The sequence below is a fragment of the Rhea pennata genome, chromosome Z (assembly GCF_028389875.1).
Source record: "Rhea pennata isolate bPtePen1 chromosome Z, bPtePen1.pri, whole genome shotgun sequence".
Classification (NCBI taxonomy): domain Eukaryota; kingdom Metazoa; phylum Chordata; class Aves; order Rheiformes; family Rheidae; genus Rhea; species Rhea pennata.
The window spans coordinates 65,212,937-65,501,294 of NC_084702.1; the positions used below are offsets into that span (position 1 = coordinate 65,212,937).

The 288,358-nt window shown below is 37.0% G+C and overlaps 1 protein-coding gene and 1 long non-coding RNA gene across 2 annotated transcripts; one reads left to right on the top strand and one right to left on the bottom strand.

Moving 5' to 3' along the window:
* The first annotated feature begins 27,281 nt into the window (after window positions 1-27,281).
* HCN1 (hyperpolarization activated cyclic nucleotide gated potassium channel 1) lies at window positions 27,282-225,776 on the top strand. The gene is made up of 8 exons (XM_062599913.1): window positions 27,282-27,658; window positions 50,162-50,585; window positions 131,660-131,821; window positions 155,500-155,718; window positions 182,294-182,440; window positions 203,946-204,186; window positions 222,631-222,795; window positions 224,965-225,776. Exons 1-8 carry the CDS (start codon window positions 27,282-27,284, stop codon window positions 225,774-225,776), a joined length of 2,547 nt encoding a protein of 848 aa, XP_062455897.1.
* Window positions 225,777-233,945: 8,169 nt separating this feature from the next.
* Window positions 233,946-241,987, bottom strand: LOC134153314 (uncharacterized). The gene is made up of 3 exons (XR_009961146.1): window positions 241,905-241,987; window positions 241,724-241,752; window positions 233,946-234,114 (listed from the first exon to the last, which is right to left on the bottom strand). It is a non-coding gene; the product is annotated as an uncharacterized LOC134153314 (long non-coding RNA).
* Between the last annotated feature and the right edge of the window lie 46,371 nt (window positions 241,988-288,358).

Genomic DNA, 288,358 nt, shown 5'->3' on the forward strand with positions numbered 1-288,358 from the left:
TTGTTATCACCTTTTCATTACAACTAGTATCAGCTGCCACCAGTTCCATCAAGCAGATTCACTAGAGCATCACTAGAAATAACACCTTTAGCAACCATCAATCTGAAATTTTGAGTTGCCTTCTTATCTACAAATTCCTTTCTTTAAATGGAGTTCAGAACGGTCAAATTCTTCCAACTTTGGCCTCAATTTTATGTCTAAATTTCCTTTAGGCAGCAATATGCCATCAGCCTACAGCACACTCTCAGGAGGTACCTTAGTATACATTTACTCATATAACACAAGATGACTATGAATAAAATGAATTCATTATTATCTCTTAAGCTTGGCTTGCATTAGAGGTTAACTTTTCCCTATTGTTAGTTGTAGTTATTTTGTGTTAATTGGTTAAAATTACAGAGCTTGCTTTGTCATATATATCTGGTGTTATGACTATCCCTTCCAACAAAAATTCTACCAGACTAATCCTCTTCAGAAGCAATTATATGCCTTTCCCTGTTTATCAGTTCTTTTTCTTTATGAACTTCTCCATGAGCATGTGTAAAATGATATACTATCCCTCAGGATTCTGGCATATTTTAAGCCACATAGGTTTACTCACAAGTATTTGAAAGCTAGTTACAAAGATGACAGAGAAACTCTTCCTGGTAATGCCAGCTGAGATAAAAAAGAGATGATGGCCACAACTTGTTTCTGTGAAGGCTTAGGTTAGACATTGGGCAGGAAGGAGGGAGGTCTTCCCTGGGATGGTAATGCAGGACTAGAAAAGCCTACCTAGAGATTTTTACAATTTCTGCACCTGGAGATTTTCAAGACCCAACTGGACAGGGCTCTGAGCAACCTGATCAAACTTTGAATTCTTCTTCTTCTTGAACTCCTTGTCCTGCTTGGAGAAGGAATATTTATGTAAACTTCATACAAACATAAGTGACACACCTCCACTTTTCAGTAGTAAGAGTCAGAAAGGCACACTGGCTTAAACAGTACCTTTGAACAAATCTTAACTAGGTTATGTTGCAAGTGCCTCTGAGTAGATGTACGAGGAGTTTGACAAGTTGCAAGGAATATCTTTCCCATTGCTGTTTTCATGCAAAAACTTCCAGGCTTTTGATTAAGATGTGAAGAATATGAAGACTAGAAGGTAGTGTTGCATCTAGAAGAGTGAACAGTATGTTGGGACTCATATGGGCAGGAACAGAGAGGCTCGCTTTTTCTAGAGCCATTATTTGTCTTAGCTATGTAGCATAACTCCCATTTCCTTTTCCTGAAATCGGAAGCACTAGAAGTCACATTGTCTAGATAGGACCTGGTAATGGGAAAAATCTCTGCTGATTACATACTGGACCATAAACAACATGTATCTGCAGATCAGTAAAAGATCAATTTTGTGTGTGTGCGCGTTCTATAAGATGTGAATGGACTTTCCTAAAACTGTTATTTTAAAGAGCCTCTCGTGATAAGGTGAGGAGAGATATGCAAAAGCCTTGCCAACTTTTAACACTCAATTTGATGCCACGGTTTATTTAAATCAGCATCAAAAAGAAGCTGCAGTCAAAAATGTTTTGCTAACAGCCACAGAAGAGTCATTTACTTTAAACCAGTGAAATCAGAAACAAATTTAGCAAGATTTTTACTTTCCTCTCCTATCAATAGAGTTCTTGATGTTCCTTCAGTAACACATCTGATGATACTCATACAGCAATATCTTCATCTTAGCTTCAAACTCATATGATAAGAATAAAATATGGATTTTTCTTATGAATATTTCCCTGACAGTTAAGTCATTCAAGTAGGTTCTAAACTCCTGCATGACAGAAATTTTCTATATCCACCTGTTCACTTTGAAAAACAAGTTTTTTTTTCCTAATCATTTTGTTTTCTCTTGTTATCCAAGACTGAACTCTGTACATAACAGGAATAAACCATTCTACTCTCATAGCTTACATGCTCCTTAGAAGTTATCTAATACAGAAACTCAGTAAGTCAATTTTATTTATACAGTAGTTCCATACAGCTGATTTAAAAGACTCTTTATCATTACTTTTCAGCAGTTTCTTGTATGCTATTCTTCTCTCTAAAAACATTTTCCATTAAAAAATAACACTGAGAACACTAAACTCATAAATCCCCGGGAAGCAAAATTAAAGATTTTCACTACAGCTTACACTACAGTTTAGAGAGAATTTGTGCTTTGTACTGGTCAGCAACTTGATGTAGTAATGAATGCAGTTTCAAAGCACTCTAGCATTTTGGAAAAAGGAAAAAAAAAAACATAAATTCTAATGGTTACGGCTTGGTTTCAGAGAAGCCATGGGGCTCCACAACACAGTATTCTGAAAAAATCACATGAGTTAATCATAGGGTTATGTCGAATCTAGTTAACTTGATTCTAACTTAGGTGGCTTTTATTCCCATTCTAAGAGACCTACAATATAGTTTATATTCTCAGTAGAGATGAATTGTTATAGTTTTGCAACAGTAATGGATACTGAACAGTACTGCAGTACTGAGTATAAGAGATACTTTCGACTGTATCTCTTGTATCACTTACTTTACAATGAGATCTAGGAATGTGTTTGAAAAAGCCTCCGGAAACAGCTGTTATTAGCAGCAAAGCTTTAATATAGATTTTGAGTAGCCTCTATGCAAAATAGACCCATTTACAACTCATCACTACCTCAACGCAAAAATCCAGAAAGATAATGTCACGAACAGGCAGAGAGAGATGCAAATTCTAGTTGATTTGCTTGGTGTGTTGGCAAAGTACCTAAATGCCAATTTCTACCTCATTACCAAACACCTGCAGGTTTAAGATGAGCATCCCCTTCTCAAATAAAGGAAAAAAAATCTGTAATCTCCAATTCTACATGCTTATCTCCACATTCAAAAACAAAGTCTTTATCCATTGTACGTTCAGCTATATACCTCAATTGTCAGCTTCATCCCTTCTTACCTTCACTACCTACACCATGAAAAGAATTTTTTTCTCAAGACCAGTCTTTTCAGGATATGTTTGTACAACTCATTGGAAGTAGAGGTGAACTGACCTCAAACAGGCCACGGAAGGGTAGTTACTGTGGGGCCAATAACTCTGCGGAAGGTCTGAATTAAAAGGTAAGCTGAGTCAAGTTGAAGTTAACTTAAATGCATTTAAGCTGCCTTACTATCTTATGTTCCATGTACAACTAAGTACAGAGTTCAATGAGAAATTTAGAAGCCTTAAGCAAAACAGCTGGTTCAAGATAGGGTGGTTTAAGAAAAAAAAGTCTAATGAACACAGTAACATTATGTTTTAGCTATTGTCCTTGAGGATTAAAATTTCATTAGAAGCCACATTCAAATTTCTTCAAGTAAAATGACCAGAGCACTTAGGGAATAGTGAATTATAAGCTTCCTAAGCCAATACAATACCAGTCTTTTAAAAGCATATTAACAGTTACCAAAAAAAATGGAAAAGCTTGTAATAGCATTTATGTTTCATTAGAACTGACTTGAGTAACAGATTTGTTTTCTTAGACCCTGACCTTGAATCTGCCCTGTCGCTGTGAATTTGTCCAGCAATCCGGGCTCTCAGCTGACCCTGACTACTCTCAGCTGACCTGCCCTGCTCGCGTTGTTTGGATACTGCAGGACTGGGCTCTGGTTGCTGAGGCTGCTGCCTTGGCTGGCCACGTTACTGGTTTGGCTCCCCTCGTTTAGGGAGCAACCAGCCCTCACTGCTCCCTGACTATAGCCTTGGGAGTGATGGGGACTCCCCATCATGGGAAGTCAGATACAGGAAAGGACAGAGTGAAAGTAGTATGAGTGAATGTGAATTTTAGGGGCTAACTATGCAGAGGATCCATTAGTATTTTATTTCAGACCAGTTGCAATGCTACTGTGTCAGTCCTCCTTGCTTGTGTTAGCATTACAGAACAGCCCCTGAGGGGAAAAATTTCCCAGCGAACACTCTTATAAATCACCAGTTTCAATGGCACTGATTTGTGACCCTATTGGCAGTTCCAGAAGAGAAGAGATTATTAGGTGTAGGGTGACATTTACTAAAAGGCAAAGGCTAAGCAGTAACACTAAATCCACCTGAGGTATACAAAATATGAGTATGAGAATGAATTTAAGCCACAGAGAATTAGCTCCACTATTGTATACAGGCGATCACCCTAGATACTCTGGATGACACCCTGGCAGTTGGACCTGGATGGGAAGCATTTCAGCATCTGCTTTTACCTTTCTAGAAAGATGCAGAGAGACTTCTAGTTCTGTCAACCTGTGGTTCCCATTAGTATGTTTCTTTTAGTGATATAACGTATCATGCAAATGCAATATTTAAAGAACTTCTCTTTATGGAGTCTGTTCAATCTGTTCATTAAATTTTGTTTCAAATCTTTTAAACTAAGGTTTTGAGTACCTAAATTTTCTAACAAATTAGAAAAGATGTTTTGCTGCTAATCACATAAGAATCTCAAGGAATTAAGTACACAAAATAATAATCTAGTCTACTTAGTTATTAATGAGAAAAACATGCAACAAGCAAATAGTCACAAAAGTAGCAAATTAGCCTACAAGTTTACACTGATCTTTTTCAAGCATTAGGGAATGCTGTTGGAGATATTAATAAGTTATCAGGGGTCAGCATAGTTTTTTTAATTTACAGCAGAAAAATGAAAACTCTCTTAAAAGTCAGTTGAGCACTAGGGACCTAATTCAGCTGTTATGAAATAAAATGTGAAGATTTACCATTAAGAAATTGAATTGTGATCTCAAGAAATAGTAGAGAAACATAATGACATTACTTTAAGTGTCTAGCAGCTGCTTTCAATATTCTTAGTTTTGCCAGTATTTTTTTTATTATACTGCAAACAGCTGCTCTTCTAGTACAGCATATCCCTGTCATCCATCTATCAAGTGATTTCATTTCAGCATAAACAAGGAACAATTTGGTCTCAAAAATAGGACACAGAGAGCAGTCAATAGGAGAGGATTCATGGAACCTATTTTGTTCTATAACGAAGAGACATTCATTATCTCTAGCTCATCTGTTTGTAATCTGTTTCTTGTGTTTCATTTTGTTTTTGCAATGTGAACCATCTACAGTCTATTGCAATTTGCAGTTGCAGATTGTTGAGGCTGTGTATTATGTGCAAGGTGGGAGGTTTCAGCTGAGCAGTGAGGGAATTCAGCTCTTTTTAATTGTGACTGACAGGCAGCTACTTGCTAGGGCTTCATCAAAGGGCAGTGCTGATTAAGGAAAAGACTTTCTGGCTGTAAGTGCTCTGTACCATTTGAGAGCCCTGGGCTTCAGTGCCCCATCCATATCCATGCTACGCTGTCTGTATCATATTCCTTGCCAAAACCCTACACAGGACTAGTCCTAACAGTCTCCCTGTCAGTGACATGGTAAATGGTCAGTCTAGGAAAAAAGTAAGTGTATGCCTGTAGTATACAGTCTCTAAAAAGTAATGTCAGCTATAGTGATTAAAAAGCTAGGATATCATACAATGATAAATTTATGAACTAGCTGCTACCTCTTAGAAATGAGACCTTAGAATGATCAAAGGCTTAAGAAAAAATCATTTTAGGAAAATTTATAAAAATGTCAGCCCAGTAGCAGTAAAAGAGCAAATCAAATGTTAGGAATAATTAGGGAAGGAATAGAAAATAAAAAGTGGTTATGGTACTGCATAAATCTGTGTAGCACCTGCAAACAGCACCTGTGGTTTGGTTCTTCTGCCTTAAGAAGATTATAGTAGAACTGGAAAAAGACGAGAGAAAGGCAGTAAGGATGATCAAAGACAAACAAATCTCTTCCATACAGGGAATGACTGAACAAAATAGGTCTCCACTGCCTAAACTGGGAGAGGGGAAGGAAAGAGATGATGAAAGGTCTATAAAATCACAACTGACAAAAGAACAGGTGAATTTGGATTGATTCACTTGGGCCTGTGAGTGGTCAGTTGTCGTGGATGAGTGAGGAGGATGAGTGCAACACTTGTCTGTCCACCGTCATTTCAGTGTTTCATTGGACACACTGGACCAGGATTCCCAATCAGTAGTCATACAAGTGTAGAAAAGCAACAAGCCTTGTTCCCTTGAAGAAGGAGGAAAATGAAGTATAAAAGACAAGTATCTGTGGCCTAAAGTGACTGCAGGCTGTATCTTCAAGGCACAGTATAAAGGATCTGCACTTTCTGCCCATTCCTGCTTCAGTAAAAAAATAACCCCTCCAGGATTAATGCCTTTTGTGTTTATTGTTACAATACATTTCCAAAGACAATGCATCTAAGGTAAGGTTATCTCCAACTATTATTTAATGCATCTCTTGACAGGTATATGCTATTCAATACTATTTACAACCACTGTTCAGCATTTCAATACACATCAGTTTCAAGCCAAAAATATTCTAATTCTTTAAAAACATTATCATGAAAGGCTGATGGGAAGGCTTTGATTTAAAATTTAAAAATAAAATACAACAAATTACTTCAAGTAATTCCTGTGGATTTGTCAGTCCTATGACTCATGGCTTCACATTGTTTCACTATTTTGACAGTCAGCTCTGTAGATACACTGAAACAGAGAGGAGGATCTAATGAGAGTAAATTAATATTTGTATATAATTGTTAGTACAAGAACAGAGTCAAGACCAGCAATCACTTGCAACTGCTACCTCCACTCAAAAGATGAGAGAGAAAATAATTACCCTTTAAATTCACTTATTTTAATAGGGAGAATGATGGGGACAATTACACTGAAGGATGGCAGAGCTGTACAATTTAATGCATGATAGAAATGAGGAGATATACTTGGGGAAATAGAAAGGGTTAGAAAAGTAAAGGACTACTGAAGACCAAATACTGTCACTTCTCAGTCATCAAAATAAGAAACAATATCATTGTTTCCTCTAGATAGTATCAGAAATTGAATTTGACAATGATTTTAAATGATTAAGAATCCAATGAAATAATAAACTAAGGCATTAAGAGTAAATTAATCAATCCCACATTTATATGTACCAATGCCAGCTGCAGTCCATAGTCTAATTTAGAAATACAGAATTAAAAAAAAAATTGACAATAATTTTCATTAAATGAAAAAAAAAATAAGATCCTAGAAACAACAAAAAAAGTTTTATTAAATATCCACATTTGAATATTGACTTCTAAGTTATATTCGTAACTTTGAAATAGCAGCATTTCATTGAGTTAGAGTTATCTTCAGGTCCTTAGAATGAATCCACTTCTGTGGATAAAGACCATATTCAGTGACTTTTGTCACAATAGTGCATTCAACAATAAAGACTGTATTTTCAGAAGATAATGTACTGCCACATATTGGCCTGCATCTATGGAGGAGACTACTTTGGGAACTAAGGACTATCACAGACCTCACGGTCTTCTACTCCAGCTGCAATGAGTGTTCCCGCAATCTGGTTTTACATGAGATGGACTGACAAATAGATCAGTCAGACTGATATATTTATTTGTGCACATCAACAGTACATAAAAATAAACACAACACTTTCCAACTGCATACACATCCCTCTCAGTGGAAAAAATGAAATAAGCATATGAAAGACAGTAATCAATTTGCTTAATACATTACTTGAAGACACTCAGACTCAAGTGACAGGAATAGTAAGAGTGCACGAAGCTAGTTTTAGCAAGCGGGACATCAAAGCTAGCAATCAGCAAATCATTCCACTAACACCTTCTCATGAAGAAAAATCACTACTGTAAAATTGCCATGCTACAGTCAGGTACTTGCTTGTTTTTCTTTTTAAGTCAATTGTTTTTTTTTAAATGAGATTATCTTAATAATAGCATTTGTTTGAGCCAAGGAAGTTCTAGAAGGGTGTTGTCCAAACAATCGGTCGATTGAGGTTGTTCCTCAGTTCTGAGGTTCAATAGTCTAAATGTTCTAGACATAATTTGTTCATTATTAGAATCTGCCATCTTGAATCATACAGTGGCTTTTATGGTCGCAGTATATTTATATTATCAACCTGTGAAATTCAGGTAAGGAGTCAACAACATGTAACACTGAATTTTCAGGTGCCATTCCAGCAGTGTTTCAAGATTTCTTCATTGTTCATTAACAATCTGCTACAGTATTACTGATATTCACAGTACTTTCCAAGCACAGAAAGAAGACAAGGTTCTCCCCCCAGAAAGCAAGTCATAAATTATAAGAGAAATAAAGAAACACAGTATCTGATATTGTTACAGTTGTTGAATAACCATTCAGTTGGAAGAGGCTGATATTTAAATATCTCTGGTCCATATTGTAATACTTACCTAAACATACCTAAAGAGGCCCCAATCTTAACATAAAGATGCACTGAAATTGTCAGGCAAAATCTTTCTCAAGCCAAAGAAAAAAGTTACAGGAATATAAAGAAGCAAGCATGATATTTGAAGTATTGCACAACAGAAGTAATTTTTCATTTTATCTCAAAGATTAATCTCAGCTAAGCTAAATACTCTATGTTTGGTATTCAGTAAGTTGATGGCAAAAACGAAATGGAATTTTGTTCATCCACAGTAATAACTGATCCATCATTCCTGTGATAAAATAATTAGCTATGTGAGACAAACTTGTTTGTGCAATATTATAGGCTATCATTTTAGGAAATTGGTGTTGGGAAATACTTTGAGCATACTGCAATCGCATTTCCAGATTACTGAACATTTAAGTTTCAAAAGAAATTAGTTATTCTGGATGCTTTTAGAACCCTATGATCAGCAAATCAGTTTATTGTAAACATGGGCATTTCTATTTATTTATAAGTCACAATAGCTTTTCCTTTCTGTATCTGGATACTCAGTTCCTATTGTGGCAAAGTAAACTGCAAACACACCTTGGTAAACATCTCAGTCCTGCTCATGATATCTGAATACGTACCAACATATTACGAGAAGCTCAGAATAGATGTTGATGTTCAAGCAGCTTCTAGCACCCAACAGTTTCAATACTTCCAACAGCTTTGATGATCCTAGACTCATTTACACATTGAACTCCCATTGATTTCAGCAGAAGTTGATGTGTATTTGAGGAGTTGGGCCAGAGTGCAAAATATCAGTGCTAAATTTGCACAGGCAATCTTCATTAACCAAATGGCAATAGACAAGTTGCATTTAGCTATTTACCATTATGGCCTTTCTAACAGAAAAATAATATTAAATTCGTACTTGTGTATCTTGACAAAAATAAAATTCCCTCCCCTAGAATCATCCAGTCCAAACAATTAGAGTGAACATAAAATAGTTCTTTTTTTACAAATACAATTCTGAATATTATAAAGTTAAGTCATTTGTCAGCCTTTAGTTTTAAAATATAGCTTCATGTCAGTGCTCATAAGTGGGACAATTCCAGTCCTTGACCACTGGGAGGTAGCAGATGTATTATCCATTCACTTATTTAGAGCTCTCTAGAACTGCCTGGTACATCACCTAAAACATAACCCAGTTGGTCCAATATGAAGGTTATTTCTGCTCTCTTTAGATTTACTTAGTATTGTTGAAAATGGCACACTAGATACAGTACAATAAAAAATTCATGTATTTTATATAAAAGCTTATACAGGGTGATCAAAATTTCTATGAGAAAGCTTTGAGCAGCTGCTACCAAAAATGTTAGCAAATTACTTTTTTGAATCTTTTTGCAACATCTATTGGAAAAGTGATTTAATGATTTGGTTTCCACATAGGGTTATCCCTCTAATATGAGAGCTGTTCTATTTCCTTGTTCTCGCTTTCCAGCAAGATCACTGTCCAGATGACAGAAAACTTAAGAGGTACTACAGATCTTGCCATTTTACGTGGTGAAATGTATACAAACATTAAAAAAAAATCAGTAATTCACAAACTGATTTAAAAAAATATTTCTGTCTGTATTTGTTTTCTTTTTCTAGAGAACAGAAGAACAATACCTTTGTAGTATTCAATAATCAAGTGTTTACTGGATGACTAAACACCATAATTAGAAAATTTCGTCTAAACTTATCACAAGAAAAGGCTACTATAAACATTTCAACACTTCTTTGTTGTTCTAGAAATATCATAAGAATAGCTCTTTCTTTCATATTGTTTATTAAAATGTAAAAAAGCCCACTTGCACAAATGAATTATGGATAAGAATGGAAAAAAAATGTGTCAACTAAAAATGTAGCTGGATTTTGTTATTCCTTGAATAGGATCATGTGAGCAGCTCCATTGACTTAATTTACACTACTCAGTAAGGATTGAAAATATGAACAAGAGATACTACAACCAGACCTTAATTTAGAGTTACATCCAGAGCAGGTAATGCCAGAGACTCGAATTATACATCAATGTATTGGAGTAAAGGGGAATTACAAATAAGAATGTACAATTCTCTTTCAACATGCTAACTGTTAGCAGCCTACAAACAGCAATACAGCCTATCTATAATTTCTTTTTTTCTCCTAAGAAATCTGTAATTATTCAAATGTGTTTATTAAGTACAACTAAAGTTAATTGTGTGGTATATGGATCTATCGCTAACTTACCCACAATATGTATTACTTGACTTCCTAATCAAAACAAGGGTGGATGAGGACACAGTCAAGTGGAAGTTCATGGCACAACTTTAGAAAGATATTTTTTTCATACTGTATTTTATATATATTCTCTCATTTCAAACAACTTAATCTGTGCCTTTTGTTTCAAAAAATACTTTGAAGTTCTGAATCAAGACTTCCTCTATCAAGACTGTGGTGTGCTTCACATTGTCCTTTGAGTGACCCCTCACACTGTCAGTAGTTCAAGTAATACCATTATTACGTAACTATGTTTTTATTGTATTTAATTTTGACCATCAATAAAATAACCATTCTAAGTTAAAAATCAGCTCGTGTTCACAATAACGATATTCAGTAATAAAGACAGTATCAAAAGCCAAACATTCGGTCTGAATTCTAATCAGATTGTCTGATTTTACTTGACTTCAGATGCTACTGCTAAGTGATCTCCTATTTCATTATTGCTCAGATAGCAATTATAAGTTCAACATAAATAATTTTTAGAACTTCCTGGAAGCAATAACAACTAAAAAATAGGAATTTTGTGCTTGAACAATATGACCTTGCTCAGTTAGATGCTTATTCACAACTTACTTAAACTGATGTAAAATATTTTGGTCTGTAAGCTAGACCTAAAATTGCAGAAGAACAGACTTTCCTAAGTTCAGAAAAACCAAACATAATTCTGAAGTAGTTTATCATTTTTATTTCGTTATTGCCATTTTCAATTCTAGGCCAACCTGGGAAGCAAATACACAGAAAATATTTAAGGTTCTACCTTAAAGCTTTGGTGATTTTTTTCTTTTTTTGTCCCATAATTTCAACTTAATCAGATTAAAAATTTGAAGTCTTGTGTTTTTATTGGATTGCAAATATCAAACACTGGAAACTGCTCTGGAGAATCCTCCCCTTCTGTAATCTAGCTCTGTTTTTCCTCTTTTCTTCCCTTGAGGCTCTACTTTAAAAAGCGGAAGCCTAAGTATCACCCTACCAGCGTGCGTGTAGTCTTGGTAAAATACTGTTAAAAATTAGTCTCACTATGGTATCAGACAAAACACATAGCTATACATTTTAATAGAACAAAATCATTTACTAATTTCACTAGTCTTTCTGGGTTTTTCTTTTTTTTTTTTTTTAGTTTGGGTTATGGAAATATTGATAAGAACACCATTTACTAAATGGTTTGCTAAATATTCTAAAAATCTAAAAATGTCCAATATGATTTTAAAAGTTCATCAAAGATTTCAACAGACCATGTTCTTTCCCTCAAAATTAGTTTTGATGAACCAAATTTTTTTCTAAGCATAGCTGCCAACAAATGTGGTGATGCCCACGTTTTATAATGACAGAAGGTATGAGAATCAGCAGTTGAATTATTTTCTCAGCCTGAAGAAATTTTTAACCCCTTAGCTACTTCTATCTGTCTGGAAAGTAGGCTAGCAATAATTTAAAACACCTAGCCATTTTCCAAAAAAGGAAGTCAAGATTTCTTTGGCCAAAGAGAATGGAACAGAATTCTAGTTCAGTGATTAGGGCACTCATGCCTGAGGGAGAAAAAACTTGTGTTCTATTATTATTTATAGAATTAGCTCGTTATTGCACTCACTACCTTCTAGTGCTATATTTCCAAAAAGACCTGGACAATTTTCCATTGAAATGAAATGAAGAAGAAGGTAAAGGCTGGAAATTCAAAACTTTCATGTAATTCATTTTCTCTCTTTAGCATCAACTGTTTTACTTCTAGCTTGCCTGAAGACTTCTAAAACTCATTAATCCAAGTGTTAATTCATTTCATGCCTAGAAGTCCAACATGCTTTCTTGATGATAGTGCAAGATCTGCACAAGAATCACTTCATCATTGAAGATCCCATCACAGGGCAAAGTTGTCTCCAGTAGGGCAGCTGTGAGAACAAAACTTTCATTAGGGCAGTGACAGATGCAGAGGAAAATTTTTTAGTCTCAAGAGTTGTGATGGAATGCAGATGACATTGCATTTTTTGTTATGCTTCAAAATATTCTTTGTATTTATGCAATCAATACTGAAAACATCTTGCCAAAAGAAGAGTGCATGCTCTTTTGAAAAATAATATGTATATAAATGTTTTTCTATACTTAGATTTTAGAAGGGTGCTGACATTCACTTCCTATGATTTTTATGATTTACTTCAGATTTAAAAATGAGTTGTGCCAAAAAAGATTTAAAAACAACCCACAGCGCTAGTTCTTATTGATATAATCTTCAAATAGGAAATACTGGCAAGAGAGGACAAAGTGAATAAATGAATAATTACTGTTACATGGTGGACTTTTGTCACAGAGTTCTAGTGCTGAATCTGATTTGTAATGTATTCTTGTTTAGATCTAGAAGACACAAAACCACTCGTTTTGATCTATTGATTTTCCAAATAATTTGTTAGGTTATTTAGCCCAAAATGCTGTGCTTAAGAGAATTTCTCTCTCTACTGTCTATAGAATGTGACACGCTAATTTGAAACTTTTGCTAGCAGTTGATGAAACAGCCCAGAAGACGCTAAAGAAGAGGTAGTGTTTTATTCATTTTAGAAACTCAGTGCCAACTGGCACATCTGCTGCCATTTATCCTTAAGGAAAGGCTTTGCAACACAGGCCCAGACAAAGCTGAATGATTTACTCAGTTTCTGAGAGTATCAAGCCACCAGCCACAAGCCTTGTGGTCAGTCCCTTTCAGAGCTCATTGGCAAGCAAATATCCTTAGCTATATCCAATTTTATTGTGTTGAAGGCAAAGTTTGTGAAACATACAGAAAGTGATTTCAAGCCGATGAACTCCATATGGTGAGCACTTTACGGATCCTGTAACAATCATACATGCTTTATCTCGGATGTGAGGGCAAGCTACACACTGAGTGGTGATTTGAGATTTACCAAATAGGCAAAAGAAAGACTTTAGAGACATTCCTTCATATTTTGGCATAGTTTTCTGAAGTATGAGTGAAATCTATATTCTTGTTTGCCATAGCAGCAAATTTCAATGTCACTGCACTAAAGGAAGACCTATTGAAGCTACTGCAACTGAACCATGCAGATGTTATCATTATACGTAACTCAGAAAGTTCAGTGACATTTAAATTCTTTCCCGTAAAAAAAAGCTTTTAATCTTATTAGTAAAGACTGACACTCAAAGGCAGCAATATTTCTGTAGATAATACTTTTTGGCAGCGCTATTATGTCTATATTCAATTCAATTTGCATGCAAGAATATCAGCTCAAAGATTTTCACCCTTAATAGTCTGCATATGGAATTTAGCATCCAGAGTGTACTAGCTGTTTAAATTTGACTCTGTACTTCTAAAAGTCAGACTCATGTCTCAGAGACACAATGAAAGTGTGTGTCAGAATTAGTTTCCCTTGTCACTTGCATTGAAATGAGGCCATTAATTCAATTGATTTCAATAGAATCATTCGTATTATGTATCTTTAGAAATAACATAAAACAGCACAAGTTTTATATTATAGGTAAGGAAAGAGACATCTCTCGATTTCTGGTTAATAGATTTACTAAAATCCTAAAAACACACTTTACAGTATACAATTCTGTGCAGCCTTCAGATTATCCAGTGGGCTGAGTGATTTGAGAAAAGTGAAAATTTAAAATCTCAACACTGAATTCATGTATTGCTTGTTATCAACAGCTTTGGCAGCTTATAAGCTATACGTGGTAAGGTTATGCAAGACTGGAGACATCAGCTACACACATAACAAAGATCATCAAAGGAAATGTGCAGCCTTCTTTTACCAACTTCTTAACCAGATTGCTCTCTTGGAAAAGTCTTACAGTGTTTCAGCTGGTGAAACAACTCTGAAACATACCTTCTATCTCTAAAGCACAGAAAAAAGTGAAACTATTCCTCCAAACTCAAGTGCAACTAGAGCAAACACTAGTGCAAATATTACTATTGGTCCCCTTAGAAAGGAGGATGGAATTTTAATTTACATTAAAACGCAATTGAATACACTTTGGCAAAATGTTTTGAGGGAAAACAATAGGAAAAGACTAAAGAGAGTGCAGTGTGAATGTCCATAAAAATATGTATCAGGGTATAAAAGAAGCGCCTATGATACAAAGGACTACTTATTGATCTGAAATCACAATGCAATTTAACTCAGAAAACTGTAGACCTGGTGTATTAGAAAGTATTACTACAGATAGTGTTACATTTTCAGGTCACTATCCCATCTTTAAAGACTCTAGTCTTTAAAAAGAGTTTTAGGAAAAGGAATGACTAGATTAATCTTCTGGACAATCTGTCAGAAAGGGATGACTGGCACCTAATATTGTCCTTACATTTTACCATGTGCTGATGTGTCTCTAAATTCACTCTGATATTCAGGCCAAGAGTAGTTACAGTGCCAGGATAATGCACAGCATGGTTAATTCTAAGATGTATTTGACAAAACAGACTAAGAAACATACTATTACTGAAAAAGAGCCTGTGAAAGTTTTGTTTCAGCGTAAAGTGCTTCCTTTTAGTACGATCTTTTAAGATTAATTATGTGGCGGAAAACATGTCTCTGTACTCAGAAACCTAACCCCAAAACAAGACATATCTGGATGGATGAAAAACAGTAACAGCAATACTAGGATCTCAGCTCACCAAATTATTGAGATTTATACCAAAACCCGAGTATTTGCACTCTCTCAGTGAGGTCAAGTCATTTTGCTGAATCAGAGTGTAAATTACTATAGGTAGGCAAGATTAAGTATAGGATATTCACCTAAAAACTTCTGGAAACTGCTTACCAGCGCAGATAGAATAGGCTTTAATCATTTATTAGGTTATAAATGTTTGTTTTAAAATAACATGCCTAAAATGAGCTTTACTGCTTATTTCTAAAAGTAACAGAAATAATCCTGCAAGCTCTGCAGTGTTACATGTTCCTGCTAGACGCCAGTATAATATCTTTAAAAGTATGACCACAGACAGTGACCTCCCTCTGAAGTTTGGATTGATTATCTTATTATATAAGCAAGATAAATAATCTTGTGCAGCATGAGATTTTTTTAGTTTGGTCACAGAATGCTGTGTTTGATTTTTGACTAAAAGTGAGGTGACCTGCACAACTGCATTCTCTTTCACTTCACCAGAAAGATCAGTTTTTATCTCAATGACTACAGGTCAGGGCATCATAAAACAGAAGATGAAGAACATTTACATTTTAAATAGCACTACTAAACAGGTCAGTGGTCAAATAGCCGATTTGATGCCCATCACACTATAAGGAGATGTTTTACATTCTGATGTGTTTGTCCTATTGGACATTCCAGAACAGTGAACCACACAGTTTTGCTTAGATCAGCAAATATATAGGATTTGGATGGTCTGTCCTACAGAACTGAAAGTAATGGGATCTCACTAAAAGAAATAGAAATATATAACTTATCATCATAACAGTATTCTTAAAGATGATTAAAAATGTTGCTAGATTATTTTCCTTACACAGCAGTCAGTCAGATCTTCCCTCAACACTGGCAGTTAATTGAAGATGTTGCTTTGATTCCAGTGGCCATGGGCTCCCATACCTCATACAGCACAATGCCAATACTCAGTGCTCACACAACATAGCCTGCTTGACTTATATATGTAATACTCTACCTTATGAGTTATAAATATTTCTTTTCTTCATATTGTGAAGTTACAATACAGAATTTCTAGTGCTGAGATACCAGTTGTTCAAAAAGCATTTTTATATACGTAGTCGCAAATCAGTATCATCTTTCAAAACAAAATCACCATAGATGCAATCACTCACATCAAGTGCAAGCATCCAAGTCTTCATCTGCAAAATGAATGGGCCCACATATTTTAAAGACAGTTTATATAAGATTCTCTATTATGATTAACACTGGATGTCCAAATTTCTGACCTGCTAGAAAACTTTCACACATTAAAATTCAAGCCATGTATTTAGCATTTGAGCTAAATAAATTTTGAGCTAATTTTGATAATTGAACATTTGAGCTGATAAAAGTCAGAATGGAATTTTAATGAATTTTTTTTCGAAGATTTTTTCCACAATCCTATGAGTATTGATAGAACTCTACCGTTGCTATTCATATTTTCTCTTACAATTTCCTTCTATAATTGTATGCTCTGTGTTTTCCCTTCTCCTATTTCCATGTAGTAGGCAAAGATATTCGATGACTAAAACAGCATTAGCAATTGAATAAACCTTTGAGTGTAGAGAGAAAAATGGAGAGATGGTAACTGTCACATTTCTTAGCAGTAGAAAAAATGTTTATGTAGCATTCACTGGCATAGCTAAGCGTATGTTCTGCATGGTTCTTTAGTCATCTGCTTGGAGTGGGCAGCAGTGTTGAGGAAAAGACAATCTGTCTCTGTTAATGAAAAAAGTATCTCTACAAAGTGGAGTTCATTAGTAGAAGGGTAAACTGTTCAGTGAATTAGAAACTGAAAAATGTGGTACTGTGTGACCAGCACTGAAAAAAAAAAATTTCCTGCTTGAGCAAGTCAGGTATTTACGGTCTATGAAACACAAATGTGGTAAAGTTTGTGTACTTGAAGACAGAATGCAGGCAATATAAACTATTTTTAACTAAATATGTCTGGAAAATTTGCTAGGTTACACCTTGTTTAGTTTCCTCTCAAGTATAATACTACCTCCTTTTAAAATATGCCTCCAGTTCAGTATAAGAATGCACAAGTCAGCTTTAAAAGATATAGCATAGGCAACAAAAGAAGTCTAAATCTGTTCACACATAGCTAATTTACTCCATTTCTCACTTGAACACATTTTCAGAAGAAATGTAATTCTGGAAGCTCTAGATCCATCACCAAACTGCTCTATATAATAAAGTGAGTGGAAGCAACTCCTACATAGGTTTGGTGCTAGACATGGAGGAGAGAAATTTTGCTAATGGAGTTCATAAATATTTGCTGGCAACAGGAGAGCAGTGAATTTGGTGGGTTCCATTCCTGCTTCTGGATTCAAATTTCTTTACTTTTTCAGAATTTATATACTGGAAAATCTTGAATACATTTCAAGCAAGTTTTACATATACAGCTTTCCTGATCTTCCTTCTGTCACTACCACTAACTACTTTCAAGTTGCATGAGTCTCCTGCACATCAGGTTTGAATTTACAGCTTGAAGTATGTACAAATATCTCTGAAAGTCTATGTCTTTCTCAGAAAAGAAATTGAGATAATATTGTATCATCTAAGTTTAGCATCATCTGCCTTATTTAGTACATTACTGACAGACAAGGCTGTTGTACTTTTGAACAAGCAAACACAATAAGAGAACTTAAAGTGCCAGATGGGTATTTTTCTTCTATTTACCCATGACTGCTGCACATGGCATGTACTTTCTCACAAGTTTTCAAAAACTCTTTGAGAATACTCTTCACCTTCAGCTTATGCTCCTTCTATTGCAAGTATTATTGTGTCATAACAATTTTGAAAAAAAAAATCACATTTTGCATTGCCTACTATCCCTATTTCTCTGAATACATTTCTATTTTTTTAATAATATCTTGCTTCTAGTGATGCCCAAACCTTACCTGCTAGATCTTATAAAGCTCTTTTCAATTCCTAAGATGTTTTTGTAATATCTTTCCACATTTTTTTCAGGTAACGTTTGAACACAAATATTTATTCTTCATTATTTTCCCATTTTCTCTTTGCTGTGTCACTTTATTTTTAAAAGAAGGTTGTTCATTGTTGAAAGATCTGCCTTCTCCTTTCCCTACCAAAAATCAAAAATACTTTTCTAGTAAAAAGGCTTCTGAGTTTCACTAAAATAGATGGAAGTATTACAGAAATATTGCATGTGTTATGTTTATTTTCCTGTTGATCTCTGAGTTCAGCTCTTCCATTATTTACACAGATGAACAGGCACTTACAAATGCACAATGATCTCCACCATTGTGTGTGTCAAACACCATTCCATACCTTCGTGTAGCACAGGCACAAGTGACTAGCTGGCTGTACAAATCAACTCACTAGTGTTTGCATCTATCTAACTTCTGCCTCAAAATAGTGTCAATAATTTCTAACCTGACTGAAAGGCACTTTGCAAAATACAGTAATTTAACAACATTTTATTCTGAAATAAAAGAATAAATAAATAATAAAGGCTATAGGAAGAAAATATTAAAAGTGCCTTCATTTATTGAAGCTTTATGAATATTTATCTTACTGTGCTATTAATGATAGCTACTACTATACATTCTTTATTGCTCATAAAAATGTTATAAACTTTTATGTATTTTTCCACCTACTTTCCTTTAAAATGACAAGGTCTTCATGCCTTTTCTGATACTACTTAGAGACAATGTTTATAATACTTTTTCCATTTATTTTTCACAGCTGCCACCAGTGGTTCAGCAATACTGTGGTTACAAGTACACTGATAACTGCTGCTGCCAGCATTAAATTTTGAATTCCTCTGAGCAGGCTGAAAGGATATAGTGGTTAAGAACCTCCTTACACTTCAAGTTTCTAATGCTTCCACCACAACAGCCCTGGGGAATTGAGTAATTTAAATCATTCCGTTCAGAAAGTCTCTTTTTTTCTGGCCAGTCATGTCTCCTTTTCCAGGAGACACAAACTTTTAACAGACACAACATGGACCCCAACACCTCTGTGGAGTCCTGTGCATAAGACTCCAGTAGGCACTGGATTCATCGTTCATTTACAGAGCACTGCAATGTTTGTCAATGTTCCCCCCATCACAAGTTTTATTGACTATATGGCCATGTCATCAGTTGACATAGTTCCACTATTGTCAAAGCTACAACTTCACATCAGCTATCCAGCCATCTAATTCCAGGGTTTTATATTTAAGGTCACATGCCTTCTCCCACTCCAGCAGCTTATGGAAAGAAAAGAGCAGCCACTTTAATTTTCAATATCTTGATGTTAATTGATTTAGATCATAATTTGATTCTTATTTCTCTTTAATAAAAGGACACTGTTTTGCCTAGTACAGGTATGATTCTATTGTGGCAGTTTCATCTTCCTCAATATTCACTAGCACAGCTGGAAAACAGAAAAAGCAGTATTTCTTTATAATTCATCTACTTTCCAAGTAGAAGTCAGAAAGTATAGCAACCTGTTTCCAGACCAAAATTCAATGTCTGTGCTAACAGTACTTCCTTCCAAGTATTTATGTTAATTATACAGCTTTACATTTGTTCAACTGCATGCTGTACTTCTTGCTTCTGCCAGTTGTGACAGCTATTCACTTTCCCTGCACTAGAGATTGCCTTTAGCTTAAAGGAATTTTTTAGTGTGACCTGAGGAACAGAAAGTCTGGCAGCTAAAACTAGGATGATTCTTCCTGAGTTGTGTCTCAATGTCACATTTAGCCTGCATCTCCAAGGCAGTGCAATCAATAGGGGATAGTCCTGTGTGTTCTTCTAATTACACATATTAGTAATCGAAATGTGCCCACCACTACCACAGCTATGAGTAATACTAAGTAACTTGAAAAAAAAAAGAAAAAAAAAAAAAAAAAAGAAAAAGTCAGCTTTCTCAAAGAAAGCAAGTCAGGTAGTAGAAACAGCTCTTGATTACCCTTGTGTGGAATTTCTAGATTTGTTTTTAGTTGTTGGTAAAACTGAAGATTTAAAAGTTTTGAAAAATAGAAGTTTTATGCATTCCCACCGGTTTCCTCAAAGTACTCATTAAGAATAAAAACCATTTAACAGTTTGAATTTGAAAAAATATTCCAAAAAGTTTTAAAATGTAATGTAGATTTAAATCACTCTTTTGAAAATCTTCAGTTATTTTTTCCATTGTTGGCTTAATAGTTAAAATTTTCTTAATTTTCAATAAGTTGAAGATTTTGCTTTTCAGATCTTCCTGCAACATAAAGGAATCTCTGACAGGCCATCCTTTTTACAAGCACTTAGCAACCATCAGCTTTCAAGATTTTCGGATATTCCTTATATGCAAGATTCCAAAATCGTTTCAAAGCAGTACATTTTACTTCATGAATGTTATATGGAAGATAGACACTTGCCCTGCAAGACATTGCTCTGTCTTTGTGCTTTGAACACAAAATAAAACTTAAGCATACTCCATGCAGTGTACTTACACTGCTAATGTCTACATTCATTAAAATATGATGGTTAAGTGATGGATTTTAAGTACTTAAACTAAGTCAATCAACACACAAGAGCAGCCTGCAGAATTAAAAGTGACAGCTATTAAAACCTTAACTAATGAACTTAAAAGTCAACAAGAGGACACTTTCCAGCCATCTCTAAAAGTACCTTATGAATTCTGCTAACTTGAGCAAAGTTAGGACACAAAGAGAAACAAGACTGTTGATTTCTGGAAAATCAGAACTAGAGAAAGAAATTAGTTTAATGACGATGTAGTAGCTGTCATAATATGTGCACATTACAGTCAAATATCTGATGATATATACTTAGTTATTCCTTTTTGCACTGATATCCACACATTAAAATATACTGCTGTAAAAAGCATTTCTTTGGTCCTGAAAGTTTCAAAAGAAAGAAGTTTAAAATCACAAGAACTTGTTTTTGTGGAATGTTTATACTATTACGTAGTAACATTGTATGCAATAGGAGGAAAAAGCTGTTAACGTGAAGCTGCTCTCCATAGGAATCAGATACTTACATTTTTAGAAGAGTAGTATATTTTTTCATATATTACAGAAAAGAGATTAGAGAAGCCTGAAAGTATCTGCTGCCCAAGATAGTATTTACCATGCTGAACAGTGTCATGTGACCTTTCTCAGGTGTATACACTAATTTTAGAGCTGTTCATAGGATTAGGCTTTGTATTAGGGTATCACATATAGAGATATAGGGTATATAGTGTATAGATAGTCTCTCATATAGAGAGAAATTATTAAGAAACATCTACATATTTGTCTTAAATCTTACCTTTTCATCTTGTATAATCATAAGACAAATATTTTTAAAAAAGATAAATTTTATATGGAATCCACTTACATACCAACTAATTGAAAAAATAATTTTTATCATGTTAAAAATTCAAAGTGCATTGTCAAAGCCATTCAGCTGGTCACTTGAACATTTGTCAGAGAAAATTATTTCTTAATGATTTCTAAAGCACTGCAAGTACCTGAAAATGCATAAAGTAGTTATATTTAATAAACAATTATCATACACCAACTACTACAAAAAAATCAGAATTTATTTTCCACCTTTTATTTCATGGCAGCATTGTCTCCACAAAGATTGGGTAAAGATTTGGCAGGTTATTAAACAGGTAATTAACAGTAGCATTAAAATACAGTTCTTCAAAAAACAGAAGCATTCAGAGCACACAAATATACCAAATTTAAAAGTGATTTAGGTGAGTAAGAGACATACCAGAGAGCTGGTAGCATTTTCTGTGTTTCAGTTTCACCCTGAGACATGGGGAACAATACAACCTACCTGCCCCACTTGATCAGCTGTTCTGAAGCACTACACTTAGCTGCTGTACTAGAGCTTTTACTACATTCAGCTCTGAGCTAGAGGTGAATGCCAAGATTTTCTAAAAGGTGAAGGACTGCTGTGACTTTCAGGAAATAAATAAGCTTGTATTTTTGTAGAGTAATTGTAACTGAGAATACCATGGAATAGATACCAGTTCACTATAATTATTTTTTCTTTAGTACAAGAGTTTCAAACTACCCAGCAGATCATCCAAAGGAAGACTATGCTTCTGTTTATATGCACCACTGTGCATTCATATCTGTACACAGAAATCTGTCCTCAACCCTAAATCATGTCTCAGTACCATTTCCTCTGCACCCTGGTATCGAGGTATGCATCTTCTGTTCCATAGAACACACATCACTACTCGCATTTTCTTCTAGATCTTGCTCTTAATTGTCTCCAACAGACCCATCTCCCACAGATCTTGGCCCCGGAAAACCTCAGAGCACTGCTTTTGGGAAAACACAACAGGGAAGGCGCTGTCTTTCATACTATGCTGCAGCTTTGGGTCTCAATTAACTGGCAAATTAGGGGATTTGAAACTTTAGAGTTCAGCACATCTGCTCATGATGATCTTTACAGAAGATACTGAGTAAGTCACAACAGTCATATTTACCCTCAGCTTTCACTATGAATATTCAGACTGGACAACAGGGCAAAACCCACAAAAATACGTGGACAGATATCATGCAACATTCATGCTTCATTCACTAGGTGCACATGCTTTATGAAAGCATGTGTAATGAATACCATAGTATGATTATTCCATTTTCATATACACTACGCAACATTTATGTAAAATTTATTGGCAAATATTTGTTGTCAGTAAATACATATGATTGAATATTCACAGAATGTAATATAACCAGAGTGGGTTCAAATCAAAATGATATTGCTGCAAGCTTCAAGACATGCAAAATGCCACGTATCATGAATTTGGATTAATCCTCAGTTTAGCTTTACTAACTTTGCTATTACTGTAAATATTATCTTGCTAATTTAGCTTCAGATTTTGACTTGATGGTGGTCTCCAGTTGAAAAATAATCTTAAATAAACAACCTAATAGGGCAGTAAACTGAATTTTTAGAGACAAGAGCTTTGTTTTGCAGTTAAGCACATTTTTCTGTGTGGTCTCATGGAAGTCCTGTTACTTCTCTGTGTGCCAGTTTCCTCACTGAAAAAAGCTACATATCCTTCAATACCTTTGCTGTTATTCTTCTCCTACAGCTGCACTGTTCAGGATCTACTCAGGTAAAATCCATATATATAGTATGAGACAAAAGGAGAAGACCAGAAGATCTGCATTTACAACTGATGTAGTAAACAAAAAGTTCCTACATTTGGCAGAAGGGAAGAAAATCCACTTTAGGGTTTATACATTAGTATTGGAGTTTTATAGTGCTATAAAACACTGACATTAATGGAGTTATAATAGTTTGATAGAGTCCAGTAAGTAATCAAAATAATTCAATACAAAAAACCCCCAAAGAATCTACTACATTTTTAGTAGTGATCCACTAATACAGGCAAAGAGACATGAAAGAAAAAAAAATATTTTTCTTGTTCTGCTATCACTGATTTCTTGGAAATAGTTTATCTTTTTTTTTCTGCTTTTTTTCAGAATCCTCTGACACAGTCACAAATAAAATCAAAACTTTATCCATACCTTTAGCTAAAGTGAGACTGTGACCTTTCCACCATATGCACGATCTTCAGAACTGGGTGGAGACAGGCACACAGGGTGGTGTCTTCAGAACTATTTACTCAGACTATGTTCCATTACTTGTCTTTCATGTATCTTCTATCTATAAAACCAAAATTATTTCATCTAAACTACCATGTTACCCTGAGCTGCAGAAAAGGTCATTTTTCTGCTCTACCAAAATATTAAGTTGTTTTGATATGGAGAGGAATCCATTCTCCACCAAAAAAAAAGACCCTACTGATTATGAAAATTCTGTATCTTATTCTTCTGATCTCAGAATTACTATTAAAAATTGTAAGATACTCAGATATTAAGGTAATTGAAATCATGAAAATTTCAAGACCTGAACATACACAAATAGTATACATTTCTTTTATGTACAATAAAGGAAAAAAAAATGAGATTTGATCACATTATATATCAAAATTTCAGTTTTGAAAAGAAATTTGTACCTGTCTAGTTAATACATATGCTGTACATGATAAGTATACAGAGAATGTGCTACATATGTTAAAGGTTATTTCCCCTAATTCACACATTCTCTTAAATCATAGAACATTTTGATGTAATAAATCCCCTTGACATATATAACGCCACCAAAGGAAATAGAATACTGGCAGATTACTGAAAGGTAAAAAGAGGCAAGTAGGCAGGAATATTCTTTCTGGTAGCTGTGCAGTCTGTGCTAAGTAAGGACAGAGAAACATTGAAAAAATGAGACATTAAATATAAGCAAAAGTAAAATTTCAAAAGATAAGAAACTGGATGTTCTTCTTGTGTGTAATTTTCATGACACAGAAATGAAGGACTATCACTGCTAATATTAGCCACTTCTCCAATTAAAAAATATGTACATCAGAATCTCCGTACTGCAACAGTAAATATCTACATTTAACCATTCTAAATTTACTCCATAGCAAGACTATCTTCTCCTGTATACTGCCAGTTATTGTTTACGATATGCCAGGAGAGAACATCCAGATCGAGGGCTACGTGCAAAAGACCTCTGAAGTGTGGAAACTGTCACAATGCTAAACTGTGCAACTTTGTGGAACAACACAGTATGGTTTAGCCTTTTTATCCCTGGCCTTTGTGGGTTTTTGTCAAACATAATGTGAGATAATTCTTTCACAAAGCTGTAAAAGAATAATAATTTCTTACTTTTTAATTATCATTTGGTGACAGACATTGGATGAGGGAAGGAGGCGGACATCATCTGGGCATAAACCAGCAAGAGGGTTTTGTCTATCAGCAGCTGTGAATGAGCCATCAGCAGCTGTGCATACACTCTTCACTGTTACAGGATAAAAATCACACAGGAAAATATCACTCCAGATGGGGAAGGTTTATGTATGGCAGACCTCAACCAATCATGCTACAAGCACATTCCTTCTCATGCTGGTCCATGGCCAGCCTCCATCCTAGTGCGTGTATGCTGGCCACCCTTTTCCATGTTAACACCATGTTAATGTTAACATCTTCCACATTTAACAATATTATCAACACCTGAAACTATCAGGTGAGCATACTAGGCATAAACATTCTGCAAAAGTAAAGTCCCTAAATCTAGTACTGAAACATAGTTCCCCACTGCATCAGATTTGCAGTGGCATACCCATTTTTCTATCAAGTTTTGCTTAAACAGAGGCATAAGATAACAATGAACTGACAAATAACACTGAAAATACAGAAGCCAAGCTTGGGAGACTTTACCAATTCTTTCTGAGTATGTTTTAATGTGCAAAATAAGAAGTGTGTAAAAATATGTGAAAAAATAAATGGTCAAACTTAGTTGGACCCATAAGACATATACACGTGCTGCTTTAATACATGCTTTTATACTTACGCAGGTTTTATACATAGTGTTACAGCTCTTATCATAGTGATACCATCTGTGGACATAGATTCTCCACCATTCTACAGGCCAAATAAACTTACCGCTGTTAGGGTTAAATATTTACATCTTTCTCTTTTCAGAGCAGAGACCTCTTTGCTCACGAATTGATGGCTTGAAAACAGGTGGGGTTTTTTGGTTTTTTTACCAGTGCTGTCTTCCACTGGGAGAACGTGCAATAGCTGATGCTTTCTCAGATGTTACCTCACTCCACAGCTCCCCCAAAATCATACACTTTAATATGTGAGCACCTCTGAGATTTGCTAATCTTTCCACCCCTCCTTGAAATAACTCCAAGATACTTTGTGTAGAAATACCCAAAATAATACATATCCTATTTCCTTTGAGTTTAATCTCATACTATGTGGGAGCTAGTAATACCTCCTGCTTCCTATCCATCAGGCCTTGCTCTGCCAAGTATCCCCTGGAGGCTTCTTCATTGTAACTCAAGCTTTTGAATCTGAGGTGCAAAGAGCTGAACATGGACTCCTGATCCCTGCTGACACAAAAAAACAAAACAAAAATCACCTCTTGGCATATGCACACAGATGGCGTTTATCTACCATCTGACGCCTACGCTAAACGAGTCGCACAGCTCCACACGCCGCTACGGAGGTAGACGTGGCCCTGCAGCCGCCGGCCGCGCGCTCCCAGCGGGCATCGCCCCGGCCCGCTGCCCGCGGGGCACGGAAAGGCCTACGCACCGCGCGCGTGGACACGCTCGTGCTCTGCAGCGCGTTTTCAGTCAGCGTAAGGTTCACACTGGCGGTTAAATACCGTCTCACCAGAGTGAACTATTTCGTGTGTGTGGAAACATATGTCAGTCAAACGCGGCCTCCTTCCCTCCCGCCCCCCCTTCCCCCCTTCTTCCCAGCCCTGCGCGGCACGGGCAGGCACACGCAAAAACCCCCAGGCAAGGGGCAGGTGCTGATCTCGTTTTCAGTCCTGTAAATCCAAAATACCTCTGTTACCTTCGCCCGCCTCTTGCTCTCCTTCACGCTCAAATTCAACAGCGGAAGGCGGCAAGTGCGGGACGGGCCAGCAGCGAGACCCCTCGGCCGCTCCCCCCGGAGACCCCGGCTCCTGAGGCACCTCACCGCCGCGCCTCCCGCCCCGCCTGAGAGGGGCCCGCGCCGCCGGGACGGGCGGCGGCTCTGCGGGCGCTGCCCCGCGGCCCCGCGCCCCGGCCGCCGCCCCCGCCCCGCCGCGCGCCACCCGGCGGCGCCGCCATGTGGCGCCGAGCCGCGCCCCGCCGCCATGTGGGGCCGGCACCGCCCGGCACCGCCCGGCACCACCCCACCCCGCCCCGCGGCCCCCGGGGCGCTGCGCCGCGCCGCGGAGCGCAGAGCCGCCGCCGCCTCCCTCCCTCCCTCCGTCTGTCCCGCCTCCCGCCGCCTCAGCCCCTCAAGGACTCCGGGGCGCTCAATGTCAGGCGGGCGGCGCGGCGCGGCCGCCGGCAGGGGGCGGGCGAGGGGCAGCGGTGCCGGCGGCGCGCGGGAGCGCGGCTCAGTGTCGGCGGCGCTGGCCATGCCGGGCGGCGCGGCGGCGCGGAGCTGAGCCCAGCGCGGCCGAGCCGAGCCGCGCCGCGCCGCGCCGCGCCAGGGCACCGGCGGGGCGAGGCTCCCCCGCGCTTCCCCGCGGCCGGGGCGCGCCCGCCCCGCAGCATGGAGGCTGCGAAGCGCAGCTCCTCTCCCGGCAGCCGGGACGATGGCAGCGCTAACGCCTTCCCAGCCAAGCCGGCAGCGCCGGCGGAGAAAGCGCAGAGCAGCCCGGGCGGCGGCGGCGGCGTGAAGGAGCACGGCAACTCGGTGTGCTTCAAAGTGGACGGCGGCGGCGGCGAGGAGCCGGTGGTGGGTTTCGAGGATGCCGAGGGTCCCCGGCGGCAGTACGGCTTCATGCAGCGGCAGTTCACCTCCATGCTGCAGCCCGGGGTCAACAAATTCTCCCTCCGCATGTTCGGGAGCCAGAAGGCGGTGGAGAAGGAGCAGGAAAGGGTTAAAACTGCGGGGTTCTGGATCATACACCCCTACAGCGACTTCAGGTGAGTGCGGGGCCCCGCCGCCGCCGCCCGCCTTCCGCGGCCGCGCAGGTGCGCGGCGCCGGGCCGGGCTGGGCGCCCCTCGCGCGCGGCCTCGGGGCGGCTGCCGGCCCCCCCCCCCACCCGAGGGCGAGCCTGGCTTCGCCCCGTGCCCGGCCTGGGCGCAGCCCCCCCTCGGCCTGGGCGCGGCACGGCGCCGCTCGCCCCGTCCTGCCCCGCCGGGCCGGGCCGGGCCGGGCCGGGCCGGGCGGGCGGTGGGAGCCGCTCCACGAAGGTCCGGGAGCCGCCGGGCAAAGCGCCTTGCGCAGGTTTAACAGCTTCGTGTCACGTTAGTGCGAAGCGTCGTAGGAGTGCCCAAGGATAACGGCGAGGCAGCGCGCTTTTGTCCGCGTTTAAGTAAAATAACTTTAGCCAAACTAGAGCTGTGTATCAGACTGTTTTTACAGATAAGCCACTAAATACTGTGCTAGGTCAGACTGTTACTTTCGTGACAGTTTGGATACGTGCAAAATCGGAGCAGTCTCATGAAAAGCAGTGCAAGTCAATTCCCAGAGAGAGAGATTTTTCGTTTAAAAATTTATTTTAAATGAGGGATTACTTCATTTCATGGTATGCATGAACCTTGTAAACTCAGCGCTCTGATATTTGCTGAAGAAGGATCGGTGTCTTTAAGCCTATGTGATCAGCGGGTTCAGTTGACCAGTCTACATGGATGTAATAACAAGTGACTCCGACTGGAGACTGTTTTTTAAAAGGAAAATCCAGAACGTTCAATAGTTGCATGGGTCTCTTAAGAAAAAGTAGGTTAGAGAGAACACGTTTCAAAAAGAAACGGAAGGAAAGACTTCTAAAGCCTGAGTTTCTGTGGGACTGTTGGGAGCGAGGTGTTTCACGGTGAGTTGTGCTAGCGCCTGGCAGTGAATCCCGAGAGCTGTGCAGCTCCTAGTGCAGAGTAGGGCAGGCACTCAATTACGACTCAAAATCATGCTTCAAATCCCGGCTTTTTCCTGGCTCCCTGGAGGCAGCGAACTGCACTAGTTCTTTTCCTGGAGTACTTTTTCCCCCTTGCATGCCAGCTCAGCCACACTAGCAGGTGCATTAAAGGGGAGAGCGCCAAGAGTCCACCTACTCCCTCTCTGCCAACAGCAGAGGGGAGCTAGCAGGTCACACCTGGTGCGCGCCCAGCATGAGTAGGGGATTAGAGGTGTCTGATACCCTCTGACTTTCCTGCACGCGTGCATGAGTAACTTTATTCGTGTGAGGATTCCATTAAAATGAATGAGATTATTCTTGTGAGTAAATGCACTCGTTTCATTGTAAGCTTGGATTCTGAGCACGGTACACGACAGCACAATATTTCAGGCAATATGAGATTATGAATCATGTTTTGAGCCATGTGACTTTTAAAGCTGATACATGAAATAGATGATAAGTATACTGATTCTGTTTTATTACACAAATATCTTCCAATTCTATCCTAATTCCTCCTGTGGGAAGGTTTACAGATCAGAGCTTATTTATTTTTTTTTCAATAGGAGTAAATGACACTTTGCAGATCTGCGGTCTGCCTCTTCTTAAATTAACTATATTTTGTGGGTTTTTCTGATGTGTTTTTCTTTTTATTAGATTTTTTTTTAAAGAATAAAAATGGAAACTCGGAGTCTTTCATTGGTCTTGGGATAATTCCCGGGTCTGATCCAGAGATAATTTTTTGCCATTAGGACTATTCCACTGAAACATCTACGTGTTTATGTTGTTTCTCCTGAAATAATTTTAATTGTATAGTAAAACTACCCTTTCTGGTTGGCAGGATTTATAGAAATGGATAAATAAGTCATAATACATAGTATATTTATCTTCTGATATACCACAATACATGCATATATATATAAGGGTGGAGTTGTTCTCATTTATTTTTGCGTGTGATCTTGCAACAATGCAATGTTTGTATGTAGACAAGCAGTAAAGATTCCAAAGATGCTTTCTAGTTTCACCAGTATTTTAATAATACCAAGGGAAAAAACTAAAATTACTATCAAAAAAACAACTAAAAGGTAAAAAGCTGAATATTTTACAGTATCCACATGGGAAGAATTAGAGTAAGTTTGTGAATACAGCTATTATTAGGATATTTGTAGCATATATGAAAACTGACATCATTGTAAATTTTGAGTATATGCACACTTAGGAGAATATTGGGTTAACTATGTCAGGTATGAGAAAATTCTGATACAGGTTCATGTAGATTTTAAATTATTTTCCTGTTTTTCTAGTACTGAATACTTGCATACTAAATTTATTGCATACTTTGATACCTTTGGTTACATTAATTGGCCACATTCACTCAAGGTTTGTATGAAATTTTGTATCTTTATCTACGCACTGAGAAACATTTTGATATGTAGTTTGAGGAAAGTGTGCTCCTTCCTTCACCCTGCCCTCTTTTTTGGTATGAACAGAAGTGCGGAAAAACGTATGTATAAACTCAGTACTCCATGAATTGGTTGCTAACATCCTTGCTGATTTTGATGCCTAGTTTTATGGTTCTTTGGTCTGTTTCTGCTTCAGAGAAGAATTTGCTCTTTGTCAGATAGGTATATCCTTGGAGAAATAAATTCCATGAATATTACATATTTTTTCCTTAAGAGAATGATCTTATTCTGGGTTGTCCTTTACTGGTCATCTGAGGTTATTGTCCAATTTGAAAACTGTTATGTAAACTGAGCACCTAGTACACATCAGAAACAATAAAAGAGCTCTGTTTATCTCTTCACAGCTGTGATTACTGAGTTGGACAAGAGTTCCTTGTAACTGTATGACTCACAAAAGTGAATTTATCATAAGTGTTTTGGTTAGAGTTTATTGAAGTCCTGCATGCTTTCTGAGAGATAACAAGTGCCTTCAGCTGGATCCACTCACGAGCATAAGAACAACCGCACAAGGAAGCATTACAGACCTGACCCCTTGGTCTCGCAGCCACGAAATGAAAGCAGCACAAAGCCGATGGGGGAGCCGAGTAACTGCCAGGGATTCCTTTGCTTTCATACGTGTTTCAGTCATTTAATAGCTGCGCAATGGTGGGCTCAGGGTTTGGGTGACTTACATATTCTGGCTAAGTATTAGTGAAAATGTATGTGCCTGATTTGAGGTGAAGACCTGATAACTAATTTCTCCATGTCCTGAGACACATCACTAGTTCCACAAACCTTCGGTGGTGGTGCTTATGTGTGCCTGGACTGCTGGGTCCAGCCTGATGGCATCTCCCTCCCGTCCTATCTGTGAGTTCGTAGATAAGCTCACACTTTCTTAGAAATCTTGTGTTCATACCACATCAGGCAGATCATCTATAGTGATCTAAAAAGAAAACAAACAGATGTTACCTCCAAAGTCACGGGAGAAAGGCACTTTTTAAAGAGAGAGCAATTCGAGAAAGCATGGTTGGGATTAAAGTATGTGTAAATAAATGTAGCCTTCGCACTCTGATGGTTACAAATGATCTTTAATTTGATGTTTGGAAACAGACTTTGTATGAAAGCAGGGACAAAGAATTTAAGTAGTTTCAAGATGAAATGAAGTGAAAATGGAGTTGACAGTGGTGGATAAGGAGGTGCAATGTGGGTAATATTAGAAGTCATCTGTCTTATATAGAAAATTACAAAGTATGAACTGCTTTGTAACAGTAACAATAATCCATTGCCATTTTATATTGAAAGAATTTCTCTGCGTAACTTCTTACCTATTTGCGGAGCACAAGAATAACAGAAAAGTAAAAGTAGAGCTAATTTAAAAAACTTGAACAGAAAATTTTGGAGCATAGTGAATAGTAAAGATGTGCCAAATTTAAAACTTGAGTACTACGCCTCTTTAAAAATGTATATTGTATATACATTTTAGGATTATATAAGCCTTTTTTGATACTCTACTTATTATACCTATAGTTTAAATTCTAAGAAGCTTAGAGTAAGCACTTTGTCCCTCTCTTATCACGTCTGTAATGTCTCCGTTGAAGCTAATGAGATTTATCTTTTTGTGAGCTGTTACATACTTAGGTTTACACAGGGTAGTGGAGTTGGAAAGTAATACTATTTGTGATTAGAGTAAAATATATTGTATCATACTTTTGATATAACTTCTATAGATATATGTATATAAAATCAAGTATGTAAATAATATTGGTTTATATTAAATAGATTAGTTACAAATTAGTGTAGTTTTGTAGTGGATACAATATGTCACTGGTAGTGTAGGAGTCTGAAATATCTCTAGTTTTGTATCCGAAAGGTAGTCATCTCAAAATCTCGTAACGTATTTAGGATTTGTAATAAGATTCTCTTCTTGTACTCATGCTTTTGAATTAATTGCTAATATGCTGATTATCAGGCATTTATAACTATACTGTATACACTCTTTGCGCAAACTGGTTATTTTATGACTGAAGTACATTGTAGGACTATCCTTCATATATCTTTTTAAATATCAGGCTTGTGACAACAATCACTTTTGTTTGTATGAAAAAAATTTGCTAGTTAAGCTCTTCATGTTACAAGAATAGTCACTCTTTGTATATGACTAAAAATAGAGAAGTGTTCAGTGTTTAAAAAATTATTAGCAGTGTTTGGCTTTTTGTTTGCTACATTCCATCAATTTTTTCACTTTACTTTTGTAAATGCCTTGAAGCATAAAATGACAAATTTGTACCTGTAATCTATCTTAATTCATTTTTAATATCAGAAAATTTTCCTGACAGTAAATCCTATTACATTTTATAATAGTTCCCCAGGTAAAACACAATTCCCATAAAAGTAAGCATTTTAAAGTAAGCTGAACTAAAAATGATCAACAAAGTGTTTTATTGGAAATACTTTGATGTGGAAGATGGGCCAGAAAAGCATTAGGTTCTTTTTCATCTCCAGTTTCTATAATTTTTAATACTACATAATGCCTCATCATTGTCTGTCATTGATTGATTTGTTATGAAATCTAGTTGCCTGCAGCTGGCTAATGGCAATTCTTTTTGTACCAGTTGTTAGCATGGATGTATGAAAATAAATAGATGCATAGGATGTGCTTTCGGGTCCATAAGGATCCTCTGTTCTTGTCCCCTGTGTGATTTTCTTCTAGAATTGCAAAGGAAATCCTGCTGAATCCACCGGAGGTCAGTGTAGGAGCCACTTACCTTCTGGGCCTTTACGGGTTATGGGAAGGATAACGCCTTTATTTGTGTAAAGAAAGAGATCCACTTTGTTTATAAATATCCTTCTGTCTCTAGATAATGCAGAATTAGAATGCGTGGCCTGAGCTTGCATGTCTGTCCGACATTTCACAAGTTTTATTACGTCTGCTATAGTCGTGGAATAACAGTCCAACAAACAGTCTTTTACAGAGTTCATGTACATAGAGTAATGTTTACAGCAGAGAAAGCCTGGTAAGAAGTACATCAGAGAAGTTACTAGAGTTTGGCTTGTTTAACTTGGAATGATCTGGGCATCACCTGCAGCATCTATGAATAAGTACACAAGTAGCTTTTTTCTACAGGATGCTTGCCTTAGAATATTCAACTTCTTTACAATCTAAATAAAGGCAAATGTGTATGTTGTTGCTTTGGGTTATGTTTTAAAAAATCTCTATCACCAAACCATACCAAAATGTCATAGAATTTCTGTGGTTAAAAGATGATGGGGCCAGGGGTTATATCTGGGTCTTTAAACTTTGACCCAAGCTGCTCAATAACATCAGACTCTTTCAGTTTTCTGATATTGGTTTGACAATGGTGGGAAAAGTACTTGATTAGTATTATCTGTATATGTACTTTCTGAAATTTAGACTTGTAAGAGCAGCATGTGGGGAAAAAAGTACTAATTCTGTTCACATTATTTTAGCAATATTAAACATTTTTGAATGTTTACTAACAGTTTGTTAGCTAATCAAAGTAAGTGATGGAGTTATGTCAGTGCAAGGGTATTTTATTTTAAGTTTCTTGGACGTGAGTATATAGAGGGAACTATGATTTAGAATATGATATGAAAGTATGGCATAGTATATAAAGGTTTAGATCTAGGATTTTATTTGGAGTTTTAGTACTTAAAGCTGTATAGAATACACATAGTGTTTAATGAGTTGCCTGACTTTTTCTTTCTTTTTTTTTTTTTTTTTTTAAGTATAAAATCTTATTTAAATTTGGGTAGCTCAGTTTTTGATTGTTCAGTCTAGGTAGATTTTTTGATGTACTCAGAAATAGAGACCTGTGATATAAGAGGTCACTTAAAAAGTATGAGTCTTTACTTCTGCATTTCAGTTTACTTAAGATAGGTGACATTGTGAAATCTAATTAAACTTTGTCAGCTTCTTTTGAAAGGCTTAATTTGAAGGTACTGTAGGACAAAATATTTTTAGAGAAGAAAGTATAACGCAAAATTCAGTAGAGAAACATACTTCATTTGGTCGTAAATAGCAGTACCATTCTCATCTGTGCTTTCACTCAAGAAAATACTTGAGAGCCTTCTGTGTCAACATACAATTTTGAGAGAGAAGAAACTCTTAACCTACTTCGCAGTGTTTAATTTTTAACCTGACAGTACAGTTCTGGTTAATTGCTTGAAAGTTCTTTAGGTGTCTATTCCCTGATTCTTTCCCAGAGGCATGATTTAATTTTAAAAATCATAGTATATTCAGCTCTAATTATTGGAGGGCTCATTCTAGACACATAGCAAGGTATGTTAATGACCAAAAAATATATCAGCTGGAGTCAATGTCAGTACTACCTCAAGGACACTGTCATCTAGCTTCCATAAAATCTCTCTTAATATCTTTTAATCTGATAATAGTCAGATTCAGGCAAGCTGCACAATATTGTAAAATAATCTTTTCTGTTACTGCCTTGGTTAGCAATGCAGCTGGAACAACACTGGAGTGAACTTGTGTTCAGAAAATGTTCATTTGATTATCAAAGAAATACAGTCTGTTTCCACTATAAGACTACCATAAGACCAAAGACTGTTCTTATTTATGCCACATATGTGAAATTCCCACAATTGGAGTTGCAGCATGTAGCTAAGAATAGAATTTGGTTCTTATTGTGTTAACTTCTGTTCTGCTTATGAGGATGTCTAATGAATCATGTTTAACAAAAAAAATTTGATGTGCTCTTGGAATTTAGCATACTGCTGAGATATTAACAACAAATTTTAAAACCCTAAAAACATCATATTTATTAAAAAAATCTTATTCCTACTAAGATAATTTGTTGTCAGATGAAAAGGCAAAGGTTACTTTATACTCATAGTCAAAGTTAATTTAATATATAAAATGATAGTGAAGTCTGGCACTGTCTGGAACAAGTGTTTTTTTGAATAATGTAGTTTAAAATATCCAGAATACAAAAAAAATTGTTTGGACTTTTAAAAAAGTTTATTATTCTTTTTCATCTAATTCTTAGTCTGAAATCTACTGAAGCGTATGTTTGTGCTAAACTTTGAGGATCTGAAGAGCCCCATGAAAATAAAACATGACTACAGCATTCATGAATTTGAGGATCAGATCTCCAAATTCTATACCTAGATGTGCTGGTTGCCTCCAGACTTTTTTTTTCCTCTTGTCAACAAAGTATTTAAGTATGGAAAGTGTTGATGCTTCCTTGGTCTGTCACGTAGTGTTTTACAGTACCTTATCAGATCCTCAAAGAAGTAGCTTTTGTGGCATTAATGCAGTACCGGAAAGTGTTATTTTGATATGATTTGAACTTTGAACAAATCTGTAGATCACACTAAATTTAGGGGAATATTTCTTAGGTTCTAAATGCTAAGTGGTTGTTCGAACTTGCTCTGGATCAAAGCTATGGGAAATACAGAGAAACTGCATAAGATACAATAAGATTTAACCTTGCACCCAGGAGATGGAATAAATGGTATAGATGAAAAACCATGGGGAAGTAATTGTTTGCACATGACTACTGTGAGGTTTTTCCCCCAGGCCATAAAGTGTTTTCTGTCTGTCTTTTTATTCTGGGAGGACTGATGATTTGTCTGGTAGAGGAATTAATGCAAAGCCAACACTAGGCCATACTATCCTCTAAAACATATTATTGCCTGGCAGACCTGCAGGCTTCTAGTTTTCCCAAAGACATCGTGGACTATGGGTGCCTTGGGCAGGCTGCACATGTTCTTTGTTTGCGTTTAATTCCTCTGTGAATATAATGCATACCAGTTTGTCTGTCACTCTGATTGACCTTTTCTTTAGTGCAAGACAAACTCAGTAGCAAAACAAAGTTGTGTTTTTTGTTCTTTTTTTTTTTTTTTTTGGCTAAGATTTAGGATTGGTCTTCAAGATTAAAAAAAAAAATAGGAAACCAAACATCAGTGTTTAAACAAATAAAGCTTATATAGCTCAAGCTTAAATAATAGAGTGTCTAAGTGGTGTCTAGAGTGTCTTACCTAACTTGGCAAGAATACTTTAGAGATGTCCCATTTTTCAGAGCCGTATGCCCAGTGTTTATAGAAACCCTGTTATCTAGGTGACTCCCTAAATAGTGAATCCTGCTTTTTCTGTCATTTCTCTATATCATTTCTATACCATCAGGTCTAGTTTTCAGATAGTGAAATCTCACTATAGAGACCTTGCAGTACTTACCTGAAAGTTTACAAGAGCATGGAGATGTAGTCCCTGACACATCATCTGGGTAGTCTCTTTCTTTCTTTCTTTCCAACTTTTTTCCCTCATTTTATTTTTCCCTCCCTGTCCCTTACTAGAGATACAAGACAGTTTGAATCCCTTTATACAAGTGTAAATGCTGTTTTGATGGTTTATTTAAATTTAGCTCTGCTCTGTGATTTTCCATTCTCATTGAGCCTATTAGCTAAGAGATCTTGAGCTTCTAGGATAACTTCTTCGAGGTAGTCTGAACTAGATACTCTTATGGTGTCTTGGAATTTTTAAGTATATACCTTATATAATTAAAACATTTAATTGTATTCACATTCTGTATTGTCCATGATTTTGTCACATCAGTAGCTTTCTATGGAGAACATGTCTGATACAACTGAATGTGCTATTAATGTAGACCTGGTAACAAGATCCTCTGGCCAAATTGTCCTTTCAACCCATTTATTGACAGCTTGGTGATTCTTGTGTTGCATACAGCTATCATACTAAAGATAAAATTAAAGGAGCGTTCTTACTGTAATGTAAAGGGAGTGCAGTGTCAAGAATAAGCACTGCCAGATGGTAGGCAATCTATCAAAGCATTTAAAAAGGGTTAAAATATGAAAACGTCTGAAATCCAGTGGCTTATTAAGCAATAGACTTTGCATGTGTGGGACAAGTGAGAAATAAGTAACCTAATTTAGATGCCCACATGACCAAAGTTGGCTTTTAATTGCATATGTTCTGTCACCAAATATCCGAAGTGTATGTTTTTTATTTACCTATAGATGTTTATTAAAATTAGAGCAGAAATTAAATGTAATGATATGCATTATATTACTCAAGTGTTGAAAAATTGAGTAGGACTTGTATGTGTATTTATGGAAGTAGTGAATTTATTATAATGGCTGATTCCTCTGAAATAAAATAAAAATACTGGAAACAATTCTGAAGTATTTAATGTCGAAAATAATTAAACCGGTACCTAGTAACCAGAATGCACACAAAATAAATTAATTATGGGGTAACTATAGAGTCTGCATCCACCCCAAATCATGTTACTCATATAGACATAAACTAAATGCAACATAAATGATGACTAAACACAGTTAAATGGATTTAACTGTGATATTTAAGGATATTACCTCTGAGTTTTATCTTTTTTTTTTCCTGCTGTTTTAAACTGAAGACAAGAACTCACCTGTTCTTGTTTCCTAAAGGTACATTTTCCTGTAATCTGCCTATATGCTGTGCTCTGTCTTTTGCATGAAAGCCAATTTTCCTGTGATGACAGGTGATTCTCATTAGAACAGGTCTTTGAAATGCCCCATCAGTATAGTGTCAGTCAGTGATACTCAGTAATTTCTACTTATGTCCCCCCTGAAGACTGTATTAACACTGTTTTATATGACCATGGCTGTTTCTGTCATTTCTAAGCTGCAGCCAACTTTTTACATCCTCAGCATCTTTTTGTAGAAAGGATGGATGGGCTGTCCCCCCCTCTCCCCCCCACACACATTTACTGTAGCACAACAGAACTCAGCTTCATTTCAAGGGATGAGAACTAACTTTATAGGACTGGAAAGGCCAGTAGGTCCAGGAGGTACAATTAGTCTGCCTAAAATGGTAGCAGATGTTACTGCTCTGGCTACTGACTTGAAGCCTCTTTTGTACCTTTTTTTTAAATCTAGTAATTCCATCAAGTGTCACTGAATTACAGCTTATCTTAACATCGAACGGACGTACGGATTTTATGCCACTGGCAAAATAACTAAACAGAAAAAGATACGTAAGTTGGTTTGATATTTCCAGGACAAAATCCTCCATGTCTAGGAAGGCTTTGAAAATATACATTTTATCTGGTGCTCTGCACATCATGTGCAGACCTCTATCTAACATCCTAAAGCAGTTAGGAGCCTATCTGTCTGTCTTTGGTTTTTGGAGGAAGTTTGAGATGTAGATAATTGTAAGCATCTGGTTTCTCTGCCTATATACTTTTTAGAATTCTGGCCATAAGGAGCCTTAAATGGTATAACTGATTTAAGAATATGATCACATATGAGTTCTGTGCGTTTTCTGAAGTAGTATATCAGATTAATTTGAGTATGCTTCATGCTCCATGTCAGTCAGATCATACATTTTGATTTTGCAGTTTATAGATCACTATTTTTTCTAAGCTTCTGATGATCATTTTTTACTTCACTTTCTTGCTTTTTTCCACCAATTAATTATTAACATTTATTTGACTTTTCTAATTATTGTACATCTTCAGCTTAAGTCTTTTGGTTCATAATTCTTTGTCTTCGAAAATTAAACATAAATATTTGGCTAAATTAGTTTTTGTCTTTCTGGGGGAATATTGGCTTGTGGCTAAAACCTCTTTGTGGATCTCCAAAGTAAAATGTTTTGATTTGCTGGAAGACAGAAACCTATTTATTACATTTAGACAACTTCATTTTGAGTGAATATAAATGGAAGATAAAGATGGACATCCGGTGTTTTATCCACCACAGTAAAGGGAACAGCTTTTTTGGTTTATCGAAGCAATAATCATCTGTCTGTATGGTAGTAAATAGCCTTCTCGTTACTTTTTGCTCTTGTTTATAGTTAAGGTCATAGGTCCCTGACCAAAGTTTCTTTGAGTGCTTATTTTAGAGCAGCTTATCGATGGCTACAATTATAGCCAACTTTACTTGCAGGCAAACACTTTTCCCTGTCACCCTTAACCTGTGTTCTGTGTGGCTGATCCAGAGAACTAGCGCTGGGCTATGCGAGTCATTTAGGAGTATGGAGTACTTTGTTTGAACTCTCAGAGATCGGAGAAAGAGAATTTTTGTACCCAGAGACTTCAAAGTCAATTGTGAAAAACAAAACACTCTATCAAAATATAAATCTTGCTAGTGGAGAAGTAGATTATTAAATAATTCTCTTTTATATTTTTTTCTCATAAATATTTATAGATGAAGCATGTAACAAAGCCTGTGGTTAAGTTTGAGCTAGTTTTCAGATCTTAATATCTTTATCAGTCTTATTTTTCAGGCTGAAAATTGACATGTTTCTTCATATTTCAAAGTGATTTACTCTTAGAAAACGTGGAGGAAAAACTTACTTAATATGCATATTTTGTTTAACAACTTTAGATGGTTCTGTCTCAATGAAGATAAAATAGAAACTTATAAATTTACTTAAATTTTATATTGGTTGTAAGTATCTTCCAGTGGTTCAGCAAAAATTTCATTTGACTAAGTGAAAACAAAATAGTTAACAGATACATTTCAAACCAATAATCTGCCACAATTCAGTAAGTGCTTTCAATATATAGGTTTCTAAATGTAATATAGATTATGTTTTTAGAAATGGATCATGACCATATACTTCAGTGTTGCATATACCTGTAACTAGCTGTAACAGAATGTAATTTTTAAATTGGAACTGTGCAAAGGGCATGACTAGCAGTGCTTCCATTGGCCAAGGTGTATTGGAAGGAGAAAAGGCAGGGCACCATTCTGCCTCCTTGGCCCTAGCAGCTTCTGTGTAATCTAAGAGGAGTGCCCAACACTGCAGTTTATCTCAGGTTTTGCAGATCAAAACAACACCTAATAAATGTTGGGGGAGGGTGTTTTTTTTTTTTTTTTTTTTTTTTTTTTTTCCAAGGCATTTGATTGTTTGCTTTTTTAAGAACAGCCAAAGCTGTTCTGTGGCGGGGAGCCCTCTTGCTCCTTTATATTGAATTAAATTATGAAAGAGCTATTCTGAAAAACATTTCATTACACTAGTACTGTGTCTGAGACAGATTCTATATCCGCAGAAACGTGGTTTAAGTTTCAAACCTCCAGCCTTTGCTGAGCTTCTTTCAAGTGCATTTCATGAGCTTTCTCTCAAGCCTGCCTGCATGGAGGTTGCTGGAACATTAGAAGGTAAATGGCCTGGAAAGAAGACAACAGAAACGGAGGTAAAACAACAGGGTCACAGTTACTTAGGCCAGTAATTACAAAATCTTTGAACATCACATATTCTCTTTCATATTTGCTTAGTTTGCTTTTCTGGGTTTTCCTTTTTGTTTTAAACAAGTGAATATTGGGTCTAGCTATGGCTGTTCTGTGTAGCTACATGATTAGTTGATTTGTTTTGGCAATGCAGGCAGAAAGCTATGCTGTCAGTGCACACTCCAATTTACCATCCTTCTATGTAAATTGGGAAAATTTAAAGAAATGTTAAAATTGTTAAGCAGAGGAAGCGCTTCTTCATTGCATCTATTTGAATACGACGTAAGGTAAACGGCTAGCAGAGAGATCACGATACAAGTTGAATAATGAAGAAGGTAGGAATTTATGAATGTGATTAGAGTAAGGAAGAGCAACCTACAACAGCTGCTTTTCAGCTATGGTAAAGGCAGGCTTTTTAGTGTATAAAGTAAGAAATTTTGTTTTGAAAGATGATAGTGAATATTGAACTTCCTAGCTGAGTGTTTTTCTTCCTATCTGATTGTTAGTACAGAATTTTAAGGTGTGTCCCCATGTAAAGGGTATCATAATAGATACACCTGGGGAAACATTTAAAGTGACTAGAGGAGGATTGCATCTGTCATTTCTTAAGATGTTTTGCGTGATATACATTGTATTTTTAATCAATGAATGTTTTATAGATATTAACTGAATTTATTTATATTAACTGAAATTAGTACAATTTTCAGCTCATATATTTGAGCATGTACACTAATCTTTCCTTTCAGCCATCAAATTAGAAAGCAAAAACATTCAGCCCAGGTGCTGAACATGCGGATTCATTTCTATCCTCTGCTAGAGAGGATTTGAACCTCTGCATTCACTTTGCACAGCACTTCTGGCATTGATACTTTCAGTATCACCTCTCAGAGTTGTTCTGCTTTGACAGAGCAAAAAATTGAGAAGAGCTTTCTGGTGCAATGGTTAACTTACTCATCCGGGAAGAAGATTGTGGTTTCTGCTGTAGTTTGCATTTGTTTAAGCAAAGGAGAACGTGTCAACAGAGTACCTTGCTTCAGGAGATACCCCATGCCTTGGTGTTTATGAATTTTATGCTCAAGTGGCCACAGATAGGTGAGGGAGAGTGATACCTGTTTCTTGGACTTCAGTCATTGTTCCAGGTATTGAGCTGCTTTGCAAAAGGGGGATGCACGTGGCATTACCTCAGTGGCTTTTAGCTAACTCTTTTGTGAATTTGATCTTTTCCTTTGCTTTTCTAAAAAGTATCTGAAATGTATTTTAAGCCTTTTTTATCCAAGTAAAAGTAAAAACAAACAAAACTATTATTTTCATTTGATCATGACCAATTCTTCATTTTTTTAAGTTATTTTTACAACAATCACAAGAGTTCTTAATATATCACTAAAATTATATTTTATTTTAAAATGATATTCTAATCAGATTTAATTGCCTTTTGAAACAAATGGTTTACTGCAACCTGTAACTATAATCCATGGATCATAACAAAACAATCTACTGATTCTTAAAACAGCGCTTTCAGTTGTTTAAAGGAGTTGACAGTATTGCTCCATTCTCGACAATTACATTTCTATTTGAAGTAACAGGGGCTTTGGAGCCAGAGGTCAGCCACAAATAGAACTTTGTACATGAGCAGATATGTAAAAGGTGTATAGATACTCAGTCATGTATTTATTTTCACTCATGATGTAGGACTAAACCAAAAAGTCTTCGTATGTAATCCATCAACTTGTTCCATATTTGCTTTTTTCCTTTTTCCCCCATCTCTACGTTGTTTTTCCCTTCAAAATATCTGAAGACTACTTCATTTTATAGTTTAAACATAGTGTGTTAATTCATGTCTAACTGTATGCCCAGTCTTACCTGCAATGATTTTTTTCAATAAATGATGTACCATATTTTACCAACTGAAAAATCATGTTTGAGGTTGCTTGTCAGTTCTTACTCTATCTATAGTTATATTCATGGAGACAGTTTTTCACTTCCAAGTAGCAGAATTAAATTGATGAAAGTAGTAGGAGGAGGAGGTATGTGAAATCCTGGTGGATTTCACCACCTAGAAATCTTGGTGGCTGATGTGGACTAAGGTGAGGGTCTTGGTCTTTTTTCTTATTGTGAGAAGCATTCAGCTCACAAAACTCATCTTGCAACTCATCTCACCAGTGCCCAGGACTGAGATGTACCGATAGCTGCTGAGGGGTGTCCTCCCCTGTCGTCCCCTCTCCTGTCTCGGAGGATAAACGGAGAACATGGACTTTTCCCCATCAGCAGAAACTTTAAAGATTATGGCGATAATTGGGGGACTGAATCAGTTTTTAAAAAAATCTGTTAAAGAATGATAGTAATTTCTTTATTCTGAGGTAAACCAGTGGGTTATCATATTAATATTAATTGGCATGTTAGCCGTAGGACTACTGCAGTTTTCTGTCATTTTGTAGAAGTTTTTAAGGTACCCCCCAAAAAACTTAGTATTTTCTCTCTCTCTCTCTTTTTTTTTTTTTTTTTTTTTTTTTTTTTTTTTTTTTTTTTTTTTTTGAGGGAGTCTGGGTTAAATTACCTCCTTCACAGGATATTTTGTTGGCATGCATTACAGAAGGTTTCTCCCAACTTAAGTCTCTCAATTTCTACTTACTATAGCGCCATCCTAAATATGATGTTCCTATACAGTACTTTTAAAATTACTTAAGAATTTTGTGGTAATTTTAATGTGTTCCAACATGAGAAATCACAGTATTTTGCAGTTATCTTTAGACCCCCCTTTCAAGCTATTTCTGATGCCTGTAAATTGGTAATTTCTAATCTGAGAATGTGAATACCTTTTTTTTTTTTTTTTTTTAACAAGTGTTCTACAAAAGTTTGCAGTTGCAAGAATGAGTATACTGGCAAGTCATATTTGGTTTAAGGGTTTCTAATTTGAAATTGAAGCAAACCAGTTAGAGTACCTACACAAGGCTTTGCCTGATATCGAGACGTAGTCTAACAGATTGAGAAGACAGGATAACTTTCAAGGAGACATACTACTTGTGCTGGAGGCAGGCTGATGCAGAAGCAGTTTTGACAATCTGAAATATTTTTATTTTGATAGCTTTTTCCAACATAGAACCCATTTGTGTGTTTTCACTGTTCCTCAGTGGTTTTTCCTCGTCAGCAGCTACCTGGCCAGGAGCACTACCCTGTATTTTGCTAAGGAATGGGGCCAGAGGAGGAAAAAACTGTGTGAAGACTGGGGAATTCCAGAGTAGTATCAGAACTGTACTGGGAATAATTCACTATTCTTGCCCAAGGTTAAGTGGAAGTCAAGCTTTAATTTTTCTTCTTTAGTTTAATAAGTTTCTGTGGGTGAAAAGCAACTGCAAACATCAGATGTAGTCAAGCACTGATGGAAGGGGATTATTGGCTAAAACCAAAGAGCGAGCCATATTATTAAATAATAATGGCATAATGCTTAATTTTCTCTTGGTTCTCTCCATTCTCCCCTCCCATATGTAGTGAGGGCAGTATTAATCCTCTACCTTTTATTTTTCCACCTCAGCAATCTAAGACTTAATTTTTTAACACATGTAAAATACTTCAAAAACTTTGGGCAGAAGGTATTGCATGAGTAAAAGAAAAAATGACATATCTAGTGGTGAAACATGCACTGCTTGAATATTAGTAGAATTTAATGAAAAATGCGTATGTATCAGTTCAATGGTAATCAGTTAATTTTAAAGTGTCTTTCTATGGGCAACACTGTGATTTTCTGTTCTAGTGATCAAAAAAGATCAAACAAGCAAAAAAATCCAACACTACTCCGCCCACAAACTGTAAGCACTCAAGCTTTGGCCCTAACCAAATTCCATAACCAAAGCCTTTTGAAAGTAGTAAATTCTGCTTTGCTGGGCTCTGATCAGGCCGCCCCGAGCTCTGCATCCGTCTGGTCATGTGCCTTGTGCATGTAATCACAACAGAGGAAAACATTGCGAATCTCTACTGCTAAGTATTGAACAAAAGTCTCTGTGTTTTGTCATCAGTCAAAGCTCAGGGAAAAAAAATCTGAAATTATAAAACTTGCTAATTTATACAGATAAAACTTCTACAGATATTGTTTATATACAATATATAGCTGTATAAAAAGAGGAGTCTACATTGCAGGTAGAACCAATATTTAAAAATATCAACAACACGTGTAAGTTAGTTCTCTAGACATGTATTACTAGCCTTGAAGCAAAGGACTTCAATATTTGTCTAAAATCATATGAAGATTTTTTGGTGATCCAGAAACTTCATTATTATTATTATTTAATTGCTTTTAGTCTTAATCAGAATGAAACGATTAGTCTGGAAGATTCCCAGAAGCAGCATTGCTTGTAATTCCTGCAGTGACACTGAGTTTTCAGAACTTCAGTTTCTGCCTCATCCCAGTCTCGCTAGCCTCAGGCAAGTAGAGAAAGGCTTTCTGTTTTTTCAGCAGGCTCCATATCTAATCCAGTGAAAGTTCATGGAACTTGATTTGTTTCAAATTAAAAAAGAAGTAGCAAGTGCTCATGAAACATTTTCATCTGAGAAAGTGTCAAATACTTCTGCTTAGTCTCAATGATGTTTCTGCAGTTCAGACTCAACACTTGAAGCTGATGAGATGCTATTAGTAGGGTCATTCTTAGAGCTATTAGTACTCTACTAATGTGAAGGGAATTCCATTTCAGCCTTCCAAGAGTCCTCATTTGTATTTACTTAGCAGTATTTTGTCAGAGTAGAAATAGAAGGGAATAAAGAATATAAATCAAGTTTAAGGAGCATTCAGGAGAATCTTTTTTTTTTTTTTTTTAAAAAAATAAACCTTCTACCTTCCTAAAGCTTTGCAAAATTAAATGCATTCAAATGAGGAAAAAGTTTTATCCATACAGAAGGACAACACAACAATAATGACAGAAATAACCTGTTTGGTAGCCCGAAACTAGCAAATGTGAAGAACAGTGACATTTCACCAGTTATTTTAATGCATATGTATTAATTTGATCATACAGCTAGATTAGGGAAATTTTAAATTTGGAAGCTTTCAAATCAGAATATTGCAGTATTTTATATTGTCTTTCACATTATACATGCAGAGGTCAGAACTCATAAACCATACACATAGAGGTATCTCTAAGCCAAAATCATGGAAGCGCTCTACCATGTACTTGCAAAACTTAAGCAGAATTTGTTGCATAGGGGATGTTGGATGTAATATTTCTGAGCAAAATGTAATTTAATATTTCATTTAAATGCCTATTTAGGCATTAATGATAAGTAATATGTTCCTTCTGGATAGCAGGAGACAAATGTGACAGTCTTTTCAAGTGCATATGTGTGTATGTGTGTGGAGAGGGAAAGAGGGAAGGAGAGAGTGTGAGAGGGAAAGCAAATGAAAACGCGTAGCTGAGCAGAAGGGAATGTCCTCGCGTTCAGGTGGATTGTAACATGATTGCATGGCTGCGATTCAGAAAGTTTTTGAGCGTGCACCTATGCAGCCGTGGGGAGAACTAGGGTCCCTAAAAGCAAAACCTCCCTTTCCTTCCCACATGTGCAAGTTGCAGATGTTTTCAGGCATGTTTCACTCTCTGTTATAAAAGACTAACGTTAATAAAGGTGCACAGCAAGAAGATGGCATCTCTTACGAAAATAAATTTTGACATGGATGATATCAAGTTTAGCACTAGTCACAGAATGCTGTGATAAAGTTTTAAATTACTGTTGTTTCTAGTAAGATTGTTTTATTCTGTACAGGACATCGATTTCTCTGTTAGGTGAATTGATGATCCATGAAGGAAAAGAAATAAAGATGTGTTTGAAGGTTAGAGAAAGATACCAGAGTATTCATTTCGCTGAACCAGTGAAAGTAGCCAGATAAGAGATTTAACTAAAGAGGAGGCAGGTTTTCATGGAAAACTTGAGAGAATTTTCTGCAATTATTGCTTCTCTGAATGGACACAGTAAAATCATCTCAGATGAATCATACTGGATTTTAAGGTTATCTTTCAAGTAGTTTGAATGAACACCTTTTCTAATGCCCTTCTGCTTTATAGCATGGCTGATGAATATATGTGAGTGAATTCTGCAAAGATCAAGAAAATCTTTTTTAAGAGCAAAACGTAACAGTAAAACTTCAGGAAATATAAAGAATTATGATCTTAAGCAAAGTCCTGTAGCCATAGTCGCACAACTCAGTGCCTTAGTGAGAGATGCACTTCACTCTGCTGGTGTGATTGGGAGACCATTGACTTCGGCTAGATCTCTCTGGACATGCCGTAAGAATAATCATATATCAAAAAAACAACAATTCAAGGATATTGTGACTACTTCCCCATCCATGCTGTGTCAGTGGACAGCAGCCAGGAAATAATAAGAAAAGCAAGTACAACTGACTTCTTACATTGTTGTGTATAGTGAATTAGAGAGCAAATTAACTGATTTAGAGCTGAAATGTTCTTAAAAAACCACTTGTCTCAGTGTTGAAGGTATAATAAAGTAGAAAATAAAATATTCTTTAGAATTTATAGTGGCTTACATTATTAAGCTTGGTACAAACATGAACTCATTAGTACTAATTAGTTTTTTATCACTGCTTAGGTAGGCATTCATTTTAAAAAAATAGACTCTTCATCCTATCTAGGATGGGCAACAAATAAACCACCAAAACTTCAGTATGTTTCTGAGATGTGAAAAACACTGTTGTATATAAATTTTGAAAGCGTAATAGATGTGAATGAAAAGACTGGTGTAAAAGGACTACAAATCAAAACAGTTTTATTTGAAAATGTCAGTGTAATAACTAGTGTGATTGTTTTATTTTTATGTAAAATGATTCTTTAGAATATAAAAATTCTAAAAATTGTCTTTGAAAACCTTTTTCAATACTTTTTAGACTTGATTTCACCTGGAGATGTTAGAACCATCATTTAGAAGCATTTAAAAACTTTGAATAATATTAATTCAGTGCAGATTACTGCGTTGACCTCTTTTATTTTACTTAGCACAGCAACCAATAGTAGCAATACTGATTTAGCTTCAGAGGAACAATAAGCTCTTGAGCTGTTTAATAAACTGAGAAAAATGATGGAGTTGGTTCTTCCTTCTCATTCTAAGCTCTGAAAGATATCTGCACCCGCAGGTTCTTAATCTTTGCATCCTTCCCTGCAAGTCTGTGTCATAGGCCTGTCTCTTTCTTGCTGGTTGTCAACATTTATAATACTTACAAAAATCTGGATCTTTGAGATTCTAAGTTTCAAATTTACAATCATCCTCATTTAAATGAAAACAGAAAAAATAATCAGTGCTGAAATAGTTTGAAAGAAAGGGCTACCTCTGTGCCTCAGAAGCAGCTCATTGCACCACTGAGGCGCTTGAGCTCTCAGTTTCGCGGAGAGGAGGACGTTCTGAACGGACAGGCAGGGAACGCGTTGTATTACTTGCTCTGCACAGGGCACTGAAGGGCAATACAGGGAGTTACATCTAGTTTTTCTCACCTGAAAGAAAAATATCATAAAACATGGGCAACAGAATGACATTTGGAAACATTTTTGTGAAGGAAAAGTAATGATTCATTTTTAAGTGAAAAATGAATTGTAATGCAATAAGACATTTTCTTACTAGCTAATCACATTATACTGTATTTTGGACTAAAATGCAAGTACAAAACTGATGCAATCTAGTAGTCCTTTCAATGTTATTTCATTACTGAAGCTGTAACTTTAATATAACTTGCACTGACATTCAACATCAGGAAGTGCGGTATGTTTTGCCTAATCACAGCACATAATAATCCTTTAAATATTAGGGTATCATAAGTTAAAATCACCTGGTTCAGTATTATATTTTATTTTGGTTGAGCAGTTGGTTTTTGTTAGGCTTCGGTTAGCTGTAGTAACTTAACACTTTCTGTGCTGGTTAAATTTAAAGGTAAATCTGAAATTAAACAATACTTTGATTAGGAGCGAGCCACAGCTGAATGTACTTCTCTTGTGATTATTATTCTAGTTCTTTCCTATTCATTTTCACAGTTCCTTGGAGAAGTGTGTTCCCCCAAATCAGGTTGATAAAGTATTTTGATTGATAGTGTTGTAAAAGTGTTTGTAGTAATTGTAACTATAGATCATAGTAGCAGTGATACATGAATGCAGCTGTTCGTTCTGTATGGTAATACTGGAATGTAATTCTAGATTATTGAAAAGGAATCTGGTAAAGCAGTAAGCGTATTAAATGAATTAAATAAATGACGAGAAATTTGGAAATTTTTGCCGGTTTACAGCTATTGTTAATTAAAAATACATGCAATCTATTCAAAAATCTGAATATTCATAGGAATTAATCTTCACATTTGTACTAAATGTGAAAATGTATGAGAAAATCACATTACTTGTGCTACACAAGGAAGTACTTGTAAAGACATTTATGAATATCAGTTAAAGGTGCTGATAGGTACTGAAAGGTTCTAGAAAGAGGAGTGAGTCTGCAGAGAACAGTTGTTGATTTGGTTTCTGTGCCTTCCCAGATCAATTTTAGCTGAGCAAATCATGTTGCCCTGCTGTCTTTGAATACTGAGTGTGTGTAGTTCTCATGATATCTGCATCAGTAAAATAAGATCTCAGTATTTTTTATGGGGTTGTTTGAGAAACACAAGAAAGGGAAACTGCATAGAAATTTAGTAAAAGTCATAGAATTTTAGGCTGGAAGGAACTGCTGGAGGCCATCCAATCCAGCCGCCTGCTCGGTGCAGGACTGCAAAGTTAGACCAGTCCTCAAGCAGAACAAGAAGTCATCCTTTGAGTTTGTGTTTTCTAAGGTTCACTTTGGGTGCTTTTATTAAATAATTTTCCATGATAATTTTTTTCATTTAGGAATTATTATATCATCCATTAAAACTTGTTGGTGTGTATTACCATCTCCTTGAAATCTTTCATCACAATAGCTGTATATTTATGTGGTAGGCAGCCTTACTCACTATTTCTATAGTAGATACTAAAGAGGTGAGTCTGGCTTTTTACTGCCTGTACCAAGCTCTGTTGTCAGCAGGATTCATAGAGGAGTCTTTAGATACCTCTGAAACAAAACAGTGAAATACAGCATCCATTTCTTACTGTGAAAGTCAAAACTATTATTATTCAAACCACTTAGCTCTAAAAGAAGACAGGCTATCAGGTTGTAAAAATGCATGAAAGTTCAATTCAGGTTGTAAAAGTAAGGGAAGGTTTTGATATTATCTAATTTTTGCTTCTGTTTTTGCTTCAGTGCTTTTTTTGTTTCCTGTAATTTTATTCTAGCACTGTAATGATATGTTTGCAAAGAGGTACTTACATTTAGTACGTTATCTGTTAGATATTTGGGTTTCCATTTGGATAGAAGCCATGAAAAAAAATTTAATCACATTGCTAAAGCACTTGTGATTGGCCCTGAGCATCAATTTTACTTTTATAAACATGGTAATAGGTTTTGACAGGAGTTTAGAGAAGGCGACTGAATGCTACACATGCACCTTTCAGATATGCTGTAGAATGATAAGCCACGGTACAGCCACACTTTATCCTAGATGCTTATCCTTGAGAAGAAGTAAGGAATATAATGAAATGTTCAAATTACTTTGTCTTCTCTACTGACTATGAATATATCAAATGAGTTAAAGAGTTTTCTCAGCGTTAACAAAATATATCAGCATCCTCATATATCTTGTACCTCTCTACAACAGCATAATATCACTACTAACCTGGTATGCATCTTAAGGCAAAACTGACCCTGCATTACAGTATTGTAGTTAATTTGTTTAGAACCAAAAATATACTTGAGGTGAAGTTGATGGCAAGATAGAGACCATTTTTCTAAGCAAGTTATACCATATTACATCAACCATTCTGTCTCTTCCATTTCTTAGGTTTTACTGGGACTTAATCATGCTCATAATGATGGTTGGAAACCTTGTCATTATACCTGTTGGAATCACATTCTTCACAGAGCAAACAACAACACCATGGATTATTTTCAATGTGGCATCAGACACTGTTTTTCTATTGGACTTGATCATGAATTTTAGAACTGGGACTGTTAATGAAGACAGCTCTGAAATAATACTGGACCCTAAAATCATTAAGATGAATTACTTAAAAAGCTGGTTTGTGGTTGACTTCATCTCATCAATACCAGTGGATTATATCTTTCTCATTGTAGAAAAAGGAATGGATTCAGAGGTTTACAAGACAGCAAGAGCACTTCGTATCGTGAGATTTACAAAAATCCTCAGCCTGTTACGTTTATTACGACTTTCAAGACTGATCAGATACATACACCAATGGGAAGAGGTAAGATATATATGTTTAGATTTTTGTTCACTCAGATCTTATTTGTTTAGATACATCAGTTAGGCTTCTCCAAAGACATGCACAGAACCAGTGTGAATTCAAGAGTTTTTACTCACTAGTTGTTGCAGTTACATGTAGGTGCTAGCAGAAAAGCCTTTTTTGAAGAAACCACAGAAGAGATACCGATTCCATCTGTTACTGCCAAGACTGAAAATAGGTTTGGCACCATGAGCACGAGGAGCATGAGCTCATGCTGAGAATCAGTCAGAAATTTTAGGAACTAGCTAAAGCTGCCTGTGAATTCAGTGGATAGCACTTAGAATTGTGAATTAAATACTTCTGTAATCTAAGAGAACTTAAAATGCACGTTCGTATTTTTCTATCGCAGAAAAAATTGAATCCATTTATAATTGAGTAGATTTCCTAGAACATTCATTGTCTGAAGGCTTGTATGTAGGCTGAATATATTCAGTATTTTCTTTTCGTTTAAAAAAAAAAATAGTAGTTCAAATTTTGAGTCATTTCCTTCTAAACTGGGAACTCCACTGTTTCCAGAAGTGACCTTATGCTGCCTGCCAACTTGGCATAGTGACGTTTCCAGGAAATTATGGCATTCCCTAATTTGGCATGCTTAGGTCTAGGAGGTATTTGAAACTTTGGCACATATCACCATGATTCAATCATTTCATTTTTTGCCTGTCCCCATTTCCAATGTTCGAAATATCATAACATATTTTAAAAGGAAGCACTAAAATACAGGAAAAATAACTGCTGATTTTTAAGCCTTTCGTGCACATAAGTGTACTGAGATTTATTTTGTGAAGCATTTTCACTGAAAGACAGTATTAAAAATATTTGTATGAATTTACTTACTTAATTTTTAAGTTAAATGAATATTCAAAGATTACTTGGTATCCTTTCTGGTGATTTTTCTGCACGTTATATCCCTTACAAATCATTACATTTCCCTTTAACAGAAACTGAAATGCTACGCTTTCTAACAAATGAAGTCAGATTTTACTAAAAAAGGCCTGATCCTGGATGACACTAAGTATCAAACTTCTAATAAATGTATAAATATTTCTCAAAAACCTCCTGGAACTGGTGATTATTTTTACTATTCTTTTTTGTGAATTCTACATCCTTTTGCCTCCTTTAATGCAGTGTAGCTATATTTTTGACACAGAAATAGAGCACGGCAGTTTTGTAGGCAGCTTAACTAAGGCAAATGATTAGGAACATCTTGCAGTTCTACCATGAAGCTGTGCTTTTTTTCTCCGCTGTGCTTTACGGAGAGACAACCTTCTGAAGTGCATTCAGTGACGTTGTTTTCGGCTTGAGTTAATGGCTTGCACAATAAAACTCAACTAAGCAGCAAAATGAATACGGATCCTTTTTTTTCCCCCCGTTGTCTCTGTTATCAAAGATAAATCAAGTATTATAAATCAAGAATAGCTGAATCTAGCACTAAATGGGACTAGAAGCAACCAGAGGATGTAATTCAAACCAACAATGTAATCTGTAGCTAATGACTGTGGATTTCTACCAGAACAAAGGTGATTTCTCTTAGCTATCTATTTATAATTTTGTGTCCAATTCCACTAATAAAACTTGAGAAGTACTTGTCCTATGATACTTTTTTTGCCAAGTATTAAAAATAAGTTGAGTCTATGATTTTAGATTTGATAACATGTTAGCATGCTCCCTAGACATTTTCAGGAAGGTAAAAGAGGAACTGAAGTAATATTATTCTGTTTTTGTTTTGAACCTCCAATAAAACAAATACAAGCTTGTTGGCTCCTTTTAAAATGGTGTTCTGATGACTGTGGGAACCTGCAAGTACGATGATAAATACAGAGACTGAGTCAGAATTTGATAAATTCCCAAATGAAATGCATGCAACAGTCTTCTCTTTAGCTCATTTGAAATGTCAAAAAGAAAGGCAGTCATACAGGTTTTCATGTTTGGCTTTTGTTACCACAGAAGTTTATTATTATTTTGAATGTAGGGTGTGAAAGTGTTCTGCAAGGTGAGCCGTTGTAACTTCTGAGAAATCGTATGTTATGGCACTGTAATGTTTTAAAATAACAAAACCAGGTAGGGATGAACTTTGCTGGACTAGAAAATCGTAGTCGGATTATCCCATGGTGATAGTCAGGGAAACCTTTGCTGGTGATATTAATTTTTCTGTATTGTGGGTGTTTGTACATGCACCTGAAGAGCAACTGTTAACAAACTTGTTGATGACACAAAACCAGACCCTGTTTATCTGCGTGTTTAAAAGGATTTAGTGTTTTTTGCATATGGGTTGACATGTGCATTTTAAATATAATGTAGATTAACCTGAAATACTGCATATTTGGATCCAGAATAATGAGCATTATGTCAAAAATATTGAGAGGATGATCAGCAAACTCATTCTTTATAAACTGCCAAGAGGATGCTCCCTGGAAAACTGATCAGTGAACAAACAAGGTTGTCCAATATGGCTCTTCTCCCACAGAGATGTTTTTTGTGTCCTTAAACAGAAAAGAGAGGTTGAAATTGTTTGGGCTTTTCCTTTCTTAGTCTCATGTTTTCTGAATTTTAAGATGAGCAGGCAACAATTTTAAGGCTTTTTAATATGAAATAAAGAAAAGGAACTATGTTTCAAAAATAAATTTCCACATCATTTCAATCAGTTAAACCAGTGTCAAGCTGCTAGAAATCTTATATAGTAATACGGCAGTAAATAACGTATGTATTTCAGAAGCTTTCTCTTTAATGGTTATGAGGCAACAGAGCTGTAGCCTGTCATGCCACATATATATATAAAATCTGACTGATACTCATTCCAGTCTGATGTTAATAGTTTGTTCAAAAAAATGACAGTGGAAATGAGAAAAGATGTTTAAGCAAAGATACAGAATATATTTTTGCAGGAATTATTTTTCTGAATTTACAAATTCATATTGTCCTCAACATATTTTTATCTGCAGTATCTGATGTGCCAGCCTTTTATCAAACTGGATATCAAGAAATAGATGCTATACTTATTCAAATAAAATTATATAATTAATATGTAAGTAAAGTTAGCTATTTAAATTGCTGATTGCAGAAATTATATTTTAACAATAATTTCTTACAGTAGATTTATTTTTTATTAGGATAGATTTCTGAAAAAAATGTTGACTAGGAAGTACTGGATCTATTTATTACTTAGCATAACTTTATTAAATGCAGAGAATCCAAAATGAGAGAACTAGCAGTGTTTGTCTGACATGATCAGGAAGTGAAGATGCAGAGAGACTGGTGAATAACTTAAAACCAACGCAGCAGAAGAAAATATATTTGCTTTAAATAAAATAATAATAGGATGTTGAATGATCTAATTCACAATTTTTTTTTTGTAAAGTGTTTCTAAGAGAGATCATGGCTGTTTGAGCTGCTGACCCATGAACCTTTTACATAGGCTTGCAGGCAACTAATTAGTTATTCCTAGTAGTTGTCTATACTTTTAGGCAACTAAACAATAAAAAATAAAAGATGTGAATAATGAAGAGGAAATATATTGTTATAATGAACTTGTTTGCATTTTAAGATAATTGTTCATTTTTTCTCCTTTGAATTTCAATTAAGAGATCTCAAATGGTATGCCATTTTTGCTTTACATTTACTTGCAGTATAAATTTACTGAATCTTTCAAATCACAATATATTTCAAAAACTAATTGAAAAATAGAATTTAGTCTTCTTTAAACTTGTTATAATGACAGAAGGGGAAGTAGATGTATAAATAAATAAAACCTGAACTCCTAAAACTGTATCCTAAATCTTAGCATTCTGAGATGCCTGATAATTTAGAATTAGATTTTAAACTGACTGACTGTTTATTGCAAGAGGTGCAAAGAAGGTTATGTTTTGTAAATATGCAATGATTGTAAATTCCAGCTATATCTTATTTTGGTTTGACTTGTACTGAAAACTGGTTTTCACTTTACCTAACCTTTTTAAGGTTATGAGCCTATGTTGATGTCCATTCTAACTATTGCTAACCCTCAAGTGGTTAATGAAACTTTCCCAGAATTTCTGAGCATATCGGACGAAAGTGTCTTACTCTACTTTTACTGTTTTATTCCAAATCATCACAATAATAACAATCCAGAAAAGCTCATAAGCACAAGCTTGTTTGAATGCTAAGTCACACTGAAGTGCTTAAAAATTAAGCAAGTACGTAAGGGCATTACCAAATCAGATACTGTATTAACAATTTCATCTATTGCTTATGGGAGATATTATCCCATCATAGTTATCACAGATCACCACTAGGTGTCCTCTATTTTTGTTCCTATTCTACTTATTGCTAATAGTACAAAAATTGATATTATTTGTTTATATTTATTTTTATATATATATTTATTAATTTCTGTCTAAATAAAAATACCATTAAAGAATGCATGTATTACCTGTATAAGAGAAGACTTTTACTTTACAGTAGCATGCCTTTTCTGTGGTCTGTGTATGCCTTTTCTGTGGTCTGTGTATAGATGACTTGCCCTACACAAAATCAAACCACTTTCTTTGCTCATCATTTGTAGTCTGTTGAGAAGTCAAGATTTTGTCTTTCCTTTGGATCATTGATTGAAGAATTTTGTGGGAAGGGAGAAAGAACAAGTTAGGTGGGTGCTTGGCAAAAATGGATAAAAACATATCTTTATCAAAAGAATTATTTATATTAGTTAAATATGTCTATGTCTACAAGAAATGAGTTTTTCCTTTTAATCATGGAATTATACAGCCTTTTTTTCTTTTCTTTTTTTTTTAATTAACAGTGCCATGGAAATGGGAGGTAACATAATAGTTTCATTCTTTTACTCTGTTTAAATTCCTGTCCTCCAAGGAGATACTTTAAAATGTACTCTCTAGATCTTTTCCAGTTTTGTATATTAATGAAGTACTGAAAATAAGGGTACTGGTACAGGTTGAATGCATTTATTAATACATTGGCTTAAAGTAGGACATATATTTTTATTGCTTTTTATAGATGCATCAATGAAATATAAGTTGTCTATCTCATGGAGGCAAGGGGTGAAATGTGACAAACATTTCCAAGACAAAAGAAGACTTAGAAGAGTCTCTTAGAAAGTCTGTGAAATTCTGTAGCAAGGTCTCCATTGGATATCTTCTGCCCTTCTAGCATGGAGAGGTCTAAAGTAGGACAAAATTGCGCTTTCCAGCCAATTTCTTCAGAAAAGAAACAGAAAATGAACAAAAGCTTTTCCTTCTTTTAGAAAGACATGCTTGGAAAATACATTATGTTTAAATTAATGAATTTACTGAGGTAGTGAATTTGTGAGGTTGTGTGGATCAATGAGGCAGACCAAAACCCTAAGTAGTTTGGCTTTTATTTTATTTTATTTTTTAGAAGTTTTTCTGAACTGAACTATGTAAATATACAAACCGTGATGAGTTAATTGAGTAATTGAGCTGTTCAGCGTGTGGATCCTTGTTACCATATCTAAGTCTTATACAGTTGACTTGCAATTTGTGCTGTGTCTTGGGTATCTGCAGTGTTTCGATGTGGCTTCTTCCTCTACTCTGAAGTAAGGATGAAGCTGCTGTCACATGGGCTTGACACATGCTGGCTAGCTTCACCTCTTGTGTGATCTGGAGGAAGAAATATGCTATTTGCTTGCAATTTGAAGTGTAAAATCTAAAAGAGCTGCTTGTTCACCATATCTGTAGTAGAAGATCTTTTACCTCATCCCCAGTAGAGACTCATTCCTGTCACGTGGCTGCTTCTTTTAGCCATTCTGGGTTATGTGGTCTCACAGAGAGACCTCCACTTCTGAGCAGGAAGACATTTAAGAGGTTTATCATTGGTTTTCAGCCCTAGGTGTACTACCCTGAGGTAGGTTTTTATTCTCCTCTTATGTGACATCAACCAGTGCTTTACCTCTGGGTTTTTGTTTTCTTCTCAAGCCAAGAGTAATTTGTTGGTCTGTTAAAAATCAGTATAATCTATATAATCTATAGTGTAGAAACTGGGAAGAGCAGTCAGAATAACTGATATACTATTTTAGTTTCATTGCTTTGAAGGATTTTCTTATTTTGAATATGCATCCTCAAAAGCCACCTTCAGCCTCTGCATTTGATTGGAAGGTTTCAGTCGTTGTTTGGATGTGAACTAGTGCATGGTGCTCAACCAGGACCGAACTATTAGAGTTTTTCTACTTCAAGCTATACAAGTCGATCATTTAGAAATGTCAAATAGCATGTAGCACAGGATTGCTTAGCTTAGTTCCCCAGAGGGAACACGTGCCTTCCGTGCCTGTGAGTTGCACTAGCTGTCAGTTCATTACTGGGTACGATTCACAGTGTTGGTGTTTCTCTGTAATTTGATTGGGATGTTGGCTAATGGGTAGTCTGTCTCTATGACCGCGACTGAGAGCAAGATATTTTATCTGCAAACTGTGATCCTATAAAACTGTTATTCTGAATACTAGCCCTTTTCCTTTCCACTCAAAATTAGAAATTGATTAAAAAAAATTTTTTTTAAAGCCAAGTGTGTGATTAAGAGAGTTTATACTCTGTTTTGATAGTCTATTTCTAGTTTACTGAATATAATTTGCTTATGATTTTAAATGGCACATATATATATATAGAACTGAAATGACGTAAAAGATGTTACACACAAATTCCAATATAAGATATTATAAGAGCAAAAATCAGTCTCAAGATATATAGATCTGCAAGTCTCAGTGTTTATTTAATAATATTTTTTTCTTTTCATATGATTTACAAACCTTTTCTATGCTTTTTGCAAAATAGAGCACCTAATACAGTCTTCTCTTAAATGGATTGTGTTCCAAATGGGAAATTATAATGGATCTCGTTTCCTGCGAACTTTTGCACTTATATGAAACTATTCATATTTTAACATTAGATGAGTAGATTCTGCTCAGAGTTATGCCAGTATTTTCAAATTCAAATCTGTGGAAATTACAGATTTGAGAAGAGTATGTATCATTGGAGCTAAAATCATGAAATATCACTAGTCTAGATGATGGAGTACGTTTTGCTGTGAAGGTTTTGTTTGTTCATTCTGTTAAATTCTGAATAACAGTAGGAAGTATACATAACTAATAGAGGTAATTAATTAGAAGAAATTATGATCCATGTTTTCCTAATAATAAAATACTAACTGCCAAAAAAGAACAGCAAATTTGTAGTGTCAGCAATTACAGAAATGCAAGCAAGGTTGAGTATTCTGCTTTTCAATTTCCTACTTTATGATCTAATCACAATCACTTTCATGGAAAGAATAATCTTTTTCCCTACAGAATAACTAGTAAATGTTACGAATTTAAAGATTCTTGCTTAATCTTTTCACCTCCTTTTTAAGACTCTGCAAACTGAACTTTCATGTATGCGTACACCCAGTGAGTGTGGTGGTGATATTTCCCCTAGCACATGAACGTGCAGACCATGGTGTAAGACAAATTTCCCTGAACTCAAAGGCTGGAAAGTGATATTTCCTTCTTCATGTGTGTTTGTATGGCTTGTATAGTAGCAGACCTATTGCTGGTTGTCTTGGGTTCACTACTTTGTGTCACTGTGATGATGTATTCACCCCTGCAGTAGCATTTCTTGGTGATTCCAGTTGATGAGTTTTGAAAATGATGGAACTGTGTCAGGCTGTCTTTTACATTGAAATGCAACACAATTTTTTTAAAAAGAAGCTTTTATAGTCTAATTTGTTGTTCATTAATTTTTGAGCCTTTCTAGATATAATAGTGGTTTTGCATGTGCTGAAATTTGTATTTGTTATTCCTGGTAGCAGATTTGGAAGAGTGGGAACTATCCCAACTTAAGCTTTTAATACAGGTGAAAAGCTTCCTTGGCTGGGCTTTCAGGAGCTTTTTATAGAAGCTGCTGAACATCATGTTAAAAACACATATAGAAGAATGATTTTCATTAAGAATTATGTTATTAAGTGTAATGCTTACTGAATTACATATGAAATGAACTGTGAATTTCTAGCTTAAAGAGGGAGAGGATTATAAATTTTATTAGGCAGTGTTTTAAAACAACATATATTATTAAGTACTTCTAAATTCAGTAGTTGAAAAATGCACAAAAATGGCTTCTAATTAGACTTAGAGACATTGAGTCTTTAGGGTTTATGCTTGTAAGCATTTTGTCTGCAATTAATAAGCCTGGAAACTCGCAAACAGAACAGAGCATCTAACTGCTTGAATTCCTTGAGCAATTTTAGCCAGCGATGACAGCAATGCCTAAAGCAGTCTCTTTCTCTTATTTCTTGCTGTGATGTGTGCCCCTCACAAGTCTAACAGGCCATCCTTTTCCTCTGCATCGCTGACTCGTGCTGCGCAAAGGCACCTGCCTTTATGAAACGAGACGACGTGTTCGCAGATCCTAGTGTCCGACTGGGTTATGGGAGCAAAACATAGCGTGCAACAAGGCACGCTGTCCAGCGGTGTGCGACCAAGCCTCCAGGCGCGTGGTGGCCACACACCATGCCTGGGTGTAGACCTGTTGTGTGCCAGGTTTGCAGCCCAAGGATTGACAGGGCAGCGGCACGCAGGATACACCCCACGCCAAGTGCGGAGCGAGCAGGGGACTGCAGCTCTCCCGTGAGACAGAGCTGAAGCTGCCCACCAGGTTGTCCTGTTCCCAGCCTAGAGCTGAAGAGCTGTCAGGAAAGGTGATTGCAGGAAAAGCGTTGTTTGGGCAGGCCCAGGTCTGGTTTGTGGTTCATAGTTTGGGCAGTGCAATACCAGCATTCCCATAGCGCATGTGCATGTGCACATGTATATATGTACATATATATTTGTGCGTGTGTTTAAGTATGTATATACATGCGTACACACATACAAATATACATATACACATATACATACATAGACACATGTATATACACATATACATACATAGACACACACACGTGTGCTCACATGCTCCCTTTAGTTCTCTGCGGTGATGACACAGATTGGAAACCTGCAAATTGTGTTTTCCAACAATTTTAGGGTTTGCTTTTTGGAGACTAAACTCAATCCCTTCATTTATCTCTCTGCTGTGACCAGTTCAGAATGAGTTTTCACTTCTAAATTATTCACTAACAGTAACTTGACTAAAAGATATCCTCTGCTTTTCACTGATGCCTTAAGATCTTTCTTCTCTGGTTTTGTTTGTATAATGCCAATTCTGGATAGATTTTTGCATGTGAAGAAGTCAGTGGAATAAACATCCTAGATTCGAGATAGATTTTTCTGCCTTTTCGTATTTTCTTTAAACAGCTGCCAGGACAAGTCATCTCTAGATATCATCAGGGATATCTTGTAGCCATTTAATGGTGTCTTAAATAGACTTACTTTTTAAATTAGATTTTGGAAGACAAACCTGTAGTTGAGTGCTTAGATTACATGGTATATATGTCCAGATATTAATTAAATTGGGAGATTTTAATCCATTCAAAAATATCAAGTATTTCTTTTCTTAAAGCAAGAAGATGTTCTTACAGGTCATCATTACTAAATGAAAGTTGAGGGACAAATTATGCAGGAAAACTAAATTACAACAGTGTATGGGTAGAAGCTTGGTGTGAACAATTTTAACTTTTCCCTAATGTCTTTCTGCAATAAGCACTTCAATTTTTTAAAATCAAGTAATCAGGTGTTAAAAGAGGAAAAGTAATTAATTAGATTTCAAATTAATAATTTTATGTTCTGGCTCGAACAGAAAGTTGTCAGTTGCAATATACCCCTTTTCTAATAAAAAAGTCAATATATCCCTTCCTCTTTATCATCTGCAGAGAACAGTGTGCTGGTGAAAACTGCAGGTTTTAATTAAGATATATAGATTTCATGGGAGAGAATGACCTCCATTAGAAAGGTTTGAGAGGTAGAAAAGTGATGTATCTAGAGAACTTGTGCTATGCTACACTGGCTAGACCATCTGTGCACTATTGCCTGTATTTATTCTATCTGTCATGTTCCTTATCTCAGGGCATTTTATCAAATAAGAACAGGACTGAAATGATGCAGAATTTGCTGCATGTCAACAGGCTGAGGATCATTTTCTGATTATGATAGAATTTGACTAGCATCTAATATAATAAAAAGCCTGGGACACTACTTGTTTAAGTAAGTTTCTGTTACTGCTGCCAGTAAGGACAACAGAATAGCAGTGTAATACCTAATTAGGAACAAAGGTCTGTGTCACAAGGATGACATGGTTGAATTAATCACTTATGGTATGAGATGCAACTGTATAAACTTAGAGACTGCTGAGGAACTTGTGGAAAGGCAGTGTAGAAGTGTCTTCCAGCTGCAAATGAGTTATTTCTAACCGGAATCTTAGAGAGTTTATTGCGACTAAGCATGATATTATCCCATATGAGTAATACATAATTGAAATATAGTTGTGATGTGAGAAAAATGAGAAAAATACCTGATGCAGAGAGCTCTGTGCACCTTTGCTTCCAAGGAGAAATTAAGGGTTTGACTGTACTATTTATGTTCCTCACCAAACTCCACTGGGCTCTCTTCATCACTATTTTCATCTTCCTTAACCCAGTTGTCTTCACATGCCTCTAGGCTCGTTGCAGTTTCCGTTTCATTACTTATTGTTACCTCAAAATAGTTTTTTTTCCAGCCTCTCTGCTTTCAGAACCAAGGGAAACAAGCCTATATCTACTTGCCTGGAAATGGTGTCTTGCAACTGAACTGTCTGTCTTTCCAGTGAATGATGCAACTCTTGTTGATCTGATAGGAGCAGCTGTCATCCAGTGTACCTGTACCACTTCACTCCTGGTTTTTGTGTGATAAAATGTCTTATGATACGGAACACTGCAGATTCCACTGTGCATCCAAATGGGTGCTGCTAGGTGAGCAGTTCTGACTCTAAACCTCTATAATAGACACATGGGAGGAACCGCCTGGAAGAAGGTGAAAGCAGGTGAATAGCTAGTTATGATATAACTGCAGTAGTCTTGTCAGAGCCATGGGCACCATGCAGTTGGGCTGCCTACAGGGGAGAAGAAAGATTAAATTATCTCCCTTCCCCCCACCCCCCGAAAAGTAGGAAAATAATGGTAATGTGCATGTGCATATTTATGTTCCTCTAAATGTGAACATTTCTAAGACTAATCTAAGCATGCCTGAATAGAAACAAAACAAAACTCTTCTATCAGCAGTCTTTTCCCATCTCTTATTTTGCTCGTGTTAAAGTCAATCTCAGGCATAATAAATATTTACATTATCTTTTCTATTATGTCATATTTTTAGTAATTTACTGCACATTTTAGTCCTGTGTGGATTTTTATGTATGCTTCTGTTGATTTGCAAATATCACAAATACATATATTAATTGATCTCTTCAAAATGTTTTAAAAACTTTTGATCTGTTTATTGAGGCTTTTAACAGAGTAAATGGCAGAGTAACCACTGGATGCTGGAAATGAAGGTGTCAAAACTCTTTGCATGTACTTTAATAGAATTAACTGACCTGCAACTTTTTTATCGAAACAAATCCATGAAAAGACAGCTTATTTTTCAAATAATTACAAAATAAGTTCTAGTAGAACTTCACTCATTTTTATTTTAGTGTCCCATTATTATTTTTGTAAAAGCTAATGAAAATAAAACTCATCAAACCCAATATTTTTATATTTAATATTTTTCTATTTATTAAAATAATTGTACTTGTCTTATAGTTAAATCACTTTATATTTGAGGTAGGAGCATTTATTTTCCTGATCAGAACAGCTATACTAAGTACTTTTTTATGACATAGCAATTCCCATTCAGCCTACTAGAAGCTGGTAATCAGCTACAAGGGTGATAAAATAATTTTGACAACTTTTCATTTTGCCTTTGGGAAATTCCCTCTCCCCCTTTTTAGATGTATATGGATCCTTTGTGTAAAGTGAATGTGATCAGAATACCAACTTACTGCATGAACTCTTTCAGCTACATGATAATTTTAAAACCACATGTGTCTGGTTTTAACAACCTGTAGAGGGCTGAGAATTGAAAATCATTGCAACAGCACATGAGCTTGCATTTTGCATGTTTGTTATAGAGATATTTGAACATTTGACCTCTCAACTTTTTAAAGATACTTTTAGTAAATCTGTTTCTTTCTCATTTTCTTGGGCAGAGAATGAAAGAAAACTTGTTATTTAAATATTTGGTTCACAAGTTCAGAACTAAAATGCTGAATGAAATGCCTAAAGTTCAAATCTTTAGTCCTGTGTATGTTTTATGAATGAGGAATTTTGTCTCTTAACATCATTTAAACACTTCTGGAACATAGAGACCCAAATGAGTCATGAGCATGGTCCTATGGATTTCCTTCCTTTCTAAAAATTTTGCTTTAATATAAAGCACACCATGATCCTATTTAGAAGCAGTAAAATAATTCAGATTTAGAAAATACAGCCCAATTGTAGGTAAAGTCATCTGAGCAGTGCAAAATAATTCCTCATCAACAAAAACTATAACTTCGAAGCCTTGAATGTCTTGAGTAACACATCTTTCACCACTTCCATTTCAGAATTATTCTGCGTGTTTGAAGATCCTCGTTTTCCTTTACAGCTCCTTTTATCATCTTTCAGCAGTAAGGTTTCTGAAGCAATGATGCATGTCTAGCACTATATTCAAGTACTATATGTATGATAATAATTTAATAATACATTAATCATTATATATAAGCCTTACACAGGGAAGGATGAGGGAAAAAAATCTAGCAAGAGAAGGGACATGCAACCTCACACACAAATGAATTTTCCCTCTATAACTGATGTCTCTTGTTAGCTGCTGCTGTCCAGAAAAGAAATACAGAAATGTTCAAGTGTTGTATTTTTTCACTGAGTAACATGTTTTAGTTTAAGCTATGTGAAAACTGTAAAAGTGGTATGCTTGAAGGTAGCATAGAGTTCGGTCTGCTACGGTGATACATAGTTGTCATTGGAAGCTCAGTACTCAATCTGCCTCTGTTCTTGCCGTTTCAAACATTCAGAAGAATCAGTAAGATCAAAAAGAAATAGGATTGTTTGAGGGGGTGACGGGCAGGACAATACCTCACAGGACAATGTCTCTCTAAATTTCTAAGAGAAGAAGCATATTCAATTTAACTTCTAGGTAATCTGCTAAAAATTGCTTTTATTCATTTTGTCTGAAACTATTTTTGTTTTGACTGTATTTCCATGTTTGTCATTGTGGAAAGGATGACTCACTACCATGAAAATCATGGCTATATTAGAACTATTCCTAGTCAGTTTAGACAGCTTAAGGCAGTGAGTTAATTTACACTGGAAATCATGATGTCTGATATTTTATCTCAAGACTGTTTGAAGGCTAACTAGCCTTAGCTTAGCTTTTTATAAAATTTTTCCTTAATATCCATGTTTATATTCCCGTGACTCCAGTTTTGACTGATACCTCTAGGATTGCTATTATATTTTCGTTTAATGATTAGTCAGTAATGAATGAATATTCTGGCTGATCATTCAGTTCGGTTGCCTTGTACTAAGTTTTGGGTGTCCATCAATCTTTGGTGCTTTGGACAGCTTAGATTGGAGCAGTTCAGGCAGATATAGAAGCAGGATTCTGGCTATCTACAAAAGTTTAGGGTCAGACCTCTTCAGGATTAGGCAGAGGTCAGCTGGACTGTTGTGTTCACTCTGCTTTGGCCTTAAGAACCTCAACTTCACCTATCTTTTGCTTTAATGGCTATAGTCGTAAGTGTTTGCTCTACAATATTTGCATCGTTTCACCTCTCTGTTTGCACGTGCATAATATTTTCTGTTTGCCATATTCCAGTTGATTAACAGAATAGATAGAAAATATTGTGGGATTCTGACTTTTTTCATTTTGCTGGATGATTTGTATGTGAAAATTAATCTGATTTAGCAACACAGAGCTACGTGTTTATTAAATATTTCCAATTTTTTCATGTTTCTGTTATTTTGCATTGATGCTTACCAAACCATGATTTATTATTTCCTTTGCTGCAGATATACTTCAGATATTTTTTCACACCGAGGTCTATGCCCCCAGACATTCATTCTGCAACATGTTTTCAGAAATCCAACTCTTCCTTTATTTTGTGGAACTACCGTAGGGAGGCAAGAAGCCAGTTTTCTGCACTCACAGGCAATAGTGGTGAAATGTCAGAAATGTAGGGGCTGCTACAGAACTGATTGCTCTGCATCCTTCGGTCACATTTCCATAGCTGAAAATACAAAGCAAGACAAGTTTTAGGTGACATTTTTAAATTAAACTAACACAAATAAGCACACCAAAAAGGCATACATTTCGGTTCCCCCTCCACACCATTTTTTTTGAAGCCACAGAGAGAAAACTGCCTAAACTTCTTGTCATATTTGCTTAGTGAAGTAGAGTATTTTTTATGGGCCACTCCCAATGAAGATGCAGAATGTAGGGTTGTTAAAATTATCAATTTGATTCCTCATTAAACATTACATTTTCCTGCTTTGTTTTAAAAAGGGAAACAAAACAAAGAAAATCCACCATATTATATGGCTGTGTTTTGAAGAAAGGAAATAGGAAACCTAGAATTCATTCCCTCCACACCCTTACGGCAAGTTTGGCCTGGGAAGAGGTTTGCTGCATCTTCTCTTGGTGTTGGCACACTTCCCCAGCTGAACTTACCACATTCCTGTGCCAGACAGAGAGCCTAATGGTGAGCATGACTCTGTCCTAATGATGAGAGCACTCATATCAGAGGAGAGGTATCATTGATAGATACCTATTTTATGGAACGACTGTCTCCTGACACGTGCAGAAAGGGTGGTGCCTCAGCCCTGACATTTCCAGGTGGCCCGCTCTAGGTAGATGTGTGTTCCCCGTTATGACTCTGGCAGCACCATTATCAACTCTGAATTTCTGAAGTGTCCATTTCTTCCCCAAAATTGGGCAGGGGGCCCAGACACCCATTAAGCTCTGGAAAGAAAGCATCTCAGAATAAGGTACCTAGAGGCCTTCTGAAGTTTGGCCGTTCGAACTATCCTCAAGCTTCTAACATTGAGAACTTAATTGTATGCAGACGAAATAAATATTTGTCCTAGAGAAGAATGAAGAGATGAAGCTCATTTTAGTCTTGCCTAATAATATTCTGAATTCTGTGATGCAATCTGTTCATCTCAGCTGACTTTGGTAAGGCTACCAGTTTAAATTAGAGGAGAATTTTCCCTGTTACTGATAGAAAGTCTTGATTCTCCTCAAGATTTACCTTGCTGACCTGCTTCATTCATTTGTTAGAGGAAAAATAGTTATGTCTGCTGAAAAGCTCTTTCAGATGTAGATCAGAGAAGAACAAATCTAGCCTTTGTGAACTTTCCTTTTTAAGTTGCTCTTTTGTTTAAATAAAGTATAAAGTGGGTAACTGGCAAGGTCTGTTCTCAGATTATATTATAGAGCTCTGCAGTGATACTGCTGTCATTCAGTTCATTTAGATGATGTTCCAGAATATTTCTAAACTAGCAGACAAAAAGCAATTAAGTAGAATTTTGTCACTTTAAATTTTTTTCCATGGCAGATCAAGTATTTGTACTTGTAAAAACAGGGTTATATATTATGCTTTATGTGTTTTAAAAGAATTTCCATAGATTTCTTGGTATAGGGAGAAGGGTTCATTAGATCACTAATGTTGTTGATAAATACTAGCATATAGGTAGAAAAAAACTCGTTTAAATGAATTAAAGAGGTGTCAAAATCATCAGATGATTTGGCTCATGTTACTAGACTTTCAGTCTTCTAAACTAGACATAGTAAGCAGAAAAAAAATACTATTTCTGTCAGTGAGTAAAGCACATTTTACTAAGCCTTTTATCCTTAAGTGCTTAATATGAAGTGTTAAGATAATGCATAGAAAAGCATGCTTCTGAAGGAGCTTGGTGACTTAATCTACCTCCTGGTTGAAAGTGTGATGAGATAAACTATCAGTAATGGAAAACAGAGATAAAAGGTTGTGTAATACTAACACAGAACAGCTGTTGCAATAACTAATCAGTATAAGGACAAGCAGTGAGCTAAAATGGCTCAGAAGAATGAGGTATTATATTCAAAGGGCTGAGGTCAAATCTGCACACCTTAAGTACAATGCCAGGTATGGCATATCTTTTATTTTATACAGTTCTTCAAAAGTGTATTTCAGGTCTAAATGTCAATTTTGTAATTCATTAAGCTTTTCTTTGCTGATATATAGAACTATTGCACTCTCCCTGTCAGCCATTCTAACTGCACCAGCATTAATAAAGGCTGCTAATCTGTCTAAGTTAATGTTTCTTTCACTGTTTACAATTTCTTGCCTTGAAATCCAGTTTCAAATTCAGTTGCTGTTAGAACATGATTGCACCTCTCCGGTGTGACCTTGGGTGATTTTGCTTTTTGCTAGGCACTTTTTTTTTTTTTCCTTCCTCTTCCTCTTTTTTTTCCAACAGTGGCATCTATTCTGGGCTCCTGATCTGTAACATCTGTTTTGTTTCTTAAAGGAGTGAAGTATGAGCTATCTTGAAGTGGATTTCTAAATCAGAGATTTCTTTAATTGATAGACAGATGGAAATTTCCCTTGCATGGGTCTTTGTTTTCTGTGGTGTCTTTGATGTATCAAAACATGTATCTAAGAGACAGAGTTGTATCGTCCTGTCTCAGGCAATTCCTAGTCGGTCAGCAGTTTTTAAATTGGTAACCAGTTGGGGTTTGGCATTTCTGGTGTGATGAGTATTGGTTCATAACCTTGACATAGTTGATAGCAATCCAGAGTGGTATTTAATATATACCAGTGTTTACTTTTAACACTGTCAGTGATTTCCTTGCTGCTATAGCACCATGCTTCAACAAATTGCTACAAATTTATTTTCTTCTTTGCATTTTAGGTGTGTCGCCATTAAGAGGTTGTAACTGCACGGGTCAAAAAGGTTCACTAAAATATTTTCTTTCTTTATAGTACAGACTAGCTGTCACAGAAGCTTTGTCCAGCAGTGTATACACACCTGTACCCTTTTGGGCTGTTTGTTCCTGTAACATCAACGAGATCTCTTTCAGCAAACTATACCTAAAAGTAAGCAGGTTTTTGAGAACTTGGATAGGCTGTTAGAGATGAGCCCTTGTAGATGCTCTGCTGGTCTTGTTCTCTTGTGCCCATGCCAAGTCTAGGGCTGAAATGTGCCCCACATCTTCTGTGGATTTGATATTACTGCAGTTCTAGGCAAGCAGATACGTGCTCCTGTGGTACGAGGGCACCGGCTCGGGAACTGCTGTGTGCTACAGAGATTACTTGCGCTTTTCTCTTAATGTTTCTGTGAGCACAGTCTAATGCTAGTCAATCAGATACTTGTACCTAAGTCGTAAGTTACTCGGAACTAATTTCTTCTTTGATCTTTTCTCTAAAACAAGTTGCATGTAAAATAAAGTGTTTTATTTTAGTATAGTTTCTTACTATACTTTGTTAAAGATTTTTTTAAAGACATGCAAGTTTTACTGATGTTATGAAACATTTAGTTCTGCTAGAGGGGCACTGTTGTTTTCTGTGATCTTCATTCTCGAGTATTTGACAGACTTTTTGGTTTCAGAGCCTAAGACATGGAATACTTTGAAGGTAGCTTGAAGCTATTTGAATCTGAGTTAATATTAAGTTTCATAAGTGGTAGAAAGGTGGGAAGGTACCAATGACAAATCTTTAATGGGGAAAAGCCTTCTCAGATTTGAATGTTCCCAATTAAAGTAGAAGAGAGAGAGATGCCAAACACAACAATGTCCAGTAAATGAGAAAATTCATCTAGAGTGCAGGAGAATCAGATAAAGTCCCTACCTGACTATGATTCTGTACCTCCAAGTGAGTGGACCTAATTATCAGATGACTCTCTCTTTCTGTTCTTGCCTGTCACTAGACAAGTATTTAGGAATTAATTCACCTTTTTCTTATCTAAGATTAGTGCTCTGGCCTCCAGGCTACTTGGAAAGAAATGTCTCTCTGTTTTGTTTTATTGCAAAAATTTGTCTTGGACTTGTTACAATGCACATAAAACTATATCTGTTTTTGTTTGAAATTCTAGACACTCTTTGGATGAGGAAAACATTTTCTATTCATTCCTAAAGTTAATCAGAGAAGCAGATGTTCTGTCTGTATCCTATTTCAGAATTTCAGTATGAAATTTAAATTAATATATCTGATAATTTTCTGCACTGGTATTTCCATTTCATATCTATTGAAAACTAAATTTTCTCCGTTTGTCTTCAGGAGCTTTGCCAGTTGTCACATTTCTGTAAGGTGTTTATAACCACCAGTGACAGAAGAGGTGGTAGCAATTGCTTTTAAAGTGCCAGGGCTGGCAGCTCGTGAAAAGATAATTACTAACACTGCTACAAGACAGCTGTTCATTGCTGGGAAAATGGTCAATGCCTATGCACTGTAGTAATTCTAACTATCTTTTTTATCAGTGAACTCTTTATAGTGACTTGGCTTTAGGATATATTTTGTAATGAAAGGTTTGCTTAGTAATAGCCTTTCATATCTAAGCAAGTTGATATCCAAAAAAATTTAATCATTGTATTTTCAGTGAGGTTTTGGAGATAATACACCAGTTCCACTGAGTATGATATTGCTTGATTCCTGGAGAAATATACTTGTAACTTTGAAAAGTCAGAATAGATTTCATCTGCCTTCCTCAGCCCACAGCTAGAGAAAAGAATCAGGAAACTTGCTTCAGCCTATATTACTGGGAGATGTGTCTTTTGTCATAAAAATAACAAGAACCAAAGCCACAATCCTTATGGCAGCTTTGAATGTTTGATTTTCCTCTTTCTTTCCTTTATTTTTTCCCTTCAAATTCAAGTTACTGCTTTCTCCTTTTATGAAGTAGTAGGTAATATATTAAATTATTTTGTTATTTAGGAAAAGGAAATTAACGGATTTTTTTTCTTTATTTATCTATATCTGAGAGATATATGTATGATGTATGTGTATGTTTGCGTAGAGCTAGAGTGCATTCTGACCATGACAGAAGATAATACAGAAACAGTTTTTATGACACTTTGAAATTGATTGGTTTCCCAGTGCAGAGTTACCTCAATTTATTAATTCAACACATTCTGAAATTATTCACCTTTGCTTTTCAGAACCTTTCCTTTTTGTATTTAGATTAGGATGCCAAGGAAGTTGTAAGGAGGATAAGACCACAAATTGTTTTGTATATTCAGACTGTGCCTTTTAGGAGACAGCAGTTAATAGTTGCACTCAAAATGTCTTGTTCAGCAACTCTGTTTTATGAAGGATTTTATGATTTTGAGATTTTCTTTGCTTCAATAAAGAACAAAATGTGAAAATTTCAAGTTTATCAACAGGAAGATTCAAGAATATTCTTCAATTCAGCTAGAATATTTGACAAAAACAAATCATTTTGATTTCACCTTTATTTTTCATTTGCATTGTGATAATATATTAAAGATTGTTACAATTTTAATTGTGAGACAGGGCATTTCAGCTTTATCTAAACCTTAATTCCTCTCCCCTCGCTGCTTCAGAAAATGTTGGAAAAAGTGGTGATCTTTCACTTCCAACAAAATTTGTTTCTCAATATGAAAGAATTTTGTAATTTTTTAAATCAGATATTCTCCTGAGTCACACACAATTATATAAACCATAACAGATTTTTGTGCAGACTAAGATTGGTGAGCAGGCATTTGCTGAATTATAATAACTCATTTTCAGGAACAGATAAAACCCATTATACTGCCTGGAACAGTTTTGATGCTGTCTGGCTTTTACTTTTCAATTACAGCATGCATTATTTAATACTCTTCTCATCTTAAGGGCTGTATACCTTCTCTATTCTTTGCAACACTGAAATACTAATAACATGTAAAGCACAAAATTTACCATGGAAATGATATTTAGAGAGAGCTATTGATGCCCAATAGTTATGCCACCAATTGATCCAAGAAATTTCTTTCTTACAAATACCTGAGCATGCGTTATTGTATTTTGAGGTGGGATTCTGCTGTTTGAAGTCTGGATATGTGAATGAATGAGACTAAGGAGGTATCAGTGTTTCACTTTTTCATTTGTTTTTGTAATTGATTTCCCTAACTCTTTCCCTAAATTTTGGATTTTTTTTCTTTCTCATATTAATTCAGTTCATGCTGCCTCCTCACAAAGAAAGAATTCTCTGGATCATTAATATTATTAGTAGAGAGATGAAATAAAAGATTTTGATGCCAAAGGTTTAGCATTATCAAATGCTAATCTTTGGTATTTATATTCTGGAGTCCAGGATATCTTGTTGAAAGCGTAGGTTCAGAGCGGGATTCAAAACAATCCTAAAAGCTGAGCTCCCAAGCACATAACATTCAGCTTGATGCAAACGGATAAATAATACAAAACACAGAGGACAAGAGTAATGCAGGATTCTGCCTTTCAGTATATTTTGTAGCATGGTGCTACAGGCTTATGTCCTGTGAGGTGGAGGCAGATCTCTCAGACTGAAAAGGGGATCCATCTCTGTCGTCATGAAATAATCAATCTACTAAGCTACATCATTACTAAAACTAGTGCCATTAATAGCCATAATGTAATTCTGTGAGGAGCTGACTCCTGATAGTTTGAATTAGGCTGCTTTGAGAACACCAAGCTAATTGGCCTTCAGAGAATCAGAAGAGATAGCTAGCATTTATTCAAAATACTCAAAGTATCAGGTTGAAAGGCAGCAGCAAGCTGCATGGGCTGCTGCAGGTCTATACATACCTTGACATTTTATCATCAGCTTCAAAGACCCTAAGGAAATAAGCAGCAGGTTTAGCAGGACTTTATCTATCATACATTTATACCACAGTTTGGGTTTTATATCTTGTTCAAAACAATATTAAGTTTTATTTCATTTAAAATTACAGTAACCCCGCTACCTCACAACTGTATGGAATTTTTAGCGCATGCTCTCTACTCTGTTTTGACATCACAGCAAATAACACCAAAAACGATTTCAGGTTGGAAAATTAAGGTCTTTGTTTAGCTAAGGTTAAATGATGTGTTTATTAATCCACCTACTGTGTTTTAAATTCAATCAGTTCTTACTTTCCCATGTTCTACTTGACACTAGGTATTCCATCATCTAAACATTATTTTCAGATAGTCCTTTAAATTGCCTTTGAATGCGTTTTATCTGTGTGGAACAAGAGATCACACTGTTGTCTGAGCGAAGTATGATTATATGGAAGCAAAACTGGCTGAAGAAAAGAATACCTTGGGAAATACATAATGCTTCAAAGATATACGTACATAACCAGAAGTACTCCACAGTACTGCACATCCTGTCCTGGGTCTGTCCAGATCGGATAAGTGATGGAGGTGTAGATAATCCTGCCTTGAGACAGACTGATCTCTTGGAGGGCTTCCAACCCGTGACTCTTGTGGCATAATAAGAATCATATCCTGAACCTGAGCTTTGAGTTTACATCTTTGTCTCTTTTTGCCATTTACCGGAGGCTGATTTTGAGTATTTGGGCTTGCTGCTGTCTTAAATGTCTTTTTCTCGTTATTAAGATAGGAGTAGAATTTCAAATATTTTTATACCGTGGTGGTTTTCTTTATTTTCAAATTTTCCTTTATTCTGTCCTCTCTACTCCCTCTTTCACTTTCACCAGAAATTTTGTTGTCTTGGAAAGCAGAAGCTACTGTTTATGGCTCCTCATGTGACTTTCCACTGATATGACTTCTCTGTGTGCCATGAGGCTGTGGGGAGGAAGCATATAATCTTTGGCTTACAACTGATATGAGTCAGTGAAAGAGGGTAAGCCTATTTGACTGTGTCTATAGAGAGGTTTTATAAAATGGACCAGTTACTGGTTGTAAGATCTTTTTTAAGTAGTTCAATATTCATTTAACACCGAGCTCCGTTCACTTCTCTGTTAAGTGGCTAAACTAATCCTGAAATGCAGTAACTAAAGATTGGTAATTTTTAATTAATAAAATGGAAGCTGTTCATGAAGATAGCAACATGAAAGCTTTGGGGAAAATACACTGTCCTGATTTCTCCACAGTAAGCAATTTGGTATCGTTAGTCATTTAATATATAAGGCCAGATTTTGTCACATCCATTACTTGAGTCGTGAACTCCATGCTTCATCTGTCTTCCAGGAAATAGAATAAAATCTATATGTTTTGATCTTGTAGATGAGCAAGTGAAATGAATATGAATAAACTGAACAAACTCATCAATATTTTCACAGAAGTAACTAAAAAGTTATATTAGCTCATTAAGAGCAATTTGAGAGAATCAGATTACCTAGTTTTAGTATTGCTTCATTCAAATGGTTGAACAAAATCTAACTCCCCAAGTCATGATATTCTGGTCTAATAACGGATTTAAATACAGTATCATAAGACTGCAAGATGAAAAGCAGCTAATATCACAAGCAGTGCAGTTAAATTGCAAGAGCTGGCAACAAAGGCTTGCTTCAGTTTTTGTATTATAATGGATAATACAATCTATGCCCTTGTCTCTGTTAAGTAGGACAGACATATTCATGTCTTACACAATCCATTGACAAATTCAGAAGAATCTTGCATCAAACAGGGTTCTGTATTTATTCATTATTTGCACGATACTGCTACCTGAAGTACTCTTTTTGATGTTGGAAGTCACATTGTTTCAGATGCAGCATGAGCCTGCCCAAGGTTGTTAGCTGCTAGAGATGCAAATGGAGGGCTTTTTGGCCTATTTAGTTCACTATAAAGGAGTTTTTCAATTCATCCAACCTATTATACTGTTATACTACTATTATACCTAATATACTCATATTTATGTATATATATGTGCGTGTGTGTGTGTATTTAATATATATGAATGTGTTGATATTTATATATAGTATTACAAGCTAGATTGAATATATCGGGTCTATTAAATATTAGCAATTGCAGGCAAAGCTAAATGAAACAAGCATAATTACAATGCAGCACAAAACAATTAAGAGAATACACTGGCTGGAAGTGAACCAACAGCTAAAGTATATGCCTCTTGATAAATTTACTTCTAGAGTCAATGGAGTGTTGTAGATAAGGCTTACCACCTCTCAGTGGAAATAGAAAAGTTATATATCAATGATATTTTCATTTTTAATAAGGAGTAACAAACACAAGATCAGGTTTCAGAAAGAACATTAAAGAAACCATGATAGTAATTTACTGCATGTGAGAGTTATCTTTTCCTACCAATATTTTATTTAGTGCTCCACTAGAGTGTCAGAAAAATGTAGACTTCTGCTTTTCTAGGCTAACAACAGAGGAAACATAAGGAATGTGACTGTTTAATTTCAGGCTAGGAACTACTGTGATTTTCTTACATGTGAGAGAGAAAGGGAGAAGTAGGTAGCATGTTGTAAGCAAAATAATTTTGTTAGATAGAGTTAGCAAACCTAAATGAATTCATGTAATTTACATTTAGAATAAATAAATACATAAATTTTTATCTCTGAGGTTTACTGAACACTCTCATTTATTTTCCAGTGTATGCACTGAATTTCCTTTTATTGACTAATATTTCAGATTGTGTGTGAATTTACATTATTGGTATTTATTTTGCTGTTACTACTTGCAAAGTATTTTGACATGAAACACATGACATACTAATGTATAATATTCTGAGAAAGAAATGTGTTTTCATGGTTTTGAAAGTAGCTGTAGGTAATTTTCTCAGCAATACTGAGTTTATCATTTAAAAAGGAAGAATAAAATAACTTCGTTGGAGAACAAGTGCATGGATAGAGTTTGCAGTGGGATTCTGTACATTGTAGCCCAGATCGTTTCTTCTCTTGTGAATTTGGTAAGTGGGATGCTCACTGATGCTTGTCTTTTTCAGTAAGGTCCGGAGACCTGCTCTTTACCTTCTGCAACAAACTCCAACCCACAAAATCTGTTCTCTCTTCTCTGCTCATGAAAATCTTGCATGATAACTAAGCTATTCTAATAGTGCAGCTCCATCTGCCATCCTTTGCTGTATCTTCTTTTTTCCTCTCCAGTCTTCTCTTTCCCCTCACCTTCTGGCTTTGGATTGCAATGCTGCTGCATCTTGCAGGGGCACTATTGCACTGACCTGTGATCGTTATCAGGGGTCTCATGATCAGTCCTGTTTCCAGTCTGAGTGACAAGGATGTTAAATTCCCTTTCTCAAGTGACTGGGCTGGATTCTAGACGGCTGCGTGGCCTTGAGCTCTGAGGAGATGGCCGTAAAGAATTAGCCACAAAAACCTTCTCTTGAGCCATGTATTATGTGACCAGAGCAAAGGCATTTGGGAAAACAATAATGTTTCTGGCCCTTGTCAGGAGTAAGTTATGTATCATGAAGTGATGCTTGTCTTTCCTGACTTAGAGCCGTAGGAAAGGGCCGTGACTCCCATGATGGGAGGAGAGCACTTCTGCTCTTGTTCGCTCTACTGGATCATATAGCATCCTTGATGCAGGTGAGCCCTTGACTAGACCAAGCAAAGGCCTAAATTTAGACTGACTCTAAATGAAGGAGCTGGCACATGTGCACCACACTGGCTACTTGGGCAGGCATAAGGAGAAGGGGAACGGCTCTTGTGGAGAGGCGAAAGACTCTCACAAATAAAGATTGCCTCCCTTGGAAGAAGTGTTCCTTGCAGAGGCTAATAAGGAGGAGTCAAAAGCAGAACTACAGAGGAATGTGCGTGTATGTGCAGGAAAGAGCTGGGTGAGATTGGGACGTAACCTGGTGGGCATGCCACCTGCTTTCCTATGCCTGAGCCAAGCCAAAGCTCCTCCTCTTCAGACGTTCTCAGTTCACTCATAGTGTCTTAGTATCAACAGTATAGATTTTAAACTGCAGAGCTATAAATTAGTTTTCACCCCTACTGTTTGTGTTGTTACACTGTGGGCTCTTACTACCGCAGAGGTATTTTACAGAAACTCGTTTTTCACATGGAATAATTCATGGGTTCTTTATTGCTTCCTTGGGTAAATGTAAATGATTCCTTATTTGATGCCTGACTGTGATTAGTTACACTACAGTGCAAATTTGAAGTTATCAAGATATACAGCTAATAAATGAGATCAGAACTGTTGAGATTTGAAGAACTGTTGTGTTACAGTGCAAGCATGTCAGTCGGTTTAAAGATTCTAACCAAGAGTAGTCAGTTATTCATAAAGATTAATACTAAGCAATCAGATCTTTTTTTTTCTGGTCACTATTTGTATGACATGTATCCAGATTTACTGAGTAGAAACTCTTTGCCAGATTATTTCTGAAAACAATTATTCATCTACAAGATCTGAAAGTGAGGCTGGCCTTTAAATTTCAGCTGATTTTGACTAAACAAATGGGTTACATGCTCTTGTGTTTTCTGGCCAGAAGAATGTAAAATTTTCAGTCATATTTCTGGTACAAGTATTTACAGCTATAAATAACAATTCTGTTTTTTAATGTTCTCTAGTATGAATTTAAAATGCCCTGATACTGCAGATTCTTCCTGCAAGGCAAAAAGATGGTTGTGAACACAAATGAAATGGATTTAACTCAAAATCAACATTAATATTCACTGAAATTACTTTTCAATATTCACCTGCTTATATACTAAATGTTCTTCCTCTAATCATTCATTTATAATTGTCTTTTTAATCTTTGTGGCACCACTTCGCTAATCATTTCAGAACCACTTCAGTTTTTGAAACAGTGAATAAAAAACATAAACTAATTCTGCTTACCCTACTCTCACATCTCATTCCAGCAGCAGGCTTTGGAAAGGGTACTTAGAGGAATGCAATCATAATCTTGCTGCAGCCTTGTACCCTGAAAGGATGCAGTCTGTGCAGCTGGGGAGGTTATTTCAAGAACGTCATAATAAAATTTGGGGAAAAACAGAATCTGTGCATAGAAAAGTACTGGCACTACCTGGGGTTATCCAGATTTTCTAGAATAGGAAAATTCTCATATTTTATTCTGTTTTGACTCCACTTCCTGACAGTTTTTCTTTTCTTTCTAATTTGATTATGCAAATGAAAGCCTGAGTCTCTAGCTACCCTGCTAAGCTTGATATTTTATTGCCGACTCACTATTCTGACTCACCTTCAGTCCAACAGTCTGTTTTGTCTATTTATTGTGTATTATCTAAATCTGAGATTTAGAGTTCTCTGTAGCTGGAACTATCTTTTGTTGTCTAAAATACCAGCACAGTTGTATATTGGTTCTCAACTGGGGTTTGCAGGGACTAACATAGTATAATTAATAACTGCTATTAATAACTTAATCTACATTCCAGTAGCTTAGTCTTTGAGATACTACTGTAGCCTCCAAGGTTAATAATTATTACCATTTATTTTCTATTTCTCTTGGAGCCTAGAGACTAAAACCAAGATCAGAGTTGTGTGGACACATGGGATAGAATCCATCTGATTAAATGTAGATGTAAATCTGGGAAGCCTCCAGCCTTCTACATAATAAAATAGTCATAGAAAAATATTTGAAATTTTCGTGTTTGTCAGCTGCCCAAGTCGTCCGTTTTTTCAGAATAACTTCCATCTGCTTTCCTTAAGTACATTTACTTCGGTTATTTTTGAAAGGAAAAATGAAGTTGCACTTTCTAATATAAAATGTGAGAAGTGTAATTGTGGAGTTCTTAAGATAAGGACACTCTTGTTTCAAGCCAATTTTTGACTGAGAATTTTGCAGGTTTTTTTTTTCTTCTTGTGTTGCTAATAGTGATCTAATTTCCTATTTAGTTAATCTGACTGTTCTTATTAAGAAAAGAAGTGGACAATAGATGTTAGAGAGTCATTCTTGCAAGGTGCTGAGTACTCTGCCAGCAATTTAGGCAGAAGGATGTATTTAAAATATGGGTAAGCCACAGTTTATACAGCAGCACAGTGCCTCTGTTTGGGTCTCCCTTCCTTTCTCAATAACTTCCCACATATGATTTGCTGTTTTAACCAATGCTGAGCATTAAACTGTTCTTTTCCTGGGACTACCATCACCCTAGATCTTGCTCCTGAGATGCAGTAGTTAGCTCACTGCCCATCATTTTGGATGGGAGGTTAAAGCTGTATTTTTTTCCAAGTGTGTCATTTCACACTTAAATTGAAATTCTGCTCTCGTTTCATTGCTCATCATTATAACATCCTGCTGCAATTCTTCCAGGCCTTGTGCTTATTGCCCTAATTCTTAGCAGCAAAATTTGTCAGCTCCTTTTCGTGGGGACCAGCTGAGAGCCCGGCGCAGACGGCGGCCCCTCTCCACCGTGAGCACGGACCGGGGGCTGAACCGGTGTGCGGCCCCCTCCTCGCTCAGACTGTGAGCGCCTGAGCTCCTTCTGCCCGGCTTCGAGGCACTTGAGGCCAAAGCTAGGCGTGGACTTTATGTTACGCTTTAGATTGTTCAGGTGTTAAATTTGGTTTCAATCCTGCAAAAACTTGTGTTTTGTTAAGACTGTGTAGCACTTCAGAAAATCAAGCATGACCTTAAAGACTGTGGAGTAAATTTTCTTCCTGGATTTCATGCTGTTAGGCCTTTTTAAAGGTGTTAGATATGAAAATTGCAGAAACAAGCTGCAGTAGAATTTAGTAAATATATGTTGCTTTGCATAATAAACAGTTCTTCAATGTTACTTAATTTTGATCTTATCTGTTTAGTGCACATTTAAATTTAGCCAGTAGCAGTTGGAATTAAGACATTGTTTATCTTCTTTCAGAATTGCCTTAGGGTTTATGAAGAAGAACATAATACTGTAGTTACACATGCCTTAATATTTTAGAAGACAAGCCATTAATGGCATACTTATGAAACTGCCTTTAAACTACAACCAATATTTTTGCAGGACAAGTAAAGAGATTTATTTAATCTGCCCTATTTTTAAAGTGATATTGCCATGTGACACAGGGTATTACTGTTAGAGAACTAGATAAACACATTATAGTAATTAACCTTCCTGGAAAGAGGGAGCTTCTGAAACTTAAACATACTGTACTAAAAAATAGTCACTATTGAATTATCAGCATCTGCTGGATAAAGACTAATGATTTCATTTTCATTTCTTTTAAGACTATTGGACAGAATTCATTTGGAGGCAAGTGAATTGAACTCAGATGAAAGCAAGGGAGCTGAGTCAGTCTTTTTACACAAGAACTAAATTTGGCATGTTTTTTCCTCATCTATACTTTTTATTAGCTCTATTACAAACCAGTAAGCTGCAAACAAAGAAAGATCAGAATGTAGTCACAGAAATCTTAGCAAAAGGAGAACATCGTGCAGTTATTTAAGATGTGATATTCAAAATGGGACATTTCTGCTTTTTGATCCGGGAAAATAATGTAGGTCTTTACCGCTTCTCTGACTCGATAGCAGCTTGACATGAAGTGGTTGACATTTTCAGATGACTTGCTGGTCAAAGTTTTTGTGGCATCATTATTCTGATGAAGTAGCTGAAGTCTCTTATTTTGTCCTTGTTTTAGAATTTTGTCATATGATACCATAGTATTTACAATTATGCGTATTCTTTTTCTTTTCTCTGCCTCTTAACTCTACCTCCTCATTCATTCCCCCTTTTCCTGAGACCAAAGATATTTTAAAACTCTCATGTTGCCTTTATAATTGTTCCAGTGTCACTCTTCCCCAAAATGATTGATTTGAATCAAGGTTGTTCTTAATGCCCATCTAAAGAATGAGTATAATAGGCATATTACACTTGGAATGTGACAATGTAACGAGTATTTCAGTAATTGGAATGAAATGTAATCTCCTCCTCCTCCTCCTCCTCTTCCTCCTTTTTTGTCTAACTTTTGTGTATGCTGTATTGTATTAGTGAGGTACTAGTTGAGTAGAGTTATGTTCTCTCAACACACTATAGTTCCTTAGAAAGTTGCTTAACTAACTACTGCAGAGATTTTCCAGCATTAGTGTCTCATTTATATAGATCTCCATCAAGACTAAGTGAACCTCTGATGAAAACTGAATTTGAAACTTGCTAATGTGACTACACACTGCTGCTTATCTGTATGAGTGCCACTGCTCTGTTAGAAAATGTAGCTATAAAACCCAGCTGAGTGGGAAGTAACCTTACAGTGGAAAGAGCTCAATATCAGGTTGCATACAACAGACCGATAGGATTTTTTTTTTCAATTTTTTCAAAATCAAAAATGCATAACATTCATGTTTATTAATTCATTTTCTGGAGACTTGTTTGATGGCATTTTTTAAAGATAAAGAATAATATCATGACATTATTTTAAGCTTCATGAGCTGCTCTAGGTTTGTAGAGATTAAATGTAACTTCATAGACTATTGATAAGCCAGAATGATGTTCTTTTAAGCTGTCATGCAGCAGAACAGTTAGCTGCTTTTTGACGTGCACAAATATTAATTGTTAAAATTGCTAAAATTTAACAGAGAAATCTTTTATTTCTATCTGGGAAACATTATGAACCTGAACACTCCCAGCACATACACAACCACTCTCCTTCCTTCTCCCGCATTTAAGTGGAAAATAAAGACTCAAAAGGAGCTCATAAATGAAAAAGTGGTAAGTCTGCCTTCTCAAATCTTATAGTTAAAGGCTTTGTTCATGTGTTACTTTTCATATGCAAATATATTCAAATACAGGAATTGAATGAAAAGTTTAATCATCCTTTCTATGAATCTGTCAAATAAGTGACACCTTGAAATACAAATTAATTCAAGAATTTAATTGAAATGCAGTAGTTTTTGGCTACTTGAGTTACAAATACAGTAATAATAAGCATGAGGAACATCCCAAGTATAAGCTCATATGTTTCTGAGGAATGTGCTAAAGATGTCACTATTAGAATTAAAGTGCATTCCAGATGGTGATTACAGCTGATTCTTTTTGGCAGTGAATTGATATTAGACTCAGGCTTGACAGGAAAATATTTAAGCCTTTTGACCTAACATGTAGTACACACTGTTCTGTCTCTGTTACCATGGAGAAAATAAGTGCAAAAAGTAAACATCACTTCAGGCATACTTGGAAATAATCTTGCTATCTTTTCCCCCAAAACATATTTCCAGAACTTTTATCTCACTGAGGGTAGAATGTGGTTGAAATTTTTCTTTAATACAGGTATGAAATACTGCTTTACTACATCCAGTTCATAGTTAAGATTAAGACAGATTTTATCAGTGTCACTGTAAGTGTATGGACAGATGGGCACACCATTCCTGTCCATCTGCCTGGCAGTTTGCCTCTGTAGATGGTCTTGGAGATGCACAACAAGCTCTAAAGGGTCATTTCCCTGCTGGGTCTCATAACAGCTGCTACATTCTGAATAGTTAACATGTAAGTGTTTTACTTATGTAAAAGTAAAGGATGTCAGGAATAAAGGATGTACTCCCTAGATGTAGTTATTGCAGTAAACAAATCAAAAAACAAGAAATCCTCAGTCAGTCTGTCTCTTGCTGGTTCTTCTCCCCACCCACCTTTGAGGACTTAGGTGATACTCATAACCTCCAGAAGAAAGTGTCCTCTATAAAAGGGGTTAATTGAGCACAAATGTTTGCTCTATTTTTCTTCTGGCGTTTACTTCATCAGCTCATAGGAGTAAATATTTGCCATCTCAAAGTTTGATCTTTCCTTTCCTTTCCTTTCCTTTCCTTCTTTCTAAAAATATCTTCCTTTTCAGTTGGGTCTGTCCATAAGCTCCAGTTTTTTCAGTTGCCAATGTTTATAGAGTTCTGACCTTTCAGCTGCTGTATTTGTTAACTCTTTGAAGTGTGGTGATCCTCTGCTGACAGAGTGTTTGTGTATTGCAAGATGTACTTAAACTTTTCCCTCGACTATTTTTTAATCCTGCTGTTCTAAAGATCTAGGTTAGCCCAGTAACATCTGCTTTTCCCCAGATACTGCTGTGAACTATGTTGGCTGTGCATGCGAGAGTCCAGGCCGGGCAGGGACTGCTGGGGGAGCAGCTCTGCAGAAATGCCCCTGGGTCCTGGGGGGGCTGCACGGGAGCCAACCAAGGACTTTTGTGGCAATGAAGACAAATCATGTCCTGGGCAGTAGTAACAGGAGGATAGCTAGGAGATGGGGGAAGTGATCCTTCATCTCTATTTGGCACCTCTGAGATAGCATCTGGAATACCGTATCCAGTTTTGAGTTCCCCAGTTCCAGAAAAACATTGATGAACTGGAGCGAGTCCAGAGGATGGCCACCAAGGCCAGAGGCTAAAGTGTGTTACATACAAGGAGAAGCTGAGGCACTGGGCTTATTTCAGGTTTTGGGGAAACTCGTTGCTGTCTATGGCTTCCTAATAGGAGGCTTCTGGAAGAGGGAGTGCAACTCTTCTCAGTAGTGCACAGGACAGAATGAAGGGCAATGAGTGGAACTGCACAAGAGGAATCCAGGTTACTTGTTAACATTTATTTACCTTTTAAACCATGAGACTCAAATACTGGAACAGAGCTGTGGAGAGTTTGTGTCATCTCAGTCCCTTGAACTTGACATGTCCCTGAGCAGCCTCATCAAAGTTAAACCTTCTTCGAGCTGGGGCCCCTGTAGAGGTACCTACCAACCAATACGACTTTCTGAACTCTGTTTTCTAGTTTGTTTTTTGTTCATATGCCATTACACATACCCAGAGTTTCCTCTGTAATAGAGATGTGCCCATTTACTCTCTAATACTCAGTTAAACTTGTCATGGTGAAATACTTATGTATCTTTATCCAATTTAAAATTAAAATATGTTTTGTGCTTTCAGGTTGATATCTATTTTTCTTCACTCATGCAATAGATAAAACCACAACAGATGATGTATTTTGGTCTTCTTGTCCCTGCTTGCAACCTTGGAAAGCAATATGTTTTTCCCTCTCTTGCCTAAGATAGGCATCATCTTTTATATTGCATTGGTTGCCACAACACTGTGGCATTTATGTGCTGTGGGGCAGCTTTCAGCTTTGCATTCCAGAGGCCTCTCTGTCCTCTAGTGCTTTGGAATCCTTAAAATGCCTGTTGTGCCAGAACACCACCCACACATCCCGAGCCTCCTCTCCCCCGGCTCCTTTCACAGACACACCAGACTGGTTGGTTCTTCAGCTTTAACTCGCCTTAAGCTCTTCTGTTTCCCTTCTTTTTATATTCTTTTTTTAAAATATATTGATAACATTTATTTTTATGCTGAGTGCTGTATATCTCCAGTGTCTCCTGTGCAGTATTACACTGGCCTCTTCTTCCTGAGTTAACTTAAAGCTACAGAAAGTATTAGATCTCCCTGCTCCTGATACTGTGGGGTGTTCAGTCCTGACTCAGAGAAAAAGACGAAAGATGCTTTAAGAGACATTGCGCTCAGAGCAGAGCAGCTATCTTGAAGGATCTCAGAAGTCAAGCAGAGTAACTTGAAGACAACTTTTAAGCCCTGGTTAAAAAGTTTTCTTACACTTTATGTGGTTAGTTGTCTTTTTAAAGAGAATTTGTTTAGGTAATGTTTCAAAGTCAGTGATGAAGATGGATACAGCTTGTAATAACTCACTCGTTACAATCAGAGCGTCTGTTTACAGTACGTCTCTTGAATTGCACAGTCTCAGTTTTTTTCTCCCCACACAACTGGTATGAGAAGATAATGCTCAGATAATTAAACATGTCATCAACATTCAGAAACATGAGACAGTGAAGAAAAATATATTTAAAAATGATGTATTTAAATAAAACTGTGAAGGAAACATGATGCTAACTGTAATTTCAGTTTGCAAGCTTCAGTTCTAAAACAATCTTTCATTTACCAGTTGAGTAACCTGACTTGGAGCTGTTAATATTTTGGCCTCACCTACCCTGTCTGGTTGGTGCTTATATTTCTTTTCATTGTCTGTTTCTTTTAAACAAGGTGTAATTTTTCTTTCAATATAAAATGAAAATAATTTCTTAAAATCTCAACATTTTTCATGAAATTTAATATTCTTGCTCATGTTTTCTGGCCAGACCACATTTTCAGTAGTCTATGCTTCTATCCAAGAAAATGTTTCTCTCATTTTTCCCATTTTTCCATCGGAGGAAATCTGGGTTCAGTAATAAAAAAAAAAAAAAAAAAATCTAATATTAAGTTCTGTTACATTATAGAGTACTGTCTCATGACAGAAATGATAAATGTGACATTGTTAATGTCATTTTGATAGACTATCCAAAAAAACTCCGAAATATATCAGGACAAAAAGCGTCCTTAGCAAAAAAGGTCTTTATAGCCTAAGCATTTTCTTTCTCTAGAGTTTAGACTTCTGTGTGAGGGTGTTAATATCATCTGACCGAAAGCAAACTTGAAACTTAAATGGAAGTTATTAATAAATAGTAGTGCACATTAAAGAGAAGGTACTTTTTCCTGACCATGATAAAAGTTATATGCAACAGATTCATGTTGCAATAAAGTGTATATAAGTCTAAATAACTGGTTGCTTGAGACCAGAACATTTGCATCAAAGAATAACATACGCAGTATGATATATCACTTTTGCATATTTCCAGTATTTGGATACCTTCATTAGGTTTCATTTTAAGTGGGTGGCAAAAGATAATTATTGTAAAAAGATATCTGTAAGAACAGTAATTCTGGATGGCTAGTACTCCCCTAAACTTTGCATTTATAAGAATAAGACTGTTGCTATGGCGGGATCACACCGCTGATTTTGACTAAAATCAGAATGGATCAGACTGCATTGTATTAGCCATTCATATTTTGCTGTCATAGAGCAGTATGTTTCTTCAATTTCAGCTGCTGCAAATCTTGATATTTAATGGGACAAAGTTTTCGCTGTAAATGTGGGCTGCAGAAAAAGAAACATCAATCTAATTGTCTTACTCTTTCTTTTTAAGTTACACTCATTCCATTTGGAAATTTGTATGTTTTTTGACTTCATACTTTTCTGAAGTAATATTCCATCCTTGTTGTTCGCTTCATTTCTGCTGCTCAAACGGATGCACGACTGTCACCTCCTTTGGCGGTGTCTCTGTTCTCTGTCTCTCATTCCCCATTCGGTTTCTCTGGAGTGCTGTAGCTTGCACAGGTCATAGCAATTATGAATTACCTAGTAGTCACTGAGCCAGTCTAAGCCCCTACCCACTCTGTTGTCCTTTCCACATCAAGATACTGGATATCAGAAAAAGGTACCTTGATCCCATCAGTACTGGGTTTGATCAGCTAGTGCCTTGGCATTTGTTGTGTGGATACATAGGGCTTTAAGGAGGTAAATAAGCTCTGAATTTAGGTTTTCTACAGCAAAATTCAGACTTGCTAATAGCATATTGTTAAATTCTACACAATTTCTTTTTTAGGACAATTTTCAACCACTCTACCTCAAGCTAATCAAGGTAGAATTTAAGATTAATTATGGTAGTTCAGCAATGAGACGCTGGTCCAGATGTAGGAAAATGGGAAATGTGATAATTGAAAATGATCTGTTATCTATAAAATCAAGATAATATGATATTTAAAATTGGTTTCAAGTATTACTGCATTGTCATTCTTCACCCAATAATATTTGGGGGAGGGGGACATTAGAAACATTATTTCTACTGCTTTCTCACTATTAATATTCAACTGTATTTTTATCATGTTTTATTATTTAACTTCAGCATTTCAGAGTTTGCTCACTTTATACATCACATGCTTTTCTAAAATGAAAGGTTCTTGAAGCCTTATGACATTACTTTGACCATTTTAAATGAGATATATATAGAAAACTGCAATAAAATTTATAGTTGATAGTTGAAATAAATAAACATAGAAGCACTGCAGTTTTGGGATAGAACTATAATTACAGAACCAACTTCTCATACCTGTATTTAATGCATGTTTGCCATAATCACTAAATTTAGTTCAGTATTTTATTCCTCTAACATGAAGCTTTTCCTAAGTCTGAAAAGCTCTGTTCACTTCACAAAAACACATAAATAAAAAGAAGGACCACGCTGAGAAATAAAGAATGATGATAGTCTTAGTGCTTATGAAGTAAAAGATAATTAATTAGTATTAAACAGTTATTCTTTCAGCTTTGTTGCTACTAGAAAAGAAAATGTGTAATCTCATCTGAGCTAAGCTTGGAGAAGGATATTATGGCTTCTTCCTCTAATTTCTTGGTATTTCTGCAATTTACTGAATCAGGAAAGAAGAAAAAAAAAGAATAAAGTTGTATATTTGCTCCTGGGAAGAAGAGCACTTGCTTTCCCAACCTGTGTGCTTCAGTTTTGCATTGCAGTTAACAGGGTGAGATGGCACATCTTGTGAAATCATTGCTGTTAACACGGGTGACCAGCCTCACTTAGGTACAGCAGTTGTAGGCTTGCTTGAGGGCTGGAGCCAAAAGAAGTATCAAACAGAAATGTCTTCCCTTAGCAGGATTAAGCTGAGGGCTCTGCAATTCCTCTTTGTCATCCTCAGCTCTAGGAAAGAACTAGTGGAGAAAGAAGATAGTCAATTCACAATTGCTTTCCTTGCTCCTTGCCAGTAGCTGTTTCAGAGATTTCTAATTCAGGATACCGCTCCCCCATCTATTTCTCTCTGTTTTTGAGGGTTATAGGAGACAGGCCATCATCCACAAAGCCAACAGAAATAGCTTAGAAATTTGTTTGCATGAGCTCCATATGTCCCTTTGAATTTTCATGGATGTTGCTAGATGGGCATAATGCACAACAGTCATGAACTTACATATCTTGGCAGTTTTTCTTCCTCATTCAGTTTGAAGAAGGTTCATTGAATTACGGGAGTTTTTTTGTCCTTCGTTACTCTTGTAATTCTCACTTTGTTATATTTTTTCTACAAGTTACAGACTGCCTTCTTTTGACTTTCTGCTGTGCAAAATATTGCCCAAGGGAAGGAGAGCTACAGCGTGTGTGAAGTAATGCCTGAAGGCTGCATTATCAAATCGCTGCTATTATGCCACAAAATGTTATCACAATCTTAGTAATGACTGTATTTCTTTGCAACAAGTGGGAATGAACATTTAACTCAAATGCTTGTCTTGAATATACGTGTTATTGCTACTAATATAAGTGTTGAAGGATTTTTTAAATGTAATTAATCAAAGTTTTGCACTCAGATTAATTGCTGAACTTTACTATACTGCATTCTCTACCTGAACTCTCAAAGTGAAATAATCAAGATAATTTATTCCTCATAGAAGAGAAAATAACATACATACACCTGGAACAAAAATTGTTTCAGTGTAGAAAACTATTAAATATATTACTGGTTTTCTTATGATGTCTGACCTCAAATCTTATATTCAAGTAAAATTGCTTGTAAAATGTCTCATAACTACAATGCACATTGAAGTTAACAGAAACTGAACTATTGATTTCAGTGGACTCAGAAGCAAACTGTATTGTTAACTAAAGGTTAATAAGAGCAGAGTGTTATTAGTTAGTCTGACAGAAGAGCTCATGTTGCTTCCTTTTTAGTTTGACATTCTCTGTCTAGATCAGATATAGTATGATCAGGTTTGAGAAATTAGAATAACTGCAGCATGGGATGATCCCTTCTCGCTGTTTGAAAACATAGAGGGGCCTTAGGAAATAAATCAGATTAGCACACTGAATGACATATTCTGAAGGTCAATATGTGTAAATGAGGAAACAGCCTGTACTTTTATACTAGAACAATTAGCAGGTAATGGGAGACCGAAACCTGGGTGTAGTAGAAAATAAGTGCTTATGTTGTGAATCTAAAAGATTGTAAGAAATTATATTTTCATTAATACTATATTTTAATCATGATAATGTGAACTTTCCTAATGAATATAGTGAAAATGATGAAAACCTTAATTCCTTCTCCTTGAATTAAACTGGGATTTGGTAAAGAACAATGTACTGAACTTCTTTATATGCTTACCTGTTTGTTGTTAATACATGTTTAGGCATAATTCTGCATCAGTTGAGGATTTAAAATCCAAAATATTCTCCTAAATTTCAAAATCTATGTTGTTTCCTTTAAAATGAGAATAGGACTTACTACTTTCTTTTAAATTGAAGCCAGGGGAGACTGTGGTACCATTACTTTTCAGTTGCGTCTTAGTGGTTGGAGATCTCACCCAGATGGTCCAGGGAGATATATACTGATAACGATCATTTTTCCAGACAGTATTTTCCTGGCCCATTGATGACTCTGGCGTGAGGTACAGAGAGGTAACAGTTCTACCTAGTGTTCAGATTGGCTTATTTTTCTTTAGATGGCTAGCTTTGGGAATTTAAATCTGAAAATACTGACCATCACAATTTCTGTGCCTACCAGATAGTGTAGGGTCGCTGTAAGTTTTATTGTATGAAAAATTATTAAGGTCTCTGAAATTGCATCTCAATTTTTTGATCATGTTCAGTACCAAAGTATTCAAAAGCTCTATATCTGTATACATAACTGAGGTTGGTTTGGATTGGACTTGTTTTTCTCAAGCACCAATTAATCCTTTGCATCACAGTTTTTCTTTGAAATAAGGCAGTTCAGATTAATTAAGTCTGCATTTTGTGAACAACTTGCAAACACTTTTGTCAGGAGTAAGAATGTGTCAAAATACCATAAAAATTCTGCTGCATTCTTTCGTGAATATCACTCTTGCAGTTGCAAGCTGCAAAGCACTAAAATTTTGTATTTCTTTGTTGCTTGTACACTTTCTTCCAATCACAAGTAACACAAAGATACCATACAAGTGAAGTCCTCAGAGGTGCTGCAACACTTATCCTCTGGCTGCTCAATTTCATGGCTAGCAGGCAGTATAAAAAGATACATATTTAGAATATTAGAGTACTTAAAAACCTCCAGATGCACTATATGAAGGCTATTTGAAAATAAAGGATAAAAGTGATAAGCAAAATGACTGTGAGCCAAAGGCAAAACTGTTAGGAAATAATCACCGAACAATAGTATAACCATTAAGAGCGCCTTTCTATCTCTGCTTTGGTATTTATACCAGGACCTAACATTTGCACTAATTAGCAAATAAGACATTTTTGTAAAGTAGGGATGTCTCTGGTTTGATGTTTTACTGGCTTATGTCCCCATATTGCCACAAAATATCTCAAGCCTATTGGTAATTATTTACTTCTTTCTGATATGCAGTATTAATTTAAGCTTGTGTTACAAAAAGCTTTTAAAAAATCCTCTTTTGAAAATACATCATAAATAAATAAGATGGGATTGAATGAGCAACTGATCCGATAGAGATGCTGAAATACGTGAAAGTTGAGCTGACTTTAAACTGTATGTTATAAAACAAGAACAAATTTGTTAGTTACATCCTCCCCAGGCTACCCTCCACAATCTTTCTCCCATTTTTTGTCTTTTACCCATCACTCTCAGAGGTTCCTTGGCACAAGCATTCACAGGAGCTGCTCAGGATGGTAATTTGTCACTGGTATTAATCTTTCTCAAGTTTCTGTCTATTGCAAGGTCAAATATTTCTCTGCTTTTCAGGCTTGTGCTTCCTCTGAACTGCCGCTCTTTTCTCTGCACAGAGCCCCGGCAGCCTGGAAGCCTCCTCCCAAGCCCCTCTGCCCTCTCCCGTGCTGCTCCCTCTGCCTGGCCTGGCACCCGCTCGTCCTGTGCAAGAGCATGCAACTTCAATTGCTTTGGTCAGCAAGCACAGCTGTGCTCTTAAAAGCATTTCAGCCGTATGCCAATGCCCTCTGCTTGGCTGCCTGGTCTTTATGTTATGAGTGCTGCTTTTTCCACTGGCAGAGCCTTCGTTTAAATAGCTCTAATGCTATAGCAATGGCTTCAATTCTTCTGAGCCGTCAAGAGCGCCTATGCAAAGTTACAAGTTCTGCAACTACAAACTAGCATTGAGTACTGAGAATCCTTTTCCACTTGTGCCAAAGGACTGATTATTGTGGTCCTAGTGTAGTTCTTAAAATAATAATAATAAAAAAAAATCTCTCGTTTGTTTTATGAAGGAGGTCTGACAGACTTGGCCTCATCAGTTCTGAATTTTCTGTGTGCTGAAAAATTATTTATTTGTTTTGATGGATTCATATTTACAATGGTGAGAAAAAAAGCTGATGTTTTTATATGATGTAATTTCTCTGGTAATTGGACACAGTATGCATATACACGTCCAAGGCACAGAAGAGGATATATGCAAGGGGTCCATTTATTTCTTGCCTTACTATTTTGAAATTTATGAGAGCGGTTTCATTTTAGGTCAGATTTTCTATCTGGATTATAACAATGCTTAAAATGGAAATCAGTAAATGTATTTTATGTTCTGTAACAAATGTATTTTATAATCAATAAAGAAGGGTAATTTTTCCTCCTCCTCCTCCCCTTCTTATGCAAAACCATTTCAAAATGAGAAGAAATTATTCTAGGACAAGATTACCTCTTTTTTTTTTTTTCAATCTGTACCGTTTATCTAATTGCAGTAGAATCGAGATAAGCTTGCAATAGATCATAACTCCTTTAGACTTGGTAAGGTACATTAATGTATTTGTTGTTACATACTGCCTTCTGCTAAGGAGTAAACTTGAAGATGACTACTATAACATATGCTATTAAGCTGTCAATCACTGCATCTGAGAGAGTTAAAGCAGGAGTAGGCAGAAGCAATTATTTGGTGAGCGAAGAACAGAAACTGCACTTCCCAGAAACAGAGAGTGATCTCCCCTGCTCTCTCACTTCGAGAACAGAGAGCTTGTTCAGTATTGCAAGGATTAAAATATTTGAATAGTTATAGTATTGTACAGTTACATATAACTTTATTAAGACTTAGTTCTGCCGGTAGAATAAAGTTACTTTGGAGATGAAATGTTCCCTCAAAAAGCCTGTGTGATTCAGCTTTTTGCAGAAATTCTGCAATTGTTTTTAGCATTTTTAAGGCCAAATTTTTTCTTGATTTTTTTTTTTCTTTTTTAATTAGGAGGTGAAGAGGTTTGGGGACTGCTTTATAATTCAAGACTCTTTCAATTCTAAAGATGAAAATCTGGAATGAGAAGTAACTGAGGATTTTATAGCAAGCAGTCTAACTAAGTAGCAAAAATCGGTGGAAATGCAGTATACAGTAGGGATGGTACTTAAAAATTTCTAGGAAGGTTAATTGATATATTAGAACATATAATATAGCCTAAACTAGAAATTAGACTGATTTAAACTTGAAATGGTGATGAAATTTGTATAGCTTTGGATGGGAATTCTGATGGAAAAAAATGCAACATATCCCCAGCTTACATTTAGGTTGATTCTCAAGTATATTTGGAAAATGTGACTCCACAACTAGAACAGATATCTTGATGGTGAAATCAGTCACATAATAAACAAGTGTTTTAGGATAGCATCATCTGTGAAGGAAGTAAGTTTTTATACTGTGGATTATAGCTTACTTGAGACAGTAAGTCCATCTGCACTAGGAACCCCACTGTTGCTTGATTTTCAGCTGCCTTTTGATATGGTGTTTCCTTCGCTTGTGTTTTCAGTATTGACTCCAACAGAGAAGCTGAGCTGCTGTTTGATCAGTGTCAGGGGTAAGAAAACATATTGACAGAATAATTATTCAGGGTTGTATTTTAAAAGGTACTTTAACAGTTTCCTCTACAAAATAGAAAAAAAACAAGGTAATTATGAAAGCAATTCTAAAAATCTTTTCTTCTGCACAAATCCTTTTTATGGTATAACTTTCTCTATTGTAATTTTTACCAATACAGATGAATAGCAGCTTAGCTGGACCTGCCACCTGTCCTGTGTTTATTTGATACCAGGTCATCCTTTATTTTTCTCATACATTCCTTGCCCTAGATTAAATAATGTAATGTATGTCTTATTTTGAATGCAGGCTGGCTTTTGCTCCATAGTATTTTCCAGTATATTGTTATTAATTTGATGCACGTTAATTTTCCTTAAGCTTTGTGCACTATACCATACATACACTGATTTTTATGAGATGAAAAAATTAAAAAACCTTGCTTTGCTTTTAGATCGTTTCTCAACCTTCTGAACTGTCACTTTATAACACACACAAAGCATCTCACCAATATTTAATTAGAACTTGCTATGTTTTCTTTTTGTGTAAAAACTTCATTACCCTGTGTAAATTGCAGTGATTTTTGTAGATTTGGGATCTTCCTGTCCCATGGTTGTGAATATATGCATACATACACACACAAAAAGAATAACATAACATATTCTAGTAACAACTGTTAATCTGAAACTCATTTTAAAAATCTTTAAAAATTTAAGCAATATTTATTGAAGCATCTTGAGCAGTCTGTGTTTGGATAAATGCTAGCTTGATGGCAAACACTGTAGTCTAGCAATTCTATTAATGATTTCTTACAAAAATAAGATTCACACTCCTCCTTCCCATTGCCAAGTATTTTATTTGGATTTATTTTGTGATGGCTGTCACCAAACTTTGTTAATAAAACATTTATAAAAGCAGGGAAATTTTGGCAGGGAAAGACATGTTGCATAGTTGTGAATTGCATATTTAAGGCCCTGCTCCTGTCAGACTGACACATGTACAGTTTGAATATGTCTTTGGATTATTTTCCTCTTTTTATTTGTATGGTGTGAATAAGAGCAGCAGCTTAGTGCTGAAGATATGATTGTCCTAAATGCTTCTACAAATGAAACATATGTTTCCTAGTGGATTTAATGGAGCTTAATATGCCAGCAAACTTACTAGTGTAGTGCTAAGAAGCTACACAGTAAAATCACAGCTCCACAGATGTTGATGGTGACTTTGCTAATGATTTCAGTGAAGTCAGAATATAATCCAAGACTGAAAGTTCAAGTGAAACAAGCACCACTTCACAATATAAATTTACAGATTGAAAATCTGTAAACCTTTTCAACCAAGATTAAGGTGAATTTATAGCATTGCTTTCCTCAGAAGCTCAAAAATAACAAGTCAGGATCCAAAAGTTACTAAAATATTCAGCTCAGGAAGACATATCCCTGTCTATCCATTTTATTCCTGCATGAATCATCTCTCGTCATTAGCTGTTCTTCTCTGAAATGTTGGAAAATGAAGGAGACAGCTTGCACTTCATTTTAGAAAAAAAATGGAAACAGTAGTTTTCTCCCGCTTTGCACTGGATAAGTAGTGGAGTGATGTGGTAGAGTTTTATGTCATTTTCATTCTTTCATGGCTGGCTTATCCAAATATAAATTGTGCAAGAATTAGCAACTATGCATGCCCTGAAGAAAGAAAATAGAATAATCCCCATCAGTCATGTTCAAATCCTTATTTTAGACAGCCTAAGAATATGGAATAACTGGAGGTAGGGAGTTTTTTGACCCAGCTGTGCAATTTAAATCAATTTTTAAGTTAGCATTCAAATCTCTCAAGCTTTACCATTGTCTTATCTAGAATTTGTTTTGAGCACAGTAGATATTTATGATTGGATATTGGGTTGGTTATTTGCAGGAAGATAATTGCCTGAGAATAATTTTCAGGAAAAGTTAATTGGTATGGGATTAATAACCTTTAAAGAGAATTTGTAGAAGTCAAGAATCACTAGGGTAACATTTTTTTACTTTAACGGTTTAGTAAGAATCATATTACTCACTGTTTTGATAACGTAAAATGCTATTGTGAAAGAGTTTTTATTTTAATTGTTGCTTGATATGCAATTCAATACAGATTTAAAATCTATTAGAAAATTCTGTGGCTGTAGTGACGAAAATGGAAGCCTTAGACCCATCCTGACAAAATATATTTTGACTGAACTTTGTTTTTTGAAAACTCTGGATATTGTTTAATTTGTAGATCCGTGACTGTTCAGTTCTTTATTTCTTGTATACGCTCCTCACTCTCCCTCAAACAAATTTATTAATGGAATAACTTGTGACTTTCAAATACAAATTTTTCAAGACCTGCAATTTCATCAGCACTTTTTTCCTCCTCAGTGAACCTCACTATTTTCACCTACAGAAACATAATAAAAGGACTTGTCATTGTAGTTGCTTCTATAAAATACTTGAGAGGTCTCTTAACCATTCAGCAAGTTAGTTTGGATAACCTTGAAATAAACCTAGTACTAGCACAGAGTGGAGAAAATAGCCATATGAGGCTGTCACTGACTGAAGTTGGAAAGTATGAATGAAATAAATCTGTGCCAAGATTGAAGATATAAAATGTTTATTAAAAACAAGATGGGGCAGTTGAAGGAAACAGAAGATCATATTTCAGGGATCTGGGCTTTTTAAACAATTCAAGCTTGTGTGTAAGCGAGCTTGCATATCAAAGACAACTTTTTCAGTAGTACTATTACTATTGATGACTTAGGGTCATGATAGTAGCAAATAGTCATTCTAGGCCAAGAATATGCCACTCATTGACAAATAGTGAAGACTGTCTATGTCCCTCTGAGTTTGCAGTCTACAAATTAAATACTAGAAATAGAAGTTAGAGGCTAACATAAATATATTTCTATACACTGAGCAGCATCCTAAGCATTACTGAAAACACTCCTTGAAAAACAAGAATTCATACAACTCAGTGATAACTACATTTTCTGACCTAAGGCATGTGTGGCCTGGCCATGCTGCTCCCTGCTGATCTGTGAGATGCTGTAGCCAACTTCTGTAGGAAGGGATCAAACACAAAGAAGAAAAGAAGATAAGATCTAAAAAGAAGTCAAGATTATCATTTTAGCCCAGTGTCTGTGCAACAGCAAAGAATGGAAGAGAGGTGGTTTGTAAGACTGAAAACAGTCCTTTTTGCTGACATAGGAGCCAAAAATGTGGTTTTATGTCGGGCTAACCTCTGTGTTGATCTATACATTATATTAAAGCTTTTATAGCCTTGGGATTCTAGGTCAGCCAAAGTCTCATGGAGAAAGTGAGCAATACAGAAAATAAAATCATGGAATATTAAAGGAAGGTGAAAGTTTTAAACTCTAATTTCAGTCCAAAGCATCTGCTCACTGCAAGAGAATCTGACTACTTAAGAAGTCTGAAATTTCTTTTTTTATGCTTTAGAATAGGACAGACAGTTAATTCTGTCTGCATAATGTTAGGACAATTATGTAGACATCTTTTTTTCTCCACTTTGTTCGCAGAAAGAAGGACAGTAATCAAGGTCAATTTAGAATGCAAATTACTGTTCCTTTACTGTGGGGTTATGTATTTGAAACTTCCATTTTTTCTGTGCATACTGGTAGCTATTTGGCTAAGTATATTCTTGAAATGTTTGTGTTTGTCAGTGTACAGAAATACTGACAGAAGAGAAATTCCCCCTAAAATCAGTTAGGACTCTGAAATGGTAAGTTAAATGATCTATGCTTTAAATAGCTTGAGAATGAAGAGAAAGATTTCTGTTCGTAAGTATGTGGGACCACCTCAACTACTTTAATAAGGATGCCAAGGAAGTAGATGGATTTCTGCATCTGTGCTTTGTTCTTCTTCTGAGAACTGTAGACTGTTAAAATGTAAATCAATAGGAACAAGGCTATGGAGCGCTGTTAGCACTAAATTCTGGTCTTGAAATGCAAAGATTGCACGTCAGACTTACTAACAGAGGCAGGTGGCAAGATACATGCTTTCTACTTCTGTTTCTGGCTGGGTAGCATAATAGTAGTGAAAAACCATAAACAGGAATCTATGAACAGATTTCCTGAATGATTATGGTTCTTTTGGATAGAGGGAATAAACTTGACGAGAATAAAAGTTTCCTCTCCTACCGCTAAATGTCTTCTGCCTTGAGGTTGCAGAAGGAAGATGCTGCAGGCAGCACACGTTCTTTCATCTGTCATGAATCCAGATAATCCAGTGTGGATTGTGATTTGGAGACCCCTCCTCACTGTGGTACTGTTTTGAGTGGTCTCTACGTGTATACTTGCAGTATGAAATGTAAGTACTTCTGCATCACCCTTATTTGAGCTAGCAGATTTCTCCCACAGAGAGATGAAGGAGCCCAATGAGTGAGAGTGAAGATCAAGCAAAAAGAAAAGTTCTGTGAGCAATTGAAGAACAGATCTACAGAGCAACAGATAACTAGGTCATGACATAATGGACTTCTAGGGAAGGTGCTTGAGGTGATAGGCTGTCGTCTTGGTAAACTGCTGTAAGACCAAAGGCTTTAGCACGCATAGAAGACAAATGCACTAAGAGGGCTGTGTAATTCTAACTGCAAGTATCTTGTGTACTTTGGAAAGAATGGAATAAGGCAGATTAAGCTCAGCTCTTGCCAGTTTACAAAATTAACAAACTGCGTTCAGTGGCATGTTTGGTAGAAAATACTTGGAAGCATTCTGACGCTCAGGTCATAGCCATATGGAGAAGTAAAGTGAAAAGATAATTTACTGATGCAGATGCTTCTGTTTCTGATTCTGTGTGAGATATTATGTTATATTCTTTTTATACATTAAGTAGACAAACTGAGTATTTCTCTTTTGTCTGAGGTAGACATAAAGAGAAAAAAAATAGGTTCCCATTTTAGAACTCCTTATTTGTTCTTCGTTGCTTCTGCTAAACACTGTTATACATTCTTCATGGTGGGAAGTAAGAAATAAAGCAAGCAAAACCTGTTTAAAAGTGTGTAGCAAAGAAGAATGTAGGGAAAAAAGGTTCAGTAACACAGCTGCATTTACAAACTGGTGAATAGAAGTAAAAATGCATTGAAAACGATCTCAAGTCAACAGGTCCTGAAGTAGACAGGACAGCTGGATATAGAAATGTGAGCAAAGCAGTATCCTGAATTTAGAAGCAGCAACAAAATTCTAAGCTGGTTATCTCACCTAAAACTGAGAAGCTTCATGGCAATAATAATTGATCTGTATTTCACTCTTTCTGTCTTTAATGTCAATCATCAGGGACTAAGTTTATAAATCCTTCTATATCCCATGGAGGTATCTCTTGGAAGCCTATAGGAGTGCATGGCTGAAAATACAGAGTTATTGTACCATGAGTTCAAAATTCATGAGTTATGCCCCTCAAATATCATGAAATTTGCTTTTCGAAAAAATGATTGCCTTTGGATTTTGAGCCTCTGAGACTTGTATTTCTCAAGGTTTGTGTAAACCTAATAGAAATGAATGTAAAAGGAGCATACTTCCAGAGCATGCTGTTAGGATATGAGGCTTAAAGGAGTGATAACTGTTAGGCTGATGATGACTGTGACTTCTGGAAATGCAGAAGCCAGTCAGGAGAATCTGCAGGATCAGGCCCAAGGTCAACTTGATAAGCTTCACCTGTGTTTTATTTTTTTGAAAAAGATCACTAACTACAGAAGAGCAATAATCTGCTAAAGAAGCAAAATTTGTGAATGTTAATATTATTAATAATATAATCAAATTTAAACACTAAAATAAAAAATAAATATCTCCCTGTTAAAACAAGGCCTATTGGGCACTTGAAAATCTAGGGTTACTAGAATCCAGGATATGCTTGTACAATCCATTAGATTTAATAAAACTAAGCTTATAGTGTTCCTTTAAGTGTTTCATAGGAAACGCTGGCCATCCACAGCTGCGCTGCTTCTGTTGTCTGCAAGGTAAAGTAGCAGATCTCAGATAAAAAAGAGGAATTGTGCCACAGCTGGATATAATGGAGATGTCAGGTTTAATAATTTGACTTTGTAGGCAGTGAATGTGATAGATTTCACTGAGAGTATTTATAGAATTCAGTCTCATTGACGCAGAGTTGGGAGACTTTCGGACATATTTTCCTTGGCAAGCAAGTTTTCTTTTGCATAGAAAGACCGCTAAGACTGTGAGCCTCAGGAGAGACTAATTAAATTGAGGAAGAAATGTCAAAGGAAGGGGAATTAAACTCATAATGAATGTCATCTTATTTGATTTGGTAATCTCTTTTTCTTCCTTCCCATCTCCCTTCCAGCAACGTCACCTGCTGTATAGTTTTATATGCTATCCATTGAAATGTGTCAATCTGGGGAAAAAGCATGGGGAAAAGACAAATTCAGCAAGTCTCCACGTTAAACATTGACTGTTTGATGGTTTGTTTTCCATGTGAAATCTAAAGGCAAACAGCTGTTAGCAAGCTTTTCAGAGTAAGCCTGAAGATATTTTTTTTTACAGTTTAAATCTATAGTGGCCAACTTTCCTAATCTTCTTTGAGCAACTGAATGGCACCAAAAGAAAATATAATTGTCAGTAATGTACATTATGGCAGAGAATTGCGCCATCAGAGCAAAAAAAGTGAACTGTAGCAATCTGCTTTAATGTTTCTTCATTATTGAGAGTACAAATAAATGTTAATATTCTTTTAATAAAGAGAAGTTAGAAGGCCTATTTACACTTTCAAGTAAGGAGGTTTCAGATAGCTTGCTCTAACGGAGAATACACAGTGAATTTTAGAAGCCATGTAGCAAAAAAAAAAAAAAAAAAAGTGATGCATTTTTATCTGCTGTGGATGGTTCCGAGTACAACGCATCAAGCCATCAAGCTTGGGTACTCTGACTAGACAAGTTCAACAGTGAAGTCTTGCCTTAATTCTTCCTAAGTCTATTGCAATTCCAGTTTTAGTACTGAAGATTATCACTTACTGTGCTGAGTAAGTAGAACTGAAGTTATCAGAACTGTAGTTGCAGTTTATAAACTCACAGAGTATCTGTGAGTCTGCTGATTGTCTTTTTGTCCTCGGGCAAATTTTTACCTGGATTGGTCCAGTCCACCTCACATGGATTGATACCAGCTGGACTGAAATTCCATGTTCTCTTAGGGTCTAAATCTCTAAAATACTAGAAATTACTCAGTTGGACTTCCGCTCCTGAAAAACTGCTTTAGAGTGTTTTCATCAAAGTTGCCCAATAAAGCAAATTTTCAGAAAACAATATGTCTTCTATCTCATTCTCAGCAATAAAAATGGAAGGCTTCATACACTGATAGGTGCTGTAGAGATTCATAATGCAGTAATCTAATAATCCCTAGTTTAGTAGATTAATCATGAGTTAATAGAATATCTCAATCTCTATTTAATCAATGACCTTCATTTATAATCAATAGACTTGGTTGCCCGGTGAAGTTGTGAAGTCTCCACTTTTGTAGATAGTCAAAACCCGATGGGACATGGTCCTGGGCAACCTGCTGTAAGTGACCCTACTTGAGCACAGGGCTAGGCTATGTGATCTCCAGAGCTGCCTTCCAGCTTCAGCCATTCTGTGATTCTGGGATGCTAGGAGTAATGCATAATCTAAGAAAATAGTGTGAAGATTCTGTTGATTGCCTTTTAGCTATATTTTCTATGTGCAAACAAGATTATCAGAATTTAGGCCTCTATGAGGCTAGTCTTCCAAAACCCAAGTCTATCAAGACACTAATCAGGAATATATATTTAATTTAGGATAAATCTTAGCAAAAACTAAAAACTGCTAAAGGACAACTTCCTGAATACCCAGAGAGCCATGGTTTCACATTTATTCAGACTGAATGGGTTAGAAAACATCGAGATCAAAAGCAGATACGAAATCAGTGATGCATGTATTTTTATAATAAGTATGTAAGTGGAAGGGAAAAATAGACATTGAATAAAAATATCAGGTCAAATAGCTGGAAACTGATTTCTAAATAAATCATGGCTAATAGGGAAAAACATTATTTGAAAATTAAGAAAAAGTAAAAATATAACTCAGTAAATTAAGAGCGTGTGAGAAGAATCTGTTCTTTCATGTTCCATGTTACCTAATGTATTTATCAACAACATGGATGAAGATACAAAACCTTTGCTCATAAACTTACTAATGGAATGAAAATGACCAGAATGATATAAAATTCATTTTAATACTGCAATAGGGGAAGTAATTGACCTGGAAACAGAGAACATGGATTATATACCCCTACAGAATGGAAGGATTTCTTCTCAAAAGTTGTAACTGCAGGTGCAGTTTTGAGAAAATATCCTCCACAAGAAAAAGTGGTTTGAAGTGACTGCCTTGACCTCTTTTATCTGACTTTACCCCTTCAGTTGTGCCAGTGTGGGTGTTTGTCAGGTCACTCTGTAAAGCTGATCAGTGAAAAGATCCAAACAGAATAGACTTTTTGTCATTTTTTTTTAACCCAGATCATCTCCCAATGCATTTTATGGCCATGCCTACCAGTTCTCATGAAAAAAATAAAACAAGCACCCACCACCCAAACAGCAGAAATAAATGAATACTGTAAAAAGCCCTCCACTTCTTGTATACGCTTCAGAATAGGAAAGGACAGGAGTATTCTTGAGCTATTTGGAAGTGTTTGGTTAATAGTGTACCTTTGCAGTTTTATATTCCTTTCCTCCAATTTTTTACCTAAATCAAAAACGTTGTATTCAGGAGAAAAAGTATCTGTCATGGCTCTTTCTGACATCTTTTTTTCTGACCTGATGTAGGTTTCATGGTGGGATATGGTGGATGAGTACTTTCTGGACATCAGTCTCATTTATCATTTGTAGTTTTTATCTTATTCCATTGTTTAAAAACCACATTCTTTTCAAGGCTTCAGGATCAAGCTCTCATTTAATTATTATGTTTTGCATTTTATGACTTCAGAGCTTAGGATAAGGTGATTGCGAGTTTCTTTATGCATCTGTACAATAACACAGAAATTATTTATAAGTAGGACAATCACAAAGAGCAATTTGTGCAAGTCGAAAGTGCAAGGGAGCCTCAGAATAGAAACATGACGCCACAGTCCTTCTCCAGGAGTATCAGAAAATGCTGTCAATTAGGTCTAACAAGGGAATGTTTGTAACTAACAGTAGGGAGAAAAGATGATCAGAATTTACATGAGCAGTAGATTTTGCACAAAAAGCAAAAAAATAAAGTAGAAAATCCGCCAACAACCATTGAACTGAATGGTTTCACTTTTGTCCTGAGCTGCTGAGAGGCACTTGTTTCTGGCACAATGCATGCAAGGATACCTCTGTTTTGTGCTCTTCTGGAAAGACTTTTGTGGGTTCATTGGACACTTAGTTCTGCTTCAGTGCAAGTCAGCAAGCTGTCTCAGCAGTTTGTATTTCAGTCTACTCTCAAAGTAGAACCAGGCTACAGCTTCCCCAACACTCTTGCCATTTACATTTTTTACACATTAGCTTTTTGTGCTTATGTACAGCATGTTCTGTGTCTCAGTGAAAAATCTTTACCTTTAGCAGAGGGGAAGAGTCTCTGGCACACTTTAAGACTCAGACAGAATAGAGAATTGCAATGATACAAGGACTAAGGAGACACAAGCTCCCTCAGCCTTTTTGGTATTGCCTATTACGGCATAACTTCAGTGATAGAGAAGCTGGAAGCAGGTGTGCCATCACAGATGCCCAGTTTTCTCCTCCATTCACAGTGCAATTGCAACCAGCTTTTAGCCACTCCTTTAATTTGTCTTTGAGGTACTGTTCTTTTTCGGAGTCTTAATGTGAACCTCCCAAACCAGAGTTACAGGGTCACAGGACAACACTTTATTCTACTGCTACCTCTCTGGCACTATCACCTAAGTGACATTCATCCAAAAACACCTTAAAAAAAAAACAGCAGCAGTGTCCATGCTAGTTGCCAACTTGAAACTAAACTGCCTGACTGTTAAACTCTCTCCTTTCTCTCAGTTTACAAAGTTTGTTTATAGTTCATTGCAAAGGTGTTAAGCTTCAGAGAGCATATGTTTGAAACAAAATTAAAAGAAACATGCCTCTACATGCATAATCGTGAAAAAGAGAAGGCATAGTAATATTCATGTGAAGTGGTCAGAGAGAAATAGTTTTGTTACAAGCATCTCCTTGAAGTGAGGAGGAGAGAGGAGTGACGAAGGAAACTCACCAAAGTCTCTGAAGAGCAAAAGCGTATCTAGAGTGTTATGGTATCCCTGTTGTGCTTCCCAGTTTCAGTGCCCTTTAGGGGCTTAATGGAGTGGTTGGAAATTTCTATATTTCTATTTGTGTTTACAAGCTTATGCATGTCCTTGCTGTTACCTCACATTACCTCAAACATTGATACCTGTCTAACCTATCCTGGGTGCAAGGCTATCAAATTGCACAGTTATGTTGGAATTAGATATGCCGAGGACAGTGATATAGAGGTATCAGAGTTGGCTTTCTGTGAACAAGTATATGTCTGGAAGCAGAATAACCCCATTCATAGGGGCTAAGCTTATAAACCTTAATAAGCCTTATGGGTATGTATCACATCGGATACAGCATCACACAAACCTTTGTTGCTTCCAGATGTGAGCTTATGTTTGCATAACACAGCTCAGCATTGTACGAATTCACTAGCTTCAGTACATCCTACTTTGGAGTTGATCTACACCCTGTACATATATTGAGATGTATAAAGATTACCTTTAAAGAAATAGAGAAACTGTAAGGTGAGTATTCTGTATCACAAATTTTATATTGTTATCTTTTCTGTGAAATAAGGTAGCTGTGTTTTTATTCCTTCTCCGTCTTTGAAATAGCATATAGCATTCATTTGCGTGTGCTGTACAATTCCCCACAATTATGATATTTTAAAATGTGTTTCACAACTCTTGTTTGTGCAATGTATACCATTTTTTTCCTTCTTGGACTTCTCTAGTTCTATTCAATAAAGGAGCAGATTTCTTCCAGCTCAGCAAAGTGTACATTTGCAACATTCTGTCATTAAACTGATACAGCTGAATCACGGGAACTTTAGTGTCCCAGTCCCTGTCACTATTCTCTTATTCTACAGCTACAAAGAACGTTGTTATATAACTAACATAATTTTTAGTGTCACAGCAGGCAGCTAGCAAAATGGAAACTGAGAACTGGGTTATTTTAGTTAGGAAAGAAAATGAATATATGAGATTATTCAGATCTATTCTATTTACAAATACAAAAGTTTCGTATTTTGAAGAGCTTTGAAGAAAAGTTGTTCTCAGCAGCAAAATTCTCACCAACTCGTTTAGGACAGTAGTAAGTGTCACAACCCAGATATCTCTAATTCTACTCTTCTGCTTTTGTGACTTTATTAACAGATTACAATCTTTATCTAATAATGCCATGGTAGAACTTTTGTCGATAGTTTTTAAACACAGATGCTTAAAGTGGTAATGCTGTATTCACACACAGGCACCTAAATAGAAATGTCCTGATTTGCAGAGGTGTGATCAATTCTAGGTCCTATTGAAATCAATGGGAACTGATGAGTACTCAGTTCTTTTGAAAAGCAGGCCATTTATATATAGGTGCCTAAATATGGCACCCAATTTTGGAAAGCCTAGCTCTAAGATCATATACTGTCTTTCTCCTTTTGGTATCTGGGTCCCTTGTGCAAGCAAGTGTAAGAAGGGTAATGAAGAAACAATTGTAATGAAAAGAAATCTTACCAGAGCACCCAGAAATATTTTTGTTTAGGTAGTACCCTGTAATTATAAAAATAATCTTGTAAAATCACTAAGAACTACTTTCCACTGGTGTAAAATTTCCTCTCCTGTGTCTTGAGAAGACAAAGCAAAGTGAATAGCTTCTCCTGTGCATCACTATCTGGTAATTGTATTCATAAAAACCCCGAAACACAAAAAACAACTAATACCAGAAAAATCCTTCTGTATAGTTTTTTTTCCTTGCTTCTGATTTCCAACAGAAAATAGATGATGGAGATGTATTTGTGTATAAATGTTCACTTACTGACTCTCTTACTTTCCACAGTACCATGAAAGCAACTTTCCTTAAAAAATAGTTCCATTTTCACCAATTTTTGCTAGTGTTTTAAAATTTTTTGCTCAATATCCTGTAAAACCAGAGAAGAATCATGAACCGTTATCACAATAAAAGCTCTGCCAGATAACACTGTTACAGATTTTTGTAAAGCTGACAACATACTGAGGAACTCATTTCAGCGGTTCCATTAGCGTCCTCCTGAGGAAAGCGTTCATCGCCTTTAGGCCAGATTTTACTCTCAGTTACATAACTGTATGAAACAGCATATAACTGTTTCAAGAAATTGAATACAAGCTGAAGCATTAAAAACAATAATTTGTCATATTGGGATTGTAAGATTCGCAAAAGAAACCATTTGGGGTTTATGGCAGGTTTTAAGAGCCTCCAGGGTTTGTGTTTCTCTGTGCTCTTCAGTGAGTCATGAGAGTGCATTACTTGCCTTTTCAGGCTGTAGTTTGGGACACAGTGAAATCTATGAAACCTCTTTTCCTGTGGCTTTGTTTCATATATGTAGATTCTCCTACATTTAATAAGGTGTGATCTGTGAAACTTTCGAGGGGTGAAGTCTTCTCTTCTGGGATTTGCTAGTACCTAATAATGTTTGCAGCCTTATAGCCTTCCACTTGGATGAGGAGGAGAGACAGGAAAGAAAAGGTAAACTCGCTTCTTTTTCCAGCTAGCTATTTTCCTGAAAGTTGTAGGCAACTGATATACTGAGATGTGCCCTTCTGTTTCTTTTTGTTGGATTTTGGTTAAAAACAGGTGACAAAGGGGAAAAAAAGTTACACTGAAAAAAATCCAACTTACTTTTTCTTCAGGAAACTAAGTTAAAGTGGAATTTGATCATCATATTATTACATGATTCTAGGAGGTGACATTTTGATAAGAAGTGTTGCATTGCGTGTGTTTTTTGTTATTGTTTTTAAATCAAATGGAGAGGATTGAAAACATTTTAATGACATTCCTAAGAATTTTTTTTCCTTTCTAACTTCAACTGTCTCTTCTGTTTTCTTTTCAAATCACTCTTTGGACAAGGATGGAAAATGTTCCTTTCAAAGGCAGAAGTTCATTTTTTCCCCTTCTGGCAGGAGGCAGATTTTGAGACCAATCACAGTTCTTCCCTGGGCAGAATGTTTAATCAGTACTCTCTTTAAAGCTGAGCCTACCTATAGATTAGGTTAGCATGGGCTTGCAAAAAGCTTATAGCAGTGGTGTAAGGATCATTTAATCAATGTCTGTGAAGTGCAGTCAGATTTAAAAGAAAACAAATTTTTTCAGTGTAAATACCACCCTTGAAGCAGGATTTAGAAGACAGAAGTGAGGTCCATCTTAGTTTAAGAGCCAGCGATAAGTTTTACTCCTGTCAGCAGCTGTGCCATTTTTAATACTGTAATGAATTTTAACCATTGCATCCCTTTCTCAAGAGGTATAAATTGATGAACTTCAGTGAAGTCAATGTAAATTCACTAATTTAGAGCAGGAAGAAAGAGGCTTGTTGTCCTTCTGATATTCTTTGGAGCCCTGGAATACCCAGACACTATTTTAGGTATTTTTAATGGGTTACACATTTTAATGGGTAAAATACAGAATACTTTCTGGAGAAAGTAAAGCCAAGAGGGATAACGAAACAATTAGGTAACAAATTTCACATAAACTGCCTGCACTATATTTATTCAAAGACCTCAACTGCTCTGAGGAATCTGGAATTCTTTCACTCTATGAGGGCTGTTTGTGGAAGATGGGTTGTAATCTGATGAACTAAGTAGATGTGTAAACTTTGCTGTTTCAAGACACATTTTCCCCTTCTCTCCTGACTTTCCTCTTCTCTCCTGGCCAGATCTTCTTGTTTGGAACTGCTGGTGCATTGCTTTTCCAGAACAGGCTGGTCAGTAAGTGACCCCGTCGTTTCTGCTAAGAGAAGGGCTGATCTCAGTTCAGACCTGTTAAGGAGATCACAGCGAACTGCAGGAGGCTGCAGTTTAAAACCTCAGCCTGGAGGGAGCAGCTGGTAGGATTCTGCCCTGCGAAAGGTGACAGCTAGCAGCCTGAGAAATTAAGTGAATGCCCTTGGGGAGGCCAGGTGGAGCTGAAAAATGAATTGATTCAAGAGCTGTCAGGCTCACCACTTCCACAGGAAGATCCTTTAGCTGGCTATTTCACTTATCTGTATAGAATTATCTTTTTATTCACTACGGTCAAGCAGGAGATTCTATGGCATAACATTAAATGGAATATAGATAGAGCTACAGGCGCTTTTACAGATTTAACGTAGTCTCACTTATCTGCTGTGATATGCCTTGGAATGCTAGTCATGTAAAAGCAAAGTGAAGATACCAGAATCCCAAATTCTCTTTTATGGGGCCAGCTGAGAGAAAAGGAAGTATATTCACATTGGAAAGACCTTGGCAGTGTAGATTAATCTTAGAACATGTAACCATTTTTAGATTTAGAGATTGTTAATGGGGATATATTGTCATTCTATAACATCCCTCCAGACCACACAGATGCTTAATTCTTTTTGGCTTTCTCACAGAAAATCTATTCTCTGTGCTTGGCCTCTCTAAGCCTCTCTGTTATTGTCTTCAGCTATAATACTGCCCTTAGAACTTGATTAGTTTCAGTGTCACATTGAAAGCTTATACATGTTTATGGTAAGTATTACTTGGAGAAACAGATTCTTTATGCAGATAATATTGTTGTTTTAAGACTTACAAAAATATATAATGACAGAACTGCATGTCCAAAAGCTTAGCCACCTTTCCAGCTGTATCAGCTAGTCTGCAGTCCTTGTATTTCTTGTGTTATATATTACATCACAGCTACAGCAAAAAATGTGTTAACCTGTATTAATTCAGTTAGTGATGCATAATAATACTTTGAGAATGTATATTTGTCTCTGTAATGTTTGTTAGAAGTTGCCAGATTTGGTAGCCCAAAAAAGGCAAGGCTGCTGCAGTTCTATGTCCCCAGGTCCAGTCTGTAGCAAAGCTGAGCGTGTACTCCCAATAGGTACACATGCATGCATGAACACAATACTTACATACCTGTACACATGAGCAGCCACACAGATCAACACAGACGGAAAACACAGCACTCACACAAACACCAACAGCACCAGCAGCCTTATCCTGTTACCCTCACTGGCTAATCAGGATGTAAGCCTATTAGTGGAAAATAAATGCATATATATACATATACAATATGGATCCTTCCAGTAGATGGTCTTGGACACTCAATCTGTCCAGTAACTGGCCCCTGCATTGCCAGTTTCCCCAGTTGCACGCACCTGGACTGGATGTAACTACAGAATCACAAAATGGTTGAGATTGGAAGGGACCTCTAGAGATCATCCAGTGAGATCAAGGAGGATCACCTAGAGCATGTTGCACAGCATCACATCCAGGCAGCTTCTGAATATCTCCAGAGAAGGAAACTCCACAACCTCTCTGGGAAATCTGTTCCAGTACTCTGTTACCCTTGTAGTAAAAAAGTTTTCACTCATATTCAGATGGAACTTCCTGTGTTTCAGTTTGTGCCCATTGCCTCTCATTCTATTGCTGGGCACCACTGAGAAGAGTCTGGCCCCATCTGATCTACACCCTTCCTTCAGATACTTACACACATTGATAAGATCCTCCCTCAGTCCTTCTTCTCCAGGCTGAACAGTTCCAGCTCTCTCAACCTTTCCTCATGTGAAATGCTCCAGCTCCTTAATCATATTAGCAGCCCTCTGCTGGACTTGCTCCAGTAGCTCCATGTCTCTTCTTGTATTGAGGAGCTCAGAACTGGACACAGTACTCCAGGTGTGGCTTCACCATGGCTGGGTAGAGGGGGAAGATGACCTCCCTCAGACTACTGACGATGTTCTTCCTAATGCACTTCAGGATACCATTGGCCTTCTGGGCCACAAGGACACATTGCTGGCTGATGCTTAACTTGTTGTCCACCAGGACTCCCAGGTCCTTCTCCACAGAGCTGCTTTCCAGCAGGTCAGCCCCCAGCCTGTACTGGTTCATGGGCTTATTCCTCTCTACGTGCAGGACCCTGCACTTCCCTTTGTTGAACTTCATGAGGTTCCTCTCTGCCCAACTCTACAGCCTGTCCAGATCTCTCTGAGTGGCAACCCAGTCCTCTGGTGTATCAGCCACACCTTCCAGTTTTGTATCATCAGTGAACTTGCTGAGGAGGCACTCTGTCCCTTCGTCCAGGTCATTGATGAATAAGTTGAAGAAGACTGGACCAGTGTTGACTCCCTGGGGGACACTGCTAGCTACAGGCCTCCAACTAGACTCTGCACTGCTTATCACAACCTTCTGAGCTCTGCCTTTCAATCCACCTCACTGTCCACTCATCTAGCAAGCACTTCCTGAGCTTGCCTATGAGGATGTTATGGGAGACAGTGTTGAAATCCTTGCTGAAGTCAAGGAAGACAACATCCACTGCTCTCCACTCATCTACTCCATCATAGAAGGCTATCAGATTGATTAAGCATGATTTCCCCTTGGTGAATCCATGCTGACTACTCTTGATCACCTTCTTTTCCTCCACATGCTTAGAGATGCCATCTAGGATAAGCTGTGCCATCACCTTTCCAGGGATGGAGGTGAGGCTGACTGGCCTGTAGTCTCCTGGGTTCTCCTTCTTGCCCTTTTTGCTAGTGGCATGACATCAGCTTTCTTCCAGTCCTCAGGCACCTCTCAAGTCCTCCATGTCCTTTCAAAGATGATGGTGGGTGGCCTAGCAATGACGTCCACCAGCTCCCTCAGCACTCGTGGGTGTGGGAGCTGGCAGACATCATTGTTAGGCCACTCTCAATCACGAGACCCACGTAACTCCCCAGGCAGGCAGCCCCAGTCCTGCTGCTGGTACGTACCCCTTCACTCACACACATGCAGCCACATACACGTGGTAACTGTTCCTAGATTTCTCCTCTGGGACAGCCCTGGCAGGGGCCAGGGCTGGTGTCTCTGCTGGGGTTGTTGGGGTTCCCTCGCCTGCCCTCGTGCCTCCTCGCTCCTTGCTTTACATCACCTAACATTATTACTTTAAAAAATCTCAGTTTAGCATTGACATATTCCTCATTATTCACAGCACGTTCAGCGAGGAGCACTGTTACCATTAGACCCTTTGTCCATCTCTCCTTTATTGACGCTTCAGGAAAGAGTGAAGAGGCTCTGTAAATGCTCCTTTTCCTTTGTACATGAGCTAGAAGCTTACAACTTAACAGTAGCAAAGGAGCCAAGGACTATTTGAGTTATGTTTGGAGAAGGATTTTTTTCAACAGATGAAAGTCATCAAACCCCTTGAAAGGTAACACACTGAAAAGTATATATTATTGTGGACACCTCAGGAGTAGAAATTAGGAATGGTTAGGAATCAGTAAAAAAATGGGGGAAAAATCCCTTTCAACCAATAGGAAATGTGTGGGGTGGAAAGCTGTGCTTCAACAGGAATCTTCTTATCACAGGAAGTTCTGCCTGAACGTGAGGGGGAATTTCTTCCCTGTGAGAGTGACAGAGCACTGGACCAGGTTGCCCAGAGAGGTTGTGGAGTCTCCTTCTCTGGAGATCTTCAAGGCCTGCCTGGATGCAACCCTGTCTAACATACTCTAGGTGACCCTGCTGAGCAGGCAGGTTGGACTAGATGATCTGCAGAGGTCCCTTCCAACCTTACTGATTCTATGATTCTATGATCCTCTGCTCTTATGATTGAAAAGAAGCAAGAGATTGTGTAACTGAACAGAAAAATGCCAAATAGTCATTAAAAACATTAGAATAATCAATGTAAATATACTCTAAAGTGGATTTTAATAAATAATATTTCAAATGAGTAACTGCAACATTATTCAGATGGTTGTTCCTGAGAAATTGCACTTACCTTACATACCTTAATGTCAAGCATGAATAAATTATGGAAAAATCTTAGTGCAAAATTCTCTCTCGTGCAAAAAAAAGATGATACCAATGTAAGCAATTTTGTGCTTCAATACGAGGTAATTTTGAATTCAGAATAGTAAGATTATAAATAGGGTCATTTTCAAGTTTTGGAGGAGATTTAGAGCAAGTCAAAATACAAGGCAGTGATTGTTCAAGTGAAAGCAACGTGTGTATGATCTTGAATGTTATATAAAAGTTAGCAAAATTTAATGTATTTCAATGATTCTTTTAAATCTGAGTTCCATTGTACCGACTGTCTTAATTACTATAGATCAGAACGCATATTCTCCTATTCTGGAAAGGAACTTTACCCTGTAACGACAACTTCTGAAGTAGAAGCTATAATAGAGTTCTAAAAATTACCAGCAGATTTATTGGAATGTCTTATCCTGATTCCATTTCAAATCAGTTTGCTGTGCTGTGTCAGATGCATTTGAATTTGTTTAAAAGGCATTAGCCATTAGGCTATGTTATAGCATCACGGTTATAAGAGATAACCAGTAGGTCCGAAGGTCATTTTGTGTATATCCGTGCCTGCAAAGCATTTTCTCCTGTCTCATAGCTTTAGAGCGTTGTGCGCGTTTGTGTGTGAGGAGAGAGGCCTGCACACAGTGCACAGCGTGTGTGTGTGTCTACTGGAGCCTACGTGGTGAGCAAAAGTTATGCAACATTTTGTGTAGAGCCTGTCTTTTACCTCCCCCAGTTTTCTCTTCTCTCCTCCTTTTGATTCATTTGTCACAAGAGAACAGTGAACAGCATTGCTGCCTGCACGACTTGGCTCTGGATATATTTAAGGGATTCTCTTGCTCCTGTATTTCCTTACACGATAAGAAAAGTTCTATATTTATCTCTATTCTCCATGCTAAAGATATCATTTGTCCTGTCAAAGGGTAAGCTTCTGGATCAGGGGCTTATACTGATTATTATATCACAGTGGTGTTCTGTGATAATCCAGATTATAATAACACCCTGTTTCAGTGAAACAGAATCCAGATATATTGTTTTCCATATTACCAAAGGCATAGTAGGAAATCAGCGAAGTACATGTTGAGTAACTTAGGAAGTTAATTTAGGATGTGGTTGTGTTTTGTGTAAAATGTTTGATATGTCTCTAGCGCAAACTGTAAGTCTGTTTGAAAGATTAATACTGAGGTTATAGTTGAGAAATATATATGTGTGTGTATATATAAATATATATATATATATGCATTTTGCTAAGTGTCTTGCAGCTGGATTTTGAATTATTTGTAGTCTACTAATCGGCTTTCCTGGTAGACCTGCTGAGAAGGCATTTCAGTTGCCCAGGCAAGACATAAGAAACAAATTTATGGATTAGATTTCTGAATTTCTGAAGCATTGACGAGCATATTTGACTATAGCAGTAATGAGCTAAGAACCAAAAGTCAATTATTTTTCCTCTCCCATTTGTTTTGAGATCTCTACTTTTAATTTGTTAAATTTTGTTAGACGTAGATATAAGGAACATTCAGCTTCCAGTGTCTGATAGTCGTGGATCAATATGTGAATATCGCTGTGCTTTGTATTTCCGTATCAAAACCTCCTGGAGTCTCCACAGATAGGTCCATATATGAATGTTTGATTAAGTCTGCATGAGACCATTCTGTTAAGACCCTCAAATGACCTAGGAGTCCAAATGCAAGTGGCAAAGCCGCTTTATATACTTAGTCTAAATATAACTGGTTCAAAAATATTTATACCAGTTTTGAAAGGAAACTGAGAATCATAATTTTCCAGGGGCTACCACGTAGGATAATGGAAAGTGAAGTGCTGATGTGGAATCCTGTTTTCATTCCATGTGAGGCTGGGTGAACTGATGTTAGAAAAAGAGGAACTCTCTGCTGGTGTCTGACTGCCCACGGCTTTCTGACAACTCCATGAAAGTAGGGATTCCTTATAGGGAATTTTGTAAGGATGTTAGGACTCCTTGTATCACTTTGTGACTGGCCAGGGACAGTGCGAATCTCCACATGAGAGAAAAAAATAGCTGGAACTCGGTGCTAAATCCTTTAGTTTGGACAAAGAACCCTGAAATTGTTTTAGCGTGAAAGCAGCTGGCTCCACAAAATAGTAAAGTAAGCCTTTAGCCGTGTATCAGCCATGAGGCATCTTCACTTGTCTTTCTGCCCTCATGTTTTAGCAGGTTACTAGGTATCTCCAAAGTAGTGAATGCAGAGCTGGGATATTCCCTGTTGTTCTGGAGCAACAGCTTGCTCACTGGCTCATGGGGTGGTCTGCAGGAAGAATGAAGAAAAGCTGGATTTATTTTTTCCTCTAATATTTCCTCTCTCAGTCAGGAAGTATATTGATATTGCTAAATACCATTGCTTTGAAATTTTATTTGGAAGGACTTAGCTTGACTCCTCATGTGTTTGGCCCATCCTGCCTTACCGCACTGACATTTTTATTAGGCTCTCCACTGTTGTTGTTGTTTGTAGGCATTCGTTGCTTCGTCCATGCTGATTTGCAAGATTCATGTGCTTTGCCTTCTGTCAGTTCCCAGTTTGATCTGAGTACAGATCCCATTGAGCATGATAAGGAATAGTTTACGTATACGAGAAAACCACAAAGCTTGTAACAAGTTCTTTTCTTTTTTGTCTAAGGAAGATGGGATTCCATTTTGAAATTTTGGATGCAATCAGTGCCACAGGGTTTCAGAGCATAGGCTGTGATAAATAAATTAATAGATGCATAAAATGCATTACATAGTCAAAATAATCAAAAGGGAGGAGAGGTAGCTAAGTGCACCGCTTCAGAAATTGGTTTTTGATGTAGTACTGTGCTACCTTGTCCCTATAGAACAGAAGAAGGGACAAACAGCATGCTGAGCAGATCCACCACACAGAACATGGTACTAGACTGGGACCACTGGGCAGATTGAAAAATATGACAGTTTTGGAATGTGATAGAAATAGGCTCGCCTAGATTATCTCTTTACGACTCTTAAGAATTTCACTTTGGAAAAAATGAAGCTAATTATTAGGAAAATAAAATCTCTAAATACTTTTTTTATGAAAGAGATGATTGATTAGCAGTATATTAAGGAGAGGACCTTGCTTTCTCTGTATTTTTAGGCCTTTCTGTCACTCAAAGAGATCAACTTATCAAAGTCTTAGTTACCGAACATAATTTCAAATATTGTTTTTCATTTATCATTTACAGTAATTTCAACTGCCCTTAACCGTTTTTATCTTTCAGTGCAGGAGGAAATTGGCCCTAAGAGAATAAGGTAGAGAGAGAGGGTTTTGGTATAGATGATTAAACCATTCCACTGGAAAATCAAATTAGTTTAGAATGGTATACAGATGTAGAAATGCCAATACTTTAGTGAATTGTGTGCAGAGACCCTCATACAAGGGCATAACAGGATTTGCAGGATACAGATGCAAAAGGACTGGACAAATTCAAAGAAGATAAATAATGTAACTGAAGAAGCTCTCTAAATTGGTAGATGATATAAAGTTAGGAGTCCTCCAAGAGAATATAACAAGAGTCAGCTAACGGGACTTCAAAGAATATGGATTTACATTTTAACAGGTGACAAGGCAACTCTCCAGTGATGCTAGCCTAATAAGCTAAGTTGAAATGATGGACAGACCCTTCTTCTTCTTCTTCTTCTTTTTTTTTTTTTTTTTTTTTTACTGAATCAACACAACTGTTCATATGCTTAAAATAAGGTACCTGTTAAGTGCTTTCCTGGATTATAACCAGGGAACTCAGCTTTTTGCAGAATCGATGTCCTATATAGCATCTAAAAAAGCCGATATCGCCAGGAACTATCAGTTAACTAGCCTTTTTCCTCTTTTTAGCAGTATCTTGATTAATAGGATTTTACTGCATTAATGTTGCTGTATCATCTGAGTGCTTAGTAATATAATATGAAGATTCTCCTAAATGGCTCCACGTTTCACATTTGCACTGACATTAGTGCTCTAAATTAAGACTTAAATCCTCTGTTTCATGCATGTGTTTCTAGTTCCTACTGATTTCTAAGGGAAATGTTGACCAACTTCTTTGGAAAAAATCATTATAGTACACTGTTTATGAGCAATTCTTCTGCTTTCTAAGTAATCCATACAATTTCACAGAATTTTCAAACTTCACAGACATTCTGGTAAAGTATTTGAATTTCTTGACTGTAGTGATGAGGGGGTGTGCTTGATAGAAAGGAGGAAGCTGAGAAAAAAAAACTATGTGGAACACAGACCATTTGTCAAATGACTTGTTATCTTGTTTTCTTATGCTTTTCACTGAATAGACTGCAACTTCTACAGCTAGAAATGGGATTTTGGGGGTTGTATGCTGTAAAGATGAATGACTCCTACAACATTATGATCGAGTATGACTGAAGTCAGGTAGACTAAATGTTTATGATAAAATCATTCAGAATCTTAACAACAGCCTTTCTTGCTCCTGTGGTGTTTGTAAAAGTGGTATCAGGATATTTTGTAGAGGAAGTGGCATTTTAGAGTGAATGGCAGCAGCACTAACATTTTGTTAGTGATACTAACAAAAATGACAGGGTAGAGAGCGAGAGAACAGTAATGGCATAGGTGAGCAGTATAAAGGAGGGCTTTTTAAAGCCAGCTTTAACAAGGGGCAGAAAAAACTCATGCGACATCACCTGAAAAGGTATGTTTTGCTATTGAGCAAATTAATGTAATAAAGTTCTGCCTTGGTGAGGTGCTGGAGTATTTTTGAGGAGGTGGATCCATTCCATGTTCATAGATGTCTTTGGCTGTGATGGACTAAAGGCGTTTCACATGCTAAGGCAGCCTGATCAAAATGTTTTCATGAGTGTGGCCTGCTTGGTCATGATGAGTTGAAAAACAATAGAATGAATTAGTTTTGTATTTATATTACATGTCTACATACTACGGTATTTGCTATACAAAACCTACCTGAAAAAAAAATTGTCCGAAATTAAATCAGTGTTGTGTAGTACTTTCAAAGCTCGTTTTGGTAGCAGTGCACTTCATCAATTAACTGTGTCTGAAAGTAGCCTTAAATAGATTAAGCCATTTTTTGTATCCACAGATTTTCCAGAATAATTCCAATTACCCTCTTTTGACCCAAACTAGAAAGCAAGAAAAAAAATTAACAAGAATTGAAAGTGTAGTCATTGACTTGCACTTCAGTTTCTGAAGTACTGAGGAATCCTTCCCCTCTCCAATCTCTTGTCACGCTGGACGAAATGAAATGTAAACTCAAGCATCTGAAATGGAGTTGCACATATCAGATACAGCCTGTTAAAATCATTCTTAGTTTTTCAGCTGTTTTGCTAAGGTGGGAGTTCTGAAGCCGAAGGAGGAGTTTTTCTGATTATTTATACATAGCTGGCTCTGTGATTTTCTGTGAAAGAAAGTGACTTTAGAGTTATTGGCTGAAAAGAGAAAAGAATTAATTTCATTGTTAGCATATGCCATATTTTCAGGCTGGCAAAACAGAATTACATAAATCTCATTTAAAACATATTTTTATTCCCAGGAATGCAGTTAGGAAAAATAAACCTAATTCAGAATATTTGAGCTGTCAAAAATTCAAATTCATAAACTTATAAATACCCCTAGGTGGCACTACATGCTTTTTTTGTTCAAAAGTAAATCAAATACTTGATACGTAAACAAAAGCAAAATCATAACAGCTTAATACACCTGATGTTCTCTAAAATGTCAATTGTATAATAGATTCCATATTTTCTCTAGTAAAAGTGTCTAACAAGTTTTGTTGTAACTCAAGAAATAAAACTGTTCTTGTGTGAGGATTGCCTGGTGCTATAGTAGAGTTTATTTAGAATTTTGTTATGAAAAGTATTTGTAGAGGGTTGAATACAGATTCTTCTTTTTTAAAAAAGTGTAGATATTTCACTAAAATATATTTGTATTTATTATTTGGATCATTTAAAAACATTTTTAAACTTCCCCGGTAAATGCATGTCAATAATGATGGAAGAGACAAATAGGAGTGGACTGTTTAGGGGTGAATAGTTTAGAAAAAGGTAAACCATTAACATTGATTTGCCTGTGTTTCATAAGAATTCAGGCTCTTACAGTAAAATCCAGATAATAAAAATTTTAAAAATTACAAAGAATTGGTGTTTTTATTATATCATGTGACAGCCATATGGCTCAGGATGTTAATGAGTTAAGTCATTCAGCAGAATTTAGAGAAATGTAGACTTTTTGAAGGTAGGTAACAGAAGTTATATACGACAAGGCTACCTGCACTATATAAAAACCAATATGAAATAAGCAAACTGTTTAATTGGTGAATCTAGAATAAATTACCTCAGTTTTATTTTTATTTTCATATGTATTTCTTTACATAAATATTTGGGGTTTTTAATGGAAGTTGGCACAGCATGAGTGGATTAATACTTTCTGTCACTGCTGGTGACAGGATGGGAGTGTAATACGTTGATTACCATGTTCTTGGTTTTTATCTATGACCTCATGCATTTTAGTGAGGACCTATCCTAAAAAGAAACAATTGGGGCAAGATTGCCCTTGGGTTTGTGTGGAGATGATCCTTCTGCTCCTCCATCAGCTTCGCGCACTCTGAAAACGTGAAGCAATGCATCACCAGGACTTGCTGTGTAAATACCAAAACTGGCGTATTACTCACATCTCTGGGGCGCAGGGTCTAGGTGTCAAAAGAGAGTTTGTCAACTGAGCACAGGAGCTAAATCTATAATTTCCTCTCCTCTCAATCCCCCACAAACAGGAAGAAATCCCTTTACAGATTAGTGCAGCCTGCATGGTACTTCTTGGGATCTCCTACTGCATGAAGAACCTGCTGGAGCTTCAAGAGTGGAGAACAATAAACCCAACTAGTCTAGTAAGATAGTCTGGAAAAGCCTCCATATGATGATCTTAGGGCATTTCGATGCTAAGGATAGAACATTAGTATTCCTAGACCTCTTTCAAATTGAGTGAAACAGAGACTTGCAGAGGGCAGCTTATTTCGTGCAACTTAGTTTCCTGCTCTAGCATCGCTAGAGGTTTTTCCTATTGTAAGCACCTAGTTGGCTCATTTAATGAGAATGGCAGGGAGTTAGGATTGGTCTGCATATAAGATATTACAGAAGATACAGAACAGAGAAGTCTTCTCTGGTTCACTTTTTGTACAGAGATACCCTCCATACGAATAGCCATTGTCAGTGGACTCCGATTGTTAAATGCTATGGACAGGTATAGAGCTACATAAACACTAACATGGGCTTTCCAGCATGATCACAGATATCAACTATATTAATAAGCTTCAAAATTTAAAGCATGACAGCTGAGCTGTTAGTGCAAACGATGAGTAATCTCTATAAGCAGCATTTGGGAGCAGTCATTAGTCTGTGACACCTGGGCCGTTGTTGAATTTGCACTGGTGATGGTGGCTTTCCATTCAGTCCTGTTTGCTTGGGGATAATCATTTCTGTGACATCTGTTATAAAAGAACTGAGGTAATCAAAACTGAAAAAGACAAAATGGCTTTAACTGTGTCTAAAATGGTGAATACTAGTCACAAGGCACTTTTACAACTAATGCAGTCTTTAAAAATGGCATATGTGGGACCTCGGTCACACCAAATGCAATAATGGAAAAATAATTCTGAAAACTAAGGGCGATTAAAAAAGAAATCCAGAGCCTCCTGGATTAAACTGAAATAAAATTAAATAGACTGTATTTTGGAGGAGAACAAAATGTTCAGACATCCTGGGTGTTTGTTTTGTGCAGTAAGCTGCGTGGTATTTTTTCTGAATCCCTAATTAGCCAGGGCTAGTTGATGCTGCAAGTTGGTTTAGCAGAACAGGTTTTATAACTTTGTCAAAGTTATACCTGTCAGCACCAGGCATAATGCGCTGTAATTTAATTCTAGGTATAACATAGATAACAGGTAGTGGTATCCCTTTCCTCTCACGTTTTTCTGGTAAATAGTGTTTAGTTCAGGTCCACAGCACAAATAAAACAGTATCAGTTTATTTTCTGTTAGGTTTCAAGATACAAGTACAAGACTAGTAAATACCCACATGACAATAGTCTCCAATTGGTTAGATAATATTATGTCTCCTTGTTAACCTTATATAAACTGCAAAAAATGCAAAATATAATAATTTGTCTCTAGTTTACTTTTCAGAAAAGAACATGTTCACCATCATGGGCAATTTTACTGCTACAGATAAAATAAATGCAAGAAGAGCATGTAAGATAGACTGGTATAATACTGCTGTCTGATGATAACAAGAAGATGTTTATGGTCTTAGTGCCAGGAGCAGAAACTCACACAAATGATATTTGAACTTAGATTCATTTTGATTTAGAAGACATTTGAGGAAATGTTAATGAACTGTACTTTTGCTATTTTAGGTACAAATATAAAATGTGCTTTAATAAATTACATTTAATAAATTAGGAAAAAATACTTAAAAAGATCTCAAATCCATATTAACCACAATTTTTATGTTTCTGCTCTCTGTGAGGTTACTTTATGACATCTTTACCAAACAGTTGTCTACTTCCCTCTTACCGGCCTGTCAAAATTCATCTCTTCCAAATCCCTTCTCCTCTAATGACTGGGATGTACTGACTGCCATTTAATTGAATTCAGCCACTAAAGGACAGGAAAAATTAAGTGAAATCCTGGATCCAGTGGGAGCAATATCAAATTCCTATTGACTTTCTGGGAGAAAAGGATCTCCTTCTCTCTATTTATTCTTTGTGGGTTTTTTTAAAGGCATGTACGTTCTCAGAAGGAGCTCTGTACATTCATTTAAAAGGCTTTTGAAAGACAAGAATAAATGGGGGTGAGGGGAAGAATTGTGTACTGAGCATGGAATCAGGTTGGAGTACCAACTTGATTTGGTATCGATCAAGTTGGAGTACCAATATTTCTACATAGAAATGGTGTATTTGGAGGTCAAACTCTACTAAGAGTGTGGCTACAGTGGCACATGGGTTCTGATTGCTTAAAAGCTAATGGCATGTATATAAAGCTTGGCATTTCTTCTAGTAGAGCTACACACATCACTGTCATACATCATCTATGTGCATATTTTTACATAAATGCATGCCACATATACATATTATATATAGTGTATATATATATGCACATTATATCCAGCATCAAAAAAAAAAAAAAAAAAAAAAAGTACACTGTTTTCTCATTTTAAAGGTGGTACCTCTACGAAAGGTAAAGATCTAAGAGTGCGCTAATGGGATAATATTTCAATTACACTTTTGTTGTTGCAGTTGTTGCTGGCAGGGAAATACTGGAAGAGTAGATAATTGTTTTATAATTGTGCTTCCTAAGAAAGAAAGAATCAATAATCACTGAAGTGTAAAGGGAAGGCAAATCAATTGAAGGGAAAAGTAAAATTTGAAAGGAGGATGTTGGAGAGATCTGACTGTGATTTAACAGAGTTTAGTCTGTGATTACAAAATGTTCTCTGTCTTTTGGAAATAATGATGCACTTAGATGGTCAGTTATTTTATTTTGACTTTTAAGAGCTACCATTCATTTTACAGTTACTCTGGTGCAATAAATGCTTGGGTTGTTGAAAAAAAAAATTTAACTAGTTACTTATGCTTTTTTATATAAATAACATCTATCACTGTTTCTTAAGGCCTCTTTTAGTTCTCTGCATGATGAATGTAATGACACCAAGTGCTAACACTCCATAATCTTACAGGATTAAAGGGGATGAGTATTAAATGCATTTATAGTGTGGGGAAAGTGCCACCTCCTTGTGCTGTGTGCACGGGAAAGGGTGTAGCAAGCCCCAGAGGGATCTCAGCCTCTGCTGTGCAGCTCCTTTTGTTCCAAACAGTCAGTAGGGACCCACAGGAAGGACCATAATGTCTGTATCTTTTGCTTTTCAGGAATAAGCAGTTCTGTAATTAATATTAGAAGGATGTGTGAATGAACAGACTAAATGAAAGTCTTAATCATACTGTGCAGAGCATAATCTAAGTACTTAACAGCAGATATGTTAAAAAACAAGGCAATCTCTTTATTTATTTTAAATATGTTTATTCCAAAAATAAAAGTCAGATGGTAGCCAATTTGACCATAAGGTTTCCCCCAGAATGATCATGATTGTTTGTTTCTATACAGCTATGACATTTTAATATCTATAAAATACTCAGGTGAGCCAGGAATGGCTATTACTTGTTCTGGACATCAGATAGAAAATATTAAAAGGAAGAAGGAAAAACATACATACTTAGCAGGTTGATTTACCTGCTAGGTAAGAATGGCAGTTGTTTATTGCCACTTCTAGGGCTGGGAATAATAGAGCAAGTTCCAGGCAGAGGGACTAGCTGAGTGACAGGGTTATGTGGGCAGGTGATAAATAGTCTGGAGTAATATCAAAATTGTGCTTCAGAGAGTAGTGCATGGTAGAGACTAGAGTAAGTGCTACTCTACATTTCAGTAGTTTAGAAAGCACCCTGTGGCTTGTTTTCATTGCTTATGGCCTGTCTTTGCAGGGCAAGGATTGCAGATAGACAAACAGTTCTTGCAGCCCTGTAAAATCACTGCTTCTCCTTCTCTCCTGCCCTTCTGCCTTTTGGCAACACCATGTACATGTGCACCTCCCCAGACACACACCCACCCTGCAGAAGTACAACAGTAATGCAGCTGGAAAACTCTTTGGAGATAACCAGTATGTGAGTTTAAGGCAGGGTCGCTCCAGGACTCCTAGTATCTTGCTTTACTACCGTATTAGAAATAAGAAGGGCCGGTAATAAAGGAATCTGCCTCTGTCCCTAGGCAAATGCTTTGAAACACCGTGACGCCCTAGGTTTGGCTTACCCACCCAGTTGTGGCACGTGGGCAACCATCGTCGGCTGAAATGTGTTGGCGTTATTAGTGTGTTACACAACGTCAGAACGAGCTAATTGTCGATCTTAAGCCCCATTTACTGCAGTTCACTTCTACTTCCAGCAGTGCCTTTGACGGTAGGGCACACGCTTCGGTCTGCCGTTCTTGTCTGCCCCTGTTGACCGCGTGTTGGTGCCATCACCCAGTTGTCTGACATCTGCAGGTGTCACACAGTCTATCTGAGCCCATTTTTGCCACATCCAAGTTGGTTTTTGTATATGCCGGTTATAATTACCCTTCCCCCTCCTGCCACTTTTGTGTTTTGTCTTTCTCTTCCTAGGTTATTAGCTCTACAAAGTGCAAACCAGGCCTCTCGAAAGAGTCAAAGCATCTACCGCTTCGCTGATTCTGCCAAACAGCGATAAAAATAACTCTCCATTTCACTGTCACTCTGCAATTGCGTAAATAGTGTTCTTGCTATTCAGTCTCCGTCACAGAACTGTCCCAGTGATGCAAAATGCAGGACTAAGAGTATATCGGATACAGGATTTTACCCTCTGTAAACAAAAGATTTCTGTATTTTAGGACTAAATTAGTAAAAGTAGGAAGACTGAAATATAATGGCAGTTTTGCCAACTCTTCTAATGTTGTTTTGGGCCTGGAGTTGTGTAACTTTGTAAACATCTCAGGTTTATTACTGCTTTTCTTTTGTTATAGCTGTTTCTAACCTCCCACCAGTTTCTGAGGGAAGATTGATAGTTTCCACCCTGTGGGCTCAAACATAGGCACACAAATATGGACAAACCAAGCCTTATTTTTGAATTAATCACAGATTTTATGAGGTCACCTAGATCACAGTTAAATTTGCTTGGAGTTGATGATACTACCAATATGTGGTAGTTAATATGAAATATTAACCTCTCAATGGCAGCCACTGAATACAAGAGCTATAAGAAATGATGGACAGAGTTACGTGGTCTAAATCTGAGAGCACTTTCTGGATGTTATTTGGATGTAATGTTTCTGTTTGTTGTGGGAGTGCCTAAAAAAAAGAAAAGAGGATAGGGCATGGGAACAGGGCATAGAAGAATCAGAAATTATGAATACATGGACTGAAAATGTACTGTAGAGATACTTTGAAGAACTAGAATAATAAAATGCATAGAAACCAGAGGAAAATTCTGGTCTAATTACTGCAAGTAAATCCTTTTTGCTCCAGATGTTTGGTAAGAAAAGGATCTGCTCAACACCAATTTAAAATTGCTTATAAAGCCACAAATAAAAAGTGAGGATACCTTTTTCTTAAAAAAATTACATGATCCCACCTTAACATAGAATTTTTTTGTCTTAAATGTGGTCTAAATATGAAAAGCAGAAAGGAAAAAATGTAGGGAGGTTATTACTTTATCTCACAGGAAAAAATATTTTGTACAGTTTTGTACATAGTAACTCTCTCCAGAATAATGAACTGGATATTTGTGTGTTGAAAACAAATACGAGATGTAAAGAAAATAGGCTTTTTAAAACTCATATAACCTTAAAAATCAATTTTAAATGCTCTTTTCCCAAACTAATGCTTGTCCTAATGTTTATGTCACCATTGACACTGTCTGTACACATACTGTGGCTTCACAATGTAATACTGCAGAATGATGCTGACTTTTTTGTTAATTTGAAAAAAAGGCAGAAGACAACAAGAAATGCAAACATTTGTGTAGCTCGGATGTTGTTATGTATAATTAATGATCAAGACAGAAGATTCAGCCTTCCAGTATAAGGCCTAGATAGAAACAGACTGCTACAGAATGAAAGCATAAAATTGCAACCTGTACTGTAGAGCAACGCACATGCACGGCAACAAGAAAATTCTCTGTCGTTTAACAGCAGTGTAAAGGGAATGGAAAATAAAACTGTTAAACGTCCCAAAGGAAATGTCCCAAAATTTTGTTTCTGTTCAAGGAAAAATAAAAATAGGCAGCGGTATGTGTGACAGTTGAGGAGATAGAGACTTTCAGCGAAGAAAATGATGTTTGCTGTAAGTTCATAGGCATGAGGTTTGCCTCAATATCCCTCCTCCTCGGTGGCTGCCAGTCACGTGGCTGTCATGTACGTTATGTTTTGATCAATAGCCATTTGGATTCCAGCTGGATTAGGGAGTCGGCATCAGTGACAGGCAAAGCGGAAACATTAGATTGGAAGAAACCTGTGGCAGGGGCTGTTGTACACTGAAACTGCTCGAAAGCCAACGGGCAAGTTTGCCTGCACTTAAGGAAATATGAAACAAAAGGGGTTTTTTGTTGCTTTTGTTGTTGTTGTTGTTGTTGGGTTTTTTTGCTTTTTACAGTTGACAAACATAAGTATAGCTCAGTGTTGCACAGCAGGGCAGAACAGGCTGTACACTTGATCTCAGTACAACCCTGAATATCCTCAGCAGGAAAGAGGAGAGAGAACAGTTCCTGTGGGCTCAGGCTCTCTGCTGAGTAAGAGGACAGCATTTCACAGAAATAAATCCACAAAGAGAAAGTGGAAGACAAAGTGAAATCTCCATGTGCAATCCGTGAGTCACAATAATCTTGTAAACTAAAAAGAAGAAATTATCAGGCCTGAAAAGAAGAGGCAGTGTTACCTATTTTGGAAAGAGCAAGGGATATCACAGTACAGTAGAGAAAAAACAAGGCACTGAAATGTAATCATCTGTAACGTCAAGGAAGAAGTAATGCTAACACGAGCCTGCAATAACAATTACCATGGTATGGGAGTGCTTTAGTTGCTGGGAAAGTTGTAACAGATACAATTGGAGGATGAGAGTCAGACCGTAAAAGCAAGGTGAAGTGCTCTTGAGAGCAGAAAAAAATTCTGTCGCTTCTGCTTTCCTACACTGTGGACTGTAATTTGATAATAAGCCACAAGAAAGCAAAATTAGAAGATGACCACCAAATTAATTTATGCAAAGTAAATTACTGAGCCCTCAGCAATGTGTTCTGAAATAGGGGACAGCCCAGTAAAGCTCACGGTGAGTGGCCAAGCCTTTAGGGAAGGCACTTTCCAGAACCCGGCATAACCATGCTGTCCAAAACCAAAGAGGTTTTGGACATATGTCTGCATATGTGGCAGAGGGCAGCAGACAAACCTCTGGCAGCAGATCAGTTCAGTAAGCTGGACTGCAAAGAATGAGAGCGCAGAGGGCTGATCCTGGTACCAAGAGAAGGGGAACCTAAATAATGTTCTAAAGAAGGGTCTTGCAACAATGTTAGCTAGCGAAAGTGTTGATATGCTAAATCAAAATACATGATAGGACAGAGGTATTCCTGTGTGCTAATCGTTTTCTTCCTCAAATTACCTTAACATAGCCAAAAATCTAATAATTCTATTAGTCTATATTCTCAAAGAATAATGACAAAAAAATTGGTCCAGTCATAACATCTACTCATCAGCTTTTCATCATTTTAGCATATTATTTTTAATATTAAAACAAAATCCAAAATGATCACTCATTCAGTCCTCAAAAATGTTGCCTAGAAGCAAAGAGCATTTGAAATAAAATTATGGAAATAGTCAGGAATCAAAGAACCCTAAAAAGAATCAGAAATAATACTTTCTTCTTCTTTCTTCTTACAGTAGTTCCTCTTTCCTGATAGTACTTGTATGACTTGTATTACTCGTCTGTCTCTCCTTTTCAAACTTCCCCTTTTTAATAGACTATCTGTTGAGATTTGTGGTAATACCTTTTAACTTGAGTATTCAGAAATTGTTGTAAATGATATTTGTGGATATGCAAGCACTCTTCATAATGTTAGTCATGTATTTACCACATATTTAACACAGTTCCAACAATAGAGTAATTTAGCATCTGAAATTTTTGCACAAGGTATATACTAAAATTCTTAATCTTAAATCTTTCTTCTGCTATAGTTGTGCCTCTTAAACCTAAAAACGTGCTGTTCTTTAGATGCTTTTATGCGCCTAAGTCCATCCATCCTGGGATGCGTTTCATATTGGGGTAGCTTCCAGAGACAAGCCCAGCTGCTCGGCACAGCAGGTGGGACTGAGGGTATGAAAGGGGTCACAGGAAACATTGCTCGTGCTCTGTTTTAGTGTTGGAGCAGGGCAGCTGGGAGCCCCTGGTGTGTTCTTGCCTGCCCATTCCTGTATTTTAAATGTGTGAGCCAACAGGAAAGACCTTGCCTCTTGGGGGTAGAACGTGATTATCTCCAGAGGTTTGCTTTAAAAACAGAAATCAAAGGGCCTAGGGCTTGTGAGATCAAAAATGATTTGAAATGCAGTTTTATCTGACATGGCTCTTTTTGTGAAGGTTTTGGTACTTCATATAGATCACCCTAAATTGTTTCAACATTTATAACATGTTTTGTGGTAGACTTCTTTATAAAGTACATGCCTGCTATTCACTGTTTCTACTGTTTAGTTCACATTTAATATGGATTAAGACAGCTTAAATAATGATTTTAAAGCTTGGGAACTTAGGTTTCTGAAGCTCATTTTAATACCTAAAAATGCAATCAAGTATCTGACTTCATGCACATTTATTTGAAGGCAGTAATATTTCTCAGGATTTATGTTGCTCATTCTGTTACCCTTCTCAGACCTGGAGGAGCCCCTGCCTTGGCCTGTCTGGGAGAGGCTGCCTGAGAGAAAGTAACATTTCTTTCCTCTTGTTGCTACCAGAGTACCTCCACACATTAATATAAGAAACAGTTGCTCAAGCTCAGCTAGATGTGATTAAATAAATCATATATAGTATTTTGGGGCACTTAAGAGATAGCTCTTCTTTGTAGAATATATTTAATTATACAAGATAATAAATGAAATATTGGTTCTAGCTCAACTCCGCTCGCAGAAGTCTCTAGCATGAGTTCAGTGGTGCTTTCACTTCAGTTACGTGGCCCGTCAAGAAGCCTGGGCTGAAGTTCAGTGATGCTGACAGCTGAAATAATGTTGTAATGGAAACTGAGGTATAGCTCAAGCTGGCGTTCTGCAAAGCTCTCACGCTCTCTGCTCATGTACACTTCAAGTATTTTTTGCCATACGGTCACTTTCAATCACATAACTTAAGGATCATCACTTGAGCTAAATATCGTCATGGAGACAAGTTGCTAGTGGGGCACATTTGCTTATTTCTCACAGCTATGAGCTCTTTTTTTTTTTTACTTTGCTTCACTTCAGCAATAGAAATAAAGGCTTAGTCTAATAAAGTACATCCTGACATCAAAATAAATAGTGAATGTGACCTCCACCTCTGCAAAAACATGGCAAAGATTAGCACGGTATGTTTTATCGGAGGATCCTGAGGTTGGGTCAGCCTTGCCCTGTTTTCTTCGCTGTAGACCTGAAGGGACTGTTCCGCACTGTATCCAGATAGGTCATATTCATTAATCACAACTTGATAATAAAAATACACATTTTGGCAATGAAGTCATGCTCTCTGTGTGAGAGCTAATATATTAGTATGGCACTGGCAAATTTACAGTAGCAAATATATATGGCAGAATATATATATATAGCAAATAAATTTTGCTTCCTTGTTATATCTGACCTTTCCAAGGCTTGCCTAATTCTTCCTTCAGCAAAGTGGTTTTATTAATGCTTTCAGGTTTAACCTGAACTTAGCACAGTCACATTTATATGTTGTTGAGCTGTTCTTTTTGCTTCACAGAAACTGGCTTCCATTTGAACATGCCTTAAAGTGGAATAAATGGGACTTCTATTATAAAACCTAATGTCAGATTGACTGCATCTAGAAAATAACAATTTTTAAAGGTCACATAAAATAGGCCACTCTCAACTCTTTTTCTCCAGATATGTTTGATTAAAACTACTTTGTTCTGTTTATTAAATCACTGAGGTTTTCCCTCCAGGGTCAACCAAAGCAAATGCAGATCTTTACATTTGTCATCAACTTAAGGTCATAAATAAACTAGATTAAATAGTGCTATATACCTTTCCCCAGTACTAAATTATCAACTATGAATTGCTTACTATAAAATTAACGATATACATCAGGAGTTAGTAGACTATAAAATGCTACCCTGTAGGTATAGCCAGGCATTCCAATCAGTAGGCATTTACATCTACTTTTGCAGATGCCTTTTCAGGGTGGAGTGCAACTCCCCCCAAAATTGGCTTTAGTAGAGGTCAGGTCATATTTATAGTATCCCAAATTTTTTACAGAAAAATTCTTCTGAAATCAAATTGTAGAATATGAAGTGGCTAAACAGAGTCGTGCATGACTTTCATTGGTTAAGGTAGATTGAGAGAAGGATGCTCAAAAGAGAGGCTTTCAGCTTTCCTCTCCTTTCTGTATTATTTTATTTCTTGGGGGCTTTTATTACCTCAAAACAACTTAGAAGTGAAAATTTAGCTCAGGTAGGAAACTCTGGATCCTACAATTTATAATCCCTGTCTAGCTGATGCTAGAAGGGATAAACCCAATAACTCTGAACTGACCCAGAGAATGAACCAAAAATCTCTTGTAATTTTTATTACTGTTATTTTTCTCCTGTAGTCTAGCTTGAAATTCTGTTGCTGTGCTTCATACTACTTTCAGTATGATCTCAAGAATCTCAGTACAAATGCAACTTTTTCTGTCTCTCCACAGTGGCTGTTTCAGGCTCCATATAGCTTCCTTTAGTTTGAGTGTCATTTCATGTTGCTTGAGGCATGATGCAAACTGTAATTTGATGATTAAGCCTGAGCTAGCTTTATGATACTGAGCGCCCTTAGTACTTCTGAGAGGTTGCAAAGAAGTATGTCAATAAACTCTGTAATATAAGGTTTCTATTACATTTTCCAGAAAGTCCTGAGATTTTCTCTTTTTTCCTTTTTCTAGAAGAATTAAAATTTGATTTTAAATCAATTTTATATAAAATGAATCTAAAAATCAAACTGAAGTAAAAAATTACAGTTGAACAAATATTAAATCCCAGTGTCAGAAGGCAAAAGAGGTAACCATATATATTCCATGACAGCAGTTCAACAGATTTTGTATTCATTTTAGTTAAGCTATATGCGCACTATTAACTTACTATGACAGCCCTCAAATATTATTAAGCAAGTGGGCTGGTGAGGTGGGAATAGTTTTTCTGTCTCAGGCTCAAAAATCAGAGGTAGCAGGACCAATTTAAAGCATACACTGCATTATAAATGTGAGGAAGGAATAGTCTACTTTCTTCTTCACACAGGGGAATAAAAAGAGTCATTAATAAAGTGTGAGTGAAAACTGAGATAAAACATGTGAACTCTGACTTCTGAGCATTTTCTTACTTTCCTTGAACAATATTTTGCCAAAACATTCAAAATTGTGAATCTGTGGTTACATTTCAACCATTGTCAGAGGTACTGCCAATGCAGTAAAAAAACCTGCTTTTTAGGCAAATGTTTAAAGTTTCCAGGGTATTGAGGAAAGAGTATAAAAATAATAGAGGAAGATATTATGTGAATTTTCAGAAATTAATTCACAAATCACAGGTTATTATTAAACACTCTTTTGAAGTGCATGGAAACAATGGTAACATTATTCTAGTAAAGAAAAACAAACACATGATGCTAACAAAAACTATCAAGTGTAATTGAAATGAAATTGAGTAGTAAATAAAATACAGAGATGCCTATTAAATATTGCCTATTATGTGAAATAATTATGTGGAAAGAGTTAGGAATTTTAATTTTTTCTCAGTTACAGTGATGTTATAACTCTAGTAACCTTTTTTTTTTTTTTTTTTTAATGTGTTGCCCAGAAGTTGGATATCTTGGTGGTTAAGCTGAATATTTAGGTATGGAGTTAGGAGTCTAAATAAAATGACCATAATTTCAAATCTGTTGTATATGTGCAACTCTGGCTGACTTGCACAGAATTTGTGGATGGTGAGCATTTAATACAAAGCAGGTTCCCTACCTCTATTTACATACCAGAGTAATGAATTAGGTGCATGCAAGTGTTTGAATTACGCTAAGTGTTGAATTGTCTTGAAATCAAGACATCTGAACTGATTTGTGATCTTCTCATATTTCTTCCAGTCCTTCTGGTTGCCTACTAGCAAGTCATCACTTGTTGAAATGAGTGGTATTAACCTCTTAACTTTCTGTGTTCCAGTTCTCTAAACAAACACTGTCTCCTAGGAGTTTTATTAAGGATTAATTCATTAATGTAGACACTATAATTTATGATTTCAAAAAGAAAATGCTATAAAAATATTACTTATTTTACTACTCTTTGTTTGAATGTATCACAATTGTTTCAGAAATGGAAAAAACATAAAAGATATACAATATATCACTGCAGAAATTTGGGTATTAATTTTAAAAACAACCCTCTCCCTTCAAACCCAAAGATACCAATACATTACTGTGAACAACTGTTATTGTTTACTTAAAGTATATGTTTTGAGCATTTAAATATTTTTTCAAACCAAGCTCACATTTCCATGGTAAGTTTCTTATAGAAAAAAAATACCAAACTTTTTCTTTACCAGAAAGATATTTGAATATGCAGAGCTGTTTAAAAGGACTTTTTTTTTACATTTACTTAAGAGTTTTCCTGTGAAGTAATTTTCTGTAATACAGATTTATCAGAGTTTAGAATAGGCTGTACAAATATTAGATTCTATAAGCAAAAGATGAGCAATAAAACACTACAATTAAAATTAATGGGAGGTATTGCAGATATGTTGATATAATATTACCATGTTAAGAAGGCCAGATAATATCCAGAAAGCGTTTGTGCGTTTTTAATAGTACTTACTGATCCTGAACACTGAGCAGCGTAGCAACTATTTCTTGAGTGAAAGGTTTCACGAATGTTGAAAGGTTGCAGTGTCATATACTGCCTGTTAAGGTCTTTTCCTTTACTGGATGTGGTTTCACATAAAATTTTCAACGTGTTATTGTTCTCACAGTACGTGGTTCCTCCGCAAAGGCGTGTTGGTAACGAACAGGCAGGTGCTGCTTACTTGGAAGAAAAACCCGACAATTACTCAGTCGTACTGAGCCCAAACCCAACAGCAGCCTTGGGCTCAGCAAGGCCCTCTGATCTGAGCACTGTGCTCCTGCTGTTTGGTTCGAATTTTAGTCTTCCTTTGTAATAGCTCTTCCTGTAAAAATGTAGGAAATCCTGTGTGAAGATACGAGCTTTGCAGTTCACCATCTCTCTCATCTGAATCTATGCCAAAAATGGGCTCCATCCAAGTGAAAAATCCACAGAATAATCATCATTTTTGTTCAGCTGCAGTACAGTATGAAATTGCAGTACAGTACAGTTTTGTACAGTACACTTGCACAATATTTCATGTTGCCTAAACCCATAGTTCCAGAAGCAGGATAGGGATTCAGGAGTCTTGTGTCTATGAAAGACTTGTTTTGTGGACTTTGAGACGTTTCACCGAACCAGAGCTTCACATGCTTATCAGAAACACTTTGGTGCATGTTTTCAGTAAAATTCTGTTTCTGAATAATTATAGGAATAAAGGTATTGATGCTAAGTATTACTCTGATTGTCATATTTGTGATCCATTCAAAAAAAATAGTGTCCAATTCAGTGGATTATTCTGAAAATCTATCTCTTAAAGCAAAGCCTAATGAGATAATGGGAAGCTTGAGGCAGTATGAAAATTCTGTGGATAAGAACTGGCCTTTGATTTTTATCCTACCATATTATATAGATTTTATAACTTGATTTTCTGGAGCAACAGGAAATTCTTCATGAAGTTGTGATCTCTGTGTAAAATGTGTGTAATTTCTGTTTGATCTTCTTGGCTTTTTCAGACAGATATTCTAGAGGAAATCACATTTTCACTGACAACATTTCTGATTTTATTCATGTTATCAGGACTGTGTCTGCACTTTGTAGGTGCAATAAAATATCCATGCAGATAAAGAATAACCCAAATAAAATGAGGTTTTAGTGTTCCAAAACAGTACCAATCCTTGCTCTTTTTCCAGTTGTTTAAATAAAATTATTCCAATTTTACATTTCTCATCTCTCAATTCAGATCATGCTACTGTTAATATTAAAATAGCTGCAACATAAATATATTTCTAAACAGCACCAATTTATAATGGTGATAGTTTTCTCTTTATTTTCATTTACAATATCTTCTAAATATCGGTATCATCCCCTCAGTTTTAACAGGAATTAATAGTATTTGAATAAAACATAGCATTTTGAATAATGCTGTAAGCCTTTTTTTGCAACCTCTGTCAAAGTGGCGTTTGAAACACATACTCTTAAAATGCCCTAGCTTCAATAAAATGCTTTGCACATACATTGAACATCTAGATATGTTTCTATTAAATAGGTTTTGCATTTTGAGACTCAAAAATATGCCATCATTTTCAAACAAGCACAAACGTTGCAAGGTACCTTAATGTGGTCTCCATGTTAGCACTTGCACTCATTTACAGTGTGGATTCTTAATTTCTGCTTTCAGTTTAGATATGTAAAAGTTAGGATAGAAAAATTCCCTCTTCAGTATGTGAACTCTTTTGTTTCCAAATGCCAAATGGCATGTGCAGATATGGAAGTCATTTATTACATAAAGAAATTTTAATTTCTATGATACATATTTTGTAAAGGCAGAGAGGACTGTTGCAATTACCCAGATACTGCAGTATGCCGATGCCGCAACTGATCTTTGGTTTTGTTATTTGACCTAATACCCTCTCACAAATTGTGCAGCCTATCAGGGATGCAGTGTTGCTGTTAATGTCTCTTCACTCACCTGCCTTTACCTTTGGGGGGGGGGGTTACCTCCTTTTCTTCACACCTACAGAAAGTGTCCGTCTTTCTGCCTCTAGGAATCCGATGTGCTTTTCAGCTCTAACGGCTCAAAATTTCCGTGTCAGTCTGTACAGCTAAATAGAGTTTTTCTATCTAAAATCACGTGATATATCAATTGCACAAAACATTCCTCATCTTCTAACCTGAATTCCTGAATAATGATAATTATGCTCATTAAAATATGATATACATCAGGAGTTTATGTATATATTTCGCTGTAAGAGACCATTCAGGTGCCAAGCTCTTTTGTCCAAGAATGCAGCAATATATTGAAATCCAAATTATTACGACCATTTGACATAAACTTAACTGCTACAGATATTTCAGGATTTTTAATGTATTAGGAAATTGTCAGTGATTAAAAGCAATGAAATGACTTGTGTCATTTTGCTTGGTGAACTGGTATTTGCAAACTGGATTAATAAACACAAACTACAGAAACGGAAGTCCAAAATTTTTTACAATTATTTATATTGTTTTCTCACTCAGAATTTGGTTCACTCAAGCAGGTGAGAAATGTGGGATGAACCTTTCAGACTGAGGCACTGAATTTGTGTCTCCCACATCTTTGTGAATATTCTAGTTCACCAAGTTAACAGACTAGTAATGGTCTTTCCAACTTTAAAAAGCTCCCTTTTTATTTTATTTTATTTTATTTTATTTTATTTTATTTTATTTTTGAGACTTGCTTCCTTTGAGAAGTAGTGGACTCTAAGGAGGAGCTTTAGTTAGTGAATTCTGACCCAAAATAAGCACTTCTCAGCAGCCTCCGTAACAGTGGCCACACCAAAGAGGCAGTTTGGTCAGCGCGGCTCTGTGCACACTGAGTGTGCCCAAATTGATGAACCTTGCTGGGAGATCTGTACTGCACGGTACTTACTCGTCTTTAACCTATGTGGATGCAGAGTAAATGGTTTGTTTCTATTTTCTACGTGTTTCATCATGTAAATCGTCTGTCGCTTTTGTCTGCAGATATTCCACATGACATATGATCTGGCCAGTGCTGTGGTGAGAATCTTTAATCTGATTGGAATGATGTTGCTGCTTTGCCACTGGGATGGTTGTCTTCAGTTTTTAGTACCATTACTCCAGGATTTCCCACCAGATTGCTGGGTGTCCCTAAACGGTATGGTTGTAAGTATTGTTCATTTTTCATTGTGCTTTTTTAAACATTATTTTTCTAAACAGTTAGCTTCAGACTTAAGTGTAACAGTGCATACCTAGTAATATACTGCCCTGCGGTTTATTCAAGCTTACTTTTCTTTTATGTTGGTTGGCTTGCTGGTAAACTAATGTTGTTTTGTAGCTCTCATCACCAATAACATTATATCTAATCATTCTCAGTAAATGAACCAAATATCTTCAGTTTTAAGATCATTTTAATTTATTAATCCTCATTCCCTCGAAAAAAGCCACAAAAAGAAATTTGGAAAAAGTTGACCAGTGCTGTGGGTTTTGGTTATAGTTTCAAAATGCTCGTGAAGTTGTATTATCTGCATAATATGGATCTAATTTTGTCCTCAGTTTTTTTGTCAAGTAATTTCTGGATCATATCACAAAGCTCTTTATTGAGTTTTTCCAGATTTAACTGTCCACGTGCTCTTTTCCTAAGTAAACTGTGGGAACTATAGATTGATATTTTTGTGTATGTGACCAAACAATTCAAGGGCAAAATTTTTCTGCCTTATGGCATGTCTTATTCATAAAGAAGGGTGACAGTGTTGTACTTGTTTGACGTGTGCCGTAGAGACCAATGAGTGTGAAGAATTAGATAGTTCTTGTGAAGTCAGGCGATGAGGTACTACGTAGGACATTATAGTAGGAAGTACACTGAGAAAGTTGTTGAGATGTGCCTATGCCAAAAAAACCAAAGCAAAACAAAACAAACAACTATCTAATATATTCCAAACACATTCACCAGAAGATCTTATCTTCTTCCATACTAAAATGCAAGGAAATAAGAGAAACTGATAAAATACAGGAATGAGGCAAATCAGGCACCTGAAAAAAATGCTTCTGTTTTTTATAATTTTAGAATATACGAAACAGTGCCTTTACTCCTATCAAAAGTAGATAGGCAACCTACTCAGTCTCACATAGAACTGTTGTAGAAACAGAATAATATTTGTTCCTTTTGGAATCTGATACTGAGCATTACTGTGGGAGCTCATTGACTAAGCATGTCAGTCATACAGACAAGTATTTGCAGTCGTCAAGTAACATCTTTAATGATAAGCAGCATGTTTGCTGACACCTCATTGTGCAGCTCTCCCCAAAAAATAGTGACATATCTTCAAAAATGGAGTTGCTATAATAAAAGTAGGTCACCAGGATGCTGACTGGCATGTCTTTGCATTCTGCTGCGCTCTGGATTCTGCTTTGTAATAGCTTTCGTTCACATTTAGAAAGGGTACATTTTCTCAGCTGCCAAAGATCTGGATGATAATCATGCTAAAGGGTTAGAGGAAATAAATCTTGTATCTCACTTAGTTGAAATATTTAATTTTTAAAGAACATTTAACTCTTAAATTGTCTGTGTACCATAAAAAGGGTTACATTTAGTCTAAGAAGGCAATGCACATTCACATGGAGACCCCTCTTTCTGCCTACTCCCACTCAGTGTTTTATGGAGCAATACTCTTTCCCTACTGGCCACATACTCTTGGACACGCTTTTTTCTCTGGCAGCTGAATCTATTGCTATTAATAAACGCTTTGGGGCCATCTGAAAATTGAGCAAGATTATGCTCACAGCATATACAGTCTTCTAATCGTATGGCAAGAGAAAGTGTTGTAGCCTGACAGCCTGAAATCAGGAGCATATCTAAGGCCACTGTCAGGGGAAAACTGGACCTTTCTTCTGACCTCATTAAGATGTTAGGAGATATTTCCTGTTTGTTTCTAGCCTCTGGAAACTTAGAACTGAATACAGCCAAAGAAGCAATGAAGGAATATCAGTCCTCTGAAATGATAGAGGGAATAGAAGAAAATTGGTGGTGGTGGTATTATTATTATTACTATTATATGCCTTGCTAATGTATTCAGAGTCATACTGACTGCTAACTTTGGAATTTGGAAAGGTATCACATTCTCGATATTACAAGAACTTTGGGAAATGGGGTGTGTCATATGCCCCTGGTATGCTGTAGCATATAACAATTTAATCTGGTCTGAATTTAAACACTTCTCCTTCTAAAATGACTGTGCTTAATACTGGGATTTAGACTGAAATGCTGTTGCTACAGAAAGTGAGGTAAGACAAGTCATTATTTTTCCTGGCCCTGAGGTCTTTATCTGTGAACTGGTGATGACGGCCATCAAAGGGCAATTTTGTCGGAAAGATGAGATATGTCTCTAACTCCAGCTAATGTACCTTTCTATCAATGTATTCTCTTCTACTCACAAATCTTCCTCAGAGATTTTAGTAGATTAATAAGTAAGGGTAACTCCTTGCATCTAAGTACATTTGGAGTTTGGTTCAAATGTCTGACTCAATTGTGAAATACGATTACTCTGAGAAAGGCAAAATCGACCCCCCTTGAGGTTTTTCTTTTATAGAGTAAGGGAGGTTTTGTGGGGGATTTTCCTGGAATTCACACTGTGGGTGCAATGTGTATTCCTCAGAATTATGTCATTGCAATGGCTGACCTCAGGATAATGCACTAACCTTGCTTTGAAGTTAAATTTTAACAGTTAATTAAAGCATTGACTTAAAGACTCATTTAAACCAATGTGGGCTCAGCCAGAAAAAGGCGGAGAGGTTGATATGCAACAGGACGATGACCAATTGCAAGCCGGAGCCTTTGCAGATAACTTGATGGCAAAGGAAGTAAGGATGTCATGAGGATGACATGCTGTCTCTTAAATCCACAAAACGCAATGTACTCTTCTAGCCCTACCTGCCTCCCTTGTGCCTTGCACATTAGTTGCTTTCAGCCTGCAGAGTGCAAGAAGTTCTTCTAAATGCCTCTGCCTGAAAGCTGTTTCTTCTGTAGGAGCTGATAATTGAAGATGTTCAAATTCCACAGACATGCTCAGATTTTACTTTGGAAGTACTGGTAAGAAATGCAACAAAGGGTAAATGGAGGAGTGGCTAAGAAACTTAACTTCACCTAGCCTTAGGGTAATGAAATGAAGCTGCATTTAACTTACTGCCTTTCTGAACAATGAGACTAAAAGTGATTAAATAAAAACAAATACGTTGGGTTTTCATCTTCAAAAGCATGATAAAAATGTTGCAGTGGACTTAGAAGCAGACTATGAAATGAAATAGAAAGCCTCTTCTGTGAAAGAGAATACGATCACCATTGGCTAATACTGTACCAGCCTGCTGCCTAAGTAATTAAAAAAAAAAATCAGATAGCATTGAGATATTATCTTCAATCCCAGCTTGTGTTTGTGCTCTCTAATACTATTCCCTCTCCTTCCTTACCACTGGCCTCACAGAATTACCATAATCTTGTTGTTACCTGGTATCTTTCCTTATTTTTCTAGATGTGCTCCCACTTGTCTGCAACCTCGTGTGTCTTTCATACCATTTGATTGTACTGACCAATGCCTTCATTAGTGCTGGGTTATAACTAACAGAATATCAGTGTACTTCTCTTTAAAAATAATAATAAAAAAAAAAACAGTAAACACAATATGAAGTTGAGCTGCAGCTCTTTCCCCTTGTCATTTTTTTCTACCCATTTTACGTCACATTCCAGCTTATCCCTTATGGATGAAATAATATCTGTCTGTCTGCCTCTGATATAGTTACTTTTTTTTTTTTTTTTTTTTTTTTTTTTTTTTTTTTTAACTAGTATTGTATGTTTCTTTCCTGAAAAAGAAGGTCTTTTCTGATGAGGAAGTTTTGCAGAGTGTCTGAAAGCTATTCTTAATTTCTCCTTGGCTCAGATTGCTCAGTATGTGCAGCTCTTGTGCGATTTGTCCTACACTTTCTGATCTGCATTGCTTCAGACTACATCTTTACATCTTTATCATACCTCAGTTTGAGCCAATATTTGTTTTGTAAATCAGGATTAACTGAGAGGCCAGTGGAGGCACAAGAGCAAAAAACCCTCGTGATCTTATCCTACAGTCAGCCTGCGCTAGCTGAGATTCTGTATTTTGCATTAAGTTTCAGACACCATGACTTACAAAAATGCAGCATATAAGTCATAAATGGTAAAAACTTATAGCTAGGACTTATCTGGAACACAGTTTCTAAGCAGGTGGTGATGAAAGAAGACATCTTTGCCATTGATGCTATCTGGCTATCTAAGCATGACTGCCTGCAATAGAGAAAGCATCCTTGTACTAGATTAGTTTTTCTTATATTAAAAGTTTGCTCTTGCTTTTCATATCATGAGAAAGTCTCAAAGGTGTGTGAGTTCTTAAAGTAGCAATCCGAAGACTCATAACTTCTATTTTCCTGTCTCAATTTGCAGTAATTGGTTGCATAGCTAGGAAAACATGTGCTCCTTTAAGCAGACATTTACCTGAATTTTCAATTTTTCCATATATTTTGCATATAATGTTCAGGCAGAAATTTGTCCTGGAATTACAGAATTTAACTGGAAGAATAGAATTTCACTTAAAGGTAGAGTTTTAAAGCCAAAAGGCATTGTTTAGCTTTTGAAAAGGGCTTGCTTTGCTGGCATTTCCCATGGCAGTCTGCTGGTGTTTGGTCAGCAAGAAGCTTTAAGGTATTCTAGTTTCTTTCTTTTGGCTTTTCCTCACTGTCCTTGTAGTCAGATTGCTTCAGCTCTTGGGTTTTTTTTTATGTTTTGTATTTGCTGGGGGGAGGGGTTGCGTTCTTAGTTCCCCTTTGTATGCATATTTGCTGAGGGGCAAGGGAAGCCCAAAGATAGACTTCAGGTATCACTACTGCAGTAAGATGGATTTGGGAACTGTTAAGTCTGAAAGTTTTCTTCTGTTATGTAGTTCTTCTAGTATGGTTTAAAAGAAGACTTAATAGGAAAATTCATAAATGCAGTTGATGATCAGTGTTTACAGTGTACTAAGGTTTATGCTAACATATATATAGTATGCAAAAAACACTACACAATATTAATTCAACTTTAATTCTAAGCATTTCTTAAGAATTAAAAGAATTAAAGAAATATCTTGATAAGATTTCACTTGGAACACAAGGATAATGAAACCATTTTCAATTACATAAGGATATTTTATTTTCAGTAGGATCTCTGCTTCACTCAGTGTAGCTGGAGGAGTGGATTAGTCACTTGATGAGTTGTTCAACATTTGATTTTCTCCTTTTTGATAATGTATTGCCTTAGCAACTTCTTCACTATGTTGGCTATTAAGACAACCAAGAAAACCTCATGAAAACATCATGAGATTTTTATGCATTTGATCATTTCGTGATGGTCATCATTTAATGCTTCTTAGATGTTTTTAGAGTACTTTTCTGTTATATGGCAAAATATCTTAGAACTATGTTTAAAACATAGATTTGCCTGACTTTATTTGCTGTATTGAGCAATAAATCCTGATGTAAATGAACTTCCATGGTCTGAAACTGAGCGCTCAGAAAATATGGAACATATAAGGCATCTGATCACTGGAGGCATTCAGGATTTCTTGAGGTGCTCTGCTGACAGGCTACTGCTCTGAGGTATTTTGTACTTACATATTTGAATTTGAGTCTATATATTTAGTTATAACAAATGCTTCAAGGAACAGGTAAAAAATGAAATTTACTGAGACTGACTGTCATCAAAACATTAATTAAGAATTACCTAAATCATAAAAATATAATTTTTCCTATTTACAACATAATTTGGATAATAGTATGGTAATAATAATAGCAGAATGTAATTGCCATTCTTAGGATTAAGGTATCTGTATTTTGAGAATTTACACTGAATAGTAATATCTCTTTTAGTATGAGCAATTATCTTGAATTCAGTTATTATCTTCATCACTGCATACAACAGCGATTTAACCTCTGAGGGTCAATCCATTTCCTGCTGCATCAAGATGATGAAGTAATAGTACAGTTGATGACCTCTTTCAAAGGGTTAGGGATCAAGCAGTAGGCCTAAAAATATACTAGCTCAGGAGAATGTATTAGTTCAAGTGAAATGATGCTATAAGAAACTGCAGAGGAAAATTTTATAGACTAAAATTGCTAAATGACATGGTATGCATAATGTAGACTGAAGACGTGTTACCTGCAATCCCATAGTTTTATGCCAAACTAGCCAATACCAGAAATACGGAGTAGCTGAAGACACTTGATTTAACTCAGTATGTCATGATCATTGAAGAGGAAAACAGATTAAATTCTCATTTTCACAACAGTTGCTGAGGTTTTAGCAAAGCCATATGAATTCTGGCTTATGCTTTTTTTCTGTTTTCAGATAGGTTAGAAGTCCTAACTGCAAAGTCAAGACTTTTTGACAAAAGTCAGCTTTTGCAGTCCTGGAACACCCATAAAACAAGAATTAACAATAACTTTTCATTCTTACCTTTTGCCTGTACCATGATATTATATTTCATTTTTCTGATGTTTCCTGTACTTTGGGTTGTCTGTTTTTTACAGTAGTTCTCTGATGTGCTTAGATAAAAGCAGTCATTGGATTTCCTGTGTCTCTTTGCTCTAATGAGCTTTGGAGCTCATTATGCTACTGAGCAAGTTGAGGCATCAAAGTTTCAAAGGTAAAAAAACAAAAAGGATGCAAAATCATTTGTAGGGAGACATAAAACTTCATAAAAGTTTTAACTTAGTGAAAGTATTCACTTTATCCATGAACATTGGGATTACAAAGGAGACAAAACTGAAAACAGTCCCTTAAAGAAGGTGCACAGAGCACTATTCCACCAACTTCAGAAAATGTTTAGCATTATAAACTGAAGTACTGTCATAAGATTGCTATTTTACTCCTTTCTGTCAGCAAAATTCTGTAAACTCAGTTATATAGTATTGATATGATTATTTAATACTGATGGTGACAGTTATTTCAGTAGGAATTGTTACTGAATGCTACAGATTAAGGATCTAAATTAGGACTCCCATGTTTGAAAATGCTGATTATAGCATTGTGTTACTGTTGTGATAATAGGTTCTAAAGAGGATCACTTCAATTAATTAGTTAGTTGCCTTGCATGCTTTCATTCCTTTTAAATAGAAAGCTGTTCTTCCTTATATGGGAAAAGAATAGTGAAACAATTTGTTGGAGAAAGTATTCAAAAGCAAATTGATGCACCTAATAGATACTAATTTATTTCCACACTCCTTCTTTATTAACATAAGAGCTTGTGGGAATTTTCAAAATCAGGATTCAAGGAGGGATTTGCCCATTTATCATCAAAATTTAATTTCCATGTTTCTCCCTTGATAGCAACTCCCCTGAAGCATCTCAACCTATAAATGTTTTTACTGAAGTATATTGTAACAGGTTTTCTAGTAAATTGTTAATTACTAAGTATTTTGTACAAGCCTTAAACTTGAAGGAATACAATAAACTGAATATGGTGAAGTCGAATGTTGTATTGATAGACAGTCTCAGGAAAGAGAGCAAGCAATATAATACATGTCTTAAGCAATTATTTCTTTAATAATAAATGTGAAGTAAGCAGAAGCAGAAGCTGGACCTCCCATATTTTAGAATAAATATTCTGAGGGTGTTTTTTATACATGCTTCATGAGCCAAATGCAGTTTCTCTGTTGTAATAGAGAGTATTCTCTTTGTTTAAGGGAAGCTGGATCAGCTTTTCTACATCTGTATGACTTTCACAATAAGTGTTTGTCTGTGTATCACAGTATTCCAGGTTAAACTGGGTTATCAGTGTGGAACAGTTCCTCTGAAGTAGCTCTTCATAGGTAGTTGTTTTTCTTGGGGCTGGAATCTCCAGATTCTGAATATTTGGAATCTCTATTCAGAAGCAGTTTTCCCACAATAAATCCAGTTGTAGATAAATCAAGATGAATACCAGTCATATACAGCTGCTTTTCACCATATCCTTCCTTTTTCTTTGCAAAGCTTTATTAATATGCACAGTGTAACTCCTTGATCTATATACTTTAATAATGTATAAAGGCAATTGACTTTGCACAAGCTGGGTGTTACTGCTAGTGAGTCATTATCAGCCACATCCCAATTCAGTTTTCTCAGGAGCACTCATATGCACTGCTTTTAACTGCTGTATCAAATTTGAACTTTCTACACTCGGCTATTCAGCACTTGAGTCGTTTTAAGACCTAAAATACTCTGGACAAAATACTCTATTGAAATGCAATTACAGAGAAGTAAAGATATTTAAATTTCACATTAGAAAAACCAAAGCAAGATACTTTGTTCTGAGTCATGTCATTCTTGGCTGAGACACTTGGGATATTTCGTTTCCACTGATGTATGTTCTCCAGAACTCTCCAAATCCCGTAGGGAAGTGTGTGGGTATTGAACCAACGTTTTTAATCTGGTTATTTCTGAACTTTTCCTTTTGTGGAAATGTGAAGATTTCATGTTATCACCTTAATTCAGAATGTAAAAAGAGCAGATTTTCCTGTAGAACAGAAGTTCTGGATTTTCATCCATTTTTAGTTACCAAAACATAAGAAAGAGAGGAAATACATGGCATTATTGTTTTCTTTCATTTGTTTTAATCTCCTGATTTTCCTTAATCTGTGAACTATTTTTGCTCCAACGTTATAACCACGTAAGCCGTGGAAGGATGCAGCAGATTTGAATTTGGGCTACACATACTTTGCCTTTAAAGAGGGAGTAAATTTTCTGTAAGATTGCTCCCTTCCTTCCCCCTTCCAGCTTTCAATAAATCTGCTTTATTCACATACACTTATTTGAGCAAATTAAACCAGAAGTAATTAAATAATAGATGTAAAACTTTCAGAAAAATAATGTAAACATGTATTTCAGAAAGTAGTGTAAACAATGTGTTTTCAGAAAATAATGTAATTGAATATAAAGACTGGAAAGGATATTCTAAATGAGTAAAGTTTTTTTATAATTTGTAATGCTTTTTTCTCTTGCAGGAGTAGCAATCTTGGCATTAAATATTGCTATAAAATAGTTACTAATATATTTAATCTAGGTGTAAAAGAAAAAGAATCAGTGATCCCTTGATTTTCCAGAAAACATTACTGAAATTATGTTAGTAGTTTCTTTCTCTTTGTTTTGCATGGGTGTAATTTATTGCAAAAATTCTTGACACTCTCATGTAAATAAGATTGGAGGGGGCAGGGGTATATACTTTCAGGTATAGTTCATTAACACAATTTTACCTAAATTATTCACTACAACTGCTAATACAGTGCTGCGAGAGAAACACTTTGAAACAAAGCTTAAATATTCTTTGGCATGTGAATAAATCAAGAAAACAGGTCACAAATTCCGCACAGCTGACTCATACACCTTTTCCAGTCTATCTCATGATTTGTTTTAGTTCACTCAAGATGCCTTAATCTCTAATAAAATATGAGCATGTACATTTATGCATTGCATTTCCATAAAATATTTTAATCCTTTTTCAGTATTTCAATCAAAAATGTATTTGAGTGTAGTCCCTGTATTTTTGATATTTTGTATTTGGGAGGGATAAGAGTTAGCCTGCATTTGAGGGTAGCCTAGCATTAAGGTCTAACAGTCATGTATATCAGAACAGAATTCTCTAGATTGATATAGGCAGGAAATTATATGACACTGTGTTCTATTTATTTTGAATGGTTTTCTTCTAGATGTTCAGATATGAAGTTTATGGTATATGATAGAAACCTTCAGTAGGAACAAATATGAATTTAATTCAGATTTACGTGACAAGAAAATGCAAGCATTCACCTTCAAAAAGTACAGTCATGATCAATGGACAGGAATGCTCAATTTTCAATAGTTGTGGCCAGATTTAGTTCTAGAATTTTAGTACCATTTCTATACACTCTCATGAGCAATACCATTCCTCTAAGGCTCTCTGACCTTTATCCTCAGCTTTGTGTAATAAACGTAGATACAACACAGAACATATCAAAAGTGCTTTTAGTTTCCTGTTGTTCTCTGACATTGATTGCCACGGTTTTCCTGTTGCTGCAGTGCCTTTCTACTGCTATGTGTCCTCTCATTTCCAGGTAGTATAAAACTTATTCTAAAAGATATGAGTTCAGTTCTGAATTGCATAAATTTGTAAGGGTGAGCGTCCCTTAGGCTTTTGCAGTCAGTATCTGTAGAAACCAGCTGTTTGTGGAAAGGATAACATATAAATGCTGACAGGAAGTACATACTGGAAACGCCATATGTCCTCAGAAATAATGATAAACTTCAGTTCTCTTAGGTGAATATATTGTGCAGATCAATAAAATATATTAACTAAATAACTCTAAAACAGCTTAGTTGAATTCTAAAGTCAAAATTCTTCCCAAAGAATTTGGGAATGAGAAAGAAATAAAGACGCAAGTGTAATGGAAATTAGAAACACCTAAAGCAGAAATAAAACTATGAGACAATGTACTCACCCAGCCCAGTATGATTTGAGGAAATATAAGGTTGGCATATGTATAAGTCTATAAAGGCTAAAGGAAATCTATAAAAGGCTACTGTAAAATTTAGAAGAAGAAAATAGCCATATAAAGTGAAATTAGATTCCATCCAACACCATTTTTAAAGCTGATTTCAATGAAATGAGAATGTCAGTCTTAATAACTTTTGGTGGGAATTATCTCATCTAGCCTATTCTGTTTGAAAGTCAGCTAAAAGTTGTCTGAATTTATATGCTTAGAGAATGCAAAGCATGGTTAAAATAAAAATAAGTGATGGCTGTTTATCACTATTCATCCTTCGTGCCATACATAATGCTTTTCTTTCCAGAGAGAGATCTGGCTAGCTAGATTTATTAATATAATCAAACATTGACATGGTACTGGTTTCAAGCCAAACTGAACTGAATTTCTCTGAAGCAAATGATTTGATTACTTTGTTTCAGTGGATTAACTAAAAGTTAAAAAAGACTTAATTTGATTATAACTAAACATAAAATAGATACACAGCAGACTATCAGATTTTTCCAATCAATGTTGTCATTTACCAGGTGCCCAGTAAATAAAAAGCTTCCAGTTAAGAAAGTTTTCCAAACATTTCAAGTTAGATAATACAATTTTAGGGTAATTATACACTATTATCATTAGGATCTGAGTCCTTTAAGATGTTGCCAATTTAACATCATTCTCAACCTTTTTTAGGCAAAATAAATGGCATGTCTTCAAGATCTGAATATTCAAATATTCTCTCATTTTGTGCTCTATATAACTTTATCCATATAATTGAATAATTATAAAGTTCGTCTTCTAAGCATTCTTTCTGTATGTTGCTTGCTTCTTCATGTGGTTTATTACACCGTCTCATTGTATTATGTATTAAAGCCACAGTGCTGGAACTGAATTTGTGTTGACAAATTCCCAGCACCACCTATAGAGTCTCTCTGAATTCCCTGAGCCTTTGCATTGGCAATCTCATATCCCAGTCCAAATCTCAGGGTCAACTGCAAGAGCAAAACCTTAGATTATAAAATAAAACCATAGCTTCAGGGAAGAGACTGTCCTTAGGAATTTAATTTTCATGATTGGATACAAGCAAGGAAGAGACAGGAAAATATGTCTATCCATGAACTCACAAGAATGCTCAGTAGGGGAGCTTTAGGAAGCCGGTGGAGGTGGCTTTAGCTGCACAGGATCTTGCTGAAGTTGATGGAGAGAGAACATCCCTGCTGGAGGTGATAAAGAGCACCTGCATTAGGCTTTTATTCTAATTCACCATCTGCAGGAGTTTAATTTCTTTGCTGATTGTGTTGGGAGCCCAGGGACACTAGCCAACTAACTTAGCTGTCCAAGTTAAGCACCTAAAGTCAAATAATGTGAAATTTTACTATACCTTCCTCCGTAGCTGTCCATTCTCTCAAACAAAACACAGGACAAGTTAGATCACTGTTTGTTACAGATACCTGTTTGTACATAACATTAAATGGAAGGCACCATTACTAATCCTGTACATCCTCCATCGCTCATGGACCACGGTGTTCTTCCTTTCCTCTCACCTTCAAAAATCACACAGCTCCTGTGACAGACCTCCTCCAGGGCTTGTCCTGACGGCTAGGTCGTCTGCTTCAGTGTTACCCATTTAAGTCAGAGCACTTTCATCCTCAGTATCTAGACTTAGAAACCTGAATTCCTTTAAGCTACACAGCAGGTAGATGTTATAGTTGCTCTGCAGGACAGTTTTGTAGGTCTTCCTGTAATCAAAGGAGTACAGTTTAATTTGTGTAGAGAGATACTTTCCTACTTTTTATGTTACAGCTGTGAAGGTACTCCATATGCTTTCAAAGCATTTCTCTACAGTTAAATGGCATTACGTTTGCTCTGAGAATGGAACAACTGCCTCATAAATACTTACTATAGAGTTGTAAGAAGACAAGTTGACTAAATAAAAGCTAGAACCATAAAATGTTAGTATTTTATTATTTAGCCATTTCCTGCATTCATTAATCTATGGAAACAAAGTTTAGAACAATAAAACTCTTTCAAAATTTGACTTATTAGAAGTATCTATTTTTCCCCCTCTTTAGATTGTAAAAATCTTGCTGGAAGTAGATAATTTAGAACTAGAAATGAATGTATTTGAAATGCTGTTTCTATGATCAGCAACAAGAAACATATTGAAAATGTACGTGATAGAGTAGAATGATGTAACCCACCTGATCACTCTTCAGTTAAAAATAAAGCATCATCTAATGAAATAGTTCTATATAAAAGGTGGACATGAGATTATAATTAGAATTATGCATCAGTGGGTTTACAACAGCTGACTCTCAGGTGAGGAATACAAGAGGTTTATAAGGAAGAGGTAGGAAGAAGGGAAGAAAGAAGAGAAGAATACACAGAAGACAAAACAAAACAATACAAAACCCCTTTTGTCTTTGCATCCCAGGACCCAGGAAGCATACTCAATTCCTGAGAGAGAGATTCCAAAATCCTGGTGGGAATTTTTGTTTGCTGTACAGTTCATACAGCACAACACTATGCAAAGATGCTAAAGTGAGTCCTGAAAGCAATATAAATACTTCTGTAAAGCTGCACTCAAGTTAATGAGCCCTGCTAAAGATTCAGATGCTGTGAGTTCATTCACATAACATTGCAAGATCAGCAGAATGGCCATACGGAGTCAGACCTATGGTCTGTCTGGCCCAAGATCCCATTTTCAAGGGTGACGAAGAGCAGATTTCTACACAAGCACAGAGAGATGTTTCCGTAGCATTTGCTACAAGCTTCCAGAAGTCTGCAGTTCAGAGACTTCTGGGGACAGAGCTGATATCTTTGTGTTTAACAGTTTAACATTAATGTGTATTTCTTCCTTTAATTTGCCTAGTCACTTTTTGAATCCATGCAAATTTTATTAGTAGGCCAGAATTCTGCACGCAGTGTCAGAGTGTCGTGACTCTGCTATACTCCTCCAATTTTGAAGCTAGCCTTGTTGACTGCAGTTTGGAGTTCTTTGCACTGCACACTACCCTGAGAGTGCCTAAGAGTGATAGAGTGAGCACAGACTATTGATTACACAGTGATAAAGACAGTCAGGCGCTCTCATTTCTTTTAAAAGTCTGAAGATTTGATGATTTTTCCTGTCTACTGGTTCTTCAAATGGGGCAAAAGGCAGCTTGAAACAGAAGAAGAGGAACATAGACATTGGAGAGGAGAGAGAGAAAAGGAAACAAAGCTTCTTCCAGAAGTAATTTAATTATCTGTATAGTTTTGAGTATTCAAACTCAAAGGGTTAAAACACATTTCGCTTGTCATTGGTATTTTATTTTTTTGTTTTGTTTTGTTTTGAGAGTAACTTTTACAAAAATACAGTAACTCATTACCAAATGTTTCATCATGAGCTGGAGCATTCAGTCTACCCTCAAACCCCCATCTCTCAGCCTGGAAAAGAGTGCTTTCACTACCCAGCAAAAGACTCAGTTGTGATTGCGCTTGTATGTAGTTACCCACTTTACAGTAAAGAATTGTGGCAGGGAAGGTAAAGGACAATGAGCATCACCTTTTGCCTAGAGATTAAGGTATTTATATCGGCTTCAGTTCCTGAACCCTGGATAATGTCTCAGAGATAGTCTTGAGTAACGTACAAAATCTAGTTTTAGAGCAGGAGCTGGAACCGTCCTGAAGTCTCAGACAAGTGCTGCAGGGTCACACTCACTCTGGTGCTCTGTCAATACTTTCAAGGACAGCAGGAAAGCTTTAGAAGAGAAAAGGAGTATGTTCCTCTCCTTCCCACTCACAGTATGAGTAGTTGGTACCCTGAAAGTTAGAACATTCTTCTATGATTTAGGTTAAACCCCTTCTGGTAGAGGAGGGGATTGAATTTTTAATAATTCCCAATCTTTATTTCTTATTTTTTTTAATGGATAGCAATCATTTTGGGGTGAGGTTTAGGCTACTAAATCATTATGTCTTTTTTTTTTTTTCTTATTACCTTGAAAATCTTCTAAACAGTGGAAGCTCCTGCAGTTTTAGGGCACGCAAAGACTGCAATAACAGTTCATAGTGAGACTCAGATGAGTTCTCACTGCAAGAACAGCCTCTGACCTAGATCTGGCCCAGTTACTTTGACACCAAAGTTTGTCCTTTTTGTAGTGCCAAAATAGGATTTCAACTGCAAAACTCCCTTGCTTCATGCCGTCACTCCCTAATAAAGTAATTCACAGCTTTACGTAGTACTTGATGAAGGGCTGCGATTTACCAGATTGCAGGCTGGCCCCTTGAGGGCTCAGGTATTTAGTAAATTAATTTTCATGAAGAACTCTATGTTAACTAGGGGTATCCTAAACTCTCAAAGGCATCTGATTATGAAATAAATTGAAAAACTGGTAAGATAAGTATTGCCCTTAATACCAGCTAACTGGAGAAGAACTCTTAAGATCTTTTAGAAAACACTGAATCTGTGCCTTAAAAACTATATTGATTAAAGGGAAAGCAGCATATGATAAAAATTATTTCTTTAGATTAAAGAGAAAACTATTTCAGCTTGTCTGTGGGATACAAAACATCAACTTGCCTTGGAAGGAAGCTATTTTTTAAAGAATATGTAGTGATCTGGAACGCCCTGAATCCTAGTCACAACTGTTACACTGATTCTGTGGGTGAAAGTAGCATTGATTCACCTTGATTCATTTTTAAGCTGACGTTTAAAGAATATTCAGACCCTGTGTAGACACATTTGCTTTTATGAGCAGATTATATTAGCCCATTTTAATCTACTGTAATCTGTAATTAAATATATTTTTTTTTAATTTCTAAGGACATATTCCTAAAAATACTTAACAAAAAAGACTATTTTGCCTGAATATATATGTACGTAGAACAAGGGTGAAAGTACTTCTAAGGAAATCAGATAGCAAGCTTTGAATATTTTGAGGTATTCTTAGTGAGACAGTATTGTGGCATTATAATTTTGTGTATCTGTGTTTGTCTGTTTATCCACCTTTCAGATGGTATATCAACAGTTTTCCCGACCTTTTCCCAATAATAGACTTTTCTGCGACTTCCTAAGTTAGTAGTTTTCTTCGCTGCTTTTACATAGCTTCAGAATTACTTTGATTCATGGAGAACAGTGATAGCACTCGGAAAGTTAAGTGTCCGCTCTCAAAAACATTTTATTTTCAGTTGTCATTTTATAATTTGGAATCAGGTGCTTTACATAATCTGCTGTCCAGTGTGCGCTGTCGAGGGAATACGGAGATGCAGCTCCTTCTGCTGAGTTCCTTTTTCTAAATTGGTTGTAAATATCGTCAATGACAATGGAAATTCTGCTTTCTACTTCCTACTAAAGCAGCACACTGTGGAGTCACGAGTCAGGTTTATGTCACGTCACTCCTTCAGCTGTCTCCCAGAGCTGTGCTATATTAAGCTCGCATTATCATCTGCCTATTCTTGACTATCAGATAACTACTGCTGAAAATTCAAAGCTTTTCTCGGTGGTTGCATTATAAAAGCATTTCATAAACGGCTGGATTCTGTGCTCAAGGCTTGTTAAGTAAACATATCCATCTCCTTTCACCAACTAAAAAGAGCAGAGACAAAGATAGGGTGTCTTAAAAGCACTCAGAATTTTTAAATCTCTTGAACCACTGTTCATCTTATTTCTTATTTCAGTTTCTCATGCAAAAGATTTCTTGCAGGATTTACATATTCTCTCATTAGATGCACCATTGTTTTGACCCTTTTTTTTTCTTTTCTGGTAATAAAGTATTACATCTCTGGAATACAACTCTTGTTTGCAAAACAAAACTATGTTTAATGAAAACTTGGAGAGGTATTTATTTCTGTAATCACTTATAATAAAACCTTTTGGGATCTTTTGGGAAAGTTTCTGATTCTTCCTTTCTATATTATCAACTTGATGGATAGTGTATTTCTTTTCCAGTCAACCTCTTTAAAGCAATGACCTAAGTTTATTTCAGGATCAAAAAATAGAATGATGTAAGCTTCAACACACCCTGAGTGAGAGCAAGCAGAAAGCCAAATGTCTTCATCAGGTTATTATATTATCTGATAAATTTTGAAAATCAGATCTCGAAGAATAAAGTGCAATCTAGAATGCTGTTATAACATGATCAGTTCCAATGATCAGAATTTGTAAAAACGTTTTTTTTAATATTATGTAAGAATTAATGACATTAATTGGGAGGAGGGAGGAGTGCTCTCCAATGATAGTAAATGATACTAAAAGGTATCCCACCTCCTAAGAATTTTGAAAATGGATGTGTACAAAAATAGTTACCGCTGACAGGCAAGGCCCAGAGCATTTAAATGTTCATATTGCAGAAGCAGTTAGCATTCGGGGTGCTTAAATGAAATGAAATAAAACTCTTTTTAAAAATAGCCAAACTGCTTCCCTGCATTCTGATCTCACTTTTTGTGCAGAAGGAAGAGGTACATTTTGGAAGATTCCTTTGCTGGTATTTGTGTCTCGGTTTGTCACTAACTCATAGACATAGGGGCTATATTAATGCTGCTAAATTCAATATGTCTAAGTTGCTTTTCTCTCATGGAGGCTATTCGAATCCGTAGCCTGCTTCCATACCATTGAACTTTCCTAGTTACCAAGAGAAGGTGGCCTCAAGTGAACTGCTAAATAGGAGTCATCCATGACCTAACATGCATAACCTGAGAGTGCGAACTCTCATGCTGTGCCCAGGAATGGGTTTTGGAGAGTATTAATAGATCTAGCACAGAACCACAACTTTCTGAAAAGTTACAAGAACAGACAAACAAGTTCCAGAGCAGGAGAATGTTTCTTACCACTGTTAAATTTTCTGTTAAATTTTCACATGAGAAAAATAGAAATAGACTGTACTTTTGCCATTTTATTTCAAACTTTATAGAAGCTTTGTAACAGATTATTTAAAAACTCACATTAAAGTAATCCTTTTTGGAATAAAATGTTATTTTAAATAGGATTCATGCATCAAGAATTTTCTTCTGTAGCCTTCTGGGTTCAGTTAGGAAAGGAAGATGTCCAGATAAAAGGATGAATCAGAGAGAGCTGAATCATGGAGAAATAGGAAGTGTTTTTCCTATAAGGCTTAATTTAATATTTTGAGAATTTGTAGAAATTTCTGATTTTATCTCTGATTTTATCTGTGAAAAGACAGCAGTACTGAGCAATGTACAGGGAAGCCTCCTCTATAAGCCTGTAAGCGTATGAATGTCTTCTCCTGTGAGCTGTCCTTTTTAATGTAATTGACCTATTCACATGAACTCATATATATATGCAAGATCAAGCTGTGTGCATAAGCCAAATATTTGCACTTCTGTTGCTATTTATGAATTATTGCGCTGCTTCCACAAAGAAAATTATTATTCCTTACTATAAAGAAGTGATCATAGGTAGATATACTTGCTGCTTGTTTTTGATGAGAGAATGTATTAAGGCATAAATATTCAATTCTTTTTTTTATGTACTAGGCAAAATAATCAAAAGAACAACAAAGATCTGTTATGATAATGTGTTTTTGTTTGATGGCTAGTGCCACGGACGTAACACCAAAACATGAATAAGCTGTAATGACAGCAAAGTCATGTAACAACTCTCAAAAAAGTAAATATATAATATTTAGTCATTGCTCCTTCAGTCAAACCTCTTTTTTTGTGAAAGGCAATGCGGAACACTTTTTATTTTTTTTTCTCCTTATGTTAGTCTTCAAAGTATATGCTGAGTCATTTGCACCATCTGTTATCTGTGTATCAGCAGAGAGAAATGTTGAGCAGATTCTGAAGACATCTGCTTATTCCATTGAGCTTAACAATTTAGATTTTTTTCTTTAAATCATATGTACATACACACTTCCTAAAATATATGCTTCTTCCTAGTGCTTGTTAAGATTTTTAGAATAACAGCAGAATTTTTAGCCTCCCAAGTCTGATTCCATCTTGCCTTTGTCTAAGTTTTAGAAAATGACAAGAGATTCTAAGTAGTAATAGCTGTTGTAAGGATATAGGTTTGGCATGACAGTAGATTTACCAATTCACCATCGCCTAAGTTTTGAAACAATGAACACCGCAAAACTCCGTGGCTGACTTCATTATTCATTGTGGTATTCAAACAACTTCTTTGAAAGTTGAAATATATAGATAGTATTATGGTGTCACTTGTTGTCTTGAGATTACAGTAACTTTCTAAGGTATTGTATGAAGGCAGTAAATTGTGTAATTGATTGATGAACCACTATGTAAGCTGTATATCCATATCAAAATATATATATGAATGTTGAAATGGCAGGTTTTGCATATGGACATGATTCTAGTTTGATGTTGGTGTTATACACATATTACTGCTAATAGACATAATATTCTGAAATGTATGAGAGCAGAGTCAACATTTGTAGACATGTAGATGGCAAATCCAGAACATTTTGAGGTTAATAGAGGTTGTATGGAAAGTTAAGTGTAACAGTTGTGAAGATTTGGCCACTGAAGTTAGGTGATGTAGGGTTGGACAAGAAACACAGCTTCTTGCCTCTTATCGGCTCCCAAGTAGGCTTGGTATTACTTGGCCAACACCATGCCAGGGGCCTTTTAGCAGTACTTCACGTTACAGAGCTTGGAAATGCTTTCTGATACTTCTTATTTTACTAGGGGAGACACAGACACTCTATATCCTGCCAAGATTAGTGTCTATCTTCTCTTCTTCAGTTCTCACTCACTTTCATAAGAACCCAAAAGCTACAGTGGACGTCCCTGGACATGTGTCGCTGATAACAAGGAAAGCTCTTTTGGGGTAGAGAGAGGCAACTTCCCCACTCCTGCTGCGTGTCTATGAAGGAGAATCGGAAATCTGGGTTCAGGATCATTTCATTTAATTCCTACATGAGTCTTTGCTCCATAGTGGTAAAGCCCCTCTAAACTGAGCGGAGTGTCCATGGCACGGGCAGCTCCTGGGATGTGGGAGAAAAAAGGAACCCAGGCAAACTTTGGAAATCACTACTGTCCCTGCAATAGCTTCCGTGTTACAAGATTTTTAAATCAACTTATATCTCAGTGCAGGGGTACGGCTGAGGGAAGATAAGCTGTGCCTGAGGGAATAACTGCAATGTGGGAGTAGAGCTGATTTGTCTGATGACAACAAAAATCTCCTAGTAATAACCTCCATAGATTCCAGTAACATAGAAACCCTTTCTTAATCCAACTGAGAAAAATTATTTGTCTTTTCTTTTTGCCCCTTAAAAGGTCCCCTTTGGCCTTTTTGTGATTTATTTCTTATGACCTGAAAAGTTAATATTCCATGAAGGTATTTGTAGCAGGTTTATGTGAAATTATGAGGTAAAGATAACATCCTCTAGTCAGGGAAGATGCTTGGAAACAGACCCTTAAACATGAAGAGCGCTCTGTGATGAATATGTTCTTCAAACTAACTCCTAAACTAATGCATACACTTACAAAACTAATTGCAAATGATCAGTGATTGTTGCTTCTACAAATGTGAGGATTTCTTAATGTCATCAAGCTATATTACATAATCAGTCCTTGCATAAACTGCTTTGGTATTTCTCACAATTAGAGTCTTTAATAATTTTTTCAAATTAATGTCGTTTCATTTAAAACATTTTAAACCGATTACTGCTAATCTGTAAACTTGTTGTCAGCTAGGAAATTAAATGCCCTTTTTTACAGAATAATTTGATTTATTTTTTTTAATCTATACATTAGAAATATGACCATCTAGGGAGATATTTAGTGTACAGTACGTTTACATAATAAATATTGTTCATATTTAACAATTATGTTAAAGAAAAGCTGAATATGTAAAAGCACAGCAGTGTTTATTTCATAAGAAGAGTTTTAAGTAATCCAAGAATATTATCTGTGAATGCGTTACGTAAAAATTGCCTTATGAGGCAAGTGCAAAAATGCTTTGTAATGAAAAAATCTCTGTATGCCAATAACAGAGAGATGGTAACACCTCACTTTCATATAGCAAAGTGCAGCACATTGGAGTCCAGTTATGGAAAATTCCAATCTGTCACTTTGAACAAAGTTAACAGTGCTCTTGCCAAACTCCTAGGTTATACAACACAAACTGAAAAACGCTGAATTAATTGTTATTCTGATTTTATATTGTAAAATTGATAGCAGCATACATGATTTATAGATTTCTAATTTGACATTAGAAACAATGTTCCTGTTAAGTTATTTCTATACTCCAGCTAAATCAGTGAAAAAAGAAATACTGAAATTTTTACTCTTCAAGGAAAAAACAAGTAAATATTGAATTTTTACTCTTCACAGCAGTATTCATTCCACATCACATTTTTTAAAAATCCCCACAGAAACTAAAAAGACAAGCATGTGAGACTGATTCTACAAGAACTGACTGACTTTTAAGGAAAGAAAGAAATCAAAAAACATTGGCAAATATTTTCAGCAACAAAATCCCCAGGCAAATACAAGCTGAATTTAAATGGTTTGTCAGTCCTTTTCACTAGGTCTTTTTCTCCTGCTAGGCCCTTTCTATCCATCTCAGGACCATCTACTCTCAGATGTCTGAACTGTGATTAGTCTACACTGAGATAATATCTCATGCAGACTGTGCAACAAAATGGCTATTTGAGATGGCCCTAACCTCCTGTCTGGATTCAGATGTAATTAATGCCTCTGAGTTGTGGGATCCTACGGGATTACATATAGAGATGATTATATGATTGAACATCCATCCATCTATTTGGTTGTACAACTTTAGTTGTTCCTGTTCTGTCATTACTCCCCATGCTACTGCTTTTCAAGTAATATTTCATTTGTTTTTGACTCACTCAGATACATATTTGGTAGAAATAGTCTGTCATTTTCTTATTCTCCCCTAAAGACAATCATATTTTATTTAATATTGTAATTCACAAATTTGGAATGGGACTCAGTCAAGAAATAAAATTAACCAGTTTTTGCATTAAATCAAAGATTTTGATGTAAAGGTTTAATTTCATTGAAAGAACTTTATTTGAGATGTATTACACAAGGATATAATGGAAAAAATTAATAGACAAGGTCAAGATCAGCTTAATTAAAAAAAATATTGGTAATACAGTAATGCTAAGAAGTGCAGTTTAGGAGCAAGATCCACTATATGGAGCTATGCAAGAACTAAAGTCATGATCTTGCAGCCTCATGAATGCTGTGGCTTTAATAACAACACTTATAGCCTCAAAGTAGGACAATCTTTTTATTATTATTATTATTTTTCATTTTTTTCCAGCAAGTAGCCTATTTTGCCCAATTTAGTGTACATAAAGCTACAACTGTCAGTTGCAATAAATTTGATATAGTTCTGTAAGAATTCCTATATTAATCACTTTAATCCAAAAGAGATTGATACCAGCTGGATGGAAAGCTCTTCAAAATACACCATACTTTGATCACTGTAAAGGTACTTTCCTAGGAGATAGGGGATCTTGACTAAAATACCTGCACGGACCCAGACAGAGAGGAGGTTTCGTGTACTTCATCTGGGTATCTGAATCCCAAACTGGAGATTTTTAGAGGAAGCATCTCCAGTTCTTTCATTTTTGGAGTTTTTTTTTTTTTTTGCAACTCCAAAACAAAAGGAAATTTATTTCCTTATTACCCAATGAAACCTTTACCACTCCCAAGAGTTCTAGTTTAATGTAAGATAATTCTTTTTGTTGGTACAGACACTGAAAAATTATTCCGTAGCAGCATTTGCAACACAAGTTCCCTTTGTAAAGACATAAGCAGTTCACAAATCTGAAAAGCTTATAAACTTAGAAAAATGAAACAAATGTAAATAGAGGAATCATTGATTTGTAAATTATTGTATCAGTGAATAAATATTAACTTTGTCGTCTGCAATACAAGAATTGTTAGCTTATTCCCTGTTACCAGTTATTTTAGCTGATAGGGTTTGAATAAACGAAAAGAGCAAGAATAATTAGCATCCTTGGCATTTAAGATAGGAAGAGAGAAAGCCTGAAGCTCTTTGAGAAATGAAAAAAATATGAGCAAAGCTTTCATGGGTGGAACAGAGATAAAAATACTGATTTTTTTTTTTTTTGGGCACATCTCATATATAAAATGTGATCTGGAGATTTGTTTATGTGTGCAGAATTGTTATTTTTTCATCCTGTACATTTCATCCTGTATACACTATAGTAGGTAACTGTTTAATACTATTAATCTTATCGTTCTTCACTTCTTCATTTCTGAAATTATTCTCAGTTCTCTGTGATAAATACTGTGATTTCTCATGTAGGCTGTGTGCCTCCAAGCCCAATTTGTTTTCCTGGGTGATGGGTTGGGTGATAAACAGCTATAAAACTGTTCCCATTTCATTCCTTTGGCAAAGAAAATTGAAAAAAGAAAAAAAAAAAAAAGAAAAGAAAAGAAAAACTAACAAGGATTCCCAGGGCTTTTCGGAATGTGTTGAAATGTCTGCTTTTCTCTGGGAACAGCCCCTTTGACTGATTCTGTGCAAAGCTAAAGGGGAATGTTGAAAACACCTTTGCAGTTTTAATAGCCTGTGAATGAACTGCACTGTCCTTCTAATCTTCCTAGAAAGAATCCAAAGGGGTGCCTAAATATCAAGAGTGCAGGACCCAGGAATTTACCTATTCTTTTGAGTTGTGTTTCGCGAAGGGTAGCTATGACCACAGGTTAAAGGTGAAGAATACACAGAGTCCTTTTGAACAGAAGTGTTTCTGGTATAAACAAAATTACAAGAAGAACAGGATAAACAGACAAACAACAAATAACATGACAGCAATTAACAACAAATGCAATTTTTTTTTGAGTTTTTTTCCTCCTTGGAAGTTTTTTCCCTCCTTGGAAAGTGAAGCAGCTGATAAGATGAAGTGTGGTTGTGTGTTAAAATCAACAACTCTGAAAGAAGTGGGGCCACATGACTATGTTAATGCATATTAAATTAAAGTGCCACCTTCACACACTTGATAAGTCTGTGTGCTCGGCTCTTTCTAATCCTCCTGCCTCAGAGTGTAAAGTAACATTGACCTTTAGCCTCCTTGTAATTAGGTAAACACCCAAGTTTAAGAATACAATCATGTATTAAAACAGTCGATTTTATTTCATATCATTGTGCTAAGTAAGTACTATCGTACTATCTGATAGAATCTGTGATGTTTTATCTAGCAATTAATTTAGAAGGCATATATCTTTCTTCCAAGGATATGTTACCAAGCTGTTCCTTCAAAGCCAGTGATCTAAATTCCTACTATATGGATGCAGAAGTATTTTTTCCTGTAGCTGCTTGCTGGCTCAGTCACTTGTCTCTTTTCTTGCAGAATGATTCCTGGGGAAAGCAGTACTCCTATGCACTCTTCAAAGCCATGAGCCATATGCTCTGCATTGGTTATGGAGCCCGTGCTCCTGTCAGCATGTCCGATCTCTGGATAACCATGCTGAGCATGATTGTGGGGGCTACTTGTTATGCCATGTTTGTTGGTCATGCGACTGCTCTGATTCAGTCTCTGGATTCTTCACGACGACAATATCAAGAGAAGGTAAGTAATTTTAATGCATGCTTTTAAAGTTTTCAGATAGATTTATGAGATGTTTTAAATATGGGAAAAGCTTTATGATTTTGCGTGAAATAATCTACTAGCATCTGAATCCTGCAGCAAATTTCACTAACCATGAAATAATTCAGAGAATACTGCGAGCTAAATGTATTCCTGCATGACCTACATGTATCACATGCACTGAATGAAATCTTGGATGTAAAGCTTGCTTTCAATTCGGTAAAATCTGACATAGAAACTCCGTCTTCTGGTCCAGACTGTGCTTCATGCTGTAGGTACTTGAACTAAAGCTTGAATGAGGAACTTGAATGAGATAACTTGGGTTTGTCTATAGAGTTTGCTGTCATTCTTGTGGACTGCGATATAGGGATAAATTTAAACTTGTCATAAGAAAGGCCTTTAGATGAGGGCCAGGTCTGATCAATTACTGTTGCCTGGAACTGCTTTAGAGAATTGCTTGAAAGAAGTCTTTATTTGCCTTATCATAATATTGTTTACACTATAATCCATGATGTGCTAGCCTGTCTCCAAGGACTGAAGAAGAGTAGCCTAAAAAGCACTCAGCTAAAAGATAGAAAAGTAGAGATAGTGTACAAAAAGAAATAAATGGGGAGTTCTTTAAGAAACAGAAAGAAAAACTGAGTTTGTCAGATTCCTTGTAAGCATTAGTGGAATTAAAAAGACATAAATGGGTTCAGGGTGGGAACCTAATGGAAGGAGCACAAAGATGCACTAATGAACACAGTCAATTCTCTGAACAAAGGCAGAGACAAGTGAGGATGAACATACAAAACCAGGTGCTGATGGTAGGAGTGATGGTGTAAGGAAGAAAGGGTAAGAATGAAACAGCAAATGGTAATAAAGATGTGCAGGCTTACTGAGGTGCTTAAAAGAAGCCAAAATTGAATGTTACAGTGAATGGAGAACTGGAGAGGACAGCTGAACAAACTAGCCAAATCAGAGTTCAAAGGAAAGTTCAAATCAGCAAGTAAGAAATGTGGCCTGAGCAACAGTATTTGGCATGCATCTGAAAGGGAGTCAGGAAAGGCAAATTGGGCAGAAATCCCAGGGTGATGTAACACAAGCCTGGGGGAGAAACCTGGCAAGAAGTATGCAGAAGAGAGGGTTATCCTTGCATGTCCTGAAGATGAAAAGGAAGGGCCTGAGTTTGATGGGCAAGGAAAAGGGGAAAATCCAAAAAGACCAAAGAATAGAAAAGATTGTGTTTTCTTTACAGGCAGGCAAGAGTGTATCAGAGAAGAGTTTACGTTCAGTTTTGTTAAGCTGAAGTCCCAGCAACACAACCGGAGGCAGTATCTCGGAGACAGGGAGAGATAAGGGATGTGCTAAAATGCCAGCAACAGAAAAATTAGCTAGTAGTTGACATATTAATCTCATGGCTGTTTAAAACAGAAGATTGCAAACACAGTTATCTTGAATGATAAGCGAAGATGAGAGGTTTAGAAGGAGAGCATGAGTGAGCGTTAAAACGTCTAGAAATCTGATTTTTGTCAGTGGCCATGTGATACCTCCTAATCCATTACAGTGTACAATCAAGGCGCTAATCTGCTAGATGATTTAATCTAACTAACTGGCTGGTTGGGACTAGTGACAGGGTCTGTTCTGCCATCTGAAAGGGAAGCAGTTTGACCAGAATGGGACATTTATAAGGAGCTGTGGGACAGAAACAACTTAACCATCATGGAAAACATAAAGCCTTAGACCTGATGTAACTGCTTTTTCATTAGAGGTTGGGACTAACATATGTACGCACACATGCACAGACATATGAAATCAGCATCAGCCTGAAAGCTCATCATATTTGTCATCCTCAGTCCTTCATGGCTGCCCTGTAGTATCACAGTGTTCTTTCCTAAAAAACTTGTCTGGATACTGGCATGATTGCCTCAAAAATTCAAAAGGCATTGCCATTTTCAACATTTAGTTCAAGAGGGAAACTAAGGAAAAGATATCCATAAATAAGGAGAAGTCTGATATTGTAAGTTTGTTGATACATATATGTTAGAGTTTCAGGAATATTGTAACTGCATACAAATATTCATATATTTAAAACTGTGTTAAGTAAAGTCAGTTTTACTTATGGGTTGTTGTGTAAATTAAAATCTAGGGAGCAGTCAAGTGCTATTGCATTTCTCATGTTTTCACATAACAGCAAACAAAGCAGTATATTTTTTATTCTTTTTTGTACACGCATTTTATTAAACATAGCGTGGAAATGTCTGGCATTTTTCACTTCCTGGAGTTCTGAACATTTGCATTCTCTTTGTTTTCATTTCCTATTTACCACTGGTTTCCTGACATTGCAGTCCAAAGCCTAACACGGCATTGCCAATGAAAAATGAAAGAAATGAGCCAGAAATTGCATGTATGTTTCTATTCTGTAGAAAAATGTTTCCCTGTCGTTCTGTCTGGCCCTATTTTGCCTGGTGATTATTTTATGCTAGGGCTAAAACATGTTAAAGAAAATTTTCTAATGATTTCTGAGGCTCTGAAATCATCAGCTATAACATCTATAACTAACTGATTCTATGATTCTATGATTCTAACTAAACTGATATATTTGCATGTTCTTGTCCATTATTTTATCGGAATTTAATCATATATTTTGAAATAAATCTGTGACTGTAGTCTAAGAATTATGAAACCATTACTATATACTGCTGAAGAATATTGTTTATACTTCTAATAGTGTTTCTTTTCTTTGCAAGTTAGACAAATGGTTATTTCAAAGATCAGTTTGTGCTGCCCATTTTGTTAGCATATTTTCTAAATTACTGACAGATAAAAATAGCTTATATTTCACTTAACAGAAACTTCAGAAAAAGGTAAATCAAATCTTCAGTGACAAATTTCAGATTTTTTACTATAAATACAAAAATGTATTTTGGCTTAGTGTATTGCTTTCTCTTCTTCTGGAATTCAAAGTTAGATAAATCAGGAGAGAGTGACTTCATTAGTTTTCTTGGGTTTAACTGCCAGTAGCTTCTCCTTTTTTTGTTGCTAGTCTTAAATATATAGCATTGTGTATTTTAAAGATCCATTGCTTCTGTAATAAGAGATATTGAAAATAATGGAATTAGCAGGTTTTGCTAGAGAATGTAGAATGACACCAGAGAGTGGATGTTCTTAGATTCTCTTCTGGGTCAGATCATGACAAAATTTTACTCTCTCTCTTTTTTTTCTTTTTTTTTTTTCCTTTTTCCCCTTAACTGATTCTTTTGCTGCAGCTAAAATGACATTTCATAAATGTATCTTTAGTACTTAGCTATGAAAGGATAGTTCTGGTGCTTCTTGAAATGAAAGTAGCTTACAGTGACATATTTGCTGAAAACACCACATCTTCTCTGTTCAGATCCTTCCAAAGCTCAGGATATGCAAAGCTAGCAAGCATTACAATTCAAAATGGAGGAAATAAACACGAGAAGATGAGAAAGAGTTTTTGTTTAGCCAAATATGCCAAACACCATCCAAGAGAACCAACTAATAATTTAATCTGTGCCAAGCATTGCATGCTGATAGAAATCAAAGTATGCTTAAGAAAGCAAATATTACTCCACTAGGTTTACTGTTATGGACCAAAGACATTATTTATCAGAGGAAATGAACAGTGATTATTAGCTGCCAAATGCTGAGGGGGAACAATAACATCACATACCAAGAACTGCTAGAAAAAAGAACAGATTGCTACATTCTGCTCACTTTGAGGAATACCTCGCAGATTTTTCCACTGAAGTGAATGGAAGTATTTCTGGAGAAAAAAATACTGACTTCTGTCGGAGTGAATAAGTCCATCAGGACTTGGTTTCAGTGAATGAAGTACCGATGCCTGACAGCAGAGAAAGACATGTCCAAGCCAGGTATACTCAATCCATATTCCTTTTTCAATAAGAAAATCTGATAGACCATTCTACCTTATAAAAGGACAGAAAAAAGTCAGTGGTATCTTAGCACTCTCCCTCCCCAATCTCTGATATAAGCCAGAGACAGGTGCAGTAGTAAACAGAAGTCATATTTTAATAATAATTCCTCTGACTTTTTCTAATACCCAGGAAGTCACAGGCAGCATCTGAAAAAAAATGTTTGCCTCTGCTAAGGTAACTTTTGAAAAAAAAAAAATCTGAAATGCATATGCAGAATTTGTTAACCAAATACTGTAAAACAAAGGAGCCAAATAAATAGTCACTTGGCAAGGATTAGAAGATCATTAGTAAAATAACTCTTCATTTGGCTATTTATAGTTTTTAATACAAAAATGATCAGCTAATGCTTTGGATACTGTTGAATAAGCTTGACAAAGATTGGTTAAAATTTCTTTTGTTCCAGTCTGTTATAGTAGCACAAGAGATTCAGGAACTAAGTCTTAAACAAACTAATGGATTTGTAATAGCATATGGATTTTATCATATTCAAAAAGATTTTACAATTGGCTTGATAAAATGATAGCTATTCAATCCATTTTAATTATGCTATCATTTATATATTTTGATTTTTCTTTAAGGGTAAGCAAGTCTAGCAAACATGCAAAGTTTCAAAAATAGACTAAATAGATAAAGCAATTTTATCGGGTGCAAGTAGTAAAAAGGCACAAAATTCGTATATATGCATATCATGGAAAATAGAAAAAATTACAACTGTCTCTATATAGGGGTTGCTGTCCTGCTCTTGGACAGATATGTTAAATCATTATTAAAGATGAGGAAGTATTCTGGGCTTGACATCAACTTTAAATATCCCAAAGGACATCTCCTTCTAACCCTATATTATGCTTTTAACGTATCTCTTAATTTATGGTCTTTTAGCATGTCTTCTGTTAAATCAGTCACTAGACTCAAAGAGAACAGACCTTTTTAGATCTCAAAGAGAGAAAAAGATATAAAAAAAACCCTTTTCTACAGAGAAAAAGCAATAATTGCATGCAAAGATGATTTAAAAGCAGCTTACTAATAGGTGCTGGGTAATCTTACGTAGACAGCATGGTGATTTGAAGAACAGATTGTTCATATTTAATATTCTTTTTAAGCGTCCAAAGAAACGTTTACAAATGGGTTTACGAATGTTTACAGCATAGGGTTAAGGGAGGAAGGCAGTTTGAGATTTTGCAGCACGAGGGCTTGCAGCAGCTTTTCGAGTCCGCCCCTCACAGCTCTGATCTGGGTGTCTAAATCCTGCGTCCCGTGGATGGGCAGAGACAGACCCTCCACCGTTCACGCACAAGAGCCGGCAAGCTGGGCGAGCTGGCTTGAGGAAGCCGTGACTGACGCGTGTTTCCGTCTCCCCGCTCTCCCGCACGCCCTGCCTCCGTGAGGCCGCGGCATGTGCTCCCGGCAGCTTGTGCCCTTACGTGTCTGAGCTCCTTCTCTCCGAATGGCGAGGAGGGATCACCTTCCGCTCCAGAGGCAGCCAGAAGAGCAGATGGCGTTTCCTCCCCTGCCGGCGTATCGCCCTGGGAGGAGAAAACTCTTCCCAGAAGCGGCAGAAGCAGGTTCAGAGCCGACAGGCACCCGAGCGGTTCAGACAGGAGCTCGCCCCTACCGCCGCATGCCAGGCGTTTTGTGCTGCCACAAGATGAAGCAGGTGGAAAGGAGAGTGAAAAGGAGCCTCTTTGCCTCCCCTCGCCTCCCCTCACCCGCTTTACCCGAAGTAGGAAAGATTTGTTGTGCCCGAGAGGGTTGAGGTGTGTGGACGTGACTCTGGGGTGGGGGGGACAACGCGTGTGAGTCCTGCCCCGTCCCAAGGGGACATCCGTAAGTGGTTCCTGGGACGCTCACAGGCAGCGCTGGCGGCGGGCGCCGAACCTTCGCTCCCCCTTTCTCGGGTGAGCGCCGTCGGCGCCGAGGGGGAGAGTCGTGCCTCTTCCTCTCTCTGCTTGATGGTTGTGGTGTGCAGCAGGGAGGGCAGCGGCAGCGCGGGGCACTCCGCCGTAGACTGCAGCTTGGTGTCCCAACACGCGTCTGGGAGGCGACGTCTCTGCGTTCTCTTTGGGGAAAAGAGAAAGCCTTCCATGTTCCTAAGTTTCAGTCACTTTGTGGTTAAAGACAGGGTAGAACAAGATAAACATCAGACTCTTGATACGCTCATTAGTAGAGCTTTGATGCCTAGGAATCATGGACGTCTAAATATCAGGGACCTACGGATGAGCAGGAGTTCAGGAAGTGGCAGTTCTGGGGTTAGATCGTGGTGCAAACGCGTGGGAAGGGAAGAGGAGTGACAGATAGCAGGGCCACATCACTGTTTAATTAGACTTTGTCCACTTTTGGTACCTTTATTTACATACGTATGTGTACATATATAAATATATGTATGTGTGTGTATGTATGCGTGTGTGTGTGTGTGTTTGTGTCCGGTTTTGTCTTCCCTTGTACGAGTCCAGAGATGGCTAACAAGGAGTGACTGTGAGGCAGGTAACAGAGCAGAGCTGCTGCTACCTACGTTTTTTACGTACTGTTCATGAATTAAGAATCTTTGAATTTCTAATTGTTTCTGGTACTTTGGAATAAACTGCAGAAATGTAAGAAACAAAAAGAGCATAACTTGAATTTTAGACATCAAGATGAAGTTGCAATACTAGAGTTTTAACATGTAATACTTGGATCTGATCTGATAAGCAAAGATTCCCAAGAAATATTGGTTTGCTTAATCGGTTCAGCTGTGTTTCATGCTGTTCACATTATTTTTTAAAGGAACTCTTGCTTTTCTGTTGCTGAAGTGGTTTTAGGAAAGCCTGAAACACAAAACTCTTCTCTCATTGGTCTCAACTCATTTTCTTTACTCGACAATAGCACGTTTTCACTTATACAGCATAGTTTTAGCAATAGGTCATGTCATGCTCAGATTGCTGGAACAGGCGAGCCGTTTTGAAGATAAATCTTATCTTTATTGTGCAGTTGTGCTATAGTATATTTGCCACCCCAGATAGAATTATTTTTTTTTGTAGAGCAAAAGATGGTTTACTATGACTTGCAAGAAAAAAGGAGGCAAAGGGGAGTGAAATTTTGTCACTGAATATCAGCTTAAAATTTTGCAAGCTTTTTTAACATCTCATTAGCTTGCACAGATTTGTATCATATTTAGCTTCTTCATAGTGTGATATTTTAAATAGTAAGTAATTTTTTATCAGTCTTATGAGTGATTAAATACAAGAATTGTTAAAAGTTTCCTGTAGCCTCATACCTCCAGGAATAACTGAGTATTGTCTGAGTAGGCAAAATTTGAAGCACAGGAAGTTCTGCCTGAACGTGAGGGGGAATTTCTTCCCTGTGAGAGTGACGGAGCACTGGCACAGGTTGCCCAGAGAGGTTGTGGAGTCTCCTTCTCTGGAGATCTTCAAGGCCTGCCTGGATGCAACCCTGTCTAACATGCTCTAGGAGACCCTGCTGAGCGGGGAGGTTGGACTAGATGATCTGCAGAGGTCCCTTCCAACCTTACTGATTCTGTGATTATATGATTCTATGAGTGTTGACTGTGCCAAGAGCATTATGGTTATCATAAGCCTGAGAAGAAGAAAGTTCAGTGTTATTCCCTAAATATTTAGGAATAAATTAAAGCATGAGCCAAGATTTTGGGCTTATTTCTGGTAGTGATAATTCTTCTTGGCTTTTGTGATTTTACTGGGAAGTTCAGAGGGTCTTCTAGTTAAGGGTCTGGAAGTCTTGACTTCTGAATTATTCATATCTGATGCAGTATATCATTATTGTATGCTGTTTTTGTGACCATCAGATGTCAGACTGCTAAATGGATATAGTCTTTCTGTCTTCTGTGAGTATTATTAATCCTTGTACTGAGATTTTTCAGATTAGAGCAAATTACTGAAATATATTTGGTAGCTGTAGAATTATAAAACATTCCAAAAGAAAATGAACAAAAGGTTGCCACTCAGAGAAAAACTGCCATTTCAGATATTTTATTTCAAAGGGTTCATCCTGGTATTTAAAAGAATATACTTGTATCATTTGTAGATATGTTAATTCTTCTGTTTGTGTGTATTCTTTTAAATATTTTGATGCATAATTAAGACCGTCATGAACTCAACCCTCTGACATATGTGAACAGAGCTACTAGAGCTCATGTGCAGAGAGAGGCCTATTCATCGAATGTGAAAGTGTTGGCTATGTCAGGGTAGGACCTTTACTAGCACCACTTGCTTTCTCTTTCTGTCAGTTCATCTTAGTAATTTTCATTTATTACAATTATGTGAATTTTTGCTGGACATACTTGTGATACTTAATTTGACCTTAACCTTCTGAAGATTTGAAATAGAGAACAGCAATAGATATTACTGCAACAAGTAAGGACAAAATACCATCCTGCCTGCCACTGTCCGAATGATAATCAGAAGCTATATACTTTTAAAAACATATTGATAACAAAATAAGTGATAATAAATGTATCTGTTTCTTTCCAGTGGAACTGAATAGAACACTCTGTTAGAGGGAAAGGCTTTAGGAAAGGAATATAAATCAGTCAGGATGTTCTTACTACACTGGTCTCCTGTTTTGTCCAGATTCTTCATTATCGTGTTTCAGCTTCTCATTACACTCAATTCTGCTGGGGTAATCAGGTTGGCTATTTTTGCCTTGTATCTTTAAAAAGGCAATTGTTTCCTCCCAATAGCATGTACTGTGCAAGCCAAGTGCTATCCATCCGGCTGCATCATACCTGTGCCAAACTGTAATAGACTCCCACTGCTTCTAAAATGACAGATGGGACTTACTTTGATTTATTGCTGTGTTGCGGGTAATTTACCTATAAAGTGTTCTGCTGTCTTGCATTATGAATTAGGTTTCTAACACTTTTCCTTATGAAAATGCAGAGCAAGCTCATTACAATTTCAGCCATGTTCATGATGGCTATATAAAATTAGCTCTGAAGATATAAAGTTATACCAGAGTCAAATTTTAAGAACAATTAGCTTTCTTTTTGCAGTAATTATCATAGGATAGGTTACATATTAAAAAACAAAAAAAAAAAAAAACAAAAAAAAAAGAGAGAGAGAGAGAAAGAAAAAGAAAAAAACAAAGCAAACATCAAGGAACTAACTTTTGTTTTTCAAAGTCTGTATTAGAATATAGCACAAATTACCTTTTAACAGGAGAAGACTGTGTGATTCACACCAGATGGAGGTAACTGGTGGCAATTATACCAGTTACACTAGAATGATTCTGGTTGTGCCCTGTATGTGTAGAAGGAACTAACACTCAATATTATATAATATAGTATTACAAGTGAGAAAATAATCCTTGCTATGCTAGTTCTTTTGTTTCCGTTGTCTTGTAGGGGAAAAAGCAAAGAAAGAAGGATTGGTTACTTTTGTCTTCTACTTTTAAATCATAACGCTCCATACTTCACCCTTTTTCTGAGGTCTGAGTAATTAAAGCTCCAACACATCTGCCTTGAAACATTGTCATTTGTATAACCAAGACATGCAATATAGATTTATAAAGATTATGGAGTGCACAGGATAATAGTAGGAGTGAAACCTGTTCTCTACTAAAGAATGCTTTACAGAGTCCTCTAGATTCTAGTGTATGCTAAATATTAGATTTGTATAAGTGGTTAATAACCTTGAAAAATCATTGTAACATTAATTTAAGAAGCCTCTATTATTACAGGGAGTCAGTACTAAATATTAAAATATTTTTTCTCTATGTGTTTTCATAATATTCCATAGAGTTACCTTTTCCAGCAGATTGCTGTAACTGAAAATCAACCAATCCTTTAGAAAACATTTTTGTATACACTAAATATTTATTAAAAGCATGATGAGAGCAGATCTTTTCATAAAAGCACACAATACTATGAATTAGCATTGCACCATTCTGGGACAGGAAAGTGTCATTTTCACATAACCTTTTATATAATTTTCTTTTTGAAAAAGTATTTCTTCATCAGTTGTTTTTTTATTGTAAGCAGAGCTGGCCAGATATATTTCCTCCCTGCAAAATTTGATGAAAACATAAAAATCATGTCATATTGTTTCATAGAAAATTGTAAATGAAAAATGAAAGCAATTCTTTGTATGCTGTTATTACACATTTGATAGGAACTGGCAGACAGAGTTTAATAGAATTAATTCCTCTAATTAAAATAGCTCCCTAACTTTTCTCCTTCCTCAACATTTTTTATTCTTTTCCAAGCATAAGTGTTTCTTTTGCCTTGGACGAGACTTAAGGGAGCAGATACTAGGAGAGGATGATCACCTGGCAGAATAATCTAGCTCTCTTTTTGATGCTTCATTCTAGTCCAGCACCAAGATTTTGTCAGCACTTGTTTGGGTAGCATCAAGGTAGCCCCAGCAGATGAACACAGACCTCAGCAAGGAGTACCACCAGCACCAGAGGCCGTCCAGAAGGCTAATGCAAAGGAAAATTGAGACAGAGGGTGCAAAGAGATGATCAGTGTAATAGGCATCTGTGTCTCGTAGTAGGAAGTGTCTGTGACATTTTCCAGTGGTATGGCTGTGAGGGAAAAGGGTGCTAAAAAGCAGGAGGAGCCAAAGACTGTATGAAATGGGAAGAGTGAGGAGATGGGAGAATGAACAGGGGAAAGAATTGAGAGTTGCAGCAGGGGAGAGGCAGTCAGGTTATTTTGAGGGAGAATTGTGATAGAAGTAGGAGCTTGTAATGGAGGACTTACTGATGGGCAATGAATTCCTTTCCTGAGGAAAGCCTCCAACTAGACTGTACTTCCTTATCTGGAAGAAGAGCAGAAATGATTTGGATTTGGGGAGGTTTTTTGTGTGGAAGGGGGTAGAGATGAGCCTTTTATTTCCATCTATGTTTCCCTCACTTACTTTGAGCATCGTCAGCTTCTAAACGTGAGCAGTGCAAATAAAATAACAGAAGAGACTTGCAGAGAGAATACTCAGCAAAATGACTAGAATTACCTAGACACCAACTAGCTCAGTCAGCAGGCAGTGAGATTTTGAGTTGCATGTGCAGAGATATGAGAGATAGCAGCTGATAGTCCCTGCTCTGTCAGATGGATTTGTACCAGCAACAAGAGTATTTACTGTTCAGGCAGTTTTGCTAGACATCTGAAAAACCTTCTGAAAGAAACTGAGAGAAGAACTATAAAAGGGGGAAAAGAGATTAAAAAATCTAAAGGACTATATGGGGTCATTAATTTTACAGAAACGTGAAAATCAGTGAGTAACTCTGAAACTCAAGAGTACAATAAAACCACTAATATGTGGAACTCAATAAATGATGATATAATATAATTCTTTATTACTGGAAGATCAGATTATCATGTTTTAAATTTCTCTTTCCAACTTAAGAAACTGGTTCTTCCTCCATAGAGCTCATAGTTTGGGGAAGTTAGCAAAGCGTAAGCTTGCAAAGTAGTGCCAGGCTGGAAATGATCTGGGACAGTAAGAAAACATTATCTCGCTTTCTGGTTGAAACCTTAAGAGATAAACCTCAGCTCTCCCTTATTTTTTAGTTCAACTAGCTTTTGTTTTCTTTCACAGTTTCTCAGCCTACCATTCCCTGTCTCCGGTCCCTGTGCCCTTATCCAAGCTAGTCTCTGCATCTAGCAGAGAACACTTGTCCTTTGAGAACACTGTTTTTCCTCAAAACCCTCCGTAGAAACCATCTGTTTTGTGGAGTTTGGAGAAGATGGGGCCTTCATCCAAACCTTCCACCCAGTCTTCTCCTGACAGGCCTATTATGCCACTTATGCCAATGAAGTGAGAGCTTCCTAGGGGAGCAACAGTAAAATTAAATGGAATAATGTGACAAAGCAGGAAAAAAGCAGAGAAAAAGAAGTGAGTAAAGGAAGCATTGTATTGTGGACTATTTCATTAATATCAGATATATGCCCCATTGCATGAAACATTTAAATCTGCAATACAATTATGAGTAGGATGTGGACTAATCCTGTGGCAGATTGCGAAAATGGCCTATCTTTCTATCCTCAGTGTCTGAAGATAATTTTCCTCAGTGAAATGGCCTGGGTTTCCATTTAACCCTATTAATAAAGGCATGAAAGTGCTTAAAATGAAATTTTTAACTTACATTATGTACAACTTTCACATGGTGACATAGAGCACTTCTGTGCCAGCCTTCTGTTTGAAAAAATGTCAATATCAAACATGAAAAATAAAAGAAAACACAAGCTTGCACTTGACTTTACCACTGTTCTTGCTATTAAAATCCTTAGATTATCACAGATGTTCATTAATTACTCAACATCAATTACTTAACACTCAAGTTTTAGCCAAAGCAATATTCTGTTCCATGGAACAGGCATCGGATAGCCCAAGTATTGTATTTGATTATTACCGCTCAATATGGTATTTCACTGTCTGTGCAGGTTTAAAACATATTGATTTTTTACAAAGATTGTGTAAAATAAGCTCTGGAGAAGTTATATAAACAGTGTGATAACTTCAGGGTTGATCGTTGTTGCATTTGGACTCTAGGTCTATTTTGTATATGCCATTTATTCATATCAGTTATCATTCTTCATTTTGCCTGGGTATGGAACAATCATATCGCCCTACTTATACATGTGTGTAGAAGCTCTCCTGTAACCCTGGAGCATGTGCGACATGGATATTGGGTCTTTGAGGACCTTACTAAAGGTCAAGTCTTTGTAAAGCACATATAAACAGCAGTGTTTGAATCAAAGGTTCTAAAATGGCTAATTTTGGATTGAATTTTACAATGATGGCAAAAGAAAAGAAAAAAATCCTGGCAAGTACTCTGTGGCATTGCCAAGCTCCAAGACGTTCCCTGAAAATATCAGGGTGGTAGAACCTGCATTTTTTTTTAATTTTAAGTGTTCTTTTAATGTTGATAAAGCACTTCATTTCTCTGCTGCACTGCTCTGTTCTCACAAGCAGTAGGACCATTCGGACTGAAATCTTCCTCTACATGAGACAATGACCTGATATGGCATATTTCACATAAAACAATTAAATTTTAATAAAGTTATAACCATCTGTAAGAAAAAGCTTATTATGAGAAGTTTTGAACATCCTTAATGGGCACATCTGTCAGCTTAGTATCTTTGACTGTACAGTTAGAGTACCGCTTTTTCCTTGCCTCATCTTGTTGGCTTTGCTACATGCCATTGCTCTCCTAGTGCTACTGTGTGGTGGTACTGTGCTGATTTGTCCATGAATATGACAATAATTATGTTGTGATTTCTGTATTAGAAATTATTGTGGGGTTTATATTGTGTCATATCATGACTAACACCTGGCTGATATCTGGAGGCAGTAGTATGAGTTCTCAGTGGCTACGTGGCATGTATACTCCACTTCTGCGCCACTTGAGAGAGGTTCTTTTTTGCTGTATTTGACATACACACGACTAATATTCACATTGTATTTTGTAAGAGTTTATAACATGACAAGATAAAAGAAGCCAGTTTTCTATGTTTATTCAAATGGAGAAAGAGGGAATCTTTAATATTCTTAAATAGTTGAGAAACAAAATACAGACAAAAGGTCCTTCATTGCCTCAACAACTTGTTACCTGCCTTTTTCACAGGCTGTGTGCTGCTTCCCTTACGGAGGATGCAATACTATTCTCTTGGGAATGTTTCCCTGGTTCTGTTTCACGTTGCATGAAGCTTTGCAATTTAGACCACAGTTTCTCTTAAAAAGGAGTCTGGTGGTCTTTCATTTGTCTATTGCATGATTAACAAATAAGCCTTCAAAATAAAAAAAAAAAAGGTCTTTTAAGCAAAAAGAGAAGGGAAAGAGCTAGGTTGGCATGCCAGTAGACTTGTCAGCCCAGAGCTAACTGCGCTGCCTTGGCAGCATGCAAGGACCACTCTCAGTGGGGCTCCACAGCCTCCAAGTTGGCTTCTTTCAGGGCCTTTCAATGAGATGTCACTGTCATTGCTGATAATGATGTTTACATTATTCAACTCAAAACAAAACTGGACAAAGATTATCAATTTCACATGTGAAACAAGTAGCCATCAGAAGCTAGTGTACTTAAAGCCACTGATAGTACAATGCAAATTGTTTTTCTTGCTGTGGAAGAAAATGGCTTTTTTGTTCTAGTCTAAAACCAACTAAAATTTCTGATGCTGTAGAGTTCTCCTAAAAATACATAAGATACTAAACAGTTATCTAAATCTGATTTCTATTAAATCTAAAAAAAAAAATAATCTCTAGAATTTTTTTTATTTTTGTTTTTAGGGTTTTTTTTTTAAGAACCTTTTGCTTGCCTTTCACAACGTTTGTGTTTTTCATAGCCTCTTCTAGATGTTTTCCTCACCTCTTCAGAAGTCTCTATATTTTTACTTCATTTTATGCAGGAGGGGAAAAAAGAAAAGAAAGATATTTGATAGAAGATCCATTAGTTCTCTTTAGCAGCCACAGCTTTGTGAATTTACCTTTGGCTGAACCCAGCTATATTGAATAAAATACTTTCTCTGAATGTTTCTGCTAAAATGATCGGCACAGAAAAAAAGTTACAATTTGTTTGGGAGTTAAATCTCAATAGAGATGTGGGAAGTAATCCAATATTATTAGGAGATTTTTCTCTGTCTTCTTGGAAACTAGAAAATAACACCTGCTCTTGCTGATGCATTGAAATATTTCTTCAGAACCAGATATTTTACAAATACTGTAACTTTGAGGCTTTTCTGTCTCCAATAGGTCCTCCATTGCTCTTAATTCACTTTATTCTAATTACAGAATTATCTTTAATTCTTATAAAAACTTTTCCTGTATCAGTGAATAAATTCCATCATTTTGGAATACAAAGAGAAACATCCTGTATCTTACAGGGTTTTCTCTGAAACTGCCAGATCTATGATCACTCCTTTTCAAGAGAGTACAAAAGGCTGCTTGGAATATTGCTTTATTACCATGGCACTGGGGCTGTCATTTATTGGGGAAGCCTCTAGATGCCATAAATCCGATTCCCTGCGGGTGCCTCTGAAGTGTTTATGCTCCAAGACTAGATAAAGACAGGGTAAGGAGAAAAATAAGATGAGAAGATTACAGATATTTTGTAAGAACGAATGAAACAACCCCTGGGAACATGACAGAGACGATCAGTTTTTCAGCCTATTGGAGGCTGTTGCAATTGTTAATATAGAAAGCTCAGAATCATGAATACCAGTTAATTTGGTGTGTTAACCTCAGTGATTTTTGTGAAAGCTGAAGACTTTTAAGAGAGTCTGATAAACAATTGAAGATGATGAAAAAGCATAATAACCTCCAAGTCATCTTTACAGTCCAGACTATATCTATTAAACAATAAATCATAAATTTATAACAGTTGTTATTAATGAAGGTGCCTGCTCAGAACAGAGTTTTTCTTATCTCCTTTAGTTCTGCAGATTCTAAAAAATACCTTAGTAGGAGCCGTCTAACAGTGACTCAGGTGTTTACATTTTAAGTGCCTGCAATAAGGTGGACTAATTCCATCCAGTGACTGTTCTCTTCTGAGATGGCACCTGTGCGGGATGAGTCTTTGTCAGTATTTTCCACCACCTTGATTCTGTGTAAGTGGTTATAATTTCCTGAAAAAGTGAGCTGACATCTCATCATCTATGCTCGGATTTCTATCCCTGTGAAGAGGAAGAAACTTTCTTCCTCTCCCTCTCTCTCTAGCTTGAACCACATTTATTATACAAAGTAGAAAAACCTTTGAGAGATGTCCAGCCTAGGACAGCAATTTCCTGATCAATATGACCCTGCATGGAAATGAGGGAAGTCCAAGTTCAGCTCTCTGATCAGAAGTCACGGAAAGCAATACACCTATAGCTGAGCAGCTGGGTTGTCTTCATTTACCAAAGGATCCCTTCTCTCTCCCTTTGCCTTTGGTGCAATAAATGCATTGCCGCACAAGCTTTGAAATGGATCCAGGTAAAAAGCAAGTTCTTTTTGATGAACTGGCGTTTTCCACTAAGTAATACAAAAAAGCTGGCAAGCTGCAATTAGGCCTTATCAGAGCCAGCGTTTCCAGGATCAGCAGCTGCACTGTGCCAGTGTTTCTGTCTTACTCATGCTGGTACTACTAGTGGCGCAGATGTTGGCGCAACATCAAGCAGCTGTAACAATTACGGTGCAAGTAAGGCACTATTTTTTTCTTTTCATTACAACTATTTAACAATAGAACTAAAGTAACCTAATTTCAACCTAATTATTTCCTTTCTATATTCCTTTTTTAAATTACTACTTTAAATCGCTTCATGAAATAACTGGATTTCTGTGCAAGATGCTAATCAATTAAGCGTGCAGATTTAGCTAAGGCATTGTAGCAGGTGCCAAATTTAGTATCATGCAATATCTCTGTGTTACAGGATCAATAGGGTAAGGTGAAAGACGTGCCACAGTAAATTGCGGTTCCTGATAGGCAGACATAATAGGCATTTCTGAAAAACAGGTTCAAAAAAAGGTGATAATTGACTCTTGTCGCCTTGTGTTCAGAGGCTGAGCTAATGGTAGGTGTACTCTGCGTTCAGCTCCTGTGGACAGATCCACACATCTCATGTACTTCATCAGCTGGCACAAATTTGACTTGTGCCAGTAAGTGAACTGAAAGTTGCCTGAGCAGACACGAGCTGCCCCCCACGGTTCCTCCTAGAGCGCACGTGGCCGCCGGATGGTTCATTCTGTCTCATCCCCCCTCACTCCAGGCCCTTTTTAAAATCTATATTCATCTTTTACAGGCGTGGGCAAATTGAAAGGAAAAAAAATCAGAAACAAAAAAATCCAAAGATGAGGAAAATTGTACAAAATAACTAGACAGGAATTATATTTCACTTCAAAATTGACAACTTTAGAAGAGGCCATTACAGCATATCTAATATTTTAAAATAAGCTGTCATCTCTACAGTATTTTTCTTATTAGAAAAGAAAATCATCCTTCCTTAGACTTTATACAATTTCACCTATCATAGCATAGAGAAGAAGTGCTTGTCTTTTCACTCTCTGGGGTTTTGATGCTTGTTTCATTAAATCAGAGAGAGTTCGGTCACTGCCTCTGTGAAGAGAGGAAATGAGATTGGTTTTCATTGGTTTTTCCCCTCCTGTTTTTAAAACAGTAAAAAGCAAATTTGCACAAGACAACAGACTAAGAAAACAAATCCTATTCAGAAGATTGACTGTAACTTAATCAATTTCTCAATTATGCTAATTGGAAAGAACGATAATAAGCGGTTGTGTGTTTTGTGGCAATCAAAAGGAAATGTTTAATTACTGTGTGTAAGTAAAATGACAGATTAAAGCATTCTTGCAAGCAACAGTACTCTTTGGGGGCTAATTAGTGAAAATAGAGAATAAACAGATGCTAGCTTTTAGGCTAAATATTCGTGTCAGTTCCAGTCAGTGATAAAGAAATACAAAGTGAACCTATCACATCATCCAACAAGAAACTGTATATTTTGATTTATCATTGATTATGAACTATCTTCTGTGAATATATGTTTGCTAAGATGAGTACAGTAATGAAAGCAGGCTGTAAAAGTATCTCTGGAGTCGTAGTGGATACTACCATTTAGGGTATTGATTACGAGCATGTTTTCCACCTTCTTCTAACTACACACGAATACAGTGCGATAGACGCGGTGTGTAACTGTTGGGTTCTGTACCTGTGCACCAAGACGTGCACACAGTTTGTGAATCGTTCGCATGACTGACAACAGCTGCAGAGAGGAGATGATAACTTGGGAGGCTTTAGATCACCCAGTAGGTAGGTTCATTAAATAGCACTGTTTGCAGTTTGAGATGGAAACGATGCGATGTGTGTAACAGTATCTCACAACATCTGCATGCCCGGGCCAAACTTCAGCAATCAAACAATAGATGGGCCAAAAACAGGGTTTCTCCGTCTTTTGTGAGTAAAAATACCGTTTTTACCTCGTTTACAGTACTGTGTATCAGGAATAATGCTTGCTGTTGGTGAGACATTTAAGGAGTTAAAGGAGAAAAAAATTTCTTGGAATAAAAGTGACATCTATGCAGTTCTTCTCATTCCTTTCCCATGAATCCATAACTTAATGTCTTTTGTTATTTTAACATAGAACCAACCTATGAATTTAGACTAGAAGTTCTTGCAAATGAGAAAAAAATGCAGCCTGCTGTCTATGATTATCTCATGTAATTCAGATTCTTCCTGGGAGAATCAAGCCTCAGGGATTTTTTCAGACATTATTTTTATTTATACAAATTAGATTATTTATTCAGCAAACAGTCATGTGATATTTAGACACACACCAGGCAGATCAGCTAGTGGGTTGGAATTATTGAATACAAGAGTTAAGAATTCATTTTAAAAGTTTGTAAACAATCTATTATCTAATTTATTAAATGAATAAGTGAAAAAAGGCAAATGAATATGTTATGTCCTATGGTGGAGATTAACCTTTAGTCATTTGCAACTTGAATTTGAAGTTTTAAAATGTGTTCATCAATGTAATTTGATCAATGTCAAGATTTAATTGAATACCAAATTTAAGCATAATAGAGATTGACAAATATTTCAGTGAACTGTAAATCAGAATGCTGTTTTGATACCTGTTTCATTCTTAGCTAAGAATTGAAGTTTCCTACATATTTCATAGTTTCTGTATTTCAGTGGTAATTTGCTTTCCAAGTCCACTTGTATATTTGAATAATATTGTGAAAGGGCCTATAAAACCTCTTACAAAGCTAATAGGGCAAAGTCTCACACCAGCTCTGATTCTTTGCAAGTGTGTAATCACTGTTCAGTTCTGTCAGTGTCCATATAACTCTCGTTATCTCTAGAGCTACATATTAACCTTGTTTAGGAGGTTTTTCAAATTTTTTATTTCTGATTTTTTTCATTTTTAAACAAACTTTCCACAAAGTGTTTAATTTTTTTGATGGAAAATGGGTATTATTTACTTCAAGTGTAGAGACTAATTTTTTTTGTGGAAGATGAACTATCTTATAGAGTCTCTCACCTTTCTTTTCACTATAAAAAAAAATGGAGGTAGAAATTATGATTTGTGCCCAGCAAAGAGAAAGATGACAAGGACAGAGCTTCTTACTTCTTCCAGCTCAGATTTCGAGGCCCTGCAGCACCGTAGCACCTAGAAGAAGGATTTTTGACATTGATCTTGCTTATATTTTGTGGAATGGGCAGGAATTCCGACTGAATTCCCATGTAAAGCTAATTAAATTCCAGAGGGATTTAAAAAAGCTGGAAAATTGCTTCGTAACATTATGAATTGTGTTTTTGTAGAAAGAGTCTACCAAGATGAAACTATTTAAAAAATCTAAAACTGTTTGGGATATTTCTTTTTATTTGGCACTTACTTGAAAACCTGTTAGAATGAGCTGGTTTTTGAAATGTCATACAATCTGCCAGGTACGATAAGGTCAAGACAGTCAGCTGAGTCAAGGGTCAAGTCAACACTGAAAAGCCAGATAAAGGAGAAGAATGTTATTTATACTGCTTTATTAAAATCAAATCTTTTCTACTCCAAACTTCTGTATTCCAGTGGATTTATTCAGTAAAGTGTCAGTCTGCTAACTGCGTTTGCCTTACCTTAACTCAGAGATAACCTCATGTAGAGCAGTTGTCTGCTTTTCCATAAGGAATTTGAAACACAAATATAAAATCCGTACTTGGCATTTTATAACTAAATATTAGTCATTGCTTCCCTTTAGCATTCACTTTTTTCTTTTGGTAACCAAGTTTATTAAATTTATTCTTTAGGTTTAATGATCTAACTTAAAATTTAAAAATTTTAAATTCCCTCTAATATGAGGGAAAATGAAAGTAATCCATGAATAATATTTTTTTATTATATCACATGCTTTATATATGTGTATCACAGAAGAAAGCTTTGTATTTTAGAATCTAGAATCTTTAAATATATTTATATTTTAAAACTTGCACTTACAGTTAATGTTGTGCATTCTTTCCACGGTGGTAGGAGTCATTTCACCTAACATAGGTAATTGGTCAGTGTTAGTCATTTAGACCTCATCTAGAGTCCATGGAGAGAGAGATAAGCATGACAGAGGGGAGTTTACATCAGTGCAAGACATCAATTTTAGAATGATACGAATTGCCCCCTTTTATTTCTCTCCATTGACAACAGAGAGTCTGGATAACTAGGTTAAATTAGACACTTTGAGGAAGCTGAACTGAGATATTGCACTAATAACTTTCCAATCTTTGTCAGTTCACATTTTTCAAGACTGTTTAGCACATGAAGAGAATGGTCTTAATTTTGTAATTCTCTAAGTTTTTGTTTAAAGCCCAATTTGGTGGTTCGCAAATTTGCCACCTTTTGATTTGCTTGATTTGTTGACTGTAGTATTAGATAAAAATTTACAAAGAATAAAATCATTAAGAATAATTCCGTGTAGGTAGAGGTTTCTGGGATCTCTTCTGTATGCCATCTACTCTGTAGAGCATAACTGGTCATCTACACAAAGCCGATTTACATTTGGGAATGTAGACCTCATCCTGCTCTCACCAGCAAAGCTGTTTTAAGGGACTAGTTTTCTCTGCTTTCACCTGTGCAATTGCCAGTCCTTCCCCCAGCCAAATTGGGGTCTCATCGCAGTGTTTTCCAAATACCAAGCTGGAGCAAGTTTAGTAGAAAAATGCCTCAAGGAATAGTGCTGTGAATAGGCCTGTGTAAATCTTGAGGGGTGTGATGAGTTCAGTGACAATATAAAGCATAGGATGCTACAGGAAGATCAAGAAACTGTACTCAAGGAATTGAGCTTTGAAAGCAGGAGGAATAGGATGAAGTTCAGAAAATGCAAGGTCTCAGGAGCTAATGCAAGCTTTTGCTATAAAGTAGAAGATTATGGGGTGACATTTGTAGGTGGCAAGGGAAGATAGTAATCTGGGTGGTGAAGCTAATTATACCGTGACTGCAAGCTGCCGTTTCAATGCACTAGAGAATGTCATCATAGGCTGTTGGGGGAGAGATTTTCCAGTAGAAGGGGAAAAAAAAAAAAAAACACCATGGTGCTGAGCAGTCCTCTGAGACTTCCTCTGAAATGTTGTGTGCAATCCTAGCCATTCACATTGGAGACAAATGAACTCAAACTAGGACAGCTGAAAAAGAAAATGGCTAGCATGCTGTCTTCTGAGAAAAAAGCAGAAAGGTACTTGGATGAGACAGAGAAGGAAGATGATCCCCAACTGTAAACACACTGGGGAGAAACACTAAAAAAAAAGAGCTTTCAGTGTTGCTGGATAAATTTTTCCTAAGTGTTAGTTGATTTAAACTGTCTCCAAGTACCTTTTTACTGAAGCTTAGAATAAGGTTCAGAACTGTTAGTTCAGTGAGATTTCTAAAACAATAACAATGTAAAAGGATTGATGGAGAGAGAAATCTAACTATTCTTGAGATAGTTTGATCAGTTTATATAAAGAGTTCTAATGTGTGCGTTCGGCAATAGCAGGGGAATAAATTCAGTAACTCAAGGGACCTGTTTTCCTAATGTAGTTCAGAATCCATGCAGATTTGTGATAGTTCTTCATTTGATGTTCATTGTTCAGAAGGACTTCATCTTCATCATATTGCCTCCTCTCACCTTTCTGCTCCTGTTCAGCTAGTTGCCAATATCCTGTGCGTATTATAGTGCTACTTAGATTCTCCTTTTATGCATGGCAGACAGGCATTCTCAATAAATTATTTATTTATTTGTTATTACTTATTAAAGGTATCTTATATGTTTTGTTAAAAATATAAGTAATATTTTAAAGATATTTTACTAATATACACCAAGGATCAGGATTTGTCATAAAAGGAAAGAGAATTAACCTGAACATAAACATTTTTACAGACGTTTTTAGTTTCCTTAGGAGAAACTTTCCTAGGAGAGAGGGAGAGACCCAATTACCAAAGACAAAATCATTGCTAGAAGTCATGTACAACATGTAAAAGTTATATAATTCAAGCTAGATTTTCAAGTGAAGGTGCAGAAGTGGGATGCTAGGTCTTTTGAAAAACTAGTCAGTTATCAGAGCTGTTGCGTGTTGACATTTTGGAATAATCTGGCTTTGGCGCTTGGTCCTGCAGGGAATTAGAGCGGTTTGGGTGTGATCAGGAATTGGTAAGGTACAGGTACCAACAAGTGTGTGTATGGTAACATTGAGTATGTCATTAGTTCCATGGTTTACAACTGATACTATTCATCTGTTTTGAATCTTTATGTGGTTTACTGTGTCAGGGGCTGAGTGTTGAGATTATTAGCACTCTCTGAAAATTTTTCAGTTGAAAATTTGATAGTTATTGAATATTACGAGGAAAGGGTCTGGTAGGCTCAACTTACATACTACAGTATCTTGTGAGAGATCAGCATTCAGGTTTCACTGGGATATTGGCTGCTTTGAGATACTGTTTCCATTTTAAAATATGTCCCCAGTTTAACTGCACATTATTATGAAAAGATAAAGACCCCAGTCTTCTCCTTGCCCTCTTTTGAGGGGGGGATTTTTTTTTTTTTTTTTTTTTTGTATAACTTATTTCCTGACCATAAGCTCTGCTAAGAACCTCATGTGATTGATATTGGGTTACTCACCTTTTGCTAGAATAACGCAAGAGCAGAATTTTGCTAAATACAATGAGCGTATGAATATTTTATGGCTGAGATAGCAAGAAGCAGTTATTACTGGATAGTGCTTTTGGTTAAATCCTATGAAATATTATTTAATTTTGAAATCCACTTAGCTTTTTCCTATTTTGGCAGTTTTGTTTGTTAATTGTGCCAGATTTATGGACATTTTAATTGTATTGAGGAATATGAAACGCTGGGATAGAAATTTCTTAAATGATGGCAGCATAATATATACATTAAATTAATACACATATTCACATTAGAGCACACAATTCAGTATTCATCTTAAAAAAAAAAAAAAAAGGTAGCTGTGGTCAGAAAAACAGTATTTCTTCCACTCAGTGAGATACTGAAAAGACTAGGGAAGCTTATTTGTAACAGGTACAAAAAACAGCATTCAAAAATACTGGGAGGGTTTTTTTTTTAATATAAGACAACATATAATGAATTTGAGAGACAGCAAAATTAGAATGCTAAAAGAATATGCTCTTTGTACATGCAAAAAATACATAGAATTTAATGAGGCAAGATATTATCGAAGCACAGTGGGATACAAAAATAGGTATTTGTATGGGTAATAAAAGTATTTCAAATTGCATAAAGTAAGATATATAAGACTTCTGATCTCCATACTTCAGAGTACAAGCCAACTGAGCCAGGGAAAAGAAAGAAAGAAGATTGTCTTTTCATTTATAGCAGTCAGTTACATAATTATGCATTAAGAGTTTTTTTAAAGCAATCTGAAATCATTTGATTTCAATGAAACATACTGAAATTAACTTGACTACACTTATGGTTTTATGGAAATTTCTTAGTTCCACAGGAAATTAAACCCATACTTGGGTGTAGTAATATTAGACATAACAATGATTCTCATTTTAAAAGATTTATCCTACCTTTCTTTTGTCTTGCCATGTCTTCGTCCAGCATGGGCTCTGCTGGATGCCTGGTATTTCTCTCCTCAGTCCCCTGGAATCAAAGGCAGAGTTCATCCCTGCCTTTTGAGGCCTCTAACACCCCATTTCTAAAGCATGTGAAGCGGAGTCTACGTGGGAGATCTGCACATGCAGAATCCCTTACTTCTCACTCCCTGGAGAATCCAGTTCTCTGCAGTGTCAGGTAGGAGCAAGGCTGAAAAGGCAACTTCAGATCAAAGAATAAAATAGATTTAGCATAATCATTTATATTTTTATTGTTGTTTTTCCAATGACTGGAAGTTCCCATGTGGCATATAATAGCCTAAAAAACCCATAAACTTGCTTAATATTCTAGAACTAAAAAGCGATCATGACTGGATTTAGTTAGTGACAGATATCAGTTGTTGAAAAAAACGATCAAGTTAAAGCTTTTGAGGAAACACTTTATATTAGTACTCTGGTAGAACGGAAAGAAGGGAGAAGTAGCATGAATGATACAGAATATGAGTTAGAATCACATTGAAAAAGATTAGGCAAAGATTCTTTTCAGAATGGTAGCGCCAGTGTAGTGTACACTCACAACATTCAGATCTTGACATGGAAAGAGACCTTGGCAGTATTTTAGATAGGTAAATATTTCTGGGAAGAACTTCCTAGTTGTAGATTGGAAAACAAATGCTGCTCAAGAACATCAGAATGCAAGTAAATTGGGGTAGAAGGGTAGAGCTCCTGTGTGAAGGAGCATATTGCAGCCTGGACCCTCTCGTTCATCAGGTTGTGCCCTTGTGTTACTCCACGTGGTACGTTACCTGTCCTGCTTACGTGAGGACACAGCAATGGAGGGCTGGCCACAAGCAGGAAGTGGGTATTGTGCAGTGCAGCATCTTCTCTTTGGCTTTGGTTTGGAGAAGCTGCAGAAAAACAGAGCACGGCAAAGTTTCTGGGATTTTTTCACCACCTCAGTGAGATATACAGAATACTGGGAGATCTAAAATCCCATCCCTCCAAGTAAACCCTTACCTAGATTAGCTGCATCGTATTAGTAGCATAATTTTAGAAGCAATATATTGTTTGTGCTAAAATATGACTGTCTTCTGGAGTCCCAGAACTCTCATTCACACCCCGAATACATGGCGAAATTTCTCCTTATCAGAGCAGAAACCAATGATGAGCACTCAAATTTGAACCCTACTTTTAAGGGAAGGAGAAGACTTCTTGCTTCAGAGGTGCAAAATAGCATTGGAGAGGTTAAACTAGATTTATATACTTATAATACATTGTTAAATAGTTAGTCTCAACAAAATTACTTTCTTCTCATTTAAGGAATGCGTGTTGTACACATGACTCCACCTAATCTTATGCCACTTTGCAAAGCAAAAGCTAATTTCAGTTCCAGAGGACTGAATAGCCTTCAATTATACAAGTTTAAAGATGTGTGCTACAGTTCATGAGGAGTGCATGTACATTACAAATTCATTTAATTGCTCTACAGAGATGCTGATCCTAATTAAGGCTTCACTGGCCTTTTTTACTGAAAACAGAGTTAAAATGTTAAGCGTGGAAAAAAAAAAATTAAATGAAGACAGTTTGCATAAGGAGACCAAGTTTCTGCCAAGCTTTAGTTTACCTGTAAACCTGGAAGGGATTTTTTCTTTCTGTGTCTCAGCGCCTTAATCTCCTTCGAGTGAGTCACGGTTGGGGACCTGAGAGGCAAAAGTCTCACTCCGATGGTATTTGTCAGTTTGCAGTTAAGGCAACTTTCCCATTTTCTGGATCTCAGGTGTGTCATACAATTTTGTACAGTACAACTCCGTGGATGTTAGTTAGGGACGGTCTTTTCTGAAAGTTACGCTTTTCAGAAGGGCTTCGGAGTCAGACGGGTTTGGGAGCAAACAAAACAGGAGACAGGACAGAAGAGTGGTGGAGACAAGGAAGCATAACATGCTTTCCTGCGGCAAATGGGGTTCTCGGAGACTCCTGGGTCCTGTCAACTCTGGTTTACCCCACCTTTCTTCTTTTTTTTTCTTAATGCCATGCCTAGTTTTCCAGTTCTACAGTTACCTCTATCTTTCTCTCCTTCTCCTAAGGGAGTGCTTTCTCCTTCGTTGATTACACAGATTTTAATGTTGTTTTTTAGTCACCTTATAAACAACCTTAATGCAGCATATGCATCTCTTGAAATTTCAGTGCTTAAACTCTGAATGCAGTAGTAAAGTAGCAGATATACACTATATACAGTTTCCTTGTCTGCCGCATGGAATGAGCTAAAAATGGTGTTTATGTGCTCTTGGAGCTGTGTATAGCTGGGAACTTAGGGAACACATGACAAATGTGAGGGTTTGGCTTCTAAAATGCAGGCATTAATGTGGATAGTAGCACCACTGCTAAAGCAGTTGCTTTTATTTTCAGTTGTTATGTTGCCATCTGAGCAACAGTACTATTAAGGTAACTAATCTTTTTGTAGGGGTCCTTTGATGTATATATTAAAGGTTATCCTTGTATAATAAAATATATGAAGTGTTCAGCATTGATAATTGCCATTTAACAACAAAATGTTTGAGCAGATCTATGTGTCATTAATGTTGCTGTTGCAAATCCAAAGTCCTGATAAGATTACTCATATTTACTACTAGCTGGTGCCTCTCCTCTTTATTTATACCCCAACTATAAATCAAATGATTATAATTGTTTAGAATAGAAATTTTCTAATATAGAAAAGATTTCTATTTACTTAATTCCTTAGTTTCATGAAATTCCTATAGTGATCCTCTTCTCATACTTTTGCATACTATGCATACTGCAACTCTTTTTCTTTTTGTTGTGATCTTCTGAAATGGCTTTCTAACTGCTTGTTTTTATATTGCACCTTATCAAATATGTGACAGTAGTTCTAGGTGTTCATATTTGAAATTGGCAAACTTGGATCTGCTGTTTGCTATCTTCCCTGAACATACTGAATTTTGGATATATTAGAAATATTTTGGAATTTGCATTTCTTAAATGGATACGTGAATGAACTTTCATTTTCTAGATGCCTGTAGAAAAACTAAAAAGTTTTTCTATTTTTTAATTCTTTCTTTTATTTTCCCAATAGTACAAACAAGTGGAACAGTACATGTCATTCCACAAGTTGCCTGCTGAAATGCGCCAGAAGATCCACGATTACTATGAACACCGCTACCAAGGCAAGATTTTTGATGAAGAAAATATTCTCAATGAGCTCAATGATCCCCTCAGGGAGGTAAGACTGAAGTATCTAAGCAGATCTTCATGGTATAGAAAGCTTTCATGTCTTTGCTATTTCTGTGCTAAAATGCTATTTCAGTTTCTATTCTGTAACATTTTATCTCATTTCACCATCTACCTGGTCAATGAGCGACCAGGAGAATGAACTTTATGTTAGATTGGATTGATAAAAAGAAATACTCATGTTTACACTCTCTTTTGAACCAATCTGTCAGTCATTGCCACACAAGGATGTAAAAGAGAGTAAAATCTCATTCTTAGCTGTTGAGGCAAACTCCAGTTTACATGTTGCTAAGATTTCTTTACCCTTTTCCTCTTCTGTCATTCTTTAAAATAGAGAGAGGCTGGACTAGAATGGTCTTGGCTGAAAGCTTTGTTCTACACTCCCTTCTTGCTACCCAGAATATTAGTGCAGATAAAAGCCACTAGTGAAGGGAGAGAGCTGCTTTAATTCACTCAGTGAAGTAGCATCCTTGGCTAGGAAAGTCTTTACTTGAAACCAAGAAGCTGAAAATAATAACAGGATGTTAAATCCATCAAAAATATCTCTTTTATTAAAAATCCAATCTGTATTCTGGTTTTGTCTTTAATTATTATTTTCTGTTGGGTGGAAGCAGTTGGAATTTTCTTCTATAAGGTGTTTGTGTGGGAGGAAGGCAAGGTTCATCTAGCTGAAACAGCTACCTGCTTAATGCGAGTATAGGTCTGACTGTCTTCTCTTGGATAATATTCATGCCTGACCTACTCAGCGATGTTGTTTCGTGTTATCAGCTGGCTGACATCTTCCACTGAAGGAAGGATAAAAATACAGAGGAAAAAAAGAAGTTGAAAGAGAGGAGAAAGCATAAGCAGGGAAAATAAAATAAACAAGAAAAGGGGGAAAAAAGAGGAGGAATGTGATGAGTCCTGTGTAATTTTCGGTGATACCAAGTAATGCATTTTAATATCCCTGCCATGGGAGGGATGGTGCTGAATTCAGGCATATAGAACTCCCTACAGAGCACAGGATGACATCTGTACTTTTGGAAAGATATGCGAGGGTTTATGGTTTTTTAGCAGGGTTTGCAGAATAGTAAGAACATAGGTCTGTAAGGGATTGTCTGCACTGTTGAATCCAGCTCTTTGTTGTGAAAAAGAAGCATATCATATAATCTAATTCCAAAATCAGTCGAATTCCATATTTAAAATAGTTGGCATATTCAAGCTATATCTATAAGAAATAGTGCCCTGCCTGTTCAGAAGCTCTGAGACCAGCTGGCACAGTTTGACCATGTCCATGTTGTTACAGTCTCATAGTGGCCTCCCTCCCTACGAACTGCCAACTGGGAATGGTGAACTGTGCTCAAAATTGTTCGGTCAGTATTAGATGGTCCAAGTCAAAGTCAGGCCAAACCATGATTATCCTCACAATTTAACAGTATAGGTGATTGAATTCCAGTGCCTGGGCACATTTAATTCCCTAAAATAGAAGTAGCCTCAGAGTCCAATCATTATTATTATATTTTGGATTTGTAAGTGTTTTGGAGGGCAGATGGAGGGCTTTGGGTTTTGTACTGTCAATTTACCCCGAGCTCCCCTTGCTGACTTTTCAAATGTCATATGAGGAAACAAAAGGAGAATGTACCATAAAAATATATCAGTTGGGACAGAAAAAGAAAGCCCAGAAACTATCCCTAGAGTGCACTGACAGTCAAAACATGAATCTCGGCCTCTACTAAAGGAGTGGATGTATATACAGGCTCAGCAGTGACTGACATCTGAAAAAAAAAGTTTAATCTATTTACTCTTTTAGGGAAAGTATTTCTCTGAAAATGAACTACCCGTCCACTGCAAAGTCTTTTACTGGCAAAAATTTTCAGTTGCAGCACTAATTAGCTTTCTTTCCTTTCTATCCATCCTCATTCCCTTCTCTTGCTTTCATTCATTTTCTTTTTTCCTCTTTCTTCCTTTTTCTCTCTCTCTCTTTCCCTCTCTATTTTTTTAAATATTAAGACTGCAAGACAAATTTGGTCAAGCATAAAAAACAAAAATCACTTTTGGGAAGAGATCAAGCATGGAAAATTTCAAAAATTAATGAGCCGTTAAAAACATAGAATAAGAATGGAATATCAGTGAAGGAATGGCTTTTGATTTTATTATGATCATGCTGCATGTAGCATGATTTCTTTGTTTTCTGTATTGTATAATGAAAATTTATCCACCCAGCAGAGCGCTTTCTTCAGAGGTTACAGTCAGGTTGCACACTGTCCACAACACAGCAGTTGTTCCTGAAAAATATCAGGAAAAATGGAGAAAACTGGAGAGTGGCAATGACAGACAGAAGAGGTTTCCCAAGGATTCTGTCTGAATTCTGGTAGCAGCTTGTATGCTGTGCCCTGAAAACACCACTTAGATGTTTGCTTAGTTTAGCAATTTCAAATACTATTTTAGCTACCACTTTATTATACACACTTTTGTATTGCAGGTAGTGGCTTTTTGGTGTGACTAATCAATAATAAATTAAACTCTTTTAAAGGCAGAGCACAATTCTTCTTGATATTAGACAGCACATTTTACATGCCAATAATTGCATGAGGCTATAACATCCAGGCAATAGCACAGATACCCTAATTATGTCATTCAAGAATAAATATTTGCTGCATTTTTTAAGTTCTTAATGAATTTTGTATTTTATTATACCTTCAGTTTAGTAGGGGTGAGAACTGAACATTCAGAGTCACTGTTGGACATACTTAGCATGAGTTTCTGATGAAGACATTCAGATGAAACCACTATTTCCTCACTTACAGTAGGCAGAAAAGAAAAAACTCACACAAACTACTTAATAATTATAGCATGAATATCACCAAAAGCCATTAAAAAGTTGCAGTGTTTTCTATTCTCCTTCTTCTCAGCCATTCAAATTTACTGTATGGGCTGAAATTTCCCACAGCTTGTCTCTCTGTAGAAGTGTGACTTCTTTGTCCATAATTTAAAAATTTGTCTTACTCATTTTTAGTGGAAAACTACGTAGGAAGGTAATTATGCGTTATATAAATAAGATCTTCCAACTATTAAAAAAATAGAGGCATAAAATTAGGAGTAAAAATCTGTTATAAAATTAATTCTTACATGATCAACACTACTATTACAGTTGTATAGACTTACAACAGAGGTAAGACTTTTATAACCATAAAAAAGGATCGATGGTCATTTGGCTGTGTTTCTGAAAACTTCATATGGAATATTCATAGTACATTTGATAAATGAAATAATGATAAGCTGAAAATAGATGTGGTGCATATGTGTGGGTGGATAACTTTTTTTTGGTAACAAAAAATATCATGTTTATTATGGAGAATAAGCTAGCTAATTTAGCTACCTAAATTTCCAAGGCTCTTCAGTTGTTTCAAATCTGAGTAAAGCATACATTTCAAGAAGTAGCTGACCTATATCAGTTAAGAATAAGCTTACATTTTTAACAAAAAAAATTCCCCTTAATGACAGGAAACAAAGGTAGATATTTATTAGAAAAGGGGATTTTAAAACCTTATCCTCCTCCTCATTAAGTTAGTTGCACAAATTGAGTATATTAGTCACATGGTAATGTAACTAATTAGATTTTCTCACCTCTACACACACAGACTCTATGACCCACACATTACCATATGCGCCGTGCTACTGCCTGCTTGTAAGAATTAAATAGTGTCTTTTCATTAAATTCAAAACATTTGCTCTTATTGAAAAGCATATGGCCTTTTTCACAGGTAGACTTCTCTGATAATAACTGTCCAGCATTCCTGAGAGTCAAATAGTCATCAGACTCCTAGCAGTTACCTGTTCTGTACAGATGGATAATATAAAATTGCTTTAGACAGGCCGTGCGGGGTTGTATTCTTCTGACCTACCTTTGTCTATATAAAAGTTCAGCGTCAAGCCTAAGCTAATTATCCAGGCTCACTCTGCACCTCCCTAATCCCTACTTACTGTAGAGAAAACCTAGATGACTAGTTTAGAGAAAAGGCTGCATCTTTACACAGCTGATGATAGTGTGATAAATCCCACCTTTATTAACATTTGCAATTAACAATCTCCCTCACTCATCTCTTAAGGTAGCACTTAGCAATTAGTAGCAATTTGCATGTTTGTCTTGTATGCATATTGTCTTTGGTTCTTCGTCAGAGATACCTGTAAAGTTTTCTAGAGTTTCTCACTTCTTAATTCTGAGTTTTTGCAACCTAGATGCTTGAACATCATCTGGCATGACAAAGTCTTAGTCCAAAATGAGATCTTTGTAACTGTTATAGCGCAAATAGGAGATGGTAGATGATGAGAAACAAACCATACCTAGAGAAATCTCTTCGAAAATGGCACTGGAATTACAAACATTAAAAGACACATGTCATACATAAGCAGTTTCACCTAAGAACAGAGCATAAAAAGAGTCAAACTGGTTTGTATTCAGGGTCCGTCTAACCCAATAGCCTCCCTCCAGCAGCAGTGGTAAGTGGACGCCCAGAGAAGAATGAGAACAGAGAAGGTATAATTTTTCCATTGATTTCTCTCCTACACTCCAACTATTTTCAGCTCAAGGGATTTAATGAGCCTGATGTGGTTTCTCTAGTATTCCTTGAGAGGTATCCCTTCCAATTAATTATTTACTGTCCTCCAGAATCTGTGTAATCTTTGTGCATCCACAACACCCTTTGACAAGGAGTTCTCCAAGTTTACACCGTGCTGCATGAGGAACCACCTCCTTTTCTTGGATACGAACCTGGCTACAACTGTCTTTTGGGGGTTTGATTCTTGTACCAAAAGTAATGATGAAGTCAATTCCTACCCACCCTTTGCCTTCCAGTCATGATGTTGTAGTTTTCTATACCCCTTCTTGTATTGTATTTTTTGAGGCAGAACTGTCCTATCCTGTATAATCTTTCCTTGCACAGAAACCAGTTCACCCCCATGATCACCCTTTCCCAGCTCTGCTCTAGCCTTTTTGAGATGAGACCACCAGATCTGTACCTCCTATAACGATATTATAGTAATATGAGGTATTTTTTCCTGACAATTCCTAACATTAATTTGGTATTTTTAGTCACTGCCAAGCACGGAAAATACATTTTTATGGAACTATTATAACTGTAAGAGCTAAGTCCTAAGCGGTAATGGATAGATAACTAGATGTATTTGCCTACATGCATCACTTAGTGTTTCTCTCCATCCTGTAATCTTCCTATAAGAAGCCCACTTTAGTTTCTTTTAACAAGCTTTATTTGTATACATTGCCCTTTCTGAAGTCAAGCAGTGAAGTTCTTGGCCTGTATTGTTACCATAGGGATAGTGTATATAAGTACATGATGGGACCTGTTATAGACTGATGAATCAGGTATAAAATTCTGAAAAAGATCCAGCACACTGCTTAGTATTACATCACGAGTTGCATTTTGTGACAGTTCTTATAAGAAACAGACTCTCATAACAAAATAGTATAAAGCTTCCATTATTGGATTTATAATTTGCTAACAGTAATTACATCTAAGTAAAAATACGACTAAAAACAAAACAGTTTGGTACGTGTAGACAAGTATATTTTTTTAGAAACTATTTAGTACTCTTAAAATCAAAATTTAAAATGATCAATTCAGTAACTTCACTCTTCTTCCCAATTAATTTTCTCATTTCCCCATTAAAACTTACTTCTTTTTATAATATCTTTCCTTCTGTTTTATATTTATCTTTAGATATCACAAAATTTTATAGTTGCATTAGAACTCTGTACTATCATCCTGTGAGCAAAGGATGAGACATCTCCAGAGTCAATAGTATGAGGCCAAAATGTGGTGTGATTACAGCACAGTAAACATCAGTCTTTTTTAATAGTGCAGTCATCATCATTTTTGGATACGGGCCATCAAACATTAAATTAATAACAGAAAATCAAATTAATTTATTAAAAAACAACAAAGTGTCAGAATCAATATTAAATTATTGAAAATTTCAACTGCTTTGCTTCCATAATAACTTATGTCCATAAATTTAAGGTCATAGAAGACTGAGAGGTAATTGTTTCATTATAATCCACTGTACTTTAATACATTTTTTATATTCACTGGAGCTTGGGTATGAAACTTGAAGAGGAGAACAAGGTAAAATGCATCAGAAATGTAGACATAGACATAGAGTTACTCATTTGGGTATATCTTTATATAGCTATACAGAGAGAGTAAATACTTATTTATGTAGAGCATAAAAGTTTTTTTCACATAGACATAGATAAAACATAGCTTTAGTCTGTGCTCTGGAGCACTGAAATCATGGATGAACTACGCAATACATGAATCTTGCAAGGTAAATGATGATATACTATGGCGTTGTTTATTCCATAAATGCTAAAAAAAAAATGCTATTTTTCTGTGTGTGTCAAAATAATGGTCAATATATACAAGGCTTAACCAAAGCTCTAAAAACCCCTTAGAAAAGACGATGATTAAGTTTTATAAATTAAAAAGAATAATTAGGCCATTTTAATTTTGGAAATGGGCAAATGATCAGCAGTCACTGAATTAGTATTTTAAGGTGCTGTGCCCTACCTAGTGTGACATAGTACCAAACAGTACATTTCAAACATGACAGTTCTTTCATGAGCTGCTCAAATATACCAATCAAAATTTTAATTTTGATGCAGTAGTTCATTTGTTTCTTAAAGGGGTAAATTCTCTGAAAAAAGTGCCAAAAGACTTAGACGCAAAATGCTAGTTAAGCACACCAAGCTGAATGCTGTGATGCAGCAACATCAAAGACAATTATAGAAAGTAAGCCCAGCCTGTATCTGCTACTGTATGATCTGCTAGTCAGGCATCTGCGGAGCAGGATCAGAAAGAAGGGCCTTCAGCAAGGGCAGCGACTGCTGTTTCGTTCGGAGACCTGCAGCTAGTGCCAGCAGCATGCTGTCCTGCGGGGGAGAACGTCTCACCACTGCTCCAGGATCACACTTCCTGGTGTCCGTCATGTCTCCATTGAAAGGAGGTGAAAGATTGTTCGTGTAGCTGCTACCACGTAGTGTTAGAGGGAGGGGATGGGAAGAGGCAGGCATCTTTTCTGTTATTATTATTTTATTTTTCATGTAGTTTCTGCTAAAAGTCAGGAAAAGTTAATACGTATTAGACAGTGCTTACCACAGCATGTTCATTCCTATTAGAGCTGAATGTACTGTTGCAGTTATAAATGAATGTACTACTGCAATTATAAAGGGAGTTGCTGATTTCCAGGAGGTTAAAAATACTAACAAAGTACTTTAGATGTCTTCTGGTTTGGTTTTCTGTATGTAAACACATTCCGTTTTAACACTGTGCTTGCTTTTTCTTTGGCTAGTGTTCTCTCTAGGACTTGGAAATTTTTGGCTTATTCAGCTAATACTATGTGATCCTCTGCCTAGTCACAGAAGTATGGCTCTAAGTCCTTTTGTGAAAATGGAACAGAAGTTAACAAATGTTCCTCTGAATCTTTTAGGAAAATAAGTGTAAATCCTTCTTGATCCAGTGGCTGAAACTACATGATCTGTTTTAATTCAGGATTAGGAGCTGCAGGATCTGGCTACAAGATAGCAATCTACTACTGTGCAGCAGTAGTACCTGCCAGGTTTGCCCTGCTGTGCTTCTGAAGTAAAAAATCATCCTCCCTGTGTAAGGAGAGTGTGGGCAGGGGAAGGGGGGAGCATCTTGCAAGAGGCACAAAGGTGACGGATGCAGCCCTGATCTGAGCGGGAAGCTACGGTGCAGACAGGGCAGGGATGCACAGCAAGGATGTGTCCTTGCCCCTTTCCAGTAAATCTCTTTCTTGGAAATGGTGAGAAGGAACATCTTTTCCTTTTGTTTTCACTGTGAAATTTAAATTGTGGACCCAGACTCATTTTAAATTGTTTGTGCACCTTGTTTGTTTAGAGTTAGTAAAAAGCATTTAATACAAAAGTTTCTGAGTTGAGTGGGCGCCCTTAAAAGATGCCAGTCTCTGTGAAACTCACCATAAAGAAAGGTTAGTGTTGGGATTTACCAGCAAGAGGAGATAAATGTGCCATGAACTGTCTGATAGAGAAGAAAATGCAGGTGCCTGTTTCTATGCACTCACCACGTTATGTTACCCAGCTTGCATTAGGGATGGTAGTAACAGCATGTAGAAGGGTACACAGCATTTTCTATGCATAATTTGGAGTTCCCTTTAAAAGCATATGGCAATAAAGGCAAGGCAAAGAGAACGAAAAACAACAGAGCATAAAATCTGTCCTGAATGCATGCTGATAGATATATTTTTCAGTAGATACACCGGTGATTTAAGAAGGTAAATCTTGTTAAATCTGCGGGGGATATGCAAGTTAAAGTGTTGCACATCATGGCAATGCTAAATCCATGTTTTGCTGTTTTTCTAGTTTTACTCGAACAAAGGAATAGTGCATTTTTCAGCACAAAACTTGGTGTCTGAACTGTGGTTTTGGACTGTTGTTATTTAACAGTAAGCAAATACTTCCATTTTTTTCCAAAAATTGTCTCACTTCCAAGTAAGCAAAAGGGAATACTGATTTTTTTCTTAAGTCCTATTGCCTGAAAAAGCAGAGGCTGTACTCCTCAGTGCCAAAACATAATGTTTTTAAAGCATAATATCCATATAAGACCCTCTTTTGTTAGAGTCTTTATGTAAGAGATTAATAGACATGAGGATGGAAAAAAAATGTTTTTATTTATTCACAAAGTGTTCTTCTGATATTGCACGTTGGCTTTTCAATGGGCTCCTCTATATTTCCTTTAATAGTGCTTGAAATAACTTACAAATGGACAGATAATGGCGTATAGTTTAGATCTTACTGCACAAAGTGTTGAATTACACTTATTTAAAGATGTGTGTAACACTGAAGGAACTTAGCATTTGATTTTTTCAGGGGTTAACAAAATCAGCCCCACCTTGGGGCTAAACTGCTGTGACACGCTTTTGTTAGAGACTACAGAATTAAAAGCTGGTGCAAAATGTGCAATCTGACACCATGAGTGCGAGTACAAACTGCCCATTAGTTCCCAGGCTGAGTTCAAGGTAACAGTTGTACCTGTTGTGCCCTTTCGTGGTATCTTCACAGCCGTGGGCAGGGGTGGCAGTGGATCCTAACATGACCTTGACAGCAGTGAAGCTCCTGCGGGGAGGAGTTTTCCTAAGAGATTTCCCAGCTTGTTCTGCTGGAGTCTAGTGAAAAAGTCAACTTCCCTTTTCCTCTTTTGTCGAAAGTGAAAACTGTGGCACTTCGGTGCTTGCGTGAGAGGATAATAACGGGACCAGAGCACGTGCAGGTAGAAATTTTACGAGCCGATCATTGCACGTTTGTGTGTTCTGGTTACTGCAGCACATTTGAAGCAATGGATGGTGCCTTGCTGGAAGACAAAATTATTTTGTAGATAAGTTCCCTGTACTTTATAGCAAAGTAAATATCTTTGTGATTATATATATTATAAAGGACTCATTCTTTGTAATTAACATTTTTCCTTTTAGCCTGGATTGTTTCAGCCAATTATTATGTAGCGAAGCATTGTTTTCTCTACCTAACTTAAAATTAGGAAGCAAAGATGAACATGTGTATGCATGTGTGTGTTATTTTTTTTCCTGAGAAGAAAATGTAAGGAAAAAAATAGAACTTGGAATCACTTGAAAAATATACCTGATCAGGGCATGCTGTGTGGTGGCTGGACAGCAGATTACCTGGGAAATGTGATAGGTAGTATAGGCATCCACACCCATATAACAAAACTCCAGGCTCTCCTTCTATCACTCATTGCTACACATTGTATAGATACTTGCATATTTATGTAAACAAACATTTTCAGAGTAAGGCACATTTTACCAGGAGTAGAAAGTCTTCAGTTAGTAGGGGTTGAAAATAAAATAGCTTGTGATTATTAGCATCTGGCACAAAATAAGGCATTACCAATAGAAAGCAAAATGCTGGCACTATTATGTGTAAGTGCCTTAAAATGTGACAGACCTTGAAAGGAAATAAAAGCCAATGACATCTGTAGAGGTGTTGAGCAGCGCTAGAGGGATATGTAGCTTGCTTTGTCATTCTCTAACACCAGATACGTTCTGTATAATATGGATACTTATAGCACTGTGACAAACTTAGAATGTGAGAAAGAGGTTAATACCCTTCCTGAGCCATTATTTAAAGTTCATAGCTGGCTTATTTTTAGGCCACCATGTGAGAAGATGTAAGCTGAAAATAGATACAGATCATGTGTCCTTGCAGAATATAGAACATCAGGACATTTCATTTCCAAAGAACATAATTGGGACTGGGAGCAGACTCTTCTTTCCTCTCACCTTTTTAATTGTAGATTTTAACTTTAGTTATACAAGCACACACTTTTACATTAGTTTTATTAACCTCTAAAATATTTAACTGATACTAATTCCAAATATAGTTCTAATGGTGCACATTATGTTGAAAATACAATTTGGACCAAAAAGCTGAGCCCTGACCAAGTGTGTGTGTGTGTGTGTGTGTGTGTGTATGTAAGCATATAGGTATGTATGTAGATAATTAAATAGGTAGATAAATGGATGTACACACATACACGTACATCTATGCAAACACACATGTGTATAAGATATTTGTATGGAGAAAAATGGGAATCTGATTACTATATAATACTTTGTCAATACATCTGCATAGTACTCTGTAAGTATGTATGTTACATTACATGCTAATGTGTGGTCATTATGTTTCTCACTGCCACAGTATATCTCAATACACATTTCCTATGCTACCAGTCTGTGGCTATAACATATGACTTTATGAAGAACAGTAATGACAGGTTTTTAAGGCCTTTTCTATGAAATAAAATCAGTATAGATAAAAGTATTCTTAAAAGCAGAGATTAAGATATAGTCTTAAGATAATTTGAAAATCTTTCTGAATAAATGATAGGAACATATTTCTTATGGAAATAATCCTCAACGTATATTTAATTCATAAAGTGAGTAATGGGCTTATACTTAAATACTATTAACAGTTAAATAAATGTTAAACTTTGGACCAGCAGATGAACTAAAGTTGCTTTAAAAAAGAATATGACTGATGTAAGAAGTGTGCCACTGCATATTCACATATTCACACTGCATATTCCTGCAGTTGGCAAGTACTATGAATATGAACTAATCACAGTTTCTGAGAGCGCTGTTATCGTTAGGCTCCCTAGTTGCACGTCTAATCCTGGAAGGAAGGCCCAGGTGCAAATATTTAAAGCCTTAGTGATTGCATGCAGAGAGGAAGCACAGCATAGTTACTAAATATGGATGATAGAAAGGTACTGGTATCTCCCCTGGCTTCTTGGGTGTGTAATTTACATAGCCACTTCCTTCCTTGCTGCTAGAAGAAATATATTCAGGATCTACAGATACTGAGGATGTATCCCATGCATCCTTGATCTGTCAAGTCTTGACTATGGTTTGGCTGCTAGTTGTAATATAATTATTTCTTTGATACCATACACTCTCATTTATCTTTCCTCCACATGAGCTGCTGCTGAGGTGGTTCATGGTGGGTTGCTACTTGCACTCCTCAGAATTTCTTATGTTCTTTACACCTCCTGTGCTGCTTGCACATCTCTTTTCCCTGCAGCTACCAATATTAGTCAAAGTGGCACTCTTAAGCAAATTCTATCTTCAGGGCTGTCTGGCTGTCACTCTACTGAGATATTCCCAGAGACTTCATTATCATCTTCACCATCTGATTATCTGCCTTCTGGAGCTAGCTCTCCTTGTCTCACCCTTTCATTTGTAACTGATCAGCATCCTCATGTATCGCTGCAAAACTGGGCCCCAGAATATATCCTTTCATTATTTTACTACTTCTGCAAGCTTGCAGTCCAGCACAGTGGCTGAATTTGGGTCATGACTTCCTTACATTTCTGTCACAAGTTGCTACTTACAACATAACATCACAGCCCCTGTGTCTGATCCCACTCCAGTACCCTTTTCAGTAGTTTCATTCAGAAGGCAATTAAAATGGTTTCATAATTAGTTTGTCCCTGTTCACATAATAAATCTGTGACGAAGGCTGGATTCAGAATTAAAAAGGGATTGGGCATCCACCTTATCTTTTTTTAATATCATTCTGGTATATTTAGATATGTACATATATAGCTGACTTTGTAAATCTACTCTGTTCTAATGCATACACAACAGTCATTCGGAGTTCTGTCACACATTTCTCTCAGAAATCTAAATAAATCTTCAGCTGTTTATAAATATTCTTTTCTTCCACTTTAAGATATTGTTTATATATAAATAACAATGTTTAAGGTTTTTTGTGTTAGAAGAAGCTAGGAATTTGTTGTTTATCCTGTGTCATAATATACAGTAGGACTTCATTGAATAGTTACAAGCTAAATTAGAGGCAAACAGAAGTTACTGAATAACACTAAACATAACTTCAAATTGCATATTTCAAGCTCAGCTATCTGTTATTTATCCAGTATAATCAGTAAGATTTAATTTAAGCCACTTAATCATTTTATAGAGAGAGGCTTTGAACCAATTGGCTTTTAATTCATAATAAGAAGTAACTGTTAACCTAGCAATTAAGAAGATAACAGTATTTCTGATCCAGAGCTCTTAGAGAGCTTTAAAATAACTCAGTGAACAAATCACCACTGATTTTTAAATAACTGTTTTTCTGGTTGTTGTTGTTGTTATTGTGACAGCTAAACTGTATATTTAAGGGCCAGATAGAGCACATTCTCTTGAGAGCTACCTCAGTTACTGACTTAATTATTTTGGCTGTTCAGGTTTGCAGTGCAGAGAACTGGAGAAGGAGGAAGACAGAGGGAGAGATAAGATGGCAGAAAGAATTTCTTGCCTGTTGTTGTAGTGCAAACAATAAATTCTCACTGGCAGTATTCCTAGCATCAAATTCTACTTTTGAGTAAACAAGTACAAATCAGAATTAGTCAACACACAAATTTATAGCCAGGTCGTAACTTTATATTTCTCCTAAGGTGTCTTGAGCTTTTCCTGCCACCCAGTTCCTTGTTTCAGTACTGTGTTTTAGCCTCCAGTCAGACCCCTACTACCTTCAAATACAGACTTTTCCTCCCTACCTTCGTCTGCACATCATTATTTTCTTTATAGCCTGCCCTTTGCACAGCAAGGCAAACTAGATTGCTCTGCTGTCACATGCAGTTTTACATTTTGACTGGATATTTTTACACAACAAATTTTGCCTAATATAAGTCACAGAAAATGTAAGTGTAACTGGATGCCTTTGTGAAATTCTATCATCTCTGTCTTCTCTCCCTCTTTTTCTTTATCTCTTTCTCATATGCAACTACTCTTCACTGCAATGAGGTGAATCGAGCACTGTCATGAGAACAGCAGCACTCTTTTCTGCACATTTCTGAAACAGGATAATTTTATTCCTCCAATTGAGTAAAACCTCATTGACTTCGGTGGATATAATAAGTGCTCCTCATTCAGAATAGCTATAGTAGCATTTGAGCTTCTTTTGGGAAGGATATAGTAAAAAAGAAATAGTAGCTGCCACACAGGTCGCATACAAGGTCAATCACAGATTTATTGGTGTTAGCAAATGATTTCATTGTAGTTTCAGTACAGTTGCACAAGAATGAATATGGTTTCCAGAATCATCAGATTACTAGATAGAGGAGGTGACAGGAAGCTTCAGAGACCATGGAAAACCAGTGCGATAAATTATATGAACCCATAAGCAAAGCAGACTAGACAGAGTTTTGCATTTAGCATAGCCAACTTTCTCCTGTTCCTTAATCACTGTTTCATAAAAACAAGAGATTTTCTTCATTCGTTGTACAAGGAACATGATGACTGATTCACACCTTTCTTCTGTGTACTAACACAAGTTTCTGAAACAGAAAGGTACCAATAGGATTTTGTAAACTGTGCATCACTGAGGATTCGTCTTTCTGTCACAGTTTATCAAAACACAAGTTTAAATATGTAATCTCATTGGCTTAATGGAACAACGTAAATATTCAAAATGCTTTGCTAAAACAAGATTTCATTGTCAAGTGTCAACTACCCAAGATAGCAGTTAATAAATATAGTCTTAGCTGTGTATTTCTCACAGACATGCACACACACATGAGAATGAACATATTAGATTACTCTGGGACAGAAAGCTGAAATAGTCATCATTATATTCATTTTCAAATTACAATTTATTTATTCAGTTAACAAAAGAGAGGTTTCTATAGCAACTGCTGTTTCGCAGTAATCACTTTGAGTGTTACAAATGGTGAAGGAAGAACTTCAAGAGGCAGAGTTTGACGAGCTAGCCCAAACTTTAGGTCCTTATCTGAATTATCAGAACTTTAGAGGCTTTTGAAATTAGCCAGCTATCTCACAATTACACACTTCCTTTAAACATTGCCTGTATCTCCATTCTCATTTTGATACTCATCCTTTTCCCTGCTGGAAACCAAAATTAAAAGGCATAGAACATTTCAGAACATTAAAGAAGAGTAATGCTAAATTCACTTAAAAAATAGCCCAGCTCAGGAATGGATGGATGGTCAGAGGATTGAAAGTGTGGTTGGGTGCTGTCTTTTTTCTTTTTCTTTCTTTCCTTCTTTTACTCTTATTTAATCTTCTAAATGTATTAAAAGACCCAGAGAAGGGAAGCATAAGATGCTCAGAACTGCTCTCCCATAAGCTCAATTAAATCAATTAACAAGCTGAGAAAAAGATGGATATCCTTCATCAGACTGACTTTATTGGAGGTTTGGTTGAACCATATATTCTCGAAAGGATTATCCTGCCTGCATTTCAATTTAATGTAATAATAATTCTGAAGCATAAAAAATGCATATAAGGAGTTGAATAGAAACTTTTCATCAAGTAGGGAATGATAGAGAAGTATGCAGAAGGCATACATTTAATCAAAGAAGCCGGAAAAACAATCTGTCAAAACTATATCCCTTCAGCTTGCAAATGCATAAAGATTTCTTTCTCTTAGGAAACAGCAATACTACCATATACTCTGACAGAATCCAAGCAGAGGATTTCATTTAATGTTTGGCTGGAAAGCATATTTATTCTCCCCTTCTTTTTGTCTACATAAGTCAGCTATCTCACAGCTGGCTGTAAGGTTTTCTGCACCTGGGCAATAGTCTGGTATCAGGGTCTTGGGGACCTCGGTGGTTTGAAAATGTAAATACACATCACTGTATTTTCAGGATTTGTGCTTTGTCTGAAGGTCAAACGCATGTAGGTTACCTCAGATCAGAGAATTCTTGGGCTTCTAAGATACAGCCACAGGGTAGCTACGTGTCTTGAGGCTAGAGAACACAGTCTTTCAAAGTCCTGCAATATCCAGCTGTGTTAACTGAGCATCAAAATAGCAAAAACCTGAAGAAGAGACAGTCATCTTTCTCAGCGTAAGTGTAGACATCAACGATGGTGTCCAAGTGCATGAAGTACCCTATTGTAAGTGAAGTCCAAGCAAGGTCTCCATGTTAAAATTGACCTTGTTCCAGCATGCAGACAGAAGGTTTATGTGAAGAACTGAGCTTGGACACAAGTGAATCACTAGTCTTGTATTTCCCTGCAGAGAACTCTAGAAGAAGATCAATGTAACTGAAAAATGAAAAAAGTCATGGAAATGCCATTGAAAAGGAAATATGTACATATGCCACTTTTACTTATCTGAATGAGCGAAATGTTTCTAAGTAATAGATTCTGTATAGATGATTAAATGCAGTGTACCAAAGCAAATTGAATGAGCAATTTCAAGTGCACCAGAAATTAAGAATATTGTATCCCATTGCTCCATATGGATTTTCTGGCATTAAACAAGTTGTGAGCTGTGTAGTTATTCCTTCAATAAGGATACAAATCCTAGTAATCCTGCTAATCCTAATCTTAGACTGCCTATTGACATAAGACTTGTAGAATTTAGTATCTGTGAGATACCTTCTTTCTGACGAATTTAACCATAATTGACCAATGGATTAAAAAGTTACAGGGAAGCATGAGCACATACAAATTATGACTCCTTAAAAATCAGATTAAATATATTTAATCTCTCATATACCCCCCTATCTCTCATTGTCATATTTTTTCCCGTAGTTCTGCCTTAATCAGTATCCCAATAATTCTTCCATTGTGAGTTATTGCTAGGAGAAAAAACAGCTTTCTCAATAAGGTGCCTTATTCCTTTCAGTGACCAGGAAATTAAGACTGCTTCAGTTTCTTATTCAGTTCTTTCTCCTTTTAAAGCAGAGTGTTAAGGAGGGACACTCAGAAAAAGAAAATGCGTTGTTAAAGCTATGCACCAGATTTTCACAGTACTATGTAGAAGTGACCTAATGAACCAACCTATTTTGATGTGGCCATCAAATATGGCCTACGTATAAAAAGAACATGGTTTTTCAATGGAAGTAGACAACCAAAGTAGATTTACTTACTCAACTAGAATAGTGGACAACCTTTCAGACACACAGATCTTTCAAGAACTTCTTCTACTTTTTGCAGCTACAACTTTTTCGAGTCAGTCTAGAAGTACTATCTCAATCTAAAAATCTTGTCCTGAAGCAAACGTCATAAAAACTCTTACAGGTGCCATCAGAGAGGTAGCAAGTACTTGGAAGGTCTTAGCGTCTGCCAAAAGAGTGTGTTTGCGATGTAATTATTTTATCACTCTAGCCAAATTGTCATGTGTTCAACAAACTCTTGGTTTAGCTAAAATCATCTCTATTGCACATTTGCTTGCGTGAAATCCATTTGAGACAGTGTACCATGATACATAGGACAAGACTGTTTTTCTATAGGAAAACAGTTTAAAAATACACTTTGTCTAGAACAAAATTATAGAATGACATATCCTCGTAATAGTTTACCTCTCCAAATATTTTCTCTGTGGTATCCTTTTTTAGTTTCAATTCCTTCATTCCTTAAGTCTGTAACAGCTGGGATCTGTGCGAGATCCTAAGAACTTGGGAGGAAGTTGTCCACCTCATTTTTCTGTTCTTGTAAATCTGAATCAGCTTGAACAGACTGAACAAAGCACCAGCACGGGCAGGTTATAAGCGTGCGTAAGGCTGCTCTGGTGAATGTCAGCCACATGCATCTTCTGTGGGATGCTCTTTAGACTGTGGGTTGCCAGAATATTTCCGAGCCTAGCTCCCCCTTCCTGCACCCCTGTTACTCTCTCTCCTTGCCCTAGCTGTGGGGGAGACTGGTGTGAGTGCTGCCCTGTCCTGGAGCACCGTGCCCGGCTCTCGTCCACAGCTGCCTTTCCTCCAGCTCTCTAGCACTGTGTCGTACCAGGCACAGTGCTGGCCCAGGGTCACGTCCTGGTTACAGCTAAGGCAGCTTGGTGGTTGCCTCTGTAAATGTGACATCTTCAGACACACTGGAGCAGTCATGCGTAAGTGGTAGGTATACTGAGTGATAAATTTTGATGATTTATTATCACCTTGAGAAAATGGTCAGGAAGCCCAGAGTGAGTAATACAGGTAGAAGGAGCTAGTGTAATTACCGAACTTAATCTCTTACATAAAGCAGACTGTAGCACCTCCGATTTAGTTCTTATGTAACAGAGATCAATATTTGAACTAGATCAACACTTGCTCCATTTAGGTCTGAATCATTCTTTCCCTTTAGCCAATTTAGCAATATAATGCATTCCTAATCCTTTCCTGGGGCTTCACTTCGTATTCTTGGTGTAGAGGTGAAGACAGAAGCTTTATTCTAATTAAGACATAATTTTGTGGGACATAAGCTGGTTGCAATCAGGCTCCAAAGAATTAATATGTGTGAAAGATTTTTCTTTGCAGAGAAAAAAGTAACTTTTATTTTGATAGTTTGTTCTTCTGTTACCTTTAAAACACCAAACTGTTTCTCCTAGTGTTTTCTGAATTACATAAAATATGGTTAATAATCTTTACTGTTTCTTTCTCCCTAAGATGATATTTAAAGTAATATATGAGAACTTGAAATTGCAGCACTGCCTGTGATTAAGACTCACAGGAATGTTTTTTACTTATTCTGAATGGTCTTCTATTTAAATTAAAGAACATTGTAGAAAAACAAAGCACTTAAAAATGACACATTTCCTCTCCCTCAGTAATTTTCCACCTTCTAACATCTTAAATAAGGAAAGTTTGTACTTCAGCATAAACTTTCACAGAAAGCTAATCAATAAAATCAGTACATTACTAGAATATAATGGCTGAAATTACCGCAGTAGGGTAGTTGTACAGCTTGCTCATAGTTTCCTTAGGCAACTCAGACTGAGCAGACAAGGTGTGTGTATATGTGGATATATCTAGACATAGATTATATAGCAAGAGAGAAAGGTGGGTGGAAGCTGTATCCTGAAGAGGAAATGAGGTTCCAAAAGTGAAATTCCTGTGACTGGGATGTATTTTGCTGTGTTTCCCCAGAAGAGAGCAATTCTTTTCTTTCTGGGTTTGGATGGGTCTGGGCAGAGGAATCAGGCAGGCCTGAATTTACACCTCTGTCTGTGCTGTGCTATAAAGTTATTAAAATATGTTACTTACAACTTTTTTTTTTTTTTGATTTCCCTTTTATTTTCTTCATCTGCTCCACTTTTCAGTTCTTATTCTAAATGCTTGTGGCCAGTTTCTGTGTTCCCATGCTCTCACTCTTTCAGAACTTCAGTTTCTCGATCTCTTCTTCGAAGTAAACCTTCCTGACTCTTTTGCCCATTCTTGTAGGTTCTTTGCATTTCCTTTTTTTGTTTGCCTCCCATCCTCTTTCTCTCAACAATACTCCACCTAGTTTTCTCTTTCTGATCATGACTGTAGTTAAACCTTTCGCTCTCCCTACCTTTTCTGTGTTTTTTTTCAGTGGCTTCTTTCCATTTCAGCTCAATTTTTCTTTTTATTAGCACTTTCCTTTCTCTGCCTCCTAGAGGTTTCACTTTGAGAAGCAGAAAACAAGCAGCAAGTCTACTCAGAAGTCCCTGAGTAAGGCAGGAAAAGTAATAGTTATTGGCATCAGCCAAGTGTGCAGATGGGCAGTCTCATACAGAATGGAGAAGGTAGTTTAGGGCTCCTCTGCAGTGCCACCATGCTGGGAGTAGTGGGAGCAGAGAGTAACCTTTCCGTGCCAGAGAACCAGAGGCTGAAGCTTTAACTGAGAAAGGAAGTTCCTTGTTAGCTATTTAGATGAGAACAGGCTTTTCCTCAGCCCTTAGAAAAACAAGCAAGTCAAGTAGGATCTCTTTTAAATATTTATCCTATCATACAGCACGTATTTAAGGGGTAACCAGGGACTACTACTCCTGACTTAAAGAGTCAGCAGAATTTATTGATTATAAATACCAGTGGCACGTATCAGGTAGTTCACACCTTGCAGAGCTATTGTCTGAGATTATTTTCAGATTCCGGCAAACAGCACAAATCTTGTTTTTATTTTTCTGCTTGTTTTTACAGACAAGGAGACAAGACCCTTTCTTTTTTCTTAAGCTGAGATTCTGAATGTCAAGCACACAGATAATAAATACCATAGTAGATAGTAGCACCAGGAGTACCTGTGTCTTTTTCCGTACTCAGTGGGAGTCATAGCCAGACTGTTCTTTTCTATAACGAGGAGCCTCCATGTCGTTATAAATCTCAGTGCTTTTTTCATCCCATCTTTTCTAGCTTGCATTCCTGCTATATATTCTTCTACCTTTCAACTTTCCTGCAGCCCTACAGAAGTATACTCTTGTCTCAGATCCTTCTCATCCTGTCTTAATCCAACACCTTTACAATTAGCTGTGAATTACGTACATGGTGCGGTGTTTCAGGCATGATAAAACCCTCATAAGAAGGGGACCTATGGCAATCTGAGAAGGTGAGAGAGAGAGGCAGTACAGTGATGAAAGGAGAGTGTTATTCTACTTCCAGTGCTCATAAATAATTCTCAGATAAAATGTTCTTGATGAAGCCATATTCCCACTGAATTCAGTTGGAGTTTACCGGTTGACTTCAAAGATGTAACATCTTACTATTCATTCACTCCCTTTAATCCTATAATTCTGGAATTAAATCTACCTTAAATGATAATTATATAAAGTTATATAATTTATGCATGTCCTTGGTTCATTCCAGAGGAAAAAAAAAAGGGAAGGAAAATCATATATAGTGTGTAATTCAGTAGAGAGATGTGATGTTATTGAGACCAAGGTCAAAGGGAATTGCTCTATTACTCCTCGTCAAGAGTCAGTGTTCACTTCTGCTTAGAGACACTTCTGTTTCCACCTTGTCATTATGGTAATGAGGTAATGTCAGAAGATATTGTAGGTCTCTCCTAGGAGTAGCAAAAGGAAGTATTTTTACTTTTTTTTTCTTTTTTTTTAATGGAGATAACTGCTTTCTGCTTCCCTTGTGCCTAGTGATACATTTTGCTTCACGTTATTTTTCCACTGGATTTATTCTGAAAGGACGTAATTTTTCTGGGACAGGTTGTTGTTACTTCACTCTTATATCATGCGCATGCCTCTAAATTCCTCAGTAGCCCCACCTCCTTCTCTGATGGCAGGAGACTGAATTGAAGAGCCCATTAAGCTTTTGTTCTTATGATTAAAAATCTGTGGAATTATCTGAATTCAGGAGGGTCAGGACAGAGACAGTGTCAGCAAACTGGACACCCAAAAGTCTATGGGCCCTGATGGGATGCACCAATGAGTGCTGAGGGAGCTGGCAGATGTTATTGCTAGGCCAATCTCAATCATCTTTGAAAGGACATGGAGGATGGAGAGGAGTCTGAGGATTGGAAGAAAGCCAACATCATTCCAATCTGCAAAAAGGGCAAGAAGGAGGACCCAGGAAATTACAGGCTCTTTGGTGCTACTCTCATGTAGATGTGCTCAGAGTTAGCTCTATAAATAGTCTTGGTGGGAAACACCTTGTTCCTGTAGCACCTAGGTTTAGTGATATGAATTAAACTCTGGGATGGGGATTTTCCTGTTGCTTTCAGCTGGCTCCACAGCCAACAATAATGTATATTTATATTACCACTGCAGTTGCAGTGGTATTTGCAGTTACTATCAGAAAGATCTTACTGGTGTAATATTTAAAAACATGGGGCTAAACTTTCTTTTCTTCCTGGCATAACTTTAACAGAACTATTGCAGCCCAATCTTATCCATATTCTTTTACAAGTTAGCAGCTAGTGTAATTCCTATTAATTTTTTATCTTTCTGTCACTTTTTCCTTGACAGGCAAGGAGAATAATAAATAACCTGTGACAATCACCTGAAAAAGACAACATTTGACCTTATTAAAACAAACCATTACTGCACTATTGTTTCAATCACTTCACTAGAAACAGATGAAAATTTAATGAAAAGACTGAAAATTAGGCACAGAAATCAAAACAGAAAAATTCAATAAGTGCATAAAAATTTCTCTATGAAAAAAGCAGAAAGTCTTTTTTCATTGCCCATCATAATGTATTTATTTGCTGACTATTGTTATCCTTTTTTTTTCCTTCCCATTTAGGAAATTGTCAACTTCAATTGTCGCAAGCTGGTTGCTACAATGCCTCTTTTTGCTAATGCAGACCCAAATTTTGTGACTGCCATGCTGAGCAAGTTGCGGTTTGAGGTGTTCCAGCCTGGTGATTATATTATCCGAGAAGGGGCTGTGGGTAAAAAGATGTATTTCATTCAGCACGGTGTCGCTGGTGTCATCACCAAATCCAACAAGGAGTTGAAGCTGACAGATGGCTCTTACTTTGGAGGTGAGTAGGAAGAAAATGAATGATAACATTGAAGTGAATTCACTAGAATAAAACACGTTGAAATATCAGACATATAGAGACATCAGAATAAGTCTGCTGAATGTCTGTTGCCTGGGTAATTCCAAAGGCAGGGAAGAGTGCATTAAGTATTTCTGAATAATACATTTTGAGTCTGCTTGCTATTGAAAGCATAGCTATTGAAGATGCAGAAAACCTTCCTGAAATACTTCCTTCAGTTAAATTGTCCTGAATTTTGAGGTGATTTTGAATTAAGATTGCTATTATTTAACAGGCAGTATTTTGATAAAAATATAATAATTAGCACAGTAACTTTGCAACTATTTAAAGGTAAAATAAACAGGATTCATCTTCTTTAAAAAGAAATAAAAATTTTAGACATAAATAAGACATACTTCTAAAAGGTAAAAGTCACTGTGAGAATTACAAAATTTGTGGATAAAAGATCATTCATTATATATATGGGATATTTTGCTGTTCTTCATGAATATTTCAGACTGTTATTAGTGCATTTTTACTGAATTTTAGCATGCAGCATTGATTAGCATTCCAGTATAATAAAGTATAAAAATTTGGACTCCCTCTTTGAATAGATAGCTCTCTGACAGATGTATTAATGAGAACCAGACATGAATTTTAGTAAAAAATAAATTCATCTTGTAATGCTAATAAAAAATAAATTTTCATTTAGATGGTATCTGAATATTCATATTTGGATGAAAGTAATCTTTTTTTTACATATAGCAATTGACCGATATGAAAATCGTGCTCCTGTGATTGTAAATTATCTTTGTGGAACAGAATAGGTGTCTGCATCTTAGAGTAGCAGCAAGCTGATTTCCAGAAGCTGATTGAAATTTGTGGATACGGCCCATGACAGATACAGTTAGCTGCTTTTTTTAGTAATTTTCTGTTGAATACTATGACTCATCTCAGAATTGAGTTAAAAGCCTTTCGGAAAAAGTTAAATTGAAAGCCTAATCAGTGGCATTTAGCTAGTACACTGAAGTGGAGAACATAGAAAAGTGACTCGGGCTCAGTGTTTGAATTGGGCTGTAGAGTTACTCAACTAATCCCATTTTAGAATAATATACTGAAACAACTCCTGGTGATCTGGCCAACAGGTCTTGTCACTCTGCAGTAGCGTTTGCAAGGTGATTTGTACCAATATTTATACCAGTTGAAGTACTTTGATAAAGAAGTCTTGTGCTTATCCCACAGACTTAAACTGTAGGTGCTGAAGAGAGGAGATTAAGGAGAAAGAGAAGGTAAACGCTGAGGATGAAGAAACAGAGCAACCTTGGTCTTGGTCTCCTATATGCTTAGCAGTGCTCCAGTTTATGAAAATGAGTTTGCAAGAGCCTGTGTTCTGAATCTGGCTATAATACTCCTCTGAACCAGCAGAGGATCAGAGGAGATTGCCATATGAAAGTATTTTACATAACTGTCAGCCTGTTGTTACAGTCCAAACGACTGCTGAGCTCATCCTGTTCATCCGCTACCCTTCTTAACAGGAATGCATATAAAAAATATGGATATTGCCATTTGCAATATCCAGACATCACAAGAACTTATTACACTGTACCAAAGTAGCTATGCTCATGCACACCATAGGGACAGGTGTGAAGAGAAGGGCAAGTGCGTCTGATACATCTGAAATGGGAAGTAATAGCTACTGCTGGATGTAGCTGGGAAAGGAGAAGGGAGGAAAGGCGAGCATATGGGGAGAAAAAAACCTGAGAAAGAAAGTACCCAAAATGTTGCAGCTGAAAAGAGAAGAAACAAGTTACACATCTGATAACTGCTGATTGAAAAGGTTCAGCTTATTAAAGCATAAAAAAATTCCAACTCTCTTTAGAGAACAATGTATCAGATTCTAAGGAGAGCTTCCTGACCGGAGTAGCCAAGGGTATGTCTAAACAGCAATGTCAACACCAGACAAAGCACACACGCTGGAGAGAGGCAGGAAATGCTGTGTAGTAGGACAATAACGAGCCAAAAGATCATCTGTGTTCAAATCCAGACTGATCAACCCATTTTTGCCTGATTAAGACATGCAAAGTCTGAAGCTGAGATACCATTTAAGAAGCTGCAACTTGTAACTTCAAGTTATTACTTATAGCCCTCAGCTGTAACCCAGTAAACGTGTATAAATGCTCCAGCCCAGCACCTATTGCTCAGAGAAATTAAATGTTAGATGTTGGACAGGTCCCAAAGCATAGGCTTCCTAGGGACCCTGGATCGGGGGATTCAGGAGAGGTCCCTAGAAAGACAGCCTTGCCCTGAGAAATCACACAGGATGCCACAATATCCAACCTTGTATTTGAAATATGTTTATCACTTTGCAGTATTTTAAACTTTTAGGATTGATACCATTGTATCAATTCTCACATCCTGGTGTTATTAAAAAACTGGAGGTTAGTGTGAAAGCCAAGATTTAAGATTTAAGAGCCAGAACAGTGTTAGCAGAACTTGGGAGAGGTTTGAATGGAGACTGTCAGGAGAGTGAGTGCCTGCAAAATAGAAAGTTGAGGGGAAGCAGTTGAAAGTTTGAGAACTGAGATGCTGATGAACATTTAAATTCTCTGGCCTGATCTTTGTTCTTAATTAAAAACCACCCTTCCCTATGGATCTGGGTGTTTTAACAGTCTCCTGTGAAACTAGCTAAACCTTACAATTGCTTAGAAATTCTTCTCAGAAAGAATGTGCCTGGCTAACCATTAATGGAATTGATTAATCAAATTGCATTTCACCTCTGCTTTAGATTCTCAGCTGATTTTAAGGGAAGTGCAGGGTGTTGCCTCTAGATAGCCCTCCAGAGATCTGGGCTTGACTACCATCAGTCTCTTTCCTCATCGGGACATACTGGTTCTCCGTGCAGGGAAGGAGTAAGTACAAGGCAGCAGCCACAGAGGCATTGTGGTTTGTTCCTTGGTATTGCTGGGGAAGACCATCCCTTGGCTTTTATATGCATTCACAAATCTACTCTTGAGCTTTGGGTGCAGAAACATTTTTGGCCCAGCACCAGTGTAGGATGCTGATTTTCATCCCAACATTTATTTTTCACACTGCTAATTGAAGGATATGATCATCCTACAAATCTATTCCATTTAAAAAATATGAATTTGAAAGTAATTTCTGATATGATTCTTTCTGCTACGCCTTCCCGTTCTTCCCCCAAAATTTTGATGGGATATACAAAGTAGACGTCAGGGAAAACTGCCTTGAATAAGGCGGAAATGCTGACTGATCTATGCTCCATCAAATCTGTAGTCAAGATACCAAAAAAACAGTATCCCCTAATTACTGGAATAGCAAAGTAGATGATAAATATATTCAGAAAAAAGTGTGATTTGAGTCTGATTATGTTCTTTTAAACACTTGCAGTAATGACCACAAAGAAAATCTTTTAAAGAGATTGTCATAAATTATGTATTGAATAGACACAGATCAGTGGAAGGATTGTTTCATAAAGATTTAGGAGTGTCCATTTTCCTTTGCCTTTTACTTGCATTTAAAAAAACAGTAACTTTAATTCTTCAGTGCCCTACCTTGTAGACCCCGTCCTCCTATGGCATGCTTGCCTGGGTTTTTATAGAAGGAGCAAGAACTGGGCAATGGAGCACATGACAGTATATAGTCATCTATATACTGTCAGTATATATTAGTTCAGTTATATAGTCATCTCCACATCAGTGAAATGATGTAAACCGTAGGTACCAGCAGAGAATTACAAGTTTTTAATACTCTATACTTACTTTCATTGGTACAGCATTTCCATATCTTTCAAGCAAATACAGCAATATTCAGTTTTCCTAAAGATCTTTGTGAATTTCTGATGACTTCCTTCACTTTTCTCCCCTATTTTCTAAAGTAGTCTCCACTTCCCCGGTATTAACAATGGGATTGGACTGACACCGTTTGCAGCAGAGGTGAAACAAGGTGGCCACCTTGAAATGAAAAAAAATGAAAATTATAACATTCACTTTTAGCTGTTTGTGTAGGGCAGGCAGAGACATAAAAATGTGAACAAGAAGGATCAGGAAAGAGTTGATGGTCAAGAGAAAGTGGGCTGTGTTAGCACCTAGGAGAAATAGGGGAAGTCAGAAGAGACTGGGGAGCAAGATAAGGTCAACAAAGAGATGAGGACTGTGTGGGCAGAAGTCAAGTTGTGAGGGATGCAAAGAAATTAGGGGCAGAGAAAGCAGGATTGCAGGGCAATGTGGTGGGCATGAGATTGATGGGAAAGAAAAGGAAATGCAAGGAGCAATACACTGTGTCAACAGGACTAGGCATCCAGATGACAGAAAGTTGGACTCTGCTTGTCACTTAAGGAGGCAACAGGAGGGTGCTTACACTTCCCCTTTTCAAAGGATAGATAGGGAGACTTGACTACACGTGTGTTTGTAACTCGGTTGAATTGTAAGCCTGAGATAAACACACTTGAATTCAGCGCTCCTGTGAAGGAGGAGAAGAATCAGGAAGCGGATGAAAAGCTGTAAGCAATTATATTTTGAGGATGTTATGACTGCTAAATTATTTATTTGTTTTTGTCTGATTTATGATTTTGAATATCTGGAGTTTACAGTACTCAAAGTTAAGTATATAGCAGTGCAGAATGAGACCCCAAATCTTTTCGTTTTGTCTTTTTGTCTCAATACATATTTCTCTTCCTCCTCTCTAATAACTCAGTATTTCGAGCTCTTTAATGTTTTAACCATGGTAGAAGATAGTAAGGAGGAAATTGCTGGGTTTTGGACCTATCAGATCTTTTTCTCTGAATGCCAGATGATTGTTTCAGAAATTACTAAAAGACGTTTTTATATTAGGAGAAGTGACTAGACAGATTGTTTATTTCTTCCTCACTAGACAAATATCAAATTGATAAAAGGCAAAGGTTTTGAAGTCTTTGCAGATGAAGCACAAGAATATGAGTCATTTACTTATAGAGAAGCATATAGTGCATAATTTACTGTGGTTTACAGAGCAGAAATAATATTTTAATATTTCTAATGAGCCTAATACTAATTATATTTACATTCATTCATATAAACTGGTGTAATACCACTGATACCAGTGAATTCTGATTTTTGCTAGAGTAAATGTCATCAGAATGACTGCATAACCTTAATATATATGTTGACGATTCAAAATGTCTCAGGAGTAATAGCAACAACAAACATAGGGGAGCGTTATCATACTTACTTATTAAACAGAAGTTTATTTTAGTAGAAAAATTTATTTCTAACAATTCCTTCCTCTTACTCTGCTGGTTCTACATATGACTCTTAGGGCTCCTTTAGTCATCACTGTAAGATTTTGTTTTCCTGACCCAGACACTTTCTTCAGTCAACAGTGTCAAAGGCAATGCACCTGATCATCTTTATTCCTAGCAAGTGTGTAAAACAGCACAATCTTCTCTCTCCTTATCATACTTACCTGCTTTTTGTTGGAAGGAATCAAGGCCACAGACAGTTTGGTCCAGTTCAGTAAAAAAAAGCAACCAGTTTCTAAAAATATGGTAAAAAATGGCCTTTCCCTGTAAAACTGTCTTTGCACAGCTGCTTCACAGTGCCCTGTGAGCTGTTCCCTTTGTTCGTAGCTCAAAATGTTCTGTCTTCCATTCCTACCAGTCCAAAGGCTTTTTTCTCTGGACCTTACTACCACGCTTCTGCATATTCCTAGCCCCTGCCCTGGAGTCTGCTGGTGTTCACATCACTCCCCTACAGGGAATGCCAGACTCTTGCTTGGAAAAAGATGAGAATAGGTGCAGTATGCCATTTTATAACTCGCTGATTGTTACCACTGTGAGCTGGCATAAAGGTTAAAGCTGTCCCAAAGCTACTGCGAAGTACGTTGATGAGCGGGACTGGTTTCATGACGTCCCATTTCCCTTCAGCTGCCAGCTCTGTGGAATCAGAGGAAATAATCTGAGCGTGCAGCCCTGATCCAGTTAAGCATGGGCTGAACTGCATTTTGTGCTTAAATGGTGCGTTAGATTGAGGCTGACGCTCCTGCAAAGAGAAAAAAAGGAATAAATCCACCACTTTCCAACCAATAAGCCTTAAGCAGAACTTCCAGAAGGAAGATTTCTGGGAACACATTCAGGTCTCTGCTGTCACTGCCTTTGCTTTCTTGCTTGGTGGATAGATGCCTGACTAGTCACTGTGGGTCTCATCCTGCTCTTCCTGAAGTCTCTGGCAAAATTGTCCCTCAACCCCAAAGAACACAAGATAAGGCTTGTGTCCCTACTATCTTTTCCATTCTCCATCTGTTTTCCCACCTGTGTTTATACAGGATTTCCTGGTGTTATGCCACTTGGAGTAGCTCAATAAATGAGCCTGTAGACTGACTAAAACCCACATTGATAAGAAAGATTTTTTTCTAAGAGCTTCCACATATGTTGAACATGAGGAGGTACATGTGATTTTTTAAAACTCCTTTTATGACACCTGTATGAGATTTGCTGAAGGGGAATTTGAGTATTGCATATTGCATGATCCACTTCTTGCATTCTAATAGGAAAAAATACATGTTTTATTTTAATCATTCAGAGGCAGACATCATTAACTTTGCTCATGTAGCAAAGTTACATATAAAGCAGATATTCGTCCCTATTTTGTAGAATTTGGAGACATATAGCATCTTCTCTTTTTGTGATTATTTATTATAGCACTGGTATGTCTATGCAGTCCATGGAATACTTTGTATTTTAAAATATTTTTTTTGCTTAAATTACTGAATACTGTTTTAACAGTTATCCTTCCATACTTTAAATTCTAATAAATTGTATCTTGGATTTGCTTCAGCTTGTAGAAGGTCAATTAGACAGAACTACTTTGACCTACCTATTATTTATGGAGCTTTTCTCCATTTCAGAACAGCAACTGTCAGTATACTTTAGACCAGTGCAGTGGAAAATAATACCATGGGAAATGTTGAGTCACTTCAAATTATATTTTGCCACTTCTTTTTTTTTTTTTTTTTTTTTTTTTTTCTGAGTACACTGTAGGTATTTCCTTTGACTGAGGTACTTTTAAGCATTTGCAGTATAATATTGATTATAGACAGAGAAAATGCTGCTAAAGTGCTCTGTTGCTCACTGCTTTACACCTTATAATTCGTATATGGACAACACGATATGATACCGTTTTACATTTTGCAAAAATAGTGTATATGGCTTCTCATTATTCAAGGTGCTGATGAATTAAGTCTCTCAGTATTCATGCCCCAATCCAGCAGCATATTGACATACATAATTAATTATAAGTGCTTTTTCTGAAGTGAGCTTATTCATATTCTTAATGGCAAGCATACAATTAAATGCTTTAAGGGAGAAGGATATCATATCTCCATACCAACTCATTCATAAAATAGTTTTCAGATTAACAATACTGATTTCTAAATCATTGCCGTTTTTCTAGAATTATTGCCTGCATGGAGTCCTAAAAATGAAATATCTTTTTGGCACAGACTAGTTTGCTGTATTGGTGATACAATTTCCTTAGCATGATCGTGGCATAGCACAATTCCTTGTGCTGCATCATGACTTTTTTTAACATCATAATTTATAAAAAAATAACATGCAGTCAGAAGAGCTTTTTGCTATTTGGAAAAATTACTGTTCTAAAAGTCTAAGGGATGTTCTAAAAATTCAGAATGAAAATAACATTCTGCAATGTCAGAATGTAGAAGTTGGTTTAGTTTTAAGAGTTCTATTAATTAATAATAATTAAAACTTATATTAGAATCACAGAATCAGTAAGGTTGGAAGGGACCTCTGGAGATCATCTAGTCCAACCTCCCCGCTCAGCAGGGTCTCCTAGAGCATGGTAGACAGGGTTGCATCCAGGCAGGCCTTGAAGATCTCCAGAGAAGGAGACTCCACAGCCTCTCTGGGCAACCTGGTCCAGGGCTCCGTCACTCTCACAGGGAAGAAATTCCTCCTCTCGGTCAGGCGGAACTTCCTGTGCTTCAATTTCTGCCCATTGCCTCTTGTCCTGTCACACGGGACAACTGAAAAGAGTTTATCCCCGTCCCCTTGACACCCTCCCTTCAGGTACTTATAGACATTGATAAGATCCCCCCTCAGTTTTCTCTTCCCCAGGCTGAACAGGCCCAGCTCTCACAGCCGTTCCTCATAGGGCAGATGCTCCAGCCCTCTGATCATCTTTGAAGCCCTATGCTGGACTCTCTCCAGTAGCTCCATGTCTCCCTTGTACTGGGAAGCCCACAACTGGACACAGTACTCGAGATGAGGCCTCCCCAGGGCTGCGTAGAGGGGCAGGATCACCTCCCTTGACCTGCTGGCAACAGTCTTCCCAATGCACCCCAGGTGACCATTGGCCTTCCTGGCCACAAGGGCACATTGCTGGCTCATAGTCAACTTGTCATCCACCAGCACTTCCAGGTCCTTCTCTGCAGAGCTGCTTTCCAGAAGGTCAGTCCCCAGCTTGTACTGGTGCCTAGGGTTATTTCTCTCTAGGTGCAGGACTCTGCACTTGCCCTTGTTGAACCTCAGGAGGTTCCTCTCCGCCCAACTCTCCAGCTTGTCCAGGTCTCTCTGAATGGCAGCACAGCCCTCAGGTGGATCAGCCACTCCTCCCAGCTTGGTATCATCGGCAAACTTGCTGAGGAGGCACTCTGTCCCCTCATCCAGGTTGTTGATGAATACGTTGAACAGGATGGGACCCAGTACTGAGCCCTGGGGATACCACTAGCCACAGGCCTTCAACTAGACTCCACGCCACTGATGACAAGCCTCTGAGCTCTGCCTTTCAGCCAGTTCTCAATCCACCTCACTGTTCACTCACCTAACCCACAATTCCTGATCTTGCCTAGGAGGATGTTATGGGAGACAGTGTCAAAAGCCTTGCTGAAGTCAAGGTACACAACATCCACTGTTAATATTTAACAATATAAACAATAGTAACAACTATACTAATAAAAATTTATGCTATCTATATAAAATACACTCCAGACTAAATTATAGTTACAGTTCTGCAAAGTCATGACTAGTATAAATAACTTTTAATTTGGTCTTTATGAGTAATATGCAACCAAAATGTCACATCAGTATACGTTGGAAATCTGAGGTGAAAAACACAGATAACCCAGAATAATATTTTGCAAATACCTTCTGTTTTTACAAGAAGAATTCGATCCAAATATTTAAATCTCCAGAATTCAGAAGTGACAGACTCTGATCATTTGTCTAATAATTTAGTGAAAAAAGTGTAATATTTTTATAGTTCATGTAAATTCAACTTGAATAGTTTAATTTTAAACTGTTTTGTTTGCCAAAACCAAGATGACAAGAGCATAATACTGAATATGTAAGGAATTCAGTGGTTGTTTTCAACAGGGAACAGGCATCCATCTGAATAAAAGTAGGCACAGATGAATGGAACATAGTCACTTTTGGCTTTTGACCCAGCCAGTATGATACCTATGTCTTTATTTAGGTACTTAGTTATTGGAATCTGAGCTTAATATTTTTAAAATGTTTTGAAAATACAATGAATACTAGACAAATTATGAACTTTTCAAGGTAATAAATGGAGTATGTTCATCATAGTAAAAGAAGCCTTTGATAAAGTAGAATAGGAATGTATGGAAGCAGGATGTAGCAATGTTTCTGCCTCTGTTTGCTCCAGTCATGAAACCAGTGGCCACAGCTGTTTGCAGTATCTCCAGATAGGAAGAATAAAAGGCAAGTCAGGATAAAACATAAAATGGCTCTCTGGGCAGCCACTTCTTACAATTGCAATTGTATTCTAACAATTGATGTAAAAGTAATTACAACTTGATGTAAAAGCAATTACAACTACCTTTCTGGGGAAAAAAATACTTTCAATCTATATTAAACAGATTATACTGAGATAAAATATATCACTATTTACCTTACAAGAAGTATGAGGACTTACAAAAAAATCCAATTATGTATCCTACTTGTCAAAATTACAGAAGTCATTATAGAATGACTAAAAATGGATGGGTTTATAGAATTCATACCTGCCTTGAAAATTAATTTATACTCAAAGTATATTTTTCTGTATCAAAATTTATCTATATCACATTAGATAATATTTTAAAGGCTCTGTCAAGTTGTTTTAATGAATTTCACGTGGTAATAATAACACCTGTGCTGAGCAAGTCTCAAAACATCCAAATTAGTAGCATGTTATAATGCTGTTTTTGTCAAATCCGCTACGAAGTAGTGTCTTAAGCCTTATTCAAGGAAAGACTTAGTTAAAGAAAGAGGCTTCTCAGAGGTTGGTAGCATAAAAGACAAATTTGGATCAAAATAATAAAACCAGCATACTTTAATGCTTATTGTCAAACTCTAAATAAATATGAAAAGTTGGTTACACATTTACAGGCATTTTTAAACAGTAAGAATTCCTCCATAAATCCTATCAAAGTTGGGGTTGATTTGGGTTAAGGAACATTAGGCAATTCTTTTCAGAAGAATGATCGTTTTCCTCAGAAAACTGGTGATACTTCCAATGAAATAAATGTAACTCTTTGCCAATTATAACTGCTACCAAAAAAATAAGAATAGACTTTCTCTAATTAACCATATTAAGGCTTTGATATATATACCAAGGTTAAGCAAATGAGAGCTTGTGAGAGAGACCTGGAGGGAAAATAGTAATGGAAAGAAATTTAGCAAAAGGGCAGATCGTCCTGCACTGTGTGTTAGATCAGAAGTGTTGTTGTGAAAGGCCCATAAAGGCTACCTGTCTCCTGCTGCTTCTAGCTCATCTCTTCTGAAGAGTCCTTCTTATCTCAGAGCCGCTTTGGAGACAGAATCTCCTTTTAACACGCAGTGATCATGTCCAAAGGATAAGATTCTGGATGAAAAGGACCAATACAATACCTTTGTGGGGAATGCTGATATCCCTTTTTACCTGCCATTTTTTTTCTTGCTGAATACTCTTCTTAAGGGTCAAAAAGAATTAAAAACCTAGTTATTACTTGCTGACTGTTACTCAGTAGCGTAAGTCATCCTCAGACTTTGAAGCAAACGTTCTCTTCAGTCCCTGTTTCACTCTCTTCCTCTCTTCAGATACAGAAATGATAAATACAGAACATCCTCTCGATGGAGAAATTATCCAGGCTGGTAAAGTTGCTGGCATGGAGGGACAGATGTTTGCAGACAACGGTTGTATTCTTAACTTGCAATGAGGGGAGAATGCCACCAGCCAGTACCAATGAGTCTCTAGCTTACTAAATGAGATAAACTTTTCCATTTTTTTATTGCTATATTGATACAGATGTAATTCACCTCTTTGTAATCTTTTTTCTACTACAACCTTGCTGATTAGGGCACATTTTCCATTTCTTTTATTTGCCGCATTAAATTAAATAAAAAAATAGACATGCTTAGAGATCATCTGTCAAGGACTGGAGAGCCATAAATTCCAAATGACTAAAAACAAGCAATAAAAATGTGAAAGAAACCAACCCATTTTCTTTTCTCAAATAGGATAACTATATAAGGGCAACAGCCATCACAAATAGTTAAATGTAAGTTAGACTTAGGTAAAGAGTTCAAAAAGTGACAGGAGACTGAAATTGAGCCTTTAAGGAAATTGTTTTGGATCCTGAATTGTAATTGGTCGTGTTCGGTCCCCCCTCAAAATAGTAACAGCTCAGAGCCCCATATCCAGACCTCCCTTAGGAGCTCTGCCTGTGGTGGAGGAGCCTGTAAGTCTGAAGGCAGTCTTGCGACTTACAGACAGCAGGCTTCGAAATGGAGACGGTCATGCAGGCAGCATGGGCTATTGCTTGCTCTCACAAACTCAAGCTGTCTTGTGTGTAACTCCATATTTAGTGCTTACACAGTCAGAGAAGGTATAGTTTTTGTATATCTTTCTTTCTTCTCAGTTCTTTTCGACAGTCCAGATTACAAACCTGACTTCAAACAGCAGTAATTTCCTCGCTTCCTCCTTAAGTTCTCTCTTTTGCTGCAGTAATGTTCTTATTGAGGAGTGATGGAGTGATTGTATTTTAAGGTTTCTTAAATACAGGACTGGACACATGCATGTTACCTGAGCCTTTTCATTTCCATCTAGTCCATAGATCTGGATTTGGGGGACATGAATCACTTTTTTTTCCCATAATCTTGATTACTGTGAATGTCAATATTGTTTTACAAAATAAATGCAAAATAAAATCTGCACAGTTATCTGGCATAGTATTTAATCACTATTTTGGAGAAAATAAATCACTGGTACTAATTAATTGATGTAAGCTACATTCTGACTGTAATCAGAAGACCTACTGTTATCACATTAAGTGTCTATAATGAAGGGCAGCATATCCCTGGATTTTCCATTTTGTGCACTAGTGATAATATATTGGAAGATAAAAGGCTATATTAAAAGGTTAGAAAAAATAGTTAAAGATGGATATATTTGCTGTTTTTAAGAGCTTAAAAAGGAGACACACATACAGAAGTACATATTAAAGCAATCTAATTTTTATCATATGAAACAGTTTCGCTCTGTTTTCTGTATTAGGAGTGATTAAATCAACACAGAACTAGGAAACAGTTCTCTTTCTGAAAACTGTGGTGTCTCATGAAAATTAGTCATTAAATTTTCTTGAATTGATTGAAGTTTATATGGTCCTTTGCTAAAGAAAAAATCTCTCTCACGTTACCTTTTGTAAAGCTGGGATAAGAGCACCCTAGGCTAAAAGTTATGGTCCCTTCCTGTGACCATCTTGCCATTTAGCTAGTGCCATTTAGCTAGTCTGTGGTCAGTGGACAACTTCAGTAGCTTGAGGGAAGAACTATTGGTCTTAGCACCATGCCAAAGAGTTGCTGTTATGAAGAGCTAGTTTAGAAAAGCAGAATAACCTAAATCTGGTAGTTCTGGGAAACTTGCTCTGAAGGCACGCAGAACTTTTCATTAAAAGATGTGAAAGCCTGGTTGAATCAAACAAGCCATCATACATCTAAGTTCTGTCCATAATACTTTAGTTATTGACTATTATTTAGTTATACTTATTGTTTTCTATAAAATAAACAGGAGAAATCTAATCCACTGTCCTGTTCTCTTAAAATATTCTGGAATGGGTTAGGCTGACTGACTCAAACCTTTAAATTGCTTTGATTTTCTGTCTTTCTTCTGCTGCTAAAAGTTGCCATATGGTCCAAATAGTTGCTTGCCTATTTACACAGCAATGTGTACGCCTGCTACATGATGAAACAACAGTTCCCTGCTGAGGAACTGAAGCAATAGTCAGCTGTCCTCAGCTGGAAGGACACTCTTCATTATATCCTACAGTATTGAGTCTGTGACAGATGATGAGAAACCTGCTATAGCTTTGGAAAGGTACAAAGCCCTTAAGAAACTTCTGGGATTCACAAATGCGTAGAACCTGCTAATTATTTTTATATTATTTTAATATGGAGAGCACTATATGACTAACATTAATTAACCAATTTAATACTACAACAATTAATTGCTGCACCTAGAAAAGTGAACTTTTGTTTTAATTCTAGTTTTTGTGTCCTTGCAGAACAAAGCTGTGCATACAATATTAATTCACTGTATTATTTAATATTCTACGTATTACTATATACTATTCTAAACTAAGAAACATGTTCCATGCAGACAAGACCAGTCTGGTATCCTTTAATGAACCAGCTAACTACGTATTTCTAACTCTTTCCTGTATCAGGATAATTTATCTGTTTGTGGACATATTTTGTGTGCAAGGCAACTGTGTGTTGGTGGGGGTGGTGGTTTTGAGTTTATTTTCAATCTCTAATCAAATGTGAATGTGACATAGAAAGTTGAGTAATTACATTTGGAGTATAATTTATATGGGAAATGAACTGAGAGATAATGGATAGATGCCACACTATCAGATAAGCACTGTACTGCTTCCCAGAGAAAAAAAGTCTTTTCATAGATCTCCCATATCCCCTGTTGTTTTCTCTAAGAAAAAGATGGCTAGGGATCGCACAGCAACAGGGGGAAAATTAACACCCAGAATAGCATATTGATATATTTAAGAACTGTGAAATTCGTCTCAGTTGGTACCAAAGCTCTGGCCCTTACAAAGAGCTGGCTAATGCTAATTCTTCAAAAGTCATCATATGGGCATGTCATTCATCCTCATGCAGGTTCTCCCATATCAGTCTTCCTCAGGTCTGTCTTTCAGGTATGTAGAACTTCCTAGACAGAGTTTTCTGTCACTAGTGCAGTAATAAAATGCAATCTGTAGATGTCCCATTTTACACAACAGAGATACAGACTTCTTTGCAAGGTTTTGCAGTTCTAAAACCTGAGGCTAATGTTCCTGCAGAAATACTGCCATGTATGTGTGCAACTGATACGTTGTTGATCAGTTTGATTATTAGGCTAATAACCTTCCAAACAAGCTTAGCTTCAGACTTTCATCACAGCACTTTTTATTTCAGTGTCTGTACAACAGAATGTACTTGGAAATTGTGCCATTCTCCATATTCTACATTGTTCTGCAGAAAAGATCTGATGTGCCAGCAGAACATAAATTGTGATTTTCACATATAAATTGATTGCATTTGTATAAAATATGGACTGTAGGAACAAATGAATGCTTTTAGCATTGCTTAGTGCTTTCAAATAGGCATTTCTGATTAATGTAGTGATTGACATTTGTTTTAGAATGTTCCAGGGAACAGTTGTCCAAAGAGATCATATAATTAAAGTAAAACATGCATTGGAGTTGAATTACAGGTTCATTGCAGTCTCATACATAATTACTAATTGGAATTGAAGACATTCTTAGATTTGGAAAGGAAAGATAAAAGTGTTTGACACTTTTAAAGTGTCAGCATGAAGGCAGTGCACCATGCCAACCACAGATGGGAATATTAGTGAGTAATATGCTACAACCACTTTCTTTTTGTGCTAATAAAGAACATTGTTTGTCCAAGCTGTTTGAAAATAGTTCATGGCCTTTGTGTTTCACTGCACACTCCTGTGCTATTGTTTGTATTTCTTAGTCCATTTAAATTAATTGAACATCAAGGAGAGCATAATTGTAGAGGGCACCTGCTGTACTTGATGCCATTAAGACTTATTTTAAATGTCTTGTGTATTTTCATGATTCTGTTCTCTTCATAAAGTCTATTGTTTATTTATTTGTTGAAAAAAAAGATTTTGATTTACTTAAAAGAATACAAGAGTTTAATAGGAACAAATATTTTGGCAGTCTGTATTCTTGCTCTCCAGTCCAGGTAAATGAGATTTTATATATTATCTGTTTTATTATGCTTGAGAGTTTATCCTAAGCAAATAGCTAATAAGATGACATGAACTCAAATGCAGAACATAACTAACAAGCATGTTAGCACCATGCTAAACAAGCACAGCGTACAATTGATGTCATTAATATGTATGTCAAAGCAATATAAATGATGTATCAATGACTATAGTAAAAATCAAATTCACCAAGAAACATTGCCACAAATGCATTTCTTGGATTTTCGTCTCATGGTGACTCTCTGGACTTGAAGGTAGGTATTAGAAGCCTTCCCAAAGACATTCTTCAACCAGAAGTTGTGGATTGACATAGGATTCTCAGAATAGTGATTCTTTCAAGTCCCATTACTCGAAAAGAATAGCAGAAGAGGAAGAAAGGAAACAAAATAATGATATTTATTGCTGTAGCATCTCCAAATTCCACTGACCCTTTTCAAATCCAGAACTGTTTCCTATGGCTTTCTTCCAGTTTCGTTGTTCCTGAAGTCATCTAAAATACAGTGATCTTAGAACAGGTCATTAAACGAGTAGTTTATACATTTTGTTTGCATGTAATGGTTTTTAAACTCAAGTACTTTTATTTGCTGAGTACAGCAAAAGACCGCTCCATATGTCTTTAATATTGCCTGCGGCTATTTTAAATGAAAAAAGCTGAAAATCAAGAGGTCATTATTAGTCATACAGATTTTCCAGCTAGTTATCCGTAAATCCAACCATGGATTGTAAAACTTTATTCTATTTGAGATATAAGGAATGTCTTAGGAAGTGGAGCAGATATTTGCTGCATTTAACTGCTTCCTTTGGGCAAAATGATCTTTTGTGTCCTGTAAGGAGAATATAGTGCTTTCAAGCAAAGGAGCAGGGGTCATCTGATTTAGGGGATGGAGGAGGAAGTACCAACTTCTATTTGATCTGGCTGGTTCTTTACAGTAGCTGTTTCATGGGAATCAGGTTTTGTAGGTCAAGACTCTAATAGTAGTCATTAGTCTTTATAACTTCTTCCCAAAGCTGTAGGAGTTTCTAACTATATTGTATGTTAGTACTAGTCCCCACTAATGTACTTTGGTTTATCCACTATTATTTAAGCATCTTATCCTCCAAGCCTTCAGAGCAGGTTAGCTTGTGGGCAGGAAATTATCAAACCTACACTCTGATGTGCAAGGGAGGATGACATTTACTCTTTTCTCATTGCACCTGGAAGAACCTATGCTTCTTGAGGAGACGAATGCATGTTAGATTATACATAGAATGCATATATGTTCCATGTAACTTCTTCAAAGATAATTAGAATCTTTCTTTAGATTTCACAGGATTTTAGAACTGCAATTCTGGTGTGCAAAATCTGCAGAGTTTTGATAAAAATACTTTCTAGATTAAATTCTTCAACAAAAATCACCAGGGTTCTTTAGATTCTAGATTAATAAAAATGTATTTTATTAAGAACGAAAAGAAAGAAAGAACTACACTAAAGCTTTACATTTGAAGTAAAGCCTACAGAATTCTTTACTTTGCTAATTATGAATATTTGTATTTCCACACTTCCTGGAGAATTACAGTTTCTGACAGATATACAGGCAAGTTAGGAGACAGTTTCCTAGCCCACGCCTAGTACTTAAAGAGCTGAAACCAAACATGAACTCACTGCTCTTGGCCACTAGAACTGGGTAGGGAAACTATTTCCCACCATGTCTGAGCCCTAGAATTGTTGTATCTCAATGTTTTCTCATTCCCAAACCTGAAAACAGGATTGACACAAACATTTCTTTTTGCATTTGACTTTTTAATTTTGTTTTGTAATTTAATACAAAATAACTTCAGTGTTATGTAAAATATTCATTGTGATCTGAAAGAAAATTTTTTTGGGGGGTGGAGGGGAGGGTAAGGATGGATAGACAATTTGAACGAAGTTTCCAAATTGTTTTTCATTGAGAAGTCTTCTGCAAACAGCTTCACTTTTAGCTAACTGGAATATCTGATGAAATATGTTTCTAACTGACTTTACCTTATGTAACATTGTGTTGAACATTGTTATTTTAGGCAATACTAAACTTCACTTAATTTTCTAATGGAATATCCGATGAAATATGTTTCTAACTGACTTTACCTTATGTAACATTGTGTTGAACATTGTTATTTTAGGCAATACTAAACTTCACTTAATTTTCTAGTGTAAATTTTCATTGAAAAGAGAGGTGAAGGTGAGGAAAAGAATTCTATATTTTAAAGGTTGCATATCAGAAATATTGTGAGTTTGTCAACTTTATAGACATCAGAGGACTAATAATTATACAATATGTCTGAATATTGAACATTTTAACTGGAAAACTTTCCTAGGAGGAATTCATGCATCTCTCTCATTCCAGCCTAAATGTTTTGTTATAAGCCTATGATGCTGATCTTGGTTTTTATCCTGTAACTCTCTTTGTGTAGGTTCAAGAATCATCAATTGCAAGATTGGGGCAGGTTTGGGGGGACTCTCTATGTGGCCCTGGTAACCTGTGTTCCACAATGATGAATTCCAATTGGAAGCACTTGCAGAGAAAGTCTACTAGACTGGTCAAATGGGGTTTATCGTAAGAGAGGTTAAAGGGTTGTGTTGTTTAGCCAAATGAGAAAAAAAGTCTAACACAATCAGCTTACTCTCTGAAAATACTAGAGCATAAAAAACAAGGAGAGAAAGCACTTCTGTACCGAATATATTTTTTCTTTAAATAGTTCTTATATTCAAATATCATTATATGATGTACTAGATTAGTTTAGTAACTCTGTTGAATGATTAAAGGAATTGGTCTTTTATGTCAGCTGAATATTCCCGACAAAATCAAGAGAATCATTTGGATTAACTGGATCGGCAAACCAAGTTTGATAGCTGATAGATTATTTCTTACAACTTAAAGAAATTTTTTTTTATGTTTGATAGAATCAGTCTAGACTGATAAAAACTATAAGCAGATCTCTTAAAGTAGATTGGTTATTTTTTCAGAGCAGTAAAAATAGAATCAAACACCTTCACAATTGCCCTGCAACATTGCCTAAGCAGCAATAGAAAAATTGCCGCTGAGTACTGAATTAGTGTTTGTTAGCACTGAGTCGCTTCCTAGCTGTTCTGTTTCGCATGGTTCACTAACTTCGTTGTTTCCTGAATTTTTTGTCTCCACAGAGATTTGCCTTTTGACCAAGGGCCGTCGAACTGCCAGTGTTCGAGCCGACACATACTGTCGCCTGTACTCCCTCTCGGTGGACAACTTCAATGAGGTTCTAGAAGAGTACCCCATGATGAGAAGGGCCTTTGAAACAGTGGCAATTGATAGACTGGACAGGATAGGTATTATTTTTTTCTGTAACTAGAATTCTTAAAGCCTTTTTACTTTCTCTTTTCCTTAAGTTGAAAGATAAAATGCTCAGATTAAAGGCTTCTTAAAAATATCAGTTGTTACACTGAAGTAGAAGTTCTGTTGATCTACGAATAAGATGTATCCAAAGAAGAAATTCTGTAAGATCACTTTTAAATAATGTAAAGCTTTGAATTTTAGAAAGCTCTCATATGCCTCAGACATTTATTATTTTATACGCTCATACACTTGAGGTTTATTTTGTATACTTTAATAATGATTAATAGCATTTATTAGTACTCTGTATTTCTTTTGCTACTTCATAGAGTTTATGCAGTTTAGTGAGAAGTAGATGACATTTTCCTACATAAATAGTTTACAGATGATGTCTATAATGCTGGGAAGAGGTGATCTTTCTCAGCACTCACAAAACCCATGTTTGTTGAAGTGAATTAATCCTTTGCAGCAGGGCTCTCATTTTCCTCACAACATGGGCACTGTTAGCATTGATGACTGCACACTGGAGCTACTCAGATCTGCTTGCAATCAGAAAAGCAGGCCAAAGATATATAAGTGAACCACAGAATGATACAGCAGATTATCAAAACAGGGTGTACAAAGTCTTCTTTTGTGCAACCAGAGGTTCTGGACCTCTCTAACAGCACATACTAGATAAAATACGTGAGCTTCTGTAGGCAGAAGTGTACACAGGTTATAATTATTGATACTGGTTTTAAAACGCATCTCTGCAGAAAAAATTGTTCATTCTGTATGATACTGGTTCCTCAATTTCACAAGTAAATTTCAGCGTGAGATTTTAACCGCAGTTCCCCAGCAGAGCAATGCAACGCTACATGTATTAGGCTGAGCAACACCTCCTCATACAGATGCAGACACACAAGCATAGGTATATTAGTGCAGCAGCCAGAAGAATAAAATCATGGCAGATTTTGGTCTCTGATAAGCAGAAAAAGTAGCTTTAGTATAAAATATATTGATATTCTATTTAACCTAGAAAGAATAAAGAAATCAAATATGTATATACTGATTTTAATAGATTTATGTCAGTATTTTGCAGATTGTGAACACTCAGTGCACTAAGTTTTTTAATCAAGACTATTCAAAGTCTCATAATTTGTCTCTTGAAACTTCCTGGAAATATAGACCAATCCTGAGAAATATGTACTTTAAAAATATTAGTAGTCAAGTCTAATCTACTCTTGGAACAGTGGTCCAATCTGAAGTGCTCTGGTTACAATAAAAAAATCTACATAGGACAAAAAAATAAGACGTAAACTGTCTTATATGAAAAAAAAAAAATCCAAAAGAATTGTATTCCTGTGCATCTGATGACACAGAAAAGTGTCTGCATCTTGCAGATACTGAGAGTCATCAAGCAAACACCATCCTTTGAGAAAACATCAGGATACAGCTTACAGCAATCTTTATTGTGCAGCCAGGTATCACATTAGCACTGAATTCATATTAGTTCACCAGCACTTAAAAAGATGATTTCTTGCAAGCTAGTGGTCATTGGTTACTAATGTCTTATAATTAGTTCCAGGGAATGTGCTAAGTGGCAGATGTATTTATAACTTATGTAACAGCTTAGTGTTCAGGGAATTAGGATGGTTTTGTAATGGGAGAGAAAGATGTTACACATGCAGAGCCTGGTTGCTTTTTCCACCCTGTTGTTCAGTAAATTACCATGGTTACATTTTTCCGAATAATTGTAGTAATAGCAGTGCACTCTAAGTGAAGAGGCACAGAAAGTTCAGGTATTTTTGAACAAAATGGTGCTATTAATGCATGCAGTTCTGGGGCAGAGAGGGTAGGAATGAGGCGTGCTTAAAGGCCGGGGGTGAGAGCTGCGTGCGCAGCGTGCAGCCCCCGGCGCGGCTCAGCGCTGCTCCGCAGCGGGGATTGGGCTCTCTGGTCCCGGGCACCCCGGGCGGCTGGTGCCGCGCAGCCGGCCCGAGCAAGCTGGGTTATGCTCTGTGCCCGGTGCTCGGCTTGGTGTTTTCGCAAGCTTTTCAGCGGCTCACGTGCCTCTCGGATAGGAGCTAAGATGCAGAATCAGCGTGAGAACCTGCCCCTGTGTCTCAGGCTAGCTCTTCTCCAAGCGAGGGCCGCTCGCTCTAACTCTTCTGCTCTTTGTAAAGGGAAGAAGAACTCCATCCTCCTGCAGAAGTTCCAGAAGGATCTCAATACCGGCGTTTTCAACAATCAGGAGAACGAGATCTTGAAGCAGATAGTGAAGCACGACAGAGAGATGGTGCAGACTATCGCCCCGGTTAGCCTGCAGCAGCTGCCGGCGCTGAACGCGAGCAGCTCCGCCGCGGCGCCGGCGGCGCGCGTCAGGACGCAGTCTCCTCCCGTTTACACGGCCACCAGCCTCTCCCACGGAAACCTGCACTCTCCCTCGCCCAGCACGCAGCCTCCGCAGCAAGCCGTCGTCCTCTCGCCGTGCTCCTACACCACGGCCGTCTGCAGCCCCCCCGTACAGAGCCCGCTGGCAGGCCGAACTTTCCAGTACGCCTCCCCGACCGCGTCGCAGCTCTCCCTCATGCAGCAGCCGCCGCCGCCGCCCGGCTCGTCGCAGAAGAGCGAGGCCCACAAGAGCACGCAGGCCCTTCACAACACTAACCTGACGCGGGAGGTGCGGCCCCTCTCCGCCTCGCAGCCCTCCCTGCCCCACGAGATCTCCACCCTGATGGCGAGGCCTCACCCCACCGTGGGGGAGTCGCTCGCCTCCCTGCCGCAGCCCGCGGCCGCCGCCGCCGCCGCCGTGCCCCCGGCCGCCCCCCGGGCCACCGTGCCGCCGCGGGTCGCCCTCTTCCGACAGATGTCCTCGGGGGCCATCCCCCCGAGCCGGGGGGCCGCGCCGCCGCCGGCCCCCCTGCAGAGGGATTCTCCCGCAGTCTTAAGCACAGACCCCGAGGGAGACAAACCGCGGTTTGCGTCAAACTTGTGATCCCTGGCAGCTGTGAAAAACGGACTTTGTCGTGAACTGAGAATCGTCCCGGGAACTGTTTTAGCCTGTTTCCTGACGTACCCCAGCAGTCTACTACGAAAAAAATACTTTAGACAGCTTTGCCCTACGTAACGAATGTAAAAATTATATATATACACACACACACATATATATATATAAAATATATATATATATATCTGAAAAAAGGAGTTAAGAAAACCTATTTGAATTCATGTCTTCCTTTCTCGTAACCATTAAAGGCGTCTAAACTCTGCTGTGATATTATTTATTTTTAATGTGTCAACTCTAAAATCAGTCTAACCGATTTATTTATTTATGAACAGGTTTCCTACTTTCATGGGAAAATTGTCAACACAGTAACAAACTTCAAGTTTTAAGTACAACAAGTACAAAAAACAAAAAAATGAATCTAACAAAAACAGCACTGACTGGGTAATATTCTGGAACCTTCATTCTTTCATTTGTTCGTACACATTGTTAATAATTTCCTGTGAAGAATTCAGTTGTTATTTCCCATTGCATTTCATATTTTAGTGCTTTCCATTCGGGATTAGGTTGAAAAATAAATATATTGCAAATATCTGCAGTCAAAAGGCTGGCACTAGCACTCCTCTGGATAGGCTGTAATCTGAGAACACGTAAACCATTCTGTTGTTTCAGAAAACTGGGTGGACTTCAATCTTCACGTTGCTAAAGACTTTTACAAAGACTATAAATAATTGTCATTGTAAATAACTTTTTAGACCCAAACAAAAATAGCTGCTGTGTGGTGTACCATTACAAAGTCTTTGTTTAGGAATTTAGGTTCAGCTCTTCACTTCAAAATTTACGGTTTTAAAATTTGTTGAAGCTAAGTGCAACACAACTGTTAAATTGTAATGCAATGGCTTAAAACCTACGATGTTACTTTTACATGCAATGTTTTATGCAAAATTGTACGCTTGATCCTGCAAACCGCTTGTACTTCACCAATACCATCACTTTTCTTCTCCTTGACCTAAATAGCATCTGAAAATATTCCATGCATGCTTAAAAAAAAAACAAAAACAAAAAAAAAAAAACTATAAAAATAGGTTCAGTCAGCTATTGTAGGAAAAGGCTTTATGGTATGTTAGAAAATAATAAACATTAATTAATTGTGTCTACCTTAAAATTCCTATAATGCTGACTTTGAATCTCTGGTTTAAGTGAGATTTTTTATTTAAAGTATTATTTGTAAACCACAGCTTGATTTAGGCTTTCAGGTGCTTTCTGTGTCTTCACTGTAGTTTTGTAGTTGACTGTGGTGTTAATTTAAAAAAAAAATAAATATAATATAGCATCAAAGTCTGTCTGGAAATGCACGATTTGCTCTGTGTATATTGTAATTAAATGGATAGTATATCCTAAGGCATGTAGTGTCAAACATAGCCCATAGATATGAGGTTTATTATTTTTTATGTCTTCAAAACAGAAGGGAAATGGTGACAGAAAGCAGGGTTAAAGCATACCGTTTTGTGAACTTTTTATTTTGTTTGCTCAAAACTTCACATTATCTTATCCACAAAAGAAGTCCTTTCATAGTCATTTGTGCCTGATTTGTCACATTAAATAGAGATTGAAACTAAACATGTCATAATTTAATTAGTTAAAAAATCAGCATTATGGCTATGATGCAAGCATTTATTCTGTTCTTTAACACCCAACTGACTCACGTTAGGAAAATAAATGCAAAAGCGTTCTTCTTTTCCCATTAATGCTGAGATAACGATGCATGGAGAAATTAAATAACATCACAAACTACGTAATGCAGTGAATCCAGATGTACTTGAGAGCCAAATAAATATTCTGAAGCTAACAGAGCTTGAACCCATGCTGCCTGTTATGCCTTTTACTAACGTGGTACATCAAATAAAAAAAAAAGCACCAGTTTTTGCTGACTCCCACTCACCAGTACAAATCAATGTAATTAACACATTAATGTGCTGCTGCCATTAATCCAAGTGGCCCAGAGTAGTATATGAGGAAGCGATTGTTTAAAAACATTCAGAACATTATGGATACGCTGCAAGACCATTTATTTATCAGTAAAATACCCCTTATTTTGTTTTAATACTAACAAATTCTGTCAGTTAATTAAGATCATATTCTGATCTTTCAAACTGTTTAAGGTTTACATTTGATAGGAGAAATGGGGTTAGTAGCAAAATATTTTTATATATATTTTTATTTTATTTTAAGCACTATAAAGAAATATTAACGCACATGGTCTTTCAGTGAAACCATAAATAATTTTTAATGACTTTGTAATAGAGTGGACAATATCTAGGATTTGTATGTTAATTCAACAAAAATGGAACAGGGTAAAATTATATACGTATATATATATGTATGTATGAATGTATATATACTTAGATTCTAAGAAACAAATGACTCACATTCCTGTAATATAAAGGTCCATTGCTAGTTTCAGAACTGACTTATTTTCTCTGTACATAAGTAACCCATAAGTATGGAATCTCACATCTGTACAGGATGAAATGTATTAATGAAAAAGGTTGGATCTTACTGCTGCTGGGAAGACTATAGATCTGATTCTTAAAATAACTGTATGATCAGGGATGAGTTAGATTTTTTTCCTTTTGTCTTTGCTCAAAGCCATAAATAAATATATATAAAAGATTATTAATAAATCGAAGAAAATATATAAAAAATAAAACCATGTATATTTTTTGGTTCCAGTATGTTTATAACTGAGCAGGTTTTACCTTACCGTGAAAGAAGAACTGTTTGCTTTTGTCTTTTCTCTGTTCGTAGGCCCGAGTTTATATGCACTAGGTATGGGGAGGTGGGGAGAAAACTGCCAAAGTACTTATGTGTACCACAGGAAAAATAAGGCTTAGCAAATTTGAAGATACTACCTGATAAACTCAAGTAATTCCTAAGCAATATTTCCTCTGTAGATTAGAGGAATTCATTGTGCTGAAAAAAAACCCATTTATCTCCACAAAGCTCGGAATTAAGCTACTATCACTAAACTGTAATATTTCATGAATACAAATATTAGAAACTAGAATTTGCTTATATATAAAATTTAAAATATGCTGGTGGAGAATCCCAAGTAGTTGTTTTGTAACTTATGAGAACTGTATTTTGCTGTATTTTCGCCGACACTTATCTCACTGTATGTGCCAATCCCAAGTGATATACCTCTGAAATGTATAATATGAGGGAACATTTGGGTGGAGTAGGTGTTCATTAATGACAATCTATGTCATTGTAAATGAAAAAGCTTAATCCATTCAAAACAATAGTGGGTGTTTTTGCATCAGCTTCATTAGGAGCAATATATTAAATAATACTTCATTGATTTTAATGTTGATTTTAAGTAATCATGATTAGTTGCATTTTCAAACTGCAACCTGAAGTGCATTTTGCTATAAATTTAGTCCAGCTGTAGACAGTGAAATGATTTCCAAAAGGATGAGGATTTTAATGGAAACTTCTTGACTAGCAGCAAAATCCTGTCCTCTATTCTACAATAGCGTGGATATTAGAATAGATAACAGGATATGCTTTGCTGTTTTGGTCCAGTTGTATTATTTCATACATATTTATATTCAGAACCAAATGTTATTTTCAAGCAATATTTCATACACTGCATATGATATGTAGATACATATGTATACATATACACCAATGCGTATTTAGAAACATGTCTGTTATATGTTTTTAATATCTGTTTCTACCTCAGCTGAGCTGCACTTTAATTTTGATTAGGCAATAGCAGCAGAACTATAACCAATGTGAGTTCTATTTTAAACAGGAAATTATTATGTCTTAATGCATGTCATCAAGAGCTAAGCTTAATATTTCTTTTTCAAAATCTACTCACATGAGTTCTCTCACTGACTTCAGTATATCTATCCATGTGAGTTCTTTTTAATTCTTAGGTACCATTCAGTATAACGTGGTGATATTATTCAGTGAAGAAAATTTTTTCATTTTAAAAATTAGATCTTGGATTTTTAAACAAATGCATCTTGACTGCTCTGGGAATACATGGTCATTTTAATAATTTCTACTGTTCTAAAATCCTTTGTTCACACAAAAAATGTTTCAAGGTAGAAACAGAAATTGTTTTTTCTTATAAATTACGAGTCCAAGCTATAAGCATAATCTGGTACATTCTAGGACACCCTATGACAATTTGATATACAAAGTTTATTTGTTTAGCAGGTTTGTCTGCCCTCACTTTTTTTTTTTTTTTTTTTTTTTTTTTTTTTTTTGAGCAAGGAAGAATAAGAGTATTAAAACTTTTCTAGACCATATCATTGGAAGAATATGTTTTGTAAATCTCCTTGAATCGATACTTTTTTTTTTACCAGCAATGAGCATCCAGTACTCCACTTTGGTTGATGTATCATGTAATTTCTGGTCCATGATCCATTTCCCTCACTTCTGTGAATGCAAACAATATCTCTAAGAATTTACGATAGCACTGGTATTTTCAGGTAAAGTAAGAGAACATAAGAAAGAAAAACACAGTTATAGTAGATAAGCAGGGTATCTGGCTTCCTGAAGTGACTTTAAGTTGATCTATGTACTTTATATATTTTAAAATACTGCTATGTGCATGTGTCCCAGTTTAAACAAATTACATGTTGTACGAATAAAAACCGCATTTACCAACTCCATTAGATGATCTAACATCTACACTGTGACTCAGATGATCCTTAGCCTGTAATCAGAAAATCTCCAGTTCATATTTGAACTAAATTTTGCTGCACCCTTGAAATAATCCAGATATGGGATGTCCTTTTACCTACTTGCAGGTGATACTGTTTTCTTACTCTTCTCCAGTTTTACATAGCAGATTTGCAGTATAATTCCCTCTAAGCTCCATCTTGAAGACAGCATGTAGTGCAAAGGTAGTTCTCTGAAAGGACAGTAGCAAAACTGAACAGAGCAAATCTGCAGAGAAAGACCAAGTCTACAATCATTCTTCAAATTAGCCTCTTCATGAAAGGGAATGAAGGTACTTGTAACATCTCTTTCAAAACTCTCCAGAATGGTACAGAGATCCTGATACTGAACCATGGTACTCAGCAGCCCAAGGTCCAAGCAAAAACACATCTCCAAGGTTGGCTGCTTCTGGACTCCACAGTTACTGAAAGGTTTATGTGGCGATAAGCAATAATTCCCATAGCATTATCTGTCATCTATCTTACATTTAATGACTATTGTGCTCTTTACAGGTTCCATATTGTCCTTATCGGCACAAAATGTGAGACCGCCACTGAGCAATGCAGCAGACCATAACCATTGTTCATGGATTTACTTCACTTTTTCTTTAGGAAGCCAAGTGTGTGCAATAAGTGTCCTGTTTTGTTGTTACAGTGTAGGAGTTCTAAAGGGAGAGACCTGGCTTTGAAGTAAGGAACAATCTTCAGCTTTGCTACCAGAAGCTCAGAGGGTATCAGAGGGTGATCAGTGTAAACTTCAGTCTTCATTCTCAACAGGTAGTCATTTTTGAGTATTCTAGACCCAGACCTTGTGTGAATCTGATTTTTATTTCTCTGAGAAGTCAAAAAGCACAGTGAATTTGTTGTGCTTGTTACACCACCAGTGTAGTCTGCATTGTTTAGGAGATGCCTGCAGCATTTTAGATTAATTACTTTTGTTCTAAGTGTGAGAGGATTTATGTCCAATTATTCCTCTAGTCCATCCAAGAGATGAAGTGAGTATTAATAACTGGTGCCAAGTCATTGTCACTGGAATAAGCAATCTTCTAGTTAAGTAGAGAAGATAGACAGCAATATTAGAGATGATCATACAAAGAACCTGAGTATTGCTTAATATGACTTGAACTGGTCAACTGGCATCTGAATCTTTCATCAAAAGAAATTATACTGCTACTGCAAAACTTCATTTTTTTTTTCCTGTGGCAACCAGTGTTCTTTCTGCTTGTGATTTGTCTTCATCCTATGCAGAGTCATCTTTCCAAGAGATATGCACCAATATTTAGAGGCAGCACTGTATCTCAAATATATTTCATCATCAGCTTAACTGATACCTGTACATTGATGTTGAAGACAGAGTAAGAAAGAAATGATTGTTTTAAATTCTTATAAAGGAATTGTACTATGATTCATTTTACCAATTGCTGTTCTGATGATGCTTGTGTAATTTTAATAATTCACTTGGACCTTTGGTCTTATCTCTCAGATATTGGTTGCTTGGCCAGAAATGGTGAATGCTGGGAAAAAATCCAAGAAATAAGCTAGACATCTGCGTTCTTTTCTCCAGGAGCAAGAAGACATTCATTAGATTCACCAGACACTTCATAATCTAGGTTGGCTATCTTAAGGCTTTTGCTTCTGTTCCTATCTCCTTTTCAAGACAAAAAGATGTGGACGCAATTTATATGTTGTGGTTAAAATCTTGATTGAACTAATCAATTTCCACACAGGGAAATAAACTTCTTATTTAGAGCATATGATAATCTTATGTCCTCTGGCACAGAGTATCATAAAAAAAGCTTTTAGACAGTGGTAAAAGGAAAAAAATAATTTATGACCGTTGTACAAGTGAATGAAGATAGTATGTGTCTTTAATCCCTGAGTAATAACTATGCAGGTTAGAGGAAAGATAAACCTATGAGCCAGCAAGTGAGAAACTGAGTCTTTAGGCTTTTCGTCTCCTCTTTTATTTGTATACATTAAAATGTCCCAGAATTATAGAAATATAATGTCTGTCACTTTATGAATCCTTTGGGTTTTTTATTATCAATAGGTAAGAACTATAAGTCTATTATTTCTGGCTCTTATGAGAGCTGAATTAGTCTAAATGGAGATGTCTCATGTAAGACATCTCTCAGACTTGGAGTTTGGTAAGATGAATATTTTATAATCTTTATTTTCTTGCTTAGATCTATGATTGTGCAGCTTGCTAACAAATAGGAGATTTGGCATTGTTAATAGTTGGCTAAAACTGACGTATCTGGGGTGAACTCCCGCAATGTAGGCAGTGTTATTACGGAAGGTAGCACAGAGCACAGAGCACCATATGCCTGGGTCCCAGTTACCCTAGCTATTTCAGACCCATTGTTGCCAGCGAGGTCATGTATTGTTTATTGTGGTGCTATTCTGGGTCACTTCTTGCCCATCCTGTTCCTAGCAGTCTGATGCAAGACAGAGGTGCTGGATATCTGGAACCTGCAGAAAATTTTCTGCCTTAGAACAGTCTCTCATAATTTCAGCTGTGCTAGGTGATAAGATACATTGCACCAAGTGGAATGATTGTCCTTTTTTTTTTTTTTTTTCTTCCCAGAGTGGTCTCTCAGATATTTTGGGGGCGACTTCTCAATTAATAGTAATAGGACATACTGAAGTCATTGTCAAAGAACAATGAAAAGAGCAAAAGTGACAATAACAGTGGGTAGAAGAAAGGCGAAGAGAAATGCCTGGGGCAGAATAATTTCCTTGAAATAAGGTATTTGTGTTGCGATTCCCTGAAGGACATGAAAGGGATAAGGAAGGGAAGATAACAACATCGCATGTTCTATTTAAGGCTGCTAAGGAGCTCTGTCATGAGAGTAACAATAAAGCACAAAGAGCAGGAGAGAAGTTAGTCTCTCTTGTGTTTCCATAACAAATATATGGACTACTTCTAGGAAATTTATTTAATTTCCTTTGAGAACTGAAAGCAAACAGAGCCTTGCTCCTGGTTGCTTCTGTTGGTATCAGAAATGGGTGTTCTTGGTGGTTTTTGTCCCTGACCTCATGAACCCTTTTAGCATGTTTGGTGTAAGTTGAAAAACGCTGTGGTCATTTTTTATCATGTTATAATAGCATTACACTCTATGTCTAACAATTACTTTTATGAACATGGAAAATATGTGCAAGCATTGTCCACAGAGTTAATTAAACTTCATGATAGGTTGACACAAGATGACTATGAGTGGGTACAAACACCTTAGAAATGACAAACAATACTGCTGATCAGGACTTGGTGGGGGCTGCGACACAGCATAACCAGCATTTAAGATTTCTAAAGATGTGTCTTCCAAAGATTTGTTCTAACTCAGAACAAATCTTACCCTCCCACACATTCACTATCTTCCACATTTGCTGTGGCCAGCTTATCTCCCATTTCTTTTTTTGCACGTCCTCTCAGTCATTTGTTGGTTTCTGGGAGTAAAGCCAAAACGTCACTGAACTGGTGGTGAAAGACAACAAATCATGACAGTACTCCACAAAACTATGATAATCTTCAGAGTCTTTGGCAGTCATGGAGTGTAATCAGAATAGGTTACTTGTTTGCTTCATAGTATGCCCTGTAAATATTGGGGGTAAACAAGAGACATACATTATTTTGAAATCCATCTAGAAAACAATAATATTGAGAATATGATTGAATTCCATTTGTCTGTACATTAAGTTTTATTTTAACTCTGCAGTTGAGGGGAAAGGGGAATTCATTATAGATAGTAACAACAAGTCTAGTGTAAATAAATATACTACCACTGACTGTGTTTGCCATCCCAGAGCAAATGAATACTGGAATGAAAAGAGGTGTGAGCTCACTTAACCATTAACATCTAAGAACATTCATACACATTCTATTTTGTGATAAAACATCTTACATTGATAAACATGAAAAACTTGTTAAAAATGTATAGGCACTACGTTCTTAAGCTATGTTCTTATAGCAAAATGATGAGAAGTTATTCAGTAGTATATAAAGAAAAAAAAACTAAAAGATAATGAGTGAAATGAGTCTGAGTTAGTAATGTAAACCTAGAATTCCTGCGTGGGCTTTTATGCAGACAGCATTGCAGCCAAGCCTTCTACATTTTGAATGTGAAGAATACACATTAGGTGGGTTGTTACAACTATCTCTGATCTTCAGCCTGTGCTAAGTAGATGCAATACCAATCCCAGTGACTGACAAGGCAGTTTTTCAGCCAGCACAAGAATGCTGAAAATCAAAACTATTGATTTCAAATTTCAGGCCTAGGGAAATGTTTTAGCCAAAACTATTTGCTAATCTTAAATTGTTGTCAGGTATTAAAATACTAAATGTAATACTTTAGACATCTCATTTTAGATCTTTTTTCAGCAAGTAGTATCTGTCACTCTCATTTATACCATATACTGAGATTGAAATTTCATCGATATGGGTGAGTTTTCATTGTTACCTTTATTTCTTGTATTTCCTGCTGGCACTAGACTGTTTAAATACAACCAAAAATCCTTAGCTGATAGAACTGAACAGCAGGATTTCTTTAAGAGCCAGAGTAAAGAAATCTCACACTCTTCTATGCACTAGCAAGATCACTTCTTCATGTCTGCTCCCACAGTCTCGCTGTGACACCAGCCCTTCATCTTTGGTGCATCTACCCTGCCCAGGTTTATCTTCTCCACTAGCCCTTTATCCAGTCTTCCAGATTCCAGCTTGACTTCTGATTCTCTCTCCAGGACAAATGCAGGCCATTCACAGTAATTCACATTTCAAGACTTTTCAAATGATGCATGTGCATATGCTATGTGGGTTGTGGGATAGGTGCAAGGTCCAACTGGGGGTCAGTAACTAGTGGTGTCCCTGGAGGATCAATATTGGGGCCAACACTGTTTAATGTCTTCATTAATAGCATTGACAGTAGGACAGAGTGCACTCTCAGCAAGTTTTCCAAAAACCCCAATCTGGGGGAGGACAGGGCTGCTATGCAGAGGGACCTTGATAGGCTGGAGAAACGGGCTGACAGGAATCTCATGAAGATCAGCAAAAGCAAATGCAAAGGCTTGCATCTGGGATAGAATAGCTCTAAGCAACACTATATGCTGGAGACTGACTATGTAGCAAACAGCTTTGCAGAAAAGGCCCTTAGGGTCTTGGTGGACAACAAGCTGAACTTGAGCCAGGGTTATATCCAGCAGCAAAGGCAGCAAATGGCATAGGCTGTTATAGCAAGAGCATAGCCAATAGGCAGAGGGGAGCAATCCTTCTCCTCTGTTCAGCACTTGTGACTCCAGACTGGAGTAGTGTGTTCACTTTGGCCCTCCCAACATGAGAAAGCCATTGACAAACTGGAGGGAATCCAGCAAAGGACCACCAAGATGATCATGGGCTAGGGCAAGTGATGTACAAGGAGAGACTGAGAAAGCTGGGCTTGTTTAGCTTTGGGAAGGGAAGGCTCAGGGGAAACCTTAATGCTATCTCAAACTACATGATCAGAGAATGCAGAGAAGGTGGCACTAGAGTCTTATTGCAGGTGCACAGCAGTAAGACAAGAGACAATGGACAAAAGTTGGAGCACAGGATAATCCAATTAGATACATGGAAAAACATATTTACTATGAAGGTGGTGAAACACTGGATAAGAGGCACACAGAGGTTTTGGGATCTCTATCCTTGGAGGTGTCCAAGATTCAACTGGATGTGGTCCTTAGCTAATTAGCCCTGCTTTGAGTAGGGGATGGGACTGGGTGGGTTCTGGAGATCCCTTCCAACCTAAATTATTTTATGATTCTCTGATTGTAATGTGACCATCTACTCCCTCCTAGCACCAGCCAGGCAGTCTGAACAAGCTTGGGTCCACGGCCTATGCCACAAGTTACTCCCATACCTTTGTCATTAATATGGAGCTTTTGCAGGTATGGAGGTAATAGAGCAGCTGTTGTGCAAGGAGCTTTAGAGGAAGCAGAGTTCCATGATATCTCACTTCTACGTGAAAGAGAGGAAGAAAAAGAATGATATGAAAGAGTGGAGAAAAGAAAAAGGCAATAAATAAAATGTCTCAGGTAATATAGTGTCCTTCATGCCAGAAAATGCTTAAGTGAAACTGTCAATTCTTTCCTTAGGCAGTGTGATTTCTGCATGCACTCAAGCCTCTTCTATTCCCTTTACTGACAAGTATCTTTACTATCTCTCACACTTAACACCACAGTACCAGCAGGCTGGGCTGCATTCTGTTCTGTCTCCTGTTACAAACTAGCCCCAAATCTGTCAGCAAAAGTGTGATTATAAAGCCAAAACTCAGCCTTCATTTGTAGCTGCTGTGCAACAGACAAAATTAAAGCTGAAGTAAGCATCTTTTCTTAAAAAAAAAAAAAAAAATGCTTCTGTAAGAGTTGTAACCTAGCATTCTTATGTGTGATACAGAAACCAATATATGCTTATTGTATATTCACTGTCACTTGCACACAAGTTGAATATGGCCCTGCAAATTTGTTTGTATACGGAACTAAACAAACTATTTTGTTCAGCTACAAATCAAATTGATTTGGTGTGTGAATAGATTATCTGTGGCTCAGAAACACTGAAAAATTCAAGGTAGGGAGATAATAAGAGCTCATATCTGTTTTACACAGACAAATCCTGTGCTGATGGTATGCTTCTTCTGGATATGCCTGGACTGTGTTTCAGCCATCGCACTTCATTCAGACAGTTGCTTCCTCTAGGCTTCAGAATACCTAGTTATCACCTATGTTTCGTGCTTGAGGATAAAAGCTCTCTTCTAGTGGATAGGCTTTGCTAGATGAGGGGCATCCTAGAGGTGTCCAAAGATGGAAGTAGTCTTAGTTACTGTGATAGCTTTCTCATTTCAGAGGATGGACTCATAACATTTCAGGAAGTTTCCTTTTAGTCCTCAAGCCTCGCAGACAGATACACTTGGTAGTTCACAATATCTGAGCTGCCTGAGAAGAATCCCCAAGATGAACAGATGCCTGCTGCAATTGCAGATTGCAGTTGGTAGCATCTCGTTTAATTAGGAGGCTAAATATTCATTAGTTATTTACATCAAGCAGTGGTTTATTTTGTAATGTTACAAGTGTATTATGTATTTCAAATTTGGTGGTAGTATCTTCATCAAGGGAGGCCTCAGTCATTTTCAGATCTGTGCAGCACGATTCAAGACTCATTTAAGTAACTCATTTAGTTACTGAGTGTATAACTGTATAACATTTTAACATTTGCCTTCAAGAGATCTAGTTAGCTAGGTGAAATGCTGCACTATTGTTCATTCAGAGGGAGCTCCAGATACCTTTGCAGAGTGTTCCATTATGTCATATCTAAACATTTTCTGCCAGTAGTCAGAAAGAAATGTCCGCTATATTCCTTTTGGCTCGTGTTTCATTTCAGAAATATGGATTCAAATGAATCATCCTTTTGAGAATGGTGCATAAGCCAAAAGGAATACAGCAAAAGTTTCTTATCCCAATGGAAAGACTTCGGGCCATGTATTTGGAAGGGAAAAAACTACTTGTGCTTTGAATAAACTTGATTTATAGTCAGTGAGACACACGACATGCAGAGCCTCACACAGCCTAATTTTTGTAGCCACTTTTTCCATGCAGAATTACTCTTAGAAGAGTGATGGGGTTGCCCCTTCAGTTACACCTCTCACTAGGTGAAATCTGTATTTATTACAGCGTACCAATAATTTCAGAGCACTGCATTACACTCCCTGGCACCAAGTAGGAATTTTTCATTTCATAGAACTCACAGTGGTCAGCTTGCTTTATTTTGAGGAATGAAAAATTGAAGATATACTAAAAATTAAAATACTAAAATGATTTGTGTGTCTTGTCAGAGATGTTAACTTTATGTATGTAGGCTGCTGGAATTTGGAGATCAGTCTTCGTAAACTTCATCTATGGAGAGGCTTATTATTGGTCGTCATGTTAGAATCAAGACACTACTGTTCTCTTATTTATGATTTCTTTTTCCATGCTTGCCTGGTGTACCTGTCACCCTTGACTTAATTTCTTTCTTCTTCCTAAAGTCAGGAAGACTTTAGGAAGACTGTTCTCTTTTCTCTAATTGCCTTATTTTGTTGTAAACCTGTGCTATTGGCTATTATGTTCACTTTTTCTTATCAGGTACTCAATGATTTACTTTATTTAAGACTAACCTTACATCTGTGAGAATAATTTGCAAGTCTTTGTGGTTAATCAAAATTTCAGATCAATCTGACAATTTGATTCATTGTGATCACGTTTACTGATTCTACTAAGCCTTAAATATATTGTCAGCGTGCTAATGCCAATATAGAGGCATCTTAATAGTTGTCCTAGCCCAGCTGCAGATAATTAGAGTCTTCACTCAAATACCGGGGGGGAGGGAGAGGAGGAGGGGAGAAAAGGGGCAGCCATCTGCATTAACAGGAAAAAAAAAAAAAAAAAAACAATTTACTCTGTGATGTGAGAGCTGCCCTAGAACTTTTACTTCTATGGTTTCTGTCATATGCGATCTTCTGAAAGCAAATCTTCCTGACTATATTGATGCTGATGAGGGGACATGGACTTCTTGGTTCTCCTGTGGTAAGATTATGAGATCACCACCAGCTGTGAATAGTGGAAGAGGCAATGGGAAATGTATGACTACTACTGGTTTTATGTATTATATAAATGTGAGTGGATGTTCTATACACCTGCACTGAAATGTAGATGTAGTCTCCCAGGAAAATGTTTTATGTGAGAAAGATAACAGTTTCTGTCTATACAGTCTGTGGACTGTATGATAGGACACAGGATGTGAACATCCTGTGAATGAAATGAGCTACCCTGCTAACAGTAGAGTTTTCTTCTTTAACTTTTTCTACATGAGAGACCCTACAACTTAGGGCCACATCACTACCTATCCCTATTTCAGCTGTGTTAACCAAAGCCTGTCATGCAAGCTTGGGAAATGTGTTCTATATAAAATTTTAGCCACTGTATTTTATCTTACAGAATCATCCATTTGAACAAACTTCTTAGCAGAAAATATTTCCTGAGCTAATTTATGCTCTGAAGTTGTGCATAGTTTGTTTCCAGAAAAGCATCAACCTTTAACTTGGCCTGGAAATTTTTGTTATAAGAACAGTATAAAACTCTGAAACTGCATAGAGAAAGGAAAATGGTGATATAAAACAAACTTAAGATGTTTGTGTAAGTGGCTGTTTTCATTCTAGGTGAAATAGAAGTCAAGCAGTGAATTAATTACATACCAGGCACAGCTCATATCGGTGAAAGAATAGTTCAGTGTTGAAAAGGCAGCGTCAACAAAGACCTGTTAGTGTAATGGAAACTGAGAAGTTGGGTGTGATTAGCTCCGAGAAGATTGCTATCCTTTCTCCTAACTGCCTTCTCTGTGAATTGCAAATGGATCATATCTTCAATATTTTTTGTAACATTAAAGTGTCATTATGGCAGCCAGTGTGGGCACTGACTTTAGTGATAGGACAGGCAGTATTTAGATTTGAGGTTTCTAAAACTGAAAAGAGATGAGTTAAAATGATAATTGCATTTCTCTTTAGTTTTTGGTAAACTTCTTTCACTGTAAAATAGCAACAGAAAAACAAAGCTGCTTGTGAGCTCTGTGTGACCAAAACATATACATGCTGATATAATTTCCGTTTGTTTCACTCAAGAAAACTGCAGGAAGTGATATAAGTTTTTCTTTTCTTCATATTAGATTTATTTCTCTTTTACAACACATTTAAATGCTAGAGTGCTAACAATGATGCCAAATGGCATGCAGTGTGCTTCATATAACGCAGTTCTTTTACTTGAGAAAGTATCTTGTCAGCTAATTAGCTTATAATTAATCAGGCTTCTTTTCAGGGATATATAGCTGGCTATCTTAAAAAGAAAACATATGAAAGTATAAAATTTGAGACCCAGACACCCAGGAATTTGAGAGGGAAAGGACTGATGGGACTGATGAGCTGGTTGCCTTTTCTTTTTTTTTTTTTTTTTTTTTTTTTTTTTTTTTAACATCTATATAAGAGATTAGAGGGGATCTCCCTTACCCATGAGCTGTGTGTCTCATTGACTCACTTTATTATTTAGGGGTTTTGTCCCTGACTGTTTCTATTGATAAAACACTGTAGAATTTCGCACATGTGACGTTTAGAATCACAGAACCAGTAAGGTTGGAAGGGACCTCCAGAGATCATCTAGTCCAATTCCCCTGCTCAGCAGGGTCACCTAAAGCACGTTAGACAGAGTTGTATCCAGGCAGGCCTTGAATATCTCCAGAGAAGGAGACTCCACAACCTCCATCTAATATCTGACCTACAGTTCTTTTGAGATAGTTTATATTTTGTAAAAATTATCATCAACTTACAGATGGGGAAAGTGAGAAGCAGAATAACAGGAGCAGAAAGTGTTGCCAGAGTCTGAAGTCAAACATGTCTTTACTTCTGGGAGCGTTGTAAGTTCAGACTGTCTTGGACATTTTGAGAGGTTTTTACCATAACAGTCCTGGTAACCCTTACTATGCATCTCCCCTGAACTCCCCTGAACTTGGTCTGTTGTGCCTCCCCACCTTCTCAAAAGTTAGTGTGTGGTGTAAACCCTGAAGATTGTTACACCTTTTGTGATGATGATATATCAAATATGAAGCCTCTGGGATAAAAATAGGGAAGATAATAGATATGTAGCCTCTCAAAAGGAATTGATTTGTTTGAGGAGCAAAGCAACAGTTTTGTGAGCTGCTTGAATTTGAAGGCAGCAGGCTCAGGGCATCATCACATCACAAAGAATAATCATTAACTCAATGTGCCTACATTATGAACAGTAATAAATGCATTTCCAGTGCCTGTTGAATGTTAAACACATCTGCTTAAATGCAGCCAGTTATCTACGTGGATGTAGATCATGTAACTAGACAGTTTATGTTAGGAAATTCAGGGTTCGAGGTCGGTTGGGTGGCATGTGTGCCTCATATTTCATGAGATAATGCTAAAGTGGAAGCAACAGCTTTTAACACTTCACTTAAAATATATTTGCCTTTTGAAACAGTAGAACAAACTCAGACCTTAGGATTTAGGTATCTGGCTCCAGTCAAAAATCAGTTGAGGAGGCAAAATGCATTTAAATAGTATCATGTAGTAATAACAAAATAAAAATAGATAGTAAAATAATAATAATAATCACAGCTAAAGTGGTACTTACTACTGTTATTCCAAGCTGCAGAGGAGTACCTGTTTCAAAAAAATAAAAAAATAAACAATAAAATACGGTAGTATTTTTTTATTTTATTTTATCAGATTAACCTGGGTGCGTGAAGAACAAGGTCTCTCTTGCTAGTACTCCTTCTGAACCACGGCATATATCAACCGCTTTTGAGACGTACCAGTATGCAAGGAAACCACACCAGCAGAGCACATGGAGGCACCTCCTTCCTTTTTAGCCACTTCGGTCAATTCACACCAGTGCTCTGCTGTGTCACTTGTCAGTCCTGTGCCTCTGCCGCAGTGTTAGGCTGCCTACCAGCAATGTGGAGACTAAAGAATCACTCGTCAGCTAAAATTGGTATGTCAAAACTATCAACAGCAGCCAAGGCTATCTTGCTCCCTTCTGCCTCTTGGTTTTGCAGTTCCAATTTTAGCTCCCACTCTGCAAGACATTTTGGTGAAGAGGAAGGTGAAAAGCGGTATTTCAACAAGAGAATAAGTAACTGCTTAGAGAATTTTTAAGTAATCATTTTTTTTTAAAAAAAAATCTTTTATGCTTAGTCAAAGCCTTTTGCTATTCTCAGTCTTCCTAGAAAATTAGTAACAACTGTGTATGCCAGCTTGTTTTTTTTATACCTAAATTGATTCCTTTTAAATTCAAACAGAATCTGAAAGGATACCAAAAATATACTTAAGGGAAGTTCTTATAAAAGTTTTATTCGAGTAGCATTAGTCAGTAGTGTTCATTATAGTCTTCCTACTATGATACAATGTTACTAGTCATCATCAATTTACATTGAGTCTTATGATAAGTCATGCTTTTTTAACAGCTCCGAAACTTAGATTCACAAACCTATCACAATGTTAGATTCACTTATATAAACACACACACACACACACACACACACACATACACATACACACACATATAAAACTAAGCAAATTTTCTGGTTTTGAGCTAAGGTCAAATATACAGGATGTGAGGTAAACTGAAGGAGTGTGGTTGGTGTTATAGGCAGAGTCTCATGATTATTTGGATTCTAACACATGATTTTTAAAGACTCCTGGCTGCAATGAGGCTGCACAGTCAGGGAAGAAGAGGAAGCTGGTGTGGCTTTTGCCTTGCCACTTGACTGCTTCGCTTCAGACAGCAGCCTGTCATCGGTATGGTGCATCCTGGGGATTTTTTCCTATTTTGCAGTACTGATGTGATATGATTCTTTAAACTCTGGCGATAGTTAGGTAAAGGTTATATTTTTATCGTATCTTTGACTTGGCATTCAACCAGTTGCTGCTTTTGCACTAATTTGATTAAGTGTGCATTGCTGCAGTGAGAGAAAATTTAGCATTATTCATGGATGACAGAGAAACTCCTTAATTGCTTGCTGCAGCAAATCTGCAGCTGATAAGGATGTAAATATCTATCACATTCTAAATTCAAATTATTTTAATAGTCTAAAGAACCAACATATTTGTGAAAAGTAAATATAGCCTTTAATGATATTCAACGTATTATTTTGATCTCTATTTTCTTCTCTGTGAGACAAATTTGATAGTTTTTATTACCACTGGATAAATAAAGGGGGACTTTAACGGAAGAAGTCTACAGAGTTGTTATATACATATTGTATACATCATCAGAGCATGAAAGTTTGTAAGTTATGACTTATTATTTTGACATATTTCTTTGATTTTTGTTTTAAGAAAATGCAATTATTTTCAAGTCAATATTAATCTTCATAGATAGACGTGTGCAGATCATTTGTACCAAATATCACAGGCTTCCACATGCTGTGCCCTGTCCTGATGTAAGGGTCTCATGCATTGCTGACTGACCTGACTAGGACAGCTCTCAATTCAGTGAATGCTGAACTGAGTCTACGAAAGGCGAGATTTATTCCCTTACAATAGGGAAGCAAAAAAGATTCACATGACCTGTATTTCATGAACTTTAGGAGAAGGCAAAAAATATGTGCGCGCACACACACACACACACTTAGTACGTGTAACTATTTCTTGCTTATTCCTCTGTTTTCTTATTCCTCCTTAGAAACTCCTTTCTTCTTATTCCTAGAGATACATGAGATAAAGATGTTAAAGCAAGCAGGTTTGTTCCCTCAGAGATTTCACACTAATTATTTTGCTACTATCTTCTGAAAGAATACAACCATTCCTGATTCTGCTGTTTGAAGTTTAGGCTGTGCCTACATGTTACGCATTAGTGTTTTTGTTTAGAGCAATTGTTTTGAAGCGAGCCCCCAATTTTGTGCTGTATTGCTTCTATTTGCAGACAGGTTTAGGTACGTAAACTGAATTCTGGGCCTCAGCACCAGCTGCTTCAGTCTCCTGATCTGCTTCTGCTGTATCAAATTCTTTGACATAGAGACAGCCTTTGGGGTGAAAAGAGATTGGGTGGTCTCTTTTGCTTTTTCAGTTTCGTACCCTTGCATGTACTACATCTGGTCATAGTGGGGTAAATATTTCTGTTCTTTGGTTTTAGTATCTCACTCCACTGGGGCCAATACTGTTCAACATCTTCTGTAATGACCTCGTTTATGGGACAGAGTGCATTCTCAGCAAATTTGTAGATGATACAAGTTTAGAAGGAGTGCCTGATAGACTGGATGGTTGTGCTGCTGTTCAGAGGGACCTCAACAGGCTGGAGAAATGGGCTGATGGGAATCTCATGGAGCTAAAAAGAGGGAAATGTGAAATTCTGCACCTAAGTAGGAATAAGTCCCTGCACCAGTACAGACTGGGGAATGACCACCTAGAAAGCAGCTTTGCAGAAAACAGCCTGATAGACAGGAAGTTAAAAGTGAGACAGTGATGCACCCTTGAGTCTAAGGTGGCCAAAGGCCCCCTGGGTTGCATTAGGAAGAGCATGGCCAGCAGATCAGGTGAGGTGATTCTTCCCTTTTCAGCCCCAGTGAGGCCACGTCTGGAGTGCTGGGTCCAGTTCTGGGCTCCCCAATACAAGAGCAACATGGAGCAACTGGAATGAGTTCAGCAAAGAGCCATAGAGATGATTAAGTGACTGGAGTGTCTGTCATGCAAGGAGACACTGAGAGACTTGGGACTCTTATCCAGGGGAAGAGGAGGTACAGAGGGGATCTTACCACTGGGAGACGTAAAGGAAACAAAGGCATATTCCTCTAAGTGGTGCCCCGTGACAGGACCAGAGGCAAAGGGCACGAATTGAAACACGGGAAATTCTGTCTGAACATAAGAAAGCATTTCTCTAGTGCAAAGGTGACTGAGCACTGGAACAGGTTGCCCAGAGAGGCTATGGGGTCTCCATTCTTGGAAACAGTTGAAACTCAACTAGGCAACATGTCCTGGATGACCTTACTTCAGCAGGTAGTTGGACTAGATGATCTCTAGAGGTGCTTCCAGCGTCAATGTTCTGTGATCTTGGCATGGAAAAGGTACTTGATACTTCCGCTTCCAGTGCTAGAGCAGAGATACCATTTTTTCCTCATCTCCTCTCCTTTTATGCTCAAGGTCAATGATACTTTAATACTAGCTCATCACGAGCAGACATATCAAATCCGTCTTCACTTTTGGATGCCAGGTAAAAATTCTAGCATTGCAGTCATGGAAAAAGCTCATCTCTGCCTATACATCACTCAAAATAAATTAAAATTGATCATGAACTTCTAATTTCATAATGTCACAGTAACAGTCATTTTTTGGCTCAGAATATCACTTTTCAGTTATAAGCTGTGGGGAACCTTTTTAGCTCTATATCTTTATATCTCTATATCTTTAAATCCTGCCTGCGGTCTGGCAAGACTCACCAAACATGTTCCTACTCCTCCAGCTCAGAGGAGCTGAAGGGAAGCGCACAGAGAGCTGCCCTCGATTTGGACAGCAGCCAAGGTGGAGGAAGACCTGAGGGATGCTCCTGCGGCGGAGACAGAAGAGGCTGCGGCCATCTGAGAGGCGGCCGGTCGCAGCGGCTAACAGCCGTTAACACTTGATTGCAGGCTGCTGCAGAATGCAGACCCTCTGAGGTCTTTCTAATCCCTTCCATTTTCTTACTCAAAGTGTACTAGATTTTTCTTGATGGATTTAAAGGTGCCTTGTAGGAAACAAGTTATATGACTATTCTGACAAGCCAAGAGCCTGCAAGGTGCCTCACAGCTCTCTGAGCATTTTGGAAAGCCAAACCCAAATACTGTTTCCAGAAGCCATTATATACTTCCACCCTAATATCTGGAGACTCTGAGTGACTGTGGCTTGGCAGAGGATCCCAAAAATTTATTTACTTTGATCGCAGTAGTTCCTTAGTTGCAGAGGGGTAATGCGTGATTTTTTCCTCAAAAATACGCACGTTGTAGGAAATGCCTGCTCTCAAGACTGGACTGTTTCCTCTGAGTTACCTATGCCTCAGCCAGTGCCATGCTCTGTTTTCCTAGTAGCATTCAGCTCTAACATCAAATTTGTTCTTGAGGACACATTCAAAACACAAAACAGCAAAGCTGGAAGGGCAGCTGATGCAAGTCTGCAACTCAGATGCTAACAAGCTGTATGTTATCTTCACAGATGAGTCAGTATTTTACGGGGTCGAGCAGGACTCGTGCTCTGTCATGCACACGCGCTGCAGTGCGAGGCCGTGGCTGATCAGTAGGTCTGTAAAACTGACGCAGTGTAGGCTTGGCCAGGGCAAGACGTCACTGCGGGGCAGGCTGTGACTTGAGTTTCGTGTCAGCAGCTCTGTGGTAACTTAATCTTACCCCTTGGTAAAGTCAAAGGAATGCCCTCCTCGGTGAAAAATGGGAGACGATATCTCTCACCATAGGGTAGGAATGTGCACGCAGACATAGCCGAGACAGTGTCAATTCGTATCTTGTCCCCGCTCGTGGTAACACATTTGCATGCGTGTTTCCTACAGCGCAGCGTGGCGGCTGCTTGCGCTGCACAGACACTGCCCAGAGCATCCTACTGCGTCTCCTTGACTGGTCTCTCTGGGGGTGCCTGCGCCAGTGCGTGTGTGCCTGTGTGCACTGCCTACCACCTTCGCCAAAGAAGAGCTTTTAACAATTTGGTTAGGTACAGCTTCATATAAAAATAGCCTGTGCTAGCCTAAGCCAGGCTACTATCCCTGAAGGGTATGTCGGTAACATACAGAGTCCCAGGAAAGTGTACAAACAGGATTTGGGGGCAAGTGTACCCATATCTCTGCTTTATTTTAATATTTAAATATTTAATATTTAAACGCATATGTATTGTTGATTTTAAAACACTAAATATTGAAGAAAACTTGATCATTGCAGACTGTCATATTAACATATAGTTACAGAACTGTTATCTGTTGTAGATAGTGTGTTAGTAAAATTTTCAACGTGTTGAGCTTTGAGTTACTGCAAAAATGTAGTCACACATATCAAAAGGAGAACTGACTGCTTTAGAAAATTTGGTCTTTCTTAGGTATTGCAGTAAAATCCTCCAAAAATAATTTTGAAAATCTGACTCTCCTACTATAAAGAGAGGTGAGTGATCTTAATCTCATATAGTGAATTTAAGTTGGAACAATAAAGGATGTATTCAAACATCACTTCCTCCAAGCTCAAGAGCGGTGCATCTCTATGAGTAAGAAGTGCAGCAAAGGGGGCAGGAGACCTGCATGGGTGAGCAAGGAACTCTTGGCCAAATTCAGACAGAAGAAGAAAGTACACAGAATGTGGAAGAGGGGACAGGCCACTTGGGAGAATTACAGGAATGCAGTCAGAGTATGCAGAGATGCAGCGAGGAAGGCTAAGGCCCAGTTGGAATTGAGTCTGGCAAGGAATGTCAAGGACAATAGGAAGGGCTTCTTCAAATACATCAGCAGCAAGAGGAGGACTGGGGAAAATGTGGGCCCACTACTGACAAGGGATGCAGAGAAGGCAGAATTACTGAATGCCTTCTTTGCTTCAGTCTTCACTGCTAAGGGCAGCCCCCATGAATCCCAGAACCTGGATGTGACGGTGTTCCAGTTAGATTCCTGGGGGCCAGACATCTGGTTTGTCAAGCCAGCACAAACTCACACACACATGCACAAACACTCTTCAGCAGCAAGCAGTTTATTAGTAGATACTTACAAACAGACCGACCCAATGGTAATCTCGAGAAGGACCACTCCAATGCTTGTCCCGATCATCTGCGTGATGAGAGAGAGAGTCGACAGGCACAATCTTTTCGGTTGTCACCCAGGAGGCAACATGGTCCTCTGTTGTGTAGCAGCCTCACTCTCCTTCAGAAAAACTCTGATATTTATGATTATTTGTGGTAGGTGGGAGTCCGAGCACCTGGGGCCAACAAGTGCAGGGAGTCTAGCCCAACTCTGCCCTGGTTGCATAAGTGGGCTGTGATACCGTGCATGTGTGCAGACTTATTTTGGGGGCCACATTGACTTTGGGGGTTGCTATTTCATTACTCTTCAACTTCTGACCTTCATGTTGATTGCTTCTCATGGTTATTCTGTGGCTGGAAGCCACAGAATCTATATGTAACCAACTGCTGTTCTTTCTCACAGATTTCCAAGACCTTGTTAGTTGCTTATTTGTATTCCGCTTGACACAGCGGTATTGTTCTAGGCACCAAAAGGTTGCAACACGGACCATTCTCACCAAGCATCAGGTAGCACGGACACAAAGGGAGAAAGGGAGAAGTGAAGACTTTGCTTTGGTTGAGGAAGAAAGGATTAGAGACCTGGGCAGGCTAGACATCCACAAATCTATGGGCCCAGATGGGATGCACCCACAGGTACTGAGGGAGCTGGCAGATGTTGTTGCCAGGCCGCTCTCCATCGTCTTTGAAAAGTCATGGAGAACTGGAGAGGTGCCTGAGGACTGGAAAAAAGCCAATGTCACTCCAGTCTTCAAAAAGGGAAAGAAGGAGGACCCAGGCAACTCTAGGCTGGTCAACCTTATCTCCATCTCTGGAAAGGTGATGGAACAGCTCATTCTAGATGTCATCTCCAGATATAAGGAGGAAAAGAAGGTGATCAGGAGCAGTCAGCATGGATTCACCAAGGGGAAATCCTGCTTAACCAATCTGATAGCCGCCTATGATGGAATGACTGGCTGCGTAGATGAGGGGAGAGCAGTGGACGTTGTGTACCTTGACTTCAGCAAGGCTTTTGACACTGTCTCCCATAACATCCTCCTAGGCAAGATCAGGAAGTGTGGGTTAGGTGAGTGAACAGTGAGGTGGATTGAGAACTGGCTGAAAGGCAGAGCTCAGAGGCTTGTCATCAGTGGCATGGAGTCTAGTTGGAGGCCTATGGGTAGTGGTGTTCCCAAGGGCTCAGTACTGGGTCCCATCCTGTTCAACTTATTCATCAACGACCTAGATGAAGGGACAGAGTGCCTCCTTAGCAAGTTTGCTGATGATACCAAGCTGGGAGGAGTGGCTGATCCACCTGAGGGCTGTGCTGCCATTCAGAGAGACCTGGACAGGCTGGAGAGTTGGGTGGAGAGGAACCTCCTGAGGTTCAACAAGGGCAAGTGCAGAGTCCTGCACCTAGAGAGAAATAACCCTAGGCACCAGTACAAGCTGGGGACTGACTTTCTGGAAAGCAGCTCTGCAGAGAAGGACCTGGAAGTGCTGGTGGATGACAAGTTGACTATGAGCCAGCAATGTGCCCTTGTGGCCAGGAAGGCCAATGGTCACCTGGGGTGCATTGGGAAGACTGTTGCCAGCAGGTCAAGGGAGGTGATCCTGCCCCTCTGATCAGCCCTGGGGAGGCCTCATCTCGAGTACTGTGTCCAGTTGTGGGCTTCCCAGTACAAGGGAGACATGGAGCTACTGGAGAGAGTCCAGCATAGGGCTACAAAGATGATCAGAGGGCTGGAGCATTTGCCCTATGAGGAACGGCTGTGAGAGCTGGGCCTGTTCAGCCTGGGGAAGAGAAGACTGAGGGGGGATCTTATCAATGTCTATAAGTACCTGAAGGGAGGGTGTCAGGGGGACGGGGACAAACTCTTTTCAGTTGTCCCGTGTGACAGGACAAGAGGCAATGGGCAGAAATTGAAGCACAGGAAGTTCTGCCTGAACGTGAGGGGGAATTTCTTCCCTGTGAGAGTGACGGAGCACTGCACCAGGTTGCCCAGAGAGGTTGTGGAGTCTCCTTCTCTGGATATCTTCAAGGCCCGCCTGGATGCAACCCCGTCTAACATGCTCTAGGTGACCCTGCTGAGCAGGAGGTTGGACTAGATGATCTCCAGAGGTCTCTTCCAACCTTACTGATTCTATGATACTGGGATCCTAAGTGAGACTCGTGTGACTTTGATACATGTTGGTTTGTATAGTATATGACTCAAATCTCCAATTTTACTACAGAGGTTCATTTTTCACTGCAGTAACAGTGGTTGTTTAATATCACTGTTTTTCGATATCAATATCATTTATGAAAAAATAAATGTATACTGTTGGGAGTGGTGTTGATTTAATGGAAGAAAGTTGTTTAAAGCACAAGCAATGATTCCAAGTGTTGGCGACAGGTAGACTGTGGGATCTAGTGTGGAGATTTTTGAGCAAAAAAGAATTGCTGAGGACTATTTTGAAATAGTCTGCTGCTTTGAAACTGGTGAAATCATTAAAAAAACCTAATAAAATAGAATGGTCCTCTTTAATACTGAGACTGAAAAACTGTAATAGGCAACAGGCAGGAGGAGACTGCTTTCAGGACAGTACAAGAAGGAGGCAGTTAGAAGGTATGTAGTTATCAGCATTTCTGGAGGCTTAGACACTGTTTCCCTTGGGCTTGATCCACAATAGAAAGGAAATTTCCATTGACTTCAATAGACTGGTCCTCTTTTAACAAGCTATTGGGCTTTTTAATTCACCATATGGCTCTTAATAATCAGTTCACTACTAGTGAAGCTCAGAAATCATGTTAGGAATTCAACCGCATAATTAGATGCAACCAGCTAAGTCAGAAGTAGAACAACAGTTAACAAAATATTGGTAAATGTAAATCATGGAGAATCTTATAATACCTTTACACACTGCCAAGAGCACAGAATCTTCATTTCCTTTTCTTAAATGCATCTTGTGGTAAACAATTAAACAGCACCAGCAATTCCTTTACTCCAGCTGTCTTCCTGATGATATGAATACTTGGGCAACTGACATGTAATTTCAGAGCCATCCAACTGTAAATAAATTGTGAAACCTTTACGCTTGTGCAGTAGTACATAGTCATCTCTATGCAGGCAGATATCCAGTCTGTGTGAGTCTTGCCCCTTTAAAACTAATATAGTTTTGGCCAGATAAAGAAGAGTCTGAAAAAATAGCTTGCCAGGAATTTGAAATGATTTTTCAGTGTTTCTTTTTAGGGCAGCTTAGAGTACTCTGCATGTTCGAATGTGAATAATAAAGCTGATTCCCAGCATTCATGCTTTTTCCTTGCTCCTCCTCGCTCGCTCCTATTTTGTTCATCTTGAACAAGGAAAATAGATCCAACAGCTTTGTCATGTACAAATGTAAGACTACAAGTACAGCTTAAAAATCTGCTTTTATTAGCTTTGAATGTCCATTCAAGTTTGTCTGTTAATTTTGTGTATGAGGAACTGAGGAAGGTTCCATTGACTGTTCCTTATTCAGCATTTAATGTTCTGTATGTCAGCTAGATTTAGAGATTTTGACACAAATTTTTGATTTGTATCAAGTGACATAGCTAAAACTTTGTAGTCCCTTCTGATGTTCAGTTTTCTAATAGCTGTCTACTTGGGCAAGTTTGCTGTTTTTGGAATTCCCTTCTCCCAGCATTCTAAGATTTGTATTTAAAAACCAAATTAATAAAGGTCTAAGTAATGAAAGTTAATCTACATGAGGTGAATTGGTCAAATTCAGACTATTTCCCTGCTAGAAATATTCTATGTGTACTTTTTAATATGCTTTATCCTTATATACACTTGGAAACCATACCTTTGGTGGGCTGAGAAAGTGTGATACTCATTGGCATTCATTTCATTAGCAATCTAAATCACTTTAGATGAGATGTTTTGGCAGCGACTCTTAAAAACTCCTTGGAGTGATCTTACTGGAGAAGGAAGCCAGCACTGTTAATGCCCTGTTTGAGGCCATCCTTTGCAGAATTCACCTTGACTGGGCTCCCTTGTCATATATGAGGAACGTTAGGTGCCTAGGAATAGGCTCCTGTTCAGTCCATGACTGAGCAGGGGGAGGCTGACCCAATAGAAAAATTTCAAGGAGAAAAGAGAGCCAAAGCTCTGCTCAGAGAAAGTGATGCTGAGCCATGTATTTCTTTCTAGGCCAAAGAGAAGCATTTTCCTCCATTTATGATTCATAGTGGAGAACCCTCATCTGGCACTTATACAAAGACAGACCTTCTTTTCTGGCTGAAAGCTAGGGCTTTCTGCCAGATAAATGAATAAAAAATCATCTGGGATAGAAAGGACTCCAGCTCCTCTAACTGGACAGCAGCATGACAGAGATGTCCTACTTCACAGGGTAACCCTGAGCACCTCTCTCCCTGGGGTATTGCATAGTGAGATTTTCTTAATGCCTCCAGTTGAAACTGGTCCATTGGGTTTATCTCGTAGCCTGCTACATAAGGCATTTTCCTAGGAGGTGCAAAATCTAGATTAAGATTCCTCTTTCAAGGGAAACGCAGAGCCTGGCTCTCCCACATCCCAGATGGGCAGTTGTGCACACTACACAGATGAGTACATGTGCAGGGAGCATCGGCCTCCCTCCCTTACAGTAGGAAGGAGAGCGCTCTTCACCCACTTTCCGGACTGCACCATGCAATTTTGTTGCTCTTAGGGATGAAATGTGCATGAGGTGCATAGCCAGGATGCTTAGTTGGGCTTCCCCATCACCTGTAATTTATTCACTGGGGAAAATAAGCAGGGGAAAGTGTCTAGAAATCTTAGATGGATGAAATAACTAAGAGGCTACTGCAAGGCTCCTGTGGATATCACCAGGGTCCATGTGTAGGGCCTGGGCACCTATATAACCTTTGGGAATCTAACTCTGTGCTCTTCAGACACAGCTCAGAAGTCCAAATATGTTTTAACAAATACATTTTTCTGTGTCGGTCGTTATCAATTCATCACAAATGATGAAAAATAGGTCCCTATATTTCTTTGTATGGGCTCTAGCCAGCCAGTGGCCATTTCCATGTACAGCATTACCTCTTCTTAGTGGATGTTCTTGATTATTGCTTCTTTTTTAATTTTCCATATCCCATTTTCTGTGGCAAAAATGCATTTTAATGTGCCAGTGCTGCAAAGTACTTGATCCAAAGTGACAGTTGTCAAAAAGCATGCAATTTTTTTCTGTTTGGAAGGCTTCAATTAACAGCATTATAGGTAAATTATTACTTAATCATGCATTCAAAGATGTTGCCCTCATTGGCTATGTGACATAATGTGGCTGGACAGGACCTGAACTCTAATTTTTCCTATCACACAGCTGAGCTAACCATTGCTAGTGGCTTTTCAGTACAATTTACAGATTTTAGTGATGGAAAAACCATATCATCATTTTTTTTTCTATTTTCTCTTTGTCCATGATGATTTCCTGCTGCTTTATGATGTGCTAGATTTTTACATCACCCCTTTTTCATGTCAGGTTTTATGTGTTCTGTATAAATAGGCTTTGCATGGAAAGTTTCCCAGGTTTTAATAGCACTAAATGTTCAGTGTTAATGACTGTTTGCCTTGCATTGTCTTATTATGTGCAGTTGATGCCCCAGAAACAATAAAAATCAAAATCTCCTTTGAGATGCACATATCAAATACATGTACAAAAAAATAGCTTGTCTCCTTTAGTTGTAATTTTGGTGAATGCTGCTGAGTGAAAATGTTTCTCTCAACTACACTTGTTTCACTAGTGCTCAAAACAAGGCAACCTACAGAACAGAAAAAAAAAAAAAAAGAATATTCCCTTCACTTCTTTCCTTCAATAGTGTGGTTGATTTTGAACAAAATTTCTATCTGAAACATAGAAGATGCCTATTACTGATTCAGATTTGGAGATCTGCTCCAGGTTAGCATTTAGGAGTATGGTGCGTAAGGTAGTGTGTCTGTGCTTCTCGTGAAGCACCACCCCCTAAGCTGTGAGACACACTGCCCTGATGCCGTGCCCCAACACAAAGCATCGGGCAGTTCATCCAGGCTCGATGGCCTGGCTTTACACCAGCGCTGAAGCCGCAGCCGCCCAAGACAGGCAGCTGAGGCTGGAGCGAGGGTTTCGTTGCTCTCTGGGAGGGTGACGACAGGGCAGCACCGGCACCCAGAAGCTCTGAGTGAATAACGTCCGTAAGCCACGGGGCACGGGCAGGTAGGAGCGTGCCCAACGCATCTGCCGCGGCCCCGGGAGCCGCGTGGTGGGAGCAGAGCGTGGTGGGGACAAACGCAAGCTGTGCCTGCAGGGGAGGACTGCGCATGGCCGGGGAGCCTGCGCGCCAGCCCGTGGTGGTCACCTGCACGGCAGAGCTGGCAGCTGTAGGTGAGGTCCAGCTCACGGGCAGGCAGCGCTCAGTGTTTCAGCCTGCTTCTCCCAGAGCATCCGGGGGCTGCAAGCCATGGGCTTGAGGGTGTCGGCAATGAGACCCCAGACTCATTGAATGCAAGCTCTGTCAAAGACAAAACAATAATAAGACATTCTGGTTTTCTTGCTCCTTTATGCACGTGAACAACGTCTGTATCTTAAATTTTGCCAAGTTTTTAGGAAAACAGCACTTAAATCACTCTTAGTGGTGTTGACTCTTAAAAAGCATGTTCCACTTAACTAATTCAAATCTATTTTCTGCTGCCCTGATTTTTGCCGTACTTATTTTTCATCCTTCCTATATTAACATATATCAACTTTTCACTCTCAGATATCTGAAGCTGTATTTTAGAGAAATTTTTTGACCATCTTGATGGAACAATTTGTTCAGCAAGAGAAAGAGCACACTGATGTGAAATGACAAGTAATTTGAATAAAATGATACATTATTACGATAGTATTTGTGACTCATTTTATGCATTTCTTCCTGATGTTTGTACAAAAAGCTCCTCTGTTCATGATACATCCACAGAAAATGGGCAGTTACACTTACTAATGTGTATGCCTAAAGAGATGCAAGATTTTCTTGAAATGTCTAATTTCCTCTTCTTATTAATAAAATCTTTTGTCATTAAATCACAGAACAAGAATGAAACAGAGATTTAGATGATAATTTTTTTTTACTAGAAAATAAAAACAGCACACAAAGTTACTGATTTTTTTCTGGTGAAGCTTCCTTTGAATTTTCCTTGGTCTTTACAGAAGAAATTAATTCCATTTCCCAGAATTCTTCTCTTCTTATCTTTTCCTGATTTACTTTTCAGCAGAACTAATGTGACTAAGGGTAGCTGACATAGCTTTAACTGTCTGACAGTCAGTGTGGTGTTCAAAGTCACAGGGACTTGATGAACAGACCTCTGCAGGTTCTAATATAATTTTTAAGTTGACTGAAGAGCTGAGAGCCACAAATACATGAAAAGTCAAGGAGCTACAGTTATGTATTTCCTTGTCTTAGACCTTTAGATGCTTAGAAGCATATAACTCCTTTGTTTAAACAATTTTGTATGTTACACTGAATTAAGTGAGAATTGTGTGTATTTGAAGGAGGACAGATTCCAAATGCTTGTAATTGAAGGAGTTTTCATAGGACTATTAAGAAAAGTGTCATCACTCTTATTTTGTCAGGTAGTGACACATCACTTGCCATTAAACTATTCACAATTAGAGACAACATGTTTAATTTGAATAAAGAAAATAAATAGTATACTTTTGGAATAAGCAATGATTCTCAAGTTACTTACTAGTGCATAAAATGCACTGCTTCAATGAAAAACAGTTACAGATAAATCTTACACCAAAAGTGACCATTTCTAACTCCAGCTCTGAGTACTGACCACTTACGTGGGCTTTTGACAAGCATCTTGCCTTTTGTCCCTACACAGTTAAAAAGTAACTGTATCTGTCTTTGCTTCCTTGGTTCATAATGCTGTTATCAGTCCTCCCACAGTGCCATCAGAGGATGAATACATACATTTTCACAATGTTTTATAACATTAAACCCTAACTCAAGTGTCAGCTACATTTATAAAACCAAGTTACAGTTAATTAGAATTGTATGAGGAGTAAGAACACAATCTGTGTGTCTTTTCAGTAGTAAAAAAAAAATGGTTTCAGATTGTATTAGTTAACACCTAGTGGTTCATATAAAATCTAAAAGAAGACAAGGGAATTGTTAGTTTTCAGACAAATTGCAATTCAAGAAAATCTTATCATTTATTTTAGAACCTTATTTCACTATCTTCACTGGGATTTTAATTATTAGTATAGGTTAGCCTCAGTAAAGATTGCACCTTTCTCCTAGGAGAGAAGAGGCCTGAGATATAATTGCTCCTTAACTAGAGTCTAAGTGAAGTTATTAGAACATAATTTTAGTATAAAAGATGATGGTCTGAGAATGATCTGACAAGTTCCTCTGTTGTTACCTGAATTAGTAAGGAATTATGGTAAAGTGCAGTACTGCAGCATTCAATTTGTTGTCCTTCTAATAAAAATAGAGAGAGACCAGGAAAAGGGGAAACTATCGTATATCTCCTTAAACTTTGGTGAGACTTTGGCAGTAATGGGCTTTATCTCCTCAGACATGTTCTTTAGAAAATATGAGTATTATGTTCTGTGTATGTTATTGTATGTGTCACATTTAGGCTCTAATAATCTATGTCTCTCTGATAGAAACGTCGTAAGATTGGAGAAAATCGATATACTAAATAGTTTTTATTTTGTTCATGTACAAATTCCTTATCTGTCAATAAAGCTGCAATAAAATTACATATTAATTAGTTAACAGAATAATAAGCTTTTATTTCTTCTGCAAGTGTGTTTTGCCTGGAGAAGTATATACTTCTTTTCAGGAATAAAGATGATAGCCTAAATCTCTTGTCTTAGTGCAATCTGAGAACAGAATTTGGTTTTAATGATTAAAGTGGCCGTATAAATGCTCTTATTATTTATGACTGTTTACTTACTGCTGAATCAGATAGGCCAGTTAGATTTTGAAAGTTATAAACATTGAAACAATGCTTTTTCATACTTTTAATTATGCAGCATTTCCTCTCCTATACATTTCCTATTATTTGTAAATATTCCAGAAGTTTACCATTTCCATAGATATCTCTTTTGACCTTGATATTCTTGGCTTCCTGTTGTGTCGTCTTGTCTTTTTCAGGCGTAATTTACCTCTATACCTACTTCAGGCAAGATGAGTTTTAGTGTTCACCTATATCCCCTGATTTAATAGCACAGAACTGGACTAATTGCTTGTTACAGCAGAATGTGTCTTTTCTGTGTTGTTGCGTGTGCTGACACTGAAGAGCACTGGCCCCCCGTAATGAAGGGCAATGCAGATAGAAATGTGTCTCCAGCAGTGCTCGGTCAATAAGGCAAACCAGAGGATGCAGTGCCCAAGTCTGGAAGGACCTGCCACCCCGAGGCAGGAGCAAGTCTAAACCATGCAGAAAAGCCTGCAAGTGGATGGTTTGCACATTATTATAGGTGGACAGTTACGTGAGGGCATGACTGATGTGTATGTACAAATCTTACTCACTAGGTAAATCAATATAGAGAGAGACCAACACGATCATGTTGTTTTGTTTTGTCATGTTTTTCCATGTTACTATATTTGTTGCATTTACCAGATGTGGGTGTGTTTGCATGTACACGTGCTCGTGCTTGTGTGTGCATCCTTCTATTTGCTCTATTAATCTGCTCTTCACTGTCAATCTAATCTTTACCTTCAGACATACAGTGGGGCAGGATGAGCAGCCTGATGGACCCTTCTCAGGAACACATTCAGCGGTGGCAGAAACCACTTAGTGATATTGTTCTAATTCCTAATGACCTCCTCTCTCCTCTGCTGTGTTATTACCTCTCTCCTTTCCAGTGGCCTTGAGAAGCTTTAGGCATTTATCATATAAGAGAATTAGGATGAATCTGAGCCAAGCATGTGTGTGTGGGAGAGGAGAGGTGAAGAAGGGAAAGTTGCTCCAAAGACTGCTATAACCAGTAAAGATTCCTTTGATTCTTTTCTTGCTCATACCAAGACAAGATTTTTTTAATGATCAGGGAATTTGTAGGAGAATGATGCTCAGAAGGCTAGATCACAAATACTTTTTTTGTCTTTTAGGTTGGTGATAATCAATTTTAAATTGATAATTTTAGGGATTGTCTATTGTGACAGACCTGAGCAGGTCTGCTGATCTTCAGCTTCACTAGAGACATTCCAGTGACATCTGATTTAGCCACATTCAGGTTTTTCTACTTAAAATGGGACACAAATGTAACAAGTTAATAACCAAATGTCCTTATCCAGGAAGTACTCTGAAAGATGAATGGTTTAAATGCAAACAGTTAAAGAGACTGGGGCTAAAGTAAACACTTTTTACATATCAGATGATCTGACTCAAGAAAGAAGCTGAACCAAAATGGTAATGTTATTGAGGACTAGGTCTGGCTTAATAATTACTTCTATCTTTTTTTAGCAATTTACAAGGCGTGTGTCCTCCTCACTCTTCTACAGTGAGGGGCATTAATACAAAGGTCTAGGGAGCGTGTGGCAGCTTTCAAAATGCTATCCAGCCCTCAGATCAACCCCCAGTCTTTTTCTGGACACCCATTTCATGCTTAACATTAACAAAATAATTAAATGCATTTGAACAAATGACTTTATGACATTTTATTATAAAAACTCCAAATATATGTAACTCAGTTAGAGATTTTAAGCCTTTGCCTTTTTCAGCCTGAGAAATATTGGAAATGTTTGTATAGTTACAAAAAAATTATTAATGCTAAAAGAATGTCACAGGGTAGTTAACAACTTTCTTATCTAATTTTTGCATGCACCTGCCTTTGATATTGTACTAAGAGTCAGCAGGAAAAATTGCAACACTGCAAATATATTTTAGCACATAAAACAAGACACATCTGGGACAACGCACACCAGTGTAAAGTATCAAATGTTGTGAGACTCCCAAACAGCAGTACTTGCAAAACTAGAAATAGAAATAGGCTGAGATCGTTAAAGAGCAAATTTCTCCTAGAACAGTTGCACAGGTAGGAAAATGTTACTTTTTTTTGCTCACTGGGCACTTATTCATTTGTTTATCATGCTTTATAAAGTGGATTCATTAAACTTTTGCCTTCATTTCTGGGAATGAATTGATCTTTTGTCACTAAACTGAAGGTTGTACTTATTAAGACCAAACGAATCTAAATTTAAGTCAAAATCATTCCTCTTAAATCTCACCGAGTGCTTTAGCCCCGTGTGTATGATCCTGTGCTGGTCAGATGCCGTACATGGTAGAGGGAATGCTCAGTTATTAGGTAGGGCAATGTGGCATTGAAAAACACCAGGCTTTCTTACTAGAGGTTGTACTATGTTTTTAATCCATGTATAATCCAGCTAGCATTAGCACTACTTCTAATTAATTGAAATTAAATGCACAGATGTAGGAAAAGATTCATGCTGCTTATACACATGGTAACACAAATATGTGTCATAGTTTGAAAAAAGTGTGCAGATTAATGAATGCCTTAAATTTTAGAAGGTCATGATGCACTGTGTCCCCTTCCTCTGCTCATGTCCAAGCTAGCAAGGAGGCAGAGTGGGTGTGTTTCCACTATCTCGACTTTGAAGCGTCATGCAGGGAATATGAGTCCCCTGACTGATGCAGCATTCTGCTTTGAAGTAAATCCCTCTTAAACACACAGGCAAGAATCGGCCAGCTTTAAAGTCCCTCATCTTGGAGAGTGCTCCATGTAACCACTGGCACCACAGCAGCAGCAGCAGCATCAATTTGGTTGATCCTGCAGTCATGGCACTAAAGAAAGGAATTGTATTTTTGTGCCTCCCCATCTTTTCCATGTAGCTGCACTGGGACCATTATGCCCTCCGCATGGAAAAACTGTACAGCTGACCCTCCTCCTATTTCCAGAAATCTTTTCAGTATTACTACGTATCATCATACGTGAGCAAAGATACCTCATGCTCAAAACCTACACATAAAGCATGCGTGGCTTTAAAATAGGAGACAGTATAATTATAATGTTTACAGAATTAAAATAATTCCCTTACCCAGAATAAAAGAGAGGTTCTGGAAATTTGCCTGAAAGATTAGTACAGCTGCAAACTGCTTCTAGTTGCTGGTTTTTTGACAGTGGCCTGCTCCACTTGGCCAGAGACTTACTAACCTACCTGCTTGTGGAAAATATTTCCCTGAGGTGCACTAGATGGATTAATCAGTTCCCTTGGTTAACTTCTTCAGAGAAAATTTTACAAAAGCAAACAAAAACCACAAGAAATCACCTGCAGAGAACTTCAGCTAATACCTCTCATTGTGAAGGGGTGTAAGTGTTGAAGCTTATATGAGCTATGTGATTCACACTGATTTTGATTACCTACAGGTAGTAAATATAATGTACCATCTTGGCTCATCCCTGGGTTATGGCTAGGCCAGGAAACAGATTATCTGTTGAAGTTTATGTCTGTCAGTTTATGCATTTCACAAAAATCATTTTTAGAGGATTTTATACAAGTATGTTTAAGACAACCTATACATAAAGGTGTCAGCTTTTGTGTATATAACTTGTATAATAAGTTACATTCAGAGAGATTCCTCTCTTGCTTATCTGTCCTGTCTATAGTGCCTTGTTCCTAATCCTCCTCTCTTACTCTGCTAGAACTTAATCAGTATAGATGCATCACATTAATGTATTGAGGCAAGCCTACTGCAAGTAAATAAAGTGATAAATGCATTTGAAACAAAGATCAGCAATGGAACAGCCTTTAGCTCTAGACCAGCAATGCAGTGAACAAAACTCTCTGCTTCCATTTCATCTGCCTTTGCTGACAAATTATAAGTAATGCCAATTATTATACTAGAGCAAACAAAGAATGTTTTGGACTTTGTAAAATGTGCTCTGTGTATCAATACCTGGTTTAAGGATAAGCTACTGGCATCCATCCAAACACATTTGTAACTATTGTAGGCAGGAAAGCACAAATCTATTACACTTCATTTGAACAGAGGTCAGTGCAACACACGTCTTATATATTCTAAAAGTCTTAAGCTCTTTGAATACTAAATAGAGTTTCAGTGAGCTGGAACCACACATTGAATCTTATTACAATACATACTTATTCAATCAGTATGCTTCTAGCTTTAACATAGCTAGCAGGGTCAAAAGTACATACTGAAGTGTACATGATTGCTTTATTTTTTTTTCCAATTTAAACTTCTTTTTCCATTTTTTCCACATTAAAGCAGAAATATTCTTGCAAACAGTTCTTACCATTTGTACCGAGCTTAGATATTATGCATTGTAGCATGAGTGTTCCTCTTCAAGAAACAAAAAATGCAACAATGTGTGAATTACAGCCCAAAGCAAGTACAGTGAATGCAGAATGCAGCTTTCCACTGGGGGAGGATCCCAAACCTCCCCAAATCCCAAAGGACATGAGCAGCTGAAGGAGATAGTGTGAAATAAATTGATTCTTTCCCTGAAATGAGTGTCTTCAAGCCAGTGGTCATTATTTAGTCTGCTGAGGACAATGACTTAAAAAAGCACTGACGATGCTGGTGTTATTGGAGTCTGAAGATCTGGTCATATCTCCTTACTGTTTCTGAAGAACTTCCAGCAGGATAATGTCTCTATGATTTTACATCCGGAGGTAGTAGCATGCAGCCTTTTTCTGAGCAATTGTAATGAAATTTGTAATGTTGGGATTCACAATCTTCGTTAAATTTTACCCTTGTCATTTTCAGCAGATGCTAGATCTCAAAATTCATGCTTTAATTTTGGGATACCATAACGAGATCGTGTAGATAAAATAGGAAGTCTGTATTCCACATTTATTTGAAGATACTTGCCTACAATTAATCTTGCAGTTAAACTGAGAAGCTGAGCTTCTACTGCAGCTTATTTCACTGTATCTTATTAACTCATTTATTTAATTTACCACCTCCTTCTCCCTTTTGCTAACACCTCCAAAATGTAACTGAGTGAAGGTGGCATCTATTTTCTACTGAGTGCTCATTCCTTCCAAGAAATGGAGATGAAAATTATACAAATGAGATGTAAACTATTTAATTGGGTTTATTTAAAGAAAAAAAGGGCATTCTTGCTTAGTTTCTAGCACTTTCTCCAGTTTTTTTAGTCTGCAGTAGCAATCAGAAAAGTGTGCGCAAAATGCTGCCATCATGTGGTTTCATATTTATGATCTCATTTCTCTCGGTAAGTTGTAAATATCTTTCTCACGTCTTCCACCTTCCTCCTCTCCCCCGGCACCCCAGATTGATTTGCTGGAGCACTAGCTCCAGTGCAAGCAAGAGTTGTTACACGTTAGGTCAGCAATCTCACACCTTCTTGCAAGACATAACAGTCACTGCATGTTAAATAAGGAAATAAATAAATTGCCCTGTGGTTAGTGAATGAAGGATCTGTGAATATGGACAAATCAAAACCTAGAATATGTAAACGTGGGCAGTGGCCAAGCCTCTCTTCTAATCCTTAAAGGAAAGAGTAAAGGAGTGATTTGCTCACGGCTATGCGTCTGGTTGGCTGGAGGGGGAAAAAGTGGCAAATCACCACAGGGAAAGGACTTACAAAAAAGCTGCCAAGGAAGTACAAAGGAAAGGATTAGAAACATGGCTCTGAAAGAAAGCAGAGAAGTAGACCTTTTCATCCGAGCACTAGCTGGGAGGTCTCTTGGATCAACTAGGAAAGAAAGGGCTTCCTGCTGTCTGAGCCCCGCGGTGTTGGAAGGGCCACAGGCCAGGAAGATGGGCACGGGGCAGAGCTGCAGAGTTCGGGCTGTTCCCCCGTTCCAAATCAGGATCAGCTATTCTGTAAAACAACCCTAGCAGATGTTATTTTAGCTGGGTCTTAAAAACATCTGGAGACAGGGATTCTGCAGCCATTCTCTGTCAAGCAGTTTATATCCAGTGCTGCATTAGCTAACTTGCCCTTCATCTTTGCAATTACCAGCCTAAGCTTCCATTGATGTAATTTGATATTGTTGCTTTTTGTATGATTCTCAAAGGCTATGGAATATTTATTCCTTTGTTTTCACTGCTTGATCATCTCTTCTCTCTCCAAACTACCCCAGGATCTTCAGTATGTCCTTGTAGGTCATCTTGTATTATTATTTCTTCTACCGTGTGTTTTTTTTTTTTCTTTTTTTTTTTTTTTTTGGCAAAACTGTATTCCTTTGCAGGCAGGATGTTGTATATAGTCAGCATAAATAGATAGTTTTGTATCAATCTGATGTCCACATCAATATTTATTCCTAACATATTTGCAACAGATGCAGAAATGTATGTGCACAGTACACATTCATGACTCACAGGACCTTGTAATCTCCAATGTAAGATTTTGCTCATAGTGGGAGACCTGGAGAAAGTACAAAATAACCATAATACACTGAATTTTCAGTCTAGTTGTACAATAGGCTTTGGTCTTCTCATCCGAGCCTCAGCATAATGCTCCCTATGATTCTTAGCGATTGATACTTGACCTTGATAAAAACTAAAAGCAAAACAAAAACAAGCCCACATCCCTTCTTTTCTATCCTCCTCAAAATCTTTAGAGTAGTCAATAATAAGATGTGTTATCTTATGTATTCTATGAGTATAGACGCATGAAAATATTACTGAAAAAGTGAGCTGTAATGCAAGTTATTAGCTATCCCACAGTAATGGCCTATGTGCAGTCCCTTCCTTCCTGCCAAATGTGAGATCTCCTACTTGATGAAAGAGTGGTAGGGTATCTTGCACTTTGTGAAACGACATATGCGTGAGTGCTTAACAGGTGCTATATGGACGTAATGATGTACCTTTCTTAATAATTTTATAATTCTGTACTGCATTTGCATTCAGCTCTTGATTCAGAATAATTTCAAGTAAAAGAACGTATGCACAGGGCACCGGCCTTGACCTTGAGCGCATCGCAGTTATAACATCCTTGTTCCTGCGACGTTTCATGGATAATAGCCAGACAGTTTAAAAACTACATACATGTTCTCTTTTAGAACCTCAAATGTAGGCTCTGATTACACTTTTTGCTTTTCTATTTAGATTCTATCACAGTAAATTAATATGTAGGAGACTGCTTAAGGAGTCTGTAAAATTTCCAGCACTGGAAAGAACCATCATCTTAAAAAGAACAGTCTGAGTATAGTCTGTCAGGAATGGTTAGGTGTAGTTGATGTAACCTGGAGATAAAATAGGTGACCTTCTTAATCCATTTCTCCCCCTTTTCTGTGATTCTATAATTGCCTGCAGTGAATAGGAAAGTCAGTGACTTTACTCTTTAGCATGAACTTTTCTTCCCAGAACTAAACTAAAATGCATTTGTTCATTTGTTTGTTTTTCCCTATGGGTAATTTGAAGTGTCAGGATATTTTGTTCCAGCACTTTTCAGCTACAAACTCCACCTGGGATATTTTTGGCACAATCAACATTTTCCAAGATGGTTTCCAGCATTCATATAATATGGGCACAGCCAGTTTCCATGTATTAATCCTTTGCAAAACAGTGCAAAAATAGAAGGGCATTTCCTTTGGGTCTACCTTACCCTACTGGATCTCTTCTAAATTACAAAAGTGAAAATAAAATTAGAAGAGAAGCAATTAAAGCAAACTGAACTGTACAGTCTTAATACCAATGCAGAAACTACATGCAAATAACCTCAGGTAAAAATTACTGCTGCCTTCAGTGCAACAGAGTTTATTTTTATGTATGCAAACTGTGTGCATACCCGCTTCAGGGTTATCTGAGATCAAAGTAGCACATAATTTAAGGAGATTTTGCCTCAAACCTAGGTTTTTATAAAATAAAATATAAATCAGTGAAGAAGACTACCCCTTGCTAAGGATTTCAGGACTGAAAAATGTGCATTAAGTTGTTGACTAGGAAGTTATGAAGGACTTTTTGGATCCAGAACAGACTTTTGCTCATCTTGGTCACACAAGGGAGAAATTCAATTGGTTTCTTTCCAGGTGATAACATGTAAATGCTCTAATCAATCTAACTGAGGTAATAAAATATCTTGAAAATATCCTGAACTACTATTTATAAAGTAGATGTTATATATGGAGACAAATATCTTTCTAAATCTTTTTTTCACATATTGTTACTACAAATAAGAGATGATTACTATAAATGGGGAATTTAGGAAAAGTTTTACTGCTTGAGATGGGAACCTAGTTTAACCAGAGCACTGCACTGGATTTGCCTACATTTTTTCCTTTAATCAAGTGTGTTGCAACTACCAATTGCTTGCAGTCTCTTGAAGTCAGATTTTCTCAGCAGAAATATACTACCACAAGGCCACTTTTTAGAAGGGAGAAAGTTTAGTCTTCCTAGTAAAACAGGTCTATATCAGAAAGTTTCAAAGCCAAAATCTCCTGCCTGCTGTTTGGTCCTTTACCCTTGATCTTAGCCCAGTAACTTTCCTGGACTTCCTCAGTTGCTTGAAACTCTGCATAGTCCCTTGTGAGTCACTAAGGAAGGTTTCTTTTTCCTGCTCTCCTTCTGAGCTTGCCCATGTACCTGCTCCTTCCAGGTGAGGCAGGCTCAAGGCAGACTCAGCCCTTCCCAGCCCCCAGCCATTTGGGCCAGTTCCCGCGGATCCTTGCCGCGGCAGCTCCCAGGAATGGCCAAGCAGAGAGCCTTCTGCCCTGCCACACACACTCAACCTGCCAGTGATCCACCATGAAACAAAATTATATTGTTTTTATTTCTTTTTCCAGGCCATTTCACTTGTACTCCCATTTATGTGGCTTCTCTGTTGCAAAACTGAAAGAGATAAAGATGCTTTGTGTAACAGGTGAATTAATAAGTGTTTGCGAAGTGTTCGCTTTGTGACTCAAAACTCTTCAACTTTAAGGAGAAATATAAATGCAAGTTGGAAAAGTTTTTTTAAAGGGTTATTTGCTTGTCATTAGTAATGATGAGAGGTAAAAAAAATTTAAAATTTTGTATAAAAGAGTACCTCAGGTATGGAATCAGAAATGGGAAGACACTCTCAAGATTCAAAGTTTCTGTGTGCCTTATTGTGTACTAGATCATGTAATTAAACATTCAAATGTTATTTGAGGAAATATATTAAATAACCTACTAGTATTAAGCCAGTTATCTAATTTTACATAATTTACTTCATGTCAGTTAAAAGTGTAACTCCTGATGGCCTTCATAATCTTTAAGTTAATAGAACTGAGAGATCTCTTAACCAAGAAAAACAAGTATCTCCAGAGACTCGCTAAAATAAGTGCCTAAAATAGATAGGATGAATCACTGCTTGGACATGCCTGTTTTTCTCCTTTGATGAAAGATGGAGCCTAAATTACTAGTGTAGGTTTAGGCGTCTTTAGACATTTCACATTAGTTGGGATGCATTCTATCCTAGATGTTCCCATCAGATACAGAGATGTTTCCAAAGATACACTTTCAGCTTTGACTTTTTCTGGGTGGAATGTTACTGTCACTTGTAACACGTAGAGGATTGAAACCCATACCAGCACTAATGTTAAATGTAGTATAAACACAAAGCAAAAAAAAAAATTTTATTTTTGCTCGCGGAACTCTATATTTCAGATTTCAGTTTTCAGAACAAAGAAGTGAGAGAATGGAAGGACATCCTGAATTTATGCGTTTCCTCTCCAGCTTGGCTTGATTAATTTTATGTACAAGGCTTCTGTGACTTGAAGAAGACATCAGAAAAAGCCAGACAAACAAATAAAACTACCTTTGAATAAAATATGAGGATCCTAGAGACAACAATGTGGTGGACACAATACCAAAGACGTGGATCTTGTGGTTTCAAGTTCTCAGAAGAAAAGTTTAGTAATTACTAAAATATCCTGGGATTCTGGGATCACGTCTTAAAGAACTTATCTTGTCTGTTTTGGTTTCTGGGATCTTTTCATCATTCATAGGTCAAGCACTCAGCGTTCAGCCCAGTGTGCTTGTTATTGATCTAAGAAAAATCCTGCCAATTAGCTAGAATCTTTGTGGAAGCATATTTTAATACATTTTTAACATTAGCATCCATGCCCCCAGGCAGGAAGACAGATATGAGAACCAACAGAGGCAAGGGTAGATCAAGGTCAGCATTTATAACTTTTGTAATGAATTCTGGAACTTGTGTGCAGAAATCTTTAACCAAGGGGCAATCATAAATTAAAGAAGTTAAAACTTGAAAATAACTTATGTCCAGCAAAAGGCTCTTTATAACTTGATTTTTCTTTAGGGAACACGGAGACTGTTACATAACAGCAGACTAAGATGTTAAAAGAAAGTTTTCCCAAACCAATTTTTCCATGATCTAGCAATATGATATCTGTGATTCCAGTTATCACTCTAGTTATAACTGGTCCTTAATTATATATAGGCCTATAATTAGGCCTTTGAGCAGTTATACCAATACAGAACAGACAAAACTACATGAATCCAGTTTTCCATTACCTTTTTATTCCAGGCAAAAAAATTACAAACATTTAGGATGTACTTTCTCACTGAGAAAGTACAAGAATAATGTAAAAATTTAGAAGAACTTCTGACCATTGTTCCAGGATTTGAGACAGAACTTTCAGAAAGACCCAGAATTTGCCTTTGACCGAATAATTAGATTTGGCAAGCAAAGACATTTGTTCCATTCAGTCTGATGTTTGTTGGGACAGATAGTGGTTTTGCAGTTTGGACATGAGAGAGAATACAAAATGAGAAAGAAAAGAGACCTGAGGGACAAAGCTGTGTACTGTTCAAACTCAGAACCGACAAAACCAGTGCAAGGAGTTGTTCATGCTGTAGCATAAAATGTAAGATAAAACAATGCCCAGAAGCACTATTGTACAATGGTTTATCTGCCACAGTACTTGCAAAAACAGTGGCAATATATTCAAATCGAAAACTAGGCTTTGGTCCTCAGGCACTGGCATAAATAATTTTCATGTCTTCACATATAGGAGGTCAATACTGGCTAAACATAAACCACTTATCCCCATAGCTAAAAAGGTCTTAACCAAAACAGAAAACCCTCCAAGGAATTTAGTTCTTGTTTGTTTTCAGATGCAATTATATGATTTGCAGATTGGGCACAAACCTGGAAGAGATCTGTTTGATCCTGACACTCTTCCCAGAGCAGCTGACAAAAACAAAGCGAGACACAGTCGACAGCGTGTGTGATGGACAGCAGACCTCGTTTGTTCTTGCAGTGTTTTTTTCTTTTACCGTATGTTCTGGTTAAATGACGTGGATGAGCAGCGAGGAGGAGAGCTACCTGCTCGTCTTGCCGGGCTGCTGCACGTGGTGCCAGACACGACCCTTGGGGAAAGGGGAGATTGCCCAGCCGTCCCCGGGATGCCAGGCGGAGCAGAGAGATGCCGCCAACCGCAGCTCAGCCGTTCACGCCTGGGCTGGAAGGGCTCCCAGCGGAGCAAAGAGCAGTTGCCAAGCCGGGGGGCAGAGGCGGTGGAAAGGAGAAGTCTCAAGGGGCCTATAGAGGACTGTACAGATTTATAAAGCAGGTGGCAGTTGCAGTTCTATCTTCATTGATTCAAAGATCTCGGAAGGTTTGGGGTATATTCACTTAGAAAAAGTAATGCAGGCAGTTCCACTTCAGAGCACTCATCACAGCATGCCACCAGTTTAAAAAAGGAAGAACAAAACCTACCTTTCCAGTACTGGAGGAAAAGCATATTGTGATTGCCCAAACTACTGTTGAGAATAAGACAAGCGAAAAATTACTAAGAGTATTTGGGACAGTGTAATCATAGCCTTTATTACCTCTGAGAGTGAGAGAGTTGGCAGGAAAAGCTGCGGTTTTGTTTAAACACTTCTGAGCAGTTCTTCCTAAAGTGAAACAAACATGTTTAATGAACACACACAGGTCAGTTGGGAGCAGAAAAATATGAAATATAGTAAAGATGGTTTATATAGGCCTCAATTGAAAGTCAATATTGAGGAATCCTCATAAAAACTAACCCTACTAGTAAGTTAGTGGTAAGTGGATCAGCTGGAATCAGATGAGGTATTTGTTCAAGATATCATATAATTTATTTGTTTTATATTGACATTTGGTATTATACTTAAGTATGTGACTGTGAATATTACACCTAGTTTCATAATATAAGCCTTCCATTTCAACATTTGACCACGAACCAAGGATGTGACTTTAAGCTGCTCACAGTAATTAAGATTGGATACACATGTATCTTATAAGTCCCAGCTGGTCCAGTTGGCTCAAGAGGCTTACAAGGCCACAGAGACAATACATAGCCTGTCGTTCATGGACAGAAGAATGGGCTGTGGCGCAGGTCTGATATTCTGCTCTGTCAAAAGTCGAGAATGGGAATGGCTAGCACTTCTGCCGCCTGATATGAAGTCCACCTATGGACTTGAAGATATAAAAGAAAACAGAGAAAAAGCATCTAATTTATTGCCTGGAGCTGCCACAGCTCCTGAAAAGAAGATGTCGTACATATTTCCATGATGGGGAAAAAGTGGCACAGCCTCTCGTGATATCCAAATGGACAGGAGTTGAATTAACTGTTCCTTTTCACAAAGAAACAAATGGAAAAATGGGCAACTGCTCCCAGTGCAATAGCCACAGGAGAGGTCTGAGTTATCTGTTTTGCCTGCGGAGGTTGAAACCAGAAGCAGCTCTAGCAGCTTGAAATAACTGAGCCTTGGGGAATGCCATCACCAGAGGCAGTGGCCCAACTGCTCTGGGCAGCTACTGTGCTGACATCTTTGGACAGCTTCAGTGAACCGTGTGATTGCACAGCACAGTGTGGCACTTTATTAAAGACTCCCAGTTAGAGTACTCAAGAACTTAGCAATACATCCAGAATTTTAAATCCTGTGCTTTGCTAGTTGTGTTTTGCTTTAAGTTGTGTTTTGTGTTAAGTTGAGAAAATCAGATAAAGGAAATGGTATATTTAAGAAGTAGTGATATAAGCTATTTAGAACTGCAGTGATTAATGACACTTCTTGGTGAGACCTAAGCCGCTGAGTGAGGCAGACTTACCTCTGTCAGGCTTCCTAGCTCTGAGTGGTTTCTGAACACTGAGCAGACTCAGCAGCGGTCTCTGAGATCATGGAGTTAGGTCCTGTAGCTCTACTGCCCTATGGTGCTCCTTGTTTTCTAGAAAAGACTATGAGGTCTACTGGCATCTGGTCCCAAGTGGCCCAGGACCTATGTGTCAGGCTTCCTGAGGTTTTATCCAGGGTACCCACAAGAAGTAAAGGAGTTGATCCTCTATCTCCATCACTACATGGCTGTGCTAAGGGCTTTCTGCCCCAAGTACAGAAAGCAGGCCCTCACGCATTTAAGAATATCTGCTTTCATGTAACTTCTTTAAATAACCCTGTGCAATGGAAATGTAGCTTCCATCCAGAGCTGATGTGAATTTCTGAGGAGTGCACCAAAATGCCAGTTGTGTCAGCACAGCTGCAGGTGACATAATTAGTCAGCATGTGGCAGGCTGCAAAATAAACAGCTGGAATTTGGGGTCAAGTTCTGGCCTCTGGTTGTCCATTTTGCTTAATAGTCATGGTGAGGTGAAAAATCACAGGTCAGAGACTGCTCTCATTACTCAGTGTGGATGAGGCCACTTTGCACAGGTTTGCACAGATATGCCAGGACACTTGCCCTTAGGCCAGAGACCCTTCTGGCTGTTATCTGCCTAAACCTTCCACGTGTCTGATATCACTCACATGTCTGTGAGAGGCTGGACGGACTCTAGATCAGTACTAAAGAGCTGCTGTACCTTTACAGAACGTTCTGGTTAACAGCAGCCCTCCAAAATTATTTTGGTGCTGTCTACCAGCTGTCCAGTTCTGGTGCTTTCTGCCTAGATTTTTTCCTTAGTCCCACAGATCCCTGGAATTTAAACTATTCTGCCGTCTTTCATCCCCATGTATTGATCCCATAAATCTCACTGTCTTGTGAGATTTATGAGATTTATGCTGTCATATTTGTTATTGTAATGAGTCAATGATGACCATCCTTAAATTGTACATATTAACTGCCAGATAAAATATTTAAGCAATTTTCTTAAGCAAGACTCTTGCTTTGAGGCCAGGGTAGCAATGGATCAGGAGTGCAAGCTTTGCCAAAACACACTCTAAAGCTCCAGTATTACACAATGGTGATAAAGCGTTTATGGGATGATTTTAAATGACGATGATCATCATTTACTTTGTTCAACACATTTATTAAAATTACTATTCAACCATTAACTAGCTGGGTCTCTGGGACAGAAAGATAAAGATTCATTTAAACATTAAAATGTTGGAATGAGGCCATAATGATTGAGGAGGAAGAAAAATCCTATACCTACTAAAATGGCAGTGATGAGAAATCTTCGAACCCATGGGGTTATTAAGATGTCTAATAGGTGCTCGTTTTTCAGCTGTATTTTCATTTATTGTGTATCCATGACGATGCTTAATATTTATTCTTATTCATGAAGTTCAGAGGCAATCATCTGAAAATGGTCTTTTTTCTCCCCCCTTGGATTGTTTACCAAATTTTAGGTAATTAGAATCTAATGTGGAGTTTTCTGTTTCCTCCAATTTCCTGCTGCTCAGTACCATCTACTAGGTAGTGGAGGATATAATTATAACTAGAGAGTGCTTGAATGACTTCTGGTAATTGGAATTTCAGTAAACCCTGCCAGGTCATCTAGCAATATTAGGCAGACATTTAAGTCATTGCTCTCTTGACAATCTTCTGACTTTTTTCAGATTATGAAGTCATTAGATGAGTCCACATATTTCTTCTACGTGGTAAGGATATCTTCTTTTCAGTTCCTGAGGTACTTGCTATTTTATGCTCCCGTGACTGTTAATACATACAGCAGCCCCATAAATCCTGTGGTAATCTTGAAAATACTTGGTTATTTTCCTGAGAATATAGAACTAGACTATATTTCTACCTTATCTGTCTTTTCTGGAATGTATTCAAGTTACAGTATAAAGGAAGGCTTTATAAAGGAAGCCTTTATACAAACATATTTATTAAAATAAATAAATTCTTTTAAAGATTATCAATAAAATAAGTACAATTCTGTCCTTATATGGCCTAAGGGATCTCCATTCATGACATTATCTGATTTGATGTTGGCACATCTTGGTCTCAGTTTTACTGCACTCTTTTGTAATTCCTGCCTTGAGAGGCTTGAGTTCAGATTCATGAAAACTCATGGTCCTTGGCTGACCATGGGGGAGCTTCCCGCAGGGGAAGCTGCCTGGGGCTTTCCGTAATTCTGCCATCACACATCTCCCAGCTGCTTTTCTGCTTGACTCTTGGGAGAGGTACTGAGGCCCATGGTGACTCTTGCATGGTAAGGCTTTTCACTCATTTCGACAGCAATCCTGTTTGCATCAAGGACATGGTTGCACATCAAAATAAAAGGGCAACAGAGGCACGAATGAGGTGGGTTTAACCTTTCTAGCAGGGAGATGAGGTGGCTTCAGTGTGACACAGCCTTCTGGGGACGCTGGGTACCTTTTCCTATGTCTAGCCTGGGCTGAAAGCCATGCTGCAGTTTCTTTGTACTTAATTATTATTTCAGCTACCAAGATTAAAATTAGCACACCTGTTTAAACTCAGTTTAAACACCACAGTCATTCTGTGGCCTGCAAAAAGGAAAGAGAAAAGGCTTTGTGTAATTCATTAATTACTAAAGTTCATTCAGACAGCTATTTCCAACAATGTCAAGCCTTTTTTAGCTTCACCAAAAGTATACTGGCAATCAAGAAAACAACATTTAAAAAGCAAAAGCTTTAAACACTTATCTCTACGTTGTGCAGCTGTTTGTACTTTTTCTTTCCAATCAGTTAGGCAAACTTCTTGTGGTTGGCAGCTAACAAAACCCACTGTGGTAAATGTTTAAGTAATACAGGAGTCACATGTATCACAAAGAAACCTGCAAGTTTAATGCATATCCATTTTCTGATAATATTATTTGTATGCTGTGTTCTTGCATGTATCTTATATATGCAATATGTATGTCAATAGCTATCAAAGGTAGTAGTTAATATATGTTGACACAAATACACAATACTTTCAAGCATCTGGTATATAAATAGGATAATTATAACACAATCAGGATGAATAATTTAATTTTTAATGTCTCTTGTCAATGCAAATACTTTGTTAAACTTTCTATGATCTAAGAATTAGTACTAATGATTTTGCTGTTTATTTTTTCAATTAATTTCAATTAATATTTAAAGCAAATTGACTAATTGTGCCTAAATTTCATTCTAATGTTACTCCATGAGTTATTTCAGCTGGTTAGGATAACCAGAGTCCCTTGGTCAGCATAATGGGTAGGCCTATTACAGCTGACAAGTAAAAAACAGTTCTCCTTTGGAAGTCTGTTTTTCTTTTTTGCGCTGCAAGTATGCTGAGACATCACTTATGACTTAGAGATGAGACACTATGATCTTTCTCTCCCTGATGCTACCTAATGCTTTCTTATAGGAAGTTTCCCCTGTGGTCAGTAGTTTGCTCTCCTAAGACATCTGGAACAACAAGCCCAGAAAGTACAGCACCGGTAATAGACAGACATTATTCTATAACAAATGGAATTTAGAATAAAAAGGGAGGACTTTGATCTAGCTTAGAGAAGTGTCCTGTGTACTTCAGTGCTTGCCTGAAGGGTCTGGCCTGTACAGCTGACTAAAAGAGTAACAGCAAGGAAGTTCCTTCCAGTTCTCAATCCTAATATACCCTCTTCATTTGCTTCAGAGTAAATTGCAGCCCTGAGGCTGCTCTAAATTAATGAAAATTTGACTCTGGTTCCCATGCAGGAGTCTGTGAGAGAAGAGCCATAGGAGACACCTGTGTAAGTGGGGATTGACCTTCTGGGGCTTGGGGGCTTCCCTAGCAAGGGGGCTGTGGTTGAGTGGTATGTAAGGAGTGTTAATGTTAAGTTACTTGCTTGATTTTAAAATTTTCCTGTTCTCTGTTGTACGTTTACTGATTTCTCAGAGCTCTGGTCATGTGCATTCTTTTTCAGTTGTAGCAGATGAACTGTGTCCCAGCATGAGGACCTTTTTTTTTTTTTTTTTTTTTTTTTTTTGAGGAAGGGATGTGTAAAAGCATGTTTATTCTTTCTTGCAAAGTATATATATTCTTTGCTTTGAAGAAGAAGAAGAGGCTGAGTGAGAGCTAGATGAGATACAAATATGCCATAGAGGAAAAAACATCATTTGTTGTGTAAATAGATAATGGTATAGGAAAGTTCCATCAAGATTAAAATTAATTATTTTGAAGCCTCTGATCTATTCTAATCCAAGATGATAGATGCAAAAAACATCTTAAAAGAACATTTTTGCCATAAGTTTGTAAAAAAGTGTGAAGTTTAGCAATATATATATAAAAATAAAAGTAAACAAAGGTATTTGCTTAGAAAAAAAGAGATGTACCTTTAAGAGGAAAGAAGAAAATCTTTGTGCTTTACACATGCACTAAAACCTGGTCTTAGACAAAGAGCTGAGCTATCCTGAAAAGTTTTGGTGTGTTTTGCAGGCAGATGTTTCCATTTATTGGTTTTATTCTCTCAGTAATATCTACTTTTCTAATTCCTCTGTGTAATGCCTATGGCATTTCAGGAAGCTGAATGATAATCTCAGCATCTAAATTTGATCTATTTGCTATCTAAATCTGCTATTAATTATGTGTGATAATGTTTGAAGGTTCTGTGACGTTGATGTCAAAAAAATAAGGCTAAACTTTTTGACAAGCAATCAGTGAAGTTTTAGGTGGCTATACATAGGCCCAACTACCTGTTGGCCCTCGATTTCCTAGCTTCCAGCCAATATGGTCTTGCTGAGGATACAGCAGCTTTCCCAGTGTGTCTTCACTAGCTCTTCCCAATTCTACTCATTTGGTCCAAATAATGATCTAAGGTAGGTTCGGGACTGCTTGTTTAAGGAAGAATAGTGAGGTTCTGGGGTTATCCATCGTTCAGAAACCCTGGTTTGGGACAGTGCTAGGAGAATCTTCCTAGAGGATACGTGCAGGTACAGGAAGCCTGTTGTGAGAAGGCAGCTGTTCTTGATGCAGTGGGAGTGTGACCAACTGATGCTCGGATTACTTTGGAACAAACTTAGGTCCACCAGCTTGCCTGTACTAAATTGCAAAGACTTTAATGAAAGGCAACTTGTGCTGTTATTTACCATAAGCATTTAAGTCCTTATGTCCTTGGAACCACAAGTCCTTATGTCATTGGATCAAGTCTTCCACTAGCTGATTAAAGACAAATGCTGTGAATGCATAAAAACATAAGTGCAGCATGTTTGGCCCGAATCAATATGAGTAGATGTTCTGAGAAGTAAAAATACTATTTGATGTCTCCTAAACTGCTTTTCAAGGCACATCTTTTCATTAAGGCACTGAATCCTTAATACTGAGCTGCTTTCAAGGTTTAGCCCTCAAATTTCCTGTTCTCATGCAGTATGTTTGACTGGAAATGAACTAGGCTCCTCTGAAGAGCAGAGGAAGAACTAGGACTCCCCAGTCATTTAGAAGTTTAAGCCAAAAATCAAATCCAGTGGAAAAGGAAAAGAGAATAGCTGCCTCACTGAGCCAGGAAATTACCATTGCTGTGTCAGCTTTGGCAGAGTGAACTTTCTTTGGGTTTTCAGGCGCTGCCCCTCTCATATCAGCAAAATATTAATTTTCATTATCTTTTTCATCATCATTAATCATCTCATTGCTAGTTTCCATTTGACTATTAAATCCTGATACGAGAAAAAATACCTTGTGTTAAATCAGTGAAAGAGTCACAACAACAAGCAGACAAGCTTTCTAGTTTTTAAATATTCTTTTAGTCTGAAACATGAAGATGCAAGCTAAGATCAGACTGAGAACAGTTTTGCTTAGAATTTAATATTCATTTACTCTTTTAGAATTTGAGCAGACCTTTGCTTGTGAGTTCATAGGTGAATTCTCACAAGCTTGAGAATAAGATGATGGCTGGTGTCTGGCAGGGATGCAAAGAGGAGTTACACAAAAAGCTATCTGTGATGTCCTAAAAAAACACAGTATTTGACTATATGGTTACACATTATCCTGTATATGTAAGGCTATTATGTGGACGTGTGAGAGAGAACCCCAGAAGAACTGGCAAATTTCAGGAGCCCAGGTTACAGGCACTCAAATCTACTTTTAAGATTTTAATACTAATTAAACAGGAGGCAGATTAAGATTTAAATCAATAGCATTTAAACCATTTCTTTAAAATATTTCAGGAACATTTCATAAAGCACTTCATATTAGAAATGGTCTTTTGGGAACTTTAATAAAAAAACTACCTGAATTTGAATGGCTGATAACTTATCTGTGATTAACGATGCAAGAGCATTTAATGTCTTTATCTAGGTACCTGCAAAAATTACTTTCCCTGAGCATTGTTGGTCATGATATGAAAACCGTATCAGCTAAGTATTCATCTTATCAGACTGCATAATGAAGCACAGAGAGCTTTAATTTATCTTTTTATGAGATGATATGTCTACAAAATATAGTGCTTTCAAGTCTGGAAGAAACCAAGACATTTTGTTACTCCACAGCACAGTGGATGTGCTAATTAGCAGCAATCACACAGTTGAGTAGGCATAATTCCCTTTTTTTTTTCCCTTTTTTTTTTTCCCAGGCTAACTAGCAGACAAAGTTCATTTTGGGCTGCTTCTGTTTCTAGTCCTGGCTAAGGCACTACCCATCCCTGCTTGGCCCTACACTGAGAACAGACATCCCTCAAACTATTAAAAAGGAACATTAGCGTAAATACTCAGAAGCACATAGTCTCCCAAAAAAATTGGAACCTAAATCTTCAAAGTTACCACTTCTTTAACACCAGATTCACTGTGTTCAGTCCGCCTTCCTAGAAGGTAAATATATTTCACAGATCAATCACATAATATCATATAAAATTGGATCTTTTATGGATAATTCTGATCTTTCCAACAGATGTTAGTAAACACAAAGTTCTTGTTCCTAGGCATTCATTTAATGTAGGCAAAATATATAGAATTTGGGGAAAAAAGCAAGGTGCCATCTATAAATGTGGGTTTTTTTGTTTCCTCTCCCCTGCAACTTTTTAAGAGCATAACCAAAAAGTTTTCAGAAAGTGCTGAGAGCTCTTGAAAGAAAAGACCTTTCTCAGTTGTGCAGGGACAAATGGCATGAATAAGGGATCCTTATTTTCAAAGAGAGTGGAAAGATTTTGGGACTTAAGAGACAGACCCTTAGCTGGTATATGTCAACAAAAGCCAGTGGCTTCGACAGAGGTACAGCCCTGTACCTCGTGCCAGTCTCTTATCAGCAATTAATGTCAATCCTATTATCTGATAAACAAATATGAAACATGGAAGGTTTAAAACCAAAATGCATACCAGATTCTAACATGGATCTAGACTCATGTTTTCTGATGACCTAGGAGCTGAAGCTATAACTTTTTGTATTTAATACTTCTGACTCAGAGCAATTTGTACTGTACTATAGAACTCTTAACACATTTTTTCCTCAAGTGTTTAGTAGTTTTATTTTTCACAGGACTGAAGGATCTAGTAGCATAGATGTAGGTCTGTTAGTTTGAGTGCAATTAATTAAAACAGTATTAATATTTAAGGAATTTATGTTGTATTACCCTATATCAAATAACTGGAAATACAGTGATAGTATAGCAATTAATCTTATGTTTGATTTGAGCAATGGAATGAGTAAAACATTTTCTTAACAGACAGTTCTGTTGGTATATGAGATATTATACAGAAACGAAAACTTCAGTTCTGAAGCCAAGTGTCCAGGTAAGAGCAAAGGGGAGGTGAGGGAACACACACACATCAGTAGCTCTCTATTCACTCCTGGAAAAGATAGAAGATGATCAAGCTGTGTGAAGCACAAGCAAGACCTGAATTTGACTTGTTATTCTTGAGGATACTTTCATAGTAAGACAGCAATGAAGAATGAATGCACGCTTCACAAATGATCCTTGTGACCCAGCCCACATCTCTCAAAGGTTTGTATCAAGCTCTTAGGAAGATTCTTTTATTGCATGTCCTCCTTTGAAGTGGTTGGTCTGCAAGTATTTCCTGAAATACAGGTGGATAGATGGGCTTTTCCTCTGTATAATTAAAATGACAGTCTGTACTAGTGTCTTCTTTATTTGAATTAGAAAAAGGAAAGAAATAAAAAGCCTTGTGTTTAGCCACATGGAGTTGACATTTTCCCAGCCAGAATTTCATATCAAGATCTTTAAATCTCTGGATAACCCAGGCAGATTTAAGACAAGGGCATTAAGTGAGATGAGGTTTTGTCTGTCCATCTTACTTAGTTTAAAATCAGCCTAGTGCCAGGAGCCAAAACATTATTTCCAGAATGCTGGACACACTCCAACATTTACTGAGGTTACTTGCTTAGGAATAGACTGTATTTAACACAAGAATCTGTACTTCTTAGCTGAAAATAAGCTTTGCACCTCGCACAACAAATGATCCTAATGTTATGAATAAGTTGTCTTACTGAACACCAGAGGAATAAGGAGCCCTGGAACTCCTCCAAAGGTCAAAACAGATATGGGCCTTGGGTCTCTCTCGCTTATTAACAACAAACTCTTTGCTCTGCTGCCTGGTGAGTAAAGTCAAACCACATTCAGATCTAAAAAATGCCCTTAGCTGACTGGCTATAGTCCCAGTCACAGCATACTAATCGATGTTTGCTTTTCACACAGAAATAATGGATACAAATAATTTTAACTGTTAGTGGATTGGTTCCTGCTGATAATTGCAAATAAACTGTTTTCAAGCTCAACAAACATTTAAATGCTTAAGGAAAAGTTCAGCTTGGAGTTGCTCAGTTTTTCATTGGCTCTAGAAAAATCTGTAATCTTGGAAAATTAGTTGTCCATCAACAAACAAAGGAAAAATATAGCAAGGCAATGCAAGAGAGAAGAATTAGAGTTTATGTATTACTTGTTTTCTGTCGGCTGGTTAAGGCTGGTTACTGTCCAGTCATAAGCTGGAGGAAAAAACCCAGACTTCTGTCAAGATGGTGATGGTAGACTGAGAGAGAGACACTGAGAGAGATGGTGACACTGGTGACTGTGTTTGGGTATGGACCAGTCTCAAGGATGATCACACACATACTTGGGGATGGTCTTGATATTGAGAGGGAATTTGTCTCAGGTAGAATCTTGGTCAGCAAGTTGTGGGATATGTGAGGTGCGTGCTGTTTCCTTCTACTTTTCTTCTCACAAATCAAGCAAGTGGTCTGTGGTGAAACCACATATTCTGCCAGACAACCTTGCTTGTCACTGTCTCATAACTTTGTGCAACTACAAATCATGTGCAAATGAATGGTTCAGCAAATGTCAAGAATTATGAAATGTAAGATGCTGCAGATGTAGATCTGAGTGTATTGCCTATGTTCAGGAGCAGTGCTAAAAATGTTCCTAAAACCTGTATACAGTCATCTAACAGACATGAAGTTTTCGTCATTCCAAAATTGTGCAGTCATAGCAAATAGGGGTCGTGTTAAAGCACTGGGGTGCCTTGTGATGCTGTAGATTTTAAATGAGAAAACTTGCACAGGTGGCCACCCAGAAATTCAGTACAAGACACTAGACTCTACTGCTTGAGACCTAAACTTATCTCTGTCCTAGAACACATTCTGCAAGATACTTAACTCTTCAGACCCTGTTCTCACAAAACACGTCTCTTCCCACACCACCTGCATCTTCATAGTTAGACATTGAAATCAATTACTAGCCACTCTCAAGCTACCACTGAGGGGCAACAGAGATCAGTTCTGTAACTGAACGATCACAGTCCTAATCTCAAGGCCTGCTCAAGACTTGACTTACCCTTGACAACCTGTGGGGCTGAAAAGTCAGCATAAAGCATTTAATTTTGGCAGCTAAAGATTCCCAACAGGCTTAACAGCCATATAGACTTACAAACATTTGCTAACTGGCATTGTAAATAGATTTCAAATCATTCAAGCATGTTACTTTACACAATAGAACAAAATTCCTACATGTTGCTGTAGTGATGAGCTTGGATTGATCATAGGAGTGCCCAGATTCTACATGAACTAAGATCCTCCATGAACATAGATCTCCTTTATCAGCAAGTGCTACTTTAAAGAGTATAGCTTCCTTCTTTTTTGTTGCTTTGATTTGTTTTTTTCACATGGCTTTAGTTTCTGATAAGAACATGTCTCTCCACCCAAATCTCCAAAGGCAATTTCAGCACGTCTGTAAGATTAAACACAAAATGTCAACTAACATCTGTTCGTGTATGAATTCATAAATACAGGAATAATCAATAGCTAACTACACAGAGTTCTAAATGTCACCACTCTGCACTCATAGCGTTCAAACTTGTAACGGAGGAGCTTGCAAAGACCAAGCCTTTTTGTGCTTGGAACAACTACGATTGTGTGTGTTGCCAAGAATACTGAAGAGACATTGCCAGTATTGTCATAAGAGACTCACTGATTTGTCAAGTCGTTATTTCTGCATGATGGCAAAAAAAAAAAAAAAAAAAAAAAAAAAAAGGATAAACACTTCTAGACAAGTTTCCTTGTAAATCCTACTCAAATTGAAGTTGTTCTCTGAAGAAATACTTTCCAGCCCTTTTGTGATTTGGGAACATGGAAAAAATTAATGCTAAACAGCATTAATAGGGATTAAGTTTGTAAAATCAGTAGGCTCAAGTAACGTGAAGTCAGGAAGTCTAATAGTACTGAACACCTGCCCTGACCCACTCGTGTGTGTGCGCGTGTGTGAATAAATAGCAGAAATCCCAGAAGATTGGAAGAATGCTGATGTTACAACAGGGCTGCAGGATGGTGCTGTAGGCCAGCTAGGGTGAAATCTATCCTAGACAACATAACAAAAAGGTTGTGTGGCATTCATCTTACAAACAATTAAAGATGAAGAACATAATTAATCTCAATTACCATTATTTTTTCGTCAAAGAAACCTAATTCTTTAAAGAGACAGGAACTTAGGTTAATAGAAGTAGCTTTATAGATATAATATACTTAAAACATTACCTGTGACTGTATAATATTCTAACTGAAAGTGTTGCACATTTAATTAAGTAGTAGCCAGCTACTGAAGTGCTTGGAAAGGAATTGTCAATAAAAAATAATAATAGAACTGGAATATTTCAAACGGAATTTTTCAGGAATCAGATGTCTAAGCTAGAATGCGTTTTTTGTCATGGTTAAAGAAAAATATAAAATTAAAAATAATGGAAATTCAGTCTCGAGAGAAATTGAAAAATTGATTTAGACTTGATTAGAAAATGTAGTTACCTTCAAGAAGAGCAAATAACTTTTTCTATCATCTCATATAATTGCAGGTCTCAGGTGTACTAAGATGAGACCAGGCAAATTCAAATAAAAATAAGACACACACTTTTAAAGAGCAGATGCTCAGTCACCAGAGCAACCAGTGAAAAAAGGGACAAATTTCAGCCAAAAATGACTTATATTTTATATAAACACAAGTTACTGGACTCAATACAGAACTGTGTTAAATATTAATTACCTATGATTTACAAAAACCAGGCTAATGATTCTAACGATCCTTTAGGCTTCAGAATCCGTAACTCTAGTGATCTATTTTCTGTTGCTATTCAGACATATCCATTTTTAATGCTATTTTACTGAAAAAGGTAATAACTTATGCAGATCATACTCAATCTTATTTCCTTTTCTCTCACCCTGGCAATTAAGTTCTTCACACAAATAAAACGATTTCTTTTTATTTATTTCTGAAATGGGGAAAGACAAAACATCTCATTTTGTAGATTCAAGCTCACACAGTCCAGAAGAAAGGACCTTATAAAGAAATGAGTTTCATTCACTGGCAAAAGGCACTAAATAAGGGTCATTCTCTTATTGACAGAACCAGAATATTTATATTTTCCAGTCCCAGTTCAACTTTGCTGTTGATTGTACTTCTGATAATTTATGAGTACCTCTTTGCTTCCAGAAAAGCGCAAAGAGTTCTAACAACAAAAATGAAAAAAATCATATTAATTGGAAAAGCTGCTCTTTAGTTCTAGAAAAGAAAACATAAATAAAGCTACTACAAAGTGTATTTTACCCTTAGATGCTCTGATCTTTTCTGATCAGTTGCTGTGTACTCCCCCCATGATGGTGAACAGCTATTGTATCTTTGCTCTCATAGAAATTGCAAGTGAGTGTCAAGAAAGTTGAAAAGTGTGGGAAAATATATGCATTGTTAGTCTGACTTTTCTTGTAGAGAGCTGCATTTTGACAGCTTGGTGTCCATAATAATAATTATGTTGGTGCTCAGGAATCCAGGATCAAAGCCCCGGAAGAGCTTATGCATATAACGACTGCAAAATCATTACAATCCTTTGTAAAAATATTTCCTCAAAGCTTGCCAAGAAAAGCTACATTTATATATTAGAACTTTTTCCAATACTCTTTCCCTTACTTCCAGCTTTTCATTACCATTTTTAATACATAAATTCTATAATACTAGCAGAATTTATATCTTCTATTAATATTATATGCACATATAGAATATATTTTAATTCAGTATAGTTTGCTGAATATTTAAGCTAATTCTTATATATCCTGACATTAAAACTGACAGTAATGAGAGGGACAACACATAGACTGATCTGAAAGAAATGACAAGTCAAGCAATATTGTCTTCAACTCAGTATTGTGAAGCATACTAGATTCATCTAATGCACTCTTAATAGTGATGGTGCAAAGATCAACCCCGGGCCTTCTGCAGCTCCCTGACAGCATCCCATGAGGAGGAATCTAACAGTTCTTTGCACTACCTAAGGGTAGTGCAGTTTTTGCTGTAACTGTGGAATGAGTTTCTTTCTCTAGGAATCAGAGAATGAACCATTCACTAAATGGTCGGCATATATTTTATTCTTCTGAAAAATAAAACTATAATCTGTTCTTGATTGTGAACAGAATTTGGATAGTTAAGCGAGGCATTAGGGAGAGATTTGTCATTTTAGCAATTTCTATTACCACTGTTATTGTATGCATGTCTTACTAGAAGATTTTTTTTCATTAAGTATACATACTAGTAACAGGAAAAGTTTGTCTAGGAATTCTTTGGAGTAGAAGTCATTGCTTTTCTCTGCATGTAGTGTCTGCAGAGTACATTTGGACTGAATGGCTTACAGCATCATTTTTCAGTTGTCTGGACACAAAAAGCTAAAAAATTAATGTAGTTTCTTTTAGTTGCAACCCAGTTAAATCACCGTGAGCCACAGATGCAAAATACTCTCTTTAACAGTTATACATGCTACCCCCACCCACCCATCAGTGGCACATAGATAGAGTACCAGGATTCTTGTTATATAAAAGGAGAGGGAATCTCATAAGAAAATGTTTTACTGATGCTCACATATAATGCGCATTTTAAATGTCATGATATGGGTTACTGGCAAGCAGTGAACAGCTTGGAAAACACAAGATCATTGCTTTATCAGTGTCCATACAGAAGGCTGATTGCTGTCAAACTAGTACCTACTCTCTTATCCCCAGATTATTCATTTTTACTTACTGAAAATACATATGCCTAAGAAAGAAAAGAACACATACTAGCCTGAGCCAGTTTCCCGCTACTAACTCTAGAGCCCCTGATTCTCTCAAACTCACTCAACATTTATATTTTCCATGCTATTATCCTCTAGGAGAGAAGTGTACTTACAGAGCACCCACAGACAAACAAAAATACAGACAGAATATTACCTCCAGCAGCAAGTATTGGATTAATTTTGATCAGACCTCAGCATTTAGGTAGGATGAACACAATCTGTACAAACCACTTTTGTGCAAAGCCTTTCATACTGCTCCTTCACTAGACATAACTGCAGTTGTTTTTCTCTTACTGTCTAATCTATAATTTCTGTTCTTGGCAATTTGTGATGGATTGCAATGTCCTTTTCTCCAGACACGCGCTAATGAGCAGTCAATAACGTTCTTCATTTTAAAAAAATGTTATTTAAAAAGTACTTCCTAAACTATTGCTGTAATAGTTGCCATTTGAGTTTGAAGCAGCTGATAAATTCATCTCTATATATTTTCTTCCAAGGACTCCTGGTACATCTTCCATAAAGTCTACTAGATTATAATTGATTGATTGTATGGGAAGTTTTGGACTCACAGTGCCTGGAAGTGAAGTCCTCACTGTGAGCAGAAACAAGCAACGGTGACATTCCGTAAACTAAGAAAAATTAATAAAATGGGAAAGAATGTTATTAAAATAATTTTTTTAATAAATATCTACTGAAAACTAATTGAATTTAAGTTACCAGTCTTAGGGTCAGCCTGTGAGTTGGGGCTGAAAAGAGAAGTGCTACTTGCAATTGCTTAGAAATGGTGAAAATTTCATGAATAACATGATGTTAAATAATGCAAAACTAGTCCAAGGTTTTGAGCTGAGTAAGCTATTTTTTAGGTAATTTGCAACTGATATTCTCAACAAACTGAACACATTTAAAAAAAGCTTTCCAGCCACATCACCTTTACTACTCCACCATCATGTTCATCAGACAGAAATGGCAAATGCAGTGTTACTCTGAACAGTACAGACAACAAATAACTGCTGTAACTTAAAGAGATAGATCCAAAATAAAACCTTCTTTTCAGTTAAAAAGCACAAACTTATTTTGAGACAGACAGACCATGCAAGCTCTGCAAACCTGATGGTTAGTGAATTCGCTTGGAAGAGGAGTGGCTTCTACTGGACATAAAAATATAGAAACACGATCATAAATCATATTCCTGAAAAGCAAAAATATATTTGAAAGAAGAATTTTTATTTTACAACACTAAAAATTCTGTATGTAATTTTTGGTCTTAAAAGTGTGCATTTTGGATGGGGTGTGTGCATGTGTGTATATGAGTGTGTAATCATTATCATTCAGAACGAAAAGAAGGTGATATAGTAATGGAAGTGATACAATGAGAATGGAAAGGAACAGCCCAGATAATCATGGATTTATGTTTAAACCTTCCCTTTCATTACTTTAGGGCAAGAATCAGCATTAGCTCTAACAATCACTTATATATCAGCTACTGGTAGAGATTAAATCAACTATCTTAAGAAAGGAAGCTATAAATCTTATTAGCCTGATTGAAAGTCAGTGTATATCTGGTGGTTTTAGTGCCTTACATTTTCTATGGATCAGACAAATCATAGAAAATCCAGTGTTTGCTGGTTTACACCAATCCCTTGCTGAGCAGTCAGAGTAATTTCTTACTACAAGCAGGTGTGATACAGTAGCAGAAAAGAAATTTAAAATGAAAACAGAAGGAAGGGGGGAAAAAAAGCATCTGTTACTCCTGAGCTCTAAAATTTATCAGTGTTTTATTTTTGTCATTTAGCTTTGGAGCTGGGCGAGCATGCTGGCTGGCTGGCTGGCTCACTGTAGAAGACTCTGTGAACTTGGGTGATTTGCCATTTTTGCAGTGTTTTATAGAAAAGCCAAAGTCCTAGTCCTACTTCTACTGAAGCTGATGTTAAAACTTGACAAGTGCAAGACTTGACCAAAAAGGCAGAGAAGTGATGAGTATCTTCAATATTGAAATGTATATACTGAATAAACGTCAAATATAGCTTGAGGAACTTTCATTTTCTTGTGACAGGGTGCATAGCCTGTGCCTCAGAATAATGATTATCCGTGTCTCATGTATCATATATTAGTTGCATGTGTTTGGTTCACATTAAGAAACATAATCCCAAAGGCTAGTTACTTTTGTTTCTAGCCTGTCATCAAGCTTAGAAATGTACTCTAAGTGTACTGAGGTAGGTGACCTCCATCTATAAACGTGTAACATCCTTCCTCTGGTCCTACGGGAGGATAAGAAAGTTTGTTAATGAAAGTCTGTGCAGGATTCTGAAACCGTAAGTATGTTATTACTGTTTAGTGCTTCAGTTGATTACAGCAGTTATGGTCTGCTTGTCAACCGAAATCTTGCTCCCATTCTTTATAACTGATTAATTATGCATCAAGATGAATAAAATGCAATAAAAATGCAGGAAAATATGATCTAGATTTAGATCTAGATCCGGTACGTCACTCTTTGGGTCTATTTATATTTTTAATTGAATGTATGACCTTGTCAGATAAGGAAGCCCCTCTTCCTTGCTATTGTTTAAACCTTAACCATTTTGTCTGGATGAAAAATGTTCACTTACAAGTAGATTTCAGAGGGCTCACGGTATTGTCATGTAGAAAAGAAAAGAAAAAAAAGAAAAGGCTCATTTCTCTTGCAGACTAGCATGCCCAGACATTGTAGAATGTGATTAATTAACATGTCTTTGGATCTTCTGGTACAAAAACCAGAAGAAACAAATCTAATCTTTATCCTTAAAACTGTGAAAACTCAACTCTCATGAAAACAAAACAAAGAAGTGTAAACTGTATTTTAAAAACATTCTCCATTACACTTCATGCTGGTACTTCAGCAGACACATATTAATATTAAGCTGTGCATAACTTTGCCACCACCTAAAATGAAACGTGTTTAAAATGACTACTTCTGATACCAGTAAAAATAGATCACATATTGAAATTTGAAGGTAGATAAATCACTTGAAAAATACTGGAAAATGTATTCATAATATGTAAGATTCAGTTATGTATTACTTCTGGTCTTGTCCTATTAAGCTCGCTACTGTCCTAGCCTTGATCAAACATATATTTTTCTTTAATATTATTGGGAATGGAAAAAAAAACCAATATCCCTTCAGCATTGCAGAATAAAAGCAGAAAACAGTATGACAACTATGCTTTCTGTATCTTAATGCTTGTGAAATCCTCTGTTTTCCTAGAAATTACTACTTTTCATAAGTTTCAGTACAGGTCAGTTTTTAAAAGGATAATTTTGAAAGATTTATTATAAGCAATTAATAAGAATATGGAACTCAGTCTTTTCTGATATTCTTTCTGTTCATAGCTTTCAAGGATGCAGTTCTTCATCCATTCATAATGTAGACACACTATTATTAGTTTCCTATAATCCATGCTTAATGTTACTAGGTAAACTCTCCATAGATTGCACACTACATTGTGAAATCTGCTCTGACTCTCACTTGCATATCCACCTTTTAAGTTGTGGTATCAAGAGGTACCAAGAAGAACCAAAACAAGTTCACCGTACTTAAAACACAAAAACTGTCCTTTTAATGTGAATCAATAGCTTTCTGGGAAAGAAACTACTACCCCATCAGAGATCTTTCTTAGAATTTTATTCAAATAATCTGAGACAATTCTGACAGAAAGATTCCCAGCTGTTTTAGGAATAATAGAAATACTTGTCTGTTTCTATGCTTTTTTTTTTCACTTTTATTCTACTGTTCTTCTGTCACACAGATGTATTTAATCTATTTTATTTACATTTGACAGTTATACAGACAAAAATCCTTCAGTTATTGAAGTTTCCAAGGACAGACAAAAGGAGAGTGAAATAAAAATTCCATGGTTAATGGTCCAGTGCAGAACACATGTGAGGCATGATCAATTCTCCCAGTGTTTTAAGGGAACAAAGAGTAAGATCAGATGTTTAATGAGTGGTATAATTGGACAGTACAGTTCGTGAGAAGTACTAGGGGAACTACTAAACTCTAAGGTGATGCAGCCATGAAAAGGGTTAGTATGATTCTATGATGTATTAGAAAAGATGCTTTGCTGCCTGAGGCAATGGTAACATGTTGTTTGGAATAATGTCTAAATTCTGGACACAGTCAAAAAATAGGAATCATGGCAAGGGCAAGTAGTATGAGGACTACAAAGGAGATCCCATCTTGCAATACTAACAAATTGCTTCTCTAGTTCAGAAATGAGAAGAGTGTTCAAAGAGGAATACCTATTCTGCAGGAAATGTTAACACTGACGCATGCATCTATACCACAGTAGATGATATTACATAACTGCATGGGCAGTCCCCAGTGCCAATAGAGTGTCCACATGTGGATCTGGCTTATGAAAAAATTTGCTTTTTGAATCCTGGAAACCAAAGACTAAAAGGAGATGTAACTATAATTGCATCAGAACTGTTATTATTGCGGAGGATAAAGAGATATTACAGCTAAAAGGCAATACTAGTACAATTATAAATGGTTATTAAACTGGAGCTGAATAAGTCTAGTCTGAAGATTAGAACAGGTTTTCTAACCACTAGTGTAGTAGAACCTCTTTCTATGCAAACACTAGAAACAAAAGCCCTAACTAGTTTTTATAAGGATCTTTACTAAATACTTTCCTAAGATTATACAATAAAAGTGCCTACCATAAACAGCATTGGACCTGATGATTTAGGGAGCTCCCTTCACATCCTAAAGTCTTAATTCCAAGGAAAATAATGTAGATATTATCATGAGGTGAGTATTACAGAACTCTAAATAGGTAAATCCTATAATTTATTTTATTCTAGTCTCTTTTCCAGGTAAATCTGGCCAAAGGGTAAAGCCATTGTTTTTAATTATTCAAATTCTTGAAATTCAAACCCACTGTAGTTCTGTAAACCTTTGAGCTCT

Excerpts from the sequence above, each read along its gene's own strand:
- HCN1 (XM_062599913.1), top strand. The coding sequence starts at position 27,282 with ATGGAGGCTGCGAAGCGCAGCTCCTCTCCCGGCAGCCGGGACGATGGC. Across the intron at positions 27,659-50,161 it reads CACCCCTACAGCGACTTCAG|GTTTTACTGGGACTTAATCA; the intron begins GTGAGTGCGGGG and ends TCCATTTCTTAG. Across the intron at positions 182,441-203,945 it reads TCAATGATCCCCTCAGGGAG|GAAATTGTCAACTTCAATTG; the intron begins GTAAGACTGAAG and ends CTTCCCATTTAG.